The sequence below is a fragment of the Schistocerca gregaria genome, chromosome X, assembly GCF_023897955.1.
Source record: "Schistocerca gregaria isolate iqSchGreg1 chromosome X, iqSchGreg1.2, whole genome shotgun sequence".
Lineage (NCBI taxonomy): Eukaryota > Metazoa > Arthropoda > Insecta > Orthoptera > Acrididae > Schistocerca > Schistocerca gregaria.
The window spans coordinates 763,441,861-763,730,218 of NC_064931.1; the positions used below are offsets into that span (position 1 = coordinate 763,441,861).

Here is a 288,358-nt window from a genome sequence, read left to right on the forward strand (position 1 = left end):
TCCAAATCCCTTTGTTACGCTTTTCTGTCTCCATCAGTTGCTACGAGAGGCGTTCGCTTTTATTACGCCCGCTTGTCACAGCTACGGGGAAAACGCGGAGAAATGTTATGCTACCGCACGTACGTAAATTAGATGTCATCCTTTAACGCTTTGAAAGCTATTGAAAATTACACAGGAACGCTGATTCTAACGATACAAAAACTTTTTTAACGACCATGGACTCACACGGTTTACACATTTTTGAGAAACAGATTAAATGCTGTAACAGCATGTGTTCTCAGAAATGATAAGTTCACAAAGGTACATGTATCACATTGGAACAACCGAAGTAAAATGTTCAAACGTACCTACGTTCTGTATTTTAATTTAAAAAACCTACCTGTTACCAACTGTTGGTCTAAAATTGTGAGACATATGTTTGTGACTATTACAACGCCAACTGCCACAAAGCGAAAAAAGTGGTCCAACTAAAACATTCATATTTCTTTACGTACTACACGAATACATAATACTAATGGGGGTTCCTATTTTTTTTAAAAAAAAGGTACCACGTACTTATACGTTTGTGAAAAAAGTTGTCCAGCTAAAACAGTCATATTTCTTTGCGTACTGCACGAATATGTAATAAAAATTGAGGGTTCCTATTAAAAAAAAACGCAATTGATATCCGTTTGACCTATGGCAGATCCATCTTTCGAGCCAACCATAGCGCCATCTGGTTTCCCCCTTCAAGCTAGACGAATTTCTTTCTTTGTAGTTTTTTCGTTTGATGCTTATTTCGTGAGATATTTGACCCAGTCACGATCAATGGACCACCCTGTATATATGAGGAAGTTCCCCGCAGCCGCGCGGGATTAGCCGAGCGGTCTCAGGCGCTGCAGTCATGGATTGTGCGGCTCGTCCCAGCGGAAGTTAGAGTCCTCCTTCGGGCATGGGTATGTGTGTTTGTCCTTAGGATAATTTAGATTAAGTAGTGTGTAAGCTTAGGGACTGATGACCTTAGCAGTTAAGTCCCATAAGATTTCATACACATTTGAATATTTTTTTGTTCTACGCAGAATCGGCGAGGAAAGGAATATGTGGAAAACACTGACAAGCAGAAGGGCAGGATGGTAGGACATGTGTTAACACATCACGGAATGACTTCTGTGGTGTCACCGCCAGACACCACACTTGCTAGTTGGTAGCCTTTAAATCGGCCGCGGTCCGGTAGTATACGTCGGACCCGCGTGTCGCCACTATCAATGATTGCAGACCGAGCGCCGCTACACGGCAGGTCTAGAGAGACTTCCTAGCACTCGCCCCAGTTGTACAGCCGACTTTTCTAGCGACGGTTCACTGCCTACTTACGTTCTCATTTGCCGAGAAGATAGTTTAGCATAGCCTTCAGCTACGTCATTTGCTACGCCCTAGCAAGGCGCCATTGTCAGTTGCTATTGATATTGTGAACTATGTACCGTCAAGAGCCACGTTCATCATTAATCGATTAAAGTTAAGTATTCCACCAGCTACGTCCGTTGTTTCTAAATTCTAATTTCCTTGTCCTGTTCCAGACCTCACGCCAGCCTGCGTGAGCTAAATCGCGTGCCTTTCGGCCTCCTCTAGTAACACGGTGTTGGCTCTCCTGCCAACCACAAAAACTTCCATGGTACTAAAGGGAGCTGTAGAGGGTAAAAGCTGCAGAGGGAGACAGAAATTGGAATACATCCAACAAATAATAGAGGACACAGGTTGCAAGTGCTACTCTGAGATGAAGAGGTTGGAACAGGAGAGGAATTCGTGGTGGGCTGCGTCAATCGAGTCAGAAGACTGATAAGCTATTTGGAATACACTGTTAATTCTTCAGGTATAGAATTGTATTGTGAGTAAAATGATATATATTTTTAGAATTATTTATATAACGTGTGGACAGTAAAGTCATACTTCGTCGGTGGTGCATCATCTTGTACTTGGAAACAGAAGGAGGTCTTTTACCGTGGAACATCTGATACTTGTAAATGAACAGAGTTTATAATATCTTTACAGTTGCACCTGACTTGAAAATAGAAATTTGCGTTAGCTTCTAATAGTTTGTGTTTTAACTTGTAACTGGTTTTTGGTACTGCTTCTGCTTAATTTGATTTAACTTACTGATTATTGATGTGCAGTAAAGCAATACTGTCACTTGTAGGCTATTAAATACAGGCTATTAAATACAGTACTGACGAGACTCTCTCGTTTGAAATGCTTTTGAACTTCAATCGAATATATGTTCCTACATGCATGAACATGTTGTACCACTGACGATCTTTTCCACTTTCGGAATTACCTTAATGTTCCACGGTAATGTCTGTAATTTCATAAAAAGACTGCAGCACATAAGAAGTGAATGCCATCATTTAAAAACGGAATAAGAAAATATATCAAACTTCTATTACTCGGCTGGCTAGAGACAAAAGTCTGAAAAGTATACCGTGGTACATTATTATGCCATATAATAGTTATTATTATATTGATACTTCCGCCGAGATTAACTCTTAGCCCAATACTTTGTCACCCTATTGTTCTGTTCCTAAGTCCATTTATCTCCAGTTCCCGAACGCACTGTCAGTGCAGTAAGTAACTGAAGAGAATCTAATATTCTAAGTGTTGTGTACTGACTCTGTTGTGAACGTTGTTGTAGTGAATTTTTAGTTTTCGCAACTAGACTCGTCACTTATCGGAAGCGACTTTCCCTCCCAGGCAGCTGAAGGCCGTCCACACTGACTATATGCCTGTGGAAAATTAGCCTCCTCTTTCTCTTTGCTGTTGCAATACATTCTACACGTTGGTAGAGTTCTTTGTTGTTTCTAATGATGTATACACCACTGTGAGAGTGTGGGTGCTATTCTGTCATTCTGCGCAACGGATTAATCTGAGATGTACCCTTTAGCCTGTGGCTCCTGCAAGATGCAATTTCTACCTCCACACTACTACAGAAGTCAGACAGACGCTCCTAACGTTCTAAAGAGAAATGCCTGAAAAACTTTCAGCAATAAATATCTTCTGGAGTCGTCCGCTGTAAGGAAATGACACGAAAATTCACAAAATTTATTTCGTAACTAGTGGGATACTTAGGTACTGGAGTAGTGCTAGTTAGTGTAAGAAAAACAAGAAACTAAGGAAAATTATTATTTATTTTACAAAAATTCTGAGAAATCACAATGGCACTTTTAGTTATGAACTGAACACGTTATTTCCGGGTTCTTTTCAGAATATGAAGCTACCTCTTAAGGATAGGATTCGCTCATGAAATTTCTATGCAAAGTTTAAGATTGTTATTGACTTGGCAGAATGGCTGAGAGCCGCGCCTACTCAACTTGAATAATTATCCGTTAGAATGTTGCTAGGTATGGTCGAGGCTGTCGCGTGTGAAATGCAGTGAAGTGTACTGTTGTGGAGGAAATATGGGGCTCGCAAGAGCTGTAGCACACAATACCGTAAGTTGTGATGACTGCTGTCTGTGCCGCTCGCTGCTGGCAAATAACATAACTCTCGTTCCATCTGGACTGACCTTCGCCAATCAAACTCTCCCTATGCCTTGATGAAGTCAAGGACTCCTATTCGCCCCTAGTCTAACTATTGGCGTGGTGCACCGGTCAGATAACCAGTCCACCGCGATGCCACTCAAAAATTCGCTCGCAGGCGTTTAACTATAACTCTGTCCGTTCACACCGCACAATAAGTGTGGCGGCCTCTCAGCCCCTTCACGGTCCCCAAGGCCTGGTCTACTCGCCTCAGGACAAGGCGGAGGCCCTCGCACACAGTCTTGAGCGGCAATTCCGCCTCAACGACGTCGACGACGACGAGGCTGACGCCCATGAGACCCGGGTCCATCGTCGGGTCCGTCGGCTCCTTCGCCGTCGTACCAACTCCTCCTTTCCACCGGTCACTCCCCCAGTGGTGGCGACTTACATCAGTAACATTCCATCCAGTAAGGCCCCGGGTCCCGACGGCATCCGGCCGGCCCTTCTTCACCACCTCTCTCCTGCTGCACTTACCTACCTGGTTACCCTTTACAACAGCTGCCTCTCCTATAATTACTTCCCCCCGGTTTGGAAGCTGGCCCGTGTCATTGCCCTCCCGAAACCCCGCAAGGATCCCCTCTTCCCACAGAACTACCGCCCCATTTCCCTCCTCAACTTCCTTGGCAAGATCCTAGAACGCATCATCCTCTCCCACCTTCAATCCTTCCTTGATGCTCACTCCATCCTCATCCCCCAACAGTTCGGGTTTCGGGCTGGCCATGGCACGGTCCACCAGCTGATCCGCCTCCACGATACTATCCGCAGGGCGCAGCTTGAGCGTCAAAGTACAGGCATGGTATTATTAGACATTGAGAAGGCCTTTGACCGGGTGTGGCATGAGGGCTTACTCTATAAGCTTGCTGACTATGGTTGCCCTCTCCACATCATCCACATCCTCCGACGCTTTTTAACAGGGCGATCATTTTACGTAATACAGGGCCGAGACCGTAGTTCGATTCGGACCGTGGAAGCAGGAGTGCCCCAAGGGTCTCTCCTCTCCCCGGTACTATACGCAGTATACACCAATGACATCCCATCCCGTGTCTACAACCAACTGGCCCTCTACGCAGATGATACTGTTGTCTTCACCTCCCACTGCAACCTACAATTCATTGCTATGAATCTCACTCGCCACCTCGAACAGATCACCCAGTGGAGCAATAAATGGAAAATAAAAATCAATGCGGATAAGACTCAGGCCATCCTCTTTACAAACAAACGAGCTCCGCCGGCTCGCCTGGTGGAACTTGAAGGTCGTCGCATTGCATGGTCACAAACAGTCACCTATCTCGGCCTCACGTTAGACACCCGCCTCACGTGGAAACCCCACATTGATGGTGTCTGTCAAAAAGCATACGTAATGCTACACAAACTCTACCCCTTGTTGAAGGGCCCAGGCCTATCGATCCACTCCAAGCTGCTCATCTGGACGTCCTGAGTCCTGTCACTCCTGCTATACGGGTGCGAACTGTGGGGCCTAGCAGCTGACACCCATGTTCTCCAGGCCCAGGTGGTACAAAGTAAATCACTCAGGATCATATTAAACGCTCCCCGTTACGTCTCCAACAATGGCATCCGGCGTATTCTCCGTATTCCGCCGCTGGTGCAACAAATCCGACTTCGCGCCTCGAACACCCTTACCTTCCTCCAAAACTCACCTCATGATCACCTTACAGCTCTTTGTCATGCTGTTGGAGACGTACCTTACCCTCATCCAACGCTGATACTTCAGCGCCGGTATCGCCCCAACTGACGGTCTCACCGCAGCTGGGTTTCTGCTAATGTTTTGATCGCTCAACTTTACTATTATACCGTCCTTGTCGCATAAAAACGCCATTTCGAACCAAATATTCACTCTGAAGGCAGGCCCAGAGCGATCCTTCAATAAGTCAGGGGACGTAAGTCCCGTCAAGTTTGCGGTGGTGGTGGTGGTGAACAACGCTTAATCGCAAGGACTCAATATAGAGTCGCACTCCGATTCGCTCTCGACAGAGGTGCTCTCCCAGTGAAGTATTGAGGAGAGACTTGTTCCTCGCTCTTTGAGAACACGTACGAGCGCACACGCTCTCGTTAAGTGCTCTCGCTCAAAGAGCGACAACAGAACGGCCCCTCTCCACGCCAGACGTGAAGGGATATATCTTTCGGTCTCTTCCATTACTCCTTCAGTTCAAGGCGTCAGAAATATTGTCTGATAATCAGCATTGGTCTTCTAAAATGGGAGAATGACGTTTCGTTTAAGGCGACCAATCCGAAAATCTGTAGCATCGGCGTTTGGCGTTTGCTGTCTCGCTGTGAAAACATCTGAAACTGTGTGCTATGTTTGTAAAGAATGCGTAGGCTGGGCTCTCCCACACAATGTAGCGGAATTTGCTTTTAAACCGAACACGGGGTCGTTCTCCCTTTCACTCGGGCAAACACTGTCTGCTCTACGGGCGGGCGCAGGCCGATGTAGATAGGTTGACTCGTCCTCTGAAGGGACCGGCCTCCTGGCGTGCAGTTTGCCTCTCCCAAACTAAAAGCTTTTGTGACCGTCGTGTCTTGAATGTGTATGTGTGCGCTAGCCTCGAGTATTTCAATCTCGATGCGCACTTGCGATTTACTTGTTATTTGCATATCGTTCACAAGAATTCATACAACATTGACTTTATCTTATCGAGTTTGGGCTCGAATGAAGCGTCTTGATGTGCGGAATATGATTTTGACAGCGGAATATGTAATCAATGAAGGTCAGGAGACCACGACGTCTTACACCATATTTTATAAGGGGGCATGATTTTTCCTAGAATCTCTCTACCATTTTGGTCTAATTTCCTTGTAACTGGTTTCTGGTAATACTTCTGCTTAACTTACTGATTATTGATGTGCAGTAAAGCACATGAGTGTAGTTATTCATTTCAAAATTGTAATATTAGTGGATTACTGGGAAAATAACGAGAGGAGGTGTTCGAACAAGGTAAAAATGAAAAGGTAAAGAACTTGCACATCTGTTGTGGCCGAATTCAAAAATAGAATTAAGTCAGTGGTGATGATTGCATCAGTAGGTTACTGAGTATAAAGACTAAGAACACCAAAGAACAAAGCCATGGCTAAGAGAATGATTAATTAAACTGCCAAAACGCGACAATCATCACGTACGAGTCCTGTAGGCAGCACACTGGCAGAGACACTTACACAAGATGTGTGAGATGAGGTGAGCCGCTGTTCCAAACGATGTTGGACTCCGGCATGCTGCGTTTCATCTGTTCTCCTGTGTCAACAGCTCCCGAGGCGTCTCTGCCCAGAATGTAAAAGATCTCAGCATGAAGGAATAAGCCCAAAAGCAAGAAACTGCTTGATCGTAGAACTCAGCTCGAATGCCCCAGAAACTTGTGCTATCTGCTCCCTTGTGCCGTGAGTCCGCCAAAACTGCATTTTAAGGCAATACATGGCTACATCTAGAATTCTCCCAATCGGTACTTCTCTAACAACGTTCCCACGCCCATATTCTATAATGTTTAGCGCATCTTTCTGGAAATTGTGAGTGATGACCTATGGCAAATCGCCATTCCCAAAAGTCACAAGCGCCGACTAATCAAAAGTCGCCTCGCCTAAACTTTCTGTAAATTTTCCGTAAGTAATGTCTACGATTGTGGTGCCGGCGGCCCAACACATGGAGGAGCTCTGAATCTCCCACGCTATGGTGAGATGTTATCTGTTCTAAGCGTTTGGGATGGCACAGGTGGGCAAGGGCCTTTCAGAGAAACTCTGTACTCATATCCGCAATGACAGCGAGACCTAAGGGCACTCACTGAACTCACAGCCCCTCAAGCGTCCACCACCAGCGTTGCTAATCCGTCAACGTGACGGACTCAGTTAATGGGCTGAGGGCGTATTTCGTCACGCCGTAAGGGCTTAGGACGGACCTGTGTTCCCCTGTGTCTACGTGGCGTACTCACCTCGCCCAGTGCTGTTGTTAACAGGAACCTCCGGGGCACAGCATAGGTCTCCCACCTAACTGTTAAAGAAAGGAACTAGCAGTGCATATCACAATAAAAAAGAAAAAAAGGGTAACATCACCAGTCATCACTCACTCCCACTTATAATGTCTATCTCTCTTGGGTATATATTTTATATTATGGAAGAAACTGTCCGGTCATATCAGGAACCAAAAATGTTGGATGAAAAAAAGATTGACACGCAAGGCTCGCTACAGTCTGACGCATTTCAAAACATCCAATTTCAAAAAAATAGCGCCATTAGCAGCTCCGTAGGAGGGTGAGTGCCTAGAGGTTGCCTGCAGGGACATAAAAACTGTCCACGGTCTTTTATCCTAGAGGTTCACTTTCATCATCACTCACTTGAAAAGCAAACATCACCAACACTGCAACTTACGAATCCTCTCAGTTTGTTAACATCTATTTTTTTATTCATTTTATTTGTAGTCCAAGGATGATGATCAGTCACTTGGCTTTTGTCATCCTATCTCCAATACAAGGAAGGTAAATAAGAAAGACGTAAGAACCGTGTGGCATTGGGAGAGTTCCAGTTGTCTGACAAAGAACTACGTGATCATCTGCGCTGCTCTTCGAAACATAAGGATGAGATAGATGAAGTACCGTAGGATCCTATTTACTCGGTGGAAACGAATAAAAGTGCGAGAGGATATTGCCAGAGGTCTCCCAGTCGTGCACAGTATGCTGTAAGTCACATGGAGTGAGGTCAGCGTGGCTGTAATGCCAAATCGGCCGTCCCTACAACACGAGGGAGTTAAAGGAACGGGGAAATGATGATGTTTGGTTTGTGGGGCGCTCAACTACGTGGCCATCGCGCCCTTACAATGTCCCAATTTTTATATAGTCCGATCGAACCATTGTTACGAATGATGAGGATAATGTTGATAATAATGAAATGATGGGGACTACACAAACACCCAGTCCCCAGGCAAAGAAAATCCCCATCTCGGACGAGAATAGAACTCGGGACCCTGTGATCCAGAGTCAGCAATGCTAGCCACTAGACCACGAGCTGTGGATGGAACGGGAAAAGACAATGTTTGTCAATCAGCGAGCAGTTACGGTTCACTGTGATGGTGTTCTTCATTACAAAATGAGCAAGAGACAACATCTGGACAGCTTCACATGCAGAAGACTTACCAGGAAACTGGAAGAAGAACGAACGTCGACGAGAGTTGCCCAAGAGTTGGGTACTGCTCATAGCAATTCTGGACCTGCCCTTACACGGAGAGAGGTGAGAACACGTAATGCACACAGGAACACTGTCGAATATGATAGTTTTGGTGGCCCAGGTGTGTGGGGAGCCATAATGTGGCGTGGGCGTACTGACCTCTCCATCTTCGAACACGGTACACTTACCAGTCAACATAATTGTGGCACTGTACTCCTTCCCCATGTGCGTCTTTCAGAGGTACATTCGGCGCTGATGGATAATAGAGTACGACAGCATCGAACAGCGCAGGCAGAGGAGCTCTCTGAGCGAGAAGATAGTTGGCGATATGACTGGCCTACCCATTTTCCCAATTTAAATCCCATCGAGTACGTGTGGGATGCTTTGGGAAGACGTAATGCATCATCACCACATGCACCACCCAGCAGTTGCCATCCACGCTGGTGGAGGAATGGAACGCCCTACCACAAGAACTCCTTCCCAACCATGTGGCCAGCGTGGAAGCACATTCTAGAGTATGCACTGCTATCTGTGGTGGTCAAACACCCTATTAAGAAGCACCTACCGCCGTTTGTAATGTCCAGGATACCATCACAAATTGGAATAAGTTCAGTGTAATTATCGTCCGTGAATGAAAGATCATCTCATCTCATATTTCTTTCAGTGGCCTTCTGTATTGTACTTTAGAAGTTCTTGCTATGTGTGGTGTCCATTTAATCGAGATATGTTACTTGGCAGCGACATATCATGCCTTAGGTTACTTCCGTCCTTTAGCATTGCACACCAGCGTATGTGCGATATGTCAGACACTGTTCATTAATTACTCAGTACAAGGGCATGCTTTAATATCGTTTTGGCGTACTGCAGCTACTTTCAAATAAAGCATTAAGCATTAATATGCCGGAAAAACTGTACGACACCATGGAGTGTAAACTATTTATCTGTATACTGTGCAATCGCTTTTCTTAGGGTAATCATACGTTAACTCATTTTGTATTGTCTATCTTATGATGAAATAGGTAATCAGCTCAGCATTTGTTGAAACGAATTTGGAACCCGCCATTCTATTTGACACACGAGCGTATGAACGTCAACTAGACGGTTGATTAATAGTATAGCTGAAGTGTGAACTGAACAACACGCATAGACACTCGTAAGACCACGTTACATGGAAAGAAACAAATGAATGTTCGTCTAGATTGTACACACATCAAAAAAATCTTTGCATCACCTCGGTTCCCAGGTCTCCTGAATACAGACGTTGACTGAGGATACTATATCACAGACACAGTCCCTTTGACTATTCAGTGATGTCACTAAACCCGCCCAAAGATGTAAACTACCATTCATGAGCAGCGCCTATTAGACGGAGGGTGTCCGACAGCCGATCAGTTCCAGTCATTCCACCAGGGAGGAGGTACACGGCTCGCGTTGTCTGTAGTTCAGCCATGCCTAGACGGCCTAAATCGCCGATCGATCGCGTCCGCATTGTTACTTTGTGCCAGAAAGAGCTCTCAACAAGGGAAGTGTTCAGGCGTCTCGAAGTGAACCAAAGCGATGTTGTTCGGACGTGGGGGGGATACAGAGAGGCAGGAGCTGTCGGTGAAATTGCCTCGCTCAGGCCGCCCAAGTGCTACTATTCCAGTGGATGACAGCTATCTACGGATTATAGCTTGGAGGAACCCTGACAGCACCGCCGCCATGTTGAATAATGCTTTTCGTGCAGGCAAAGGACGTCGTGTTACGACTTAAACTATGCGCAGTAGGCTGAATGATGCGCAACTTCACTCCCGACGTCACTGGCGAGGTCCATCTTTGCAACCACGACCCCACGCAGCGCGTACTGATGGGCCCAAAAACATGCTGAATGGACCGCTCAGGATTCGCATCTTGTTCTCTTCACCGATGAGTGTCGCATTTGCCTTCAACCCAACAATCGTCGGAAACATGTTTAGAGGTAACGCGGTCAAGCTGCACTGAGGTTCATTGTCGTTTAGGGGTGGCATTATTTGGGATCGACGTACGCCGCTGGTGGTCATGGAATGCCCCGTAACCGCTGTACAATACATGAATGCCGTCCTCCGACCGATAGTGCAACCATATCGGCAGCATATTGGCGAGGCATTTGTCTTCATGGACGACAATTCGCGCCCCAATCGTGTACATCTTGTGAATGACTTCCTTCAGGATAACATCGCTCGACTAGAGCGGCCAACATGTTCTCCAGAGATGAACCCTATCGAACATGCATGGGATGGATTGAAAAGGACTGTTTATGGACGAAGTGACCCACCAACCACTCTGAAGAATCGCCGTTGAGGAGTGCAAGAATCTGGACCAATAGTGCCTTGATGAACTTGTGAATAGTATGTTACGACGAATAAAGGCATGCATCAATGCAAGAGGACGTGCTACTGGGTATTAGAGGTACCGGTGTATACAGCAATCTGGGCCACCATCCTTGAAGGTCTCGCTGTATGCTGGTACTAAATGCATGAGCAATAAAAAGGGCGGAAGTGATGTTTATATTAATCTGTATTTCAATTTTCTCTACAGGTTCCGGAACCGAGGTGACGCAAAACTTTTTTTGATGTGTGTATGAAGTGCGGCCTAGACGCACAGACCCTTCTCAAACCCTGCGCGGAATGGACACTAAACTTTCCAGGTATTCTATCCAAATGCGCTCTAAATGGTCTTTCACTCGTTCACTCACCTTGTTGGTGCTGACTTTGGATATTGCCAGATCACGCAAAAGGCACAGTATCCAGCTGTCGTCAATGTGAACGCTCATTCCTCCAAGAGTCGTGTAAATTGGGTTATAGTTCGATCCACGAACCATGGCGATTCGCCCAGGTCGAGACACGGATGGGGACTGCGTTGTTGTCGGCTCCAAGCGACAGTTGTGTTACGAGCACACCATGCTTCGAGCTTCATGGAAGCGTGTATCCCGCAGATTATATCTCTCGCATGACTGTGTAGCATTTGTCACTTTCCACCAACATCAGCTATGACAACTCACAACAAATGGAATAAAAAGTCACTAAATAAGTCGCAACGCTCAAGTTTAATGCTCGTATTGGCTGTGACATCCACAGCAGGGCGCTCAGAAAACAACTAAACACTCATTGGCTGCCGGAGAATGCTTTACGTAGGTGCGCAGAACAAGTCTCAACTCGATCGCCGTCATTCGTGACTCCAAATATAGATACATCACTTAAGTATCGTTAGGGTCGTTAAATTGAAACAGTAACACGATTTTGCTTCACTAATAGCTCACCTCCACCTCCCGCATGCCATTAATAATCCACTGGTAACACTTCGCCTTCAAATGTTTTACTAATCCGTTCGAAAGGGTATAACGTCAGCATGAGCCTATACCATGGATGAAAATTGGCGCCAGAGTTAATTTTTTTTCTGTCAGTTTTTAAGTAACTACAGAAAACCACAAATAGATTTAGATACTCTATTTCATAAGCTAATGAGAGCAATTTGAAAAAGTGTTGGAACAAAGAAAATTAGAATAATATCTTTGAAAATTAGAACTACTCTGACTCTAGCGCCCGACGATTAAATGTTTCTGTAAGAATAATGATGTTTGTGATCTACATCTACATTCATACTGCGCATGTCACATTAAGATTTGTGGCGCTCATTTGCTCTTAGAATCACAAATGCTGTTCTCCCTAGCAAAGCTATCTCACTGAAACCGGCCTTTGCAAATTGCGGCTATGGCTACTGTTTTTATTTTTATCCCTCCATACCTAGCACAGTGGACTTGCATTTGGGAAGGCGCCGGGACGCCGGTTCAAACCCGCGTCCGGCCAACCTGATTTAGGTTTTCGGTGATTTCCGTAATTAACTACAGGAAAATTCCGAGATGGTTCCTGTGACTTCCTTCCGACTACCTTTCCCATCCTTCCCTAATCCAGTGAGACTGATGACCTCGCTGTTTGGTCCCTTCCTTCAAATCAACTAACCAACCCTCCATAGCAATAAAATGAGTTACTCTTTTCTATTTATTGAGAAATCAAGAAAAAGTAATCTTGTTTTTAAAATGTTACTAGAAAATATGTATGTGTTGGACAGTGTTTGTAGTATGATCCTAGGTAGCATCATGTCGCTCTTTTCATTTCTGAGCTCACAGTGAGCGCGTAAAGATGTCTAGAAAATAGTGTCTGCCACCAAGTACGAGGGCCTGGTGAGAAATTTTCCCTGAAGTTATGCAGCCAGTATTACATAACTATCGTGCGGTTTCTTCTTCAAGACAATTCTCAGCGGCATTCTGCAGGGGCAATGAAGATGCTCCTGCATAGTTTTCAATTGGAAATGTTTGATTGCCCACAATTCAGACCGTAATTGTCTCCCTCTGAGTTTCATCTCTGCTCACATGAACCGCTGCGTATGAAGACAACATTTTGGTACAGACAACGAGCTGTAGGCCAGTGTAGAGAACTGGCGGAAAGCACTGGCGGCTGCTTTCTATGATGAGGGTATTGGAAAGTTGGTACAACGCTACGACAAATGTCTAAGTCAGAACGGGGACTACATAGAGAAGTATCTGGAAGGTGTAGCTAACTGTTATAAATAAAATATTTCTGATTTTAACTATGGGTTTCAATCGAAAGTTACTTTCTGTACAGCTCTCGTATATGCTTTACATCCTCGGCGAAGATCGGATTTTGGAACGTAGTGAGCAGCCCCTTCCGTTTATCGCGACTGAAAGCGTGTCCCACTTCAAACATTCTACGAGATTTGTAACGCTCTTGCTATGGCTAAATGTACCAGTCACGAATCTTGCCGCTCTTCTTTTGACCTTCTCAATCTCTTGAATGAGAGCCAACTGGTAAGGGTCACATACAGACGAACGTTTATACTCCAAGACTGAACGAACTAAAGTATTTTAAGCAATTTGCTTTGTTGAAGGACTGCATCGTTTCAGGATTCTACCAATAAACTGCAGTCTCGAGTTCGTCTTACGCGTTACTTGTGTAATCTGATCGTTCCATTTGTGATCATTTCGAATAGTCACACCCAGATACCTGACGGATGTTACCGCTTCCAAAGACGGGGCATTTATTTTGTACTCGTACATTAGTGTGGATTTTCGCTTTGTTATACGCAGTAGGTTAAGTTTACTAATATTGAAAGATAACTGCCAGTCATTACACCACGCATATATTTTCTGCAATTCCTCAATGATTTGTTCACAACTTTCGTGTGATACTACTTTCCTGTAGACTACAGCATCATCGGCAAACAGTCTAATGCCGCTGTCAATACCATCAACCAGATCGTTTATGTAAATCGTAAAAAGTAGCGGACCTATTACGCTGCCTTGTGGCAGACCTGATGTTACGCTTGTTCCTGTTGAAGTCTCGTCATTCAGGACGACATACTGCTCTCTGTCTGTTAGAAAACTATCTGTCCAACCGCAGATGTCATCGGATAGATAGAAAGGGCTCAGTTTCTGGAGCAAGCGACAGTGTGGAACTGAGTCGAACGCCTTAAAGTCGAGGAATATGGCATCAATCTGGGAGCCGGTATGTAGAGCCTGTTGTATATCATGCAGAAAGAGGGCCAGTTGTGTCTCACGTGACCCCTGTTTCCTAAAACCATGCTGGTTTCTACAGATGAGCTTCTCAGAGTCTAGAAAGGTCATTATGTCTCAACACGAAATATGGTCCATGATTCTACAAGAAGTCGATCTGAGTGAAATTGTCCGGTAATTATGTACATCCGATATTTTACCCTTTTTATAGATTGCTATGACCTGGGCCTTCTTCCAATCCCGTGGAACGTTTTGCTTTTTCAATGATCTCTTATAGATAATGGATAAGAATGGTGGTATGTTTATACCATAGTCAACATAAAATCTTACGGGGACACCGTCTGGGCCAGGTGCCTTTCTGGCATCTAAGAATGTATGTCAGACATCCTTGCGTTTGTTCGATAATTGAAAGGGGAAATGGTGCTGCAGTCGTCTACAGTAAACGAGTTTTTGAAAGTTAGGTTTAGAATTTCGGCCTTCTGTTTATCATCATCCGTTACATTACCCGTACTGTCAGCAAGAGAAGGTATTGAATTATTTGTAGCGTTCATAGATTTCACGTACGACCAAAATTTTTTGGGGTTATTTTTAGAATCTGCAAATAAAATATTGTTTTCAAATTCGTTAAAACAATCTTTCACTGACATTTTTACAGCTGCTTTCATTTCGCATATTTTCTGATTGTCATCGGGAAAACGACTACGTTTAAAACGACTGTGTAAAATTCTCTGCTCTCTCAGCAACTTCCTAATATGTTTGTTGAGGCAAGGTTGATCGTTTCTCTGTCCTATATTTTTGCTAAGCACATATTTCTCTAGCACGTGGTGGACAATACCTTCAGATTCCGACCAAAGATGCTCAATATCTTTGTGTCTCGCGGTTAATGCTTGGAGCGGACTATGAAGATATTCATTAATGACACTTTTATTTGCTTTCCCATACAAGAAAACTCTACGCCGTTCCTTCGGTTGTTTTGCAACTTCCACTGACATAGAAACCACAACGACATTATGGTCACTAATACCTTCTTCTAGATTAACTTCTTCAAAAATATTAGTTCTGTTTGTCGCCAAGATATCTAATATGTTCCCATCTCGAGTTAGTTTTCTTGCCAAGGTTGAATGTTGAGAGCGCTCATAGAATAACTTCATACGAGTCCTTGCTTCTGTCCCCTGTGATAAATGTGTAATTTGCCCAGGCAATGGAAGGCAGATTAAAGACTCCACCTATAACTGATGGATAATTTGGATATTTATTCACTACGTGCTCAAGATTTTCCCTGAAACGTTCTGCGACGTTTGTTGCGGAGGCTGGTGGTCTATAAAAACATCATAATGCAATGGTCACTCCTTGTCTGATGGACAGCTTTATCCAGACTATTTCGCAGTCTGACACAGCATCGATCTCAGCTGCGTTTAAACAGCTTTTAACTGCAATGAACACACCACCTCCCATAGCATCAGTCCTATCCTTCCTAAACAGTGGCCAATCTGAGTTCAAAATTTCAGTGCTATTTATGTCTGATTTCAACCTGCTTTCGGTACCTAATATAATATTGACATTACTACTGTTTATTTCGCAGAGTAACTCGGGGATCATGCTACAGTCACTTCGACAATTTACTAACATGCGATTTAGCGTATTTAAATCTTTTGGAATGACCTGTTTACGCGAACTAACAAATTTTACAGTTGGTACATCCATATAAGTGTCGTGAAATGGTAGTTTTTCAGGCCAACGGTTTGTCTCCCGTGGGAAGGAACCTAATCTACAGAAAAAAACCATATACACGGCACAAGTACAGTGCTGCCCATGTAGCTGCTTCCTGTGTGTAGTGCACCCCTGATATATCAAGGGACGCCCTACAACCTTCCACCCCATAGCGGAATCCACAACCATTTTCGTCACAGAGTCGATGTAGTCTCTGGTTTATATTCTCCACTCGACTCGAAACCAGAAGACCCCAGTCCACCCTGTGTACGATGCTGCAAATCGTCAGCTTGGCTTCCACTCCTCGAGAGATGGCGGCCGCCTTTGCCAGTTTAGCCAGCCTTCGAAAGAACCCAAGGATTTCCTCGGCCCCCGACTACTGGCATCGTTGGTGCCGACATGTGCAACAATCTTTTGCTAGCTGCACCCCGCACTCTCGATAGCCATCGAAAGAGCGTCTTCCACATCCCAGACAAGGCCCTCCGGCAAGGACACCGAGTGAATGTTGGACTTCTTCCCCGCCCTAGCCACTATGTTCCTGAGGGGCTCCATGACCCGCCTAACATTGGAGCTCCCAACAGCCAACAAAACTCTATCCCCACGCGCCTGTCCGGACCTTGCTGAAGGAGTAGCCACTTTGCTGATAGAAGGTGCATTCTGATCCGGGTCAGACTCCCCCCCCCCCCCCTCCGCCCCAAGAATCAGATAGCACACTGAATCTATTAGCAATGTGCATGGGATATGGGATTTGGCAGGAGCCTGCGTCCCCCATATTGCTTTCGCCTAGAGGTTCGAGACCTCGACACAGTCCACCACCCACACCGAGATGAGAGTTTTCTCGTACCTGAGGTCGGCTCAGTGACAGAGAGCTGTGATATTCGCCCCCCTCCCCCCCCCCCCCCCCCTGCACGACAAGTACAGCAGCGGCTGCCCCGGGCACCCCATTCCTAACGCACCTCAAGGTGGCACTCTGGAGCCTATTGACTGTGGCTAGCAAAGCTTCTAGCTGCGCTTGGACTGTGGCCAACTCCCCCTGCATCCGCACACAAAAGACATAGCTTCTATCCATGTGGCTAATATGTGATTTACTATAAGAAACTTAAGAAAATATACTGCTACACAAGGTTAACAGCTACAGTTTGGTTGGCAGAAAGGACACTCAACAGTGAAAAACATGATATAAAGATGTGACGAAGACTTCCAGGGGTTTCAGGTGGTATGAGAGTCGAAACATCGAAGAAGGTCTGGAAGCAACCGGAAATAAGACTTGTGGATACTGGATAAATTAGTCACTAGCTGCCCGGAAACATGTGATGTGTTTCAGAGTGCCATTACACTGATACCATACTCTAACATGCAGAAACAAGTAATTTCATTAATAATTTTTGCTGTGGCCCATGCATCATGTCCTGATACAGGACAGCAATCAAACGACAGGGCAAACGCTAAGGCTCCTGGTGCTCAGAGATGGCGTGGCGCTGCCATGAGATGCGGGACGATCTTAATACAGAATAGTGGCAAGTACACTGGGGTGCAAAAGTCGTGGGATAGCAATATGCACATATACAGATTGTGATAGCATCGCATACACATGGTATAAAAGGGCGGTGCATTGACGGAGCTGTCATTTGTACTCAGGTAATTCACTTGAAGTTTTCCGACGTTGTTATGACCGCAAGACGGGAGTTAACACACTATGAACGCGAAGTGATAGTTGGAGATAGCCACATGAGACCTTTCATTTCTGAAATCGTTAGGGAATTCAATATTCCAAGATCCACAGTGTCAAAGTTATTCCGAAAATGCCAGATTTCCGGCATTACCTCTCACCACGGATAACGCAGTGACCGACGGACTTCACCTAACGACCGAGAGCATCGGCGTTTGAGTAGAGTTGTCAGTGCTGACAGACAAGCAACTCTGCGCCATATAAGCGCTGAAATATATGTGGGACGTACGACGAATGTATCGTTAGGACAGTGCGGCGAAATTTGATTTGAATGGGCTATGCCAGCAACGAACGACATCGCCTGCAGCACCTCTCCCCCAATCTTGACCTTATCGGTTGGACCCTAGGCTACCGGAAAACCGTGGCCTGGTCAGATGAGTTCCGACTGTTGATGGTAGGGTTCGAGTGTGGCGCAGACCCCACGAAGCCCTAGACCCACGTTGTAAACATTGCACTGTGCAAGCTGGTGATGGCTCCAAAGCGGTGGGCTGTGTTTACGTGGAATGAACTGGGTCCTCCTGTCCAATTGAACCGATCATTGACTGGAAATGGTTAGTTCGGCTACCTGGAAACCATTTACTTCATTTTCTGAAACAACGATGGAATTTTTATGGATCGCAATGCGCCATTTCACTAGGCCACAGTTGTTCGTGACTGGCTTGAAGAAATTTCTGGACGATTCGAGTGAATGATTTGGCCACCCGTCGAATGTTTATGAGACATAATTGAGCGTTCGTGCACAAAAGCCTGCACCGGGAACGCTTTCGTAGTTATGGACGACTATAGAGACAGCATGGCTCAGTATTTCTGCAGGGGACTTCCAACGACTTGTTGAGTCCATGCCACGCCGAGTTGCTGCACTACACCGGACAAAATTAAGTCAAATACGATATTAGGAGGTATCCCAAGACTTTTTTCGCCTCATTGTATGCCGTCTTGACCAAATTCAGACAGTAATGCACTTCATATTTCGTACCTTGTGGATATTCAGCCGTGAACAAGATATTTGCTGCTTCCATTATAGTTGAAAAAGAAGAATAAATATAACATTTAAATATGTATTTCGATCATTTCCAGAATATTTATAGGATGTTTGATAAGTGTTTCTATATTGTGTTAGTGAAGGACATCATTCAGAGAATAGTAATGAACTACGACGCAATGAGACAAAATACCTAATCACTGCGACGCTTTGAGGTACCTGTCCAGTTGTGTCAGTGGGTTGGACGACAAACACACAAAAAATAGAGACACCTGTATGCTCGAAATGCTTTAGCGAAATACATATGATTTTGTTTAGATGTGTTGTTAACATTCGCAGATGAAACTCCTTAATTTACCATAATCAGTTCCATTACCAGGTGTAACGCTTGAAGTTCTTTCTGTTCCTTGACAAATGGAGCGGTCTCCCCTTGCACAAATTAATGAAATCTTTTTTATGGGATCCACTAACAGACGAGAGAAGAATATGAAACTTCCTGGCAATATTAACTGTGTGCCAGACTGAGACTCGAACTCGCACTATCAAACCACACTCGACTACAGAGTGAAAAATTCATTCTGGAAAAAGAATACTCGACAACAGGTTTATTAGAGGACGAAAATCAGCCCAATACGCATGAAGTATGTCAATACAAAAAAATTAGGAACTGTTAATATGCAGTTGGGTTGCAAGCATTGGAAAGTTGATGTCATCATTCAAGGTATTTACATGTCACACTACATAACGTCATTCCGTTTTGTGGCAGGACATTCTCAAGACCTCAGTGCGGCAGCACCATAATAGGAAGTCGAACTAACTATTAACAACAACCGCATCTCTCATCTCCAAGGTTAATTACAGAGTATATTTCCACATAATTGCTAAAATGCTCCCTCGTTTCATTTCAGAGTAGCTAATGCATTGACTAAACACTTATATGTATGAAATTTTATTTGCAACTGTTTTCCAGATGAAGGTTTAGGTGTTACACTTACGGCTATCACTGAAGTAAAATGCATCTGCTAAGAATTTGTTTTATCAGATATAAAAGTTTATGCTTTCAGCTAGGCCTTAAACTTACAAACCCTCTCGAGTGGTAGTTCTCATTAAGTTCAGTCTTATTATCCATTAAATTACGTTTGCTCGAGAATGAAAACAGCGGCGCACCACTTGGACGTCTCCACCGTACGTCGTTTTGGTGCGCCACTCGTGGCTGCAGACGGAGGAGTCGCTGCTACGCCACCTCTGTGTGCGATCTTCCACTTCACTGAGGTGGCAAAAGTCATGGGATACCGATACGCACATACACAGATGGCGGTAGTATTGCGCACACAAGGTATAAAAGGCGAGTGCGTTGGCCGAGCCGTCATTTGTACTCAAGCGATTCATGTGAAAAGGTTTCCGACGTGATTATGGCCGCACAATGGGCGTTACCAGACTCTGAACGTGGATTGGTAGTTGAAGCTGGACATGGGATATTCCATTTCGGAAATCGTTAGGGAATTCAATATTCCGAGAACTACGGTGTCAAGAGCGTGACGAGATCACCAAATTTCAGGTATTACCTCTCACCAAGGCAGTGACCGATGGCCTTCTTTTAACTACTCAGAGCAGCGGCGTTTGCGTAGATTTGTCATTGCTAACAGACAAGCAACACTGCGTCAAATAACTTAATAAGCACAGAAATCAATGTGGGACGTACTACGAACGATCCGCTAGGACAGTAATGCGAAATTTGGCGTTAATCGGCTATGCCAGCAGACGACTGACGGAAGTCCCTTTGCTAACAGCACGATATCGCATGCAGCGCCTCTCCTGCTTTCATGACCATACCGATTGGACCCTAGGCTACTGGTCAGTTGAAATCCTTTTTCCGGTCGATAAGAGTTAATGCTAATGTTTGAGTGTGTCGTAGAACTTGCTAAGCCATGGACCCAAGTTGTCAACAAGACACTGTTTAAATTGGTAGTGGTTCCATAATGGTGTAGGCTTGCAGACTGTGTTTACATGGAATGTATTGGCTAGAAATGGTTATGTTAGGCTACCTGGAAACCATTTGCAGTCGTTCATGGGCTTACACTACTTGCCATTAAAATTGCTACACCAAGAATAAATGCACATGATAAACGGGTATTCATTAGACAAATATATTATACTAGAACTGACATTTGATTACATTTTCACGCAATTTGGGTGCACAGAGCCTGAGAACAACCACCTCTGGACGTAATAACGGCCTTGATAGCCTGGGCGTTGAGTCAAACACAGCTTGGATGGCGTGTACAGGTACAGCTGCCCATGCAGCTTCAACACAATACCACAGTTCATCAAGAGTAGTGACTGGCGTATTGTGACGAGCCAGTTGCTCGGCCACCATTGACCAGACGTTTTCAATTGGTGAGTGATCTGGAGAATGTGCTGGCCAGGGCAGCAGTCGAACATTTTCTGTATCCAGAGAGGCCCATACAGGACCTGCAACATGCGGTCGTTTATTATGCTACTGAAATGTAGGGTTTCGCAGCGATCGAATGAAGGATAGAGCCACGGGTCGCAACACATCCGAAATGTAACGTCCACTGTCCAAAGCGCCGTCAGTGCGAACAAGAGGTGATCGAGACGTGTAACTAATCGCACCCCACACCATCACGCCGGGTGATACGCCAGTATGGCGATGACGAATACACGCTTCCAATGTGCGTTCACCGCGATGTCGACAAACACGGATGCGACCATCATGATGCTGTAAACAGAACCTGGATTCATCCGAAAAAATGCCGTTTTCCCATTCGTGCACCCAGGTTCGTCGTTGAGTACACCATCGCAGGCGCTGCTGTCTGTGATGCAGCGTCAAGGGTAACCGTAGACATGGTCTCCGAGCTGATAGTCCGTGCTGCTGCAAACGTCGTCGAACTGTTCGTGCAGATGGTTGTTGTATTGCAAACGTCCCCATATGTTGACTCAGGGATCGAGACGTGGCGGGCATGGGTGTGTGTGTGTTTGTCCTTACGATAATTTAGGTTAAGTAGTGTGTATGCTTAGGGACTGATAACCTTAGCAGTTAAGTCCCATAATATTTCACACACATTTGGACATTTTCGAGACGTGGCTGCATGATCCGTTACAGTCATGCGGATAAAATGCCTGTCATCTCGACTGCTACTGATACGAGGCCGTTGTGTACCAGCGCGACGTTCCGTGTTACCATCCTGAATCCACCGATTCCATATTCTGCTAACAGTCATTGGATCTCAACCAACGCGAGAAGCAATGTCGCGATACGATAAACCGCAATCACGATAGGCTACAATCCGACCTTTATCAATGTCGGAAACGTGATGGTACGCATTTCTCCTCCTTACAAGAGGCATCACAACATCGTTTCACCAGACAACGCAGGTCAACTGCCTTTTGTGTATGAGAAATCAGTTGGAATATGTCCTCATGTCAGCACGTTGTAGCTGTCGCCACCGGCGCCAACCTTGTGTGAATGCTCTGAAAAGCTAATCATTTGAATATCACAGCATCTTCTTCCTGTCGGTTGAATTTCGCAGCTGTAGCACGTCATATTCGTGGTGTAGCAATTTTAATGGCCAGTAGTGTATGTTCTCAGACAATGATGGGGCTTTTATCGATGGCAATGCGACATGTCAGTTGGCCAAAATTGTTCGTGACTGGTTTGAAAAACATTCTGGATAATTCGAACGAATGATTTCACCACCCATCGAACATTTATGATACATAATCGAGAGTTCAACACAAAATCCTGCACCGGCAACACTTTCACAGTTATGGACAACTATATAGGCAGTGTGGTTCACTATTTCTTCAGGAGACTTCCAACGATTTGTTGAATGCATGCCACGTCGAGTTGCTGCACTACACCGGGTAGGTGTGTAGGTCCAACACGATATTAGGAGGTAGCCCAAGACTTTTGTCACCTCAATGTATTATGTTAAAAGCCCCACGTCCCCGCCATTACTCCGCCACATATTCGCGCTATGCCACTTACATTTTCACTCAATCTAAGGCCGATAAAGCTGCTCCACTTTAGTGTCAAAATGATGCAGATGGTAAAGTATTCCAAAGTGAATACTTCGAGGTAAGGCACTAACGCTCCGGAATGAGTATTCAGATTTTTCATTGACATGAACAAGTTGACAATCTTCTTTCCATTTATACAATTTCACGAGATGGAATAGCTTGTAATATTAGCTGTGGGTTTGTACGAGTTTGAAAAGTTAGGATTCCAACGTATCTACAAAAATGGAACTCTCTGCAGATGTGGCTAACACAGATTCATGCGCGCCCATGAACGCTGTGGCTCGCACTTACTGTAGTTGGTGGAGTGGTTCTCTTGTCCGCTATTTGCTGCGTGAGTTCATCCAACACTGCGATGCTTCTGGTGACTCATCTTCCCGTCATTTAAACTGTGTCTTACTTCTCTTTAAATCAGAAGTGTATACCTTCTGAAAGGTTTGAGGAGCTGTCTTAGAAGCTCCAAGTGGAACCTCTTCCCCACACGTCAGAAACCTGTTCAAAATGGCTCTGAGCACTATGGGACTTAACATCTGTGGTCATCAGTCCCCTAGAACTTAGAACTACTTAAACCTAACTAACCTAAGGACATCACACACATCCATGCCCGAGGCAGGATTCGAACCTGTGACCGTAGCAGTCGTGCGGTTCCGGACTGCGCGCCTAGAACCGCTAGACAACCGCGGCCGGCAGAAACCTGTTCGCCATCGCCTTTGCTCGTCAGGTTATTCTTCCCCTCGATCCTTCAGAACAAAAGAAAACATGGCTCCTCCGTTCGTGGCTCTGAGCACTATGGGACCCGACATCTACGGTCATCAGTCTCCTACAGCTTCTTAAGCCTAACTAACCTAAGGACAGCACACAACACCCAGTCATCACGAGGCAGAGAAAATCCCTGACCTCGCCGGGAATCGATCCTCTGTTCGTCTCGGAACATTGTTGCTCCGATACCTACAAAGTTGGTCAGAACCCGTACCATTGGTCTGATTTTGATGTGGACTACAGCAGTAAACTTACAGTTTTTAGTTGCATGTTATCAAATACAAGAAACAATAATACCCTTCTAAGTAATTTTAAGTTATTATGAAGATTTACATGCTGGAATGAGAGTGGGCAGGAAAATAAAATAGCACTGCCACACCTCACTTCGCCACCAGTGGTTTTAAAATGATTTAGTTTCTAGAATCAATATGCCTTAAATATATCTCTCCTCAAACTTAAATTACTCATATAACCACTTTTCCTTCCTTTATTGAAGGAAAAATTCTTTTCTGATGCATTCAGTTATGAAATGTATTTCTGGCTCTGTTAGTGATCTGTTCTAGAAAATTATCAGCCCCAGTGGTTTTAACAATATTAGATACTTTCCTATCAAAGATATTATACGACACCTCTGCAATAAACACAAATTATCCAAAATAGCTCTCTTGCCAATAGAGAAACATAATACACATCATTTCTAAGCACACTCATAATAAAACCTACATAAACATGTAAATCAGAAAAATATAAGGGGTGATCAAAACGTTTGCAAGCACGGATATTTAGGCAAGGGATTAGTGTACCATTCGTGTCTTTCTGCTATTCATGCGGTAAATACAGAAATATGAACTATGGCGACGTTATTACCAAATGCGTCCAAACAGGACCAGCATTCTGTTATTCGTTTCTTGGCCGCCGAAGGACGAACACCGGTAGACGTCCATGGGAGAATGAAGAATGTGTATGGGCAGTATGTCTGACGAAAATCACCGTTGTGACATGGTGCGACAGGTCTCGTGCTGGTCACGATTCGCCACAAGACACCGTTCGATCTGCGAGGCCAGCAGAAGTTACACTAACTCAAGTGGTTGGCACCTGAGCGGTCGCCCTATAGTCCTGTCTCTCTCCAAGTGATTATCGCGCTTTCTGTCGATTCCTGTTGGACGAGGATGTACAGCAGGCAGTTACAGACTCCTTCACACAGCAGGACATTGTGTTTCACCAAATCTGTATCTTCAGCCTGGCGTGTCGGTGGGGTGATTGCCATAGTGCTCACAGTGGTTTTGTCTGATTTGCATACTGATCCGGGACAGTATAGCCTTCGAACGAAAACTTTTTGATCACCCTTTATATAACAACACTACTTCAGTTTTCACCCTTTTGCTAAGTCATATCTCATGCGATTGTACTTTTCACCCTGTAGAACTTGAATCGCATACTAATGATCCTTTTACTCTTGAATTCGGTAGTAGATGAAACAGCGACAGTTGCTAACGGCCGGATGCTCACCAGCTGTTGGTTTTCCTTGAGGTGGGATGTGAGCTGTGGAAGGGGGAGAATATTTCTGCTGATTTCTTCCATCCTCTTCAGTCTTCTACTGCACACACAGCCGTCTAATCCGTAGAATCATTTCCTCTTGTGCAACCACAGACAGGGATGACAAATGGCAGAACTCGCCTAACAACTGTGTCATAACGCCTTCGAAGCACCCTTCTGCCTGTCCACACAACTATATCAACTGCGTTTCTACTAAAAGATTTTAATTACTACAACAGACCTGTTTTACAAATGCACCTAAAAATACATATTTGCAACTATTTACACTATTGACCTTCATCAGCCAGGACTATACTTAAATGTCAGAAGATTCAGTCCAGTTGAGTACTTCGTCAGATGTTTCATGTAGATTCTTGATACCCCCAGGAAAAAGTCTGTTAACGCACTCATTTACAGTGTGGCTCATTTTCTAAATATCATCACAGTCACGTGTAGTGTCAGTGCAAATGCCCCACTTGTGCGTTTTGTATTTGCACATACCTTCTTCAGTCAGGAATCTGTTGAGCTGTACCTCCTTGAGATGATGAAGGCCTGGGACTTTAACAATTGGGTTGTTAATAAGTTCGTGATACCGGATTTTCGTGGCTTGCCACTCGCTTTCCATTCAGAGTCACGGTTGAATCCAGTGAACAGCATTTGAACACCTTCTTTATATACTGGTTTCTGGATTCGAGGCGTTTACAAGTCAGCGGAGAGTAAATCTTCATTTAAAGGAATAGACTCAATTTACAAGCTTACTGACAAAGGTTGTAGACAACCACCTTTCAGCCAAGATGAGCTGGACAGATGCCCAATAGTATTGATGTCAGCATTTAGGTGTACATTTGACAATGCCATTAATGGTTCTCGTAGGTACATTCAAATGGGCGTCAACTTTCTTCATATGAGCTCCGCGGAGCCAAACTGGTGCGCAATATTCTGCTGTAGAGTATACCACTGCAAAAGATATTCATCAGAGAACTGATGTATTTACGCCCCATGTACTACACGCCAATTTCTTCACCAGGTTCACTCGTGTTTATACCTTCTTAACTGTGTTGGGATGGTGTCTGTGGTATGTAAGCATTCTGTCTAATGCCATACCAAGGTATTTTAGTTTCGTTGTATTTGACTATGCCAAGAGGATTGAACCGTGAGCTGATCTTTGCTGGTTCTAGACGATTAGAGAGATGGAAAAACGTACGTCTATTTCAGAAACATTACATCTAGGTTATCACGTCTTAAATAAACATAAAATTTAGAGAGGCGGTTTGTTAGGTGTTCGTAACACCCAGAAAGATCTTCACCCTCGTATGAGATTCTGTGATCATCTACAGTCCTGTCAAAACGTTGCAAGCATCATCGAAATTTTCGCAGCACCTTATGGATCTGTTCACAGGAAAATAATCTTTAGCTATCTCAGCTTTGAAAAATAAATTCCATTTATCTATAAGTATCACATCTTCAGTTTTACATTTTCCAACTTTAAGGTGGCTAACCCTGTTGTACCAACACAACGAAACTGGTAAGATCACATTCAAGGGTCTTACATACACATACGAGCATGAGTCTCAATTATTAGTCAACACATCACCTCAAAGGAGTGCTGCACAACACTATGCTTGCAGAAAAATTGCAACATATATGTGCGGCAAGGCTAGGGAAATGTCGCAATCGTGATACAGTATATATATTCCTTCGCCTCGTCTCGATGTGTTCGCAAAATTGCGCGCCAGAGGAGTGTCAGCGAGACATCTAAGACACTGACGTTGCATGAGTGTGATGCTGGCATCGCGTAATTGCAACAGTTTGTTACAACACTAAACAATTGATCAAAGAGTCTTCTCACTGTAGAGCACAAAACTCGAGTGATTCCTACTGGATGAGATCAAAAAAGGAGTGGGAGAGAGCTCGATTCGACGACCTTCCTCTCTCCTCCCCCTCCCCACTCTTCGTCACCCGTGGGTGACCTCACCATGTGTCGATAGCGACCTTCAATATGCAAAGCTGTAATATGACACAGGCCAAAAAGTGCTGACAGATGATTAGTCAGCGATTTGAGCCAGAAAGAACACTGCCCCTCTACTGAAGTAGCATGGCGTTTTTTATGTTCATTATTTCATTTATTGTAACATAATTGTTGTTGCATTATTACAAGCATGTATGAGCTAGATTTACACGTATTTATGTAAGTTGAATTGCTGACTTCAGGATTATCATATTTAGTATTATTAGAAACATAAGTAAGTAAACTTTGATTTAAAATATATGTCTAGTTTGTGAGGAAACACATGCCTTCGAAGTTGTTAGCTGCTGGATGCAGGGCTGTTGTCACATACGATGGCCAGCTGCGAATTTGCTCAGGCTGTGGCCAGGAAGGCCATGTCCGCTCTGAACGTCTCCAATCTAGACTAGTACAGACGCCGATTAGAGACATCGCTCTCCTTAGGGCGCCCACTGTGTTGCTTCTATCTTATGCACCTGTGTCTTGGCTGCTTGCTGCCCCCCCCCCCCTCCCCGAATCAGCCGGCAATGGGGTCGACTGATGTTTTGCCTGTCTCTCCTACACTGCCACCAGAGGCAGTACCAACAGACGATGACTGTCAGCAGACACAAACCCCCTGTCCAGGTCTGGTTGTTGATCATGGACCCATACCAACTTCCACTTTCCTGCTATCTGGCAGAAGACAGACGCCCGCCATTCGACATGGAACAACATGTTAGGAAGTAATGGTCACCGATGAAACGGAAGAGACAATGTCATACATCTTCTGAGAACTCCTACCGTCAGGCGTGTGCAAAGGATGACGACTGTCCTACTGATGTTGCGTTGTTCTGACACCCTGGTACCTGACGACGCGACGTCTTTCCCGGAATCCATCTCCAGTCACTATCCGCCTGCTGACACCGACCTTCTCCCACCTGTGTCTGATTTTGTTGCCTCTCTTTGCGTGTCTGACGCTACCTGTTCCACTGAACCAGCCTCGTCAGATGTCTGTCTCCTGCGCAGATGACGTTGATGCTGAGGATGGACGTTCTGGAGGTGTATAGAGCGATGGACCCCCCTTGGCGGGCTCAACTCCCTCCTCATCGCAATGATGTGCCCTTCCACAGGGCTTAACAGGGGGGTTCCTGAGCTTCCCCTGTGTTTGAACTGCCTGTCCTCCTGGCTATGGCAGCTTTTCAAACTTACCGCATAGCCATGGCCAATGTCAGTACCATTTGCGTATGCCACAAATTTGCAGTACTCCATGAAATGCTGTGTGCTGCGGATGTTGACGTTGTCCTCCTTCAGGATGTGCATGTTGAAACCTTTTGTACTGCCCATAGTATTATCGCATATGTCTCCCATGCTTCCCCTACTTGTAGTGGGCTGGCGATCCTCTAATGTGATGGAATTCTCTCTGATACAGTTGCCTATCTCCATGATACTAGAGGTATGACTGTCACGTTTTGTGGCATCAGGATCATCAACGTCTTGCGCCATCTGAATCAGGTCGCCACAGTGAACATTCCACTTCCTTCTCCATTTCAGCCAAGCCTGTATGTCTCTTCTTGGGTCGGCAGGATACACTGATCATGGGAGGCAATTTCAGCTCCACCCAGGCGCCCAAATACCAATTGCCACTTCACTCTTATTGCACAGGGCTAGTGGCATTTCTCCAGCACCTCAACCTTATGGATTCTTGGGAGCATGTTCATGAAGATTGTCTGGGGTGTATGTATTTCACTAGCCATTCCTCCAGCTGCCTTGATCGAGTGTAGATCTCCTGCTGCTGAAGTTTGGCCCACTGCATTTTCTGACCATGATGCATATATCTGTGTCTTTAGTCTCTGTCGCCAAAGGGTGTGGCTTATCCAGGGATCATGGAAGCTGAATGTGATCCATCTTACTTCATCCAGCTGCTGGAAGCTCATTGAGACCATGTGGGCAGCATATCGTCGACACTGTGATGTATACCAGTCTGTCCTGTTGTGGTGGGAGCTCTGTGCAAAACCTGCCCTCCGCAAGACCTTGATTGGCTACAGAGGGGAGGTCGCGGAGTGGCAGCAACGAATCCAGGGTTTCTATCCAACATTCTCTGGGAATGTTCAACGAGGTAGTGAATCATGCCAAGGTACAGCTCACGTACCTTTCTCATCATAATCTTGAAGAAGCTACCGTCAGGGGGCACACACGTGACAAGTTCGTGCAGTATCATTCATCTATGTATCATGTGATAACAGAACAGCGCCACCATCAGAGGACTTTGATTAACGCTCTTACTGCTGATGATGGCTGGCGCGTAAATGTCTAGCACGATATATTGTCTGCCTGCATGCACATTATGTTATGGTGTACTCTGCACAACATCACCACCCTGCCAATATTACGGCAGTCTCCTCACTCTCCTTTGGCTTGGTTCCCGGAGGTGCAACGATGGATCTGCTTGCCAACGACATGGAGGTCAAAATTCATGCTGCTATCCAGGTGAGTTCTACGAACAAGTCGCCTAGCCCTGACGCCATCCCACAGGAGTGTTATCGGATATTTTGTCCCCCATTGGAGCCAATGTGTACGAAAATTTGCCGGGACCTTATGTCACCTTGTAACGCCGGAAATGCATATCCTCCTATTTCCATCTATTGTACAATAAATTTTTTTCCTTATTTTGTTACCTGAAGATATGACGTTTCTGTGTCTTTGTATATTGTAATTACTATATATATATATATATATATATATATATATATATATATATATATATATATATATATATACGAGGGTCAGTCAAAAAGTAATGCCTCCTATTTTTTTTTCTATGTTTAATTGTCAGGAAATTTAAATGCAATTACATAGGTTGAAAACCACAACATTGAGGATCATTTTGTCATTTTTCAATGTAATCTCCGCCCATCTCTACAGTTTTGGTCCATCTTTGAACAAGGGCATGTATCCCAGCACGGTAAAAATCACAGCTCTGCTTCCTAAGCCATTAACGCACGGATGTTTTGACGGCCTCCTCATCTTCAAAATGAATCCCACGATGAACTTCTTTTAGTGGCCCGAACAGATGGAAGTCTGATGGTGCCAGGTCAGGGCTGTATGGGGGATGAAGCAAAACTTCCCATCCAATTTTGACAATCTCGTCAGAGGTGTGACGACTGGTGTGTGGTCTTGCATTGTCATGCAAAAGAAGAACATCTGCCATTGATTTTGTTGGGCGAACTCGCTGAAGACGTGCTTTAAGTTTTTTGAGGGTAGTGACGTATTGAACAGAATTTATTGTGCATCCCTGCTCCAAAAAATCAACCAGAATCACACCCTCTGTATCCCAGAAAACTGTTGCCATAACTTTCCCTGCCGATCGCACAGTTTTGAATTTTTTCTTCCTCGGCGAGCTTGTGTGACGCCACTCCATTGACTGCCTCTTTGATTCGGGTTCAAAAAAATGCACCCATGTTTCGTCCCCGGTCACAATTTTTTTCAGAAACTCATCTCCCTCCAAACGGAAGCGCTGCAAGTGTTGGGAGGTTATTGTTTTCCTTGCCTCTTTATTCTGATCGGTTAACATTCTTGGAACCCACCGTGCACAAACTTTTGAGTACCCCAATTGTTTAATAATCGTGATCACACTGCCTTTACTAAGAGAAATAATGCGACACACTTCATCTGCAGTCACCCGACGGTCACCACGAATGATGTCATCAACTTGGTGAATGTTGTGTGGAGTCACTGCACTCACCGGCCTGCCGCTCCGCTTTTCGTCAGTCAACGGTGTTTGCCCTTCAGCTTCCTTACAACGACGAACCCATCGTCTAACAGTGCTGACATCCACTGTCACAACACCATACACCTTCTTCAGTCTTTCATGAATGCATATGGGCGTTTCACCTTCTGCATTCAAGAATTCAATCACACAACGCTGTCTCAAACGAACATCGATGTCGGCCATCTTACAAACTTCTGCTGTGCTGCCACCTGTTGACACAGAAAGTTACTACTGCAGTGGATTGCAGAAGAAGGTTTGAGGAATGGCGCCAAATTCAAATTTTTCACTTAACTTAATTTTTTTAAGTAGAAAAAAAATGGGAGGCATTACTTTTTGTCCGACCCTCGTATATATCAATGTATAATTATTTTGTTTTGTGAATATTATTTGTATTTATACGCTGGGTCTGGCCTAGGGAAAACTATGCTATCGAACGAATACATCAATAGGTCGTGTGGAGAACCAAAGTGTTAGGATCTTTGGTAGTGTTTACTCTGTCGCGTGGAGCGAGAGCAGGGAGAGTCTCGCTGGAGGAGGGCAGTGGAGCAGGTGTGTTGTGTGACGCTCCCACGAGTTGCCGCGCTTTGGGGGTTTGGCAGCATGTAATTGCGCTCGACTTGCTATGTTAGTTTCCGACACGGTGTCGCGGACGGGAAGCATTAGCTGGCGCACAGCAAGAGCCCGTTTCGCCTGGTGACCGTGTCGAGAAGAAGGCGCGCCAACATCCAGCTTCTGCAACAGCGACGGCCGAGAATGAGTGACTGTCGCCACCTCCTCGATCGACGGCTTCAAACCTTCAATCAACCAACAAGGGAAGACTGGAAGCACGTAAAGTTTTAGAACTGTATGGCAGACCTCAGCTTTTCAAACTTTTCAAATCACAAAATTACAGCAACTTAGCATGAACATTTGTTGCTCATTGTCCCAATTGCATTATCAAGCAGGGTCCCTTCCTTTTCCGAAATGAACTCGATTGTCGTTGAAGTTCAAACGCCAGCATTAAAGTAATATCATTCCATTTCACTGCTTTAATTTCAAAGTTCAGTTAAAGTATTCATAGCTGGCTACAATATTTGGATTACACAAGCATAAATTAAGAGTGGGAGTTTCGTTACCATATTTTAGCTTACCTGTGACTGCAGCTCAGCTTGGTACGTACTAAATTTTACTATTGTTAATTGTTCAGAATCATTTAATTCAAGTTCAAAGTTAAATCTCTTATTTCTAAATTGCGTAGATTCAAATAGCTTTTGAAATGATTGTTGAGGTAGCCCGAGGCTAACCTTATTTTATTGAATTTCGTAGTGCTTCAGAAACAAAGTTCACTATTAATTTCAGTCACTAAATTAACTTTTAATTTTCCGGTTTTATTAATTCTTTTGCTAAATTAAGTCAAAGTGTAGCGAAATTTATTACTTCTAACAAACTTTCAGTTTTCACTCTACACGTGTCAACCTTCAGTTGCCACGCTTCTAGTGCTAATTATATGTGTAATAACCTTTCTTTTTCAGTTACTATAGTAATTGTCCATAGGACTGGCGACCGTAATTTCCCCAAATCTCAAATATCTAATTACCGCTAGTTAATTGTTAACGTAACGGCCGCACATTTACTTTCTTTATTAACTTTACCTCTTTTCAAAATTAATTTCCACCAGTTTCATTTGTATTTTACCTTTCATTTAGATGTAACCCTTTCCTCCCTCTTTACCGACAGATAAACTTCGGTGGCGATTGCGTTTCCCAAATTTCCATTAGGTACACGCGGTTTAATTTTTCACTGTCATTAAGGTCGATAAGTGAGGGGGGAGGTTACAACCTCTCCTGCAGATCCCAAATGAGTTCCTCGACAGCCTCCTCATTCCCATCCGCAAGCCTCAGGGTACCTCTCAGATGTGCGATTGACGCCCCTTGACGTTGCTCAACAGCGAGACAAATATCTTTACCCAGTTGTTGGCTACATGGATTAAGCAGATTACCCAGTATGTGGTTTAAGGTGATAAAACTTCTTTCAGAGCTGTCAGTAATTCTGCACTGCTCTCTGTCGTTATGGAGACATAATTGCTCTTGTACACTCTTGTCATGTGCCTAGAATTTTGGCAGCCCGTGACTTCAGCCAGGTGTTCGATCGGGCCGATCCCATATACCTGGAAGGGGTGTTCCACAACATAGGACATTCTGACACTATCACCGACGTTTTAATGCACCTCCTTCGAGGAGCTATGTCCCATGTACTCTACAATGGCCATCTCCCTCCTCCCTTCTTGATACGCCATTCGGAGCATCAAGGCTGCCTGCTTTCTGCATTGTTGTATGCATTTGTGAACGAAACCGTTGCTCTTGAGCCTTAGTCAATGCCTGTCTGGGATGTCTTTCGGTGGCCATGTATTCAGATGCACTGCTTACACGGACGATCTCGTAATCGTTCTTCACAGCGGTGCTGAGATCAAGGAGTCACTGGCATGGGTTACTCCATAGACTGAGCTTCTCGTAGCTGACTTAACATCCGAAAATCGAGCGCCATAGTTTTAGGTATGGGGCTTCCTGAAGACAGCGCTGCTCCATTGCATGTAGCTGCTACTATCTGATGCTTATGACTAGGTTTTGCAAGTGACCGGTGGCACACAATTGTCCCAAGCTGCCAACACCTACTGTCCCAACTAGGATCTGGGCTTTTCTATCATCGCTTACAAGCCCTCGATCTTCTGCAGTGGACACAACATCTAAATGTATATTTGGCATCACTCATATCCCACGTGGCGCAGACACTTCCTACTTCGCCGTCCATGGCCTACCACACACAAGTGGCATTGGGTTCACATGTTTGTCACGGCTTCCAGTTCAAGATAAGGTACAAGACCCTCACCCTCCTGCAGTGCAGGTGCAGTTTAGGTCTGTATCACGTCCCTGATACGGCGATACCCCTTTTCATCACCTCTCAATTGGCGCTGTGGCGCCATTGTCCCACGTGCCGAACAAGCATGTTATTGGAGGCCCTTGCACCACAATCTCTTTCAGGAGCTATACAGCTTTTGGATTTTTTGTTGAACTGAGGTGCTTCCGTGGTGCGATACTGCCAACGCGCTTGACACCCACGAAGGCGATCTAGGGCTTTCTCCAGCAAAACAGAGTCACCGAATGTGATTGAGTGCAAATAACCCACGTAGACTGGTGTGCCATCTGGGGATCTGTGTGCACTCGTTATTTTGATAATGACGTCCAGTCCGCATGGTAGATTACGGTCAATGGGAAGCAAGTATGCTGGTCACACCTTCACCGGATTCACCTTGCAGACAACCTGTTATGTGTCACCTGTGATGTTTTAGACATGGACGAGCACCAATCGGTGAGCGGATTGGTGACAGGGGTCTGGTTCTTGGAGCGACAGATGCTGGCCCTAATTACCCATACGATTCCTCATCAGATACCTCCTCACCTGCTTCTCTTTCTGGACTTGAGATACTTTCCACAAGTGAAGACAAACTCTGTGAAGTGGAATTGTGGACACAGTTCACTACTTGTCTGCTGACAGTGAGTAAAATATCTTTGATTTTTGGCATTTCCTCAATGGACGTCGTTGTGCAGTGGTCGACAATCACAAATTCAATCTTTCTCCAGTTTCCTCCAAAAAACTATGCGTCAGTAGTGTCACTGCGTCTGGCGACTTGCCACTCCCTCCTCCTCACGATGCTGGTTTCCTGGCATTAACAATAATTTAAAAAAAACAATACAGCAAAAAAGGAAATAAATAAATAAGTAATTGATGTTCTTTCTACTTCTACTTCATGTTCCATACATGGGACATGGTGACCAAGCTTCAGGTTACTATCCCTGGCCACTTTTTCCGTACCCCTCCCTTTTAGTGCCAGGAAGGTTTCTTAAGAAGAAAAAAAGGACAGCCATGCGTATTAAAGTGCCGCTTCTGGGACAGAATGTGACAGGGCCCCAGATCGAAAACGCCCAGCAAATTAACGACTAAGATTGGTGTGCTGACCAGCCTGGATGTGGTTTTTAGGTGGTCTGCCACATACCGCTAGGTGAACACTGGACTGGTACTCAAGTCTCGCCTCAGTTACACCATTCAGAAACATTTCTATATTTACATGACTACTCTGCAATTTACACTTAAGAACCCGGCAGAGAGTTCATCAAACCATTTTCACACTATTTCTCTACTGTTTCACATTCTATTAGCGCGTGGGAAAATTGATCACTTAAAATTTTCAGTATGATTTACCTTATTTTATTACAATGATCATTTCGCCCTATGTAAGTGTGTGCCAAAAAAATATTTTCGCATTCTGAGGAAAACGTTGGAGACTGAAATTTAGTGAAAAGGTCTCACCGCAATGAAAAACGCCTTTGTTTTACTGATTGCCATCTCAACTCGTGTATCACATCCGTGAGACTTGCTCCCCTAATTTGCGATAGTACAAAATAAGCTGTCATTTGAACTGTTTCGATGTCCTCCGTCAATACAATCTGGTAAAGGTCCCATACTGCGCAGCAGTACTCTGGCAGAGGTCGGAGAAGCATAGTGTTGACAGTCTCTTTAGTAGGCCTGTTACATCTTTTAAGTGGTCTACCAATAAAATGCAATCTTTGGTTTTTTAATTTCCCCACAACATTATCCATGTGATTGTTCCAGTTTAATTTGTTTGTAATTGTTATTCTTAAAAGCACTCCGTCTTCAGGCCACGAGTGGCCTACCGGGACCATCCGACCGCCGTGTCATCCTCAGAGGAGGATGCGGATAGGAGGGGCGTGGGGTCAGCACACCGCTCTCCCGGTCGTTATGATGGTATTCTTGACCGAAGCCGCTACTATTCGGTCGAGTAGCTCCTCAATTGGCATCACGAGGCTGAGTGGACCCCGAAAAATGGCAACAGCGCATGGCAGCTGGATGGTCGCCCATCCAAGTGCCGGCCACGCCCAACAGCGCTTAACTTCGGTGATCTCACGGGAACAGGTGTATCCACTGCGGCAAGGTCCTTGCCATAATTGTAATTCTAAGGTATTTAGTTAAATTGACAGACTTAAGATTTGCGTAATTTATCATGTTACCGAAACTGAACGGATTTCTTCTATGTTTAGGGCCAATTGTCATTCTTTGCACCAAACTAATATCTTGTCTAAATCATTTTGCAATTAGTTTTGAATCTTCTGATGATTTTACTAGACGGTAAATGAGAGCATCATTTGCAAACAATCTAAGATGACTGCTCGGATTGTCTTCTAAGTCGTTTATATAGATTAGAAACAGCAGAGAGCCTATAACACTTTCCTGAGGAACACCAGATATACCCTCTGTTTTACTCGATGACTTTCCGTCAGTTACTACTAACTGTGATCTTTCCGACAGTAAATCACTAATCCAATCGCAAACCTGAGACGATACTCCATAGGCACACAACTATATTATAAGCCGCTTGAGAGGAGCAGTATAAAAAGCCTTCTGGAAATTTCAGAAATATGGAATCAATTTGAGATCCTCTGTGGATAGTACTCATTACTTCGTGAGAATAAAGAGCTAGCTGGGTTTCACAAGAACAATATTTTCTGAATCAATGCTGACTCTGTCAATTGACAGTTTTCTTCGTTGTAATTCATTATGTTCGAACACATAATGTTCTAAAATCCTGCTACAAATCGACGTTACTTGTATGGGTCTATAATTCATTGGAATACTCCTACTTCCATTTTCAAGTATTGGTGTCCAGTACAACTTATCAGTCTTTAGGTACGGATCTTTTGTCGAGCGAACGTTTGTGCATGATTGTTAAGTGTGGAGCTATTATATCAGCATACTGTGAAACGAATCTAACTGGTATACAGTTTGGACCAGAAGACTTGCCTTTATTAAGTGAGTTAAGCTGCTTTGCTACACCGACGATACAGCATCTACTTCTGAATTACTCATGTAGTCAGCAATTCTTGATTCGAATTCTGGAATATTTCATTCTTCTTCTTTGGTGAATAAATTTTTGAAAACTGTGTTTAGTAACTCTTCTTGAGTGGTACTGTCATTGGTAATATTACCTTCGTTAGCGCGCAGTGAGGGTATTGATTGTGTATTGCCGTTGGTGTACTTTACATACGACCAGCATCTCTTTTAATTTTCTGACTGACTTCGAGATAGAGTTTCGCTGTGGAAACTATTAAAAGAACTCGCGTTGAAGTTCGTGCTAAATTTAGAGCCCCTCTAAAAAATCGCCAATATTGGGTATTATGCGTTCTTTTAAACTTGGCGTCCTTTTTACGTTACTTCCGCAACAGTGTTCTGACCTGTTTTGTTTACCATGGAGGGTCAGTTCAATCTGTTATTACTTTATTTGATATAAATCTGTTCTTCACTGTTGATACTATTTCTCTGAATTTAAGCCAGATCTGGTCTACACTTTCATAATTCATTGCCAGTTCAGAAGGAATGGAGGCTGTTTCGTAGGGAGGCGTCAAGTGAATTTTTATCTGTTATTTTTAAATAGATATATTTTGCGTTTGTTTTTCGATAGGTATGGGTATTATGGTATTCAGTCTCAAAACAACTACCTTGTGGTCACTATTTGCCTGGGGTTATTTGTTGTTAGGAAAACTTTCACTCACTTCCGCTTGAATAACGCTACACGCTGTCAGTTGGGGTACACATACTCTTATTGCGTCCAAGGGGTGGGGGTAATTTGCTGGCGACAGGAAGAACATATGGCCACCCCTTAAACTGATCGTGACAAACACTTTCATAATCGTGCCGGCCCTGGGCTGATGCAGAACAAAGAGGCAAGAAAGATAAGAAGACAGTAAGACTAACTGTGCAGAAGACAAGAGCACGCTAGCACTCGGAAGTTCCTTGCTCAGACATGAGTTGTACACTTATATGATATAGAGATTACTGTCAGTAGCATCGTGCAGCTATGTCCACAGCGTGCTCTTCGTAGCAACCATATAACGTGTGTGCTTTGGTGTGGCATTGTATGCCGCGGGCTGAACTGCAGGGACGCGTGGCTTTATGTCGCCCTGCATTGTCCAGAAATTTAAGTGTATCGGACAGCTACGGGCTCGTGAAAGCCGTCGCTATCGGGCAGTGTGGCAAATGTATTCTTTTTGGACGCATTCCGTGCTCACACACGTAGTTGATGTTCCAGTAGTGACTGCTGTTTTGCGGCAGATACTAGAGCTGACCATTTAGGATGTCGCTGGATAAATCATGCTATTTTGGCTGTACGTCTATATCCATACTTTGTTAACTACTGTTAAGCGCATGACAGAGTGTACTTCTCGCATGACAGAGTGTACTGTGATCGGATCGCTCTTGTTTTCAGTATTCATAAATGATCTGACGGACAGGGTGAGCAGCAGTCGGAAGCATTTTCTGATGACATTGTGGTGTCCGGAAAGGTCTCGTGGTTGAGTGTCTGTAGGAGGATACTAGATGACTTACACAATATTTCTAATTGGTGTGATGAATGGCAGCGTTCTCTACATGTAGAAAAATGTAAGTTGATGCGGTTGAGTAGAATAAACATCCCCGTAATGTTCGAAGACAGCATTAGTACAGAACTGCTTGATACAGTCACATTAGTTAAATATCTAAGCGTAATAAAGTACGAAATTGAACAAGCACGTAAGGACGTTTATAGGGAAGGCGAATGGTGCACTTAGGTTTATTGGGAAAACACTTGCACATGGAGCGCGGGAAGAATGACATTTTATGTGTATCTGTGCGAACTGTCAATAGCCTAATCTTGTCTGTGCGCGTCCTAAGGGAGCAATAGATAGAGGCTGTAGTATATTCCCATATGCCTCTCTTAATAATGGTTTTTGATACTTTGTAAGTAAACTATCTATCTACCTACCTGCACTGCTGGAAAAAAAAAATAGTACACCCTTTTAGAGGTTTCCAGTTCACTAAATATTTATTGCTGCAACAGTGCATATGGAGTACAGATCAACAGCACAAGTAATTCTGAGGTATAAGGTATCGACCCGTTCTGAAACACCTATATTATTACTTGGTGTACCTCCGCGGGCGCCCGTACAGGCGAGGACTGTAAAGCCGTAGCCACACGGACCGTGCTGTCGAACGTTAACGTTGAGCGTGCCAAGTTCAACGTGGAGCTGAACGCTCAGGAACGATGAGACTTGTGCGTACGGTACGTTGGCCACAACGTGGTATACGCGATCGCAACACACTCCAGCGGCAGCTGAGGGATGTTCCTCGTTCGCAAACCACATTGTTTACTCAACGGGTCCGCGTAAAATTCCCCAGTTAGCTCTATTGAAACGCACATTTCCTCCATCGTCCACGAAAAGGAAAGTACCATGTCCACTCAATAAGGACACAGGCTTACCAAAGTTCCATTACAAACAGTGCAGCACAAATTTGGAATACTTCTCCGCATAAGAATAATAAATAATGTTTATTATTTCATCACTCCCACATTTTAGTAAAACCCCAAGGTCAGTCTTACTTGATCACTATTCCTACCCAGCAGCAGAATCTTTGCAACATGTGAATTAGGAAGCGTAAAAGAAAAAGGAGCAAAATATCTTTATACAAGTAGCGCAAGCTATCCAGTAGATTAAGCCAATCGAACAAAGTCACTCCTCAAAAAAAAGGTGAACTTATATTTACATAACATCAAATAGTATAGTATATACTTACCTTAAACTAGTAATAAAGTATGAGTACCTAATAAAAACGCGAAGGTGAGGAAAAAAATTGGGAGTGTCAAGACGCGAAACACCGCTCCGACAAACAACTTTCTAGAAGACGGTGATTGTACTTATTACGCTAGGCCAACAACACCCCTCTTCCATTTAATCATAGTGTGTTACACCTTGCTGGAAACCTTAATCGTACCTATGTTATTAATTGAAATTTAATTATAACAAATTGTACCTAGAACAATGCGTTTTGGGTGGATCTTCAGTGTGTCGCTGCCTTCAAATAGTCTACTCTCATAATACGCAAGTTACAATAATTCTTTTGCCACGAATATGATGTTTCTCATTTTATTGGAACGAATCACACAGTTACCAACGGGTTTCCCAGTGATTCTCAATTTGCTAGTGCTCAGAAACGGCATATATACGTATAGGCTTGAAATGAATGCCAATATGGCGCCTCACAACCCTGTAGTGTAGAAGGACGGAGTGCGTGTGACATAAGTGGCGTTGTGCCATCTCATTGGTCAACGCTCAGACGCACGCTCAGAATATCTGACATGCCAGATACTGCTATGCACATTCGGAAAGACTCCCGAACGTGCTATTCCACGCTATGACGTCAGGAACTCGGCACGCTCATCGCTCAACGTTCGGATGCACAGTCCGTGTGCCGACGGCTTAAAGTTTGGGATGGGGGTCAGCGTGTCTTCGACAACGCTCACCTGGTCTGAGTTGTACGACCAAACAACTGTCACTTGCGTGTGATCAGAATCTGCTTTCATCGCTGAAGACCACAGCGCGCCATTCCATCTTCCAATTGATTCTCTGGTGGCACCAGTCGATGATGCGGCGTGAGTGGAAGACGGGCTAGAGGCGTGCGTGCCCGTAGTCCTACTGCTGATAAGCGGTTCGCAACAGTTCGTGTCGACACGCCTGGGCTCACAAGCCTTCTTAACTGTGCTGTGGTAGCTGTACGATCTGCCGCTGCTACCCTTTCAATACGACGATCCTGGAGGACGTCTGTGCTGCATGGGCGTCCATAACCTCGTCTACAGGGGTGAGAATGTTCACGTGACTACTGGTACCAGCATCGCTGCACAACTGGCGCAGCACGTCCAACTTGCGTAGCAGTTCTATCCTGCCACTCGAAGGCGACAATCTGACCCCTTTCAAAGACGCTCCGTTGGCTGTAGGAAGCACTAGTGTATTCTCCGTGGCGTGGTTGCCTGCTTGTCTCACACGTTTGCGCTACACTGATCCTTCTGGCTGTGAACATTCCAGATTAAAGGGTAGACACAGATGGCTCTTACTGTGGTATCTGTTGGTGAATGACGTTGAAATCACTATCATTACATCGACTATCCCCCAGGTGTCAAATGCTGTCATCGGATCAACATCAACGTCCTCTTTCCAGGTGTACTTATTTTTTCCGGCTGTGTATACATACATGTCTCTCTAGCCACCATACGATGAGTAACGGAATGTACTTTGTATCACTACTAGTCATTTCCTCTCCTGTTCCACTCGCAAATAAAGCGAGGGAAAATGACTATCTATATGCCTTCGTGCGAGCCCTAATTTCTTTTATCTTATCTTCTTGGTCCTGACGGGATATGTACGTTGGCGACAGCAGAAGCATTCTGCATTCACCTTCAGATGCCGGTTCTCTAATTCTTCTCAACACTGTTTCTCGGAAAGAACGTCTGCTTCCCTCCAAGGATTCTCATTTGAGTTCACGAAGCATCTCAGTAAGATTCGCGTGTTGAGCGAACTTACCGGTAACAAATGTGGCACCCTGCCTCTCAAATGCTCAGATGTGTGTGAAACCTTATGGGACTTAATTGTTAAGGTCATCAGTCCCTAAGCTTACACACTGCTTAACCTAAATTATCCTAAGGACAAACACACTCACCCATGCCCGAGGGAGGACTCGAACCTCCGCCGCGACCAGCCGCACAGTCCACGACTGCAGCGCCTTAGACCCCTCGGCTAATCCCGCACGGCGCAGCCTGCCTCTGAATTGCTTCGATGTCTTCCTTTAATCTGACCTGGTGGTGATCTCAAATACTCGAGCAGCAATCAAGAATGGATTGCACTAGCGTTCTACACGCGTTTTCCTTTATAGATGAACCACATATTCCTAAAATTTTCCCAATAAACCTAAGTGCACCATTCGCCTTCCCTATAAACGTCCTTACGTGCGTGTTCAATTTCGTACTTTATTACGCTTAGATATTTAACTGATGTGACTGTATCAAGCAGTTCTGTACTAATGCTGTCTTCGAACATTACGGGGATGTTTATTCTACTCAACCGCATCAACTTACATTTTTCTACATGTAGATAACGCTGCCATTCATCACACCAATTAGAAATATTGTGTAAGTCATCTAGTATCCTCCTACAGACACTCAACCACGAGACCTTCCCGGACACCACAATGTCATCAGAAAATGCTTCCGACTGCTGCTCACCCTGTCCGTCAGATCATTTATGAATACTGAAAACAAGAGCGGTCCGATCATAGTTCCCTGAGGCACTCCTGGTGATACCTTTGTCTCTGATGAAAGCTCGCCATCGAGGACAACGTGCTGGGTTATGTTATTTAAGTCTTGTGACCATTCTTGCTGGTCTTAATAATGAACGCTGAATATGAATATTCCCTGTCAGACCTATTTAGTCTAGGATCTACAGACCTGAGCAGTATTTTAGGATGAGTCGCTCAAGTGTTCTGCAAGCAGTCCCTTTTATAGACTTCCTACATTTTGCCAGTATCCTACAAGCGAACAGTAGTCTTGATCTCCTCGGGAGGTATAAGTAGGGGGAAGCAATATATTCGATACCTCATCCAGAAACGCACCCTCTCGAAACCTGGACAGCAAGCTACACCACGATGCAGAGCGTCTCTCTTGCAGAGTTTGCCAGTTGAGTTTGCTAAACATCTCCGTAACGCTATCACGCTTACTAAATAACCCTGTGACGAAACGCGCCGCTCTCCTTTGGATCTTCTCTGTCTCCTCCGTCATCCCTACCTGGTACGGATCCCACACTGATGAGCAATACTCAAGTATAGGTCGAACGAGTGTTTTGCAAGCCACCTCCTTTGTTGATGGATTACATTTTCTGAGGACTCTCCCAATGAATCTCAACCTGGTACCCGCCTTACCAACAATTAATTTTATATGATCATTCCACTTCAAATCGTTCCGTACGCATACTCCCAGATATTTTACAGAAGTAACTGGTACCAGTGTTTGTTCCGCTATCATATAATCATACAATAAAGGATCTTTCTTGCTATGTATTCGCAATACGTTACATTTGTCTATGTTAAGGGTCAGTTGCCACTCCCTGCACCAAGTGCCTATCCGCTGCAGATCTTCCTGCATTTCGCTGCAATTCGCTGCAATTTTCTAATGCTGAAATTTCTCTGTATACTACAGCATCATCCGCGAAAAGCCGCATGGAACTTGATGTTGATGCATTGTGGACTCCCACACAAACCTCGGAGCCCTCTTTGAGTCTCTGCCATGGCTTTTAGAGACTCTGATTGCAGCATACTGCGTTTTCATCACATACTGCTATTTCAATCGTTTGTGCATATTATGTACTTAACAGTTGTATAAAATGCATTTAGATCATTGATATACTTCATGATGTTGCAATTTTCGTGAACTTAACTTTCTAAATCCTCTCCTGTTACTAAAAAGCTGTTGGTAAGCTGTCAGGTTTTGTCACTAAACTTGTGGGCCTGTGGGCATGTATTACTGTTATCTTTTGAACCTATGACTCGGGCAGATGGGTGAAAAAGGGGGAAAGCTGATGAGCGTCCGTTAATCAGCGGAATGTTGCCATATACACGAATCAAACGGTGGCTCGTTGCTCCATTTACGCCACCAGCTATTAGTTTGTAGACAACTGACTGCGACGGTGTGATGAAGCAACGACTCATATGCATGTTAAAAGCTATAGCCGTTCTTGTGTTTATAGTGCGAATCCAAAGAAAACTAATTTGAAAAGTTTGTATTATGCATTATAATGGATATTTGTTATGGACATTCCAGAGTAGGGATTCTTGTTTATTAGTTTCTTGCAAAAGGAAAGAAGGAAGGTTAGGACTTAACGCCGAGACCGTTAGAGACCATTCAAACGTTTGGACTGGACGAGGACGGGGAAGTAATTCAATCTCTTCGTTTTCTAAAGATCTATCAGGCGTTCAACATAATTTAGGGCAATCTCGGATGACCTAAATCTCGACAGCCTCCGCCAATTGTGAATAAAGTGGCTATGTTGCATTTTATGACCTTCTTTACTGTAAAAATACGAATACATCGACGCCTCCTTCTCTTGACAATGCAAACTTTCTAGATCTGTACTGCTTCACATGATTTCGGTCGCTGCTGGTTCTTCGTGTTGCGCAACTGACGCCAGCATGTATCCAAGGAAATTTCAAATAATCATAGTCGACATTCTTTTAACAACTGAGGTGTTTGGAACATCAGTAATGTTATTTTGCACATGTGTAAGACCAAACAATGTTTATAACTTAGCCATATGAATTACATATTTCAGGACAGCAAGCAGGTTGCATTTAATGTCGTAATTACAAATTTTATTAATGATCTCCATATGTTGGCACATGTTTAGCACAGCGTGTTTCATACAAACAAGCCAACATCGTTGACGATAATAGGCAGCGTATTCTGTTCTATCATAAATATTTGTATTTTCATATCACACAAATAAAGTACATTTAGGTACAATATACTAATATAAATAAATAAATAAATAAATAAGCAGTGATTTGTGAAATACAGATAAGAAGATGACGTCCAAATCAAGAAGGGTTTCAGTCTTTTGAGTGTTTTTCCCTCTACTCTTAAGCCAGGAAATCGCGCCGAGTCTGTCAGGACGAGTTCCAGAGATACTCATGAGGGAAGTCACCACAGCATCATTAGATTTCCTTTAGTCAAAAGCAGTCCAATATGATTGCTACTACTGCTCCTCTTGAATATGACAAGCTGTACGAGACATTACAGGCCTTACCAAAATAAGTAATTGTTTACCATCTCTACAAAACCGGTGTCGTGCCAGTGGAAGAATTGTTAAGAATTAAGTTCAACGAACTTCACGTCGAAACCATGAAAGTGTTTGCTGGGAAACTAGATTCTCAGAAGTCACAAACATGAGTTGCCCAACAGAGATTGTTCCTGGGGGCTACCAGCTGTGGTCGATAATATCTTTAAAGGAACGGAGGGAGCCAGTACTCTAAGCTAGTTTCAGTGCAAGATTCTCATTGCCCCTAGCTGTAGGAACGATGAACCTTAATTTGAAACTGAAAAAAATATTCGTAACTCATATTATCTTCAGATATTTGTGGTACTGATAAGCGAGAGCAGCTCCCAGGAATTAGGCTGTGTGGCAGATGGCCAGGAACTGCCACTGTTGCCGGTTGAGCTTTCTCGAGACATGATTTCATTGTTTGTCATTCAGTTTTGCTGTTACCTTTTGCCTACTTCCTCATATCTCTCCATAAAGCTGGTAAACAGCATTTGTTGTCCTAACAGACTAGGTCGAAGAAACCTAATGCTTAAGATTGGACAGAGCCTTCTTTTTCAACGGGGATGTTTTAATGACTGCCGATGGTAACAAATCCACGATTATGAAATTCGTGTGTAAATTGTCCTTTTTAGGCGAGATCTGGGCACATTGTCATTCGCATTTTTTGTGGAAACACTCGAGGCTGCGCTGGAATATTTTCATATAACAGTCGAGGGTTTCATCGCTGGGCAGTAACGAGCAGGCATCGGCGTCGGGGTAGGATCGACCGAAGCTGCGACGCCGGTTGAGATAGGTGTACATGAAGCCGATCGCAGGAATACTGATGCCTAGCAGCATGAGAGGCACCAGGAGCGCGTACATGGAGCTGCGGTTCTTCTGCGGGAACATCCCGTCCTCCTTATGAAGGGGCTCGACCAGCTCCAGAACCTCCTTTTGCACTTCCAGCATTTCCTGGTCTGGAGCGTAACTGTAGTGCGGCTTCTGGTAGTACTCGCCCGAGGGCGAGAAATGTTGTCTGTAGTAAGGTGTCTTCCTAGCGAAGCTAGGCGCGTAACCCACATCGACGGGCCTCGACGCGTACTGGTACCGCTGGAAGCCTCCGGGGAAATGGTCGTCGGACGCTACTTCGTACTTAGGAGACACGACAGTTTGTTGCAGCAACTGTGTCGGCGCATACTGCGAGTCGTACTTGAGTGGGCCGGGTGGCTGTCGCAGCGACTGGGGGGAGGCTAGCAGAGGGTTGTACTTGGCCGACACGGCGGGCTGACGCAGCAGTTGCCCCGTCGACAGCAATCCGTCGTACTTGGGCGGCAGTGCCACCTGGCGCAGTGGCTGAGAGCCGGCCAACAGTGAATCGTACTTGACCGACCCTGTAGCCTGCCGTACGAGTTGTGGGTGAGACTGCGGCACCCGAGGGTGCTGCGGAAGTTGGGTATGTAGCTGCGCCGGCAGCTGCGCTGGTTCCGTATGTATCTGCGGCGCGGACTGCAGAGACTGGTAGCGCAGCTGTCCAGGCAGGGGATGCAGCTTTGCCTGCTGGCCCTGCTGAGGTGCTGGTCGGTATACGGGCCGCGCCTGTTGCGCGTGCACCGCTAGTCCTAGCGCCAGCCACACGACGACCGTACCTGAAACATAATAGTGTCCCATATCATCGCTGCCACCAGAAATTTGCATCTATATCTACTTAAATGTTATGCAAGCCCCTGTACAGTGCAGGCAGATAATACACCTTTCCAGTATGATCGATTTTCTCTTCTATTCCATTCGCGAAAAGTGCCACGCAAATATGATTATCTACGTGTAGTTATAAGAGTCGAGGGGTATGAAAGGGAAGCAGTGGTTGGGAAGGGAGTGAAACAGGGTTGTAGCCTATCCCCGATGTTATTCAATCTGTATATTGAGCAAGCAATAAAGGAAACAAAAGAAAAGTTCGCCGATGACATTTTAATTCTGTCAGAGACAGCAAAGGACTTGGAAGAGCAGCTGAACGGAACGGACAGTGTCTTGAAAGGTGGGTATAGGACGAACATCAACAAAAACAAAACGAGAATAATGGAATGTAGTCGAATTAAGTCGGGTGATGCTGAGGTAATTAGATTAGGAAATGAGACACTTAAAGTAGTAAAAGAGTTTTGCTATTTTGGGAGCAAAATAACTGATGATGGTCGAAGTAGAGAGGATATAAAATGTAGACTGGCAATGGCAAGGAAAGCCTTTCTGAAGAAGAGAAATTTGTTAACATCGAGTATTGATTTAAGTGTCAGGAAGTCGTTTCTGAAAGTATTTGTATGGAGTGTAGCCATGTATGGAAGTGAAACATGGACGATAAATAGTTTGGACAAGAAGAGAATAGAAGCTTTCGAAATGTGGTGCTGCAGAAGAATGCTGAAGATTAGATGGGTAGATCACATAACTAATGAGGAGGTATTGAATAGAATTGGGGAGAAGAGGAGCTTGTGGCACAACTTGACTAGAAGAAGGGATCGGTTGGTAGGACATGTTCTGAGACATCGAGAGATCACCAATTTAGTATTGGAGGGCAGCATGGAGGGTAAACATGGTAGAGGGAAACCAAGAGATGAATACACTAAGCAGATTCAGAATGATGTAGGCTGCAGTAGGTACTGGGAGATGAAGCATGGAGTAGCATGGAGAGCTGCATCAAACCAGTCTAAGGACTGAAGACCACAACAACAACAACAACGTGCATTTACACGTGCTATAATCTCTCTTGCTTATTCTCATGATCTCTTCGCTCTCTCTCTCTCTTGCTTGTTCTCATGATCTTTTCGTGAGATATACGATGGTAGCAGGATAGTGGTCACACAGGCTTCATCGAATACAGATCATCTAAATTTACTCAAAAGTTTCGTGTGAACTACATCGTCTTTTTTCCAAGGATTCCCAAATATTTGAATCCCCCGAAGATTTCTGTTACTTTCAGACGGGCTGCACACCTCCGTAGCTGAGAGGTGCCGACGCGGTAGCTCAGCGTATTCGGCCAGAGGGTTAGCTGCTCTCTGTAATAATAATAATAATAATAATAAAAAAAACTGAGTGAATGAACCAGCGATGAACTAGAACAGGTGTCATGGGTCGTCCGCCCCGAACAAATGCAACGAACAATGACGAACAAAATGAGATAAACAAAGAAAGAAAAAAAAGTAAAGGAAAGTGGTCAGCGCGGCTGACTACCATGCTGAGGGCCCGTGTTCGATTACCGGCACAGCCACGCAATGGTACGTGCTATACTCATCTTCTTGAGGCCGCCACAGGAGCTAGTCGATTGATTACTACCGCCCGACGATGTGGCCGAGCGGTTCTAGGCGCTTCAGTCCGGAACCACGCGGCTGCTATGGTCGCAGGTTCAAATCCCGCCTCAGGCATGGGCGTGTGTGATGTCCTTAGGTTAGTTAGGTTTAAATAGTTCTCTACGGGACTGATGACCTCAGAAGTCCCATAGTGCTTTGAGCCATTCGAACCATTTTGATTACTACTGGTTCCAAGGCCAAGAAATCCGACAACGGCTGTGTGTTGACCACATGCCCCTCCGTACCGCATTCAGTGGCAGAGGGTGACAAAACGATCGGTCAGAAATTTACCCTTTTCCACATGGGCTGTGCCGACATGCTGAATTCTATCGACTTATGTTTTCGTGCCTACCTGATACAGTGGAACAGCGCTCTAGAATCAGTTGCATTTCCTGTATGCGTTTTCGTTTACTGGTGCTTCCAACAAATTTAAGACTTCCATTCGCCTTCTATGACACTGATTTTACGAGATCGTCTAATCTGGTATTGCTTCTCAGTAGTACCCGTAAATATTTACACGGAGTGAGGAGCTCAAGATTTTCACCTCTGATCTGGTTGCCAAATAATACTGGATTGTTTCTCTCTGTTATGGGCCCTATTATCTTATATTTATTCACGTCTAAAGACAGCTGTCATCTGTTGCACCAACTGTATATGTTGTCCAAGTCTTCCTGCATTTCCTTATGATCGTCCAACGATGATACTTTCCTATATACATCATCATCGTCAGCGAACAATCAAATAGTGCTGCCGATGGTATCTGATAAATCGTTTTGTTACTGAGATCATTAGAGTTCCTATTATATTTGCCTGGGGTAGACTCAATGTTATTTTGGCACCCTTTATTACCGTCGGTCAGAAAAGCCCTGTAACAGCTAAAATGGACTTGGTGAGGCTGCTTCACCACCAGTCACGTAACTTGGTTCTGTTTACGGTTTTATGGCAACGCCTCTGTTCCTGCAATTCCAAGCATAGTCAACAATGGTTTACAGTTGCTGTTTGGTAACCTGTTGCACTTCTCGATTTAAAGCTTCCAATATCACTTCTAACTGTTGGGATCTTCTCTCGCCTATCGGAATGTAGGTGAGTAATGTATTTGGTGCCTACACCCCCCTCCCCTCCCTCCTCCCCTGCTTTCCACAGATCGACGCCTCAACGTCCGTCTACCCAACCATCTACAAAGACAACCTCTAACGTTGCAACAGGTTCTTTATATGAACATTGCAGTTTAATGTGTCAGTATTTTGTTTAGCAATAATTCTGGAGACAGATTACTGCTGTGATAAAATATCCAGCTGGAAAACGTTTTATGAAAGAATTAATCGAAGGATGTCCATAAGGCACTATTTGCTTTCCTGTCTTTTAGAATGTTGTCATTGTCCTTGAGCCGTTGCTGGGGAACTAGAAGCCAAGCGAGAAGCAAGAGGATGCACTGCTTACACAAGCAACCTAATACTGAGTCGTAGGGAGATATTCAAGACGCAAATTAGAAGACAACTGCTAACACATTCTACAAAGGCTGCAAGCATAGCGTGCAGAGAATGAACTGGGGATAACGACATACAAGACAGTTTACTTGGTGCTTAAAAGGATGCTGTCAGTAAGCAGAAATCCTACAATACAACGAAGTTAAGAACAGATAAAAGACAAGAACAACAGGTATCTGGAGTTTTGTTAGACAAGAGATAAAAATTCCCCTCCTACATCAAACATGTCTGCCAAAAAGGACTTTACATAAAGATCAAAGAAGCGAATATGGGGCACAATAGGTTTGGACTCCAATTACAAAGTATCAGAATATACTACGAGGTCATTCTGGTAACTATTACAGGTTACAGAACTATCGTTTGGGTTCATAAACTACAACTGGTGAAAATAGTATAAGCCCTGTAATATTTGCAACAAAACGTGATTATTATTTTGTTTTACGGGAGCGTATAGGACTATACGGGCTAGGATTCTACTGATTATCCTGGGGGTCTGGCTAAGTTCGGAAAAAAGGTGCAGAATACTGGTTCAAGAAGGGAGAAGTCCAAAGTGCGAAGAAAAACCTAGGGCGTCCTGTGACAACTAAACAAGAAACTGAATCACAGCTCCTAAGGAATTGTAGCATTCCCGGGACACAACAACATCAACAACAACATAAGACGTGTTCATAGTTTCTTCCTAGACGTTAACGACTTGCTTGATTTGAGACACATTGAGGACTTGACTGGACACGGACCAAACCTGAAAAAAATAAACCAAAGGCCTTGCAATTCATGGAAGTCATATGAGTGTGACTGTGAAGTCGGACCGGATCATATGGTGCAGGGGTGCAACAGTGGCAGACAACGACAGGAGTTTCTTCTAGTGCACAATTCCCTATGAAATGAGAGAAGAAACGCTGCGAAATAAATTTAACGAAATAACAAATAAAGTTTCGTTGAAGGAGTTAGAAATCCACTAGGAAGAAAGAAGAGTTGGAGCTGCCATAATAGAAACCCGGGCAACAGCCTTGTAAGAACAGGTCACAGCAAGATGAACAAAAGCGTGGGACGACGAAGCAGTGGTGAAACAGCTACGGAGTTGACGTAATAACAAAGGAACACTAACACGAAGAGGTCGTCGCATGAAAAGTTCTGGGAACAAGGTTCTTCTGACCAGCTGCAACGAGGACTTCTCATGGAAAGTCATAGAGCTGCGGTCACAGTGAACCTGAGCTGCCTGTGTAGGTATGATAGGTAAGACGTGTCCTGGAGTGCTATGCACTGAGTAAAAGGGAGCCCACACCAGCCACATCACGATAAGCAAGGACATCAGCCCGTCCGTGCATGACTGTCTGCTGAATTCCACTTTCCAAGTGCAAGTGTGTACAAGATAATGCGTAAAGATCAAAAAATTCTAGAAAAGAGCTTTAGTTTTTCTTGAAATGATGGTAATCCTTTAATAGTGGAAATGTTATTAATTTTATTTTTTTCCATTTGCTTTACTTATTTATATTTTTAATAATATTTTTCTTTGATTTAAAAACTTGCTAGCTGACAAATTTGGCATTGCCTGGGTATTGAAATAATGAACCGTGTTTGTAGCGAAGTATCGAAAAAACATTGAAATTATGGAACAGTAGTACAAAGAAATATGCATAATGTACAAATGTATTGGTACAGTATCAAGACTAAGAAACTTTGGCTTTGCTAAAATATTCATCACATAATGGGTATTAAGTGATTAAACTGTCATTCAATTCGGAACTTATGTCCATCATCAACTCCAGTATATGGCGTGCCCTCAACAGGTTTGAATACGCTCTTGCATTCATTCTGACATGGAAGCGAAAATCCTCCGAAAGTCATTCTGGGGAATTTCTTGCTACGCCTGAAACACGTAGTGTAACAGTTCAAGTAGACTCCTGTCTGCAGACTGGTATGAAACCACATGTCTTCTTATTGCATCTCAGGCTACACTCCACACAACCTTCAGAAAAAGTTTCTAACACTTATATTTATATTAGACGTTAGCAAATTCCTCTTTACCAGATATGCTTCCCTTGCTATTAACAGTCTGCATTTTATATACTCTCTATTTCGGCCATCATCAGTTATTTTACTGTCCAAGCTGCAAAATATAGCTATTCCTTTTACTCTGTCATTTCCTAACCTGATACTCGCAGCACCGACTGATTCGTATAAACTACACTCCAATACCATCGTTTTACTTTCGTTGATGCTCATCTTATAAACTCTTTCCAAGACACTATCCATTCCGTTCAACTGCTGTTCCATGTTCTTTACCCTCTTTGATAGAATTACAATGTCATCGCAAACGTCAGAGATTTTATTGCTTCTACCTGAATTTTTATTCACTTTCCAATTTCCTCCTTGGTTCCCTTACTGTTTGCTCTATGCACACATTAAATAACATTGAGGATAGGGTACAAATCTCTCACTCCTTTCGCCACTCTGGCTTCCCTTTCGTGTCCTTTCTCAAAGACGCTCTCTGTATTTTGTCCCTACTATTTTCGACATTTTAAAGAGTGCAGTCCTGTCAACACTGTCAAAAGTTTTCTCTAAACCTATAAAGCTTACGAACGTAGTTTGCCTTTACATTTCTCGGAAACCCAAACATACCTTCCCTGAGGTGGACCCCTACCAGTTTTTTCCATTCTTTTGTAAATAATTCATGTCAATATTTTGAAACTATGGCTTATTAAATTAACAGTTCGTTAGTATTTACACCTGTCAGCAATTGGCATCTTTGGAATTGGGATTATTGGATTCTTCCTGAATTCTGTTGGGGTTTCACCTGGTTAATATACACTCCTGGAAATTGAAATAAGAACACCGTGAATTCATTGTCCCAGGAAGGGGAAACTTTACTGACACATTCCTGGGGTCAGATACATCACATGATCACACTGACAGAACCACAGGCACATAGACACAGGCAACAGAGCATGCACAATGTCGGCACTAGTACAGTGTACATCCACCTTTCGCAGCAATGCAGGCTGCTATTCTCCCATGGAGACGATCGTAGAGATGCTGGATGTAGTCCTGTGGAACGGCTTGCCATGCCATTTCCACCTGGCGCCTCAGTTGGACTAGCGTTCGTGCTGGACGTGCAGACCGCGTGAGACGACGCTTCATCCAGTCCCAAACATGCTCAATGGGGGACAGATCCGGAGATCTTGCTGGCCAGGGTAGTTGACTTACACCTTGTAGAGCACGTTGGGTGGCACGGGATACATGCGGACGTGCATTGTCCTGTTGGAACAGCAAGTTCCCTTGCCGGTCTAGGAATGGTAGAACGATGGGTTCGATGACGGTTTGGATGTACCGTGCACTATTCAGTGTCCCCTCGACGATCACCAGAGGTGTACGGCCAGTGTAGGAGATCGCACCCCACACCATGATGCCGGGTGTTAGCCCTGTGTGCCTCGGTCGTATGCAGTCCTGATAGTGGCGCTCACCTGCACGGCGCCAAAAACGCATACGACCATCATTGGCACCAAGGCAGAATCGACTCTCATCGCTGAAGACGACACGTCTCCATTCGTCCCTCCATTCACGCCTGTCGCGACACCACTGGAGGCGGGCTGCGCGATGTTGGGGCGTGAGCGGAAGACGGCCTAACGGTGTGCGGGACCGTAGCCCAGCTTCATGGAGACGGTTGCGAATGGTCCTCGCCGATACCCCAGGAGCAACAGTGTGCCTAATTTGCTGGGAAGTGGCGGTGCGGTCCCCTACGGCACTGCGTAGGATCCTACGATCTTGGCGTGCATCCGTGCGTCGCTGCGGTCCGGTCCCAGGTCGACGGGCACGTGTACCTTCCGCCGCCGACCACTGGCGACAACATCGATGTACTGTGGAGACCTCACGCCCCACGTGCTGAGCAATTCGGCGGTACGTCCACCCGGCCTCCCGCATGCCCACTATACGCCCTCGCTCAAAGTCCGTCAACTGCACATACGGTTCACGTCCATGCTGTCGCGGCATGCTACCAGTGTTAAAGACTCCGATGGAGCTCCGTATGCTTCGGCAAACTGGCTGACACTGACGGCGGCGGTGCACAAATGCTGCGCAGCTAGCGCCATTCGACGGCCAACACCACGGTTCCTGGTGTGTCCGCTGTTCCGTGCGTGTGATCATTGCTTGTACAGCCCTCTAGCAGTGTCCGGAGCAAGTATGGTGGGTCTGACACACCGGTGTCAATGTGTTCTTTTTTCCATTTCCAGGAGTGTATTTATCATGCGTGACTCTCCCAAACATCTCACTTATTCTGAGGGAATATCGTCTACTTCTGGGTCCTGATTTTTATGAGATTTGTCAAATTATTCTCGCAGTATTATGGCTCTCCTTTCTCCACAGGTGTCATTAATTTTCAAATAGGTGGGCTCTACCTTTCCCCTACTTTTGCATGCTCCTACAGTCTTGCATTTGTCCTCCAGTCATTCCTAGTTAGCCATTTTGTACTTTCTGTCAGTCTCAGATTTTTGGCGTCTGTTTTTTCTTCCGCCAGCTTCATTAGTTGCAGTGTTATATTATTTCTATTCGTCATTAAATTCAGTATCACGTGTGCTCTCCAGGGATTTTTTCTAGGCCATGTCCTTTTACGTATGTGATCTTCTGCGTCCTTCCCAGTTTCATCTCTGAGAGCTATCCATTCGTCCTCTATTCTATTCCTTCCTCCTGTTTCGGCCCACCGTTGCCTCATGCTCCCCTGAAACTCGCAACAAACTCTGGGTCCTGCAACATATCCACGTTTCATTTCCTTAATATCCTACCTTTTTGCAATATCTTCAGTTTTAATCTGCAGCTTACAACCAATAAATTATGGTAAGAATTCACACTGGCCTCTGGAAATGTCTTACAGTTTAAAACCTGATTTCGAAATCTCTGTCTTACCATACTATAATTAGTCTGACACCTTTCAGTATCTCCAGGTCTCTTCCACATGTACAACCTTCTTTTATGATTGTTAAACCAAGTGTTTCGTGCACAATTCGTCTAGCCGGCTTCGTCTTGCATTCCTTTCCCCCAGTCCACATTCTCTTAAAACTTTTCCTTCTCTCTTTTCTCCTGCTATCGAATTATGGCCACCCATCACAATTAAAATTTCAGCTTCATAAATAATTTCCTTCGTCTCACTGTATAATCTTTCAATCTCATCATCTGCGGAGCTAGATGGCATGTAAACTTGTACTGTTGTGGTGAATGTTAGCATCGTGTCTATCTCGTCTACGTTAATGGGTTCACTAACCTGCTCTTAGTAGCGCAGCTGCAGTCCTACTTCCTAATCAACATGAAGCTATTCCTGAGTCACCCCTATTTGATTTTGTGTTGATAACACTGTGCTGACCTTACTAGAAGTTCTACTTTTCACGAACTGCAGCCTACCCATTTCCCTTTCTAAATTCTCTAACCTCTCTAACCGATTAAGGGAACTGTGTTTCAACGTTCCGACCCGCAGAATGTCAGTTTTGTGTTTCTTGATGGCGGCTGCAGTTTCCCCTTGCTTCCAGCCGTTCGCAGCATAAGAAGGCCATGGTGGCTAATGTCAATTGCCCCTGCAACTACAGAGAAGGCTGCTGCCCCTCTTCAGGAGTCACGGGTTAGTCTGGCCTGTCCACATATAACCCTCCGTTCTGGGAGTGCCTACGGTACGGCTATATCGTTGAGGCTTGCAAGTCACCCAACTTCGGCAAAGGTCCTTGGTTCATGGGGCCTGTTGGAGAGGTATGGATCTCGAAAAGCACTGCTTCCTGCGATTTTTCACCAGGTCGTCTACCGGCATGTTGCGTCGATCTGGCCACCACAAACAGAAGCGGGCTCACCGATAAATAACACAGATGTCACTCAGTGTCCTAGTTGAGCCTGGCCCACCACTGTGGAAGTCTCTCTTGTCTGAGTTGTCGTGTCGGCGGTAGACGAAGCATGGCAGCTTTGTGTCCGCGAATCAGCGTGGTTTTAGCAAGCATCGGTCGTGCGAAAATCAGCTTGCCCTTTTCTGACATGACCTTGTGGATAACATCAGAAGTTCACTGAGGCTTTTTGCGGATGATGCTGTAGTATATCGAGCGGTTGTAACAATGGAAAATTTTACTGAAATGCAGGAGGATCTGCAACGAATTGACGCATGGTGCAGGGAATGGCAATTGAATCTCAATGTAGACAAGTGTAATTTGCTGCTAACACATAGAAAGAAAGATCCTTTATCATTTAGCATCAATATAGAAGGTCAGCAACTGGAAGCAGTTAATTCCATAAATCATCTGGGAGTAGGCATTAGGAGTGATCTAAAATGGAATGAGCATATAAAATTAATAGTCGGTAAAGCAGATGCCAGACTGAGATTCATTGGAAGACTCCTAAGGAAATGCAGTCCGAAAACAAAGGAAGTAGGTTACAGTACACTTGTTCGCCCACTGCTTGAATACTGCCCACCATTGTGGGATCCGTACCAGATAGGGTTGATACAAGAGATAGAGAAGATCCAACGGAGAGCAGCGCGCTTCGTTACAGGATCATTTAGTAATTCCGAAAGTGTTACGGAGATGACAGATAGACACCAGTGGAAGACTCTGCAAGAGAGACACTCAGTAGCTCGGCACGGGATTTTGTTGAAATTTCGATAACATATCTTCACCGAGGAGTCAAGCAGTATATTGCTCCCTCCTACGTATATCTCGTGAAGAGACCATGGGGATAAAATCAGAGAGATTAGTGCCCACACAGAGGCATACCGACAATCTTTCTTTCCACGAACTATACGAGACTGGAATAGAAGGGAGAACCGATAGAGGTACTCAGGGTACCCTCCGCCACACACCGTGAGGTGGCTTGCGGAGTATAGATGTAGATGTAGATATACTGAGAACCATGGATGAAGGGCAACAGGCAGACTTCATACTTCCAGATTTCCAGAAAGCATTGAACACGGTGCCCAGGTACGAGTATATGGAGTAAGTTCACAGATATGTCAGTGGGCGAAGACTTTTTAAGTAATAGAACACAGTATGTTGTCCTCGACGGCGTGGATCCAAGACAAAGGTATCGTAGGGAGTGCCCCAGTTAAGTGTGATAGGACCGCTGTTGTTCTCTGTATACATAAATGATTTGGCGGACAGGGTGGGCAGCAATCTGCAGTTGTTTGTTGATGAGGCTGTGGTGTACGGTAAGGTGTCGAAGTTGAGTGACTGTAGGAAGATACAAGATTACTTAGACCAAATTTCCAGTTGGTGTGATGAATGTCAGCTAGCCCTAAATGTTGAAAAATGAAAGCTAATGCGGATGAGTAGGAGGAACAAACCTGTAATGTTGCTTAAATAATTAGGCGTAACATTGCAAAGCGATATGAGGTGGAAAACTGATAGTTCGGTAATTTTCACACCCGTCAACACCTGCTTTCTTTGGGATTGGAATAATTACGTTCTTCTTGAAGGCTGAGGGTATTCGCTTGTCTCATACATCTTGCTTACCAGATGGTAGAGTTTTATCAGGGCGTTCTCTCCCAAAGTTATCAGTAGTTCTAGTGGAATGTTGTCTACTTCCTGGGCCTTCTTTCGACTTAGGTGTTTCAGTGCTCTGTAAAATTCTTCACTCAGTATCATACCTCCCATTTCACTTTATCTACGTCCTGTTCCATGTCCATAATATTGCCCTCAAGTACATCACCCTTGTATAAACCTTCTATATACTCCTTCCACCTTTCTTCTTTCCCCTCTTTGCTTGGAACTAGGGTTCCATCAGAGCTCTTGGTATTCATACAAGTGGTTCTCTTTTCTCCAAAGGTCTCTCTAATTTTCCTGCAGGCAGTATGTACTTTAGCCGTAGTAATATATGCCTCTACATCCTTACATATGTCCTCTAGCCATCCCTGCTTAGTCATTTTGCACTTCCTGTCGATCTCTTTTTTTAGACGTTTGTATTTCTTTTTGCCTTCTTCATTTGCTGCATTTTGATACTTTTTTCTTTCATCAGTTAAATTCAATATATCTTCTGTCACCCAATAATTTCTACTATCCCTCGTCCTTTTACCTACTTGATACTCTGCTGCCTACACTGTCTCATCTCTCAAAGCTACCCATTCTTCTGGAACTGTATTTCTTTCCCCCGTTCTTGTCAATCGTTCCCTAATGCTCTCTCTGAAACTCTCTACAACCTCTGGTTCTTTCAGTTTATCCAAGTCCTATTTCCTTAAATTACCACCATTTTTCAGTTTTTTAAGTTTGAATCTACAGTTCATAGCCAATAGATTGTGGTTAGAGTCCACGTCTGTCCCTGGAAATATCTTTCAACTTAAAACCTGGTTCCTAAATCTCTGTCTTACCATTCTACACTCCTGGAAATGGAAAAAAGAACACATTGACACCGGTGTGTCAGACCCACCATACTTGCTCCGGACACTGCGAGAGGGCTGTACAAGCAATGATCACACGCACGGCACAGCGGACACACCAGGAACCGCGGTGTTGGCCGTCGAATGGCGCTAGCTGCGCAGCATTTGTGCATCGCCGCCGTCAGTGTCAGCCAGTTTGCCGTGGAATACGGAGCTCCATCGCAGTCTTTAACACTGGTAGCATGCCGCGACAGCGTGGACGTGAACCGTATGTGCAGTTGACGGACTTTGAGCGAGGGCGTATGGTGGGCATGTGGGAGGCCGGGTGGACGTACCGCCGAATTGCTCAACACGTGGGGCGTGAGGTCTCCACAGTACATCGAAGTTGTCGCCAGTGGTCGGCGGAAGGTACACGTGCCCGTCGACCTGGGACCGGATCGCAGCGACGCACGGATGCACGCCAAGACCGTAGGATCCTACGCAGTGCCTTAGGGGACCGCACCGCCACTTCCCAGCAAATTAGGCACACTGTTGCTCCTGGGGTATCGGCGAGGACCATTCGCAACCGTCTCCATGAAGCTGGGCTACGGTCCCGTACACCGTTAGGCCGTCTTCCGCTCACGCCCCAACATCGTGCAGCCCGCCTCCAGTGGTGTCGCGACAGGTGTGAATGGAGGGACGAATGGAGACGTGTCGTTTTCAGCGATGAGAGTCGCTTCTGCCTTGGTGCCAATGATGGTCGTATGCGTGTTTGGCGCCGTGCAGGTGAGTGCCACAATCAGGACTGCATACGACCGAGGCACACAGGGCCAACACCCGGCATCATGGTGTGGGGAGCGATCTCCTACACTGGCCGTACACCTCTGGTGATCGTCGAGGGGACACTGAATAGTGCACGGTACATCCAAACCGTCATCGAACCCATCGTTCTACCATTCCTAGACCGGCAAGGGAACTTGCTGTTCCAACAGGACAATGCACGTCCGCATGTATCCCGTGCCACCCAACGTGCTCTAGAAGGTGTAAGTCAACTACCCTGGCCAGCAAGATCTCCGGATCTGTCCCCCATTGAGCATGTTTGGGACTGGATGAAGCGTCGTCTCACGCGGTCTGCACGTCCAGCACGAACGCTGGTCCAACTGAGGCGCCAGGTGGAAATGGCATGGCAAGCCGTTCCACAGGACTACATCCAGCATCTCTACGATCGTCTCCATGGGAGAATAGCAGCCTGCATTGCTGCGAAAGGTGGATATACACTGTACTAGTGCCAATATTGTGCATGCTCTGTTGCCTGTGTCTATGTGCCTGTGGTTCTGTCAGTGTGATCATGTGATGTATCTGACCCCAGGAATGTGTCAGTAAAGTTTCCCCTTCCTGGGACAATGACTCACGATGTTCTTATTTCAATTTCCAGGAGTGTATAATCTATCTGAAACCTTCCACGATCTCCAGGTCTCTTAAACGCATGCAGCCTTCTTTCATGATTCGTAAAGCAAGTCTTTGCTATGATTAAGTTATGCTCTGTACAAAATTCTACCAGGCGACTTCCTCTTTCATTCTTTACCACGACTCCATATTCACCTACTTCACTAATTCCCCCTATATCTAACTGTAACCTATCCATTTCCCTTTTTAAATTTTCTAACCTTCCTGTCCGATGAAGGGATCTGACATTCCACGCCCCGATACGAAGAACGCCAGTTTTCTTTCTCCTGATAACAACGTCCTCCTGAGTAATCCCCACCCGGAGACACGAATGGGGGACTATTTTACCTCCGGAGTAATTTCCCCAGGAGGACGCCATCATCATTTAACCATAGAGGAAAGCCGCATGCTCTCGGGAAAATTTACGGCGGCAGTTTCGCCTTGCTTTCAGCCGTTCGCTGTACTGGCACAGCATGACCGTTTTTGTTCATGTTACAAGGCCGGATTAGTCAATCATCCAGATTGTTGCCCCTGCAACTATTGAAAAGGCTGCTGCCCACGGTTCGGCTATCTGTATCGCTGAGGCACGCAAGCCTCCCCATCAACGGCAAGGTCCATGGTTCATGGGGAGAAGGAAAATATCATATGATTCCTAAATATTGAAGCAGAATATACTGGTATGTATTTTTCTGCAGTTATCTCCTGCGTTATCAGCTGAAATACTATCGACGTTCAGACCAGTCGTATGGAAGAACTCTGTAATCAAACACGATAAGAAAATACCGGTTTTGTAATCTTATCGAGTGAAATATAGCAGCGACTTTGGATATGGACGCAAAGGTTCACGGTGGTGAAATGTTTGCCCGTAAGGCACGATTTTCTATATGCTGCTATCCACTTACAATGGCCATCCGTATTACAGAACAATATATAGAAAGAGATCGCTTTTTGGAATTATTCCTGCAATATTTCGTCAACATCGGACAATACTGGAGCATTCTTTGCCAGATCGAGCTCCTTGTCTGCAAAAGCCATTTTCATTAATTCTCAGTAACCTATAACTGCGTACTGAAATGGTCGCTACCTGTCTATAAGACTTGGTCTAGACGAGCTATTGCATTACTAAGTGAATAATAATGATTAAGGAAGATGAAAACGATGATAGTCATTGTTGTGTTGTGTTTTTGTTGTAGTGGTCTTCAATCCAAAGGCTGCTTTGCTTTGTTACTCTACCCTGTGCAAGCATCTTCATCTCCGAGTAACTACTGCAACCTACATCCTTCTAAATCTGCTTACTGTATTCATACCTTGGTCTACGATTTTATGTCCCCCCCCCCCCCCTCCCCTCCACGCTTTCCTACAGTACTCTATTGGTGATCCCTTGATGCCTCGGATTTGTTCTACCAACCGTTCCATTCTTCTACTCAGGCTGTACCACAAATTTCCCCTTTCCTCAGTTCTACTCAGTACCTCCTAAATAGTTACGTGACTACCCATGTAATCTTCAGTAGTATTCTGTAGCACGACATATCAAAAGCGTCTATTCTCTAGTTGTCTAAACTGTTTATCGTCCATGTTTCACTTCCATACATGGCTACAATCCATACAAATACTGTCAGAAAGGACTTCATGACATTTAAATCTAGGCGCTACAGTCTGGAACCGCGCGACCGTTACGGTCGCAGGTTCGACTCCTGCATCGGGCATGGATGTGTGTATTGTCCTTAGGTTAGTTAGGTTTAAGTAGTTCTAAGTTCTAGGGGACTAATGACCTCAGAAGTTAAGTCCCATAGTGCTCAGAGGCATTTGAACCATTTTTGAACTTAAATCTATACTCGATGTTAACAAATTTATCTTCTTCAGAAACGCTTTTCTTGCCATGGCTAATCTACATTTTATATTCTCTCTACTTCACCCATCATCAGTTATTTTGATTCCCAAATAGCAAAACTCATCTACTACTTTAAGGTTCTCATTTCTTATCTAATTCCCTCAACATCCGAAAACAATTTGAAAAACCACTGAAAGACCTAAGTCGAAACAAGGCGCCTGTAGTAGACGACATTAAATCAGTACTAACAATAGACTTGGAAGGACCAGTCATGACAAAACTATTCCGTCAGGTGTGAAAGTTATGTGAGACGGGCGAAATACCCTCAGACTTCAAGAAGAGTATAATAGAGCCAGTTCCAAAGAAAGAAGATGCTGATAGGTGTGAATATTACCGAACTATCAGTTTGATATGTTGTGGTTGCAAAAAACTGACACAAATTATGGAAAACTGGTAGAAGTCAAGGTCGGGGAGGACCAGGTTGGATTGCGGAGAAATGTTGGAACACGTGAGGTAATACTGATCCTACGACTTCCTTTAGAAGGTAGTTTAAGGAAATGCAAAACTTCTTTTATAGCAATTGTATCTTTTGACAAAGTTGACTCGAATACTCTCTTTGAACTTCTGAAGGTAGCAGGTGTAAAATAAAGGGTAAGGTTATTTACAACTTCAACGGAACCGAGACGTCAGTTATAAGAGTCGAGGACACGAAACGGAAGTAGTGGTTGAAAAGTGAGTGAGACAGGGTTGTAGCCTATCTCCGATGTTATTCAATTTGGACACTGAGAAAGCAGTAAAGGAAACCAGACAAAAATGTGTACGAATTAAAGTTTGTGGAGAAGAACACTTTTGAGGTTTGCCGATGACATTGTAGTTCTGTCAGAGACTGCAAATTAGTTGGAAGAACCACAATGGGCAGCATCTTGAAAAGAGGGTATAAGATGAACATCAACGAAAGCAAAACAAGAATAATGAAATGTAGTCGAATTAAATCAAGTGATCCTGAGGGAATTAGGTTAGAAACGAGACACTAAAAGTAGTAGATGAGTTTTGCTATTTGGGCAGAAAGATAACTGACGATGGCCGAAGTAGAGAGGATACAAAATGGAGACTGACAGTGACAAGGAGAGCGTTTCTGAAGAAGAGAAAATTGTTAACGTCGAATATGGATGTAAATGATAGGGAGTCTTTTCTGAAGGTATTTGTCTGGAATGTAACTATGTATGGAAGTGAGACATGGACGATAAACAGTTTAGCATCTACGAGTATCTTTACCCTAGTGAAATGTGCTTCTAAATGCTTACATTTGTCCTCTAGCCACTTATGCTTGGCAATTTTGCACTTACTGTCGACCGATTTTTTAGAAGTTTGTATTTTCTTTCGCCTTGTTCATTTTTTGCAGTTTTATACTTTCTCCTTCCTTCAGTTAAATTCAATATCTCCTGCGATATCCATGGATATCTATTAGGCCTTGTCTTTTTACCTATTTGATCCCCTGCTGCCTCCACTACTTCATCTCTCCAACCAACTCGTTCGACATCTACTGCATTACTTCCCCCTGTTCTAGTCAATCACTGCTTAATGCTCCTTCTGAAACTCTCAAAAACCTCTCGTTCAGTTAACTTATCCAAGTGCCATCTTCTTAATTTCTACTACTTTGCAATTTATTCAGTTTTAATTTACATTTCATATCCAATAAATGGTGTTTTGAAGAGATAATCGGTCTTGGCTGCAAAACAGGCTTTATTATTTTATATTATGCTAGTAACACTTTTCGCCTCATGTAAGGCATCTTCAGATTGGCTGGCACAACGGGTGTTAAACTCGTAGGCTTCGATCCATGCAAGTGTCTTAGCAGGCAAACACCGTTGTCAGCATTTTGAGAAAATTACGTGTGCCCCGATATAGGGTTGAGTACACGGAATAAAACATGTAAGAAATGCCATTGTACAAGTTTACATTTTGTGATGCATTTCTGTAGGCCTGATTCTGTTTTTGGTGTCCTCTGGATTGCGCTATATACTCTACAAGAGCACTGCGCGAAGTCTCTTAAAACTCGACGGCAACTACCTATTGAGGTCTTATATATATTTTAAACGTGACTTCTCGTGTACTCAACACTATTCTATATCAGCGTAACAAGCAATGTTCTTAAAATGTTGATAACGGTGTTTGACTTCTAAGAGATTTGGATGGACGGCATCCTATGTGTTTAATACCTGTTGTGCGAGCCATTCTGAAGATGACTTAAACAAGGCGAAAAGCGTTATTGGCAAAATACAAAATAATAAAGCTTGTTTTACAGCCAGGACTATATATCATTTCAAAACATTTAGTACTGGTATCATACCACCATGAATTGGAGAAAGCTCAATAAATTGTCATAAGAGTTCAAATTTTCCTCTCAAAATTTGATTCCGAAAACCCTGCCGCACTATGAAGCTAAATTTAAGTAACGTGTAATTGTATCCCAATACACGAAGTTTAAATATGTCTGGTTGTAGATATGGCATCCAAGTGTTCACCTACGTCATACAGGTGATTGTGTCACAGTTCTGAATAATATAACTCCTGTGGGGAGCATGGAGTATCCGGTTACCGCTGAGGCACAGAGAGGTACTGGTTTTGCCTTTCCTCTACCGTTCTCGAGTTGGATACGTTACTGAAGTGAATCAGGCTTAAGTACAGTATTAAATGAGGCATACGGTAATAATAACAGAAAACGCAACAATCGGGCAACAAAATAACAATGCTGAAAAAGTTAACAAGACTTCACAAGTATTGTAGCATGATTTCGGTGACTGTGTATAAACCGTGAGCAGTACTGCAGGTAACCCACTACGCTGTCAATGGGCACACACGGAAAATTAACCAGTTAGTTCTGCCTGCAAAAGTACAGGGTGTTTCAAAAATGACCGGTATATTTGAAACGGCAATACAAACTAAACGAGCAGCGATAGAAATACACCGTTTGTTGCAATATGCTTGGGACAACAGTACATTTTCAGGCAGACAAACTTTCGAAATTACAGTAGTTACAATTGTCAACAACAGATGGCGCTGCGGTCTGGGAAACTCTATAGTACGATATTTTCCACATATCCACCATGTGTAGCAATAATATGGCGTAGTCTCTGAATGAAATTACGCGAAACCTTTGACAACGTGTCTGGCGGAATGGCTTCACATGCAGATAAGATGTACTGCTTCAACTGTTCAATTGTTTCTTGATTCTGGCGGTACATCTGGCCTTTCAAGTGTCCCCACAGAAAGAAGTCACAGGGGTTCATGTCTGGCAAATAGGGCGGCCAATCCACGCCGCCTCCTGTATGTTTCGGATAGCCCAAAGCAATCACACGATCATCGAAATATTCATTCAGGAAATTAAAGACGTCTGCCGTGCGATGTGGCCGGGCACCATCTTGCATAAACGACGAGGTGTTCGCAGTGTCGTCTAAGGCAGTTTGTACCGCCACAAATTCACGAAGAATGTCCAGATAGCGTGATGCAGTAATCGTTTCGGATGTGAAAGATGGGCCAATGATTCCTTTGGAAGAAATGGCGGCCCAGACCAGTACTTTTTGAGGATGCAGGGACGATGGGACTGCAACATGGGGCTTTTCGGTTCCCCATATGCGCCAGTTCTGTTTATTGACGAAGCCGTCCAGGTAAAAATAAGCTTCGTCAGTAAACCAAATGCTGCCCACATGAATATCGCCGACATCAATCCTGTGCACTATATCGTTAGCGAATGTCTCTCGTGCGGCAATGGTAGTGGAGCTGAGGGGTTGCCGCGTTTTAATTTTGTACGGATAGAGGTGTAAACTCTGGCGCATGAGACGATACGTGGACGTTGGCGTCATTTGGACCGCAGCTGCAACACGACGAACGGAAACCCGAGGCCGCTGTTGGATCACCTGCTGCACTAGCTGCGCGTTGCCCTCTGTGGTTGCCGTACGCTGTCGCCTTACGTTTCCAGCACATTCATCCGTCACGTTCCCAGTACGTTGAAATTTTTCAAACAGATCCTTTACTGTATCGCTTTTCGGTCCTTTGGTTACATTAAACCTCCGTTGAAAACTTTGTCTTGTTGCAACAACACTGTGTTCTAGGCGGTGGAATTCCAACACCAGAAAAATCCTCTGTTCTAAGGAATAAACCATGTTGTCCACAGCACACTTGCACGTTGTGAACAGCACACGCTTACAGCAGAAAGACGACGTACAGAATGGCGCACCCACAGACTGCGTTGTCTTCTATATCTTTCACATCACTTGCAGCGCCATCTGTGGTTGAAAATTGTAACTACTGTAATTTCGAAAGTTTGTCCGCCTGGAAATGTACTGTTGTCCCAAGCATATTGCAAGAAACGGTGTATTTCTATTGCTGCTCGTTTAGTTTTTATTGCCGTTTCAAATATACCGGTCATTTTTGAAACACCCTGTACCTAGATACAGGGACAGAAGACAGAGGAAAGCTTGCTGCTCACAAGCACAGGGAGGCTAGGGACCCTTACGTCGTCCTAAATGAATGTCAGTCCGACCAAGATGTTTATAAATAGCCAGGAACCTAATCCGGCCACAGAAATGCGGCCAGCGCACGAGGAAAGTCGGTGTCACGACCGGTCGGGTTTCCCACCCGGAAGAAACCGTAGTCGGGATTCGGAACCAACAAGCGCGATGTCGTAATGCTAGCGTTACAAGGTCGTCCACTCGCAACTACAACCCAAGCTTATCACCTGACACCGCTCAAGGAGACATTTCTAGATAGCATTTAAGTATCTGAGAACTGTTCAAAAAGTTCGAGCATACCTTCAGCAAAGAACGCTTCCGTAGATAAGATGCTCTATCGAATTATACCGTGTACCTTCCTTATCAGAGTTACTTGCTTTTATATTAGTGTGGCATTTGTCAATTCCTACAGGATAACTAATAGTTCTTGTTGTTAGACGTTAAAGCTTCTCGTCTTGCATCGACGATGTTTTTTAAAGATCAGACCATTAAAAAGTATAAATCAAAAAGTCTGCGGGACGCGCCAAATACATTTTTTTACTTCAGACTTCGTGAACAATAAACTTGCGCACTGTGTTTGTATAAAAACATGCCACCGAACTGAAAGTAAAATTACATGTTGCGTTTCTAATCAGGTAGAATGTCTGGGCCAGGAACAGAAAACCACTTACTCCAACTGGCAATCGATGTCGAGTGCTCCGTGCAAGTGTCCAATCACTTAAGGACGCGGACGTTTGCTTGGAAGTGCTTTCTGAAGCTACAATAATTCGTTTTATCGAATCTGTATACAGCCCATAATACAGTACTAAAGCATAGGGAAGATTCAGTTTTCCTAGTTATTAGGTAAACAAAGCCAAGAAAATCAAATAACTCTCCTTCATTAAGTGCAATCTTATAGAAGCTACAGTTCTCTGCACGGGCGTATCGATCGCAATACAAGTATGTGTCCAGACCGTACACAAGACTAAAGGCTAAAACTTTGTTCAATTCGTGAGGAGGCGCACATTTAGTTGCGTACTACGAAAAAATCTAGGGTTTAAAGATTTAAATAGAACACTGACTGACCGTAAAATCGTTATTTTCTGTTTAACGTCTCCATTGGGAGGTTGTTAGCGACACATTATCTCAATTTTAGTGCGGCAGCTGCATGCTAAGTCCGGGCGTCGATTCCGTTACAAAGAGGGAGGAAGGAGGGTTAGGTTAGAGATCCATCAAAGGTGAATCACTCGCTGTGATTCGATAATAGAGAACTTAGGTGTGGGTTTCTTCATTGACCCATCCGAGCATATGCCTGAAGTGAGCTATGGAAACTTTCATGATCGAATGGTTATTTGAAATCGGCTCCTCTACAAATTGAGTCGACTGTATTAAGCATAGAGACATTTCGTTCCGTTATATCCTATAATTCTAGCACTTAACAGAACTTTTACGTGTGACAGTATTCTAGGCATCTTCACTGAAGAGCCAAAGAAACGTACACCTACATAATATCGTGTGAGGCTCCTGCGAGCACGCAGAAGTGCCGCAACTCGACGTGTCATGGGCCCCACTAACGTCTGAAGTAGTGCTGGAGGGAACAGACGCCATGAATCCTGCAGGGCTATCCATAAATCCGTAAGAGTACGAGGGGGTGGAGATCGCTTCTGAACAGCACGTTGCAAGACATACCAGACATGCTGAATAATGCTCATGTCTGGGGAGCTTGGTGGCCAGCGGAAGTGTTTAAACTCAGAAGAGTGTTCTGGAACAGCTCTAGCGATTCTGGACGTGTGGGGTATCGCATTGTCTTGCTGGAATTGCCGATATCCGTCGTAATGCACAGTGGACATGACTGGATGCAGGTGATGAGACAAGATGCGTACGTACGTGTCACTTGTAAGAGTCGTATTTAGACGTATCAGGGCTCCCATATCACTCCAACAGCACAGGCCCCACACCATTACAGAGCCTCCGCCAGCTTGAACACTTCCCTGCTGACATGCAGAGTCCATGGATTCATGAGGTTGTTTCCACACTCGTACACGTCCATCCGCTCGATACAATTTGAAACGAGACTTGTCCGGCCAGGCAACATGTTTCCAGTCATGAACAGTCCAATGTCGGTCCCAGGCGAGGCGCAAAGCTTTGTGCTGTGCAGCCTTCGGCTCCGAAAGCCCACATCGATAATGTTTCGTTGAATGGTTCGCATGGTTGTTGATGACCAAGCATTGAAATCTGTAGCAGTTTGTGGAAGGGTTACACCTCTGTCACGTTGAACGATTCTCTACAGTCGTCGTTGGTGCCATTATTGGAGGATCTTTTTCCGGCCCCAGCGATGTCGGAGATTTGATGTTTTACCGTATTCCTGATATTAACGGTACACTCGTCAAGTGGTCGTACGGGAAAATCCCCACTTCATCGCTACCTCGGGTGTGCTGTGTCCCATCGCTCGTTGCTCCGGCTATAACACCCCGTTCAAACTCACTTAAATCTTGATAACCTGCCATTGTAGCAGCAGTAGCCGATATAACAACTGCGCCTGACACTTGTTGTCTTATACAGGGTGTTACAAAAAGGTACGGCCAAACTTTCAGGAAACATTCCTCACACATAAAGAAAGAAAATATGTAATGTGGACATGTGTCCGGAAACGTTTACTTTCCATGTTAGAGCTCATTTTATTACTTCTCTTCAAATCACATTAATCATGGAATGGAAACACACAGCAACAGAACGTACCAGCGTGACTTCAAAGACTTCGTCACGGGAAATGTTCAAAATGTCCTCCGTTAGCGAGGATACATTCATCCACCCTCCGTCGCATGGAATCTCTGATGCGCTGATGCAGCCCTGGAGAATGGCGTATTGTATCATAGCCGTCCACAATACGAGCACGAAGAGTCTCTACATTTGGTACCGGGGTTGCGTAGACAACAGCTTTCAAATGCCTCCAAAAATGAAAGTCAAGAGAGTTGAGGTCAGGAGAGCGTGGAGGCCATGGAATTGGACCGCCTCTACCAATCCATCGGTCACCGAATCTGTTGTTCAGAAGCGTACGAACACTTCGACTGAAATGTGCAGGAACTCCATCGTGCATGAACTACATGTTGTGTCGTACTTGTAAAGGCACATGTTCCAGCAGCACAGGTGAATCGAGGAAGTGCAGTACATACTGACGAAACTAAAATGAACTCTAACATGGAAATTAAGCGTTTCCGGACACATGTCCACATAACATCTTTTCTTTATTTGTGTGTGAGGAATGTTTCCTGAAATTTGGCCGTACCTTTTTGTAACACCCTGTATAGGCGTTGCCGACCGCAGCGCCGTATTCTTCCTGTTTACATATCTCTGTATTTCGGTGCGCATGCCTATACCAGTTTCATTGTCGCTTCAGTGTATATACCTTACGTGCTTTCCTTTTCAGTATTTTTGCCTTTGGTTGCTGTTTGCGAGTGTCTGCTTCACTTGTTTGCTCTGATCGGCGTTGATTCAGCATTACAAATTTTGGAAGGGTTTTCGGATGTGAGATCTGCTTGGGAGATAGTGTCGATAGCATGTATCAAGTGAAACAACGGGGTGCCCATCAGTCGCATTCATTGTAAACTAGTGAATCCTGCTGCAAAACTGAAGTAACGAAATAATGTATATGTCTCAGCATTGGTAATTGAAGAGCAGACATGTAGACGAAGATCTAGCAAAAATCTATAAGAAGTTTACAGGTAATACAAGGGAAATGAATGGAGGCCTGTACAACATTAGGAGTGCGCTGTGCAATCTGATAGGGCATCATGCGCTATGCACTCAGTCTACACCCAGTTTTTGTTCGATATGTAGAAGATACGTGGACATTCATGAGGACTTGTAAGTAGGCTGTTTAGGTTTTTGTGTTGGTAACGCCATGTAGCGCTCTATATGAAAATCACTATGTAAGTAGGCTGTTTAGGTTTTTATGTTGGTAACGCCACGTAGCGCTCTATTTGAAAATCACTGACTGTGCTGTGTGAAGTCTGTGGCTTGTTTGCATTGTTGGATTATTTGCTATTGTAGTGTTGGGCAGTTGGATGTGAACAGCGCGTAGCGTTGCGCAGTTGGAGGTGAGCCGCCAGCAGTGGTGGATGTGGGGAGAGAGGTGGCAGAATTTTAAGAGCGGACGATCTGGACGTCTGGTCGCCAGAAAGAGTAAATTTGTAATACTGGATATCATGAACTGATATATATGTTATGACTTTTGAACATTATTAAGGTATATACATTGTTTGTTCTCTATCAATATCTTTCATTTGCTGACTATGCCTATCAGTAGTTAGTGCCTTCAGTAGTTAGAATCTTTTATTTAGCTGGCAGTAGTGGCGCTCGCTGCATTGCAGTAGTTCGAGTAACGAAGATTTTTGTGAGGTAAGTGATTCATGAAAGGTATAGGTTACTGTTAGTCAGGGCCATTCTTTTGTAGGGATTTTTGAAAGTCAGATTGCGTTGCGCTAAAAATATTGTGTGTCGGTTTAGTACTGATCAGAATAAGTAAAGAGAGTAATGTCTGAGTACGTTCAGTTTTGCTCAGCTGTTTGAAAATCAAATAACGTAGAGGTTTATCAGCACAGTAATTTCTTAATTTTTCAAAGGGGATATTTCAGACTGTAGGGAATACCCTTGATTGAATTGGTGACGGAGCGGTTGAATATATCATAAGTAAAACGTAGTAAGTATAGGTAGAAAATTTCCATTAGGATGATGTAAGCGTCGCATGTAGCTTGAAACCCGCAGTGCCTTGCTGATTATCGCCAGTGCAAGGTGTCAAGGCCTCCAATAACTCTGGAGGAAGATTGGGATCCATAACTCGCTGGTTCCTTACTTGACTTATTTCGTGGTACTGAACAAAGGTTTCAGTGCCCCAATACAAGGATACATCCTACTGATCGTTAGTTACTGAATTTGCGAGTATTTTATCTTTAAAACTCAATGCCGTATCCAGTGGGATGTTCACAAACGCTTTGATCCTACCATTTATTATGTTAGAGTGCGGGCCACTAAGAATCAGATAGGAAGATGGTAAAATGAATGGTGACTGTGACAAGGGACATTGTATAGGAAATTTCAGGATGGTCAGCAAGTGCACCCCTATTAGTCAGATAACGTAGACGAAATTGAAGAGAACAGGACATGTGGAAGTGTGGGCGCGGACATGTCCTCCACAATTACTGACGCAGGAGTCAGTGTTAGGTGCGATTTGGTCACACTTCCATATGCTCAACCGAGCGAATCCGGCACGTCTCCCGACAAATCCGACAGAGGAAAAGACAAGTATGGCATACTAAAAAAATGATACAGGACATAAGACAGGAGATTCAAAATAAAGAGCCAAGAGAGAGGAAGGCGTCGGAGGAAGAACTGTTAGTAAAGGTAGAATTTCAATTCACCTACCGAGTATAGACTGGGACGACTGTGGACCCACTGCAAGAGGGTTCGGACAGACAGTCTTGTGAAGTACTTTTCAACACGCTTTCCGAAAACTGTCTTGAGCACCTAGCTCGACAGCCCACACGCAATGGAAATATTTTAGATCTTTTAGCTATAAAGTGGTCTGACCTTATCGACGGTGTTAGTATAGAGATAGGCATTCATGATCGTGATGTCATCATACAGACGATAGTTACCAAAGTTAATTAATCAACCAAGAAGGCTAGGCGAGTATTTTCGCTGGAAAGAGCGGACAGGCAGTTGTTAGCACCCCACTTCGATAATGAAATGTCATCATTAAGTTCCAGTATGACTGACGTAGAAGAATTATGGGTAAAGTCTAAACGGACTGTAAATAGTGTTCAGGAGAGGTATGTGCCTAGCAAGTGGATTAAGGATGGAAAACACCTACTGTGGTTTAACAAAAAAAAATGGAAAATGCTCAGGAAGAAAAAACTGTCGCACTCTCGATTCAAAACGAACCGCGCAAATGACGACACGCAAAAGTTAATAGTGATTTGTGCGTCAATAAAAAGATCGATGCGTGAAACATGCAGCAAATTCCATGGTCAGACATACCTTAGCAAAAGATATTGCCGAGAACCTGAGAAAATTCTAGTCCTACGTGAAATCGCTAGGCAGATCGAAGGCTTCTGTCCACTCACGCGTCGACCAGTCTGGGGTGGCGGCAGATGATACTAAAAAGAAATCCGAAGTTTCAAATTTCGTATTCAAGAAATCGTTCACGTAGAAGAATCGTACAGACATAATGTCGTTTGACCATCCGACAGACTACCATACGGAGGACATAGTAATCGGCATCCAAGGCGTAGAGAAACAACTGAAAAAGTCGAAAACAAGTAAGTCGTCTGGTCCGGATGGTGTCTCATTTCGGTTTGATAAAGAGTTATCATGATATCCTGCGAACTATGGATGAAGGGCAACAGGCAGATTCCATATTCCTAGATTTCCGAAAAGCTTTTGATGTGGTGCCCCACTGCAGACTTAACGAAGTTACAAGCATACGCAGTAGGTTCCCAGATATGTGAGTGTCTCGGAGACTTCTTAAGTAATAGAAACTAGTACGTTGTCCTCGATCGCGAGTGTTCATCAGAGACAAGGGTACTGTCAGGAGTACCTCCGGGGAAGTGTTATGGGAACACTAATATTCTCTATAGACATAAATGATCTGACAGACAAGGTGTGCAGCTATCTGCGGTTGTTAGCTGATATTGTTGTGATGTACGGGAAGGAGTCGTAATTGAGTGACTGTAGGAAGATACAAGATGACTTAGACAACATTTGTAGTCGGTGTGATGAATGGCAGCTGGCACTAAATGTATAAATATGTAAGTTAATGCAGATGAATAGGAAAAATAATCCTGTAATGTTCGAATACAGCCTTAGTAGTGTGCAGCTTGACACAGTCATGTCGGTTAAATACACTACTGGCCATTAAAATTGCTACACCAAGAAGAAATGCAGATGATAAACGGGTATTCATTCGACAAATATATTATACTAGAACTGACATGTGATTATATTTTTACGCAATTTGGGTGCATAGATCCTGAGAAATCAGTACCCAGAACAACCACCTCTGGCCGTAATAACGGCCTTGATGCGCCTGGGCATTGAGTCAAACAGAGCTTCGAGGGCGTGTAAAGGTACAGCCACCATTGAACAGACGTTTTCAATTGGTCAGAGATGTGGAGAATGTGCTGGTCAGGGCAGCAGTCGAACATTTTCTGTATCCAGAAAGGCCAGTACAGGATCTGCAACATGCGGTCGTGCATTTTCCTGCTGAAATGTAGGGTTTCGCAGGGATCGAATGAAGGGTAGATTGGTTCAAATGGCTCTGAGCACTATGGGACTCAACTGCTGTGGTCATTAGTCCCCTAGAACTTAGAACTACTTAAACCTAACTAACCTAAGGACATCACACACATCCATGCCCGAAGCAGAATTCGAACCTGCGACCGTAGCAGTCGCACGGTTCCGGACTGCGCGCCTGGAACCGCGAGACTACTGAAGGGTAGAGCCACGGGTCGTAACACATCTGAAATGTAACGTTCACTGATCAAAGTGCCGTCAATGCGAACAAGACGTGACCGAGACGTGTAACCAATGGCACCCCATACCATCACGCCGGGTGATACGCCAGTATGACGATGACGAATACACGCTTCCGATGTGCGTTCACCGCGATGTCGCCAGACACGGATGCGACCATCATGATGCTGTAAACAGAACCTGGATTCTAATGGCCAGTAGTGTATCTAGCCATATCGGTGCCAAGCCACATGAAATGAAACGAGTGTGAAACGATTGTAGTATGAAAGGAAGTGATCGTATGGCATTACTGGCCAGGATGTCCCATTCGGGTTCTGCCGCCAAGATCAAGTCTTATTTTAGTAGGCGCCGCATTGGGCGACTTTCCGTCGATGATGAGGGTAATACAACACCCAGGCCATGAGCGGAGAAAATCTCCAACCCGGCCGGGAATCGAACCCGGGTCCAGTGCATGGGAAGCAAGCACGCTACCATCCAGCTAAGCAGGTGGACACGATTCTAGTGAAGAAGGCGAAAGATCGATTTCGATTTATTGCGAAAATTTTAGACTAGTGTAATTCATCTGTATAGGGGACTGCATATGCAACACCAGTGCGACCCAGTCTTGAGTACCACTCGAGTGTTTGGGATCCGTAACAGGCCGGATTAAAGGAAGACACCGAAGCAACTCAGAGGCAGAGTGCTACAATTTTTACCGGTGGGTACTAACAACACGCAAGTATTAGAGAGATGCTTCGTGAACTCAGATTGGAATCCTTGGAGGGAAGGCAACATTCTTTTCGAGGAACACTAGCGAGAAAACCTAGAGACCCAGCATTTGTAGCTAACTGCAGAACGAGTCTTCTGCCACCAACGTACATTTCGCATAAGCACTATGAAGATAATACACTCCTGGAAATGGAAAAAAAGAACACATTGACACCGGTGTGTCAGACCCACCATACTTGCTCCGGACACTGCGAGAGGGCTGTACAAGCAATGATCACACGCACGGCACAGCGGACACACCAGGAACCGCGGTGTTGGCCGTCGAATGGCGCTAGCTGCGCAGCATTTGTGCACCGCCGCCGTCAGTGTCAGTCAGTTTGCCGTGGCATACGAATCTCCATCGCAGTCTTTAACACTGGTAGCATGCCGCGACAGCGTGGACGTGAACCGTATGTGCAGTTGACGTATTTTGAGCGAGGGCGTATAGTGGGCATGCGGGAGGCCGGTGGACGTACCGCCGAATTGCTCAACATGTGGGGCGTGAGGTCTCCACAGTACATCGATGTTGTCGCCAGTGGTCGGCGGAAGGTGCACGTGCCCGTCGACCTGGGATCGGAGAGCAGCGACGCACGGATGCACGCCAAGACCGTAGGATCCTACGCAGTGCCGTAGGGGACCGCACCGCCACTTCCCAGCAAATTAGGGACACTGTTGCTCCTGGGGTATCGGCGAGGACCATTCGCAACCGTCTCCATGAAGCTGGGCTACGGTCCCGCACACCGTTAGGCCGTCTTCCGCTCACGCCCCAACATCGTGCAGCCCGCCTCCAGTGGTGTCGCGACAGGCGTGAATGGAGGGACGAATGGAGACGTGTCGTCTTCAGCGATGAGAGTCGCTTCTGCCTTGGTGCCAATGATGGTCATATGCGTGTTTGGCGCCGTGCAGGTGAGCGCCACAATCAGGAATGCATATGACCAAGGCACACAGGGCCAACACCCGGCATCATGGAGTGGGGAGCGATCTCCTACACTGGCCGTACACCTCTGGTGATCGTCGAGGGGACACTGAATAGTGCACGGTACATCCAAACCGTCATCGAACCCATCGTTCTACCATTCCTAGACCGGCAAGGGAACTTGCTGTTCCAACAGGACAATGCACGTCCGCATGTATCCCGTGCCACCCAACGTGCTCTAGAAGGTGTAAGTCAACTACCCTGGCCAGCAAGATCTCCGGAACTGTCCCCCATTGGGACTGGATGAAGCGTCGTCTCACGCGGTCTGCACGTCCAGCACGAACGCTGGTCCAACTGAGGCGCCAGGTGGAAATGGCATGGCAAGCCGTTCCACAGGACTACATCCATCATCTCTACGATCGTCTCCATGGGAGAATAGCAGCCTGCATTGCCGCGAAAGGTGGATATACACTGTACTAGTGCCGACATTGTGCATGCTCTGTTGCCTGTGTCTATGTGCCTGTGGTTCTGTCAGTGTGATCATGTGATGTATCTGACTCCAGGAATGTGTCAATAAAGTTTCCCCTTCCTGGGACAATGAATTCACGGTGTTCTTATTTCAATTTCCAGGAGTGTATAAGGAAAATTAGGGGTAATACGGAGGCATGTAGACAGTCGTTTCTCCCTCGCTCTACTTGCGAGTGTAACTGAAAAGGAAATGACTAGTAGTGGTACAAGGTACACTCTGCCACGCACCATACAGTGGCTTGCGGATTATGTATGTAGATGTAGATGAATGAATTCCACAGATTCAGTAACAAATTGATGTGGCAGGGCTTGTAGAAGTTGCACGAGAAAGCTGCATAGAGAAAATAGGGAAGTGGATACCGGAGGTTTGGAAAGTCCAGTGAAATTGAATGGCGCTTTATAAATGATGGAGTGCAGCAATCAGTTGTCCTTTTTTTATGCAGGTTTTATTACGCAAATCCAGATTTCGGCTAGTGCCTACCCATTATCAATGCATTATTTTTCAGTCTCGGCGCATGCTAGTTTCCTGTTGTTCGGGCGTCAGTACTACTGTTCAGTAGTATTCAAAGAACTGTGACTGACGCCCGAAAACAGGGAACTAACATGCGTTGAGACTAAAAAATAGTTCATTGATAATGGCTGGGCACTAGCCGAAATCTGGATTTTCGTAATAACACCTGCAAAAAAAAAAAAAAGACTACTGATTACTGCGCTGTATCATTCATAAATTACATAACAGTCGCTGAGTGCACCTGATGAATGGCGTTTGTGTAAAGTCATAGGACAGTTGTAGATCAGCAGTCAAGAAATGGTTCAATGAGAAGTCAGGAAGATGGGGTGGACTGATATGGGGTGGACTGACATGGGTTTATGCAGGGAACAAAAGGTTCCGCTCTTGTTACTGACAGATGAGACTTTCGATTATGAGCATTTGGGTTTATGCAGGGAACAAAAGGTTCCGCTCTTGTTACTGACAGATGAGACTTTCGATTATGAGCATTACATATCCGTGTTACATGATCATTAGATATAACGGTAGAAAATGACATCCCAAGACCTAGATTGGGAAGTTTGATCAATCCTTCGCTCCTACATGGCCAGTTAGGCCAAGTTTGGATTTTATGAATGACTATCTCAATCTCGATGCTGTAACAAAATGCGATTGACGAGATTATCCTGTGCGTCATACGAGAGGTTTTAGGAGTGCGGTTTTGACCTGTTATTGGCCCAAAGAAAAGCAGGGAAGGACAAAATAGAAATACTTGCCATACGCAACATAGGAGAATCTGGATTCTGTAGTCCAGTAAGGTTTTTGGAAGAAATAGTACATGAAAATCAGTTCCTCGATGCCTCCTTTTGTCTCTTTGGTATCATAAGTATATGCTATTAGAAACTATCCATAAATTAGAAGCGAGATGTTGTGGGTCACTGCAAGGATAGCCTCAAGGAATTTAGGAAAATAGAGCAATAATTATGATGTACAAAGTGCATGGAAGAAAATAGGAGTGGTATGAGCAGTAATCATCCTCACTATTTAGGATGAAGGCAACAAGGGGAAAGAAAGCACAATTTCGAGAGAACCACGGCGTGCATGGGACGATATGGTAATAACGGATGAGGACATCAGGGGAAAGGTAAGCCTTAAGCCCTGTTGCTACGTAAGTTGATATACTGGTGTTGGAAGTAGTGGGTGTAAATGTCTGGTGATCTATGTACATATAAGTGCGCTTGAGGTTTTCGTAATCTGTAGAGAAGTTTAGTAAATACGATGAAATGTTTGGTTATTGTCATAACTTTGTGCATTTCCTTTATTTCTCTTCTTCAGTTCCTCGGAATAAATTTTTCTTCCGTCTCCTTAGCTGTAAGGTGCATTTGCTTGATTGGAAGGCTGTGCTTGGAACGAGTAGTCTGTATCGGAGATAAGTGTTCATTGGGTTATTGGATGCTTTTGTTTTCCTCTGTAGAAAAAGGGAGTTGTGAGGTATTTAATGTCCATGCCAAATGAGAGATAGGGCCTTTTTATAATGAGTGGGACGTCGAACGTCGATAGTAGTGTGGATCATGTTTTGAGAATGGCAAAGTAAGGATAGTAATGTTTTGTCGAGGAATTCCGTTCTCCTTTTTATTGTTTTGAAAGTATATGTAGTGGAGTAGGTGTCGCAAGGAAGTAAACGTATGGGTGAAGTTGTGGTTATGACACATTCGTGACGGATGAGGAATTATTAAATAGAGAATCTCACGAAATATGCGAAGATTCATTGTAGTGTGTGACAGAAACTTGTGATGAAAAGATGAGAAGGAAGATAGAGCACTAGACAGATAGTTATGGGTAAGGGACAAATTTTCGTTTGCACGAAGGAGTTTTGGTTCTAGGACCTTATTCTGTGGGCCCGAAGGAGCACGAAGAGATATAATCAGCAAACAAGTTCCTTGCCTTGAAAATTAGTAGATGGGGATCGCGTACAGGAGAGAAGCGCACTGGAACGAAAGAGTGAAGTGACCAGCAACCGGAAACGGAACACATTAAGATAACATGACGTCTATACGAGCTTAATACAGATGTTCGATGTTTCTTCTTGTTGAGTAGATCATGGAGAGTGCCACCATACTAAGGAGAACGAGACTAGATACGAAATAAATTATAAAGTTTGGGTGAAAGTGTTGTACTAAAAGAGGGAGAGAGATAGAGAAAGAGAGAATGAGAGAGAGAGAGAGAGAGAGAGAGAGAGAGAGAGAGAGAGAGAGAGAAAGGGGGGGGGCAATCCTACGATGTTCAGAAACTGACAAACACAAGCATTTTGCAGGTTAAAAATAACATGTAAATGAAGGAAAAGACGATTGTACCAAGGAAAATCTATAAGAATAAAGGAGAAACTCAGTATGATATAAAGTAAAAATTGGAGCACGATTGGGATACAGATTAATGGAAGCATGAGGAAAGCGATTTTATGGGTATCCGTAGCTCTTAGGAGCTTGTAATTAGTTGTAATTACGCATGTAGCATATTAGACTGTACGAGATCGTTAAGGAAATAATACAAACAAAGAGTGAGGATCTAACACATTTTATAACCACTAATGACAATAATCAAATAATTTTAAACTTGGGAATAAAAAAAGAGCCTTTTTTGGAGTGAGCTTGATGCTAATAGAGCATGAGCATGCTAATAGAGCATGAGGGAACATGTATAAAATAATTTGAATACTCATTTTACAAAATGTAAATATGGAAAATAAATGAGAATGTTATGGTTAGATTAAGAAATTGTTAGTTTTCATGTTTTTCGTTATGAGTATTGAATTAATTAATTGACTAGTTAGAGGGTACTACTCTTGTACATAAACAAATAGGGCAAAGAAGAATGTAACCATCGTTGTTAAAATTAAAGAGGTGGGTAATTTTCTCTTAAGTTTCAAGTATGTTTTTATTTAGATGTATCCAATTTTTACTTTCGATAATCTAGAGATGTGATAGGAAGTGTTACGATAAGACCCGTGCAGGCAAGACACTCGTGTGTAGCAGCCACTAGAGCAGCAGACAACCAGATGACAGAGGGAGCTAAAAGGGCCAGCCTCGCCACGGTGAGCGTCCCGAGGGGGCCAGAGAGGTGCTTTGGGTGGAGGCGATAGTGTCCGAGCAGGGAGCAGAAGGTCACTGAATGGACTACGACCCCACCCTTGTGCCTTCTAGGAAAGGGCTACACATGCAGACGTCATGCGATCTGCGGTGGCTGACCTCGAGACTTGAGTGGGCCAGAGGCGCTCTCCCGAGCGTTGTCACAGCAAACCTCAGCAATGGCAGATATAGCGGAGAGCGCAGGAAGGCCACCGCCGTACTGAGCACCAACACAAAGGGCGGCTGTTTGTAACCACACGTGAGCACAAAATATGAACTGAGGCTATCTCTGCATGGTACCTCTATGACATCTGTGAGGTGTCAGCCATCACTACAACGTACCATTTTTTCTGACAAGGACGCTTTGGCCGTCTACCGCACTTGGTAGGACTGTGCCGGAGACAGTAACAAAAAAATGGCTCTGAGCACCATGCGACTTAACTTCTAAGGTCATCAGTCCCCTAGAACATAGAACTACTTAAACCTAACTAACCTAAGGATATCACACACGTCCATACCCGAGGTAGGATTCAAACCCGCGACCGTAGCGATCGCGCGGTTCCAGACTGTAGCGCCTAAAGCCGCTCGGCCACTCCGGCCAGTGGAGACAGTAACATTTCTTTTCTTCTCTATATGAAAAGCACCTAGGCAACTATATTCTCAGCCGTAACTAAAGGGTCAGAGACACCCTGACTTTTGCCATAACGTATTGACAGAATACCACACTTAGTAATCCTGTTAATTGCTTACTATGCTTCATGTGAGTAAAACTAGCATATCATTGTTGACAATGCGACAATGCAGTTTGAGAAGTAGCTCCATACCAATTGATGTAAGCACCGGGCCTATCACTAAAGTAGGATCGTGAAGCGTAAAATTTCTTTCTGTGGAGAGACATCTACCTTCACAAAAAAATAAAAATAAAGAGAGAGAGAGAGAGAGAGAGAGAGAGAGAGAGAGAGAGAGAGAGAGAGAATTGTGCAAAATGGAGACTTATGTCCCGCGTGAATCACGATGTCCATGTGACCCTGCTACAAACATGAAAGGGAATAACGAGTTATCAGATTCCACAACCTTACGAGAGAGAGAGGACTGTGCAAGAGAAACTGAACTTTTTGACGGAGACCTCCCGAGGTAAGGGAAGAGGCCATTAGCGACGAACGACGACTGTTAATTCCACCGTATGAATTGATCTACTTCACTTACGTACCCGGTGGGTTTGTGTCTGTAAGCGTCATGCGTGCGTCAGACTAAGGCATGTAATAATGCAATGTAAATAGGTCTAAAACAAAATTGGTCAAAGTGTAACACAATGTTTATTTTGCTGTGGTATATCTATTATTATATTTTTCAGCAAACATTCAATAACAAAGGCAATGGATCGACTGATTTTGTCATTTTCCAATAAAACGTATTTTACTGATTCTGTGTTTTCATTAGTGTCATTAAATTTCGTGCTATTTTTATATGTACGGTTAGATTGTCAGTCAGGTGGGCATTGAACAATACATTGAAGTATTTGGTGTGGGGAGATGTTTAGAATTAGGTGGGACTGAAGTGATGTCATTAAATACAAACAATCACAAAAAAATTGACTATTTTTGGGTTATTCCACATTTCCCATTTTTACACTCAAGGCCAAAATTCTTCTTTGTGTAAACAATTGTGTTTTCTCAAAGATTATGATTATTTTTCCTATATTCTAAAATATCGAAAATATAAATATTTATTATGTGTCATGCCATATGTGTTGTTGCATTGTGTAACCTAGATGTCAAGCGATGTTTCTAACTGTACATAATATTTTGTGATGTGACTTTGGATGAATGTGTGAAGGAATGAATGTCAAATATTGTAAAGGTCAAGAAATAAGTGTAATTGGATTACAGGTGACCCAACAGTAGATTCAGTAGATGAGTGTTTTTGACATGTAAGGGTGAGCATTTGTTGCTTCCCCAGAGTGAGAGAGATTTAAGATAGGGATCATTGTGACAGAATTTTGGCTGTATAAGTGAATGAAATAGCAGTTGGTTTTGCATTTTGAAATTTTTATATAAAAATGTTATTTAGTTACGCAAGCATGCAGAATGAATAAGCATAATGGTTCCATATTAGTGTGGATGCTTTTTGCTAAAATACAAATCAAGAAATAAGCCAATCGGCAAATAACGACTTCCCCTACTTGCCTCCCCCCCTTTCTAATTAAGGGTACAGGAATTAAATTATAAAACTCGTTTGATGAGTGCCACACTATGATCTACCTAAACTGATGAAACAAAACATTGTGACCATCTGCTTAATACCTTATGTGACTGTCTTTGGAACAAAATAGTCACTGATTCTGCGTATCAGGGATCCGACAGTTTGTTCGTAGGTCTGTGGAGGTATGCGGCATTAGAGGTCATGCAATTCGCGAAAATAAAGGGGCGCTGATTTGCGTACGCGGTGATGGTGCCACATAGAGACCCAGATGGGTTCAATAGGACGTGAGATCAACGTGAGTTCACTATAATGCTCCTCAAACCACTGCAGCACGGTTCTGGCTCCGAGACACAGACAATTGTACTGCCACAAGATGACATCGCCGTCGTGGAAGACATAAAGCTGGTTCGCAGCTGTCAGCGTGTCTTCGATTACTACCACAGGTCCCATGCAGTCGCAGGGGAATATACCCCAAAGCATAGTACTGCTTCCACCAGCCCGCGTGCGTTGTGCACTGCATTTATCGAGCTGCCGTTCACCTAGATGACGACGTTTATGGAGACGACCATTGACCTACTTAAACCTAACTAACCTAAGGACATCACACACATCCATATTTTACGTTTTAATTGCCTTTTATTTCCGATCACCCGGAATTAATGTTATGATATTGTCAGACGATGTGTTTGTCCTTCTTTGAGTTTATGACTCTAATAAATTTGGATTACTCTGGACCACTCTTTAATTTCAGTAGCTAGATGAACCCCACTATACCCCCTTATTACTACTGACTGTTGTAAGGGCTATTAACTATCCAACGTTGCCGTTGCGTGCAACCTTTCACTTCACATTTGAGTCTTTGGGGAGCTTCTGCACCTCGGTAGAGTTCTGCCGATACAAATCAGAGTGGCACCTACTAACAGGCCACGAGATCAATGGGACCTTACAAGATCTGCCGTACTTTGACTGAGAGTATCTCATAGGTCTTCAGTTGGATTCAGTTCAGGATGCAAACTGGCAATTCTACAGGGGTGATGCCCTAGTTTTGTTGGTATTCATTCACCAAAACTGTATGGTCGGATGTTAGTATACATCAAGAGGAACTCAGGTTCATACACACCACGAAAAAGGTGCAGACACCTTTGCAGTCTGTCACCTGCTAGAGGTCAAATCCATCACAGGATTCCTAGGAAATACATGCAGTTTTATATGTTCTTAGAAAACGATGCCGCCCCAGACAGAAACACTGATACCACCTTACTGGTCTCTTTCCAAAATAATGGCAAGGATGTAAAGTGTTTTAAAGGCATACTAGATGAACAGACGGAAAGAACAGTCTGCAAACTAAACAGCCGCTCATCTGTGAACAGGATACTATCCCACTATTCCTGAATCCATTCACTGTGCGCCGGTCACCATATCCGTGTGGTAAAAATGCGTCTGGCAGGCCAATGATTCTGCAGAGGTAGATAATACACAATCTGATTGGTAGCGTGTGACATGCTGGTTGGTGAAAAGTCTCTAGGTAGGTCAGGTGCATTGTTGGTTTGACGTATTTGGGTTGTAATGTAAGATAACGACCCTAGCACTGGATTATAGTACGTGACTGATCTTATCGTTGGTGCCGTTGTATGTTTTCTCCCTTCTAAAATTTTATTCACAGATTGGAAATGATGCTATGAGCACATATCTCGCTGACTGTGGGCAACCTGCAAATGCCAGCGATCCGGCGAGGTGTAGTGTCATTTTTGCGTATTCGCTGTGCCATCCTGCTTCCACACGACTCGAATGCTGTGTGCCACTTGCCACAACACACACGCAGAATCACCATATCCCAGGTTTTAAGCACACGGACAATTGTAGGCACAGTAATAGTTCTCGTCTTGGAATGATACGTATGTCGTGTGTTTCCATGTTGTTCAGTGTAATCTACATGATGCAATATTTTTTCGTGGCTCTCCAAGATAACTTAACTATCGAACATGACTGTAAATGTATATCTGGGCTTACCTGTCATCATTATTTATCATGAAACTCAAGGACCCCTCTCTAGAAACTTGCCTTCCCATCTTCAGGACATTCAAACAGTCTCTTGAGTACTGGGCTACGCTACAGGAACCCTCATCAGTGTATGCAATGCGGACAACACATCTTCCTCAAATCCTATTGTGGACATCTGCCCAATAGGATCTACAAAGTTCAGGCAAAGACACGGCACCACAGTGCTATGTCCCACAGCCTCCTTCCTGCAGTCAGTGTTTTATCAGTCATCAGCGATCCCAGTGCCCTTACAGGCGAGCAAAGTGCACCTCTTATGGGAAACATAGACACAGGGCCGAAGTGTCTCACTCAATTTTGAAAATGTCAGTGGACTGCACCCATCTGGATCCCTCAGACATGGGGGCGGACAACCTGGATGAACTGTGCCCATACATAGAATTTATTCAAACGGTGTTACTACACTCTGCAGAAAGCCTCTCTTTAAGTTTGAAAATGAATAATGCGCCCATATTCGTGCACATCAATACGAGGAGTACGCCACAATCATTATTGATTGGGAATCATATTATAGTGTCGGATCCCCTTCCCTCCATCCCTTTGATACCCCAATGCAAAGTTGGGGCAATAACCTTCTAAAAAATAATGGACAATTCACGGTCAAGTACACCATCAGTCACATACCATCACAACCAGGGGGTTGGTGGTGGATACCCCGAGAGCTGTCGGCCTCTTAGGCATGGACCTTTTCAATGCAGAGAGGTCAGAAATTCATGTCTCTGTTCCCCAACGTAGACCCTCTGGGTACAAACCTGTACCTCAAAGTCTTTTTCTTTCTTTTTTTTTTAAAAAAAATTCAGCTCTGTATTTTCACAACCCTCTTTGGGTGTTAGAGACTTAAAAATCCACCTGGCCCTCCTTGCATCGGCAACGCCGCAGTTTTTCAAGGCTATAAATGTTCCTTTTGTGCTCAGGGATAAGCTTCGGGCGAATAACGGCGCCTAAAAGATAAGAGCATCCTCACTTCATCTCAAACAGCTAATGGTCTACGTCCATTGACATTGTTGTAAAACCAAATAGTGCCTTACACGCTTCTGGAGACTTCAAGACGACCATCAACGCCGAATCAGTCATACGTACCCAATACCTAAAGTGGAGGACATCATGACCCATTTAGCAGGCACCAACGTTTTCACAAAAACTGACCAGAGGGAATCATATCTTGACTTCTACTGGACGAAGAATTCCAATCCAGCCTAGATCCACACTAGTCATCAATACTCTTCCAGTTGTTATAGTACAACAGATTTCCTTTGGTATAGCCTGTGTACCATCGATATTTCAAAATTAGCTCGAGTATCTTGCTCGTGGTGTACTGGGGACAGCAAATTACTTAGACAACATTCTCATCATTGCAAAGATGCCAAGGACGTGGCCAACAACTTGGACGCTCTATTCACGGTCATCCAGCTAGCCAATCTAAAATAAAAGAAGGGCAAGTGTTATTTTTTATTCTTATGTTGAATATCTGGGACACATTTTCAGTGCTTTTCACATCCACTCAGTGCCTCAGTACTTTGGGGCTCCTATCAATACCAACCAGTTGAAATCAGCATTGGGACAATTGAATTACTACCGACAGTTTATTCCACGTGCAATCGCCATTGCCAAAACAGTATTGGCAATGGACCTCAGTGTGTGATAAAGCTTTCAGAGATTGTAGCAGGCTCTTCTCCATTCCTTGTGCCGCACAGCATACGACACTGCCAAACCTATTATCCTGGTAGCATATGCATCAGACTATGGGTTGGGGGAAGTCCTGTCCCACTGACAGAGGGATGGAAAGCGAAATCGCTATTATGTCCATCACCACTGCTTAGTGAACTTATAGCCAGATAGAGAAAGACGCATTAGCCATCATTTTTGACCTTCAAAAGTTCCATGATTATGTGTATGGTAAGCATTTCACATTATTCACTGACCATAAACTTTTGGTTCCTCTTTTAAGGCTACATCCAGGATTTCCACCAAAACAGCACGCCGCCTTCAGTGGTGGGCCCCATTCCTGACAAGTTATAAATATGACATTCAGCATTGCTCTGCCATACAACATGTAAATGCTGATCTCCTTTCCTGCCCACCCCTGGGTCATGAACGTTAGTTCACAGGGATCCCCCACTGAACACATGCCACACCACGGAGGACCCAACCATCAGTGAGATCCTCTGCCTACTATGCCATGGTTCGCTGGTAGATCGCAAACACATTCGGCAGCCAGATATCCAGGCCTACTGGCACCGCCAGAACAAGCTCTCAACACTATGTGATGTGCTGCTGCTCCAAGGAGAAAATGGCTGCGTCCAGGTGGCCATCCCTGCATCTCTCCAGCAGCGCATTTTGTCACTTCTCCATGTCAGGCACTGGAACATGGTGTCCACTAAACGTCTGGCCCACCACAATATCTATTGGAATGGAATGGTCACTGTTGTTACTGAAATGGTATAATCTTGCATCACCTGCTAGAGCAAACACGCCACCCCTCCACACTGTTTTTCCTTTGGCCAGACCCTTCCAGTTCTTGGCCCAGGTTGCATTTGGATTTTATGGGATCTTTCTTAAGCCATAGTTGACTCATTGCAACAGACGCAAGAGCAGGTTCTTATGTGTTTCAACATACCTGCCACATCAACTGGTCAAACTATTTAAACCTTATCTCACATGTTTTCCATCGAAGAGCTTCCTGACGCCATTGTCACAGACAATGTTCCCCAATCTGCATATGCAGAATTTTCTACTTTCTGTGACAGAAATGGCGTCGCGTTAGTTCACATAGCTTCCTTCCACCCTGCCTCAAATGCTCTAGTGGAATATTTCCTCTGCACTTTTAAAAGCCAAATGTCTGAACTTCACTGTCATCATCCTCTGGACGACGCTCTCACTTTTTTTCTGGCATCTTTCAGGTCACCCTAACAGGACGGATCGCCTCCTCCCGAGAAACTTCGTGGCGAGTCTCATCGATCCCGGGTTTCTATCCTTCACCCCATACCTACTGGGTGATCTAGCTGCCACCCATTTTAATTTAGAGATCCAGTGTGAGCCCACGCTCATCATTGGAAAATCTCTTTCCCCCAGATGTTCTTTTGGCTTGCCGATAGCCTGGACTTCCTCGTTTGTGGACGATGTTTATGGCCATCCTTCCAGATCAGCATCATCCACGTATGAGTGGCCTTGGTCACTTTGTAGGCATCATTTCACCACGGCTGTCTGCGATGTTACGTTTAGTCGAGATACCGCCAGAATTTCAAGGTGAATCTGTAAACAATTTGGACGTTTTTACTACAAGAAACGTACTGTCCCGATTATCTTTCCAAGTACGTTTCCAATTGCCGTGCCATTTCTCTCCTACACTGTGATGCACATGTTATCCATACCCTAGCAATAGTGTGTTTCCAGGAATCCTGGAACAAGTAGTCTCTTTTGACAATGCGCCACTCCTGTTGCGCAGTGATTTTATCTTGGGACGACATGTGGAACTTACTTTCTGTAATACACTCCTGGAAATTGAAATATGAACACCGTAAATTCATTGTCCCAGGAAGGGGAAACTTTATTGACACATTCCTGGGGTCAGATACATCACACGATCACACTGACAGAACCACAGGCACATAGACACAGGCAACAGAGCATGCACAATGTCGGCACTAGTGCAGTGTATATCCACCTTTCGCAGCAATGCAGGCTGCTATTCTCCCATGGAGACGATCGTAGAGATGCTGGATGTAGTCCTGTGGAACGGCCTGCAATGCCATTTCCACCTGGCGCCTCAGTTGGACCAGCGTTCGTGCTGGACGTGCAGACCGCGTGAGACGACGCTTCTTCCAGTCCCAAACATGCTCAATGGGGGACAGATCCGGAGATCTTGCTGGCCAGGGTAGTTGACTTACACCTTGTAGAGCACGTTGGGTGGCACGGGATACATGCGGACGTGCATTGTCCTGTTGGAACAGCAAGTTCCCTTGCCGGTCTAGGAATGATAGAACGATGGGTTCGATGACGGTTTGGATGTACCGTGCACTATTCAATGTCCCCTCGACGATCACCAGAGGTGTACGGCCAGTGTAGGAGATCGCTCCCCACACCATGATGCCGGGTGTTGGCCCTGTGTGCCTCGGTCGTATGCAGTCCTGATTGTGGCGCTCACCTGCACGGCACCAAACACGCATACGACCATCATTGGCACCAAGGCAGAATCGACTCTCATCGCTGAAGACAACACGTCTCCATTCGTCCCTCCATTCACGCCTGTCGCGACACCACTGGAGGCGGGCTGCACGATGTTGGGGCGTGAGCGGAAGACGGCAAAACGGTGTGCGGGACCGTAGCCCAGCTTCATGGAGACGGTTGCGAATGGTCCTCTCCGATACCCCAGAAGCAACAGTGTCCCTAATTTGCTGGGAAGTGGCGGTGCAGTCCCCTACGGCACTGCGTAGGATCCTACGGTCTTGGCGTGCGTCCGTGCGTCGCTGCAGTCCGGTCCCAGGTCGACGGGCACGTGCACCTTCCGCCGACCACTGGCGACAACATCGATGTACTGTGGAGACCTCACGCCCCACGTGTTGAGCAATTCGGCGGTACGTCCACCCGGCTTCCCACATGCCCACTATACGTCCTCGCTCAAAGTCCGTCAACTGCACATACGGTTCACGTCCACGCTGTCGCGGCATGCTACCAGTGTTAAAGACTGCGATGGAGCTCCGTATGCCACGGCAAACTGGCTGACACTGACGGCGGCGATGCACAAATGCTGCGCAGCTAGCGCCATTCGACGGCCAACACCGCGGTTCCTGGTGTGTCCGCTGTGCCGTGCGTGTGATCATTGCTTGTACAGCCCTCTCGCAGTGTCCGAAGCAAGTATGGTGGGTCTGACACACCGGTGTCAATGTGTTCTTTGTTCCATTTCCAGGAGTGTACTTACGTGAAAAAGACTGAATATCACATGTCGGAAAGCTTTTCATCTCTAAGCAACCTTACATAATGGTATCTTCAAGGTAGAGTAATGTCAGTTAATTAATCGGTTAGGAATGGTGTCGTTAATTTTCACTGTATTCTGAAAAACTCTGGCATTGTTTCGGACGTTCTCGTAATTTTGTGACGCCTGTATCAAAAGCTAAGCTATCTTTTTTTTAACATGGACGAACGTCTTCCAAGTCAGTATTCTGTGATTCTAAAGCATAGTCTTGTAGTTTAGAAGCAAGCAAAGGAGATTAGGGTTTAACATCCCGTCAGCGACTGAATCATTACAGAAGAACCACAATCTTATATTCGGGAGGATGGGGAAACAAATCGGCTGTGTCCAAGGCAGTTTAGGAAAACCACGGAAAACCAAAATCTGGATGGCTGGAAGGAGATTTTAATCACCGTACTTCCGAATGTGATCCGATGTCTCCTGAGTATATGTGAAGTACAACATTATGAAATAACGTGTGTAGTGTGTGCAGCGACTTAGAGTGAGAAATGAATGAAGAGAGTGTAGCATTAGCCTTTTACGCTATTGAATAATTTCTTTGCAAAAGACGATTGCACTATATGGATAAAAGAATGAGATAGCACAGTTTTTAACAGGCTGGCCTTCTTTTCGAGAGGGTGGAGGTTCATTCTTTATCCGACCATCCTGTTTTAGTTTTTCCGTGGCTCCCCTAAATTCCTTCAAGCAAATGCCAGGATAGTTTCCACTTTAAGGCCACGGCCCTGTCATCGGTATGTGCAAACGTATACCGCTACTTATCAGTACATGTGACATTTTACCATGTTTCGAGCGATCAGTGACAGTATCCCCTCATGATACTCTTCCTTCCCCCTTGACATGTATCTAGAGATTTAAGTCTGTTTTGGCAACTTCTGATTTCCAGAGGCAGGTGATTCTACGTGATGTGACTTTTCATAGATTCTACCTGTTCCATATTGTTCTGCACTGTGGTCCGCCAACAGGCCAGTTAAAATTTTCAGTATCTACGACTATCTCTGACATCAATATGTTGTTGCTCACGGCGCTTCATTCTTGTGGAGTAAGTTTCGCTAGTATCGAGACACTCATGGTACTCTCTTATTTGTCGGGATGTGAAAACCCTAGTGCCTGCAAGACATTGGTGACAGAGTGCTCCATGAGCCGGTTATCCACGGCCTGGATGCGACCAAATATGTTGCTATTGCGTGTCTTGGCCATCTTGTAGATGAATGTCAAGACGATGGTTAATATAATGTTTGATTACATTCCAGTTACGCGACACACCAAATTTCGCCATTTCAATTCCAACAAAGTAGGTGTGTACAATTCACTTGTTCACGAGTGGATGAAATGTAAATCTCGTTTTGCTAGGGCTCCCCGTCGGGTAGACCGTTCGCCTGGTGCAAGTCTTTCGATTTGCCGCCACTTCGGCGACTTGCGCGTTGGTGGGAATGAAATGATGATGATTAGGACAACACAACACCCAGTCTCTGAGCGGAGAAAATCTCCGACCCAGCCGGGAATCGAACACAGGCCCTTGGCGTTGACATGCTATCGCGCTGGCCATTTAGCTACCGGAGGCGGAGCATGAGTGGATTATTTTCATTCACATATTGTGATGATCACTATTCACCGCGGGACAGTACGCCTCCTGGTGATGTTGAGGGTGCCTGATGCAGTAAAGAATGTGTATAAGAGGGGAAGGAAAGAAGGGCAGGTTTTTAAAGCATGTATAAAATGGGAAACTGGTCAGCTGTTTGTGTGCTACTGTCGTCAGCATCATTGGTTAGTGGTTGAGGGATAGTGCAACTGCGAGTAGGTGTTTCACATACACATCTCATCATAGAACGTGGAGGTCAGAGCTTGCTCTGTCTATAAAACAAGATAGGCGGTGATCAGTGGCAGATCTGACAACAGTGTGAAATGCTGATCGGGGCACAAGTGTTTTGGAGGACACTGTTCAGAACTAATTTTGAAAACGTATTTGTAATTGCGAATATGGACAACTATCAGCTCTAGAATGGAATGATGGCTATGAAAATTGGTGCCAGATCGGGACTCGAACCCGGATTTCCAGCTTATCGCCAGCGGTCGCCTTACCATCTGGGTATCCATGCACGACTCACAGCCAAACCCAAACTTCCATGCGTCGTCAAACATGAGTCTACAACCTGTAATCGTACACTCAATACGTGTGTTCATGCACGTATGCATGTCCAAATGGACTTTTCATTGTAATTCAGAATAATACAGGCACTGTAATATCGAATTTTGAAAATGGTGCTCCGCTGCAGACAACCCTTACATACAAGGTGCGACAATAAAGTAATGAGACTGATTTTCTTTGCAAGATGTGGCAACCCTGCAGGCTTGCGTAGGCACAATATCTTTGACTTTGGTCTATAAGCTGTTCTAGTCCAAGCGGCACATCGATGCAACTGCTCAGTCGTGAGTTGTGCTGTAGTAAGTTAACACGTGTTTGTGTCTCTCGTCACGGATATGGAACCGCATAATATTGCGCAAGGGTATGTCATTTTCGTTTTGCGTGAAATTGGGTGAAAACACGACGACAACTTACGGTAAGCTTCAGACGGCTTTTGGAGAGGAGGTTATGTTAAGAACTCAAGTTTTTCATTGGCATAAAATGTTTAGTGAAGGCAGAACAAATGTTGAAGATGAAGACCGCAGTGGACGACCATCAACCTCACGGACGGATGTCAACTTGGCCAGGGTGCGTGAACTCGTACGATCTGATCGAAGATTATCCGTGAAAATGATTGCAGAAGAACTGAACATCAATCGAGAAACGGTTCGTCTAATAATAACTGAAGGTTCTGCATCACGATAATGCGCCATCTCAACTGCTCTGTCAGTACAGCAATTGTTAACCCCAAAACAAATTTCAGTACTATCACAGCCACCTTATTCACCAGATATCGCTCCACGCGAGTTTTTTCTATTTCCAAGAGTCAAAACGGCGGTCAAGGGACACCATTTTCAAACAACACATGATGTCCAAAAAGCTGTGACGACGGTCTTGGAGGATATTACACAAGATGAGTTCCAGAAATGTTACCATCAATGGCAGAAGCGCTGGAAAAAGTGTGTGCAACCAGAAGGGAACTACTTTGAAGGAGACAACGCTAAACTTGACTAAAACGGTAAGCAACATTTTTTTTTCACATCAGTCTCATTACTTTATTGTCACATCACGTATTGCCATGTTGACCCAGTGACATCATCAGTTACGGTTGCAGTGGCCACAGTATCATAGAGATTCGACTGTGGGTCAGTGGAAGCGTGCCGCCTGTTTGGGTGAAACACCTTTCTTATTACACCAAGTCGATGGTAACTTCTGAATAAGCCGTCATCCAGGCGAACGGCTTCCAGACATACACCGCCCCACGGACACAAGTAAATGGGGGTACTTTTATGCTATGGAGAATATTCATCTGGGCTCCCATGTGAGCTGTTGCACTAACCAAAGACACAATGACGTCTGTGGACTGCGTAAGCATTTTTTGCGGATCACCTGCAATCCTTCACACTTGGCGTCTTCCGGTAGGACACCTATCCCGGTCATAGTGGTATGTGGGACATGATAGTGAACTTACCGCTGGTGTCTTCGCCTGACCTGAACACGATGCAACACATCTGGGACGCTATCGGGCGCCAGTTTCACGCACACGAGCCAGCAGCCGATACTTTACACGAATTCCGTGACATGTGTGCGGACATGTGGTGTCACATACCTACGGAAAAACGAAGAACTTGGCCGGCCGCGGTGGCCGAGCGGTTCTGGGCGCTTCAGTCCGGAACCGCGCGACTGCTACGGTCGCAGGTTAGAATACTGCCTCGGACATGGATATGTGTTAGTTAGGTTTAAGTAGTTCTAAGTTATAGGGGACTGATGACCTCAGTCCCGTAGTGCTCAGAGCCATTTGAACCATTTGAACGAAGAACTTGTCAAATACAAGCAACTCAGAAGGGCTGCTGTAGTGCGGTCAAAAGTGAACCATTAAGAAGGTGTCAATGTTTTGGCTTATCGGTGTACCTCTCGCTTAATGACGATAAGAGAATGAAGACGCGTTGACAGTTGTTGTTCTCTCATATCAGCCATTAGTTGATTACTCAGATGAAGAGGGCGTGGTTATATTAACATACTATGTATTATCTACTACACACGGTGCGGTGGCTTGTCTAATACTTATGTAAATGGGAATCTGTAAAAGTGTTTGGCCTTTGTTAGAAATTTTTATAAAAAAGGGCTGCGCGGAGTTGTCGCGAGGTTTGAGGCGCCATGTCATGGACTGCTCTGGCCCTCCCGCCGGAGGTTCGAGTCCTCCCTGGGGCATGGGTGTGTGTGTTGTTCTTAGTATAACTTAAGTTTAAGTTAGTTTAAGTAGTGTGTAAGTCTAGGGACCGATGACCTCAGCAGTTTGGTCGCTTAGGAATTCACATACATTTGAGCATTTTATAAACAAGGAAGGAGGAATTAGGGTAGCTATAAATTACACCGTAAGACAAAAGACAACGCACCAAGAAGGAATTATGTCAATTGGACGGAAATCTGTAGATGTGATGTACATGTACAGATAAACAAATGATTACAATTTCAGAAAAATTGGGTGATTTAATCAGTAGAAAGAGTTTCATAAATTGAGCAAGTCAATAACGTGTTGGTCCACCTCTGGTCCTTAATGCAAGCAATTATTCGGCTTGGCATTAAATGACAGAGGATGTTGGATGTTCTCCTGATAAATAACGTGCCAAATTCTGTCCAGTTGATGCATTAGATCGTCAAAGTCCCGAGCTGGTTGGAGGGCCATACCTACAATGCTCCAAATGTAGTCAACTGGGCAGAGATCCGGCAACCTTGCTGACCAGAGTAGAATTGGGCAAGCACAGACACGAGCAGTAGAAACACTCGTAGTGTGCGGGCGGGCATTATCTTGCTGAAATGTAGGCCGAGGATGGCATGCCAAGAATGGCAACAAAATGGAGCATAGAATATCGTCAACGTATCGTTGTGCCGTAAGGCTGCGGCCGATGACAGCCAAAGGGGTCCTGATAAGAAAAGGAATGGCACCCCAGACCATCACTCCTGGTTGCGAGGCCATATAGAGAGCGATAGTCAGGTTGGCATCCCATTGCTATCCGGGCCATCTCCAGACACGTCTTCGCTGGTCATTTGGGACTCAATTCGAAGCGGGACTCATCACTGAAGACAATTATACCGTAGTCAATGATTCCAGGCCGAAGACGCTTCTCTATATACATCACATCTACCGATTTCCGTCCCATTCGGATAATTTCTTCATGGTGGGTCTTTTTTTTGGGGGAGGGGGGGGGGGGTAGCTCACAGTCAAGTGGAACTGCTTCGCTTTGAGCTACTGAGCTACTGCGGCGGGTTGCACGTCAGTGTCGCCTCTTGTTAACCCAAGCAGTATCTCCTGTTGCTCCAACAGGTTTGGTCATTCCGGTGGCTGACCTCTTTATCCCAGGAAAATCTGGAATGTCATTGGGTTCCGAGCACGAGACCCTCTCTTCATAAGCAAGAAACAGTAGCCACTAGCTGGCGGAAGCGATTATTGATCCTGGCACTAAAAAATACCAAAGAAATTACAGAATGAATTTTCACTCTGAAGCGACGTTTGTGCTAATTTGAAACTATCTGATTGGTTAAAACTGTGTGTCAGACGAGACTCGAATTCGAGACGTTTGCCTTTCCCAGGCAAATGCAATATCGACTTTTTTAAATTCTAATTTTATTTTTTAATTTAATCTAACTTTTTAATTTTTTGGTCATTTGCATATCGAATAAAGAAAATAAAAAAAGGGAATAAGCAGCCAGCGCATTACTAAGTGAGTGCTTTACCGCTACGCCACCTTCCTTTTTTTAAAGATTTTCTTTTACAGGTTTGCAGCTGTATAAAATAAGGCCCTAGAATGCAGTTTTCCACAGTGCGACTAGAAGTGACAACTCACACTACGCTTGAATCACAAGACATGTGCCGATGAGCTTTTCGTCGGCGCTGGCATATAGACCATAATTTCCCGAATTATCACTCCAAGAGAAAGAAAATTCGACGCGAAGCAATGTCACATTTTTTTCCATGTATGTATCAAAATGTGTAACCAAACTGAAGTAATAAACTGAGGTGAAATAAATAGCAGACTCCCACTTCCAAAAATGTTCAAATGTGTGTCAAATCTAATGGGACTTAACTGTTGTCATCAGTCCGTAAGCTTACACACTACTTAACCTAAATTATCCTAAGGACAAACACACACACACACACACACCCATGCCCGAGGGAGGACTCGAACCTCCGCTGGGTCCAGCCGCACAGTCCATGACTGCAGCGTCTGAGACCGCTCGGCTAATCCCGCGCGGTTAATCCCACTCGACTCCCACTTCCAACGGTGAAAGCTCTTCCTATTGATATAACTCAAAACAGTCAAAATACTGGGCATAATTTCTCGAACTATTACTCGTACGGCAAATAAAATTCAACGCTAGGCACTGCACATGTTTGTTACGATATATGCCTTAAGGTGTAAAACCAAAGTGAATCAGTAAATTGAGGTGAACTAAATAACAGATTGTAACTTCCAACGGCGAAAGTTCTTCCTATTGACATAACTCAGGACAGTCACAATAGTTAGGAATAAAATTATTAAACAAGTATTCATTCGAAAACATTTTCACAACTTAAGGTATTATACATTGGATGAAATGTGACGCCTGTAAAGTAGCTATAAGCTATATTTCTTTCGTCAAATAAAACAAAATTCGTCACCGAAGGAGTTTACCATAGTAGAGCAGATTTCGTTTTCGTACCAACACAACAGGGTTTCTTGAGCAATAACGGAAGAGAAAAGAACAGGAATTGTGGTTACTGCTTATGGTAGCCGACACAAGGCAACACACAAAAATTTTGAAACCAACCCTTATCTTTGTAATTTTTCTGCAACTTACAATGCTCGTCTGCAATATAAAACATGTACTCTGCTAAGTTCGACGTTTTGTTTGTTAGCACGTAAAACACAAACTGTGCCACGAATAACTGTTATTCTTTGTGGACTGGTCATACTTCATGTCGGGTTGTAAAACTTCAGTTATTGGTGTATGACTTTCTGTGGTTCTATTTGTTAGCGATAATTTCTTCCTAGTCCAATCCCAAATTCTGATTTTATTTTCGCATAGGATCATATGCGCTACTGTTTCTACAAGCTGGTATTTTTCGCATTATGATGATGGTCTCAACTTGATTTTATATAAGCGTTCCACTTTTGGTATGGTTTTGTTTACGACATCATACCATGCAGCGCTGACTCTAGTTGGTAGAATTTTATTATTCATATTTTTCCAAATATTCATCCAGTTCCTCGTAGGATATTGTATCTCTGTTGGGTTGGGAGTATGATTGCTCGTAACAAAATCATAGACGGTTCTCGTGGTGGTTTGTGCCGGAGGAAGTTCTGCATAGTAACTTCAACGTAATCTAGGCCGGCATCTATATATGATACATTAATGGGAGCTGTCCTCAGGATCTAAGGAGACGCACAGAAGTTTCCTAATGCCCACTTTGTGGGCATGTGTTAGTTTGGTAGCACGAGTTAAAAACCGTGTGTCACGTTTTGATGTAGCATCTTTAATTCAAAGCCCCCCATTTATGTCTCAGCAAAGTCACCGTATGGGAGGATACTTTGAAGATATTTTGTTTCCACGCATACCAATACGCTTCAGCTAGTATTTTTCGCGGGATGATATGAGGTAACGGTAAGACTGCTGCCACATGATATTTTGTTAAGTGTATACGTATTTATATACTGGGCTTTCTGTAAACGCCGGCCGGAGTGGCCGTGCATTTCTAGACGCTACAGTCTGGAGTCGAGCGACCGCTACTGGCGCAGGTTCGGATCCTGCCTCGGGCATGGATGTGTGTGATGTCTTCAGGTTAGTTAGGTTTAATTAGTTCTAAGTTCTAGGCGAATGATGACCTCAGACGTTAAGTCGCATAGTGCTCAGAGCCATTTGAACCATTTTTTTCTGTAAACGGACTAAGCATCGCAAATCATGTTCCTTCAGCAAGGCTCTGATGACATTAAGTTTCCGCTCCCACGTGTTCCTGGCCATCAGCCTGGGACTCGCCCTTAAAAACAATCCTGGCTGGATTTGCTCTCCAGTCACATCTAATCAATGAGCACCTATCGTGTTATTGTAAGGACAGAGAGACATTATTTTGGCTAACTAAAGATTTAGTATTGTACCACAGGATCGCGGATACCTGTGTACCAATACGTAGCACTTCATCAACCTCACTATTCCAATTTACAATGACGCTTAAGTCGTCAGCATTACAGCGACAGACTGTCTTAATTCTGACAATCTGTAGCCCTCTCAGTTTTCGATGCAGTGTCGAAAGCAAGTGTTTCCCCAAGGACGCATATAATGTCGTAGACGGAGGGCATCCTAGGCGTACCGATTTTTGAACTGAAAATATTTAAGTCTATTGTCCATTGACTTTAACCATTGGGCCGGCCGCGGTGGTCTCGCGGTTCTAGGCGCGCACTCCGGAACCGTACGACTGCTACGGTCGCAGGTTCGAATCCTGCCTCGGGCATGGATGTGTGTGATGTCCTTAGGTTAGTTAGGTTTAAGTAGTTCTAAGTTCTAGGGGACTAATGACCACAGCAGTTGAGTCCCATAGTGCTCAGAGCCATTTGAACCATTTTTTTAACCATTGAAAAAACACCACTTATGCATTTACGTATGGCGTTTATGAAGCGGTTGAAACACGTTTTCTGCATGGTGCTGAGTAAGAATCCGTGATTGATCGTATCGAACGCCTTATCAGAGTCTAAAAACACTAATGAAAAACTGCTGTCACTTATCGAGGTAATATGTATGATGTCCCTCTAATCGCATAAGGTATCAAACATTGACCTCCTTTTTCTTGCACTCATTTGGTAAAGGCCTATTACATTATTCAGGAATCCGCCTGCTTAGCTGAGTGGTATCGTGTTTGCCTACTGTGCAGGGGGCCCAGCTTCGATTCCCGGCCGGGTTGGAGATTTTCTCCGCTATGGACTGAGTGTTGTGTCGATCTCATCATCACCGACACGCCAGCCCCCCAATGTGACGTCGCCTGAAATAAGAAACTTTCCAGGATGGGGCCTCCCAGCCGACAATGCCACACGATCATTTTTAATTTATCAGGAATCGCTTCATTGTACTATTCAGCCTACGGGTGAGAATTTTAATGTCAGCGTTGAGTAGAGTGAATGGTCTTAAAACATCAATCCTCTTGCTGCTCGGTTTTTTGATCCTCTTGCTACTCGGTTTTTTAGGAATGCGTAAAACCATTCCTTCTGTGAATTTGGAGGGGGCGATAACGCCTGATTGGTTAAATATCATTATATTTCTCGATGAGTTAATTCCCTATATGTCCCACATACAGACATGAAATTCCACCGCGTGCCCGTCAGGACAAGCTGACTTTTCCTCGGAGCGTCTTTAGTTATGGTTTTTATTTCGTCATGAGCAACGTTTTCGATTAGATTGACATTGTTCTTCTGACGTATTCCCTTTGTAACATGTGCTAAAAGTTATTCACCGTCCCCCAGCCCGTTTATTAGTCTCTGTTTCACTTTGCGTGTCTCCCTTAACGACGTATGTTCCTGCGTAAGATCGTCCTTGCCTCGGACTCGCGTACGCACCCCGTCCGGACGCTGTCGAACTAGAGCGGTTATTTTCCACTTAAAGCGTTTTAGCTTGATTGTGTTAGCCGACAGGTCATCTGCTTGTTTATAAAGGTCTCGCAAGCAGGGGAGTAATATTCCGCTGTTTGTTTGCGCCAGCCTGCCTGGGCCTCTGCATACTGTATAACGCATTTACGAATTAAAGGTTCGGTTCTGCGTGTTCGGTCCACCAAATCATTCGCTCCCGCTACTTGGTTTGTGAGCGTAGGCATTTGAGCCAAGTTTGCCTCATCTGATGCTTGAGTTCAGCTTCCTGCAATAACGAGTCGTTAAGTTTCCACACCCAATGCCCGAGAAAAGCTTTTTGTTGGATGTGTGTGAATGAGATTATGCAAAATGATCGGAGAAGTTTACAGGCCATATCTCACAATCATCGACATTGCGAATTAATTCTTCAGTAACATAGATTCTAACACGCTTGCTGACGTGCTGCTAAAGTAAGTATAGCCGCTAAGGTCCAGGTGTCTTGCAGTTCTAATCCATTCACCAATGTTGTAGCTCTTGACAATAATTAAAATTAGGTGTCTGACCTTCATAGCGTAACATAGTTAAAATCTCCGGCAAGTATGACGGCCCTAACGTTCGTTATCAATTCAACTATCCCTTTCCGATAAAAGTTACTTCTATGTCATCTTTGAGGAAAAGAAGGAAGATTTGGTTTAACTTCCCGTCGACATCGAGGTCATTAGAGACGGGGCACAAGCTCGGATTGTGACAAGGATGGGGAAGGAAGTCGGCCGTGCCCTTTGAAAGGAACCATCCCTTGGAGTGATTAAGGGAAATCATGGGAAACCTAAATGTGGATGGTCGGAGACGGGTTTGAACCGTCGTCTGTATCTACATCGATACTCTGCAAATCACATGTACGTGCCTGGTAGAGGGTTCATCGAACCACCTTCACAATTCTCTATTCCAATCTCGTATAGCGAGTGGAAAGAACGAACACCTATATCTTTCCGTACTGGAATTTTCTGAGAAGATTCCGTCGCAACTAAAAACGCCTTTCTTTTAATGATGTCCAGCTGAAACCCTGTATCATTTCAGTGAACTCTCTCCCATATTTCGCGATAATACAAAACGTGCTGCCCTTTTTTGAACTTTTTCGATGTACTGCGTCAGTCCTGTCTGTTAAGGATCCCTCACTGCGCAGTAGTATTCTAAAAGAGGACCAACAGGCGTAGTGTAGGCAGTCTCCTTAGTAGATCTGTTACATTTTCTAAGTGTCCTGCCAATAAAACACAGTCTTTGGTTAGCCTTCCCCACAACATTTTCTGTGTGTTCTTTCCAATTTAAGTTGTTCGTAATTGTAATTCCTAGGTATTTAGTTAAATGTACGGCCTTTACATTTCACTGATTTATCGCGTAACCGACTTTTAACGGATTCCTTTTAGCACTCATGAGGATGACCTCACACTTTTCGTTATTTAGGGTCAACTACCAATTTTAGCACCATTCAGATATCTTTTCTAAATCGTTTTGCAGTTTATTTTGACTTTATTAGTCGTTAAACGACAGCGTCATCTGCGAACAACCTAAGACGGCTGCTCAGATTGTCTCCCAAATCGTTTATATACATAAGGAACAGCAAAGGCCTATAACACTACCTTCCCAAACGCCAGAAATCACTTCTGTTTACCTCGATGAATCTCCGTCAATTACTACGAACTGTGATCTCTCTGACAGGAAGTCACAAATTCAGTCACATAACTGAGACGATATTCCATAAGCACGCAATTTCACTACGAGCCGCTTGTGTGATACAGTGTCAAAAGCCTTCTGGTAATCCAGAAATACAGAATAGATCTGAAATCCCTTGTCAATAGCACTCAACACTTCATGCGAATAAAGAGTTAGTTGTGTTTCACAAGAACGACGTTTTCTAAACCCATGTTAACTGTGTGTCAACAGACCATTTTCATCGAGGTAATTCATAATGTTCGAACACAATATATGTTACAGAATCCTGATGCATATCGACGATAATGATATGAGCCTGTAATTACGTGGATTACTCCTACTACCTTTCTTGAATATTGGTGTGACCTGTGCAACTTTTAAGTCTTTGAGTACGGATCTCTCGTCTAGCGAATGGTTGTATACGATTGTCAAGTATGGAGCTAATGCATCAGCGTACTCTGAAAGGAATCTAACTGGTATACAGTCTGGACCAGAAGACTTACTTTTATTAAGTGATTTAAGTTGTTCACTACTCCGAGGATATTTACTTCTACGTTACTCATGTTGGCAGCTTTTCTTGGTTCGAATTATGGACTATTTACGTCGTCTTCCTTTGTAAAGGCGTTTAGGAAGGCTGTGTTTAGTAACTCTGCTTTGGCAGCACTGTCTTCGATAATATCTCCATTGCTATCACGCAGAGAAGGCATTGATTTTTTCTTGCAGCTAACATACTTCACTTACGACCAGAATCTCTTTGAATTTTCTGCCAGGTTTCGAGACAAAGTTTCGTTGTGGAAACTGTTATACGCATTTTGCATTGAAGACCGCGCTAAATTTCGAGCGTCTATAAAAGATCTCCAATCTTGGGGATTTTGCGTCTGTTTAAATTTGGCATGTTTGATTCGTTGTTTCTGCAACGTATTCAATCTCGCTACGACAACCCTGTGTTCACTAATGCCTGTATCCGTTTTGATGCTCGTTATTAACTCAGGATTATCTGTTTCTAAGAGGTCAAGTGTGTTTTCATAACCGTTTGCTATTCGAGTGGGCTCATGAACTAACTGGTCGAAATACTTTTCAGAGAATGCGTTTAGCACAATTTCGGATGATGTTTTATGAGTAACTCCGGAATTAAACGTGTATTTTCGCCAACATATAGAGGGTAAATTAAAGTCACCACCAACTATAATCGAATGAGTCGGGTAAGTGTTTGAAATCAAACTCAAGTTTTCTTTGAACCTTTCAGCAACTGTATCATTCGAATTGGAAGGTCGGTAAAAGGATCCAATTATTTATTCCGGTTGCCAACAATGACCTTTACCCATACTAACTCACAGGAACTATCTACTTCAATTTCGCAACAAGATAAAATACTTTAACAGCAACAAACACGCCACCGCCAACCGTGTTTAGCCTATCCTTTCGGAACACCTTAGGTTCTTCCCAGAAATTTCGGCTGAGCTTATCTCCGGCTTTAGTCAGCTTTCAGTGTCTATAACGATTTGAGGATCAGCGCTTTCTGTTAGCGCTTGGAGCTCTGGTACTTTCCCAACACAGCTACGACAATTTACAACTGTTATACCGATGGATCCTGTATCTACGTTCTCCCTATGTTCGGCCTGCACCTTTTGTGGCTGAAGCCCTTACTGCGTTTTCCCGAGACCCTCTATCCTAAAAAATCACCAAGCCAACGCCACACAGCCCCTGCTACACGTGTAGCCGCCTCCTGCGTATAGTGCACACCTGATCTGTTCAGCGGAACCCGAAACCCAACCACCCTTTGGCGCAAGTCGAGGAATCTGCAGCCTACACGGTCTCAGAACGGTCTGAGCCTCTGATTAAGACCCTCCACCCGGCTCTGTACCAGAGGTCCGCAATCGTTCCTGTCGATTATGCTGCAAATGGTCAGCTCTGCTTTCATCTTGCAAGCAAGGCCGGCGGCCTTTACCATTTCTGTTAGCCTTTCGAAACCAGAGAGAATCTTTTCTGATCCAAATTGACACATATCATTGGTACCGACGTGAGCAACCACCTGCAGTTGGCTGCACCCTATGCTCTCCATGGCATCTGCAAGGACCCGTTCCACATCTGGAATGACTCGGCCCGGTATGCACACGGAGTACACATTGGATTTCTTTCCTTTCTTGGCAGCCATGTCCCAAAGGGGCCCCATAACAAGCCTAACGTTGGAGCTCCCAACTACCAATAGTCCCACCCTCTTCGATTGCCTGGACGTTGCAGGGTGAGTGGTTTCCTCTGAAACAGGACAGGCTCAGCGACAGCGTCAGCCACAGACAGCACCTGGAACCTGTTTGTCAGACAAACCGGGGAGGCCTTACGTGCGGTCGCCTGGGAAGTCTTTCGCCGCCTGCTTCGCCCCGGGGCGACCTCCCACTCGCCCACAGGTGAGGTCAACCTCAGCGCGAGCAGTAACTTGGCTGTCCAATGGTGAGGACCTATCGGAGGACTCGGGCGTGCTGGACGTCCGTTGGATCCCACGGCCGGTCCACAACAGTGGCGCCCATCCACTGCAGCCTCGCCGGTCGCGGTGGTCTCGCGGTTCTAGGCGCTCAGTCCGGAACCGAGCGACTGCTACGGTCGCAGGTTCGAATCCTGCCTCGGGCATGGATGTGTGTGATGTCTTTAGGTTAGTTAGGTTTAAGTAGTTCTAAGTTCTAGGGGACTGATGACCTAAGATGTTAAGTCCCATAGTGCTCAGAACCATTTGAACCACTGCAGCCTCAAGTTGTTTAACCGAAGCCATCACAGCCTGAAGCTGAGAGCGAAGTGTCACCAACTCGGCTCGCATGCGCACACAACAATTGCAGTCCCAGTCCATACCAAAGACCGTGGAAAACTAAACTATGCAGATACGCGGACTATCGGAACTTGTTGCGCAACTCTAATGTAGACCTTGACGAAAACGCACGAACTGTGTCTTAGTAGTACGCAGATATTCAAGAACCTAACTGCTGAAGCACCCAGGTGTAACTAAATAATTTGCCCCTGATAAGGAACTTGCAATATGTCACAAAATCGATTTACTTTCCGACGCAAACGGAAACGCGAGAACTGTGGCTACTCGTTTTTAAATAAACACGCAGAAACACAATAAACTGAACTATTAAAGCACACAATGATATTATAAAACTCGCTCCTAGTTAGGAACTCGTAAAAGTCACAAAATCGGTTACTTCCCTGTTGCTGCTTGTGTCGCGGACGGCTACTGCTGCATTCGGAAGGAATGCGAGTCCAGTGTGCTAACCACTGCGCCACTTCGCTCGGTTCATGACGTCTTTAGTTAGTCCCTGACGGCGCATATACGTTATCAAAATGAGGTCATGCAGTTCGACAGTTGTACCTCTACCCGTATCTAGAATAGCTTGAGCTCGACATGGGGTAACCTCTTTCAATAAAACTGCTGTTCCTTCTTCGTTTGCGATGTTGACTAAGGCATCATAACCTGTTATGTCCGCTGCTTTAGTTGTTACAACCTCTTGTAACATAGCGACATCTATATCAGCAGCATAAAGATAGTCTTTCAAACATTGTAACTTTACCGCCGAACTTATCCAAGGGAAGTTTACCGCAGCCAGCTTGTAAGTCTGCATATAAATGTTTACTTTTGCTCAGTATCTTCCGACCAAAGCATGTTCGTATCCGGAGTAGACGAGGAAGATGTTACCATGTTTGCGTTTGTCTGATTGTCTAGGTCCATACGGACATCCTCATTCTGAATGCGAGCCATTACCCGATTTACATCATCTACTGCCTTTTCACCAGTCTGAGAGTTCTTACAGATTTCTTTCAAAATGGTTCAAATGGCTCTTAGCACTATGGAACTTAACATCTAAGGTCATCAGTCCCCTATAACTTAGAACTACTTAAACCTAACTAACCTAAGCACATCACACACATCCATGCCCGAGGCAGGATTCGCACCTGCGACCGTAGCGGTCGCGCGGTTCTAGAACCGCTCGGCCACACCGGCCGGAAAAGATTTCTTTGGTGCGTGTTCTTTCTCTTTCTTATTCCTGTCTCTTCCTAACTTTTTATGCTAATGAGTTGTTTCGTTTGTTTATATGACTTTTTTAAAAATGTCTCTACTTGATACTGAATGTTCGACCCTGTCGTTTAATGTTTTTTTTTTTTTTGTCCTCGTCAATTAGCAAGTCGCTGCCTACTGGTAACTTTGGAACATAATCTAGATTGCAGGCTTGTGGTAACTCGGGACGTTTAACAAACATATTAGTTTCAAAATATCCACGGGTGTACTGCCGGTCTATAGTGTCCAACGGGCACAATATTTCGGCGATCAAACATGTAGCCATCATCAGGTGAACTGACGGACTTAGCTCCTGTGAACGCGCCGGCACGGAGATCCGTACGCTATGGCTGCTCAGGGGGAACTGGGTTCGGTCTGCTGTCACTCTAGTTTCTTCCTTTGTCCTCAGAGGTTGTTGTTGCGAAGGTTATTGTCCTATTCGGACATTTCTTTCAATTATTGTTTTTTGGTTTTTTTTTGGATGTGCTTGTCTTTTGTATGTTCTTTTCTTTAGAGTGTTGCGGTTTCTTTTCTGTCACTTTAGTAGTAACGGTTTCTTGTTTTTATTTTATTTATATATATTTTTTATTTTTTATTTCTTTTTTTAAATTTTTAATCGAAGAGTAGTGCCTTTGGTCTTTTGTACCGGTCCGGCACGTTGTTGTACCGACCCAGTGAGTTTATGAGATCGTTTTGCGATCTATCCGCGTTGGCGTAAAACTGCTCCGCCAGGGTACGGAATCGCGTGTTTAATGTATCGATGTCAGCCGCTATGTGGAGGTCTTCCGTCGGGTACCGCGGCGGTGTGTGTAGAGCTCTTCTGAGCGCTCTGTTCTGAATCTTTTGTAGCCGTTCTACCGTCGATCTAGCTGCGTAACCCCATACGGGGCACGCATACTCTAGTATCGGTCTAATTAGACGTCGATAGACGGCTACTCCTGTGGTCGGGTCAAGGGAACTCGTACTGTTCAGTATTGGGTATAGGATCTGCATCCTGCCTAGGGCCTTTTTGCGAACCTCCACGATGTGGCACTTCCAAGTCAGGCGCTTGTCTAGTGTCACACCGAGGTACCTCACAGTGTTTCTCCAGGGGAGGTTTTGGCCCTGCAGGTGCAGCATTTGGTAGGGTCTTCTGGGGGGGGGGGGGGGGCGGCGTTTACCGAGACGTCTAGTCATCAGCATGGCTTGGGTCTTCTCAGAGTTTAGTGAGATTCGCCATTGTTTGGCCCATTCGTCTGTCTTGTTTAGGGCGGTTTGAAGACGTCTCGTGACCAGGTTCCTGTTTGTTGAGCAGGAGAAGAATGCCGTGTCGTCAGCATACTGTGCTGTTTGTAAGTATTGAGTGGTTGGTATGTCTGCGGTGTAGAGACTGTACAGGGTTGGTCCAAGAACCGAACCCTGTGGTACCCCTGCGTGTATTCTTCTCCTGCTTGACAGTGATGTTTCTACTTTCACGGAGAATGTCCTACCGGAGAGATAGCTTTTCATAAGTTTCACAATCTTTCCGGGGAAGCCCTGGGTGTACATTTTGTGGAGTAGCCCGGTGTGCCAAACCGAATCAAAGGCTTTTGCCACGTCTAGTAGGACGATTCCGCAGTAGCCCTTGCGGTTGAAGCTTTCAGTGGTTGCTTCAACCACCCTCATTATTTGTTGGGGGGCCGAATGTTGTGGGCGAAACCCAAACTGGAAATTGGGCAGGATTTGCTCTCTTCTGATGTGATCCTGTATCGGTACTAAGAGGAGGCGCTCGTATAGTTTACTGAGGGTAGGCTGTAGACTAATTGGTCTGTAGTGTTGCGGGAACACCGGGTCTTTTCCAGGTTTTGCGATCGAGACTACTTCAGCGTGTTTCCACTGTGTCGGGAATTTTAGCGATCGTGTAATTTCGTTTAAGATATCTGCTAAGTGTGTTTTTGCCATGGGCGGGATATGTTTTAATTGTTCGTTGGTGAGCTGGTCGTGGCCTGGTGCCTTTTTTGTTGGCAGCGATTTGATGACACTCGCCACGTCTTCGGAACTGAAGAGCGGCGTGTATTCATCGTCGTCGTCTGCCTCTAAAAAGGTGGCCAGTTGTCTGCGAACTGTTGCGACGTGTTCTCTGTCCTGTACCTCCGCTGGCGTAAATTGTTTTTCGAACACGTCTGCTAGCGCATTTGCTTTAGCTTCAGTGCTGAATTGCAGTCCACGTTCGCCATGCAGAGGGGGCATTTTTGAGCGTCTTCTCGTGAACTGCTTTGTGGCTTGCCACAAGCTGTGGTCATCTAGTTTAAGAGTTGATAGTCGTTCTGACCATTGCTGGTTGCGATACTCAGTGAGTGCAACTTTCAACTCTCCTTGTAGTCTGTTGAGCAGCCTCCTTGTGTTTTTGTTCCAAGTAAGTTTCCATTCTTTGGCGATCCTGTTTTTGTGTCTGATTTGGGCAAGCAAGTGCAGGGGGAGCTGCATGGAGCGGGGGGGGGGGGGGGGGGGGGGGTCCCGCTGCGGCGCAGGTGTTGCTTCCTCAGCTGCTTGCAGGATCGCTTTGGTGAAGTCTTCCAGCGCTTGTTCAGCAGTCTCTGCTGTTGGAGGCGGGGCTTGGGCTAGTTCAGCAGCTATTCCGTTGCTGAACTGTTCCCAGTTTGTTCTTTTGTATGTTGTGGTGCGCTGTGGGAGCGAGAGCCATTCTCCCATGTCGACCTCTAGGATAGCTGGATTGTGGTCCGACGACAACCTGTTAATCGAACTGGCAGACACGAAACCCGTAACGTGCTTCGAGAGTGCGATGTCGAGGACGTCCGCCCTGTTCCCGTTGTTTGGGAAGTGGGTGGGCTCGTCAGGGCCCCATATCTGAAACTGGTGGATACGCGCGAGTCGTCGCGGCGGCGGCCGATTTAAATACCCTCCGCCCGCGGCGCGCTCCCTCCGCCGTCCGCGCCCCGGTAGCGCGGTGGAACAGATTGCGACGGCGTCTGAGATGACGTCGGTGTGATGGCTCTGTCCGCCGTGGTCGTCACAACTATGCGTTTGCTCGATTTACTCTCGATATCAAGAAGTCGACTGTGCTCGCAGATCGCAACCCTAAACCGGCGTTGTTGATCACAATTGAACTAGATTCATCACTGGAATGAAGTAAGTTCGCGGAACCGCCTGTTTGTGTGTCATTATCCGGGTACATGTGTCAACGTCTCGCACTTGAAACATACACTGCATTACCAAGAAAATCACACTGATACTAAAAGAAACTTCGTGGAAGATTGAAATTCTATGCCGGACTGCGACTCGAACTCGGGATCATTCGCCTTTCGCTGGCAAGTGCTCTACCGACTGGGCTACCCAAGGACGACTCACGACCGCTCCTCAAAGCTATATTTCCAGGAGTACCCTATCTCCCACCCTCCAGACTTCACAGAAGGTGTCTTGCGTACCTTACGGGACTAGCACTCCTGGAAGAAAGGATATTGCAGAGCCATGTCTTAGCCACGACCTAAGGGATGTTCCCAGAGTGAAATGAAGTTTCCAAGGCAGGAGATGAGGCACTGGTGGAAGTAAAACTCTGAGGAGAAATCGTAAGTCGTGCTTGGATAGCTCAGACGGTAGAGTACTTGCTCGCGAAAATCAAAGGTGTGAGTTTCGAGTCGCGGTTTGGCCCACAGTTTTAATCTGAGAGGAAGTTACTAAACCGACGGTTGAAAATTTGATAGATGGTCTTTACATTTGCCTCGGAAGGAACATGTGCACAAAAGACAAGGTTAAGGGTCTTTATTTTTGCTCCCTTTCTATGTATTAAAGAAGTGACACACACAGAAAAATCAACTGTTATATTTGTAGTCGTGTTTCAAATTACCAGAAGTACACAAATAATCTTTCCATCAATTGTATGCTAAATTTAGGCTGCAACGACCGTACTGAGAATGTCCATTAGGATGGTTTAGAAGGGCTGAGCATTTGGTGAGGCTCCCACAATATGATCTCACTCACTTGCGCTTCGCGGGTTTTTAGTGGATTACACGTGGCTATCGTTAACATGTGAAAACCGTTGAGCTCTAAAGCGTAATTCATCATTAGCTTTACACTTATTTTCACTGTTTTAGGCAAGCTTCTTTCTAATCGAGGAATCTCAAGGATGGTCCTGAAATACTGCTTTTTGTGTTACTTCTCTAAAAAGTATTCTGTTATGTGTTACATACATTCTAATTCCTGTGTTTTTCATTCCGGTGAGCTATATGGGCTTATATTTGTAGCTGTTTAGTAAATTGAAGACCTGCTTGAGAAGTCTGTTACTATCCATTCGGTATTCAAGATCTAGAGAATCTTGGTGCTCGCAGATCAGAGATAGAAAAGATTAATATGATTTTAGTAAATTGCAGGATCATTCAAGGGAATGTCACAGAATTAGTATCGTTTATTGAAGGTTATAATGCACAGATAGTATTGGGAACAGAAAGACGGTTGAAACCAAACGTCAATGACAACGAAATCCTCAGTTCAGATTGGAATGTTTATTGTAAGGATAAGTTAGTCGCCAATGGTGGCGGCGTATTCGTTGCAGTGAAAAATTCGATAAAATCTAGCGAGGTTATCAAGGATTCCGAATGTGAATTAATCTGGGTGAAACCGAGTATGAAAGAACGGTCAAAAATGGTGATCGGATGCTTTTATAGGCCACCTGGGTCAGGATCTGTAGTTGCAGAGTGCTTCAGACAGAACTTGCAGAATATCATTAGTAATTTTCCTGATCATGCCGTTGAAATAGTGGGTGACTTCAACTTTCCATGTATAGATTGGGAGTGTCATGCCATCAAAACTGGTGCCTGAGACAGGGATTCTATGGAATTGTTCTGGATGTCTTGTCCGAAAATAACCGTGGGCAGATAGTTAGAGAACCAACTCGTGAATCGAACCTTGTGGCCGAGAGGTTCTAGGCGCTTCAGTGTGGAACCGTGCGACCGCTACGATCGCAGGGTCGAATCCTGCCTCGGGCATGGATGTATGTGACGTCCTTAGGTTAGTTAGGTTTAAGCAGTTCTAAGTTTTAGGGGACTGATGACATCAGCAGTTAAGTCCCATAGTGCTCAGAGCCATTTGAACCATTTTTTAAGGAATGGGGAAGTCCACTGTGGTTTAATAGCCGTTTTAAAAAAAGCGCTACGTAAACAAAGAGCACTTCATCTCAGATTCAACAGAAGTGAAACCTAGCTGACAAAAAAAAGTGAAGTATGGCATTGTCGGCCGGGAGTCCCTACTCGGGGAAGTTCGGGCGCCATATTGCAAGTCCTTTTTAGGTGACGCCACATTGGCGACTTGCGAGTCAATGATGACGTAAGACACCCAACACCTAGTCCCCTCCCGGGAAACGAACCCGGCCCCCCTGCGTGGTAGGTGGTAACGCTACCGCTACGCTATTTTTTTTTTTTGCTCAACCAACCTTTTTTTTTGTATTATGTTCGTTGTCGATCGTTGTGTTTGGTCGTTGTGGACGTCACGTGACATCCGTTCAAGTTCGTTTGTTGATCCTTCCACTCAGTTTTTTTTAATTATAGAGGCCAACGTCGTACTGCGGTGGTGTAATGGTTAGCATTTCTGCCTAGCAAGCTAGGATACGGAGGCGGACAGCTGACAAACAAAAGCTGAACGAAGTGAAAATGAGCGCAAGGAGAGCAATGAGAAAAGCGTTCAATGATTTTGACAGTAACACGTTGTCAACCGACCTGTGTAGAGCCCCTAAAAGATTCTCGTCGTATGTAAAATCAGTAAGTGGGTCAAAACCATCTGTTTATTCTCTCAGCGACCACACCAAAACCGAAACGGAAGGTAACAGAGAGAAGGCCGAAATATTGAATTCGGTCTTCCGAAGTTCTTTTTAAGCTGAAGATCGTAACACTGTCCCTCCTTTCAATCGTCGTACGAACATCGAAATGGCAGATATTGAGATAATCGATCGCGGAAGTGAAAAGCAGGTACAATCGCTTTGTAGGGGAAAGTCGTCAGGACCGAATGACATACCTATTAGATTCTATAAAGATTATGCGAAATAGCTTGCTACCTATCTAGCAGTAATTTATCGTAGATCGCTTGAGCAACGAAAGGTACCTAACGATTGGAAATAATCGCAGCTCATTTCCCTTTTTAAGAAAGACCTTACGACAGATCCACACACGTATAGACCTATATCGTTGACGGCAATCTGTTGTAGAATTATGGAACATGTTTTATGCTCAGGAATTACGACGTTTTTGGAAAATGAACATCTCCTCTTCATCAAAATGGATTCCGCAAATAGAGATCCTGCGAAACTCAGCTAGCTCTGTTCTCCTCTGTTCCTCCATAAGATCGTCAGCGCAGTGAACAACGGCGTTCAGGTTGATGCCGTGTTCCTTAATTTCAGTAAGGCGTTTGACACCGTCCCGCACTGCCGTTTAATGAAAAAAATACGAGCTTACGGAGTGTCAGAGCAGACTTGCGATTGGATTCAAGACTTTCTTGCAGATAGAACTCAACAGTCGGTCTTAACGGAACAAAATCGATCGTGTGATGCAGTTGTCTGTACCAATGTAGCAACACCAGAAGATAGTAAGGATTTGCAGAACGACCTGCAGAGAATTATGAATGGCGCAGGCTCTGGCAGTTGACCCTGAACGTAAATAAATGTAACATATTGCGCATACATAGGAAAAGAAATCTACTACTGTACAGGTACACTTTTTATGCAGCTCGAGACAGCGTCTACTGTAAAATATTTAGGCGTAACTATCCAGAGCGACCTTAAGTGGAATGACCACATAAAACATAGGGAAAAGCAGACACCAGACTCAGATTCATGGGAAGAATCTTAAGGAAATGTAACTGTTCCACGAAAAAAGTGACTTGTTCGCCCGATTCTTGAGTATTGTTCATCTATCAGGTAGATTGACAGAGGGGAGAGAGAAGATCCAACGAAGAGCACCGAGCGAGGTGGCGCAGTGCTTAGCACACTGGACTCGCATTCGGGAGGACGACGGTTCAATCCCGTCTCCAGCCATCCTGATTTGTTTTCCGTGATTTCCCTTAATCGTTTCAGGGGAATGCCGGGATGGTTCCTTTGAAAGGGCGCGGCCGATTTCCTTCCCAATCATTCCCTGACCCGAGATTGCACTCGGTCTCTAATGACCTCGCTGTCAACGGGGCGTTAAACACTAACCACCACCACCAACAACAACAACGAAGAGCGGCGCGTTTCGTCACGGGATCGTTTAGCTGGCGAGAGAGCGTTACAGAGACGCTAAACGAACTCCACTGGCAGACGTTACAACAGAGGCGTTGTGTATCACGAAGAGATTTACTATTGAAATTTCGGGACAGCGCTTTCAGGAGGAAACGGACAACGTATTACTCTACCCCCCCCCCCCCCCCCCCCCCCCCCAAACACACAAATACGTCTCTCGTAGTGACCATGAGAAGAAAATTCGAGAAATTAGAGCCAATACAGAGGCTTACCGACACTCATTCTTCCCACCCTCTATTCGCGAGTGGAACGGGGTTGGAGGGATCAGATAGTGGTAGCAAAAGTACCCTCCGCCACACACCAGGAGGTGGCTTACGGAGTGTGATGTAGATGTGTGTCCATGAAACAGTAGTCTTCTTGTCCTCGTTGTATCAGTTAGCTTTTCCAGTTTCAAACAGAGTTCTTTGTTTGATCTTAATTTGTATTTAACATTATTATTACCTGTAGGTCCCAGTATATTCCTTAGAATTCTTCTTTCAACTTTTTCCAGTGTTTCAAGACCTCCAAATCTTGTTAGTTTAAGCGTTTCTGCTGCTTGCAGTGTTTCAGGCCTTATCACTGTATGATGGTGTCTTAGTTTTGTGTTCTAGGACAAAGTTTTTCTATTATACTTAGTTTGTCATTTGGAAAGGCCTTTCCATTTTATGTACTCTATTTTCTGTGGCTATCTTTTGTTTTGTGTTGCTTGTTATTCATTATCCTAGGTATTTAGATAGCATTTTCATTTGAATTTTACGGTTTGGAAGTGCATCAACACGTGTGTCATGAAATATGTTTTTTCAAATGATATTCTTAGCCCTATTTTATCTACTTCATTTGGTAGTTCTGTGATTTGTTCTTTGGCACTATGAAAGCTAGACGATCTATGACGATTTTATTTCGTTTTCTTTATAGTTCAACATCCTTAGTGTCGACGGATTTTCTCCATTTTCTCACTACCTTCTCTAAAGCGCAGTTAAAAAGTAGGGGGTGATAAACCATCTCCGTGTCTTATTCCTGATTTTGCATCCCGAGGTTTTGACAGTTCCTCACAAATTTTATTTTTGATGTTGTGTCTGGTAAAGTTCCTTTAATTATTTCTGTTGATTTCTTGTCGAGTCCGAATTATTTTAAAATGTTGATCAATGCATTTCTAGTAGTTGAGTCAAATGCTTTTTTCAAAATCTACAAAAGTTGACACATTTTTCAGGTTTCTGATTTTCCTCATTTCTGTTATGTTCTTTAGATTTAGTATTTGCTCTGGACAAAACCTGCCCTTCTTAAATCCTGGTTGATACTCTCCTAATTGTGGGTCGAGTATTCCTTCAGATCTCTTTAAAAGTGCCATGGACAAGATCTTACGTGTCACTGGTAAGAGGGAGATCCCTCTATATTTGTTAGAATCCGTTTTATTTCCTTTTTTTATGTAGTGAATGTATTAATGCCGATGTCCATTCTGATGGTAAGATTTCATTAACGATTTCTTTTAGACGTAGAATAATGTTGTCACTAGAGTGTTCCCATAATTCAGCAACTATGTTGTCTTCCCTTCATGCTTTGTTATTTCTAAATTGTTTTATGATTTCTTTGATTTCCTCAGTTGTTAGTGGCTTTGAGTCTGGGTGTATTTGGAATACATTATCAAAATAATATTCTTCTTTTCGTGGATCGCAGTAGTGTAATTCTTTGAAGTAGTCTGCAGTTATTCTGCAATTCTCTGTGTTATTATGTACACTTTTGTATTTTTGGATCTATAAACTGTAAAACTACTGGTGTATACTTCTTTAAACTATTTTCGAATGTTTTACAAAAGTTCCTTGTGCTGTACTGCTGAAAGAGTGTCTCGATTGACTTTAATTGACCTTTTATATGTTGTACTCTGATCTTTTTGTGACCGTTTGATGCATGTTTCCTTGCTTCTATGAAATTTTTCCTGTTCTTATCATTTTAATTTGCGTTCAAAATGGTCGAAGCTCGTTGTTTCTTTATAATTAACTCATCACAATCATCATTCCACCAGGCACGTTTCCATTTCTTTTTAAGAGGGACAGTTTCTTCTGCAGTCTTAATAATATCTTTTTGAAGTTGTTTCCAGCATTTAGGTATTCTTTTGTCCAGCTGCTTTTTGTAATCATTTTCTCTAGGTAACTTCCGTTTGTCAAACTTTTTGGGTTGGTTTTGGTTCTTTTCTCCAAATATTAGCCTAACCTTGAATTTAATGACAGATAGGTAATGATCTGAATGTAAACCGGCGCTCTTGGTAGCTGTTAGATTGAGTACCTCCGTTGCAGTGTGTCTGCTTACAGCAACGTGATCGAGTTGTTTTTCACCACAAATCAGGTTTCGTGATACCCATGTATTTGTTTCCTAGGAAGTTTTTTTAAGAACTTAAATTTCAGTACTATGTCATGCTGCCTGCATAGGTTTAAGAGTCTTTCTCCGTTTGCGTTGGAATTTTCCTAGCTGTTGATCCGTACTGATGCTCTTTGCCAATTTGTACATTAAAGCTTCCAAGTAGAACACTGTGTTTTTTGATGGAATGTGATCTAGGGTGTCTGACACAGTGTGCTAAAAAATTTCCGTTTGCTCTTTCTGTGTTCTGTTTTTCTCATTTGATGCTGCATGTGAATTTAAAATAATGTAAACTTTGTTTGATCATTTAAATGTTAGCGTGGAAAGTCTTTCAGTAATTGATTTAAATTCTGTTATTGAGTTTAATATGTTTTCGTTTACAATGAAATCTGTTCCAATTTGCGGTACGTTTTTGATAACTCTTTTTACAGGTTTTCCCTTAAATATCCTGGAGCCTTCTGAATCTAAAGGTTGTTCATCAGTAAATCTTGTTTCTTGCAGTGCTGTTATCATTATAACTTTTTCATTTGGAAAGATTATTAAAGTTTTAAGTTTTCCTGTTTTTAAGAGAGAATTTACATTAGAGTGGTGAGCTAATTTATGTTTTTTTGTTTGATTTTATGTGTTTGTTGTTTAAAGCAGTTTTCAGAATGCTCCGACTCATCCTTTGTACAATGTTATAGGCCCCAGAATCCGAATGCCTACTTTTCATTTCCTTGGAAATGGGAGATTGGGTGCTCCCTGGAGTAAAGTCGCTTACAAAATGCATCTTCATTGTTAGCTGCTTGTTGAGTTAGGGGAACAAGCCCCCTAAAGCTACTACTCAGGGTTGGTAGCTCTGAGGAACTTCTTTCAAATATATTTTGAATAAATTGCAGCATCCGTCGTTAATACTGAAACCCTTTATTTCCCAGACCGATTTCGATCACTGTGTGACGATCTTTGGTGCTAAAAATACATTGCCATTGTAGCAGCAGGAACCGATCTAACAACTGCGCCAGACATTTATTGTCTTCTATAGACGTTGCCGACCGTAGCGCCACATTCTGCCTGTTTACATATCTCTGTATTTGAATACGCGAGCCTACACCAGTTCCCCTGGCGCTTCAGTGTATATGTGGTGTCTGTTCTTTCGGACGTGTGAAGTGGTTTTAGGTGGCTTAATCGTGTAGGTATGTTAAAAAATTTGAAGAGGGAAATGGGGAGGATGAAGTTGAATATAATGGGGCTAGTGAGAATGGTGGTAGGAACAACAAGCCTTCTGGTAAGGCCAGTACAGGGTTATCACACAAAGTCAAGTAGGGGTAACACATTAGTTCGTCTAACAATGAATAAGAAAACACGAGTACGGATAACTTCCCACCACAGTAGTATGAGTTTATATGCCAGTTAGCTGCGCAGATGATAAGGAGAATGAAAGGACCTATGAGAAGGTAAAGGAAATTATTCAGGTAGTTAAGATATATGAAAATTTAATTGTTATGTTTGGCTGGAATTCAGTAGTAGAAAAGGGACGAGAAAGAAAAATCGTACGAGAACATGGACTAGGGAAAAAGAATGATGGCGAAAGTCGACTGGCAGAATTTTGCCTAGAACAAAATTTAATCATCGCTGTTAAGGCTCATGAAAGAATTATGTATACATGGAAGAGGCCTGGAGACACTGGAAGCTTTCAGATTCACTATTTAATGTTAAGACAGACGTGGATTCTGTCCAAAATTTATTGGCTATGAACTGTAGATTAAAACTGAAGAAATTGTAAAAAGTTAGGAAATTAAGGAGATGGGACCTGGATAAATTGAAGGAATCAGAGGTTTTTGAGAGTGTCAGAGGGACTATGAGGCAATCTTAGATTGAATCAGGGGGAAGAAATACAACAGAAGAAGAACGCGTAGCTTTGAGAGATGAAATAGTGAAGGCAGCAGATGACCACATAGGTTAAAAGGACAAGGCCCAATAGAAACCCCTGGATAATACAGAAGATACTGAATTTAATGACGAAAGGAGAAAATATAAAAATGCCGTAAATGAAGTTGGGTAAAAGGAAAACAGACACATAAAAGATGAAATTGACGGAAAGTGCAAATCGGTTACGCAGGAATGACTGGAGGACAACTGCAAGGCTGTACAAACATACATAATCAGGAGGAAGATATATAGCGCCTATAGCAAAACTAAGGTGACCTAAGGAGAAGAGAGAAGCTCTTGCATAAATATCAAGAGCTCAGATGACAAGCCAGTACTAACAGAAGGATAAGCTGAAATTAGGAAGGAATATATAGAGAATCTATATAAAGGCAATACATTTGAGGACAATAGTATGGAAGGAGAAGTAGATGAAGAGGAGGTGGGAGATATGACACCGCGAGAGGAATTCGACAGAACTCAAAGAGATCCCGGCTAAATGAAGGCCCCTGGAGTAGCGATATTCCCTCAGAATTACCGAGTTCCTTGGGAGAGTCAGCCATGACAAAGTTATTCCACCTCGTGTGCAGGACGTATGAGACATGTGAAATATCCTTAGGATAAGAAAGAATGTAGTATGATTCCAAAGGGGGCATGTGCTGACACATGAGAATACTACCAGATCTTCAATTTAATTAGTCATGGTTGGAAAATATTGACACGAATTGCCTTCAGAAGAATTGGAAAAAAACTGGTAGAAGCCGACCTGCATAAAGATAAGTTTGGGTTTCGGAGAAACATGGCCTCTACTGACGCTACGACTTATCCTAGAAGATGGTTGAAGAAAGATAGACTACTTTGTAGCATTTGTAGACTGAGAGAAAGGTTTTGACAATGTTGACTCGACTACACACTTTGAAACTTTGAAGGTATCAGAGATAAAATACAACGAGCGAAGCTTATTTACAACTTGTACAGAAACCAGACATCAACTGTAAGTGTCAAAGGACATTGAGATAAGCCATGGTGGACAAGGGAATGAGGCAGACTGTAGCTTATCTCCATTGTTATTCAATCCAAGCAAGCGATAAAGGAAACCAAGGAGGAAATTTGTAGAGGCAATTAAAATTCAGGAGGAAGAAAGAAAAACTTTGAGATTTGACAATGATACTGTAATTCAGTCGGATGCGACAAAGAGCTTAGAAAAGCAGTTGTATGGAATGGATAGTGCCTTGAAAAGAAATTATATGATGAACATCAACAAAAGTAAAACAAGGGTAACGGAACGTAGTCAAGATGAATCAGAGGATGCTGAGGGTATTAGATTACGAAATAACACAGTAACAGTTGTAGATGATTTTTGCTGTTCGGACAGTAGTGTAACCGATGATGGCCGAAGTCTAAAGGATATTAAATGCAGACTGGAAAGAGCAAGAAAAGCATTTCTGAAAAAGAAATCTAATACAAATTCCAGTGTTAGGAATGCTTTTTTGAACATATGTATTTGGAAAGTACCACTATATGGAACTGGCAAGAGCAAAAAAATGGTTCAAATGGCTCTGAGCACTATGAGACTTAACTTCTGAGGTCATCAGTCCTCTAGAACTTAGAACTACTTAAACCTAACTAACCTAAGGACAACACACACATCCATGCCCGAGGCAGGATTCGAACCTGCGACCGTAGCGTTTGCGCGGTTCCAGACTGTAGCGCCTAGAACCGCTCTGCCACCTCGGCCGGCGGCAAGAGCAAGAAAAGCATTTTTGAAAGAGAAGAATTTGCTGATATCTCATATAAATTCAAGTGTTAGGAGTGCTTTTTTGAGCAGATGTATCTGGAATGTACCAATATATGGAACTGGTAAGAGCAAGAAAAGCATTTCTGAAAAAAAAAATTTGTTAACGTCTCACATAAATTCAAGTGCTAGGAACGTAGTTTTGAATATATGGGTCTGGAATGTACCACTGTATTGAACTAAAACACGGAGAAGAATTACTTCAGGTCAGGAGAGAAAAAAAGCTTTTGAAATGTGGTGCTACATTGTGACTAATATGGAGATACTGAATCAAACTGGAGAAAAATGGAATTTGTTGCCCAACCATCGGTTGATAGGACACATCATAATGCATGAAGAAACTGCTAGTGTGATAAGGAAGAGTAGTAGGAGGTGGAGGTAAACTGTAAAAGGAACTGTAAGAAACTGTAAAGGGAAAACAATTATTCGATGATGAAGAAGCTTGCACAGGCAACATGTAGAGCTGCACCAGACCAGTCTTCGAACTGAGGTCCGCAACAACAACGTGGTAATATAGGTAAATCCTAATGTTTAAGGAGAGTTGTACTGAAATAAAATGATAATTTGCCAGGTACAGTAATTCAAAAATTTTGCAGGATCAACTTCTGATTATGTTAATAATAATTATTGTGCAATAAATTATTACGAAATTAATAAGCTGATATGTAAATGTACATCCAGACTTTTTTGTCATTAGGAAAGAGGTATACGTCCCATGTAGGATATTAAAGAAATATTACGACAAAAATACAAATTACAGTTTTTTTAAGCATTGCAGAAGCTAATTTCCTCAACGATAGTGAAGGCGGAAAGAATGGACCTTGCTGAAACGACGGAACTAACAGAAGAAGCAACACAAGAGAAAAATCCACAATGCGTCTGACTTGCAACAAGCGGCAAAGTGGTCAGCGTCTGTTCGCCAGAGGTGCGGCTGGAAACATGTTCTTGATGTCTAATTCCACTGGGAGCCGTATGCCCCACGACCGTATTATTGTCAATATATTTTTGATAAATGGCAGCATCGGTCGTTAACATTGAAAACCTTTATTTTACAGATCGATTTGAGTCACTGTGTGACGATATTCAGTGCTGAAAATACACAAGAACCAACAGATATGAGGATATTAACACAAATGTGGCCCTGTTTATAGGCACCATAAAAAAATACAGAAATAGAAAAATATATACAAACACACAGATTCTCGTACATACCAAATTATTAAAACCTTGTAGGCCCATATCATGATATCTCAACAGTTTCTATGAGGTACTGTGATGATTACTTCCAACAGATATCTTCACTATTACTGCATACAATAATTTTTAAATTTACAGGAGGGCTTATCTTATAAACTTAGCAGTTAACCTTAGCATTTGTTGATCCAATGTATAGTGAGCTTGTAGCTTACGCAGCCAACCAGATAAACTCAGTATTGCAAAAATAACCATCATAGTGCCCTGTACATTCCAAATCATACAGCGCGCAGCTATCAAACTCTACAAATACCTTTAATATAAAAACAAAAGCTTGCATAAAAATAACGTTTAAAGTAACATGTCGACTTTTTCCCGTCAGACGTCATAGCAAAACTTTGAAAAACGTAGTACAGGTATAATAAAAAAGTAAAAGTAAAGTACAAGATAAAATTTTGTAGGAATATAACTATCGTTAACCCACACACTTCTGAAATAGTGCTCATTTCCATTATCCTCATTATTCACTGCACTCCGGCAATTCCCGTAAGAGTTCAAGTGTGGTGTGCATTGGCGCTGAAGTGATCACTCACCGTCACTGTCCACTGAAGAGCCAAAGAAACTGGCACACCTGCCTAATATCGCGTAGAACCCCCACGAACACGCAGAAGTGCCGCAACACGACGTGACATGGACTCGACTAATGTCTGAAGTAGTGCTAGAGGGAACTGACACCATGAATCCCGCAGGGCTGTCTATAAATGCGGAAGAGTACGAGGGGGTGGAGATCTCTTCTGAATAGGATGTTGAAAGGCATTCCAGATATGCTCAATAGTGTTCATGTCTGGGGAATTTGGTGGCCAGCGGAAGTGTTTAAACTCAGAAGATTGTTCCTGGAGCCACTCTGTATCAATTATGGACGTGTGGGGTGTCGCATTGTCTTTCTGCAATTGCCCAAGTCCGTCGGAATGCACAATGGACACGAATGGATGCAGGTGATCAGACAGGATGCTTACGTATGTGTCACCTGTCAGAGTCGTATCTGGATGTATCAGGAGTTCCACATCACTCCAAATGCACACTCGCCACACCATTACACAGCCTCCATCAGATTGAACATTCCCATGCTGACATGCAGAGGCCATGGATTCATGACGTTGTCTCTATACCGGTACGCGTCCATTCGCTCGATACAATTTGAAACGAGATTCGTCCTCAGGGCAACATGTTTCCGTCCATCAACCGTCCAATGTCGGTGTTGACGGTCCCAGGCGAGGCGTAAGGCTTCGTGTCGTGCAGTCATCAAGAGTACGTGAGTGGGCCTTCGGCTATGAAGGCCCATATCGATGATGTTTCGTTGAATGGTTCGCACGCTGACACTTGTTGATGGTCCAGCATTAAAATCTGCATCAATTTCCGGAAGGGTTGCACTTCTGTCACGATGAATAATTTTCTTCAATCGTCGTTGGTCCGGTTCTAGCAGGATCTTTTTCCGGCGGCAGCGATGTCGGAGATTTGATGTTTTACGGATTCCTGATGTTCACGGTAACTCGTGAAATGGTCGTACGGGAAAATCTCCACTTCATCTCTAACTAGGAGATGCTGGGTCCCATCGCTTGTGCGCCGACTATAACATCACGTTCAAACTCACCTAAATCTTGCTAACCTGCCGTTGTAGCAGCAGTAAACGATCTAACAGCTGCGCCACAGACGTGTTACGTGTTGTCTTATATAGGCGTTGTCGACCGCAGCGCGTATTCTGGCTGTTTACATATCGCTGTATTTGAATCCGCAGTTCCTTTGGCGCTTCAGTGTATAAATGAATGTACAAGAGAGAAATTGGGAGCCGACGACATCTTTTTGACATTTGCTTGTTTTGCACATATTCAGAAACGCACATCGTTCAGTGTTGGTCCATTGTGTATTCTACATTCATAATAAATATGACCTCCCCCCATGAACCATGGACCTTGCCGTTGGTGGGGGGGGGGGGGGGTGCTTGCGTGCCTAAGCGATACTGATAGCCGTACCGTAGGTGCAACCACAACGGAGGGGTATCTGTTGAGAGGCCAGACAAACGTGTGGTTCCTGAAGAGGGGCAGCAGCCTTTTCAGTAGTTGCAGGGGCAACAGTCTGTATGATTGACTGATCTGGCCTTGTAACAATAACCAAAACGGCCTTGCTGTGCTGGTACAGCGAACGGCTGAAAGCAAGGGGAATCTACGGCCGTAATTTTTCCCGAGGGCATGCAGCTTACCTGTATGATTAAATGATGATGGCGTCCTCTTGGGTAAAATATTCCGGAGGTAAAATAGTCCCCCATTCGGATCTCCGGGCGGGGACTACTCAAGAGGACGTCGTTATCAGGAGAAAGGAAACTGGCATTCTACGGATCGGGGCGTCGAATGTCAGATCCTTTAATTGAGCAGGTAGGCTAGAAAATTTAAAATGGGAAATGGATAGGTTAAAGTTAGATATAGTGGGAATTAGTGAAGTTCGGTGGCAGGAGGAAGAAGACTTCTGGTCAGGTGAATATAGGGTTATAAACACAAAATCAAATAGGGGTAATGCAGGAGTAGGTTTAATAATGAATAGGAAAATAGGAATACGGGTAAGCTACTACAAACAGCATAGTGAACGCATTATTGTGGCCAAGATAGATACGAAGCCCACACCTACTACAGTAGTACAAGTTTATATGCCAACTAGCTCTGCAGATGACGAAGAAATTGAAGAAATGTATGATCAAATAAAAGAAATTATTCAGATAGTGAAAGGAGATGAAAATTTAATAGTCATGGGTGACTGGAATTCGGTAGTAGGAAAAGGGAGAGAAGGAAACATAGTAGGTGAATATGGATTGGGGCAAAGAAATGAAAGAGGAAGCCGCCTGGTAGAATTTTGCACAGAGCACAACTTAATCATAGGTAACACTTGGTTCAAGAATCATAAAAGAAGGTTGCATACATGGAAGAAGCCTGGAGATACTAAAAGGTATCAGATAGATTATATAATGGTAAGACAGAGATTTAGGAATCAGGTTTTAAATTGTTAGACATTTCCAGGGGCAGATGTGGACTCTGACCACAATCTATTGGTTATGACCTGTAGATTAAAACTGAAGAAACTGCAAAAAGGTGGAAATTTAAGGAGATGGGACATGGATAAACTAAAAGAACCAGACGTTGTACAGAGTTTCAGGGAGAACATAAAGGAGCAATTGACAGGAATGGGGGAAAGAAATACAGTAGAAGAAGAACGGGTAGCTTTGACGGATGAAGTATCGAAGGCAGCAGAAGATCAAGTAGGTAAAACGACAAGGGCTAGTAGAAATCCTTGGGTAACAGAAGAAATATTGAATTTAACTGATGAAAGGAGAAAATATAAAAATGCAGTAAATGAAGCAAGCAAAAAGGAATACAGACGTCTCAAAAATGAGATCGACAGGAAGTGCAAAATGGCCAAGCAGGGATGGCTAGAGGACAAATGTAAGGATGTAGAGGCTTATCTCACTAGGGGTAAGATAGAGACTGCCTACAGGAAAATTAAAGAGACCTTTGGAGATAAGAGAACCACTTGTATGAATATCAAGAGCTCAGATGGAAACCCAGTTCTAAGCAAAGAAGAAAAAGCAGAAAGGTGGAAGGAGTATATTGAGGGTCTATACAAGGGCGATGTACTTGAGGACAATATTATGGAAATGGAAGAGGATGTAGATGAAGATGAAATGGGAAATACGATACTGCGTGTAGAGTTTGACGGAGCACTGAAAGACCTAAGTCGAAACAAGGCCCCCGGAGTAGACAACATTCCATTGGAACTACTGACGGCCTTGGGAGAGCCAACCCAGGCAAAACTCTACCATCTTGTGAGCAAGATGTATGAGACAGGCGAAATTCCCTCAGACTTCAAGAAGAATATAATAATTCCAATCCCAAAGAAAGCAGGTGTTGACAGATGTGAAAATTACCGAACTATCAGTTTAATAAGTCACAGCTGCAAAATACTAACACGAATTCTTTACAGACGAATGGAATAACTAGTAGAAGCCAACCTCGGGGAAGATCAGTTTGGATTCCGTAGAAACACTGGAACACGTGAGGCAATACTGACCCTACGACTTATCTTAGAAGCTAGATTAAGGAAAGGCAAACCTCCGTTTCTAGCATTTGTAGACTTAGAGAAAGCTTTTGACAATGTTGACTGGAATACTCTCTTTCAAATTCTGAAGGTGGCAGGGGTAAAATACAGGGAGCGAAAGGCTATTTACAATTTGTACAGAAACCAGATGGCAGTTATAAGAGTCGAGGGACATGAAAGGGAAGCAGTGGTTGGGAAGGGAGTAAGACAGGGTTGTAGTCTCTCCCCGATGTTATTCAATCTGTATATTGAGCAAGCAGTAAAGGAAACAAAAGAAAAAATTGGAGTAGGTATTAAAATCCATGGAGAAGAAATAAAAACTTTGAGGTTCGCCGATGACATTGTAATTCTGTCAGAGACAGCAAAGGACTTGGAAGAGCAGTTGAACGGAATGGAAAGTGTCTTGAAAGGAGGATATAAGATGAACATCAACAAAAGCAAAATGAGGATAATGGAATGTAGTCGAATGAAGTCGGGTGATGCTGAAGGAATTAGGTTAGGAAATGAGACAATTAAAGTAGTAAAGGAGTTTTGCTATTTGGGGAGCAAAATAACTAATGATGGTCAAAGTAGAGAGGATATAAAATGTAGACTGGCAATGGCAAGGAAAGCGTTTCTGAAGAAGAGTAATTTGTTAACATCGAGTATAGATTTAAGTGTCAGGAAGTCATTACTGAAAGTATTTGTATGGAGTGGAGCCATGTATGGAAGTGAATCATGGACGATAAATAGTTTGGACAAGAAGAGCATAGAAGTTTTCGAAATGTGGTGCTACAGAAGAATGCCGAATATTAGATGGGTAGATCACATAACTAATGAGGAAGTATTGAATAGGATTGGGAGGAAGAGAAGTTTGTGGCACAACTTGACCAGAAGAAGGGATCGGTTGGTAGGACATGTTCTGAGGCATCAAGGGATCACCAATTTAGTATTGGAGGGCAGCGTAGAGGGTAAAAATCGTAGAGGGAGACCAAGAGATGACTACACTAAGCAGATTCAGAAGAATGTGGGTTGCAGTGGGTACTGGGAGATGAAGAAGCTTGCACAGGATAGAGTAGCATGGAGAGCTGCATCAAACCAGTCTTAGGACTGAAGACCACAACAACGACACATAATATGATTTGGGTTTTATAGGTAATAAAAATTAATCGATCTCTTATCTTCTGCTCTTTTATGTAACTTAAATAGTTACTTTTGATGCAAATACAATTTACATGCACAAACGTAGATAGCTATACAATTATGGTTGTTATTTTGTACTCAGTAGAACGTTCTTTAACACGATCTAAGGCAAGAGTTTCCTTTTATTATCGAGAAGTGCGATGCCTGATACGTTTTTGGCTTGTGTTATCTTTAATTTTACCTTTTTTTTTCTTTTTTAGCAAACTGCGTTTTCTAGCGCTGTATGATAAATCTATATTGTTTTACTACAACATATGTCTGTTTCACGTTACAAATCACAAGTTTAGAACAAAAGATGAATTAAACATTGACAATTTCAATTTTGCTATAAATACTGTTTATTTTTAAGTAACAGACAGGAGGCCAACATTGTAGAACAAATATTTTCTGTAGGTTACATTGCCCTTTATATGTCCTCATTCAGTTTGTAAATGGTTCACCGCTTCCAGTTTCTGGGGGTATCTAGTAAGACATTGATCGCAAACGCAAACAGACCGATCGAATTAAGGTAACGCCCGATATGTATGCAACACACCTAACGTACAGGTAAGACGTTTACGATATTAACTGGCCAAGGAAAGTAGCAAAACAACCGTATGTTGTCAAGAGTAGCCTACGGCAGTTTTACAACTCGGTTAAACCCTACAGCTCCCTTCCTTCCGCAGAAGCGCGTTATCGGATGCACGAAGAATGAATGCCAAGGGTCTCTGCGCCAGCTGTCGTACCGGCGCGCGCCACACACGCGGAGCTTACGTGCTGTGAGTACTGTCATGGCGGGCAACTGCGCAGCCGTTGGGCCAGGTGGCAGACGCCACACCCGCGGCTGCGCCACGCGATGGAACGCGTGCCCCGTTACCCAAACAGCGTCCTCTGCCAACGCAGCGAACCTCGCTGCCTCGGCTTGCTAATGACGGGGCCGACTAAGCCGGATTTGAAACTGTGCCGACCGTACCTCAACCCCCCAGGTCGGCAAATGGTCACATTAAAGACATGAGTGGTGTCTGTTTTGCCCGACATGTCCTTACAGGTGCGTCCTTGTAGACATGTCCGACAGAACGGAAACCATCAATATCTATAATTCTAAGGGCGCGACGCCTGTTTGATGAAAGTTTTAGAGAGAATGTACAGCCAACGTCCGAACTCCAACTGAAATGAGAAATCTCCGAGTAGAGCGATAATGGGTGGGGTTGTTGCGGTGCGACGAGCTGAAGTTGGGAATTTGGGTGTGAGGGGTAGCGTGCACGGTTGGCTGAGGCGTGTTGCCGGCGCGGTGGCTCAGTGTGTTCTACAAATAAAAAAAGTGAATGAAGTTCAAACATGGTTCAAATGGCTCTGAGCACTATGGAACTCAACTGCTGTGGTCATCAGCCCCCTAGAACTTAGAACTACTTAAACCTAACTAACCTAAGAACATCACACACATCCATGCCCGAGGCAGGATTCGAACCTACGACCGTAACAGTGTGAATGAAGTATTCAACCGTGAACTCGAAGAGGTGTCATGTGATTTCCGCCCAGACCAAAACTCAGAGAAAGGAGGCGGTTAAGGCAACCGTTCAAGAGAAGTATCCGACCTGGAGTCCGGCACCAATTTTAGAACTCTCGCCTTTGCATTGCCGCAATTTTTTCCTTCCTATCTCTTTCCCATCCCGTTTTCTTTCCATTACTTTCATCCCAATTATTCACATAAATGGTCACATGCCATAGTACCATACACCAGCAACAAGATTATTTTTCTTCTGTCGCTTATAGGCATGTAGCAACGGCCTTGCCGCAGTGGATACACCGGTTCCCGTGAGATCATCGAAGTTAAGCGCTGTCGGGCGTGGCCGGCACTTGTATGGGTGACCATCCAGCTGCCATGCGCTGTTGCCATTTTTCTGGTTGCACTCAGCCACGTGATGCCAAATGAGGAGCTACTTGACCGAATAGTAGCGGCTTCGGTCAAAGAAAACGATCATAACGACCTGGAGAGCAGTGAGCTGGCCACATGCCCCTCCTATCTGCATCCTCAACTGAGAATGACACGGCGGTCGGATGGGCCACTTGTGGCCTGAAGATGGAGGGCTTTTATAGGCATGTCATTGCAATTCCGTTACCAATGTGAGACGTGCCCCTGCTTTTGGCACCACTAGTTATACCGGGTGTATCATAATCAACAGTGAGGAGCTACTTGACCGATATTACGATATTAAAAGCAAAAATAACAAGTCTCTTGTGGTAGCCATTTTCGTAGCGGTTGTATATAAGTTTCATTAGTTTAAAGAAAACGCTTTTGCATACGGCACATTAAGTTTTTTTTTATTTAACTTGCGCACACAGACACGTTTCACCTTTTTTACAAGCCATCTTCAGTGTGCCTCCTGCAGTATTACACTATTTTTTCGTTTGCACGCATAGGTTATGGTTTGCACATACATGTTATAGATTTAAAGCAGTTGATTGAAGTTTTTATAATAAAATGGGAAGTTACTTACAGATCAGCATCTAATTCATTATATGTAAGCCAAACGGCTTTCTCTCGCGTAACAAACAGGTTGAAAGCTTCCAATTTTTATTGTGGTCACTGTTTTCGAAACATAGCATTGTAACTGCTATTTTCTGTGCAGTGTGTCATTCGTTTCTCTAACTGTTGCAACTCTCTCAGGTTTAGCTGTTTACACTGACTGTTCATATAACAGACAGAAATTTCAAATAGATGATCACAAATCCTATTTCTCTCCTAAGTGAATAAATGAAAAATAAAATAATAATAATAATAATAATAATAATAGAAAAATGAATAAATAACTAAAATAATAACAAATAAAGTGAGTACATACTCACACATATAGTCAAATAAAAAAACAACTGAAAGGGAGACCTGAGGAGGTTGACAACACTAAAAGAAACGAATGACACTCTAGACAGAAAGTGGCAGTTTCAGTGCAATGGCTGACAATATTTGAATCGTGTAAGGCTCACCCCCGGGTACGTAGTAAGTGGGTCTCTGTATCCAACAGTGGTTGTCAACTCATTTTTTTGCACGTAACACGAAGAAAATCTCTATGACGTTTAGAAATAACTGTGAACGTAAGCTTCTGCAACAAAAATGGACTGTAGATGTCTTCAGTTTTACCATCGCGGTCACTACGGCAGTTATGCGCATATCTTTCGAATTGGTACACGGGCTCTCGGAGTTTGGAGAATCAGATTCTGTATGCTGTGAAACGCCTTTCTCGTATAACCGAGCCAGGTGGCATAGTGGAAAGGCACTGCGCTCGTTTTCTGGAGGACGGTGGTTCCAAGCACCGTCCGTCCATGCAGATTTAGGTTTTCCACGATCTCCCTAAATAACGTAAGGCAAATGCCTTGATGGTTCCTTGGAAAGGGTATGGCCGATTTCCTTCTCTGTCATTCTCCAGTCCGAGTTTGCGGTCCGTCTCTAATGATCTCATCGTCGACGGACGTTAAACCTAATCTTCCCATCCTCCATCTGTCTCCCATTCTGATACTTTTTGACCACATGTGTCACAAAACTTACTGTGTAAAGATTTTAGAAGCTATCTCTTTTGCCTGTGTGTGTCACTATGTAAGGTTTATTCCGCTAAATTTTTCTGACATCCTCCTTTATGGCTTGATTTATTTGTTTACTTAGATATTTATTCATCGTGGCAAAATTTGGGCGATATGTCTTACACGTATCCAAGCATGCATCAGTCTAGAGTTTTCTGAAAAGTAGTGCTGCCAATGTTTTATGTGAAAACTCTTCGATTTTTAAATTAAAACAAATGTTATTAACGTTTTCCATCTTCATTCTTCATGTCTTCATGTCTTCATATATGCCGCTGGAGGGCTCCGAATTGTAATGCGTAATGAAGTAGCGTAACGTAACTGTGTCGCTGAATGGGGAACAGCGTTCTGTAATTGAGTTTCGAATTCGAAGAGTTCTTCCACACATGGGGCATCCTCTCCTTCAACATGACAATGACAGACCACACATGAGCGCTGCGACGTCTGTAACAATCCGATGTCTTGGGTTCACTCTCATCAATCATCCTCCATACAGTCCCGACTTGGTCCCATCCGATTTTCATCTGTTTCCGAACTTAAAGAACAACTTTTAGGACTTCACCTTCATAGTGATGAAGTGATGCAAGCAGAGGTGCGGTTGTGGTTCTGTCACCAACGTCAAAAATTTTACTGTGAAGGTATCATCAAATTGGTCTCATGTTGGGAGCAACGTTTTCGTCGCCAGGGTGACTATTTTGAGAAATAAACATATAGGGATGAAGAATAAAGATATAGAATGGTAATAACGTTTTTTATTTGAAAATCTTTAAGAGTTTTCACATAAAAAATTCGGGGGCTTACCTTTCAGCACACCCCCGGAATTTGACTTTATGTACATTATGATATCTACTTTAAAATTGGTTTGTAGCATCTAGAAATAGTACTGTCAGAAATAGGAAACAATAATAACAGCTATGACAGAAGAAAATCAAAGTTTATATTTGCTTGTCAAGCATACAATCATATACTCGTAGAAAATTTGCAGATATAAGGGCACTCAGTAAGTAATGCAGCACATTTTTTTCTGAAGACAGGTTGGTTACTCCCCATTCGTTTTGCTACAAAACCCTATTTTTCAACATTCATTGGGTCAAATAGATGGAAGTGTGAATGTGCGTACCCGGGGTGAAGGGTGGATGAGAAAGAGAAGTCCAATGCAGTTTTGTGGGCTCCTCTCGGGTGCGCAGACTTGTGTGAGGTCTTGCGTTGTCATGGATAAGGAGACGTACGTTTGCATTTGTGTGGCGCCGAACACGCTGTAATCGTTTCTTCAATATCTTGAGGGTAGCACAATATACTTAAGAGTCGATCGTTGCTCTATGAGGACAGACATCAGGCAGAATAAACCCCTTCAGAATTCCAGAAGGTCGTCACCGTGACTGTACCTACTGAGGGTGCGGGTTTGGACAATTTCTTCGTAGGAAAGGTGGTGTGGCGCCACTCCATGCATTGTCATTTCGTTTCCGGTTCGACGTGAAGAACCCATGTTTCATCACCTGTAACTAGGTTCGGCAAACATTTTTCTTGAGCAGCCTCGACGTTCAAACAACTGTGCACAAATGGGCCTTCGTTGTTCTTCTGTTAGGCGAGGAGGAACCCGGCGGGAACACATCTTTGAATACCCCAACTGGTGGACGAGTGTGTCAGCACTACCAACAGAGACGTCCAGTTGTGCATTGCAAGAGTCACAGCTGTGTGCGGCCAGCCGGCACGTCGAAGATCGGGCAGGTTTGTGCGACTTGTTTCGATGATGACAAACGTCTCGACCAACGACTCACCGTTCTTTTTTTCACTGCCAGGTCTCCGTAGACCATGTGAAAGTGCCCATGAATATCTGCGATACTCTGGTTTTCCGCCAAATCAAATTCAATGACAGCTCTCTGCCTGGAACACAAGTCAGTTACAGACGCATTTTGAAGGCTACGCATAGGGCCGCCACGGGAATGAAGCGGGAATATTGCACGATATCCCACAACAAATTCTGCATTTTTCAACCGAAACTGGCCGAGAAATAAAGTGTTGCACCACTTACTGAACGCCCCTCGTAGATTTATACAGATTGTTGAGTGTCGCAGAAATAAACCCGAGGAAAGCATGGGACACGGGGATATAGACGAACGTGAGGAGGTGGTGGAATACTGGCTATGAAGAGAGTTTATTGAAGCAAGGTGATGTAAGTGACTGAAAAATCGTATTGCAAGAAAAAATGAGAGTTTGCTTCCATCTCATAACAGAAAATTTCTTGGGATAGGATTTGCCACAGGAAGTCTTTCAACTTTTTCTGGAATGCAACAGGGTAACAAATATTATGTAGAGTTTCGTGTAGCGTATTCCGGAACCGGACAACAACAATGGAAGGGAAGTGTGAGAACATTTTCATTTTTAGATGAGTGCAGTCAGGATACTATTGATGTCTGAGACGAAGTACTGAGGGACGTGCAAAATGAGACACCGGATAAATAGATACAAAGTGTGGATGTCACATAACTATCCTACCCTATGTGTGCTTCAAGGCCACTGACATGATAAACCAAGATATTTCAGACCTAACGCACATAGGACTTTACAGTTATATCCACCACGTAGAGTTTTTTTCTAATCGTCTTCTGTTGGATTTACGTTGACGTTCTCAAAAAATCGCTCCGTATAGATACGTGTAGATATTTGCCGGTTGTAACTTTCTTCTGTGACAGATCAGCGATCGTCTTCTACTACATTTATGTTGATTCGTCAGATGGGATGGCTAAAAATGCATCATATCTTAGTGTTTTTCGAGAGAATTAAGCCATGTACAGCCCCGAGATATCACTCTTTCTTTCCTGAGTGTACTTCCACAACTGAGACAGCATACAAACGCCAAAGGAAGACAACGGAAAACCAAGTAAACGAAGATCTTGTTCAGGGTGACTGTGCAGGTTTCTCCCTTTGTCGTCACCTCGTTTTGGTTATGAAAGGATTCCACTTATATCTTTTTAAAAATACACTGTCTGACCAAGTGAAGCACCGAGAAGACACGGTCGGATGTCGGTGTAACTTACTATACGTACACACCATTGACGCATACGTGAATAATTAGAACTGCAGTTCTCTACTGAGGGTAGACGCCTACCAGAGTGCATTAGTGTAGTGCCTGTTCATTGTTGTTACCAAGACTGATAGGCTATATAATAGGTGTGAACAGCATCAGACGTTGAGTGATAGGACACCGAGAAACCTCGTAGTCTTATGAGACAGCGTTATCAATACCTGGCAGAGATTGAAAAAGGGCCTCATTGTGGCTCTCCATTTGGCCAGTTGGTCGAATCGTGCAATATCCAGATTTGTGAGGCATTCGGATGTGACAGTGGCAAGCTGTTGGACTGTATGGGAACATGAGGGCTGACATACTCATCGTAAAGGTTCCGCTCCAACACGTTTGACCACCACAAGGGTGCATCAAGACCTGCGTCTGCTGTCCGTGATGAAGTCCCTGTAACATTCTGCCTCATCCCACATCATATAGATTAGTGTATAACCGTTCAATGTATAGGCTGCTTTTAACACCACAACACAAACAGCTTCGTTTGAAGTAGTGTCGTGACATAGAAGCACGACTGCTGACGAATGCGTTGCATTGTGTTCCGCGATGAATCACGGTGCTGTCCTATACCGGACGACCATCTTCGGAGAGTATGGAGGCGACGTGGGGAGAGGTCTTGGTCTTCGATGCTTTGGAGAAGCGCAGCGGAAGTACTCCTGGTAACATGATGTAGGAAGCCATTAGGTATGATTTCAGTTCACGCCTGGCAGTGACTGAGGGAACTTTGACGGCGCGACGGTATATCACGGACATTTTGCTTCCTCATGTGTTCTCTCTCATGAGACAGTATCGTGGTGTCATTTTCCAACAGGATAGTGCTAGTCCACACATGGCATGTGTGTCTATGAATAGCCTGTATGACGTTGAGGCTCTCCCATGGCCAGCAGGACGGTCATATCTGTACCCGACAGAGCATATGTGGGGCGATCTCAGACTTCAACTCCCTTCAATGTAAAAAAAAAAAAATGGTTAAAATGGCTCTGAGCACTATGGGACTTAACATCTTTGGTCATTAGTCCCCTAGAACTTAGAACTACGTAAACCTAACTAACGTAAGGACATCACACAACACCCAGCCATCACGAGGCAGAGAAAATCCCTGACCCCGCCGGGAATCGAACCCGGGAACCCGGGCGTGGGAAGCGAGAACGCTACCGCACGACCACGAGCTGCGGGCTTCAATGTCAGTTCCCAGGATATCAAGGACCAGTTGTGGATCGAGCTGGCTCAGGAGAGGATAGAACGGCTTTAGGGCACCCTTCAAAACGGAATCATTGTATGCATCCTGTCCAGAGGAGATTCAACACCATACTGATAAATAGACTCGTAATGCCAAGTTCTCTGTAAATTTGACTCGATTTTGTATTCACTGGAATAATGTCATATAGTCATATACTCTCTCAACTCAGCTCACATCTTCTGCATGCCTCATTTTTTTGTCGCGCAGTGTATCTACACTCCTGGAAATGGAAAAAAGAACACATTGACACCGGTGTGTCAGACCCACCATACTTGCTCCGGACACTGCGAGAGGGCTGTACAAGCAATGATCACACGCACGGCACAGCGGACACACCAGGAACCGCGGTGTTGGCCGTCGAATGGCGCTAGCTGCGCAGCATTTGTGCACCGCCGCCGTCAGTGTCAGCCAGTTTGCCGTGGCATACGGAGCTCCATCGCAGTCTTTAACACTGGTAGCATGCCGCAACAGCGTGGACGTGAACCGTATGTGCAGTTGACGGACTTTGAGCGAGGGCGTATAGTGGGCATGCGGGAGGCCGGGTGGACGTACCGTCGAATTGCTCAACACGTGGGGCGTGAGGTCTCCACAGTACATCGATGTTGTCGCCAGTGGTCGGCGGAAGGTGCACGTGCCCGTCGACCTGGGACCGGACCGCAGCGACGCACGGATGCACGCCAAGACCGTAGGGTCCTACGCAGTGCCGTAGGGGACCGCACCGCCACTTCCCAGCAAATTAGGGACACTTTTGCTCCTGGGGTATCGGCGAGGATCATTCGCAACCGTCTCCATGAAGCTGGGCTACGGTCCCGCACACCGTTAGGCCGTCTTCCGCTCACGCCCCAACATCGTGCAGCCCGCCTCCAGTGGTGTCGCAACAGGCGTGAATGGAGGGACGAATGGAGACGTGTCGTCTTCAGCGATGAGAGTCGCTTCTGCCTTGGTGCCAATGATGGTCGTATGCGTGTTTGGCGCCGTGCAGGTGAGCGCCACAATCAGGACTGCACACGACCGAGGCACACAGGGCCAACACCCGGCATCATGGTGTGGGGAGCGATCTCCTACACTGGCCGTACACCTCTGGTGATCATCGAGGGGACAGTGAATAGTGCACGGTACATCCAAACCGTCATCGAACCCATCGTTCTACCATTCCTAGACCGGCAAGGGAACTTGCTGTTCCAACAGGACAATGCACGTTCGCATGTATCCCGTGCCACCCAACGTGCTCTAGAAGATGTAAGTCAACTACCCTGGCCAGCAAGATCTCCGGATCTGTCCCCCATTGAGCATGTTTGGGACTGGATGAAGCGTCGTCTCACGCGGTCTGCACGTCCAGCACGAACGCTGGTCCAACTGAGGCGCCAGGTGGAAATGGCATGGCAAGCCGTTCCACAGGACTACATCCAGCATCTCTACGATCGTCTCCATGGGAGAATAGCAGCCTGCATTGCTGCGAAAGGTGGATATACACTGTACTAGTGCCGACATTGTGCATGCTCTGTTGCCTGTGTCTATGTGCCTGTGGTTCTGTCAGTGTGATCATGTGATGTATCTGACCTCAGGAATGTGTCAGTAAAGTTTCCCCTTCCTGGGACAAAGAATTCACGGTGTTCTTATTTCAATTTCCAGGAGTGTACTTCGTTATTCACATAACTCACGTAACGTTCCAGCGTTACGTTGGTTACTTACATAGCACTATAATTTGAGTGTTGCATCTTAACTACTAGAGCTTTCGATGTCCGTACAGGAAAGTCGAAACACTTTCAGGCATTTGGGCGTGGTTGTCGTACACGCGAGAGCAGGCGAGCGCCTAAGGCTGCACGCGAGGACTTGCATTTCCGTGACGACCACTGGGCGGCCACCAAGGAAGTTTGTTTACCTCAGGCGATACGCCGCCTGTCACGCCCTTCTGGGCCTCCGTGAGCATATATACGAGAGTGCACACGTGCAGCGGATATACGAGTCTCCGTTTATAGTCTGACCTCTCGTCGACTCTGGCGAGCTACTCGGTTGACCGCGTGCGTTGGGTACTCCATTTCCGGAGCGGGAAAATGTATCTCGGCTCCACTGTTGCATCTAACGTAAATGTTCAGAGGCGATCCATTAGTGTCACCAATAGATACCTCGTCTTTTCTTCTCGGCCCGTCTCACGTCCTCTCTTCATATACATAATATACACTAATACAGACTTGACGGCAACTATAATTACAACAAGATTTCGCTGATACCTTTCACATTTTCTCCAATGCCATATTAAACAAAAGCGAATCCCAAGTAGACACACAGCTAGGACAATACCAGGAAGGATTTAGTAAAGGACACTCCTACACCGAAGAAATACTCAACTTGAAGTCAGCGCTACAACAAGAGAAAATGGCTGGTAAGAAGTATGTCGTCGTCGCTGTTGATTTTGAGAAAGCGTATGTATCGATTTACGAAACTACTCATATGAAGATGCTGTACTAGACAGTAGTGGACCAGAAGACCCATAATATTATACAGCCGACATTAAACACCGCAAGATCACGAGTAAAGTTCAGAGGAACACATACAAGAAGTTTAGAAATGAAGGCAGGAGTAAAGTTGAGAGTGGTCTCTTCCCTCTCGTTTTTAACTGTGCGTTGGAAAAGGTAGTAAGAGAGTGACTAAATGAGTTAGCTAGACAGGAACATCGAAATGGTAGCTTTCTGGAGAATAAGTGCAGTGGGCCGAATGTTGATTGTGTGGCATTTGTCGACGACCTGGCATTTCCATCTAATTCAACTTAAAACTGACAACAAGCAGCAAAGGTGGAGGTAAATCTGTCGCTTGAAACAACGCAATACATCATGAACATGAGAGCACTTTGCACTTGTAGCAGTGAGAAATTAAGAAAACCAACAAAATGGCTGGAACCCAATCTTTTCGAAAGGGCAACATTATAAACTCTAGTAATCAAGCTGAAAGTGGCATAGCAACCGACCAAAAGCACCTTTAACATAAAGGGCCTCCCCCGTAACACAAAAATGAAGCAGTGTCAGACATCAATCCGGTATGAACCCTATATGCTTCAGAGGGTCTAGTACTCAACAAGAAGCGTCTCACAGACAAATTTGGAATCCCGGAGAGAAAGATAATGAGGAACATACTGCGACCAGTCAAGGAAGGTAATGAATATTAAAGACGAGAAAACCAGTAGCTCTACAAATAATGTGAAAAATCCCGGTCGTGGCTAGGAAGGGACGTCAAGCCTTGTGTGGACATGTCTACAGGATCCAATCTAGCTGGCTGACCACTCAGGTTCTCGCATACTGACAAAAGAGGATGGCCGAATCAGCATGGTTTATGGAAGTTAAGAAAGATCAGTGGGAAGTGCGAGGTATAGAAGGAGGGGAACAAAGATTGTACCTTGAGATGGACGTGTTCAGCCAAAATGATCACATAATCCTTGGAAACAACACGATCTTGCAGAGTAACCATAGGGCCCATGGAATACTACGATATGACTGCCCAAATCGTCGCCGAACCTACGTCATGTTTCATTCTTTGGACGTCGACCAGAAGTTGGAAACGGTGTGAATCAAGACTCATCCGACCAACCGATTTTCTTCCACAACGCTATAGTTCAAGTTTCATATCTTCGGCAGCACGTTTTCTTGTTACGTGCATTTGCAGCACTGATGAGTAGCTTTTGGAGTTTCAGCTCGTCCTGCAATTCCCTGACTGTGGAGCTCTCATTGTGTTATTTCGGTGCTGACAAGGATCGGAGTGGGAAATTGCGTTCCACAGTGACTTTTGCAAATGTCGTCTTCTTATTTTTCGTCCTAAGCCTCTTCAATGATCATCTGTCAAGATTACTCAACCCACTCTTTCATCCGCGTTGTGACTTAATGAATGATGTCATTCCCCTTCCCTCTATACGGTATCAAACCTTCGATACGGCGCCTCTTGAACAATCAAACACTTCGGCTGCCTTGGTTACGGAAGTACGCACCAGGCGAACACCAACAGTTTGTCCACGTTCGAATTCATTTAACACCGATATAATTAACTCCCTGTTCTGACCAAGACTGACACTTGCAACGTACAGAGGACGCTGCACAGGTGTCGTTCGTGGTCAAATATAAAAGTGCAACCTCCAGGCCTGGCTAGCAGCTGCATTTTACACTACAGGCCATTAAAATTGCTACACCACGAAAATGACGTGCTACAGGGGCGAAATTTAACCCACAGGAAGAAGATGCTGTGATTTGCAAATGATTAGCTTTTCAGAGCATTCATACAAGGTTGGCACCGGTGGCGACACCTACAACGTGCTGACGAGAGGAAAGTTTCCAACCGATTTCTCATACACAAACAGCAGTTGACCGGCGTTGCCTGGTGAAACGTTGTTGTGATACCTCGTGCAAGGAGGAGAAATTCGTACCATCACGTTTCCGACTTTGATAAAGGTCGGATTGTAGACTATCGCGATTGCAATTTACCGTATCGCGACATTGCTGATCGCGTTGGTCGAGATCCAATGACTGTTAGCAGAATATGGAATCGGTGGGTTCAGGAGGGTGATACGGAACGCCGTTCTGGATCCCAATGGCCTTGTATCACTAGCAGTCTAGAAGACAGGCATCTTATCCGCATGGCTGTAACGGATCGCCGGCCGATGTAGCCTAGCGGTTCTAGTAGCTTCCGTCCGGAACCGCGCGACAGATACGGTCGCAGGTTCGAATCCTGCCTCGGGCATGAATGTGTGTGATGTCCTTAGGCTAGTTAGGTTTAAGTAGTTCTAAGTTATCAGTGCCATTTGAACCATTTTTTGTAACTGGTCGTGCATCCACGTCTCGATCCCTGAGTCAACAGGTGGGGACGTTTGCAAGACAACAACCATATGCACGAACAGTTCGACGACTTTTGCAGCAGCATGGACTATCAGCTTGGAGACCATGGGTGCGGTTACCCCTGACGCTGCATCACAGACAGGAGCGCCTGCGATGGTGTACTCAACGACGAACCTGGGTGCACGAATAGCAAAACGTCATTTTTTCGGATGAATCCAGGTTCTGTTTACAGCATCAAGATGGTCGCATCTGTGTTTGGCCACATCGCGGTGAACGCACATTGGAAGCGTGTATTCGTTATCGCCATACTAGCGTATCATCCGGCGTGATGGTATGAGGTGCCATTGGTTACACCTCTTGTTCGCGTTGACGGCACTTTGAACAGTGGACAGTACATTTCAGATGTGTTACGACCCGTGTCTCTACCCTTCATTCGATCCCTGCAAAACCATACATTTCAGCAGGATAATGGACGACCGCGTGTTGCAGGTCCTGTACGGGCCTTTCTGGATACAGAAAATATTCGACTGCTGCTCTGGCCAGCACATTCTCCAGATCTCTCACCAATTGAAAACGTCTGGTCAATGGTGGTCTAGCAACTGGCTCGCCACAATACGCCAGTCACTACCATTGATGAATTGTGGTATCGTCTGCTGTACCTGTACACGCCATCCAAGATCTGTTGACTCAATGCCCAGGCGTATCTAGGCCGTTATTACGGCCAAAGGTGGTTGTTCTGGGTACTGATTTCTCAGGATCTATGCACCCAAATTGCGTGAAAATGTAATCACATGTCAGCTCTAGTATAATATATTTGTCCAATGAATACCCGTTAATCATTTGCATTTCTTCTTGGTGTAGCACTTTTAATGGCCAGTAGTGTATTTTCAAGCGTAAATTTCTCGTGGCATTTCCAACACCTGTATAAGTAACTGAGAGAACCACAATTTTGATTCCACCAATTCAATTGGCCTCATTATTTCTCCTTCGAATGATGTCCTGTTAGTCATTAACCTCCTGTTTTCCTTTGCACTAGGTCATCGGAATGCGCAAAATACCTGATATGTGAGTGAGTCATCGCGGTGTGTGGGTCGTGAAGCGACAGAGACTTAAGTGGCGTCGCATGCTCGAACGCCCAGCTCTTTGTGATATTCACAATAGCATCATATGACAGACATATTTTAAGAAACAACGTATGTACTTAAAAGGTGATCCTATGGACATTTCTCAACAGTTTTCTAGGTAAAGCTGTTTGAAACCATCAGGAATGGGAACGATAAATTGACAGTAAATTAGCATTTAGATCATTATTTTGGTTTACTGTCAGTGTCCATTAGTAATTCATATCAAAAATGCCACCACCAATTTCAATACATTTTGCGGACCGCTAAGTCAAATTCTGTATTGCTAATCGGTACTAGCGTTTTTATTCACATTTAACGTGTACCAAACGTTAAGAAAGAGAGCAAGGAAGTCCTATTTCACGTTTTTCAATCCTTAACCAACTTTACTAACAATAATCCAGTGAAGAAAACCAGTATGATATGGGAGGCCATGTATCAACACTATCGCGATAAGCACGTTTAAGCACGAGGGCAAGGTAAAAAGTTTTCGGTCTGGCACGGAGATTGAACTGTTATCGATAAATCTATCGAATTAGATAAGATGAAATGAAAGACTTAAAGTATATTCACTATGCTATCTTTAAAGGTTTGTTTATGATATAATAGAAAGTCTTGTACAATAAAGCATATCACTGTTCGTTTGCTCTGTGGAATGGCTATTTTCTATATTGATTTTTAAAGTTGTATTGTGTATACCTCATTAGATAAACTGGAATGATTTGCCGTCGTAAAATACTATATCTCGGACGGTTTATCGTCAACAGGATTACAGAAACAATTTCTGACGTTTATAAGGAGTCTTGTCCTTCATTGCCAACAACCAAGAAATAGGCAGCTGATCTGAAATGTAGCGGCACCTCTCATGAAGGACGTCTCAAAACTGATGACGTTAAGTAAGTGTAAACTGCGGTTTAGAACAATTTTGGGTCTACATCTACATTGATATTCTGCAAGCAACTGTGAAAGGTGTCGTAGAGGGTACTTCCTATTGTTCCAAATATTAATGTTTCTTTCTGTTCAGCGCACGTACAGAGGCCGGGAAGAAACAGTGTATAAGTGCCTCCGTGCCTGCTGCAATTAATCTCGTATTGTCCTCACGATCCTTACGGGAGCGATACTTAGTGTGTCGCAGTATATTCCTAGAATCATCACTTAAAGCCGGGTCTTGAAACTTTGTACGTAGGCTTCCTCGGCGTAGTTTGCGTCTATCTTCAAGAGTTTGCCACTTCAGTTTCTTTAGGATTTCCGTAACGCTCTCCTTGGGTCAAACTAACCAGTGAAGTTCCGTGATGGCCTTCTTTGTATAGTTAAATATCCCTTGTTGGTACTATTTGGTATGGATCCCATACACTTGTTCTATGGCTCGCACTAGTGTTTCCTGCTGATGCTGAGAGTTTAAGAGTTTAAGGAGACCAAACAGATGAGGCCACCAGTCTCCTATTCGACTCAGGACAGAAGCAATGTGCCCAATTTGTTCGCGTATACAAGGTGTTTCCGTAAGAGCGTGAAAAATGTAAGACTGAACAATCTGAGGTAGGAAACCTGGGGTCGGAGAAGCCAGCTTAAGTAGGTATGGAAGTAGTCTTATCTACTGCTTTGTCCAGCATTACTGCTTTCCAGCTTATTTACAACTAACATGCCTACAAGTTTACAGGTTCTGTGCTGTTTACGTATACATTCCCTGTCTCCTGCAAGGTGACTATTGTATCGTATTCACATTGTACCATGACAGAACATGCTATGAATCAACGACAGACCCATACATTACTGAGTGCTGTTCAGAGACGTACAGAGTAATACAGAGCGGTACCGGTACAGTTTTGTAGAAGAACGTTCGTTGCAATTCTCTCCCTGCTGAAAGGCTGTACAGGGAATGATTTTCTAACAGGCATCATCCGTCACGACGAGTTTTTATTTCTCTCGATCGACGAATGCGGGAGACTGGTTCATTGGAAAGAAGAAACGAGAGACATGACAACATGAGGACCACTCGCACGCCAGATTTTGAAGAGGAGGTGCTGAAACGTGTTGCAGCGGACCCCACAACAAGTACGCCGTATTGCACGCGAAATGGGTGCTGCACATACTAGCGTGTGGTGGGTACTCCACGAACAATAACACTGATATCACTCACAACGAGTCCATGCAATGCTTGTGACTGAGTTTGCACCAAGGGTTGCATTGTGTCAGTGTCTAACAACCCTACCACAGCAAAGGTCAAAATTTAATAATGATTGTGGTGTTGCTCACGCTGTTAAATAATGCATTTTCGGGCAACAAGAAAGTTATTATGTGGCAGGTGTCATTAGAGCACAGTTATTAAAGTCATTTCATGTAATAATGAATAAAATAGGCACTCATATTTTCGTGTTTCCCACGCTGGTCTCGTTGTAAAATCATGGCTCAATCGTCGAAAATCTAGGTGGTGATGATTACAAGCTCGGATGCAAAGAGGCCTAGGATTTATTCTGCTATATTCAAAAGTTTTCTAGATGCGCTTCACAAACCATTCTTGAAGATTAAACCTTTCAAAGTTAGTACAATGGTAATGTAAAAAAATAATCAGCACTCCGAATTTAAGTTACACTTCCTTTTTATTGCTTTTGTTGCAATATCCCGTAACACACAAAACATCACTTCACAATACAAAACATACTTGAAACATCTTCCTCACTGTTAAAGTTCATATTTTATAAGCTGACTGCAATATGCGTCTTTCCAACATGACGTCCAAGGCTTGACTTTCAAGGTCCGACTCTCTAACTACTAACTAATAATCGCTTACGCGTCCAAAAATCAGAGTTACAAGTACGTCAAAGACCATAGTGACAAAAGAAATAACACGCATAAGAAAAATACCATTGCAATATAAACATATCGATGTATCGAAGTACTTCTACATTAATGAAATAAAATCTGAATGTTGTCTCAGAAATATGTCAACTACTTTACAGAAACACAGTAGAGTATTGCTGATATCGAGAGGTTCAGGTGAGCTGCCATAATGGTTACGTAATTCAAGTACCATTACATGTGGTTGCTCCAACAATGGACTGATCGACCACATTTCCTCCAAATCGTGCTGCTTACTGACGAGGCCTCACTTGATTGCGATGGTATTTCGAAAAGCAGGAACAGACATGTGTGGAATGAGGAAAACCCTCACGCTGTAGTTGAGTCACACAATCAAGTAGGTTTTTTCTGTGAATATCTGGGCCAGCATTATAAGCGACAATCTAATTGGGTCATATCTTCTACCAGGCCGTCTGAATGGCTACCTATTCTTGAGCTTCGTGCAAAGAGTTCTACCTGAGTTGTTGGAGAACGTATCCTGTTCGTGAGAGGATGTGGATACAACATATTGGTGCACCGCCTCACTTCAGTGTGGATATCCACAACCATCTCAATGGTGTATTTCCTAGTTACTGGTTTGGAAGGGAAGGTCCTATTCAATGGCCTGCGAGGTCACCTGACCTGAATCCCCTTGATTATTTCCCATGGCAATATCTAAAGTCACTTGTGTATCAAACCCCAGTGGATACGGAAATGGAATTAGTTACCAGAAATGTAGCTGCCTGTGATATGATTCGAAACACACCGGCTGGTCCCGGCGGGGGTTCGAGTTCTCCCTCGGGCATGGGTGTGTGTGTTTGTCCTTAGGATAATTTAGGATAAGTGGTGTGTAAGCTTAGGGACTGATGACCTTAGCAGTTAAGTCCCATAAGATTTCACACACATTTGAACATTTTTTTGAAACACACCAGTGATATTTGTTAGGGTGCGTCAGAATCTTGTTTGCCGATGTCATGCTTACACTGAGGTTCATGGCCGTCAGTTACAGCACATTTTGTAAGATACAGTACAAATGGTACGTTCATTGTGTCAGTGATGGTATTTTTACTTAACTGCAACTAATGTAAATACGAAACTACACAGTAATGTGGTATTATTCCTGTTATCTCCTTAAGCTGGCTTCTCCGACCCCAGGCTCCCTATCTCAAATTGTTCAATGGAGCGTCCTCTATGTCTTGTTAAATTTTTGCACGCTCTTACAGAAACACCCTGTAGATCAAATTCTTTGTGCAAATGTGAGAAAGTGTTTTAAATGTTTGCTGGTTGGTTGTTTGGGGAAGGAGACCAGACAGCCAGGTCATCGGTCTCATCGGGTTAGAGAAGGACGGGGAAGGAAGTCGGCCGTGCCCTTTGAAAGGAACCATCCCGGCATTTGCCTGGAGCGATTTAGGGAAATCACGGAAAACCTAAATCAGGATGGCCGGACGCGGGGATGAACCGTCGTCCTCCCGAATGCGAGTCCAGTGTCTAACCACTGCGCCACCTCGCTCGGTTTTAAATGTTTGCGTAGCCTCAGAAGGCGGAATACGGGAACGAGCCCGGTATTCACCTAGTGGAATGTGGGAAACTGCCTAAAAACCACACTCAGGCTTGCCAGTTCACCGACCCATCGTCGTTAATCTGCCGGGTGGGATTCGATCCGGGGGCAGTATACCTCTTCATCCCAACCGTGGCAGCGTTAAAGGTTACACGGGCGGGAATAGTATTTTGTAACCAATCTCGTTTGTAGACTCATTGCATTATCTCAGTATCCCACAATGACCCGAAGTCCACCACCTGTTTTAGCTACGATGAGGTCTATGTGCTCGTTACAGTCTATGTTCCCAGCACTTGTTATATTCAGTTATTTGTATAAGTTAAATGATCCTATTGTGACAAGCTGACACTGTAGCCATAGGACACGATACTTTTACGTTTTACGAAGAGTAAAAACTTACATTTCTGAATATTTAAAGCAAGCTGGCAATCTTTGCACCACTCTGAAATCTTATCAAGCTTTGACTGAATATTGACGCAAGTATTAAAGGCGTATTAATGGTTCAAATGGCTTTGAGCACTATGGGACTTCACATCTGAGCTCATCAGTCCCCTAGAACTTAGAACTACTTAAACCTAACTAACCTAAGGACATCACACACATCCATGCCCGAGGCAGGATTCGAACCTGCGACCGTAGCAGTCGTGCGGTAAAGGCGTATTCAATAGCTGGTACCGCATACGCATCACAAGAAGGCGTACGATACTTTTTGCACGAAGAATTAACAATAATAAAGCTTTACAATGAGGCGACGAAAGTCGTGGATAGCGATATGCACATATATAGATGGCGGTAGTATCACGTACAGTTAGTGTAAAAGGCAAGTGCGTTGATGGAACTGTTACTTTTACTCAGGTGGTTCATTTGAAAAGGTTTCTGAAGTGATTATGGCCGCACGACGGAAATTAATAGACTTTGAATGGGGAATGGTAGTTGGAGCTGGATTTCGGCAATCGTTAGGAAATTCAATACTCCGAGATCCACAGGGTCAAGAGTGTGCCGAGAATACCAGATTTCGGGCATTAACTCTCACCACAGACAACGCAGTGGTGATGGCCTTCACTTAACGACCGAGAGCAGCGGCGTTAGAACAGAGTTGTCACTGCTAACAGACAAACAAAACTGCGCCAAATAACCGCAGAAATCAATGTGGGACGTACGGTGAAAGTATCCGGTAGGACAGTGCGGCGAAATTTGGCGTTAATGGGCTACGGCAGCAGACCACCGACGCGAGTGCCTATTCTAACAACACAACAACGCCTTCAGCACCCCTCCTAAGCTTGTGACCATATCGATTGGACCCTAGATGATTGGAAAACAGCGATCTGCTCAGATGACACACAATTTCAGTTGATAAGAACTGATGGTAGTGTTCGAGTGTGGAATAGAACGCCAAGAGTCCATTTATCTAGGTTGTCAAGCTGACACTGTGCAAACTTGTGGTAGCTATATAATGGTGTGGGCTCTGCTTACATCGAATGTTCTGGGCCCTGTGGTTCATCTGAACCGATCTTCGATTGGAAATGATTGCGTTCGGTTACTTGTTGAGCATTTGTTCCCAAGTGATGATGAAATTTGTATGAATGACAATGCGCCATGTCAACGGGCCACAGTTATTCGCGATTGGTTTGAAGAACATTGTGGAAAATTCGAGCGGATGATTTGACCACCCAGGTCGCCTGACATGAATCCCATCGAACAATTATGGGACATAACCGAGAGTTCATCCATGCACAAAATCCTGCACCGGCAGTTATGTACAGCTAAAGAGGCAGCTTGGCTCAATATTTCTGCAGGGGACTTCCATCGACTTGTTGAGTCCGTGTCACGTTGAATTGTTGGACTACGCTGGGCAAAAGGAGGTCTGACACGAAATTATTCCTCGACTTTTGTCGCCTCAATATATGCTAAATGGGTACAACTTCGGTTTAAGACTAATCAATATGACATGTAAAAACGAATTTATCTGTACATTGTAAAGCATTTAAAAAATAATCTGCCTGATTTTGAGCGCCAATTAGCTACTGTAAACAGTATTTAGGTAAACCATTACGTATCAGAACGAAACAGTAATCAAACCACACAGTGAATCCCGACAGTGCTGTATAAAAGCGAGGAAGTGACTTGTGTACCGGAAAGATTATGGCCAGTTTTCATACGATACAAAAGAACCCCTATTTTTTTACCTTAACAAGATGAAAACCAGAAGTGGTAAACATTAAATCCCGAAAAAGCTGGATGGAAAATAAAAGTTAAAATGTGTGTGAGCTCCTAAGGGACCAAACTGCTGAGGTCATCGGCCCCTAGACTTACACACTACTTAAACTAACTTATGCTAAGAACGACACACACACACACACACACACACACACACACACACACACACACACACACACACACACACACATGCTCGGGGGAGGACTCGAATCTCCGGCGGGAGGGGCCGCGCAATCAGTGACACGGCGCCTCTAACTGCGCAGCCACTCTGAGAGGCCAGTTCGTTTATATGAGAGTTACTGAGCGTAGCAAGTAGACATACGACGATCCTCATCATTTTCGGAAACTCATTCCCAACCGGTGGGTAACCATAACGCATAAGTGATTAGGCTCTTGAATCAGTAATTTCCCTTGTTCTTTATATCATTTCTAGAGGACCAGTGGATTTACACTAAGGTGACAGAAGTCAAGGAATAGCTCCAAATATCGTGTTGGATCTATTTTTGCCAAGTGTAGTGCAACAACTCGACAGGGCACGGACTCAACAGCTCATTGGAAGTTTGCCAAAACAGACATAATGTCTTATGGGATAACAGCAATCAGTGATTTTATAATGTTACTTAAAATCCGTCTTGATTGCAAATTTTTATTCATATGACCGGTTTCGGTTCAGTCAGAACCATCTTCAGATCTGATATTTCAGTTACAGGAGTAACTCGTCCAAATCCAGCAACTTTCACATGCTAAGTCACATGTGACGGGTCACTCCTGTAACTGAAATATCAGATCTGAAAATGGTTCTGAATGAACCGAAACCTGTATGAATAAAAAATTTGCAATCAAGGCGAATTTTAAGTATCATTGGAAGTCCCCTGCAAAAATATTGAGCCATGTTGCCTCTGTAAACTAAAACTAAACTAAACTCTGTCCGAAAAGGCCCGGAAATGCTCAACAGTACCGACCGGCCGCCGTGTCATCCTCTCAGCCGAGGGGCGTCACTGGATGAGGATGAGGAGGGGCACGTGGTCAGCACACCGCTCTCCCGGCCATCGTCAGTTTTCGTGACCGCAGCCGCTACTTCTCAGCCAAGTAGCTCCTCAGTTTGCCTCACAAGGGCTGAGTGCACCCCGCTTGCCAACTGCGCTCGGCAGACCGGACGGTCACCCATCCAAGTGCTGCCCAGCCCGACAGCGCTTAGCTTTGTAACTTCGGTGATCTGACGGGAGCCGGTGTTACCACTGCGGCAAGGCAGGTGCCCATGTTGCCTCTACATCTGTCCACAATTGCGAAAGTGTTGCTGGTACAAGGTTTTGTGCACTAATGACCTCTAGATTATGTCTCATAAGTGTTCATGGGATTCATGTCGGGCGTTCTGGGTGGCCAAATCATTCGCTCGAATTGTCCAGAATGTTCTTCAAACCAATGGCGAACAAGTGTGGCCCGGTGACATGGCACACTGTCATGGGAACGTGAAGTCCATGAATCACTGCAAATGGTCTCCTAGTAACCAAACATAACCATTTCCAGTCAATGATTGGTTCATTTGGACCTGAGGACCCAGTCCATCCCATGTAAACACAGCCCACACCATTATGGAGCCACCACCAGCTTGCACGGATCCTTTTTGACTACTTGGACTCATCACTCCATACTCTAACCCTGCCATCAGCTCTTAGCAGCTAAATCAGGACTCATCTTACGCTGCCATCGTCTATTCACTAGATCAGGAGAGGCGCTGCAGGCGGTGTCATGCTGTTAGCAAAGTTACACTCTCGTCGGTCGTCTGCTGCCATAGCCCATTAACGCCAAATTTCGCCGCACTGTCCTAACGTATACTTTCGTCGTACGTCCCACATTGATTCCTGCGGTTATTTCACTCAGTGTTGCTTGTCTGTTAACAATGACAACTCTACGCAAACGCCGATGCTATCTGTCGTTAAGTGAAGGCCGTCACCACTGCGTTCAAATGGCTCTGAGCACTATGGGACTCAACTGCTGAGTTCATCATTCCCCTAGAACTTAGAAGTACTTAAACCTAACTCACCTAAGGACATCACACACATCCATGCCCGAGGCAGGATTCGAACCTGCGACCGTAGCGGTCTACATCTACATTTATACTCCGCAAGCCACCCAACGGTGTGTAGCGCGGTTCCAGACTGTAGCGTCTAGAACCGCTCGACCACCTCGGCCGGCCACCACTGCGTTGTCCGTGGCGAGAGTTAATGGTCGAAATCTGGTGTTCTCTGCATCTTCTCTACTCTCTGTGGATCTCGGAATATTTAATTTCCTAACTATTACCGAAATCTAGCTCCAACTACCATTGCCCCCTTCAAAGTCTGTTTGTTACTTTCCATCGTGCGGACATAACCACTTCGGAAACGGCTTCAACGAATCATCTGAGTACAAAAAACGGCTCCACCAACGCACTGCGCTTTGATACCTTGTGTGCGCCATACTACCGCCATGTGTATATGTGCATTTTGCTATTCGTTGACTTTGTTACTTTAGTGAACAGTAGTTAAGACTGAGGTTTAGATCACCATCTGGCCATCAAGATTTATACTTAGCTTAAAGCAAATCTGGGGGTTTGGATAGGACACTGCCGGAGTTCTTCCGTGTATTTATCCTATTTTAGCTTATGGTTCGCGTTTAATGATCTCGTCATCGAGGAGACGCTAAATCCTAGTGGCCAACCCTTTTCCCTAAACAGAGTATGTTCCTAAATTTCCCTTATAAACTCTTAAGACGTGGAGAGGGTGTGGATAATATTATATTTTGAAGAGAAACACATCGGAAACAGACCATTTCTACCTTACAGAAACAAACCAAAGAGAAATACTAATTTATTGTGATACCCGCGATTACTATATTTGTAACCAAGTAACAAGTATTGTAGTAATGCTTCTAGTAACAAAGTAACTGATATCGTAATAATCCTTCTAAGAGCTACTCTGACAGTGGAACGGTATGCTGAACATCAGCGGCGTAAGAGCACCGAGTGTGCAATTTGACACGCGAATACTCTGTTTCGTGTATACCTTAGAATCGGATATTGATGCAGGGTTAATTAGCTTGTTACCCTTTAATAATTATCAGAGTTACGCCAGCTTACTATTAGTCATTCAGTTAGCAATCACTAAAGAGCAGAACACATTGTTTTACGTGACTGTTCCCGTAACACCGAAACCGTTTATCTCACGACATGGCTTCCTTGCAGATAATTATGTACATGCACGCTCATGATCCATGCGTTCTCATGCCGATAGTAATAAGTGATCATAAACTTCAATCTGATCAAAATACTGTAGGACTCAGTCACTTGAGGCAGCTCAGTAACATGCAATTTCATCTAGCTTTTTTAAAAACAGTTAACGAGTATGATAATTCATTGGTCAAATTGGAAGTGGAGAAGAGAGTTTTCAAGTTACATGCAAATTTAAACTTATAATACTGATTACTTGCTTTACGAGCGCATACCTTAGCTGTGTTTCCCTTTGTAAGTATATGTACAGAGCCCTACGAAAATATTGCGTGTAATACAATATTTGCATAGAATATTTTTTGCAGTTAAGGCCAGTTCCCTTGTGGAGCACTCTGCACTAAAATGCCTTCTTTAACTCCAACTAACTGGTATCATACTTCCAAAATGAGTGCACTTGCCCACGAAAGATAAAGGTCCCGAGTTTGAATTTCAGTCTGGCACACAGTTTTGCTCTGGCAATAAATTCAACTGGCAACATGGTTCAGCATTTTCAGTCTTAATCTAGACTGGTAAGCATTTGGAAGGACGGCAGTTCATAATCCCGTCCAGCCTTCCAGATGTAGGTCTTTCGTTGTTACCCCTTAGTCGCTTAAAGCAAATTGCCAGATGGCTAATTTGAAAAGGGCTTCTTCGTCGTTCCCCTATCGGGGGCGGAAAAGGAAATGCCTCCATGTGCGTAGAATATTTTACATTTTCCTTGCGATGGTAGATACTGTCAGGGCGTATGAAGAAGTAAATACAGGACCGGTTTAAGAACAGCAACCACAGTCTGGAAGACACAGATTTAAACATCGTAAAGGTTTTTATTATCTCTATGAAGCCAGTATAGGACCTTTGTTTGCACATTTAACAATTTCATTACATTCATTAAAAAAATTACACTTACGTTCATTGTTGATAATTGCATTGCCCTGCCTGAACGAAGAGACTTAGCGAGGAGCAGTTGTTAGCGCGCTCTACTCGCACTCTGGAGGACGACGGTTCAAACCTGCGTCCGACCATCCAGATTTAGGTTTTCCGAGGTTTCTCTAAATCACTCCAGGCAAATGCCGGGATGGTTCCTTTGAAAGGGCACGGCCGATTACCTTCCCCATCCTTGACACAATCCGAGCTTGTGCTCCGTCTCTAATGACCTCGATGTCGACGGGACGTTAAACCCAATCTTCCTTCCTTCCTTGCTGAACGACATGTTAGAGGCAACTCTGTCAAAAACAGCCGAACATTTTCCTAGTCATTTTAAAGACGTCATGGACAAATAGGATGCTTGTTGTTCATTTTGGCGGTTCTAGGCGCTTCAGTCTGGAACCGCGCGACCGCTACGGTCACAAGTTCGAATCCTGCCTCGGGCATGGACGTGTGTGATGTCCTTAGGTTAGTTAGGTTTAAGTAGTTCTAAGTTATAGGGGACTCATGACCTCAGATGTTAAGTATCATAGTACTCAGAGCCAATTTTTTGTTCATTTTTTGCAGGAACTCAAACCATTTAACGTAAGCCTTATAAGCTGCTCCTTCCTTTTTAATTAAAAATTCTTGCAGTGATTTAGCCTTCTCAAATTCGTAAGCAATGGACTTGTCGGTTCTGACAGCATATGAGAGCGAACTTACACCCAAGGTAACATGCAGGATCATGAGAATTCCTGACCGTGAGCCTACTGACACGTGTCCTATCTATCTCTCCCTTAGAACTGTTCATTATTCCCCACCCCAATATTAGCATTAAATGTTTTTTGGAACATTACGCTTATAAAAACAGCGATTGGTAAAATTATATTAAAATTATTTCAATAAAACAGTCCTGTTCATATGTACGTTGTATATATCTCGTTTGGTGACCGGTTTCGGTCTTTTATAAGACGATAATCATACCATATTTTTACTCCTTGATGACAGTAAAAGCCGGCGGGGTGGTCGCTCTCAAGGCGTGCTGAGAACTGCGGAAATTATTTCCTTCTAGCGTAAATCGGTTCCGCATTAACACATTAGAATATCTACCAAGTTTCGCTGTCATACGGCAATTACAACCCATACTGGACCTCTATAAGTAGTTGCACTTTAATTATAACGACCCGGTGTGTGTTATTCGTATGCCAACTTTTATCTTACATGTGTCAATATTTTTACACATATGTTGTCGCTCTTCGAACTTTAATATTTGGACTCGGGCTAATAATTCGAGGGTGTTATATATGAAAAGAGATATACCGTGACAGACAGAGACCGTTATTTAATACGAATTTAAAACTATGAGGTTGGCAAAATATTTACTTTCAATTGCAGTTACCTACACATCTGCCTGGAGCCTCCTGTGAGTATACAGAGTCGCACAATGTTTTTATAGCGTTTTTGTCTTTTTTTTTAATGCTTGTGTCGTCCACCTGGAAAACATCCATTTCACGTGGAAAGTGGAATACTTCTTTCCTTTTGCTCATTGTTGTTTTCACCAACGTGCCCATTGTTTCGTTTCATACGGGAAGCGAATTAAAAGACACGAAAATTCTAGCATATGTGAGTTGGGGTATACGTATCTTGTCTTACGTTCAGTTCCTAAATTTTACAAAACGTACGCTGCAGTTGAATCAGCTTCCTTTCAGAATTTTCAGGAAGGCTTAAGAAATTCAAAACTTCGGTGATCTTGATAACAAAGTCTTCGTTTCCTTTTGTTTTGAGAATAGAAATTGGTCCAATATCTCGTTGCCTAAAATGAACGATTATTAAGGAAGAGAAGTAGCAACTTGTGTTCCAAATTACAATTAGAAGTCGTTTACACCATATAGTAATCCATCAAAATACAACTCATGCATGTGGCACGGCAGTCCTAATTGGATATGGAAAGTGTTAATTAAGTCTAAGATTACACCTCTCTTTTACAAGGCTATTGAACACGCTATTGTAATTTAAGAGAAACAAAAAGAAAGTAATTCATACATGCAGACATTTACAGACTAAAAGGTATCTTATGACAAGAATGGGACAGGTAGTCGATTATGGCCTTATAGTAGGAACCATCCCGGTATTTGCCCGTAATAAGTTATGGAAAACACGGGGAACCAAAATCAGGATGGCTGGATGAAGATTGGAGACTGTACCCTCCAGAATACAAGGCCACTCTGTTAAAACAGTGGGGTGGCCGAGCGGTTCTAGGCGCTACAGTCTGGAACCGCGCGACCGCTACGCTCGCAGGTTCGAATCTTGCTTCGAGCATGGATGTGTGTGATGTCCTTAGGTTAGTTAGGTTTAAGTAGTTCTAAGTTATAGGGGACTGATGACCTCAGAAGTTAAGTCCCATAGTGCTCTGAGCCATTTGAAGCATTTTTTTGTTAAAACAGTGATACCTCATCCGGTTTGGCCCTAGTGTACAATAATGTTTTAAAAATAAGTTATATAATAATAAAAAAGGTTAATACTATACAGTTCATTCATTTCTCACTCCCAGTCACTACCAACACTACATGTGCTATGCACTCATTGTTTCATAACGCTACACACCTAAAAATTAACAACAATAATAATTTACTTACAGAAACAGGAATTAATTTCTACACAGACACACAGTGTAGAGAATAAAGGGAGAGAAGTAGCGTATGAAGTAATAGTTCATAAATAAGGAATTTGCAGTCTGTGTAGCTAGCCAGTGTGCAAGACATAAGGACGAAAGGAACTTTCGCGTGATGTGTCACTACCAAGAAGCAAAGGTCAATGAAGATTGGACCATACAGAGAAAGAACTGCTACAATATAGTACAGAAGGAACCGAAAGAAATACACAATTAGACGATCAGAAATGGTATTCTTATTCACAGACAGTTATTACACCGAAGCCACCACGAATCGTGGTGGTCACCAGAACATTACAAAAGGCGGGACATGGTTCGTAATAGTGTATGTGATCCCCACAGACGACAGTACATGCTTTGCAACGTGCTCCCATGATGGCCCCCGAGGTTACTAAGGAATTCTTGTGGCAGGGCGTTCCATTCCTCCATCAGCGCAGTTGAGAACTGCTGGTGCATGTGGAAGCGCTGAAATTCGTCTCCAACGCTTTCCACACGTGCTCAATCAGATTTAAGTCGGGGAAAGGGCAGGACAGTCCATTCGCCGAATTTCTTCTCGTTCCCGAAGCTCCTCCACCTGAACTGTTCGATGCGGTCACGCATCATAAAAAAATGAAATCAGGGCCGAATTCACCCCTCAAAAGACGCATATGGGGAAGAAGGGCAGTGTCAGTATAGCGTCCACCGGTGACTGTACCGTGTTAGAAGATTTAGAGTTGAGAACGCCCATGCAACATTATGCCTCCCAGCAGCGTAACACCTGGACCATCAAAAGGATCATATTCGACAGCGGTGGACGTACCCCCATATGGAAAGAGTTGGGAGCACGTAATTCAAACAGGAATATTGTCGAACACGATCGTCCTGAAGTTTTGCACACCAGTGTGATTAGGTTCATGAATGGGTGTCGCTTATGGAATAGCGAGGCTCTTTCTTGTGAGTTACAAAGTGCATCCTTTACCTGAGTCCGTGTATACAGAAAGTCCTTGTGCCATTCTAGCTACAGTAATGAAAAGTAATCAGTATCAGGACGAACTCAATTCTGAATTGCCCTTTCCTCCAAGGAAACGAAATGACAAAGTCTGGCGACCTTTAATGGGTGACGTGGAAAAGAACAGCTGACAGAGGAAGCCTAAGGTTTTTTCAAAGCATTCCAAAAACTGCAATGAAGCAAGGTGCTTCACCAACTCGGCATGAGGTGCGAAACCGTCGTGGATGAAATGAAAGTTTAATTGGTTCTCAGACTCGATTCAAGTAATTCTCTACATTTGTAGATGCCTTGTGTCTTCATGTCGATTATGTCGAACATACTGGATAAGAAAAATCGAGGTATGTTTATTAGATGCAATTTCACTTGTACTTCCTCTGTTTATTCTCGATGAAAATGTGAGGTAAACTAAAATATAGTATCAGAAGCACAGCTTTGGAGGCAAAATGCGTAGCCAGCGCTCGGCGAAGTTCCACACGCGTCCTCCGAGTACGAAAGTGACGCGAGATTGGCGTGGGCGCCAGAACGTTCACTTTCTGTTATTGGCTGGAAAGGCACTTTTATCCTGACTATATTTACCTTAACGTATCACTTCGTGACGTCTTTTTGCACGCACGCGCGCAAGCGCAAGCGCAAGCGCGCCCACACACTCACTCACACACACAGCCGGCCGCAGTGGTCTCGCGGTTCTAGGCGCGCAGTCCGGAACCGTGCGACTGCTACGGTCGCAGGTTCGAATCCTGCCTCGGGCATGGATGTGTGTAATGTCCTTAGGTTAGTTAGGTTTAAGTAGTTCTAAGTTCTAGGGGACTGATGACCACAGCTGTTAAGTCCTATAGTGCTCAGAGCCATTTGAACCACTCACACTCACACACACACATGTAGAAGTAGACAATATTATTAACGATAACGTAATAGTATACGAGTGTCATCTTGAAAGTCATGAACAATCCGTTGTCACGTATGTTAATTTTTATTCTTTAGACAGCCCATGTGTAAAATGTTAATGTACATACTTTTAGGTCACTTTTAAGTAAATGCCTCATTTTTCACAGATTTTCCCACCTTTCTGTAAAACTGGAAATTTTCTTGCGTTAGAAGTCCATTTCGGCATCCCAAATACGCTAACAGATGTCCTGCAAGGTGTCGTAGCGTTTACATCGCAACTGATCGTTTACAGAACAAAAAAGATGGTAGAAGCAGAGTTCCAATTCGGAAGGATGTGGAAGTCTTTCTCACACAGATGTTCTAATTTTCTCTACAATGACAAGAGCAGTGTGAGGTACGCGTTATCCTGCTGTAGGATGAGCTTCTTCCTAGGACGTCTGTCGCAAAATGTACGACGGAGCTTCGAAAGTGTCGAGATGTAGCGGACATTATTTATGATATGTCCATGTTCAAGAAAAGCGTAGCAGTCGCGCGGTTCCGGACTGAACGCCTAGAACCGCTAGACCACCGCGGCCGGCAATCTCATACGAGTCACGCATCAAAATGAAGGATACTCTAGTACTTGGTGCCGAGATTCTTAGCGTAATAATGAGGGCCATACTGTACAGCACATAGTGTTACTAAACCTGGAGCTATGGTGTGGGCAGCAGTTAATTATGACTTCAGTAACTGTTGACTGTTGGATCCCAACTGGTACGTACACGAAATGCTATCAGTTCATATTTGTTATTTCTTGTACACTTCTTTTTGAATTCTCCTGCAAAATAACTTTAAAGCCGACAATTCAACCGTGGCACAACATGTTTTGTAGGTCAGTAACATATTCCACTGACCTACACATCTGCTGAGAGAAATTGGGACAACGTGTACTTCACTGGCCATGTCTAGCAATCAGGTATTGCCGTCATTTGTAGAAAAACATTCGGGAAGAATGGAGAAATGAGTTTAGGATGACTGTGGCTTCATGACGGTACAACGCATAACAAACTCCTTGCACGTATGTATACTTGTGACAGCCCACACCAAGCGCTAGAGGTTGTATTTGGGACTATTACTGTCTAGAGTTCCTTCATATCATTTACCCTTAGCGTTGCGTAGATTGTGTAATCATAGTTAACAAGGAATAAATTACTTCTGAAAAAATATTTAACTTCTTTTGTTTCATAGTATACCTGAGTCTTCGAGAAGCGAGCGAAGCATGACATACTTATTTTGGCTCAGCGGGTATTTTTCTTATTACACAGAAAAGTGACAGTTTGATCCTCTATTGTTTTTATTGGTGTTCTTCTATGTAATGGTGTTAGCAATGATGTACGAGAAGTCCAAGTGCCAGTATTTCGTTTTCAACTACAGAGGATCGCTCTGTCTGCTACATGGATTCAGACTGATACGTGATCACTCGAATAGTGATCGTCATCATCTAAATCTAAGCAGCGTCTCGTCAGATGGGTAGTTTAAACCCATTTTAAGCGTCCATTATTGAGGAAATTTAAAGCTTCATACTGAATGAGATTCTCAACAACTATACCCTTTGGGATAGCAAAAGAGACGCCCCACAGTATATTATATGTACTTAACATTCCACTGACGCAGAAAAGGTCTGCGAGATTTCACTGATGAGGCTATTGAAAGTTTAAGTGTGAAACCGAATTTCTGGCGTAAAGAAGATAGAAAACATCTTTGTCCTGCACTAGAGAAATGCTACCACTGGTACTGTAGTTAACTGGTGGCGAGGGAGGTAAAGGCGGTACGACATTCATCAACGGGGAAAACAACTTTACCCAGCTTTACATACACTCCTGGAAATGGAAAAAAGAACACATTGACACCGGTGTGTCAGGCCCACCATACTTGCTCCGGACACTGCGAGAGGGCTGTACAAGCAATGATCACACGCACGGCACAGCGGACACACCAGGAACCGCGGTGTTGGCCATCGAATGGCGCTAGCTGCACAGCATTTGTGCACCGCCGCCGTCAGTGTCAGCCAGTTTGCCGTGGCATACGGAGCTCCATCGCAGTCTTTAAAACTGGTAGCATGCCGCGACAGCGTGGACGTGAACCGTATGTGCAGTTGACGGACTTTGAGCGAGGGCGTATAGTGGGCATGCGGGAGGCCGGGTGGACGTACCGCCGAATTGCTCAACACGTGGGGCGTGAGGTCTCCACAGTACATCGATGTTGTCGCCAGTGGTCGGCGGAAGGTGCACGTGCCCGTCGACCTGGGACCGGACCGCAGCGACGCACGGATGCACGCCAAGACCGTAGGATCCTACGCAGTGCCGTAGGGGACCGCACCGCCACTTCCCAGCAAATTAGGGACACTGTTGCTCCTGGGGTATCGGCGAGGACCATTCGCAACCGTCTCCATGAAGCTGGGCTACGGTCCCGCACATCGTTAGGCCGTCTTCCACTCACGCCCCAACATCGTGCAGCCCGCCTCCAGTGGTGTCGCGACAGGCGTGAATGGAGGGACGAATGGAGACGTGTCGTCTTCAGCGATGAGAGTCGCTTCTGCCTTGGTGACAATGATGGTCTTATGCGTGTTTGGCGCCGTGCAGGTGAGCGCCACAATCAGGACTGCATACGACCGAGGCACACAGGGCCAACACCCGGCATCATGGTGTGGGGAGCGATCTCCTACACTGGCCGTACACCTCTGGTGATCGTCGAGGGGACACTGAATAGTGCACGGTACATCCAAACCGTCATCGAACCCATCGTTCTACCATTCCTAGACCGGCAAGGGAACTTGGTGTTCCAACAGGACAATGCACGTCCGCATGTATCCCGTGCCACCCAACGTGCTCTACAAGGTGTAAGTCAACTACCCTGGCCAGCAAGATCTCTGGATCTGTCCCCCATTGAGCATGTTTGGGACTGGATGAAGCGTCGTCTCACGCGGTCTGCACGTCCAGCACGAACGCTGGTCCAACTGAGGCGCCAGGTGGAAATGGAATGGCAAGCCGTTCCACAGGACTCCATCCAGCATCTCTACGATCGTCTCCATGGGAGAATAGCAGCCTGCATTGCTGCGAAAGGTGGATATACACTGTACTAGTGCCGACATTGTGCATGCTCTGTTGCCTGTGTCTATGTGCCTGTGGTTCTGTCAGTGTGATCATGTGATGTATCTGACCCCAGGAATGTGTCAATAAAGTTTCCCCTTCCTGGGACAATGAATTCACGGTGTTCTTATTTCAGTTTCCAGGAGTGTATTTACTAAGATGTCGATTAACTGCAGTGAGGCACCCTAGTTTTGTGATTTGCACTGGATTCGAAAAAAATGTATTGAATTATGTGGAGTAGCCTGATTTCACGAATTTTGTCACTGTCATACAACAATGACCAGCGAAGCATCTATCGTATCCATTCCAGTGCTAAGCAAACGAAACGTAATGGTGGTAACTGTTGTAGTCGCTCCTGGAAGTGGGTTGTGAGTACTAAAACATGGGAAAATTCCTTCAGTAAGCGACAAAAATATCAGGTTTTGAACAAGGTTTTGTGTAAACTACAGTACATTATTTTAAGTGAGCACTCTCCTGCGGCTCTATATGTTTGCGGTCCACATAAAATCCCTTGGAGAGTATTAGGGACGATCAAAAAGCTTCCATTCGAAGGCTGTGCAGTCCACAATCGCTATGCCAACTTGACAAAATCGCCGTGAGCATTGAGGGAATCATTCCGCGGACGCACTTGGTTGAAGATGCCCGTTTGGTGAAACACAGTGTCGTTCTGAGGGAGGAAGTCTGTAACTGCCCGCTGCACACCCTCGTCCGACAGGAATCGTCGGTTCTCCAAGGGCTTTTTTAAGGGACCGAAGGCGTGATAATTGCACTGGGAGAGACGAGGAATATAGGGCGACTTTTCAAGTGTCCCCCACTTGAGTTGTCATAATTTCTGTGTTGCGCCATTTACGATATGCGACGTGCATTCTCGGGAAACAGGACCCTTTTTCGCACTATTCTACAACGGTGCTTTTCCACAAACGTGCTGCCCCAAACAAATTCTTCAATCTCTGATGGATGTCTGCCAGTGTTTGTCTTTCGGCAGACACGTTGGTTGTGTTTGGTCGCAGTTGGTAACAATTTCGCCACAATTCACGTTGCCGCATTTACCGCACGCATGTCAAAAAGACACGAATGCCACACTGTTCCCTTATCTTCATGTCGGTGCTTATATACCAGCATCGGAGGAGCGCTACGTTACAAATACGCTGCCGCAACGCCCTCACACGGATACTTTTTGATCTTCACTTATAAATAGTGATGCGGAATTGGGGACTATCAAAAAAAATGGTTCAAATGGCTCTGAGCACTATGGGACTTGACATCTGAGGTCATCAGTCCCCTAGAACTTAGAACTACTTAAACCTAACTAACCTAAGGACATCACACACATCAATGCCCGAGGCAGGATTCGAACCAGACTGAAGCCCCTAGAACCGCTCGGCCACACCGGCCGGCTTGGGGACTATTCCTTGAACATTTAAGCCAATAGCGGAAACTGGCCAGAAATCACAAGCGTCGAGATCAACACTTCAACAGCTTATGAGTACAAACGGATTAACGCTGCAATTCTCCTATGTGGACTGACGCCCGTAACCGAAGTTATAAACTCACGGTAGTGCAAATAGTGCGAATCATGTTGGCGGAAGAACTTGTATCTGTCTGCATCTACACTCCTGGAAATGGAAAAAAAGAACACATTGACACCGGTGTGTCAGACCCACCATACTTGCTCCGGACACTGCGAGAGGGCTGTACAAGCAATGATCACACGCACGGCACAGTGGACACACCAGGAACCGCGGTGTTGGCCGTCGAATGGCGCTAGCTGCGCAGCATTTGTGCACCGCCGCCGTCAGTGTCAGCCAGTTTGCCGTGGCATACGGAGCTCCATCGCAGTCTTTAACACTGGTAGCATGCCGCGACAGCGTGGACGTGAACCGTATGTGCAGTTGACAGACTTTGAGCGAGGGCGTATAGTGGGCATGCGGGAGGCTAGGTGGACGTACTGCCGAAATGCTCAACACGTGGGGCGTGAGGTCTCCACAGTACATCGATGTTGTCGCCAGTGGTCGGCGGAAGGTGCACGTGCCCGTCGACCTGGGACCGGACCGCAGCGACGCACGGATGCACGCCAAGACCGTAGGATCCTACGCAGTGCCGTAGGGGACCGCACCGCCACTTCCCAGCAAATTAGGGACACTGTTGCTCCTGGGTTATTGGCGAGAACCATTCGCAACCGTCTCCATGAAGCTGGTGTAGGGTCCCGCACACCGTTAGGCCGTCTTCCGCTCACGCCCCAACATCGTGCAGCCCGCTTCCAGTGGTGTCGCGACAGGCGTGAATGGAGGGACGAATGGAGACGTGTCGTCTTCAGCGATGAGAGTCGCTTCTGCCTTGGTGCCAATCATGGTCATATGCGTGTTTGGTGCCGTGCAGGTGAGCGCCACAATCAGGACTGCATACGACCGAGGCACACAGGGCCAACACCCGGCATCATGGTGTGGGGAGCGATCTCCTACACTGGCCGTACACCTCTGGTGATCGTCGAGGGGACACTGAATAGTGCACGGTACATCCAAACCGTCATCGAATCCATCGTTCTACCATCCCTAGACCGGCAAGGGAACTTGGTGTTCCAACAGGACAATGCACGTCCGCATGTATACCGTGACACCCAACGTGCTCTGGAAGGTGTAAGTCAACTACCCTGGCCAGCAAGATCTCCGGATCTATCCCCCATTGAGCATGTTTGGGACTGGATGAAGCGTCGTCTCACGCGGTCTGCACGTCCAGCACGAACGCTGGTCCAACTGAGGCGCCAGGTGGAAATGGCATGGCAAGCCGTACCACAGGACTACATCCAGCATCTCTACGATCGTCTCCATGGGAGATTAGCAGCCTGCATTGCTGCGAAAGGTTGATATACACTGTACTAGTGCCGACATTGTGCATGCTCTGTTGCCTGTGTCTATGTGCCTGTGGTTCTGTCACTGTGATCATGTGATGTATCTGACCCCAGGAATGTGTCAATAAAGTTTCCCCTTCCTGGGACAATGAATTCACGGTTTTCTTATTTCAATTTCCAGGAGTGTATATCTACATGATTTCTTCTCAACTCACACTTAAGTGTTTTGGAGAAAGTTCGTAGAGTTTGGGCAAATGTGGGAAACAGGTGTTATTGTATAGCGCTTGATGACCAACTGTGTACCAGTGCCTCTGTTAACAATAAATTGTGTCGACATTCAGCAGCGGAGAAATGCTTGTGACACTCAGAGCTCCACTTGTCAGATGGTGACGGTAAGTTCGATGGCTCTATTGGTGTAATTGCGAACGAGTGTGCTGCATGACGGCACCAGGTTTCATCCCTCTATGAGTCAACAAAAGCTCTACACTCTACATGCCTTCACCACATTTACCAACAATAAACGTACAAAAGTGGCTGGTTGGCTAAGTCGGTGAGTGTCAGACTATAAATCCAAAGACCACGAGCGCAGTCGGGTCCAGAAAATTTTCCGTTATTTATCGCATTTTGCACTTGTGGCAATGATTTGCGTAAATGATAAATTATAAACTACACTGTGGTTCGGAGTTCATGTTTAACTCCCTTTCACAGGCAAGTCAGATCGAAATGCCAGAGAAAGAAAAGGCCATGCTCACTAAAGCACCACATTGTGTAAACTAACCAAACTAACATTTGGGTCTGACAGATCTACTTTTAAACACATTAACGTAATCCACAGCTCTCTCTATCTCTATCTCTATCACACACACACACACACACACACCAAGAAGTGAAGGTATCAGGTAAAAATTATGTTCAACTAGGCGGCAGAACGAGCTGACAAGCTTCCTCTTTCAGCTGTATAAATCAAATGCAACACTTAGGATGTGAAGCCCACCTAGTGTGACTCAGAGCACCAAAACCTCCGGATCTCCCCATCGAGCGGAGTGGTGGTGTTATTCATGATAAGCAAATACTTGTATGCTATGCGTGTGATGATAAATAACGCGTTACGGGCTCAAGGCAGTTGTGGACACTGCAGTATCTGACTGGATATGGTCCAAACGTGGATAAATAAACGAAGTGTTACAGAGGTTAAGAAAATGGAGTCACTCTCAACACAGGAGAGTTCAAATTGCCTTATGGCCTTTCTGATTTAGTTTTTCCGTTATTTCTATAAATCACTTAAGTATGGTTGCTTCAAAAAGACGACACTCGATTCCTTCTCCTGCTCTCATCCGATCGGAGTTACCAGTCCATTTTTAATAAACTCAATATTAATATAGACTCTATCTTTTCTTAACTTTAATGATACTTGTGCCAATTTGACGTTGAAATTCGTCAAGGGAAATGGAATGTGTTGAGTTAATTTTCTAAGAGACTTTAGTCTTTTGTTTAAGAACAACAGAGACACTTCGATGTAACTTGCTCAACTTGTTGTAGCGGCATTTAATATCTAGAGGGTTGAAGGAACATTAAGATTAAAGGAAGAGCAGCGCCCAGAGTCTTGCCTAGGCTTACACTGTCGTTGGCTTAGGCTTAGTTGAGAACTTAGGTGTGTTTTGTGTCACAAAACAGTTATCCCATCAACGGTATTCCCAAAGAGGTAAGAGCTAGGGCAGTGAACTCATGTGTACCTGAAACTTACTGCCACGAGAGTCATCTCTGGAGTTGCGTTTGGAGCCGTCGTGTCTTTACATGTGCTATACGTTTATAACATGCTACAGTCACGTCAGACATGCATCAAGGAAATGCAGACAGCTGGCGTAACTAATTTCCGTGTCCATGGCGCACAACTAACGAGGACGCGCAAGCTCCTCACCTTTCTATAACTCATTATTCTTCCGTTTCCAAGTTTCTGCTCCTCGTCGTATTCTTTTGAGTCATGTAAGTGATTCTTCGTACGGTTGGAAGTAAGAAGGAAGTCTAAATGCAATGTCCTGGTGACATTGTGGTCATTAGGGTCCGTGCAGCACGTCACATTGGTTAAGCATGCGGGGAGCAATCGGTCGCGACTTTATCATAGATACCATTGCACTGTTCACCACAAGTAATTTAAATTCTAGACAAATGATTCGTATTCGTAAAGAGTGTTGGCTAAAATCTTCGACACACGTCCTGATTTAGCCGTCCTGTGGTTTTCCTAAGCACTTCAGGAGAACTGGGATGATTTCTGAAAGTTCATAATCAATTCTTTCTCTGCCCTTATCCGGCTGAGTTCCTCAGACTTGACTAGAGTTTAAACTCTAGTCTTCCTTCTAAGATTCCTTGCAATGACTTAGGCAAACTACGGAAAATCTACATCAGGAAGAGCGGATGACGATTTGAACCCATCTCCTTATTCAAGCGAGTGTTATGTCTAAACCCACTGCACCACTGTGCTCCTAGATGTGTTTGTATTAAGTCCTCACTTATATGCCGTTCTTAGTTGTGTTGTTCTCATTACATTACTTATATTGTCCAACCACTGTTCCAGAATCAGAATGTACGTGGTCAGGTTTTTCAGGTATTTAACCAATCTATGGTAGCCAAATAAAAAATAGGAAACACACAATGATAGCTACTCATTAAGTTCATTATTGTCATGCTACTTCATAAAGAAAACTATTTGTGTATTGTTTCATGTGTACAAGATGTCACCTTTTTCTACATTTTTTACGTCAACGAATTTATACAATTTTTTCAGTATTGTTATTTTAAATGAGTTACTAAGCCCAAGCGAATCCACTTCGGGAACATGTAAGGTTTGAGGAAGATCTTACTTTGGTAAACATCGTTCGATTGAATCATTGATTTTTATATATTTCCCATTACCTCACTGAACACATACGAGTAAACTAAGCTCGTCATGAACGATATTTGCAACAATGATATCAATCATTAATCGACTGCCCTCTATAAAACAACTAGACCTGTGATTGCTGGACAAAGACAGCATCGAATCTATCTCAAATACTTAGTGGTTTAGACAGTAGACTAGCCTGTGGGAGGACATCGGGTCAAGTCTCTTCCGTCCATTCAGATTTAGGTTTTCCGTGGTTGCTCCAACATCCCCTGACGTAAATGCTGGATGGTTTCTTTCAATATGACACGGTCAATTTCATTTGGGACTCTGAGCGTGTTACGTCAGTAACGACCACGCCGTCGACGGGGCGTTATATACTGATCTTCCATCGTTCCTTTCGCATTTGCGTGTTTAGCAGCTATCGGAATCACATTTTTCACCGTGATAACGGTGGTTTCACGGCAATGATTGGCGAATTTTCTTCTCGGGTCATGTCACCCGTTCAAGGAGGCACGGTACTGTAAGTATATAAATACAATTTAAACATAATTCGGAATGTTACATGGGCATGTGATTACTTACAGATATTTTATAAAGTTATTGAATTCTCTTTGTTAGGAAATCATCAACACATTGCATAGAATGGAAAAATCACAATTGGAAACAAAAAGATGATGAGATAATTTATCTATGTAAAAGTTTAATGATTGTTGTTGCGACAGAATATCACACGCGATTTTGTGATGCAGAGCAGGCGACTTTTGATATACGTTTGGTATGGCACATCTTAGATGTACTGACTTTTTAAGTCACACAGCGTTAATTAGCAGTGATTTTTCTGTTCGGTTTTGTAATTTATCACTACGTGTTTCGGTCGAACGGATACGTGCATCTGATTCCGTTGTCCACAATTTACGTCACTCATTAACCTACCATGTGGTTGGTTGAGAGCAACGATTTCATAAGTGCCTACAGATATCAGCCCATTGAGATCGTCGCATTCATCACGAAAATTCTGCAAAGCGACTTCGAACAGCTTGTTTAAGGGATACAACTTGTTTAAGGGATTATTTTAGAAGAGATATAGAGTAGAAATTCCACACACGAACAAGCGGTAGCTCAGAGGAGAATGCTAGTGGTATAGCGTTAACCGCTTCGCGTTTCTATGAGTATGGTCTTTATACCACCGGAAATGCGGGAATACAAGCGAGAAATGCGAAGACTATTTAGTATTAAACCGAGTCAATGCGATTAAATTAAACACAAGACGTATTTAAAATGAACGTCTGACGTGGCTGTATTTATTGTGGTAAGTTACTATGAGACCAAACTGCTGAGTTCATCGGTCCCCAGGCTTACACACTACTTAATATAACGTAAACTAACTTACGGAAAGAACAACACACACACACCCATGCCAGGGGGAGGACTCGAACCTCCGACGGGGGGAGCAGCGCGAACCGTGGCAAGGGGCCCCAGACCGCGTGACTATCCCGCGCGGCGACGTGGTTGTTGGAAGCCTATTATTCATTTATTTTCTTGCATCAGTTTACGTCTTCAAGGGTCCATGGAATTCATTCGTTCCAAGATTTTAGATTATTCCAGCATAGTGCTAGACAATTAAAGGCACACTTCTACGATATCCAGTGTTAATCTGAAGTTGTTACGTAGCTAGTTCTCCATCGTGAGACACAGAAGAAGTCACGGTCACTGCTGCTGCTAAGTAGTTTACGATTTTACGTCCCGTCGGCTACGAGGCCGTTAGAGAAGGAACATGAGCTCTAAATGGCCGAGAATGTGTAAACAAAACGGTCGTGTCTATTAAAAGAATAATTCCGCGATTTGTTTTGGGTGATTTAAGGAAATCACATGAATCTTAAAAGTGGATGGCCGAACGATGATGCCTCGATCCTGCTTATCCCGAACGTGAGTCTAGTGATACAAGGCGACGCTACGTCGCTCGCCGATTGATACTTTGGGTATAATGAATATGTTGGAACGTCATAAGGATTTCATAGAGCACTAATGCAGTGAATAGAGATAGTGTAATATATTCATTGACAAAAGAGTCAATACATTCCTTCCCCCTCCCCCCGTCTCCCCTGCCCCGAGCCAAAAAACTACATTACTCTGAAAGGCAGTATGACAAGAAAAATGTCACAGTAGTGTAACGAGAATTAGCAACAGAAAGTCTGGCACGATGCTGATCTTAGCATGAATCAGATACGATAAAGGTGTAGTCCTTTTTTGCCTAGCTCGACGAGAAAAATAAAAAAGTGGAAGGCTTGCAACGGCGAGCTCACTGCGATGTCTCTCGGGACATGAGCTGCGGGTGGAGCAGCTGCCAGAGGAAAGTGGTGCCACTGACACACATACTCCTCGTTTATTTGTGTAAACAAGTTTTTGCTGCCCACGCCGCGCCTACTTTCAACGGAAGTAATATGCTACGATACTAAACGTGCCGAGATTTGTCTGTTATCTGCACATAACAGACATTGCGTTTTTTTTTTTGTTGCTTATTTGACTTACAATTCTTCCTGACAGCGACGTAACTACATGAAGATTAATTTAAAATTAATTTATGGATAGAAATTACACCTCGAAATACTCGTGATACTTACTAAAGATAAATTGTTTTATGTACGGGTTTCAAGGTATCTGAGTTAAGATTAGAGATTCTAGATCGAAATAAAATTAAAGCTTTATAAAGGCAGTGCTGCAGGGAAACAAGAAAGAAAGAGGAGCTAGATGTCTGCGATCCGTTGATATCAAGGTCATTACACACAAGAACACGGATGGAAATTGGCTATGACTTTGTTTGAGGATTCATACTGGTATTCGCTTCAAGTCATTTATGACAACTAGGATAACCTGTATCCGACAGTCAGGCACAATACAGAATACGACACCTTCAATATCGCAACCTATGCGCCGACTCACAAGGCTTATGACGAAAGGAATACGATTAGATTGGATCCTACGATAAAGAACGATAAAGTCACAAACACGAATTGTTATTCTTCGCAACCAATGATTGCAGATTAAGTGTCTGACCACATCCACACGAACACTAAACAAGATTATTAACCTATTTCAGTCGAATGGGTTCAAATGATGGCTCTGAGCACTATGGGACTTAACTTATGAGGTCATCAGTCCCCTAGAACTTAGAACTACTTAAATCTAACTAACCTTAGGACATCACACACATCCATGCCCAAGGCAGGATTCGAACCTGCGACCGTAGCGGTCGCGCGGTTTCAGACTGTAGCTCCTAGAACCGCTCGGCCACTCCGGCCGGCTTAATGGGTAACAGGTTCGAGTATATCTTCACGGATCTACTTATCAGTTGTTAACGGTGGCATCTGATGACTTCTTTCTAAATCTACATCCATATATATATATACTCAACAAGTAGCATTAAGGTGTGTGGCGGAGGGTACTTCGTGTACCACTGTCACTTCCCTTCATTTCCTCTTCCATTGGCGAGTAGTTAGCTGCAAGAACGATTGTTGGTAAGCATACGTACGTGCACCGGGCGCGAATCTGTCAAAATGTACCTTCATGATCTTTTCACATACTTAAGAGGAAGCATTATATTGGTTGATTCTTCTAGGAACGTACGCTCTAGGAACATTAACAGTAAATCACGCCATGATGCAGAACGCCCCTCTTGCAGCGCCTGCCACCGGAGTTTGCTCAGCAACTGCCTGACGCTTTCGTGCTTACTAAATGAAGGTGGAATATTGAAAACAGTTTTCCCTCAGAGCTGCGCCGATAGCTGATTAAACACTTATTCGTGGCAACATATGTGAACCAGAATTGAGTCTGCTCTCATTATTTTCCCTAGGCACATCGCGAGCTACAACACACTGCTTGTCTAATTCACTCGCAGAGTACACTTTCCTTCTTTGCATTTCGAATGCATCAACGCCACTTCTCATAAGATAAATTAAGGAGGAGTTTGGAGAAAACAAATACCACATCTACGATGTTACGAAAGGTAGAAGCCGATACAGCGCGGTGTTTTACGTTTTAAATTTGTTACCTGTGGTGCAACCACTTTCTACAGTTACCATTCTTTTACTTAACCGACAGGATCACTGCTGTTCTCTTCGTCCTCATCGTTCCTCATATTATGGAACTGTTCAAATCTGGTGAAGCAGTAATAAGGGCCTGTACTCATAACCAGAAGCTCAATGATTATAAACGCTCCTAAAATTACTTCAGACAAATATTATGTGGTTTTATATGCAAGCACACTGTCAGTTTCTTCACTGTTGCCCTCTGTCCCACCTGGTAATACGTTTTCACCGGCTGCATCATGCCCTAAAGACCCAAGTACATATAGGCAATGATTGTCTGAAAGTAATTTTGGTTCACATTTGACATCGTCATTACACCCTAGTTACCTTGCGAAACAACGTATTGCCTTAGACAGCTATCCTACTTGCGCGAAAAATCCAGGAAGTCTCAAACTCGCACTGCTTTCAGTTTCTTTAGTGAGGAACTGCGTGCGATCCAAGTAACAAAATCCGATTGGGTAGAGAGGAAGGAATGTCATGAGCTCAGATCAAGTGAGAAATGGAATGTAAAACGACAGATATAACCACTTTGGACAGAATTTTGTTAACAGTGAATCTAGTGTGATACAAAAGGTTGTCTGCGGTGTCAGTATTGCATAGTTGCAGAAAATCTGCTTTCGCAGTGAGACAGTGACATCTGATAAGAAACCTATTTTCTGTAACCCTTTCCTGAGTTCCTACAACGCCACAACACGCGCCAGTTCAGGGTGACACTCAAACGGAGGCTGACTGCTTAGATTTTTGGTGGTCGTAAGGATTTGTTCGTCGACATAGTGCAGACGGCTTAGGAAATATTACGGCACGCTGATTTCAGTAAGTAAACTAGGTCTCCGGGTTGCATATAGTATGTTAAAACCATTCGCAGTGTCTTATTGAGTGGCAGCCATGTTTAGTACACAAAATGCTGAGATACATATTCTGAATTCACCACTGCTATTCGACCGGGCCAAGCTACGTTTGTCTGCCACATCCTTCATGAGTGTTATTATCATCATCATACCACACGCACAACGGACAAAATGTAGTCAGTTACATACTGAATGGCTCTGAGCACTATGGGACTTAACTGCTGAGGTCATCAGTTAGTTACATACTGAAGTTGGATAAAGTTTCAAATGAATCTAAGCACTATGGGACTTAGCGTCTGAGGTCATCAGTCCCCTCGACTTAGAACTACTTAAACCTAACTAACCTAAGGACATCACACACATCCATGCCCGAAGCATGATTCGAACCTGCGACAGTAGCAGCAGCGCGGTTCCGGACAGAGGCGCCTAGAACCGCTCGGCCACAACGGCCGGCTTGGATAAAGATTCACAGATTAAATCATAAGTTAAAGCAGCACATCTTTGAACGAACAATCAAAACAATCTACTAGTCAAGAGACGCCATATCTCCGGATTACGCTTGTTCCTGTGTTCCTCTGAAGCCTCACGTGGGTGTGATTCAGTTCTGCTTATTTTAGTGACTATTAAATAACGATTATGGCCAGACATTCCGAAACAAAAGATCATATTTTGTCCGTCATGTTCCGAAGGTGGATGTGGCATCACCAATCTTATATTCCACAGCTCACACAGCTGAACGCGAACGAAGACTCTGGGGCTGAAAAGAATACTGGTTTCCAGGTTATTAGTCGTCCATCTCTTTCCTTTGGAGAGCAGACACCTGCCGTCGAACGTCTCGCGCACGAGCTACTGGGAGAAGAGCCGTGTTTTGTGGGAGCCAGAGATAAACACACACGCGGCAAGCCCACGGTGCCTACCTGCTCGCTTGTGCCGGCTGCGGACTCACCTGGCGCGAAAGGCATGTTGCGGCGGCTCGGCGGCGACTGGCGTCTGGCGCAGGCGACCATCACCTTCTCCCGGCTGACCCACTGGCCGCCACAGCGAGGCGCGCATTCCCGGAACAAGGCCGGCCCGCAGGTTCAGTGCCCGCCCTCCCTCTCTTTCTCCTACCGCTCTTGGGCCGTTGTCGATTTCCATCGGGCGCCATCGAAACCCGCTACGTGCGTCTGGGAGGGACCCACGAAAACAATCTAAGGAGATACCATTCACTAGTCTTATGGAGGAATGGGGTTCAAATCGCCGTCTGAATACACTATTTTTCGCTTCAGTTCACACTCGAAGTTACACTACTGCCCATTAAACTTGCTACCCCACGAAGGCGACAGGAAGAGTATGCTGTGATATGCAAATGATTAGCTTTTCAGAGCATTCAAACAAGGTTGGCGCCGGTGGCGATGTCTACAACGTGCTGACATGAGGAAAGTTTTCAACCGATTTCTCATACACAAACAGCAGTTGATCGGCGTTGCCTGGTGAAACGTTGTGATGCCTCGTGTAAGGAGGAGAAATGCGTACCATCACGTTTCCGACTTAGATAAAGGACGGATTGTAGCCTGTCGCGATTGCGGTTTATCGTATCGCGACATTGCTGCCGCGTTGGTCGAGATCCAATGACTGTTAGCAGAATATGGAATCGGTGGGTTCAGGAGGGTAATACGGAACGCCGTGCTGGATCCCAACCGCCTCGTATCACTAGCAGTCGAGATGACAGGCATCTTATTCGCAGGGCTGTAACGGATCGTGCAGCCACGTCTCGATCCCTGAGTCAACAGATGGGGACGTTTGCAAGACGACAACCATCTGCACGAATAGTTCGACGACGTTTGCAGCAGCATGGACTATCAGCTCGGAGACCGTGGCTGCGGTTACCCTTGACGCTGCATCACAGACAGGAGCGCCGGCGATGGTGTACTCAACGACGAACCTGGGTGCGCGAATGGCGAAACGTCATTTTTTCGGATGAACCTAGGTTATGTTTACAGCATCATGATGGTCGCATACGTGTTTGGCGACATCGCGGTGAACGCACATTGGAAGCGTGTATTCGTCATCGCCATACTGGCGTATCACCCAGCGTAATGGTATTTGGTGCCATTGGTTACACGTCTCGGTCACCTATTGTTCGCATTGACGGAGCTTTGAACAGTGGATGTTACATTTCAGATGTGTTACGACCCGTGGCTCTGCCCTTCATTCGATTCCTGCGAAGTCCTACATTTTAGCAGGATAACGCACGACCGCATGTTGCAGGTCCTGTACAGGCCTTTCTGGAAACAGAAAATGTTCGACTGTTGCCACGGCCAGCACATTCTCCAGATCTCTCACCAACTGAAAACGTCTGGTCAATGGTGGCCGAGCGACTGGCTCGTCACAATACGCCAGTCACTACTCTTGATGAACTGTGGTATTGTATTGAAGTTGCATGGGCAGCTGTACCTGTACGTGCAATCCAAGCTCTGTTTGACTCAATGCCCAGGCGTATAAAGGCCGTTATTACGACCAGAGGTGGTTGTTCTGGGTACTGATTTCTCAGGATCTATGCACCCTAATTCCGTGAAAGTGTAATCACATGTTAGTTCTAGTATAATACTTTTGTCCAATGAATATCCGTTTATTATCTGCATTCCTTCTTGGTGTCGCAATTTTAATGACCAGTAGTGTATGGAGGTAGCAGGAAAAAAATACTGGGGTAAAAGGTTGTCTACAACTTGTACAGAAACCAAACTACAGTTATAGCAGTCGAAGCACATGGAACGGAAAGCGTTGAGAAGAAGTAAAAAAACCTGAACTGGCAGACACTCGAAGATAGACGCAGACTGCGCGGCCGAGTCATATTAAAGTGATCACCGCTTATGTTCGACGTCAGCTTGCGATAATCACTCAAAGACGGCATGTGGAAGCACTACCAGAAGAGGGTGTATAAAACATGTCAGGGGGAATTGAGAAACAGTGAAGTTGTTGTAATGCGGAAACGGAGCGATTTACGCTATGTGATCGAAAGTATTCGCACACCTGGCTGAAAATGACTTACAAGTTCGTGGCGCCCTCCATCGGTAATGCTGGAATTCAATATGGTGTTGGTCCACCCTTAGACTTGATGACAGCTTCCATTCCCGCAGGCATACGTTCAATCAGGCGCTTGGAGGTTTCTTGGGGAATGGCAGCCCATTCTTCACGGAGTGCTGCACTGAGGAGAGGTGTCGATGTCCGTCAGTGAGGCCTGCACGAAGTCGACGTTCCAAAACATCCCAAAGGTCAGGACTCTGTGCAGGCAAGTCCATTACAGGAATGTTATTGTCATGTAACCACTCCTCCATAGGCCGTGCATTATGAACAGGTGCTCGATCATGTTGAAAGATGCAACTGCCATCCCCGAATTGCTCTTCAACAGTGGAAAGCAACAAGGTGCTTAAAACATCACTGTAGACCTGCGCTGTGATACTGCCACACAGAACAACAAGGTCTGCAGGCGCCCCTCCATGAAAAACACGACTACACCATAACACCACCGCCTCCGAATTTTACTGTTGGCACTGCACACGCTGGCAGATAACGTTCTTCGGGCATTCGCCATATCCACACCCTGCCATCGGATGCCACATTGTGTACGGTGATTCGTCACTCCACACAACGTTTTTCCACTGATCAACCGTCCAATGTTTACGCTCCTTAGACCAAGAGAGGCGCCGTTTGGCATTTACCGGCGTGATGTGTGGATTATGAGCAGCCGTTCACCCATGAAATACAAGTTTTCTCACCCCCCGCCTAACTGTCATAGTACTTGCAGTGGATCCAAATGCAGTTTGGGAATCCTGTGTGATGGTCTGCGTAAATGTCTGCCTATTACATGTTACGACCCTCTTCAACTGTCGGCGGTCTAATTCAGTCAACAGACGAGGTCGGCCTGCACGATATTGTGCTGTACATGTCCCTTCACCTTTCCATTTCACTATCACTTGGAAACAGTGGACCTAAGGATGTTTAGGAGCGTGAAAATCTCGCATACAGACTTATGACACAAGTGACACCCAATCAGCTGCCACGTTCGAAGTCCGTGAGTTTCGCGGTGCGCACCATTCTGCTCTCTCACTATGTCTAATGACTACTGATGTCCCTGATATTGAGTACCTGGCAGTAGGTGGCAGCACAATGCACCGAATATGAAAAACGTATGTTTTTGGGGTGTCTGGATACTTTTTATCACATAATGTATCTGACGTTAAAAGGGAATGATCATTGCCTTCACACAGGAAGGTGGAGACATTTTCGAAACGCCTAAGTTTGTAAATTGCTCGTGTGAGACCCTGGTTATAGTATACCGTGCTACCGTGCATGACAAAATGGCGCTATCCAAAATCGATGCCGGTGCAACTGTGGTGCGCCATAGGCCACCTAGATAACAGACGTAGACGACGACTGAGGAGATACGTACAGGCGAACAGACATGCAACCGTTTATCAGCTTACTGCCAAGTTGATCCAAGGAGCTACCAATAGTGTCTCCTCGATCACAGTTTGGTGAACGTGGCTGTGGGGGCCTCCGCAGCAGGACCCTGGTTCATGCACCCATGATGACTGCTGTTCATAGGTGACGAAGGCTGGAATATACAAGCAAATACCGCATCTGGTCGTCCACTGAGTGCTAGCATGTGTAGGTGTCCTTTTCAGATGAATCACGTTTATGCTCCATCAGGCTTGAAACGTCTCGAAGTAAACGCTCTGCAACAATCTTCGGAAGGATCCAGACAAGACAAGGGAGCATTATGGTCTAGGGAATGTTTTAGGGGCATTCCCTGAGTGATCTCATGATTCCGGAAGGCACAATGGATCGACACAAGTACACTACTGGCCATTAAAATCGCTACACCAAGAAGGAATGCAGATAATAAACAGGTATTCATTGGACAAATACATTATACTAGAACTGACATGTGATTACATATTCAAGCAAGTTGGGTGCATAGATCCTGAGAAATCAGTACCCAGAACAACCACCTCTGGCCGTAATAACGGCCTTCATACGCCTGGGAATTTAGTCAAACACAGCTTGGATGGCGTGTACAGGTACAGCTGCCCATGCAGCTTCAACAAGATACCACAGCTCATCAAGAGTAGTGACTGGCGTATTGTGACGAGCCAGTTGCTCGTCCACCTTTGACCAGACGTATTCAATTGGTGAGAGATCTGGAGAATGTGCTGGCCAAGGCAGCAGTCGAACATTTTCTATATCCAGAAACGCCCGTACAGGAGCTGCAACATGCGGTCGTGCATTATCCTGCTGAAATGTAGGGTTTCGCAGGGATCGAATGAAGGGTAGAGCCACGGGTCGTAACACATCTGAAATGTAACGTCAATGCGAACAAGAGGTGACCGAAACGTGTAACCAATGGCAACCTATACTATCACGCCGGGTGATACGCCAGTATGGCGATGACGAATACACGCTTCCAATGTGCGTTCACCGCGATGTCGCCAAACACGACGGATGCGACCATTATGATGCTGTAAACAGAACCTAGATTTTCCATTCGTGCACCGAGGATCGTCGTTGTGTAGACCGTCGCAGGCGCTCCTGTATGTGATGCAGCGTGAAGGGTAACCGCAGCCATGGTCTTTGAGCTGATAGTCCATGCTGCTGCAAACGTCGTCGAACAGATGGTTGTTGTCTTGCAAACGTCCCCATCTGTTGACTCAGGGATTGAGACGTGGCTGCACGATCCGTTACAGCCATGCGGATAGGATGCCTGTCATCTCGACTGCTAGTGATACGAGGCGGTTGGGATCCAGCACGGCGTTCCGTATTACCCTCCTGAACCCACCGATTCCATATTCTGCTAACAGTCATTGGATCTCGACCAACTCGAGCAGCAATTTCGCGATACGATAAACCTCAATGGCGATAGTCCACAATCCGACCTATATCAAAGTCGGAAACGTGATGGTACGCATTTCTCCTCCCTACACGAGGCATCACAACAACGTTTCACCAGGCAACGCCGGTCAACTGCTGTTTGTGTATGAGAAATCGGTTGAAAACTTTCCTCATGTCAGCACGTTGTAGGTATCGCCACCGGCGCCAACTTTGTGTGAATGCTCTGAAAAGCTAATCATTTGCATATCACAGCATCTTCTTCCTGTCGGTTAAATTTCGCGTCTGTATCACGTCATCTTCGTGGTGTAGCAATTTTAATGGCCAGTAGTGTACCTGCAGTAAAATGCAAAGTGTTCAAAAATGGTTCAAATGGCTCTGAGCATTATGGGACTTCACATCTCAAGTCATCAGAACTACTTAAACCTATCTAACCCAGGACATCACACACATCCATGCCCGAGGCTGGATTCGAACCTGCGAGCGTAGTGGTCGCGCGGTTCCAGACTGAAGCGCCTAGAACCGCTCGGCCACAGCGGACGGCAATGCAAAGTGTCACACAGCTCACAGAGTACGTGCGTGATTTGAGGAGCACCTCAATGTGTTTACTGTAGTCCTGTGGCTACGAAACGTCCTGTAGTTAAACCCAATGGAGAATCTGTGTGACCACCTAGTTCAGACTGTTCGCGCCATGGTTCCTTGACAGAGAAATATAGTGCAGCTGGCCGCGGTTCTGGAGTCGGAGTCGTTGTACTTCCCTGTCGGTACCTTCCAGAAAATCACTGCTTGCTTTCCTGTACGTCTCACACCAATTCGCAATGCAAAAAGTGGTTATCCAGGCTTTTCTTATGTGCTCACATTAACGTGATTGGCCGTATATCTTGTGATAGCCTACTTACAAAGTTTCAATTACCGCCTTTAAGTTGCGAATATAAAAATGTACTACAACCCACTGTAGCTACCACTCCCATAGGGATCACGAAGACAAAGTTAGACTAATTACTGCGCGCACAGAAGCAATTATGCAATCTTCCGGGAGGTAACCTCTGCCATGCTCGTCACAGTGGTTTCCAATATATATAGGGTGGTCCATTGATAGTGACCGGGCCAAATATATCACGAAATAGGCATCAAACGAAAAAACTACAGAGAAGGAAAATCGTCTAGCTTGGAGCGGGAAACCAGATGGCGCTGTGGTTGGCCCGCTAGATGGGGCTGCCATAGGTCAAACGGATATCAGCTGCTTTTTTTAAAAAAAAGTAGGAACCCCAATTTTTTGTTACATATTCGTGTAGGACCTAAAGAAATATGAATGTTTTCGTTAGACCACTTTTTTCGCTTTGTGATAGTTGGCGCTGTAATAGTCACAAACATATAAGTACGTGGTATCACGTATCATTCCGCCAGTGCCGACAGTATATGCTTCGTAATACGTTACCCGTGTTAAAATGGACCGTTTACCAATTGCGGAAAGGGTCGATATCGTGTTGATGTATGGATATTGTGATCAAAATGCCCAACGGGCGTGTGCTATGTATGCTGCTCGGTATCTTGGACGACATCATCCAAGTGTCCGGACCATTCGCCGGATAGTTACATTATTTAAGGAAACAGGAAGTGTTCAGCCACATTTGAAACGTCAACCACGACCTGCATCAAATGATGATGCCCGAGTAGGTGTTTGAACTGCTGTCGCTGCTAATCCGCATGTCAGTAGCAGACAAATTGAGCGAGGATCGGGAATCTCAAAAACGACGCTGTTGAGAATGCTATATCAACATCGATTGCACCCGTACCATATTTCTATGCACCAGGAATTCCGTGGCGACGACTTTGAATGTCGAGTACAGTTCTGGCACTAGGCACAAGAGAAATTACGGGACGAAGACAGATTTTTTGCACGCGTTCTATTAAGCGACGAAGCGTCATTCACCAACAGCGGTAACGTAAACCGGCATAATATGCGCTTTTGGGCAACAGAAAATCCACGATGGCTGCGACAAGTGGAATATCAGCGACCTTGCCTGGTTAATGTAAGGTACGGTATTATGGAAGGAAGGATAATTGGCTCCCATTTTATCGATGGCAATCTAAATGGTGGAATGTATGCTGATTTCCTACGTAATGTTCTACCGATGTTACTACAAGATGTTTCACTGCATGACAGAATGGCGATGTACTTCCAACATGATGGATGTCCGGAACATAGCTCGCGTGCGGTTGAAGCGGTATTGATTAGCGTATTTCATGACAGGTGGACTGGTCGTCGAAGCATCATACCATGGCCCGCACGTTCACCGGTTCTGACGTCCCTGGGTTTCTTTCTGTGGTCAAGTTGAAGGATATTTGCTATAGTGATCCACCGACAACGTCTGACAACATGCGTCAGCGCATTGTCAATGCATGTGCGAACATTACGGAAGGCGAAATACTCGTTGTTGAGAGGAATGTCGTTACACGTATTTCCAAATGCATTGAGGTTGACGGACATCATTTTGAGCATTTATTGCATTAATGTGGTATTTACAGGTAATCACACTGTAACAGCATGCGTTCTCAGAAATGATAAGTTCACAAAGGTACATGTATCACATTGGAACAACCGGAATAAAATGTTCAAACGTACCTACGTTCTATATTTTACTTTAAAAAACCTACCTGTTACCAGCTGTTCGCCTAAAATTGTGAGCAATATGTTTGTGACTATTACAGTGCCATCTATCACAAAGTGAAGAAAGTGGTCCAACTAAAACATTCATATTTCTTTACGTACTACACGAATATGTAATAAAAATGGGGGTTCCTATTTTTTTTAAAAAATCGCAGTTGACGTCCGTTTGACCTATGGCAGCGCCATCTAGCGGGCCAACCATAGCGCCATCTGGTTTCCCCCTTCAAGCTAGACAAGTTTCGTTCTTTCTAGTTTTTTAGTTTGACGCTTATTTCGTGAGATATTTGGCCCGGTCACTATCAATGGACCATGCTGTAGAAATAGATGTACAGGGGGTGGAAGAAAGCCGGCCGCGGTTCTAGGCGCTCAGTCCGGAACCGCGCGACTGCTACGGTCGCAGGTTCGAATCCTGCCTCGGGCATGGACGTGTGTGATGTCCTTAGGTTAGTTAGGTTTAAGTAGTTCTAAGTTCTAGGGGACTGATGACCACAGATGGTAAGTCTCATAGTGCTCAGAGCCATTTTTGGTGGACGAAAATATGGAAACACCAAAAACACAACACATTTCTATGAGTAATACGGCGTAGGAAAGCAGTTGGCATTGAAAAGGGCTTCTAGTTGCCTCGGAGTGGATAAATACCGGTCTTGTGTGGTTTTTATGTAAATCTTATCTACTATTCTTCCTACAAAACGTGGCAAGTTTACATAACGATGATGGAGGTGGATAGCAATCACACACCCTTCTCTCCAGACTAGAACACAAAGGCTCAGTCACTCTGAGGTCTGGTGACTGTGGTGAGCAGCGGCGATGCGACAGTTCATTCTCGTGCCCACAAAATTGGTCCTACGCCATGGGAGTTGTGTGAAAAGAGCCCCTGTTCTCTTGGAAGACAACATCACCATTGTACTACGGCATGTGCCTGATCAGCCAAAATAATCCTTGGTGGTAATGCAGCCTTGCATAGTAACAAAGGAGACCAAATCCTCACCAAATCCATGCCATGTTTCACTTTCGGGACCTAAACTTGGCCAAAGGTTGGAAACACTGTGAAACAAGACTAAACCGACCAAATGACATACTTCCATTGCTCCACAGCCCAGATTTTATTGTTCCGCCACCACGTTTTGCAGTTGCGGGCATTTGCGTCACTGATTCCAGCTCGCTCTGCAGTTCCTTGCTTATGGAGCTTTTTTTGAGTTGTTCTGATGCTGACAGGGTTCGCGAGTGTGCCATTCAATTCTGCAGTAGGTTTGCAACTGCCGCCCGCTTAGTTTTCGTCACAGTCCTCTGCAATGACCGTCCGTCTTCAGTTCACACGTTTGTCTACGTTGTAACTTAGCGGATGACGTTCTTCCGACTTCCCTATGTTCTGGGATCGGGCAGGGATACTGGTTGGTTGATTCAGCTGGAGGAAGGGACCAAACAGCGAGGTCATCGGTCCCATCGGATTAGGAAAGGATGGCGAAGGAAATCAGCCTTGCCCTTTCGAAGGAACCATCCCGGCATTTGCCTGAAACGATTTAAGGAAATCACGGAAAACGTAAATCAGGATAGCCGGACGCGGGTTTGTCCTCCCGAATGCGAGTCCAGTGTACTAACCACTGCGCCACCTCGCTCGGTCCGGTTTCCCTGTATGCGTGATGAATCTTCGATACGTTGCCTCTTGAAAACACCGAACACTTCGGCCGTCTTCGTTACGGAAGCACTCACCATTCGAACACCAATTTGTCCATATTCGAATTCACGTAGCTCCGACGTGATTCACACGTAACTACACAGAACATTATTCTGAGCACGACTAACACGTAGAACATATTGAGGACACTGCTCAGGTGCCGTCCGTGGTCAAATACAGAAGCGCAACATGCTGGCTGGGCCTGCCGCGGTGGTCTCGCGGTTCTAGGCGCGCAGTCCGGAACCGTGCGACTGCTACGGTCGCAGGTTCGAATCCAGCCTCGGGCGTGGATGTGTGTGATGTCCTTAGGTTAGTTAGGTTTAAGTAGTTCTAAGTTCTAGGGGACTAATGACCACAGCAGTTGAGTCCCATAGAGCTCAGAGCCATTTGAACCATGCTGGCTGGGCTAGCATCTGCGTTAATGTTCACGCATGGATTTCATGCGGTTTTTCCACATTTTTGACCAACCCACTTAGATGTTACAAAACACAGTCTTCCGGAATGCCTTCACAAAAAAAACGAAGTAAATATTCCAGAATTCGAATCGAGAACAGCTGCCAACATGAGTAACGTAGAAGTAAATATCCTCGGAGTAGTGAAGCAACTTAAATCACTTAATAAAAGCAAATCTTCTAGTCCAGACTGTATACCAATTAGGTTCCTTTCGGAGTATGCTGATGCATTAGCTCCTTACTTAACAATCATATACAACCGTTCTCCCGACGATATATCTTTACCCAAAGACTGGAAAGTTGCACAGGTCACACCAATATCCAAGAAAGGTAGTAGGAGTAATCCACTAAATTACAGGCACACATCGTTAACGTCGATACGCAGCAGGATTTTAGAACATATACTGTGTTCGAACATTATGAATTACCTCGAAGAAAACGGTCTATTGACACACAGTCAACATGGGTTTAGAAAACATTGTTCCTGTGAAACACAACTAGCTCTTTATTCACATGAAGTGTTAAGTGCTATTGACAAGGGAATTCAGATCGATTCCGTATTTCTGGATTTCCGGAAGGCTTTTGACACTGTAACACACAAGCGGCTCGTGAAATTGCGTGCTTATGGAATATCGTAACAGTTGTAAGTAGGCTGTTGTAGGTTTCTATCTTGATACCGCCACGTAGAACGCTGTATGAAAATCACTGACTGTGCTGTGTGCAGTCCGTGGCTGATTTGCGTTGTTGGAATATTGGCTATTGTAGTGTTGGGCAGTTGGATGTGAGCAGCATGTCGCGTTGTGCAGTTGGAGGTGAGCCGCCAGCAGTGGTCGATGAGGGAAGAGAGATGGCAGAGTTTTGAGAGCGGAAGATCTGGACGTGTGTCCGTCACAAAAACAAAATCTGTAAGACTGGATGTCATACTTTTGAACACTATTAAGGCAAATACATTGTTTGTTACCTATCAAAGTCTTTCATTTGTTAACTATGCCTATCAGTAGTTAGTGCCTTCAGTAGTTAGAATCTCTTATTTAGCTGGCAGTATTGGCGCTCGCTGTATTGCAGTAGTTCGAGCAATGGAGATTTTTGTGAGGTAAGTGATTCATGAAAGGTATAGGTTATTGTTAGTCAGAGCCATTCTTTTGTAGGGATTATTGAAAGTCAGATTGCCTTGCACTAAAGTTACTGTGTGACAGTTTAATGATGATCAGAATAAGTAAAGAGAGAAATGTCTGAGTACGTTCAGTTTTGCTCAGCTGTTTGAAAATCAAATAACGTAAGAGGTTTACCAGCAATGTCATTCTTAATTTTTCTAAGGGGATGTTTCACAGTTCGTGGATTTGTGATTTCCTGTCAGAGAGGTCATAGTTCGTAGTAATTGACGGAAAGTCATCGAGTAAAACAGAAGTGATTTCTGGCGTTCCCCAAGGGAGTGTTAAAGGCCCTTTGCTGTTCCTATATAAACGATTTGGGAGACAATCTGAGCAGCCGTCTTCGGTTGTCTGCAGATGACGCTGTCGTTTATCGACTAATAAAGTCGTCAGAAAATTAAAAAAAAACTGCAAAACGATTTAGAAGAAATATCGGAATGGTGCGAAAAGTGGCAGTTGACCCCTAAATAACGAAAAGTGTGAGGTCATCCACATGAGTGCTAAAAGGAACTAATTAAACTTCGGTTACACGATAAATCAGTCTAATTTAAAAGCCGTAAATTCAACTAAACACCTAGTTATCACAATTACGAACTACTTAATTTGGAAGGAACACACTGAAAATGTTGTGGGGTAGGCTAACCAAAGACTGCGTTTTATTGGCAGGACACTTACAAAGAAAATGTAACAGACCTACTACACTTGTTCGTCCTCTTTTAGAATACTGCTGCGCGGTGTGGGATCATTACCAGTTAGGACTGACGGAGTACATCGAAAAAGTTCAAGGAAAGGCAGTAAGTTTTGTATTATCGTGAAATATGGGAGAGAGTGTCACAGAAATGATACGGGATTTGGGCTGGAAATCATTAAAAGAAACGCGTTTTTCGTTGCGACGGAATCTTCTCACGAAATTCGAATCACCAACATTCTCCTCCGAATGCGAAAACATTTTTTGACACCGACCTACATAGGGAGGAACGATAACCACGATAAAATAAGGGAAATCAGAGCTCGCACGGAAAGATATAGGTGTTCATTCTTCCCGCGCGCTGTACGAGATAGGAATAACAGAGAATTGTGAAGGTGGTTCGATGGACCCTCTTCTGGGACCTTAAATGTGATTTGCAGGGTATCCATGTAGATGTAGATGTAGATGTTGAGAATGAAGTGAGACGGGATCGAAACCTATGCTTGATATTAATCAATTTGTAAATTGAGCAAGCAGCAGGATAGAACAATGACAAATTTGGGGAGTGTTCAGAGAGTTTGGCATTTGTAGACGAAAATTTAATTATGTCAGAGATAGCAAAGCGCTTGGAAGATCTGCTGAATGTAACAGACAGTGTCTTGAAAAGAGGTTGTAAGATGCACACTAACAAAAATAAAGCAAAGGAATGCAGTGTTGTCGAACTGAATCACATAATGGTGAAGAAATGAGATTAGGGAATGAGACATTAAAACTACCTAATCGGGCAGCTAAATAACTGAAGATGTCTCAAGCAGAGAGATTATAAAGGCATTTGTCTGAAGTGTAGCCTTGTACGGAAGTAAAACGTGGACGACAAACTGTTCAGACTAGAAGATAATAGAAGCTTTAAAATATGGCGCTAGAGAAGCATGACGGAGATTTGATGGGTTTATCGTACAACCAATGAAGAGCTGCTGAACCCAACTGGAAAGGAAAGAAACTTGTGGCACAGCTTCGCTAAGAGAAGGGATTGGTTTATAGGACACAGCCTGAGGCATCAAGGAATCGTCAGTTCGGTAATAGAGGGGAGCGTGCGTGTGTGTGTAAGGGAAGGGGATAAAAATTGAATAGGGAGACCAAAGCTTTATTACAGTTAACAGATTAAGGTCGGTGTAGGTTGCAAACGTTATACAAGGATAAAGAGTTTTTCACATGATGGATTAGTGTGGAAAGTTACCAGTATAGCGACGGAGGACTATTACACAACTTGGTTTTCCTACATCACTCCGGCCAGTTTCCTCCCTCGTCTATACAGTATATACATCTACCTCAATATTACTACTCTGCAGTTTACACTTAAGTGCTTACAGTACGTTCATACAACCATTTTCTGGTTATTTCTCTAGCGTTCCACTCTCGAATAGCACGTGGGAAAAGCGAACACTTAAATATTTCAGTGCGAGCTTTCATTCCTTTTATTTTATTGCCATAGTACTTTCTCCATACATAGGTGGAAGTCAACAAAATATTTCCGCATGAGGAGGAGAAAGTTAGAAAAAATCGCGCCCTAACGAGAAACGCCTTTGGTTAAATTATTGCCACCCCAGCTCGCGTATAATATCCGCGACACGATCTTCACTTTTTACAGCTGTCTTATTTGAACTTTTTCGTTGTCCTCTGTCAATCCTATTTGACATGGATCGCATGCCACTTAACAATACTCCAGAAGAGAACGGACATAAGTAATGCAGGCAGTCTCTTTAGTAGATGTGTATTGCATCTTTCAAGTGTTCTGCCAGTAAAATGCAGTCTTCGGTTCACCTTTCTCACAACAGTTTCTGCGTGATTCTTGCAATTTAAGCTATTTTTCATTGTAATCCCTAGGTATTTAGTTAAACTGACAGCGTTTAAATTTTGGTGATTTATAGTATAACCAAAATTTAAAGGATTTCTTTTGGTACTCATGTGGCTAACCACATAATTCTTATAGTTTAGAGTCGATTGGCCTTTTTTCTCCATACAGATAACTTGTAAAAACATTTTGTAAATTATTTGGTCTTCTGTTGTTTATACTAGACGGTAAATGATAGCATCATCTGCAAAAAACCTAAGATGGCTGCTCAGATTGTCTCCTAAATCGTTTATATAGATTAGGAACAGCAGAGGCCCTAAAGCATTCGTTGGGGAATGTTTCTGTTTTACTTGATGACCTTTGGTCAGTTACTACGAACTGTGACCTTTCTGATAGGAAAGCGCGAATCCAGTCGCACAACTGCAACGATACTCCATATGCACGCAGTTTGATTAGAAGCCGCTTTTGAGGAACGGTGTAAAAAGCCTCCTATAAATCTAGAAATATGGAATCAATTTGAGACCCCTTGTTGATAGCACTGATTATTTCAAGCGAATAAAGAGTCAGTTGTGTTTTCCAAGACGGTGATGATTATGTGTCGGTAGATAGTTTTCTTCGAGGTAATCAACAGTGTTTTAATATAGTACACGTTCAAAAATGCTACTGCGAATCGGTGTCACATTCGGCCTGCTCGGCAACGCTTCAAACAACATGGTATAGACACATACGAAAAACAGGCCACAGCTCAGATGTTCACGTGAGGTGTAAGCTGGTTTAATGATATCACATTGACACCAAATTTCACCACAATTATGCCCAACCTCATCGTGGATGTGTTTCCACGATAGAAAAGTCGTCATACCCACTCTTAACCATAATTAATCCCCTCTTTTGTTGCCTCTTGATGGATGTCAGAACCGTGACGCCTAGCGTTGAAATCACGTATTTTTCTTATGGGTAGCCGAGGAAAAGTTTCAAACAATTCGCCTGTCAGAATCGACAAGAAAAGCCCTCAGGGCGTCGGTCAGAAATGGCTCTAAGCACTATGGGACTTAACATCTGAGGTCATCAGTCCCCTAGACTTAGAACTACTTAAACCTAACTAACGTAATGATATCACACACCTCCATGCCCGAGGCAGGATTCGAACCTGCGACCGTAGCAGCAGCGCGGTACCGGACTTTAGTGCCTAGAACCGCTCGGCCACAGCGGCCGGTCCAGGAGAAGGCATATAAAATGTTCAAATGTGTGTGAAATCTTATGGAACTTAACTGTTAAGGTCATCAGTCCCTAAGCTTACACAGTATTTAACCTAAATTATCCTAAGGAGAAAATCACACACCCCTGCCCGAGGGAGGACTCGAACCTCCGCCGGGACCAGCCGCACAGTCCAGGAGGCATATAGGGCGTGAATGAAATCACTTCTCCCCTGTGTGTGTGTGTGTGTGTGTGTGTGTGTGTGTGTGTGTGTGTGTGTGTGTGTGTGTGTGTGTATAGGAATCAGCATGGGTTTCGGGAAAGACGATCGTGTGAAACCCAGTTCCCAGAGATGCTGTGCTTCTTGACTTCCGCAAAGCGTTCGATGCAGTTCCCCACAGTCATTTAATGAACAAAGTAAGAGCATATGGACTATCAGACCAATTGTGTGACTGGAGTGAAGAGCTTCTATATAACAGAACGCAGCATGTCATTCTCAATGGAGAGAAGTCTTCTGAAGAACGAGTGATTTCAGGTGTGCCGCAGGAGAGCGTCGTAGGACCGTTGCTATTCAGAATATACATAAATGACCTTGTGGATAACATCGGAAGTTCACTGAGCCTTTTTGCGGATTATGCTGTGGAATATCGAGAGTTTGTAACAATGGAAAATTGTACTGAAATGCAGGAGGATGTGCAGCGAATTGACGCATGGTACAGGGAATGGCAATTGAATCTCAATGTATACAAGTGTAATGTCCTGCGAATATATAGAAACAAATATCCATTATCATTTATCTACAATATAGCAGGTCAGCAACTGGAAGCAGTTAATTCCATAAATTATCTGGGAGTAGGCATTAGGAGTGATTTAAAATGGAATGATCATATAAAGTTTATCGTCGGTGAAGCAGATGCCAGACAGAGATTCATTGGAAGAATCCTAAGGAAATGAAATCCGAAAACAAAGGAAGTAGGTTACAGCACGATGTTCGCCCACTGCTGGAATACTGCTCAGCAGTGTGGGATCCGTACCAGATAGGGTTGATAGAAGAGACAGAGAAGATCCAACGGAGAGCAGCGCGCTTCGTTACAGGATCATTTAGTAATCGCGAAAGCGTTATGGAGATGATAGATAAGCTCCAGTGGAAGACTCTACAGGAGAGACGCTCAGTAGCTCGGTACGGGCTTGCGTTGAAGTTTCGAGAACATACCTTCACTGAGGAGTCAAGCAGTATGTTGCTCCCTCCTACGTATATCTCGCGGAGAGACCATGAGAATAAAATCAGAGAGATTAAAGCCCACACAGAGGCATACCGACAATCTTTCTTTCTACGAAAAATACGAGACTGGTGTAGAAGGGAGAATCTAACGAGGTACTCAAAGTACCCTCCGCCACACACCGTCAGGTGGCTTGCGGAGTTGGATGTAGATGTAGATGTAGATGGAGATTCCATGCGCGCCATAGTTACTCTGCAAGGTCGCATTGCTGCCCAGGATTATTTGATCGTTTTGGCTGGTCAGGTTAGTCATATGGTACAGCGTTTGCTCTCCAAATGTGATGCTGAGTTCCAAGACGACACGTCCCCTGTTCACACAGGTCGCATCCCCCAGAACTGGTTTTGTAGGGACGAGGATGAACTGCCACATCTCCCCTGGCCACCATAGTCACCAGATCTCAATATTTTGAGCCTTTGTGGTCTAATTTGGAGGGAAAGGTGAGTGATAACTATCCACCTCCATCATTGTTATCTGAACGAGTTTCTGTTTTGCAAGAAAAAGTTACAAAATTCAGTTCAAAACCACACTTGAACTGTATTTATGCATTTATCCATTCCGCTACGACTGGATGCTGTCTTGTATGCCAACGGTTTTCTTGTGCCGTATTAAGGTAGTTTGTTGTGTTTTTGGTGTTTCTCTTTTTTTGCCCACCACTGTTCCTCGATACAGAGGGTGTTCGACTGTTATCTTACCAAGCACTTTCTCCATATCTCTCACCCTCTGAAAACATCTACATCATGCTCTGCAAGCCACCTAATGACGTGTGGCAGAGTGTACGTCTGGTTCCACTAACTGATCCCCTACCCTTTTCCACTCGCGAATGACGCGTGGTAAGGATAATTGTCGGTGAGCCTCTGTATTGGCTCTAATTCCTGGAATTTTCTCGTCGCGGCCGTGGGTTATCTAGAGGTTGGCACGACACTACTCGCCAGCTACCACGATCGGTGCGAAAAGTAGCAATTGGCACTAAACAAAGAAAAGTGCGAGGTCATCCACGTGGGTACTACAAGAAATTCGATAAATTTTGGGTATACGATAAATCGCACGAATGTAAGGGCTGTCAATTCGACTAAATACCCAGGGATTACAATTACGAGCAACTTAAATTGGAAAGACCACATAGATAATATTGTGGGCAAGGCGAAACAAAAGTTGCGCTTTGTTGGCAGAACACTTTGAAGATGCGACAAACCCACCAAAGGGACAGCCTACATTACACTTGTCCGTCCTCTGCTGGAATATTGCTGCGCGGCGTGGGATCCTTACCAGGTAGGATTGACGGAGGACATCGTAAAAGTACAAAGAAGGGCAGCTCGTTTCGTGTTATCGCGTAATAGGGATGAGAGTGTCGCTGATATGATACGCGAGTTGGGGTGGCAGTCACTGAAACAAAGGTGGTTTTCTTCGCGGCAAGATCTATTTACGAAATTTCAATCACCAAATTTCTCGTCCGACTGCAAAAATATTTAGTTGACACCTACTTACGTAGGAAGAAATGATCATCGTAATAAAATAAGAGAAATCAGAGCTCGAACGGAAATATTTAGGTGTTCCTTTTTCCCACGTGCCATTCGAGTGTGGAATGGTAGAGAAGTAGTATGAAAATGGTTCGATGAACCCTCTGTCAGGCACCTAAGTGTGAATTGCATAGTAATCATGTAGATGTAGATGTATATAGCATAGAGTTTAATCGGCATGGAATGATGTACCCCTGGACATCCGTGTTACAGCCGTTGTTTCTGCTAGAGGTAGCAGTTCTGTGTAGTAAATTTCGCTCTCTGCCCACCCCCAAATCATGTAACAATAGAATCATGTATTTTTTACTATGTTGCGTAGGCGCAATAAGTAAAACTTCATTATTCGCCATTTCAATGGCGAACAGTACAAATAAACAGCGTAACGCCGGCGCCCTTGAAGGAGTTCAGCCTGCTTGCCGACCGCAGCTACATCCTCTCTCTATCTCGTCATTCGGCGGCAGTACTGGAGGGGCATGAGGTCAGTATCCCGCTTTCCCGGCTGGTAATCACGCCTTTCGAAACCAGAGCCGCTACTTGTTCCTCACGAAGCTGGGTAGTTCCAGTCCCAGCCCTCACACTAGGGAACAGTCGCCTGTGGTAGCTGGCATGTTCTCCGTGTGGTAGCCAGACACACTGGCCCCACACCCAGGAAGCCAAATAGCGTAAAAGAAGTTAAATTTGTAATCGAGGTACTGTAACATCCCTAGTCGTCGCTGTGTACCGTTCACGAAAATTCCGTAGGAAATAACGCTGCATGTTAAACGCATGACTGGTATGGCAGGAACGGGTTTCAAATTCTGGTCTTGCCACCTCACTATAGGTTGTGCGAGGATACCCTAAACCACTTGAGTCGAATGCCGGGACGGTTTTTTTTTTCTCCAAAGCCGTGGCTGGTTTTTGTGTTTCATCTCTGGTCGACTCAGCTAGTGCTTCATCTCTCACGAACATTATGTCGGGAAGACATTAATCATTCCGTCTGACTCTGCCCATAAGATTTATGAATTAGTTAGCTGTGTCCGATATGGCCACAAATCTTGGAAGTGGGGAAATTTAAGATATTTATTTACGATACTACTTAGTTTTTCTATGTGAAAAATATGTACGCTTGCTTTTAAGCAGTAGCCTAAGTTAATGTTGGCGAATGCTAAGCCACTTCATCACTGTGGGCGAAATATAAACGCGATTTCACTTTGATGTGATTGAAAGAAGAATGGTTATACTCTTTCTTTTCCGTTAAAGACAAGATAATAGTAGAATGTTTGCCTATGTAACTAGCTACCCAGTGAGGTGGCGCAGTGGTTAAAGCACTGGACTCGCATTCGGGAGTAACCGAGTTAAAATTCACAGCCGGCTATAGGGATTTAGGTTTTTCGTGGTTTCCACAAATCAGTTAAGGAGCATGGTTCCTTTGAAAAGGACACGCCCGATTCTTTCCTCCTGCAATGCTGCTCCCCATCTCTAATATGACCTCGCAGTCGACGGGAGGTTAGAGGTTCATCTTCTTTCCTTCATTAAATTTGTACTCCGTGGGCACAATCATCATCCATGTACCAAGACGAAAATGTAGCGAGTGAACGTGGTAAGGTAGTTTATATAACGCGCAACTGTGCCTGAAAGTTCCCTACGATTGAAGAAGCATTATTATTCATCGACTCTAACGGCTTCCTAATGACTACGGCCGAGATCGTTTAATCACATATATAAATGTTTGCTATTTACTGTTAAGAGATTTGAATCTCGTAACATTAAGGCGTCTTATATAGATCCTGCTATAGACCGTTGGAATGTTTTACTTGCTGTGTACTTTGTAATCTAAGTAGTGTAGACAGACCTCATATATAGTGAAAAATATCGAACCAAGTTTTCAGCAAGATATTGTTTACCGGGAGAATTATTTTGTTGTTAGCTTACCACTCGTAACTTAATTATCTTTCAAGTTTGAAGCAACGTCTCATTCTTTTTGATGGAACGATTTAATTTTTCTCAGCATTTGATTGCTCGTGCAGAAAGGAGTTCAGTGATTAATAAATTACCTAAGTTTCGGCCTTGTTATCTATTGTTTTCATTGTGGTGGACGTGTAACTACACGGATACAATTCACTTAACTGTCAAATTTAGCTCATTAAATTAACTAACTATCGAGAAGAGCACTGTTTCCAATGACGCTACAATAATCTCCATCCCCCCCCCCCCCCTTCCCCCCACCAAACACACACACACACACATAGCACAGAAACAGGACTCGGACCGCTTCATATGAGCTGCACAGCGATCAATAACGCGGAAAGTACTGATTTCAATAGGTGATTATTGCTTATTCTGCGGAACAAATACAGGAAATTACTGCGTTGCAACTGTAACCTAAATTTTGTCTCCAATTCGCACAATTACGTGTCGTTCATATTTTCCGTTAGCAGCCCGTCAAATTCAATCTTTATAGTAGAATTCTCATCTGGTTGTTCACTTTAGAGAAATATGTAGTTACTCCATCATGTTCTTCTCGAAGTACATAAAACCAGTATTTTAGTACAACTTTCCATGATAAATTCGCGTCTTTGTGAGTGTTCATTTATGACCGTCCCTACACTTTAGACATAAAGGAACTGACAACTGAACACACGAAGCACCCAAACCTCAAGCAGAAATTTTTTTTCTTGAATTTACCACGAATGTTACAAGTAATGGATAATGAAGATGGAGTGAGTGTTACGAGTACAGCTTTATCCCAGATCACTGATGACTCTGTTGTAAATAAAACGCGATGCATGTCTTTCTTAAATATTCATTGCGAGTTTCAGCTTCTTGGCAGACAATAATATCAGCACAGCGAAATATTATATGCTTAAACGAGAGCCAAAATATTCAGACATACGTAACTATTTTAAATAAATTAATTTACTTGGATAGCAGTTCCGCATTGCAGTAGAGCCATAGGAATGCCCTGTTCTCCAAAAGCGTAGACTGATTTCAAAATGACTTCACTCAGCGACTTTCTACTACCGATGCCTCAGTATGTATTCTGGGTGCTGGAAACAATCAAAGTAATTTTAATGATTTCGATACCTGTCGCATGTGGCGTACTACAGTTTTGCAGTATCGCGTACTAAATAACTACAAAATTACTAACAGACGTTCTGATGCCTCGTTTATGAACCTTCTGGAGGTGTACGAATTCAGTTAGCATTGAAATTTATTGGGTTTATATGTATTAATAAACAGTTTTGTGTGCGGCATATAGCGTTCATTACACTGTAGCGTATATCACTGCTCACATGGTGGTTTAGAAAGAAAGATTAGAGTTAAAAGTATCGTCTAGATCGAGATGAGTAGAAATGAAACAGTTTAGAGTATATACACTGTTGTTCTGACTGTTTCCCTTTTATGTTTAGAGTTAGGATGAAGCTCTCGCCAGTTAACGAAAAATTTACACTGAGCAGGTACTAGGGTACAAACACCTAAGATGCGATTATAAGTTCGGGCTGAAGGCGAAATCTGTAAGTGGGATTCGTTTAACTAGATACTTGTTCTCTCTATTGAGAAGACTTGTACAATGGGCTCGGAAGAGCCAGTGTGGGTGAAATGGACCTAACCAAAGTGAAGATCAGCAGTAGCGATTGTTAAGGGCAGATTCGATTTGCGGTTTGCTATCACAACATTCAGTAAGAGAAACACATGAAAAACTTAAATCGAAACGTCTTGTGAACCACTTGTTGTAGGGACGTAGAAAGATACAGGGTTTACAAAGTGAAACTGGCACGGAAAGTATTAAGACAGGCAAAACAATTCACATTCTCTGCACCTGAGGCATATGATGTAAGTTGTGCTGCCTACTTTAAGGTGCTTGAAATATTTTCCGGGCCAGTTTTGGTTTATACAGCCTGCATTTTACTAGTGGAGCCGGCAAGTGTTAATTAAATGAGCGCAAGTAATTACTTTATTACCTCTAGAGCACTTTGCCAAATAAAATATTAGTAAAGCTGTTAGTTTTAGATGAATGGATTCTTAAATTTCCTTTCTACCGAATTTTTGGTGATGACAGACGGGTATGCTATTACCAGAACCGGAAAGCTGTTCCTAATTGAATAAGTAAAATCTGATCCGGCGTACGGATCTGGGATTTTATGATACCATCGAACAGCTATCACTATTGTGAGAGCGATAGCTGCGAAAAAATAACGTCTCTAGATTAATAACGAGCGAAGTGGCTCAGTGGTTAGCTCACTAGCGTCGTTTTCCGGAGGACGACGATCCACATCCAGATGTAGTTCTTCTGTGATTCCCTAAGTCGTTTCAGGCAAATTCCGGTATGGTTCCTTTCGAACGGCACAGTCAATTTCCTTCCCCACCTCTGAAACGTTCTGCGCTTGTGCTCCAGCTTAGGTTAGTTAAGTTTAAGTAGTTCTACGTTCTAGGGGACTGATGACCTCAGATGTTAAGTCCCATAGTGCTCAGAGCCATTTTTCTAATGATGTCAGTGACGATGGGACGTTCAATCCTAGTCTTCCTTCTTTATTTCCTCTCCTAGATACTTAGTTGTGAATTGCAGAGTAGTCATGTAGGTGTAGATGTAGATTAATTGCGAGGCTGATGAGGTTAAGCGAGGCTGGTAACGGCGGATTCAGTGTAGAAAGTGATGCCGGATTCGAAGCATCCGCCTATCAAGTGTACGTCTCTCCATAGTTCTGTCATTTTTATCAGTGCAAATGCAGCATCTGGAAACAGGAGATATGTTGAAATGTTGAAAGAAAACGTTAGTGAGTAAAATAATATGGCCCTGGAAATGACATAAATTTCCAAAAACTATTTGCAACCTATATTCCTGTAGAGTTCTCTACGAAGCAAAGCAATTAATTCTATGTTCCAGGATTTAACAGACTTAAAATTTACGTCTGAAGCAAAAGGAAGGAAAGTCAGTCTTTAGCGTCACTACCAGCAGTAGTAATTAAGGATGGGAAACAAAAGCTGGAATAATACACCGGGTGATCAAAAAGTCAGTATAAATTTGAAAACTGAATAAATCATGGAATAATGTAGACAGAGATGTACAAATTGACACACACATGATTGGAATGACATGGGCTTTATGCAGGATGGCGCTCCACCCCATATTGCTAGACGCGTGAAAGATCCCTTGCCCTCGTCGTTTGGTGATGATCGTGTGCTCAGCCGCCACTTTCGTCATGCTTGGCCTCCCAGGTCCCCAGGCCGCAGTCCGTGCGATTATTGGCTTCGGAGGTACCTTAAGTAGCAAGTTTATCGTGATCGACCGACACCTTTAGGGATGCTGAAAGACAACATCCGACGCCAATGCCTCGCCATAACTCCGGACATGCTATACAGTGCTGTTCACAACATTATTCCTCGACTACAGCTATTGTTGAGGAATGATGGTGCACATATTGAGCATTTCCTGTAAAGAACATCGTCTTTGCTTTGTCTTACTTTGTTATGCTAATTATTCCTATTCTGATCAGATGAAGCTCCATCTGTCGCACATTTTTTGAACTTTTTTATTTTTATTGGTTTTCCAAATTTATACTGACTTTTTGATCACCCGGTACATAAGGGCATATGATGCAGTGGATTTGTTGAACGAACCACGTAGCTATGTGTCTAAAGTGTTTTAGTTGATCCGCATAAATCCTAAATTAGGATGGCTAGACGGGGATCAGGGCCCTACTCCTAAAAAATACGATTTCAACTACTCAGTCATTGCGCTGCCTTCCTCACTTCATTTCATGTGCAGCATAGAATATGGAATCCACTAAGTGATATTCACCTATCATAAATTGGGGCGTGACACGAAGAAGAAAAGCAATCAATACATGGATAGAAATTTTCCATGATTCCGTTCGCTATCGTTTTGTATAAAGTACTGCCGGCAATATTCAGTCATTACTGGAATAAGACCGTTACGTCTGCAGAAACAGTCAGAAAAAAATGGCTGGACTTTTTTATTTGTATTGACGGCGTGAAGATGCTGATTCACGGATGAACGTAAGTTAGCGGACCGCTGGCACGGCTCGTTGCCCCCGGGGCAGTGGCTGTAGCGGTACCTATGCGGGACCTCAATGTGGACAGACAGTTTTATGTTGCGGCACCTAAATTCCAGTCATCGTGCTGTTTGTCTAAGGTGATCTCCTATGTCTGTTTCTGACTGTACACCAGGTATTATCGCAGGAATTACGTGGGGAAGATTACGTAGAGTAGTGCAGCTTAATGTCTTCGTAACTGACTTCCCTCGTTAAATTCAAGACGATCTTCCAGAGTCTCCGCTGCTGGCCTTCCGAGCCACTTTAGATGATGCATAAAATATTATGATGAGATCGAGCCGCAACCTCTACACAATGTGTGGGCCATTAAAATCAGTTTTAAGTAATCCAATTACTTCAAGCTACACTCTGAAGACTTGCATTTTAACGCCGTGGACAGTTGCTTTCACCTCTCACCGCAGGTTTGACATATTTCCTTCTGTAGTACTATCTATTTTCAATCGACTGGACGGCAATTACTAGTCAGTTCGCGATCGTAATTAACTGACTTGTGCGATTATTAGCATCTTTCCTCCCAACCCACCATATCAGATATCCCAAGCTTCTTGTTAGATTAATAATGTCACAGGTTGCATTTGTTTATCCGCAGTTTTGTTGTGAGAAGATTAATGTTGCCACAGCTTGCCATTTGTTTGACGATAATTTTATTGGAATAAATCAACTGGTACAAATGGCTCTGAGCACTATGGGATTTAACATCGGAGGTCATCAGTCCCCTAGAACTTAGAACTACTTACATCTAACACCTAAGGACATCACACACATCCATGCCCGAGGCAGCATTCGAACCTGCGACCGTAGCGGTCGCGCGGTTCCAGACTGAAGCACCTAGAACCGCTCGTCCACATCGGCCGGCAATAAAGCAAAGTCATTGTTAAGTGTGTCTCATTTAAGAGTCATAAGTTTCCCCGTTCATTAATTTGGATGGTATTCTTGTATATTTTATTTACGCAAGCCAGAGTTAAATTCACTAACCTGGAGCGTAAACCCACGATATATATAAAACAAAAACCATCCCCAGAACTGTTATTACTGAATTCACGCATCGCATGGCGACTGAGGTTCTACTTTCAATTGTACGCAACGCTAGCCCAGAGTCCTGCTACAGTGGCTTCATAACAGTGATTTACATATAAATCTACATATCTGTGCTGCAAACAGAGCGTATTTTTTGTACTACTGCCTTACCCTTGATTCACGGGGAGAACAATTATTGTTAAGTCACCATGACAGCTCGATTTTCTCTAGTATTACCTTCATGAACTTTTTCGCGAGATATGCGTAGGAGCAAGTAAACTGTTGTTTGACTACAAGGGAAGTACGCTCTAGGAGCTTTAAAAGTAATCCTAAGTAGTTCAAATGGTTCAAATGACTCTGAGCACTATGGGACTTAACTTCTGAGGTCAGCAGTCGCCTAGAACTTATAACTACTTAAACCTAACTAACGTAAGGACAACACACACATCCATGCCCGAGGCAGGATTCTAACCTGCGACCGTAGCGGTCGCGCGGTTCCAGAACCGCTCGGGCACCCCGGCCGGCCCTCAGTAGTCTCCCAATGACTTCCAGTCTGGCAGCTGCCTTACCTGCAATTAATTTTGTGTCATCGTTCTACTTTAGGACCATCCGTATCCATATTCCTATATATTTAATGGAGATGACTGCTTCCAGTTTTTGTTCTACACTCCTGGAAATTGAAATAAGAACACCGTGAATTCATTGTCCCAGGAAGGGGAAACTTTATTGACACATTCCTGGGGTCAGATACATCACATGATCACACTGACAGAACCACAGGCACATAGACACAGGCAACAGAGCATGCACAATGTCGGCACTAGTACAGTGTATATCCACCTTTCGCAGCAATGCAGGCTGCTATTCTCCCATGGAGACGATCGTAGAGATGCTGGATGTAGTCCTGTGGTACGGCTTGCCATGCCATTTCCACCTGGCGCCTCAGTTGGACCAGCGTTCGTGCTGGACGTGCAGACCGCGTGAGACGACGCTTCATCCAGTCCCAAACATGCTCAATGGGGGACAGATCCGGAGATCTTGCTGGCCAGGGTAGTTGACTTACACCTTCCAGAGCACGTTGGGTGTCACGGGATACATGCGGACGTGCATTGTCCTGTTGGAACAGCAAGTTCCCTTGCCGGTCTAGGAATGGTAGAACGATGGATTCGATGACGGTTTGGATGTACCGTGCACTATTCAGTGTCACCTCGACGATCACCAGAAGTGTACGGCCAGTGTAGGAGATCGCTCCCCACACCATGATGCCGGGTGTTGGCCCTGTGTGCCTCGGTCGTATGCAGTCCTGATTGTGGCGCTCACCTGCACGGCGCCAAACACCCATACGACCATCATTGGCACCAAGGCAGAAGCGACTCTCATCGCTGAAGACGACACGTCTCCATTCGTCCCTCCATTCACGCCTGTCGCGACTTCACTGGAGGCGGGCTGCACGATGTTGGGGCGTGAGCGGAAGACGGCCTAACGGTGTGCGGGACCGTAGCCCAGCTTCATGGAGACGGTTGCGAATGGTCCTCGCCGATACCACAGGAGCAACAGTGTCCCTAATTTGCTGGGAAGTGGCGGTGCGGTCCCCTACGGCACTGCGTAGGATCCTACGGTCTTGGCGTGCATCCGTGCGTCGCTGCGGTCCGGTCCCAGGTTGACGGGCACGTGCACCTTCCGCCGACCACTGGCGACAACATCGATGTACTGTGGAGACCTCACGCCCCACGTGTTGAGCAATTCGGCGGTATGTCTACCCGGCCTCCCACATGCCCACTATACGCCCTCGCTCAAAGTCCGTCAACTGCACATACGGTTCACGTCCACGCTGTCGCGGCATGCTACCAGTGTTAAAGACTGCGATGGAGCTCCGTATGCCACGGCAAACTGGCTGACACTGACGGCGGCGGTGCACAAATGCTGCGCCACTAGCCCCATTCGACGGCCAACACCGCGGTTCCTGGTGTGTCCGCTGTGCCGTGCGTGTGATCATTGCTTGTACAGCCCTCTCGCAGTGTCCGGAGCAAGTATGGTGGGTCTGACACACCGGTGTCAATGTGTTCTTTTTTCCATTTCCAGGAGTGTATAATAGTGTAATCTTACAATAATGGGTCTTTATGCCTAGTCATCCACATTTGTTTATGATGAGGGTCAATTGCCAATCCCTGGACCAAGCGTCGATCCTCAGCAGGTCTTCTACATCTACATCCGCACAGATGGTCCCCAACCCACCATAAGGTGCGTGGCAGAGGGTTCTTTGCACCACTACTTGTCGTTTCCACTCCTGTTTCACTCGCAAATAGAGCGACGGAGAAACGACTGTCTGTATGCTTCCGTATGAGCCTTAATTTCTCGTATCTTATCTTCATGGTCATTAAGAACGATGTACGTTGGCCAGAACAGAATCGTTCGGCAGTCAGTTTCAAATAATGGTTCTCTAAATTTTCTTAATAGTGTGCCCCTCCAGGTATTCCCATTTGATTTCCCGAAGCATCTCCGTGACACTTAACGTTTCGTTCGAACCTATCGGTAACAAATTGCTGAATTGCTTCGATCTTTTCCTTCAATCCGATCTGGTACGGATCCCAAACACTCGAGATGTACTCAAGAGCAGGTCGCGCTAGCGTTCTGTATGCGTTCTCCTTTACAGGTGAACTAATCTTTCCTAACATTCTCCCAATAAACCTAAGTCGACCATTTGCCTTCCCTACCATAGTTTTTACATGCTCGTTCCACGTCATATCGCTTTCCAACTTTATGTCCAGATATTTAAACGACTTGACTGTGTCAAGCTGGACACTAGTAATACTGTATCCGAACATTATAGGTTCGTTTTTCCTACTCACTCGCATTAACTTACATTTTTCCACATTTAAGGCTTCCTGCCATACATCATGCCAACTGGAAATTCTGTTAAAGTCACCCACCTTCGACACCTTACCACGGCATCATCAGCAAACAACCGTAGACTGCTGCCCACCCTGTCTGCCAAATCATTTATGTATATAGAGAACAACAGCGGTCCTATCACACTTCCCTAGGGCACTCCAGACGATGTCATTGTCTCTGTGATGAACACTCACCGCCGAGGATAACATTTTGGGTTATATTATTTAAGAAGTCTCCGAGCCACTCATATTTCTGTCAACTTGTTCCATGTGCTCGTACCTTCGTTAACAGCCTGCAATAGGTTCAAAAAGTGGCTCTGAGCACTATGCGACTTAACTTCTGAGATCATCAGTCGCCTAGAACTTAGAACTAATTAAACCTAACTAACCTAACGACATCACACACATCCATGCCCGAGGCAGGCTTCGAACCTGCGACCGTAGCGGAGCCTGCAATAGGGCATAGTGCCAAATGCTTTCCCGAAATCTAGAAGTATGGATTCTGCCTGTTGCCCTTCATGCATAGTTTTCAGTATATCATGTGAGCAAAGGGCACGCTGAGTTTCGCAACGAACGATGCTTTCTTAAACCATGCTGATTCGTGGACATAAGCTGCTTAGCCTCAAGGAAGTTTTTTATATTCGAATTGAGAATGTGTTCAAGGATTCTACAGGAAACAGAAGTTAGGAATTTTGATCTGTAATTTTGCGGGTGGGTTCTTTTACCTTTCTTATGTACTGGAGTCACCTGCACTTTTTCCAGTTGCTTAGGACTTTGTGCTGGGCGAGAGATTCACGATAAATGCAAGGTAGGTAAGGGGCCAATGCCGTACAGTACTCTTTGTAAAATCGAACTGGGATTCCATCCAGACCTGGTGATTTATTTGTTTTTTAATTCATTAAGTTGCTTCTCTACGCCAGGTATGCTTATTTCTATGTCATCCGTAACGGAGTCTGTCCGATGGTCAAATGACGGTATATTTGTACGGTTCTCCCTGTAAACGATTTCTTTAACATGAAATTTAAAATTTCGGTTTTCGGTTTGCTATCTTCAACTGCCACACCAGACTGGTCAACAAGAGACTGAATGGAAGCCTTAGACTCACTTAGTGATTTTACACAGGACCAGAATTTTCTCGGGTTGTCTGCCAGATCTTTTTGTGACGGTGGTAGTTGTATGCTTCGCGCATAAGTATTTTCATAGACGCACGAATCTCTACTAACCTTAGTTTGTCGTCGTTTGTGCGTCACCTTTTGAACCTAGAGTGCAACAGCCTCTGCTTCCTCATCATCGTACGAATTTCGTTAGTAAACCGTGGTGGGTCTTTGCCATCCTTTATCCCCTTCCTAGGCAGACCACAATTTACAATCTGCTTAAACTTTGCCCATAATTCCTCTACATCCATCTTACTGGTACTAAGAGATGAGAATTCACTGTCTAAGTAAGATATTAATAAATGCTTATCTGCTCTGTCTAGAAAAAACACTCTCTACCATTCTTGACTGATCTATTAACTTTCGTAATCATAGTTGCCATAATGACATTGTGATCGTTAATCCCTGTTTCTACACTGACATTGTCGGTAAGTTCCGGCCTACTTGTAGCTACAAGGTCTAAGATATTTCCATTCCGTGTGGGCTGCCGAGCTGGCTGCCCAGAGAATTTTCAGAGAACGTGTTCAAAAGTATTTCTTCCTATGTTTCGTTACAATTTTCTACCGTAGCGACTTCTACAAAAATGGTTCAAGTGGCTCTGAGCACTATGGGACTTAACTTCGGAGGGCATCAGTCCCCTAGAACGTAGAACGACTTAAACCTAACTAACCTAAGGACATCACACACATCCATGCCCGATGCAGGATTCGAACCTGCCACCGTAGCGGTCACGCGGTTCCAGACTGTAGCGCCTAGAACCGCTCGGCCACACTGGCCGGCAGCGACTTCTATGTATACAACAGCATCATCCGCGAAAAGCTTCATGGAACTCCCGTCGTTATCACTAGGGCATTTATGTATAATATGAAAAGCTATGGTCCTATAGCACTCCATTTAGGTACGCCTGAATATAATTTTACGTGTAAAGATTTTTCGGGGTTGAGGTAGACATGATGCGTCCTTCTTGCTAGAAAATCATCATTTTAGTCACACAGCTGGTCTTATGTTACGTACGCTCATATTTTATTCATTAGGCGGCAGGGTGGAATTGTAGCGAACGCCTCTCGGAGCCAAGGAACTTTGCATCCACGTGGGCACCGGTATCTATTGCTTCTTGGGCCTCGTGAAATAACAGATGAGACTGTGTTTCACACAATCGTTGTTTCAGGAATTCATGTTGATTCCTACGGAGATTTTCAGTTTCGAAATATATCGTAAGACGCCAACATAAAACATTTTACTAAATTTTAAAACAGAACGACTAGCTATGTGTCCATAGTTTTGTGCGTCTGTTAGACAACCCTTCTTGCAAACGGGAATGAGTTGCACTTCTTTCCAATTATCAGGAACGCTTCGCTACTCCAGCGACCTACGTTAGAAGAGGAGCAAGTTCTTTCACATACTCTACGTACAATCATTTTGTTATCCCATCACGTCCAGTGGTCTTTTCCCTGGTGGGCGATATCAGTTCCTTTTCTTCCCCATGGTCACTCACTTGGATATCTGCAATTCTGACGTTCGTACAACGATTTGAAGATTGAGCTACAGTGCGATCTTCCTCAGTGAAACAGTTTGGGAAAAAAGATGTTTAGTATTTCGACCGTTTCTATGTCATCCTCTGTTTCTATGCCATTATGGTCACAGAGTGCCTGGACGGATGGCTTCGACCAGTTTACTGATTTAACATAAGACTAAAACTTATTAGGGTTTTCTGTCAAGTCGCTATATAGAATTTTATTTTCTAATTTGCTGAACGCCTGGCACATGGCTCAATTTGGTTTCGTTCAGTATTTGTTTGTCTGTGAGGCTATGGATACGTTCAAATTTGAAGTGAAGCTGTCTTTGCTTTCATAGCAGCTTTCTAACACTAATGTCGAACCACGGCGGGTCTGCCCTATCACTCACAATTTTTTCTCGGCATATGCCTGTCTAATGGGCATTGTATAATACTCTTGAACATCGTCCATTGATGTTCAACATTTTCGATCCTAGATATGAATTTTTCAAAAATGGTTCAAATGGCTCTGTGCACTATGGGACTTAACTTCTGAGGTCATCAGTCCCCTAGAACATAGAACTACTTAAACCTAACTGACCTAAGGACAACACACACATCCATGCCCGAGGCGGGATTCGAACCTGCGACCGTAGCGGTCACGCGGTTCCAGACTGTAGTGCCTAGAACCGCTCGGCCAACCCCGGCCGGCGATTTTTTCATGTTGTCCGCTCAGCTAATATGAAAATTGTTTTTGTCGCCCTTGATGAGTGGAAGTTTTAACATTCTTATTTTCAGCTGTAGTAAGTGATGCTGTAACTGCCTTAAGACCTGTATTCCCTGTTCTACGCTAACTGAGTCGATAAGTTAGCGGCTGTCGATGATCATAAGCTATAATATTTTATTTTCACCATTAGATTCTCTGTTTTCCGGCTGTATATAATTTTCGGAATAGGTATTTAGAACAATTTCACATGGTTCCTTGCCACTGTCACTGCTTCTCAGGCGTGGGTTTTATAAAAGTATCCGAGAACCATGTTTAATCCACCTTTAACACTTAATTTCCCCAAATGATATCGCATGTGGAATCTGTGTTAACCTCACTGAATATTATCTTGTTTTTACGGCTATAAACACGCTCCCACCACCGGCGTTCAATATATCTTTGCGATATACGTTGCGCTCGGAATTTAGAATTAGATTACTTTTCACATCTGCTTTCAGCCACTCGTCTGTCCCTAGCACTACATGAGCATGGTGGACGAATTCATATAGGGCACATTTGCAATGTTGCTGCTAGAAGGCAAGTCATAAATCGTAATGAAAATACGTGACTCATCCGTGGATATCATGTTCCATCTACCTCCGCCTGGGTACCAAGAATTTGTGATCTTCTTCCCTGTGAGTTTACGTTCGTTTGATTAGCCAGATCCATTAACAGCGAGAGCAGGGAAATAAAATGCTATTGTCGGGCAGTCTTTTTTCTTTAGACATGCCTAAAGCTTGAATTTCGAGATGAAAAATGGGCGAACCAGCGAACAGACTTCATAAAACCGTGTATGCTGTAAGCAGGTCAACAAGCATACAGATTATTCTAAACCTACGTGCACATTGACCAGTTTCTACGGCATCATATTACACAGTAATGAGAACCAAGCAATCGATTATTCGCTCGTACATTGTGTGGTTCGCTGTAGACGATAGGGTGTACATATGAAAATAGGGAAGCCCTAAAGGGTGGGTGGGGGGGGGGGAGATCAATGTATAGCTGCAACAGCAATGCGCCAAGCGCAAAACATGCCTAATAACGGTACCAGCATTCTTTTACGACACGGCGTGGCGGCACGGTTTCGAAACTTGCCTAGCTCTGCTGCCTCGAGCACAACTCGGCGCTTGGCGAAGCGGAGCTGTTGGACAGGACTAATCCGTTAATGCGAGGGTAATGCCATGTTCTCTAGTACTACACAGCTAAAGATCTTTCTGCAAGCTGTAAGCTATCGCAGCGACAGATGACGCTCGAAGGAGAACTTATTTACGTGTCACACCAACAGCAACTTCTTCGGAAAAAAAGTAATAACAGTGGAGTCAGTAAGAACGATTTGCAAAGAACAAAAGTGGGTGTTGTAACGAAATCATAGTACTTGTCGGAGATCCGACAGGAACTATAGGACTCCACTGTGTATCAAAAAAACAAAGACAGGGCCCGATCTAAGCAAAACAGTTTATGTCAATGTTCGAGAAACAGGGATAACAAATACTCGGGAACGTAATAAGACGAATGTAACAGCTAATATCTCGGTAGATGACCAAACCTAGGAAGGAAAAAATAAAAATTCCTTGACTGAGTGGCGAGATAATAAAGGACTCCATAGGCGCTTACATCTTCTAACAGGGCCGCATGCTTTGCTCAGATAGGTCACGTGTAAAACATTGCTCATACAAGATAAGGGTCTGAGATGGAGTCTCGATCTGGCTAACAATTTAATATTTTGAAAGTTTCATTAAAGGACTCGTGAGTCGATGAATATCAGTATCACGACGTGAAAAGACAAGGGGAAATTTGACTGGAATATGCTTGTTTACAAAAGAATTGAATTAAGAGATAAACCATCTGAAAATATTAAGTAATATGTGAAATTATTATTGAAAATATAATGAGAGAATGAAATCCGTATGCACAACGAGGTGGGATCAAATTACAGTCTCATCAAGAGAATAACATTTTTTGTGGTTATTCCACCTCACGCAGGCAAGTACTTCGATGGTTTCCCCAAGGCCACCAAGCACCTGTTTTCCTTCCTAACTCACTCCAACGGCGATAGTGCAAGTACTCTAAAATATCTATGGTGATAAGAACCTGAAGTAAAATTAAATATACAGAACATAGTACAACAAGTCAGTAAAGCAAAGGCTCACATCATTGGGAGACAGCTACGTAACGATAAGAAAAAAGTGCTCATGCTTTCTTTTAGTCCTGCTCTGTTCTGTCTCGCGTTTGCTTTTCCGGCAAAGTTAGTTGCACGTTAACAGCGATACATAGTAGTTAGGATAGATTTACCGTTGAGAAGTTGGCAGAAATGCACCTCGTGTGTAGATTCAGCGAATGCAATAGAAACGCAGTACGACCACGCTATGATGACAAGGGGACCGTTGGAAGTTCCCTACGCCAATTTGATTCATATTTACAGAGTGTGTGGAGGAGGACTCGGACTTCAACATACGTAAACAGGAAGACGCGAAACTGAACCATTTTCGAGAAAATTGGGTAACCACATTTTGCGCGAGCTTACATACTTCGTATGGTCGCTGGTATTGAAGGATGCCCCAGACGAGCGAGTAACAACTTAGTTTTGTATGCTGTAGATCGAATATCTCTGCTGGTTTTTTTACCATTCATTCCAATGTGATTATAACAACAGTTATGCATGGTACGCCATGAAACTGTGTGGTAACCGAGAGTCGTTTATGAATCTAAGCCAAGTTTGTTTTGCAATAGTCACAAAGAAAAAACAATGCACACACAAGACTTCGGCGTTAATTACAAGTGCTGTATGGTCCAGTCATTATTGTTTACCATGTTTCTGCGATCAGTAGCATTATGATTCGTTCAGTGCTCCATAGGTTACCCATTATACTTGTCTCAAATGGTGATACAATAATGTAAATAAAATGACTGTAGTGATTTGATTGAAACTTGAAGTGTATCCTTTTTTATTTCTAGTCTCCTTACGAAAATTCTATTTTCTTTACGATAAAGATTATGAAAATAATAAATGGATCATTAAATATTGACAATCAGCACAGTCATAATAAGTTTGTTGTTAGAATTACGCGGGAACAGGAAACAGAAGGGCCGCACGAAATTTCGATCCAAAGACCCTGCGCTTTTGAGACTAAGCGCTCACTCGCTCTGCTGCGGACTGTTTGAATAGGTCGACCATACAAAGTATATAAGCATGCATAAAATTTTCGAACTTCATTTTTTCTAAAACCATTGAGAGTTGCGTCTTCCCGTTTACATTATGTTGAAGTCCTAGTCGTGCCTTAGACATGCTATCAGTATGAATCAGGTTGGTGAGGGGAGGTTCGTGGGCTGTTCAATGTTGGCAGCTCCCCTCGCCGATTTGATGTATATTGACAGTGTGTGTAGAACAGGACTGGAACTTCAATATACGTAAACAGAAGGTCGCAACTCTCAACCGTTTTCGAGAAAATCGAGTATCAAAATTTGACGCGAGCTTACATACTTCGTATGATCGCTAGTATTCAAGGATGCCCCAGAAGAGCTAGTAACCGCCAAGTTTTGTAAGCTGTTGATCGAATCTCATTGCTGTTTCTCTTTTTCTTTTTATTTCCCATATGATTCTAACAAGAGATATGCAGGGTTCACCATGAAATTGTGTGATGACCGAGAGTTTTTGTGACCTGCGAGCAATTTCCGCAGCGAGGGTAACCACATCTCAGTACCTTTACATCTGAGAATCGTTGCATTACTCTGTGTTTTGTGTTGTAATTTTCGCCGACTGCCTGTTAGAGGCTTGTTCACTGCTAGGAAGATATTTACACAGAAAAACAGGTAGTAAGTGAATAGACTGAATTAATTATAATTCCATTATTACTCTGTAACGAGCCACCGAAGGCCACGGATTCCTTGTACAAAAATACTCAGAAAATACCCCTGTTGCTTGAGCTTCAGGTTCGCCCTGTGAGAACGCCAGCAGCGTCGACAAACTACCGGCAGGAAATTTACGGGTATTGCGTGAGCTGTCCGTAGACATCTGGTGCCACATTACTCCGGAAATCTACCATCACTTGTCGAATCCACGACACCAAAATCGCTGCTGTAGTGCTTTCCAAAGGTGGAATAATACGCTATAATGCTAGTGCTAGTAACGTTATACAGGGAGATCAGAAACAGTTTGTAAAGCTTGTAAGGGTATTGAAGGGTAGGTTGTGCTGTGAAGTAATGTTAAAAAAATATTCCATGCATTGCACCGTTTCCGAATTAATTAGCATTGAAGTTAGCCGATAAAGCCGCTGCGCGCGCAAATTCAAGCGTCCCGGCAAATACAATTGGTAAAGGTTTCTTAAAGTTACAGATAACAGTCACAGACTTCGTCAACTATTGTATTACTTATTTATTTAGCGACACGTTTCGAGCGTTAAACCTCATCTTCAGGCTAAATGGCATTACAAAAACAACTTTACAATAAGGTCATACTGATGTTACATAGTCTTTTCGTAAATGTTGTGGTCATCCTGTGGAAGAAGACAAAACTTAGTAAGAGGCGATGTCACTCTGTAAGCTGAACTGATGTTTGCACGAAAATGTATTGTAATGGTCATTCACTTTGTTCTTCTGGCGTGGCAGTTTTGTTGTGACCTATTGCGATGTTTCCATATCTGTGGCTCTCTTGGCCACTGTTCATAAATTGTCACTAACATAGTGATAGTGTTTCCTCCAAGTTACTATTATGTTAGTGACAATTTATGAACAGTGACCAAGAGAGCCACGGAAATGGAAACACCGCAACCGGTCACAACAAGACTGCCACGCCAGAAGAACAAAGTGAGTGACCATTACAAAACATTTTCGAGCAAACATCAATACAGCTTCCAAAGTGACATCGCCTCTTACTAAGCCGTGTCTTCTTCCACAGGATGACCACAACATTTACGAAAAGACTATGTAACATCAGTATGACCTTATTATAAAGTTGTTTTTGTAATGCCGTTTAGCCTGAAGATGAGGTTTAACACTCGAAACGTGTCGCTAAATAAATAAGTAATACAATAGTTGACAAGGTTTGTGACTGTTAGCGGTAATTTAAAAAAACCTTGACATATTTCCTGAGACAGTCACGGTCGAAAAATAGTCAAAATGACTTCAAATAGTCAAAAAGATACAATTAGTGTGAGCTGTTTTCATAGCGCAGATGATAGTGCACGGGATTACACAGCCTTTGGCTCGGTTTCAGTCCTCACTACCGTCCGATGTCTAATATATCGCTCTCTTGTTTAAGGAACTAAATGAAGAACACGTTTGGCGACACACTCTGGAGCGCCGCTTGATGTGGCGAGCGCAGTGGCCTGACTGACTAGCTTCAAAGCTGATTAACTCGGAAACGGCGCAACGTATCGAATTTTTCCTTAACGATACTTTTTCAGCAAAACCTACCTTGCAACACCCTTATAAGCATAAATGTTTATCTAACATTACAACATTGAAGCCATAGTCTCATTACATAATTTTTTTCTTTAAAAAAGGGGTTCCATTACCGGTTTCAACGAACTACGTTCGTCATTTTCAAATGTAAAACATCAGTTGGAGAACATAGAGTGGGAATTATGATCATAAATCTTACAAAAATTGTGAGAAGTAATGGGACCAGGCAACCGTGGCAATGGTAGCACAACCAAGTCACTACAAATTATACTCATGCTTGCCCAAACGTTCATTCCATGTTCTAATGTAGAATAGATAAAAACTACAGCAGGGCAAAAATAGCCTAGAATTCTTGCAAAGTGTCGTGCTGTGACACAACGATCGTATGGCTCATATAACTTCACAAGTCGTAAGTGCATCAAGCACAGCACGCTTCCATATGGAACACAGTACGTAATTTTACTATGTTCCAGAAATAGAATCTCAAAACACACCGTACTTTCATGTATGACTGACATACACTAAATGAAAGAACAGTGCGTTTTGAGATTCTTTTTTCGAAACATAGAAAAATTATGCGCTGCATTCCATATGGAAGCTTGCTGTGCGTGATACACTTCCGACTTGTCTTCACAAGTAGGACACATTTCAAGAATTCTGGGACATTTTTACCCTGCTGTAGTTTTTGTCTATTCTACATTAGGACATGGAATGAACGTTTGGGCAAGCATGGGCATAACTAGTAGTGACTTGGTTGTGCCACCATTGCCTCGGTTGCCTGGTCCCATTATTTCTCGCTACAATCTGTGATACCTGACTTCAGTACTCATACACATTGTTTCAAAATTTTCAGAAAAACAACAACTACAGACACAGTAATACCTTCTTGCTCACAACACTCCATAGCTCACAAACATGCAGGTTTCCACTCAATGGTAGTCCAGAGATGATTTTAAACTAGAGTTAGATACAATAAAATTTATTGACACAGCCAAAGGCTACAATCCAGTTCTTATTGACCACATCTTGCACAGGAAACAAAAACGGAAAATTATACCCCTCCACTATGCCCCATCTGCTTCCCCATCCTCTGTCTGCAAGAAATGGTGTACACTACCATTTTTAGGTCAGGTATCACAGATTGTAGCCAAAGCACTGAAAGCCTACAGGTAAAGGCTTTCCTACTATGTCAGGAATACGACAGCCGAGTGTGTTTTTAATAGCAAAGACAAGATCCAGTTATTAGCCAAAAGTGGGGTATACAAAATCATCTGTTCTGATTGTGACAAATTTTACATTGGTCAGTCAGGCAGAGACATCTCAACTACGCTGGCTAAACATGAACGCAGCTGGAGGTTGCAGAATTCAGACTCTGCATTTGCTGAGCATGTACTGAATGTGGGTCACAGCTACCAGCCAGTGTCCCATGTACTTCACTTAGCAAACAAAGGCCATAAACTCAACCTGCTGGAAGCTCTGGAAATTAACAAACATCTTGCTCACAGTCCAGATCTCATCCTAAATGACCAGACACAGCTCAACACTTCCCGTCTCCTAAACTTCATACAATCATCTTTGTTGTTCATTACTTCCCACACTCTCTCTTCCAACATATTCCCATTTTCCTGTATTCATCAAGTTGTTTTGTTTTGTTGAAGTTGTCTTTGTATTCCACGTAGACTGTAGTTTCAATAGTTAAGGCTTTCTTTTAACTGGTACTTGTATTACTGTCCATGTTGAACGCCCCTTGTAGTTGTCTCATCAAATACTGTTCGTATTTTACTTTGTTCATTTATTTAATGAAAACTGTGATACAACCACTGCTTTGTTTGTAATGGTAATGTTAAAATGCAGTACCACCACATTATCAAACTGTAGGTTTCCTCAAACACCTCCATTTTCCTACATTTATTTATTTCTGTTTATCTTATTGATATTGCTTAAGTTCCTTATATATTATGTAGTTACATGGATAACTGTCTCTTTAATTGGTTGTGTATCACTCTCCATGTTTCATACCTCTTGATGCAGCCTTGTTTAGTACTAATTTCATTTTATTTTATTAGTTTTATTTATTAAAAGAAACTGTTATGTAGGCATGCTACTCCTATTTTGTGCTAAAGGTTTTCATGCCTACTCCATTGCTATTTATGTACTGTTCAATTTTTACTTTTTCATTGCAAAGATGTTACTTACTGTATGTTTCTACTTCAGTCCAGGTGTGTCACTTCTCTTCCAGTGTTGTTTGCTAACATATAACTTCTTTGGTGATAATACTCAGTAAATGTCTGAAGATGGCCTAGTAAGCCGAAAACCGATTAACAATAAAAGTAATATTGTAGAACAAAAGCAAACTGGTACCTTTCATTTATTATAATGTTGTTCTACCAAGAACCGACGGAAGATTCTGTTAATTTGAGTATATAGATGTAGCAAGATGAAGGTATATAGTTCTCGGACCTGTTAGTCCAGCTGAAACCTAGCAGCTCCATACGACGTGACCTCTATTATTTTCAGAAACCAATTCAAATAAACATTTACATATAAAATGTATTTTCAGTTGTCATCATTTGTCATAGAGAAGCAGCGTTTGAAAACCACCCTGGTCCATAAAGTACTCGCCTCTCGGCCCAAGGGGGCGATCCAGTGAGAGTCCATCGGCACCAACAGTTTTCGTGAATAATGGATTATGAGCCACCACTGCGAACGTGTGAACGTGTTATCCAACCGGTTACAGCATAGCAAGGAAGGCAGCCAGAGCCAAGGAAACAGTCGGTGAATGCCAACTTACTTCACGGTGCGCAGCCTCAGTGAAACTCAAGGTTGTCAGATGGGTGTGATATGTATTTGTCCATTTGAAAAAAAAATCACTAGCCATTTCATAATGCAAAGGGGAACGTCGCGCAGTGAAAATCAAAGATTGCTGTATTTAATATCGTTATAAAATTTAAAACACGCCACTGGAACAGGTGAAGCTGGGCTAAGAGAATTTACATTTTACTCGTCCAAGATAAAGTTCATTTTGCAATATTGTTACGGATGCTGTCAGATTGTGCAACCTACACCTACATGTTTATGCTGTCAGTCAGAGTTAAGTGTTTACCACATGATTCATTGAACTACTTTCAGACCTTCTTACAGCCAGACCAATATACTTAACATGGCTTTGTTGCAGGATTCTTGAACATATTCTGATTTAGAATATAATAAATTTCTCGGAGATGAGAAAGCTTTTGTCCACACGCCAGTATGGATTTAGAAAGCATCGCTCGTGTGAACGTCAGCTTGTCCTTCCATCGCACGATCTCCTGGAACCATGGATGAAGAGTAACAGACAGATTCCATATTCCTAGATTTCCGGAAAGCATTTGAAACGGTGCCCCACTGCAGATTGTTAACAATGGTACGAGCATACGGAGTAGGCTCCCAGATATGTGAGTGGCTCGAAGAGTTCTTAAGTACCAGAACACAGTACCTTGTTTTCGACGGCGAGTGTTTATCAGAGACAGGGGTGGTGTCAGGAGTGCCCCAGAGAAATGTGATAGGACCACTATTATTCTCTACCTACATAAATCATCTGACGGACGGGGTAATCAGCAATCTGCGACTGTTTTCTGATGACACTGTGGTGTACAGGAATATTTCGTCTTTGAGTGGAAATAGAAGTGTACAGAATAACGTTGACGAAATTTTTAGTTGGTGTGATGAATGGCAGCTTGCTATAAGTGTAGAAAAAAGTAAGTTAATACAGATAAGTAGGAAAAACAATACTGTAGTGTTCTAATAAAGCATTAATAGTGTGCTGTGTGACACATTCGCGTCGATTAAATATCTATGCGTAATGTTTCAAAGTGATATGAAATGGAGCGAGCACCCAACGACGATTGTAGGGAATGCGAGTGCTTGAGTTCGGTTTATTGGGAGAATTTGAGTACGGTGTGGTTCGTCTGTAAACGAGACCACGTATAGAACACTAGTACGACCCATTCTTGGGCACTGCTCGCATGATTGGAGTTCCCACTAGGTCGCATTACAGAAAGACATCGAAGCAATTCAGACGCAGGTTGCTAGATTTGTTATCGGTAGATTTGATTAACACGCGAGTATCACAGAGATGCTTCGTGTACTGAAATTGGAATGTTTGGAGAGAAGACGTTCTTTTCGAGTCACTATTGAGAAAATGTAGAGACCGGCATTTGAAGGTGGCTGCATAACGATTCTGTTGCCACTTACGTAAATTTCGCGTAAGGACTACGAATCATACGGCGGATTGCAGAATATATATCTGTATACAGATGTAGATTTTTCAACCTTTAGGATTTGAAAGAAATCAACCCCAAATCTTTCCATGCAACCTTGATTTCTCCTATTTAATCACGATGGTGGTTATTCCCAAAGTATGCGGGAGTCAACATAATGTTTCATAATTCGGAGAAGATAGTTCACATATTGTTTGTGATAGTACAAAATGAGCTGACCTTTTCTACAGGAAAAAATTATATATGTGTTAGAAGTCGAGAAAATACCGTCTTCGTATTCGTCGAAAAACTGACTGAAAAATAGGTTATTTGAATTAAATTTTTAAGTTAAAAAATTAGATTAAATACTGTGAGAACTATACCAAACGAATACTAAGAAATATCTGCGTGTAAGTGCATAAATTTAAGCTTGTTTTCTTATTCGCTCCCCCCCCCCCCCCCAAAAAAATCAGAAGTATTAAAGTATCTTATTTTTGTGTATCTGTGGGATAGTGAAGTTTAAAAACTAGGCGAAGCTTGGTAGTTGAAAGTACAACAACCCTCGTTTCTAAGAAGCAGTCGACAGGGGGTAGAAGAAAGCATTATGTTCCCTGATTGTTAGCTATACGAAAGGCAATTATGCTGGAGATACAGAAAAGATTTAATGGTAACAATGACTGACATTTGAATCTAGATGTTATAGACATATTATAACAATAAAAATGTAATTATAACATGGCGGTTATAGATGTAAAAGTGTTGCAACCGATGTCTAAAGAAAATGTACTGAACAACTTTCATAATATATTATGAACTACAAATCTCAGTGTTTTTCTTGTGATCTATATTTGGCATGCCCTTTTCAACCTTCATGGCAGACAGAATATTTCAGCTCCTTCATGCATGTATAAAATTACCCTGATTATGTCACATATAGCTTTCAGAGAGTGCTTGCACAAAGACTTGTCTGCATACTGACAAGCGAAGTGTATTCCTGTTCCAACCTGCAAGGCAGATAATTGGGCAATTGACATCACCACTGGAAGAGAATGAATTCATGCCCTGATCAGCCTTATCATAGCAAGCTCTCTGATGGTTGTTTTAATTTTATGGCAGTAAAATACTGAGCTGTGATTACTAGTGTAGCACAATTGACTCAGAAGTTCTCTGATTAACTTGTTCCCAAGAAAAGGGTGTGAGTTAAGAAGAAGTTGAAGAGTATGATTGCAAAGTAAAATACTGAGCTCTGATTGGGAGTGCTTAGTATGTATGTGTTGGTTTAGAAGCTGTCTGATTGGCCTATTTTCAAGAAAGGGTTACAGTTTAGGACAAGGGAAAGGGATGGCTTGGGAGTGGGGAGGGCAGGGGGCAAGGAGAGGAAGAGGGACGAGTAGGGGTATTGGTGGGGAAAAGGAGGGGCAGGGGATGGAGAGGGGAGGGAGAGGGATGGGGTTATGGCTACTGGAGGGGTGAGGGTACAGAGGATGGAAGGCCTTCATAAAAGGTCATAGGTCAAGTATCAGATATGATCTGGATGTGGCATTGTATTCCTGATGAGCACTACTCTAAGCAGTCTTTCTACATCTACATCTATACAACGCAAGCCAACTTGCAGTGTGTGGCAGAGAGTACTTTGTGTAATGTAGGTCAAGGAGAGTTCGGTCACTTACTTCTTCAGCAGAAAATTTGTGTGCTTTCTAATTTTTTTTTACTTCTAGCAGCATGTTTCTTATATAGTGTCATATAAACTTAGGTACAATATATTATTACGGCACTGCCAGTTAAAACACAAGAGATATGATACAACGAAAATATACATGAGTGGTCCATCTCATCCACAGGTGAATGGGTGAGCTGGAATAGTGTACTGGGAGAGATGGACAATATAAGGATGGCTATACATGGAGAGAAGAGCCAATCAAAATTTCATATTTTTGCAATGAATTATACTATTAAGTGTTTATACTGTTAAGTATTTTATCCCAAAACAATTTTATAAGTATATCATTGATCTTGAGTGAACATTGACTTTTATAATGAGTTGCTGGGTTTGTTCAAGCATTATTCTGCGGAAGTAACCACAGAAGTTACGTTTATTACCAAATGTTGACCATCGTGCATAGAAAAAACACTGAATCCAATCCTAATTTTTGTTAGTTTTGTAATAGATTTCATCTCAGCCAACACATTCATCTGTATCTCATTCATCAAAGTTATTTCCGTACTCTTCTACAACGTCTGCGCCTGATGAACACTGTGAGCTATTTGTAGTATTTTTCTCATTGAGATTCTTCAGTCTGTTATTCTCTTCACTGTTATTTCTCTTTGGTGATCTTTAAATGTTTTTTCTGTTTCCTTTCTTTTCTTATACGTCTTGTTCTTTACAGTTTCAATATTTACGGCAGAGTTTAGCCCTTTGGATACATCTACTACCTTCATCTTAAAATCCACGGCTTTATCAATTGTAGAAAGAGGTGATATTTCTTCCAAACGTTTTGTCTGTTCTGGCTTAGGAGTAGTCAGTTTTGAGGTGGTAATCTTGAAAGTTTCAGGTTTAGTAGTCCTAAGTTGTATCAGTGAAGAAATTGGACTTGTTCAGATAGCTCTGCTTTTTACTGTTCTTGTGATCAGTAGGTCTTTTGATGAGCTTTAAAGTGGTTGGTTGGTCTGTATAGATGATTCTGATTTGTTGATCGTTGCACATGCTTTGAAGGCAAATTTAATTCTACTCCATCTCTCTCACATGAAAAAAAGTAGTCTGTCTCTCACGATTGTCTGGGAGGGACGGATCAACCTGGCTTCTGTCTCTGGGCGGCGAACACGGTGGGTATTTTAGGTTACTTTCATGCCTACATATTCGTCAAGCTTGAGTAAAAAAAACTGCATCAATTTTGTGCAAACTAAGCCATAACACTAAAATTATGCAAGTGGACGATAAAACGTCTCGGCTTATTAGAACAGAGGATGTGATTTTTCTCCAGGACTAACATGAAAATGACAGCAACGCTTCTGCGCCACGTTTGTTCACATTATACCTTTCTTGCAGCTAGCAGGAAGCTGCTCTCCAGAGTCGCATTTGTGATATATGCCACTAGTCTCGCTCACCTGGTGCTTCAACTCTCACAGACTTACCCCGTCATTGTCACTTCCCCCCATTCCTGTTCCTGTTGCCCATTGGTTCGCGGGAAGAACGATTGCCGGTAAGCCCCCATGTGGGCTAGAATCTCTCTATTTGTATAGTATTCATTACTTGTGAAAAATGTTTTGGTGCCTTTTGAAGCAAATATATTTTTAGTAACCTTCTTCATCTTCTTGGGCTACACTGAAGAGCCAAATGAACTGGTACACCTGCCTAATATAGCGTAGGGCCCCACGAACACGCAGAAGTGCCACAACACGACGTGTCATGGACTCGACTAATGTCTGAAGTAGTGCTAGAGGGAACTGACACCATGAATCCCGCAGGGCTGTCCATAAATGCGGAAGAGTACGAGGAGCTGCAGATCTCTTCTGAATAGGATGTTGAAAGGCATCCCAGATATGCTCAATAGTGTTCATGTCTGGAGAATTTGGTGGCCAGCGGAAGTGTTAAAACTCAGAAGAGTGTTCCTGGAGCCACTCTGTAGCTATTCTGGACGTGTGGGGTTTCACATTGTTTTGCTGGAATTGCCCAAGTCCGTCGGAATGCACAATCGGCATGAATGGATGCAGGTGATCAGACAGGATGCTTACATATGTGTCGTCTCAGAGTCGTATCTAGACGTATCAAGGGTCCAATATCACTTCAACTGCCCTGATGATATGCAGGGTGCATGGATTTATGATATTGTCTCCATACCCGCACACGTCCAACCGCTCGATAAAATTTGAAACGAGGCTCGTCCGACCAGGCAACATGTTTCCAGCCATCAGAAGTCCAATGTCGTTTTTGACCGGTCTAGGTAGGGTTTTGTGTCACGCAGTCGTGAAGGGTACACAAGTGGGCCTTCGGCTCCCAAAGCCCATATCGATGATGTTTCGTTGAATAGTTCGCACACTTACACTAGTTGATGGCCCTGCATTGAAATCTGCAGCAAAATTGCGGAAGGGTTGCACTTCTGACACTTTGAACGATTCTCTTCAGCTGTAGCTGGTCTCGTAAGAACGGGATTCCTGCCGCACCGATGTCAGAGATTTGATCTTTTACTGGATTCCTGATATTCACGGTACTCGTGAGATCGTCGTACGGGAAAATCAGAACTTCATCGCTACCTCTGAGGTGCTTTGTCCTATCGCTCGTGCTCCGACAATAACACCACATTAAAACTCATTTCAATCTTGACAACCTATCATTGTAGCAGCACTAACTGATCTAACAACGGTGTCAGACACTTGTTGTCTTACATAGGTGTTGCCGACCTGAGCACCGTATTCTGTCTGTTTACATATCTCTGAATGAGACTACACATGCCTATAACAGTTTCTTTGGCGCTTCTGCGTATAATTTCATTATCTGATACCAGCGAGGTGGCCACAGTGTTTCCCACACTGGTGTCGCATTCGGGAGGACGACGGTTCAAATCCGCGTCCGGCCTGATTTATGTTTTCCGTGTTTATCCTAAACCGTTTCAGGCAAATGTCAGGATGGTTCTTTTTAATGGGCACGGTCGACTTCCTTCCCCATCCTAATGGAACCGATGACCTCGCTGTTTGGTCCCGTCCCCCGAATTCACCAACCAAGCAACCAACCAATCAACCAACCAACCATTGTCTGGTAGAAAATTCTGCTTCCAGTTTTTAGTTTGTTTTTCCTCGCTAACTGAAAGTCCGAAGTATCTCTGGTTCCATGTTTATATGAGGAGCTGATGTTGGAATAGCATTTTTCCCTGATTTGCGCAACAGATTGGTAGATGCACTTACTTTGTCCAGTAAGTATACCCAGTTTTTAAAATAGTTCTTGACAATGAGCCCGACTACTGCTTCTTATTATTATTCTTACGGCTCTTTTCTGCAGTTTAAAAACTGTGTCAACCTTTTGTGCCCTCGAACACCAGAACCGAATCCCATGCTAAGAATTGAGTGCATGTAGGTACAGCGCTTCACCACAAAACATTGACTGTTACAAACTGATGCTAAAACCCTAAGAACATAACATACTGAGTTCTTCCTTTTTGCCATTATCCTTGTGTGCTAATTCCGAATAGTAAACATTCTTGAGGGTTTATTTTGCTTTATCTGATAGGAGTTCTGATTTTTAATCAGTGACTATGTTGTGCAGTCATCAGCAAATAGAAATTTGCTCCGCGTCTTATAGTGTCTGGGAAGACACTGATATATATTAAGTACAGGATTGGAGCCAATACATTACCGTGAGGGATTTATATGTTTATAAGCTTCTTGTCTGACAACTGTTTTACTAAAAATTCATCTTTAGCAGGTATGTTAACTATCTCCATCTTTTGTACCCTGTTTTTCAGGTAAGACCGGAAACACTCTTTTGCTGTTCCTCTTACACATAATGCTTCTAGCTTGTTTAGTAATATTTTAAGATAAGCTGCATCAAAAGCTTGGACCAGTGTAAGAATTTTTCTGTAACACAGCCATCCTTGGCAAGAGCTTCACTTACCATATTTGTGAACACTGTAAGGACTGATTACGTACTTCTCCCACTTCGGATATCAAACCGTTGTTCATTAAAAAAGTTGTTTCGTTGCACGCCTTCGATCAAATCTTTGTCCTCAATAGCCTATTCAAGTTGCCCTCCCGTTCATAGCGAACAGAAAGTATATTAGATGAAACTGAAATTCAAGTGAGTCACAATGCGTTCTCCTCTTACCTATTAATGGCAGTGTGTTCTTCCTGGCGACTCTTTCGTTTATAAATAACTTAATCATACCATTATCCAAATAGGAAAACGCGTTCTCTGATGAAATCTTTCTATCCCATTACGCAAGATTTTTCGCTAAAGCATGCGCATTTTCACGCATTTCACAAAGTAAGTGTCCAAAGCATTTATATGTCCCGTAATATCCAGTAAAAGTGCAAGGTCGGCAGCTCACTCTGGATCTTCTAATTTAGGGTCATGCCTTCTTTTGTTATTTAAAAAGTCGTTTATTAGCATTCTCAGCTCAAAAAAATCTGTTCACTGCTTTGCCGCGGCTAAGTCACCGGACTTCGGTGTGGCATGGAAAGACACCGCACTCGGCCCCAAATCCAACTAAAAATACGAGGAACTGTCAATGTGTTAACCAATGTAAAATCAGATAATTGACTTCCTGAATACCCACTTGCATGCAGTCCTCTAATTTTGCCGCTTTTGCACAGAGCACCTCTTGGTGCAAAAAGCAGTGAATGCTGTACTACGATTCTTCTGTGCACCACAGCTTCTTTCCAAGCAATCCAGCAAATATCATTTGCTCCCCTTTCATTACATGTGCTCCGTCTGTTGCCACTGTCACCAAATGTTCCCAGTGTAAAGAAGATAGCTTCTTTCATGGCCTTAACACTGAAGCGCCAAAGAAACTGATATAGGCATGCGTATTCAAATACACAGATACGCAAACAGGCAGAATATGGTGCTGCTGTCAGCAACTGCTATATAAGACAAGTGTCCGGCGCAGTTGTTAGATCGGTTACTGCTGCTGCAATGAGAGGTTATCAAGATTTTAGTGACTTCGAACTTGTTTTTATAGTCGGCGCACAAGCGATGGGACACAGCATCTCCGAGGTAGCGATGAAGTGGGGATTTTCCCGTACGACAATTTCACTTGTGTACCGTGAATATCAGGAATCCTGTAACATATCAAATCTCCGACATCGCTGCGGCCGAAAAAAGAGCCTGTAAGAACGGGACCAAAGACGACTGAAGAGAATCATTCAACATGACTAAAGTACAACCTTTCCACAAACTGCTGCAGATTTCAACGCTGAGCCAACAACAAGTGTCAGTGTGCGAACCATTCAAGAAATCATCATTGATATGGGCTTTCGGAGCCGAAGGTCCACTCGTGTACCCTTGATAACTGCACGACACAAAGCCTTACGTCTCACCTGACTTTGGATTGTTGATGACTGGAAACATGTTGCCTGGTCGGGCTAGTCTCGTTTAAAATTGTATCAAGCTGATGGACGTGTACGGGTATACAGAAAACCTCATGAACATGGATCCTGCATGTCAGCAGGGGACTGTTCAAGCAGGTGGAGGGTCTGTAATGGTGTGGGGTGTGTGCAGTTGAAGTGATATAGGACCTCTGACACATCTAGATACGACTCTGACGTGGCAGGTACGTAAGCATCCTGTCTGATCACCTGCATCCATTCATGTCCACTGTGTATTACGACAGACTTGGGCAATTCCAGCAGGACAATGCGACACGCTACACGTCCAGAATTGCTACAGAGTGGCTCCAGGAACACTCTTTTGAGTTTAAACGCTTCTGCTGACCATCAGACTCCCCAGACATGAACATTAGTGGGCATATCTGGGATTCCTTGCAACGTGCTGTTCAGAAGAGATCTCCACCCCCTCGTAATCTTCCGGATTTATGGACAGCCCTGCAGGATTCATGGTGTCATCTCCTTCCAGCACTGCGTCAGACATTAGTCGAGTCCATGCCACGTCGTGTTGTGGCACTTTTGCGTGCTCGCGGGGGCCCTACACGATATTAGGGAAGTGTACCAGTTTCTTTGGCTCTTCAATGTAGTATGTACGCGCCTGTGGTAGTATCCTTTAAATCTATCATGACCAAAAAAGTCCTCAGTTATATGCAGATCAGCGTCCATGCCTCAAACAAAATCGCTTAGTGTCTGACACGTGTGTGGAATGTTTGTTCCTGCTGAATTTTTTGTGGCTGCCGAATTTCTTACTGTCGGTCGTTGAAGTGTCTTAGGCGCTACGTCTGTTGGTGTGCATCAGTTACCGAAAGGCTATCCCAATACCAACCACCACACACACCATTGCCCGTCCCTGTCACGTTGAGGCGACGTTTTATAATTTTTTGTTTTTCTCTTTTCTTGTTATTGCTTACGTGATGCAACTTTGCGATGATACTCTTTGAGCAAAAAATGTACACAAACGTGAAAGAGGAAATCATAATACTTGAATTTAAGAATAAAATTAGAAGATGGCATGGTAGGGTAAAGAGGTAAGGTTTGTCCCACCAGTGTAGGCGTCCGGGCGTGAAAGTCTACATCTACATCTACATCCATACTCCGCAACCCACCTGACGGTGTGTGGCGGAGGGTACCTTGAGTACTTCTATCGGTTCTCCCCTCTATTCCAGTCTCGTATTGTTCATGGAAAGAATGATTGTCGGTATGCTTCTGTGTGGGCTCTAATCTCTCTGATTTTATCCTCATAGTCTCTTCGCGAGGTATACGTAGGAGGGAGCAATACACTGCTTGACTCTTCGGTGAAGGTATGTTCTCGAAACTTTAACAAAAGCCCGTACCGAGCTACTGAGCCTCTCTCTTGCAGAGTCTTCCACTGGAGTTAACTATCATCTCCGTAACGCTTTCGCGATTACTAAATGAGCCTGTAACGAAGCGAGCTGCTCTCCGTTGGATCTTCTCTATCTCTTCTATAAAGCCTATCTGGTACTGCTGCGCAGTATTCAAGCAGTGGGGAAATAAACGTACTGTAACCTAGTTCCTTTGTTTTCGGATTGCATTTCCTTATGATTCTTCCAATGAATCTCAGTCTGGCATCTGCTTTACCAACGATCAACTTCATATGATCATTCCATTTTAAATCACTCCTAATGCCTACTCCCAGATAATTTATGGAATTAACTGCTTCCAGCTGCTGACTTGCTATATTGTAGCTAAATGATAAGGGGTCTATCTTTCTATGTATTCGCAGCACATTACACTTGTCTACATTGAGATTCAGTTGCCATTTCCGGCACGATGCGTCAATTCGCTGCAGATCCTCCTCCATTTCAGTCCAATTTTCCAATGCTACAACCTCGCGATATACCACAGCATCATCCGCAAAAAGCCTCAGTGAACTTCCGATGTCGTCCACAAGATCATTTATGTATATTGTGAATAGCAACGGTCTAACAACACTCCCCTACGGCACACTTGAAATCACTCTTACTTTGGAAGACTTTTCTCCATTGAGAATGACATGCTGCGTTCTGTTATCTAGGAACTCTTCAATGCAATCACACAATTGGTGTGATAGTCCATATGCTCTTACTTTGTTCATTAAACGACTGTGGGGAACTATATGCAAGGATTCCTTTTCGGTGATACTTCATTAGAATATATGTACCTCTATTGTTTGCGACTGTTAGCTAGTTCGTGTTGCACCACTGTGAAACTGTCTGAAGCTTTCCCCTTGCTTTATCTTCTAGCCGGTCTCTGTTGTCACCTGATACGACTACTCCATCCGCTCTCGTGTCTCTTTGCAGAACAGGAAGGAAGGGTTCAGTGGAGATATTCCAGAAATTGGGCTCACAGATCGATCCTTGTGGACAGCTCTTGGTTATTTTCTTAATAACTCTGCGACTGCCAGAGCGCCATTCTACGACCCTGTCCGACAGTAGTCTAGGAAACTGTGTATAGGGTCTCAAATACCTCCAGTTCTTTAAGTCTCATGAACATTGCGGGCCATCGGAGAATCAACAGCACCGATGGCAACTTTAGTTAAATAGTTACCTGTGGTGTCTGAGACTACCGTGAGTGCTCTATTTATAGCATCATCGAATGGTTCGCCTTCCTCGAATCCTATTTGCTCGGAGCTAAGGCCGCAGTGGGCCCTGTGTGCTTGGAGGCGGTCACACAGGAGTCTCTCTTGAACCTTATCTAATGTGTTTATTAGACATATGTCTGTCGACTCATGAAATGCGACAGAAAATGCAATGAGGTCCTGGACTTTACTTATTAATTGTCGGTAAACGTCACCAGACGTAACAGTTAGGCGGTGACGTATAGCCCCCCTTCGGCATCATCCATCTCGGATAAGCGCGGCGCATTGCTAACCGACGGACCCAGGTTCGAGTCCCAGCCGAGTCAGAGATTTTCGCCGCTCGGGGACTAGTGTTGTGTTGTCCTCACGTTCGTGTCGTCAATACTGACATTCTACTATTGAGATGGCTGCATGGACACGTCCCGGAAGTCAATAATTTTTTTTTTTTAAAAAAGTCTTCGGCATTTAAGAAAAGTATTACATTGCCGTTACCTGAGAGCTGTCTACATCTACATCTACATTTATACTCCGCAAGCCACCCAACGGTGTGTGGCGGAGGGCACTTTACGTGCCACTGTCATTACCTCCCTTTCCTGTTCCAGTCGCGTATGGTTCGCGGGAAGAACGACTGTCTGAAAGCCTCCGTGCGCGCTCTAATCTCTATAATTTTACATTCGTGATCTCCTCGGGAGGTATAAGTAGGGGGAAGCAATATATTCGATACCTCATCCAGAAACGCACCCTCTCGAAACCTGGACAGCAAGCTACACCGCGATGCAGAGCGCCTCTCTTGCAGAGTCTGCCACTTGAGTTTGTTAAACATCTCCGTAACGCAATCACGGTTACCAAATAACCCTGTGACGAAACGCGCCGCTCTTCTTTGGATCTTCTCTATCTCCTCGTCAACCCTATCTGGTACGGATCCCATACTGATGAGCAATACTCAAGTATAGGTCGAACGAGTGATTTGTAAGCCACCTCCTTTGTTGATGGACTACATTTTCTAAGGACTCTCCCAATGAATCTCAACCTGGTACCCGCCTTACCAACAATTAATGTTATATGATCATTCCACTTCAAATCGTTCCGCACGCATACTCCCAGATATTTTACAGAAGTAACTGCTACCAGTGTTTGTTCCGCTACCACATAATCATACAATAAAGGATCCTTTTTTTTATGTATTCGCAATACATTACATTTGTCTATGTTAAGGGTCAGTTGCCACTCCCTGCATCAAGTGCCTACCCCCTGTAGATCTTCCTGCATTTCGCTACAATTTTCTAATGCTGCAACTTCTCTGTACACTACAGCATCATCCGCAAAAAGCCGCATGGAGATTCCGACACTATCTACTAGGTCATTTATATATATTGTGAAAAGCAATGGTCCCATAACACTCCCCTGTGGCACGCCAGAGGATACTTTAACGTCTGTAGACGTCTCTCCATTGATAACAACATGCTGTGTTCTGTTTGCTAAAAACTCTTCAATCCAGCCACACAGCTGGTCTGATATTCCGTAGGCTCGTACTTTTTTTAACAGACGACAGTGCGGAACTGTATCGAACGCCTTCCGGAGGTCAAGAAAAATAGCATCTACCTGGGAGCCTGTATCTAATATTTTGTGCGTCTCATGAACAAATAAAGAGAGTTGGGTCTCACACGATCGCTGTTTCCGGAATCCAGGTTGATTCCTACAGAGTAGATCTGGGTTTCCAAAAACGACATGATACTCGAGCAAAAAACATGTTCTAAAATTCTACAACAGATCGACGTCAAAGATATAGGTTTATAGTTTTGTGCATCTGCTCGACGACCCTTCTTGCAGACTGGGACTACCTGTGCTCTTTTCCAATCATTTGGAACCTTCCATTCGTCTAGAGACTTGCGGTCCACGGCTGTTAGAAGGGGGCAAGTTCTTTCGCGTACTCTGTGTAGAATCGAATTGGTATCCCGTCAGGTCCAGTGGACTTTCCTCTCTTGAGTGATTCCAGTTGCTTTTCTATTCATTGGACACTTATTTCGATGTCAGGCATTTTTTCGTTTGGGCGAAGATTTAGAGAAGGAACTGCAGTGCAGTCTTCCTCTGTGAAACAGCTTTGGAAAAAGGTGTTTAGTATTTCAGCTTTACGCGTGTCATCCTCTGTTTCAATGCCATCATCCCGGAGTGTCTGGATATGCTGTTTCGAGCCACTTACTGATTTAACGTAAGACCAGAACTTCCTAGGATTTTCTGTCAAGTCGGTAGATAGAATTTTACTTTCGAATTCACTGAACGCTTCACGCAAAGCCCTCCTTACGCTAACTTTGACACCGTTTAGCTTCTGTTTGTCTGAGAGGTTTTGGCTGCGTTTAAACTTGGAGTGAAGCTCTCTTTGCTTCGCAGTAGTTTCCTAACTTTGTAGTTGTACCACGGTGGGTTTTTCCCGTCCCTCACAGTTTTACTCGGCACGTACCTGTCTAAAACGCATTTTACGATTGTCTTGAACTTTTTCCGTAAACACTCAACATTGTCAGTGTCGGAACAGAAATTTTCGTTTTGATCTATTAGGTAGCCTGAAATTTGCCTTCTATTACTCTTGCTAAACAGATAAACCTTCCTCCCTTTTTTTATATTCCTATTAATTTCCATATTCAGGGATGCTGCAACGGCCTTATGATCACTGATTCCCTGTTCTGCACATACAGATTCGAAAAGTTCGGGTCTGTTTGTTATCAGTAGGTCCAAGATGTTATCTCCACGAGTCGGTTCTCTGTTTAATTGCTCGAGGTAATTTTCGGATAGTGCACTCAGTATAATGTCACTCGATGCTCTGTCCCTACCACCCGTCCTAAACATCTGAGTGTCCCAGTCTATATCTGGTAAATTGAAATCTCCACCTAAGACTATAACATGCTGAGAAAATTTATGTGAAATGTATTCCAAATTTTATCTCAGTTGTTCTGCCACTAATGCTGCTGAGTCGGGAGGTCGGTAAAAGGAGCCAATTACTAACCTAGCTCGGTTGTAGAGTGTAACCTCCACCCATAATAATTTACAAGAACTATCCACTTCTATTTCACTACAGGATAAACTACTACTAACAGCGACGAACACTCCACCACCGGTTGCATTCAATCTATCCTTTCTAAACACCGTCTGTCCCTTTGTAAAAATTTCGGCAGAATTTATCTCTGGCTTCAGCCAGCTTTCTGTACCTATAACGATTTCAGCTTCGGTACTTTCTATCAGCGCTTGAAGTTCCGGTACTTTACGAACGCAGCTATGACAGTTTACAATTACAATACCGATTGCTGCTTGGTCCCCGCATGTCCTGACTTTGCCCCACACCCGTTGAGGCTGTTGCCCTTTCTGTATTGCCCACGGCCATCTAACCTAAAAATCCGCCCAGCCCACGCCACACAACCCCTGCTACCCGTGTAGCCGCTTGTTGCGTGTAGTGGACTCCTGACCTATCCAGCGGAACCCGAAACCCCACCACCCTATGGCGCAAGACGAGGAATCTGCAGCCTACACGGTCGTAGAACCGTCTCAGCCTCTGATTCAGACCCTCCACTCGGCTCTGTACCAAAGGTCCGCAGTCATTCCTGTCGATGATGCTGCAGATGGTGAGCTCTGCTTTCATCCCGCTAGCGAGACTGGCAGTCTTCACCAAATCAGATAGCCGCCGGAAGCCAGAGAGCATTTCCTCCGATCCATAGCGGCGCACATCATTGGTGCCGACATGAGTGACCACCTGCAGATGAGTGCAACCTGTACCCTTCATGGCATCCGGAAGGATACTTTCCACATCTGGAATGACTCCCCCCGGTATGCACAGGGAGTGCACATTGGTTTTCTTCCCCTCTCTTGCTGCCATATCCCTAAGGGGCCCCATTACGCGCCTGACGTTGGAGCTCCCAACTACCAGTAAGCCCACCCGGATCTTGCAGACTGAGGGGCAACCTCTGGAACAGGACAAGCAGCCATGTCAGGCCGAAGATCAGTATCAGCCTGAGACAGAGCCTGAAACCGGTTCGTCAGACAAACTGGAGAGGCCTTCCGTTCAGCCCTCCGGAATGTCTTTCGCCCCCTGCCACACCTTGAGACGACCTCCCACTCTACCACAGGTGAGCGATCAGCCTCAATGCGGGCAGTATCCCGGGCAACCACAGTCGTAGTCGGATCGGGGGATGCGTGGGACGAGCTGGCCGTCCCCGACAACCCCCATCCGGACCCCCACAGTGATGCCCATTGGCAACAGCCTCAAGCTGTGTGACCGAAGCCAACACAGCCTGAAGCTGGGAGCGAAGGGATGCCAACTCAGCTTCTACATCTACATCTATATCCATACTCCTCAAGCCACCTGACGGTGTGTGGCGGAGGGTCCGAACACAGCAGTTGCAGTCTCTATCCATGCTAAAAACTGTTGTGCAAAGAACGTCTGAACTAATCTAAAGAGAGCACAAACAAATCGACACAAAGTTTAAACGGTTATTAAAATAAAAGGCTGCCTAGTAAATGCAGTATTGCTGCTACTTGCGCACTGCTGACACACTGCTCGGCGGCGGAAGGAGACTATGCGATTTTACACTATTCAGGTACTAAAACGCGATGCTACAACTCTCAAATACTATAATACGCCCGAAATTTATGAATTAAACAATGCAAGTACCAAAAACACGCAAAGAAATTAAGAATGAAACTATGTAACAAATGAGTGAGCTAGGAGTATACGACTTGGTGCTGCAGCTGCTTATCCAACGGCGGCAGGGAGCACACTGTCCCGTACCTCGGGGCCTGCCGTAGTCTACGCGAACGACGCGCACGTACATCCTTGTGTATTCACGAACCCACGTGATCCCAACTGCGCGCAGACCCGAAATTTTACATAGTGCTAAGGTGATCAAATGTGCGAGCGGTAACTTTTCGAAATAGGTCAAATGCGCGTAGTGATCACTTTTAATCAACTGCACGCGGAGGGAAACACATGTTGGCATTACAGCATTTTCCTCCCCATTTCAAGAGGTTTAGGACTCTACCATTTTACACTAGTGTAAGTTATTTGTCTATTTAAGTAGCAATGGTTTCATTGTTATGACTGACTACATTAGTGTACAGAACGTGGGTTGAAGAACCGTTTAAGTAAATACGTGACTTACATGTTTCTACTGTGCACCTGCACGCTACTACGCGTTGTTTCTCCATCTTTCCGAAATTTGTTGCTTCCAACAACGATCAACTAATGGCCTCTTTCACTTGTCATATGTTTCAAAGGAATGTTGCAATCCGTTTCTAACCTGCTAGTTACATACGAGGAGTAGGAACTGGCACACACCTCTCGCCATTTTACTCACTCGGAGAAAGTGACTAACGATAACAGAGTTACCAACAGTTCAATGCAGACATTACAAAGAGGCAAATAAAACAAGGGCGCGCAGTCGACCTGTTTGCTGAGGTAATGCTGAATCTGCTCGTTCACAGTTGGGCAAAAAGTAAAGCTTTTCGCGTGCAATCGGTACCCACCCCACGAGCCACGTGTAACGTCTGCCCGCCCTTGCCTTAGAGGAAGCGCCACACTCCGTCATATGCGACATCAGCTCACTGTTTAAACGGCCTGAGTCCCTTTCCTTTTGTGAAAGAAATCACCACTCCTTTCCACCTTGAGTCTTCCCCGGTAGCTAAGTGGTCAGCGCGGCGGTCCGTCAAGCCAAGGAGGGCGGGTTCGATTCCCGGCAGGGTCGGAGATTTTCTCCGCTCTTTCCTAGACGCTCATGTGCTGGACCTCTCTGACAAGGCTTCCCCCATGACAAGACCTGCCATAAGGCAGAACACAAAGTTAAAGCTTCCACCTTTAGTTAAATCTAGAAGCTGAATGGTTGGTAAGAACATTTAAGTCTCAAATGGACAAATGGACTCGCACCTACTACCATACACCGGGATGGATTCGACGTGTAGTGTATCGTCACTAATCACAGGGATGTCAAAGATATCAAATTTTTTTTAAGTGAACATTCTAGGCTCAAACGAACAAATGGACTCGCACCTACTACCATACACCGGGACGGATTCGACATGTCGTGTATCGTCACTGGTCACAGAGATGTCAAAGATAGCAATTGTTTTGAAGTAAGCGCGGGACAAGGGCACCTTGTGTATAATCGTAAGCAACTGTGGCAGCCACAGTTAAGTAAAATAAAGTCGTGTGGCGTAAATGTCTGGGAGACATCGAAGGGCAGGTGCAGCCACCTAATTGGAAAGGTTTAACGTATCCTTCGCCCCCGCAGGTACCTTTCCTTCGCAAAGTACACTCCTGGAAATGGAAAAAAAAACACATTGACACCGGTGTGTCAGACCCACCATACTTGCTCCGGACACTGCGAGAGGGCTGTACAAGCAATGATCACACGCACGGCACAGCGGACACGCCAGGAACCGCGGTGTTGGCCGTCGAATGGCGCTAGCTGCGCAGCATTTGTGCACCGCCGCCAACAGTGTCAGCCAGTTTGCCGTGGCATACGGAGCTCCATCGCAGTCTTTAACACTGGTAGCATGCCGCGACAGCGTGGACGTGAACCGTATGTGCAGTTGACGGACTTTGAGCGAGGGCGTATAGTGGGCATGCGGGAGGCCGGGTGGACGTACCGCCGAATTGCTCAACACGTGGGACGTGAGGTCTCCACAGTACATCGATGTTGTCGCCAGTGGTCGGCGGAAGGTGCACGTGCCCGTCGACCTGGGACCGGACCGCAGCGACGCACGGATGCACGCCAAGACCGTAGGATCCTACGCAGTGCCGTAGGGGACCGCACCACCACTTCCCAGCAAATTAGGGACACAGTTGCTCCTGGGGTATCGGCGAGGACTATTCGCAACCGTCTCCATGAAGCTGGGCTACGGTCCCGCACACCGTTAGGCCGTCTTCCGCTCACGCCCCAACATCGTGCAGCCCGCCTCCAGTGGTGTCGCGATAGGCGTGAATGGAGGGACGAATGGAGACGTGTCGTCTTCAGCGATGAGAGTCGCTTCTGCCTTGGTGCCAATGATGTTCGTATGCGTGTTTGGCGCCGTGCAGGTGAGCGCCACAATCAGGACTGCATACGACCAAGGCACACAGGGCCAACACCCGGCATCATGGTGTGGGGAGCGATCTCCTACACTGGCCGTACACCTCTGGTGATCGTCTAGGGGACACTGATTAGTGCACGGTACATCCAAACCGTCATCGAACCCATCGTTCTACCATTCCTAGACCGGCAAGGGAACTTGCTGTTCCAACAGGACAATGCACGTCCGCATGTATCCCGTGCCACCCAACGTGCTCTAGAAGGTGTAAGTCAACTACCCTGGCCAGCAAGATCTCCGGATCTGTCCCCCATTGAGCATGTTTGGGACTGGATGAAGCGTCGTCTCACGCGGTCTGCACGTCCAGCACGAACGCTGGTCCAACTGAGGCGCCAGGTGGAAATGTCACGGCAAGCCGTTCCACAGGACTACATCCAGCATCTCTACGATCGTCTCGATGGGAGGATAGCAGCCTGCATTGCTGCGAAAGGTGAATATACACTGTACTAGTGCCGACATTGTGCATGCTCTGTTGCCTGTGTCTATGTGCCTGTGGTTCTGTCAGTGTGATCATGTGATGTATCTGACCCCAGGAATGTGTCAATAAAGTTTCCCCTGCCTGGGACAATGAATTCACGGTGTTCTTATTTCAATTTCCAGGAGTGTATAAGAGCTGTGTATTTAAGTGTATCTGTTGGGTGTATGTGACTGTAATGGGTGTGTGTGTGCGCGTGTATGTTGTGTAGCGTAGCGTTCGTGTTGGAGATGATGAGAGAGGGGAGAGTTTGAAACTCGGTGTCGGCACGTAACCTACTCTCGAAGAGCACCAAGTGGGTGGGCAAGCTTAACGTCCGCAGCCGATGGACGAATCATCATCAACAGAATGAGATTTTCACTTCGCATCGGAGTGTGCGCTGATATGAAACTTCCTGACAGATTAAAGCTGTGTGCCGGATTGAGACTCGAAGAGCTTCTGTGAAGTGTGGAAGGTAAGAGACGAGGTACTGGCAGAATTGAAGCTGTGAGGACGGGGCGTGAGTCGTGCTTGGGTAGCTCAGATGGTAGAGCTCTTGCCCGCAAAAGGTAAATGTCCCGAGTTCGAGTCTCGGCCCAGCACACAGTTTTAATCTGCCAGGAAGTTTACCACAAACAGAATAGCATGACTTCGCTTCATGGGACACTGCATAAAGGTTTGGAGTTGAAACCAGGACATTTAGCGCAAAGACTGGTGATCACGGTCTCCACACCGCTGTACCTCTTGGCACATCCACCGCAGAGACAAAGGGGAAAGTGTCAACAGTGCGGTGCACGTGGACGGTCATCCATCCAAGTACTTGCCAGGTCATCTGACGGGATCCGGTGTACCCACCTCGGCACGGCCGCTGACGCGCTGAGTGATGTTACGTCCCTGATTTGACCTTGTCAGGACTCAAATAATCACCTGAGACTGCCATCAGTGCCGGCTATACCTCCCATCCGACCCAGGTCCCGACTGCCGCCTTCCACACGTCTATACTCCTTGTCTCCACCCTCGGAGAGGTATTGGTACAACCTCCGCACTCACTTTATGCCCACTATGCCAAAATCACGACGAGCAATCGGCTATCGCAGATTATGGAAAATCGAAATATGCCTGGCCGGATACGATTTGAAGCTTGATCTTTCAGAATGGAAGTTCAGTCTATTAGAACTCTACACCATCCTTTACGGCAACTATTTATCATGGTAAGAACGAGCATGTGACTCTTTCATTACAAGATCGTAGCTGCTCCGCACGAGCTTATTCCTAGATTGCTGGCTGAAGGCTGCAAAAATTTATACGTAAGAGTGGTTACTGCTGGACTGAATAGCTGCATGTCCGGATCGTATCGTTTTCGAGGTCAAAATTCGAAATTAGTCGCAGTCGTTTCACCAAACCGAAGAAAATCTGCAGAATAACCGTGGAGAAACGAAGCATTCGAGGAAGTGGTGATTATCTCAGCTTTCTTACAGGGCTGAAATGTACTGCCGAAGACAAAAAGGGTTCGGAACCATGCTCAACTAGTGTTGCAACGCTGTTTTATCCGTTACTCGGAGCTTCCGTAACACCATACCTAGTTCAACTTGCAGCCTTGACCAAAAGTCCCGCAAGACAAATTACGCGACGAATTTATCCGCAGACTCATTTGGAAACGTTTATTGGCTGGCTCTGGTTAATTTTCTACTCTGCTACGATGACAAATATACTAAGGAAGGGTCGCCAGCCTCACTTTGACCCTCGAGATATGGTTAAACTTCTCAGAGCTCCAAAGTCAATCTGTAGCAATTCAACTAATGTCAGAAATATCCCGAAATCCGACCACTGCCAACCGGCAACGCTCCGCTAAAATCAAAACAACAACAAAATATGAATACATTTCACAGTCAGTAGGGAACGAGTCATACAAAACCATCACTCTCCAATTTGTATGGAAACAAATGAAATTTATTTGCTTCGAGGAAAACCACGCCTACAGCAGCTATTGGCTCCACGCTGTCTTGAGTCTTCTTGCTACCGAACACTTCCACACTCACTAATACGCAATACCTACCGAGAGCAGGGAAGTGCTTAATTCGAAACCCGCGAACGGGAATGTACTTTAGAATATTTTGTAGGCGGTCCGTATCGAAAAAGTAGACTCATTGATCAAGAAAGATCACTAACTCCATATTTTGGAAATGAAAGCCCCTTTAAAACTCCAATTGCGTCAGACAGTCTTACTGCTCCAATGCGTCTGCGCCGTCTGCAGGTCATACAGAACATGGTACTACGAATAATAAGCAATGATCTAAGATAAGCACGTATCGCGGTCTTATATAATGAGTTCCGTCCCATACCCTTGTGGAGGAATTCAAAAAACTCGCCACACGACTGCACAAGAACTCGTGACACACTAACTGTTCATTCATACTGAATCTGGTGAACTACTATCACAATCATAGGTGGAAGCACAACTTCCCAAAAAGCTTTTTCTTGGGGTTAAGCACACAAAGAATGCAATATCGTTGAACCTCTGTATTAAAGCAAACCTGACTGGCACAGCCAGCTGTACCCATACAGCCAAGTAGCAGGTACGAACAGGTAAGCCCTCACGACCCTACACAAACTAGCACTTTTTTCCCCTCTACCCTTAAAATCGCTACCCTTCAATCGATTCTAGCACTTTTTTCCCCTCTACCCTTAAAATCGCTACCCTTCAATCGATTCTGTCTACTATCTCGTCCATGGGACATTACTAGTGAGAGATCGCACCCAGACGTTTGGACAATATCACAAACCCACATACTGTAGCTCCTTGACTCGAGTACTAACCTTTTCGTCGAGATGACAGTAGAACTTTCTGTATTGGTCACCATGCTAGTGTGGGTATGGAGGGGATCCATATCTCTACCCCATGAGAGTATTGGGGCTAGGCTATTTCTACCCCAGAGTACCGTTATCCAAGATGGCGGCGATGACGTCATCAAGATGGCGGCGATCACGTCATCCAAGATGGCGGATTTTCGTGGGAAGTTTGAATTTTGGCAGGAAAGTTCTAAGCCCCCCTCCCCCAGAAAAGTGGCGGGAAGTTCAAATTCCAACACGATAATACGTCACACCAAGAAAAATGGCGGTAAAAAGGGACATGCCTTTATTATTTAACCAGCTTCAAGCATGAGAGTTTGCCACGATCTCTAGAGCCCAACTGGCTTAGTTGATATCATCGCTACCAGAGAGCGCCACTGTGACATCATCCAAGATGGCGGATTTGGTGATAACTTTGAATTTTGGCGGGAAGAAGGTCAATTGGGCTACCTCCACTAACCTGCGCCCCCGCCCCCCAAGGAAATGGCGCGAAGTTCAAATTCCAACATGATAATGCGTTAGACGTAGGAAAATGGCGGTAAAAATGGACTTGTCTTTATTATTTAACCAAGATCAAGGAGATGTGTTCGCCACTGAGTCTGGACTGCAATTGGCTTACTTCATATCGTCGCCACCAGAGAGCGCCACCGTGACGTCATATCATGACGCAAGTACCGTTATTCAAGATGGCTGCACCCAGTGTATCCACCACGTGGTGTAAGATTGTACACTTAGTCTACCTCCACTAATCTAAGCCCCTCCCCAATAAAAATCACGCGAAGTTCAAATTCCCACATGATAATGCGGTACACCTACGATCATGGCGGGAAAAACGGACTTGCCTTTATTATTTAACCGATTTCAAGCAGTTGTGTTCGCCACTGAGTCTGGACTGCAACTGGCTTAGTTCATATCGGTGCCACCAGAGGGCGCTCTCCTGGTGTCAGATCATGACCCAAGTACCGGTATTCAAGATGACGGCACCCACTGTGTTCATCACGAGCTCCATAGCCCAAATGACTTAGTTCATATCGTGCCCACCAGAGGGCGCTACCGTGAAGTCACGTGATGGCACAAGATCATCTGCTCTCTCAATCGCGCACGCATTATAACCGGACACGCGCTGCACCACCGGCCCGCAGACGTCTGACCGCTTACGTCACACACCCTCGACCGCCACCTCCATACACCCCCCCGGACATAGTGCTCTCTAAATATGCTTGCTAAACTGACACTCACATCGCGCATCTAACCTATTAATTTCCGACTACTTAACTGCATTTCAATTTTAATCATATTCAATCATTGAATTTACAATTTCAATATTCAATGATCAAGTGAGAAGTTCCACATTTTCCCTTTGTCTGCACGGTGTTAATTCACGACCTAGCACCCCCACCCCTAGAATGCTGCACTCCTATTGGCCACGGGATTCGACTTCGTATATGTATGAAAAGGTGTTCACTCTATTTCCAACTATCTAGTTTCAAGTACTTTTCAAGGTCCAGACCGCCATCCCCTCTTAGGAACCAGCTCCAAGTTTGAATTCTGGCAGTAAAGAAAGGTCACTTGCACTTTCGCTTCCAACCTAATAAAATTGGGGGAAAGAGAGGACACTTGTACGAACCTCAGCCACCCGACCTCCACTTCTTCCTGGGAACTGGCGCCAAGTTTGAATTCTGCCAGTAAACAAAGCTCTCTTGCGTTTTCGCTACCAAATTTGCTGCAAATGAAGCTCACCACCATCACTAACCTAAGTCGTCAGACTGCCACCTCTTCCTAGGGGAGGGTGTTAAAAGGACTCAGCCCACACTAGGCTGTTGGAGAGAGGAATGAGTGTACTTTATTTATTTGGGAGCAGTTTATTTAGGTATGGAGTGTATGTATCACAGAACACACGCTCTGACATGCACTACAGCATACAGACCTGCAAACTACTCCTACATAACTCATCTATAAGGCTCTACACACTCTCTTGCTAATTGTAAACCATCAAAAATAACACATTCCACAACTTACAGACATGCAAACCAGTCATAAACATCGCAAAACATTTACATCCAGATAGCCAAACAACTCCTAATTTGTCAAAATAATATTCCATCTAAAACTGTGCTTGGTAATCGTCAACTGTCGAAATCATACACCAGCCTTTATTTAAACAATTAGAGGCAGCACCACCACCAAATGTATTCGTCACTGAGTCCATAGCCCAACTGACTTAGTTCATATCCGTGCCACTAGAGGACACTGTAGTGACGCCATGTAATGACGCAAGTACTGTAATCTAAGATGGCGCCACCTTGTGGATTCACCATGAGCTCCACACTCCAACTGTCTTAGTACATTTCGTCGCCACCCGAGGACACCTCTGTGACACAACCTGATGACGCAAGTACAGTTATCACTGATGGCGGTAAACAGTGTGTTCTCCACGAGGTCTAGTACCCAGTGCCACCAGCAGAGAACGCTGTCGTCCTTTTCGTGATGTAAACCAAGATGGTGGGAAAACGACTCAGCCTGCTCTGGCCTTCTGGGGAGAGTAAGGATGGAGTGCACTTTATTTATTTTCAAACAACTTATTTAATGACACAGTAGATCTATCACACTGATACAAAATATCCACCCAGATGTGTCTGGGGCCATGTTTCACAGCCCACAGACACGCAACCAACTCGTAATTTCAGTACACAATAGCAAACTGCTCCTAAATAATTCTTCACACTGATGTGTAGACACACTCAGTACTCATAAACTGTCCAAATAGCGCATAGCACAGACTACAGGGTCGCTCGCAAAATAACGCAACAGACATGCTCAAGCACGCTCCTCCACACCCTATCCCCCATGAAGTCACACACCTGTTAGATGTCAAATCGCACACAGCCCCTGCTCGGTCATGAACGAACACCGCACTGATAGTGGGAAAATGTGGAACTTCTCATATGATCATTGAATATTGAAACTGTAAATTCAGTTATTGAATATGATTAAACTTGAAATGCAATTAAGAAGTTAGATAATTAATTGGTTAGATAAGTGATGTGGGTGTCACTTTTATTAGCATATTTACAGAAGACTAAGTCCGGGGCGTGTATGGAGGTGGCAGTTGAGCGTATGTGATGTTAGCGGTCAAACGTCCGCGGGCAGGTGGTGCGGCGAGTGTCTGGTTATAAGAGAGAGAGAGCAGACAATTTTGTATCATCACGTGACTTCACGGTAGCACCCTCTGGTGGGCACGATATGAACTAAGTCATTTGGGCTACGGAGCTCGCTGTGAACACACTGGGTGCCGTCATCTTGAATACCGGTACTTGCGTCATGATATGACGCCAGGAGAGCGCCCTCTGGTCGCACCGATATGAGCTAAGCCAGTTGCAGTCCAGACCCAGTGGCGAACACAACTGCTTGAAATTGGTTAAATAATAAAGCAAGTCCATTTTTCGCGCCATTTTCCTAGGTGTGACGCATTGTCCTGTTGGAATTTGAGCTTTGCGTCATTTCCTAGGGGTTGGGGGTGGGCTAGGTTAGTGGAGGTAGCCCAACTGACCTTCCCGCCAAAATTCAAACTTCCCGCCAAAATCCGCCATCTTGGATTATGTCACGGTGGTGCTCTCTGGTGGTGATGATATCAACTAAGCCAGTTGGGCTCTAGAGCTCAAGGCGATCACACGTCCTTGAAACTGGTTAAATAATAAAGACATGTACCTTTTTCCCACCATTTTTCTTGGTGTGACATATTATCATGTTGGAATTTGAACTTCCCGCCATCTTTCTGGGGGAGGGGGGCGTGACACTTTCCTGCCAAAATTCAAACTTCCTGCAAAAATCCGCCATCTTGTATGACACCACCGCCGCCATCATGGATGACGTCATTGCCGCCATCTTGGATAACGGTACTTTGGGTTAGAATTAGCCTAGCCCCAATCCTCATGAGGGCAGCCGAAACGCTATGAGAAATTATTAAATCTATAGGCATTCCAGCTAATCGAAATCATGAACAGAACTTAGGGATTTTAAATACCATTTTCTGTACTTCTGGAAGGTACTATTTCCTAGCATAATCTTCAAAATTCACTCTATGATGAGTTTTGGAAAATACTGGCTGTCACGAGGAAGCAGCTCGCCTTGAAATCAGCCTATCTAGTTCCAACCACCGTCCATTTAGGAGGATTAGGGAGAGACTGGTTTTCCATACTGAGGGCAAACAAAACCACTTCCTCTTGCAGCAGGAAACTGGCCGAGGCAACTGCAACTACAATAGCAGCCAGAGCCAGCACACAGGGGCGGCAAGGAAATGATATGTTACAGTGCTTTTCTTGCATATAAAGAGACATTCTCTGAATTTAATTACAGAGAAGTGAAAACCTAAACGAATTTCCGTGAAACATGCAATTATTAAATAATGAACTGGGAGAACTTACGTGTTACCATAGTTTGCGGGACTGAAATAGTTTGATGATTAAAATTGTGTGGCAGATGATGACCTGTAAACATACATTTCGTGTGATACAACTTTTCCAAATATGTTATTCGTTCACGACCGACCTTCTGCGATCCTCTCAGTGCCCTTTCCTGCAGGAAACGCTATTTCTCACCTTACAGTCTTCCAGGTTCATACTAACACCTCGCTGAAATGAACTTTAAAAAATATACGTCTATCTACATACGAAGGCTATTGTAGTAAAACCAAATGATATGGTTTATATTTTCGCAGTATCTAATAGACAAAACACAAGCACTTACGTAGTCACTTCGCGAAATACAAATTATGATATCAGATACTTGCTAATACAGTGAGTGTGGCAAAAACGGGTCTCGGGTCTCGATGAATAAGATGTATTGAACGAGACTACAATCATATGATTTTACTCAAGACACACAACTGTTCGAATAACGAACGTGATAGAGATGCGCGTCACACTGCTGCTGCTTGAAACACCTTTGTACTGTCGCCCTGTAGGACACTGATCTAGTGACCAACCGCTGCCTTGTACTCTGCTTAACCCTTTGAGTCCTACCAACTTGAAAAAAATAAAATTTAAAATTTTTTCACTTAATTAACCTTTGTTATCGTAGTAAACAACGAATACGAGAAGAAATTGGTAAAAAGCAAACAATCAATTGTTTTAACGAGGTGTTTTCAATTTGGAACCGCTAGTATATAGAGTTTTCAACCACCCATCATTTCATGTGATATATTTGAAGGTAAATTCGCATTTTCCTTGACACAATCCCACATCTCGAAACTTTCATGAGCTCATAATGCCTAAATCAAATTATAGTCCTAAATAAGAATTAAAAATGGACCTAAAATTAATAAATTTTGTATAAGAACTATATACTTTCCCATTGGTTTCATTTCGAAACCGCTTATTAAAAGCAATAGTACAGACTCATCCACTGTCAGTGATCTCAATATGAGCACTTAAAAAAAAAAACAAAAAAAAAAAAAAAAAACGCATGTCACAATCTATTACATTCACGTAGCACAATCTCCGCGCCGACTGTTGCTTTGAACGCAGTAAGTAACTGATGCAATGCACTGCATTCGTACAAGTACCTCAGTGTACCAGTGTACGTCTCCATCTAGCAGCAGCATCGGTGGTTTCATGCTAAAGCAATGGTACATAGTAGAGGCATGTAATCTCGCGGCCGTTAATATGGATTTAGATATGGCGACCGCTGTTTAACGGCTAAATCCTTAGTCATCCTCTCGTAGCAGAACGGGAGCCGCTAGTTAACTAGCAGGTGGGTCCATAGTCGTCCTCACGTAGGAAATGTAGTCCATACCACTCATATTACTGAGGAAATTCGTTTGCGGTATTGGGGATAAAATGAGGGTTGTCAGACGTTGTGTTCCTTCAGTCTCCAAGACACCTAATGTTGCGAATCAGACATGGTTTCCGCTTATATGTTACGAACAACTCAATTTTCCAGATGTATGGCGAAATTATTAGTCCAGCGTGTGTACTGTAATTTGGTACTCCTCGTTTCCTCATTGTTAAGTACTTCGACGAGTCGTTAAATTCCAATACTCGTTCCAGCCTTTCACATAAAATTAGTCTGCAGTAAGGCCAAACATCTACTTTTCCTTTGGGAATTCCGGGACTCTTAAAAGAGAAAAAAAGCAGTTCTTATGGTCAAAGTTCACCACTAAATTCATCTGCCAGACGTCCGCAAGACAACCAGGATATCTTTGCGTTATTGATCGTACGAAGCGTGGCAGGGTTACGCCAGCCGGAGCCATAAATAGCCGTTATTGCGGCTTGGGCTACAAAATGGAAATGATTTCGTCACGATATGCCTCTCAGCTCTAAGGAAAGCAAGGCACGGTAACCCACACGTGCGACGTCGTTTATCGCGTTCAAGTTCCTGCACTGGTGTGCAAAACGTAAGGACGAAAGTGACTTTCGCATGATTTGTCACTGCCAAGTAACATAGCTCGATGAAATTCGGGCCATGCTTAGAAAAAACTACTACAGTATAGTACAATAGGTAACTGAAAGAATACGCAATGTGACGAACAGAAATGACACTTTCATTTAAAAATAATAATTACACTGGTTGAAATACTCACTTTCAAATTCTGAAGGTGGCAGGGATAAAATACAGGGAGCGAAAGGCTATTTACAATTTGTGCAGAAACCAGATGGCAGTATTAAGAGTCGAGGGACATGAAAGGGAAGCGTGGTTGGGAAGGGAGTGAGACAGGGTTGTAGAGTCTCCCCAATGTTATTCAATCTGTATATTGAGCAAGCAGTAAAGGAAACAAAAGAGAAATTCGGAGTAGGAATTAAAATCCATGGAGAAGAAATAAAAACCTTGAGGTTCTCCGATGACATTGTAATTCTGTCAGAGACAGCAAAGGACCTGGAAGAGCAGCTGACCGGAATGGACAGTGTCTTGAAAGGAGGATATAAGATGAACATCAATAAAAGCAAAACGAGGATAACGGAATGTAGTCGAATTAAATCGGGTGGTGCTGCGGGAATTAGATTAGGAAATGAGACGCTTAAAGTAGTAAAGGAATTTTGCTATTTGGGGAGCAAAATAACCCATGATGGTCAAAGTAAAGAGGATATAAAATGTAGACTGGAAATGGCAAGGAAAGTGTTTCTGAAGAAGAGAAATTTGTTAACATCGAGTATAGATTCAAGTGGCAGGAAGTCGTTTCTGAAAGTATTTGTATGGAGTATAGCCGTGTATGGAAGTGAAACATGGACGATAAATAGTTTAGACAAGAAGAGAATAGAAGTTTTCGAAATGTGGTACTACAGAAGAATGCTGAAGATAAGATGGGTAGATCACATAACTAATGAGGAAGTATTCAATAGAATTGGAGAGAAGAGAAATTTTGTGTCAAAACTTGACTAGAAGAAGGGATCGGTTGGTAGGACATATTCTGAGGCGTCAAGGGATCACCAATTTAATATTGGAGGGCAGCCTGGAGGGTAAAAATCGTAGAGGGAGACCAAGAGATGAATACACTAAACAGATTCAGAAGGATGTAGGTTGCAGTAGGTACTGGGAGATGAAGAAGCTTGCACAGGATAGAGCAGCATGGAGAGTTGCATCAAACCAGTCTCAGGACTGAAGACCACAACAACAACAAATTACACTGATATCACCATGATCTATGATGATTCCTTGGACTTGTGTTTTTAATTGGGTGTTGGATTACCATGGACGGTAATGCATTCTCTGCAATGTGATCCCATGCTGGCGACAAGTTTGGAAAGGACGTTCCTCTCCTACACCATCGTTGCTGAGAACTGCTGGCTTGTCTTTGGTGCATGTGAATATGCTGTACTACATCTCCCCAACTTAAACTAGGGAAACGAGCAGGCCAGTCAATTCGTGGAATATCCTCTCGTTCGAGTCACTTCTCCACCTACGCTGTTCGATGCGGTCGCATATTATCATCCACAGAAATGAAGTCAATGTTCAATGCACACATGAAAAGACGCACATGATGAAGGAGTAAAGTGTCACAGTAACGTTGATAGGTGAGTGTACCATGTTCAAAGATCCGGAGGTCAGTACACCCATGCAACATTATGCCTCCCCACACCATAACACATGGACCACTAAAGCGATCATGTTCGACAATGCTGCATTACGCGTTCCCACCTCTCGCCATATGAGGGAACGTCCTCAAACATGTGAAACGTGATCGCTTTGGTGGTCCAGGTGCTACAGATTGGAGATACATAATGTTGAATGGGCATACTGACCTCCAAATCTTTGAACACTGGACACTCATCGGTCAACGTCTTTATGACACTGTACTCCTTTCCATGCGCGTCTTTTCAGGGGTGCATACGGCCATGACCTCATTTTTATGGATGACAATGTCCGACAGCGTCGAATGCGGGGACGGAGAAGCTCTTGGAATGACAGAATATTCTGGAAATGGACTGTCTGTTCCAGAATCTTACATTCCATCGAGTACGCATGGGGTGGCTGAGGAGAGCATTGCAGCACGTCCGCCTGCACCAACCACCATCCATCAACAGCGCTGGTGGACTTCTTACCAACCTTGTGGCCAACATGAGAGTGCGTTACAGAGCACGCATTCCCCCCCCCCCCCCCCCCCCGCCCCGTAGTGATCTTGACCTTAACAACCATGTCCCGCCTTTTGTAATGTCCAGGGGACCATCATAAACGAGGCCACTTCAGTGTAACTGCTGTCTTTGAATGAAAGTAGTTTCTGTTCGTCTCATTAACTACACTACTGGCCATTAAAATTGCTACTCCAAGAAGAAATGCAGATGATAAACGGGTATTCATTGGACAAATATATTATACTAGAACTGAAATGTGATTACATTTTCACGCAATTTGGGTGCATAGATCCTGAGGTATCAGTACCCAGAACAACCACCTCTGGCCGTAATAACGGCCTTGATACGCCTGGCCATTGAGTCAAACAGAGCTGGCATGGCGTGTACAGGTACAGCTGCCCATGCAGCTTCAACACGATACCACAGTTCATCAAGAGTAGTGACTGGCGTATTGTGACGAGCCAGTTGCTCGGCCACCATTGACCAGACGTTTTAAATTGGTGAGAGATTTGGAAAATGTGCTGGCCAGGGCAGCAGTCGATCATTTTCTGTATCCAGAAAGGCCCGTACAAGACCTGCAACGTGCGGTCGTGCATTATCCTGCTGAAATGTAGGGTTTCGCAGGGATCGAATGAAGGGTAGAGCCAAGGGTCGAAACACGTCTCATATGTAGCGTCCTCTGTTCAAAGGGCCGTCAATGCGAACAATAGGTGACCGAGACGTGTAACCAATGGCAACCCATACCATCACTCCGGGTGATACGCCAGTATGGCGATGACGATTACACGCTTCCAATGTGCGTTCACCGCGATGTCGCCTAACACGGATGCGACCATTATGATGCTGTAAACATAACCTGGATTCATCCGAAAAAATGACGTTTTGCCATTCGTGCACCCGTATTAGTCGTTGAGTACACCATCGCAAGCGCTCCTGTCTGTGATGCAGCGTCAAGGGTAACCACAGCCATGGTCTCCGAGCTGATAGTCATGCTGCTGCAAACATCGTCGAACTCTTCGTGCAGATGGTTGTTGTCTTGCAAACGTCCCCATCTGTTAACTCAGGGATCGAGCCGTGGCGGCACGATCCTTTACAGCCATCGGGATAAGATGCCTGTCATCTCGACTGCTAGTGATACGAGGCCGTTGGGATCCAGCACGGCGTTACGTATTACCCTCCTGAACCCACCGATTCCATGTTCTGCTAACAGTCATTGAATCTCGACCAACGCGAGCAGCAATGTCGCGATACGATAAACCGCAATCGCGATAGGCTAGAATCCGACCTTTATCAAAGTCGGAAACGTGATGGTACGCATTTCTCCTCCTTACACGAGGCATCACAACAACGTTTCACGAGGCAACGCCGGTCAACTGCTGTTTGTGTATGAGAAATCGGTTGGAAACTTTCCTCATGTCAGCATGTTGTAGGTGTCGCCACCGGCGCCAACCTTGTGTGACTGCTCTGAAAAGCTAATCATTTGCATATCACAGCATCTTCTTCCTGTCGGTTAAATTTCGCGTCTGTAGCACGTCATCTTCGTGGTGTAGAAATTTAATGGCCAGTAGTATATGTCTTTCAATTTCCTTCTATACTATCCTGTAGCAGTTGCACCGTGTTCTGTTACTTCGCAGTGACAAATCACGCGAAAATTGTTTTCGCCCTTACGTTTTACACACCAGTGTAGTATGCGATCACAGAAACACTAGTTGTGTTGTCAACATGTCTTGTTGTCCACACAGTTGGTAGTATTTCCGATAAATTTTTGAATACATAACAAGTGACAAACGTTATCATTAAATAACAAGATATTCTATTTTATCTAAATTCCTATTATCTCAATTTTTTCTTTCTGTTGTGATCTTGCCCCTCGTCGCAAGAATTCGACCTGTTGTACATATGACACACACACACACACACACACACACACACAGACAGACAGAGAGAGAGAGAGAGAGAGAGAGAGAGAGAGAGAGAGAGAGCACGCCAAGTAAGCTGTTAGTGTGTTACAAAACACATAATACTTGATCTTTGTGGTTCTTATGTCGGTTCTGCACCATGGCAAAGACATTTATGAACTGAAGCGACGGGAGTTTAATGCGACGTATGAGAGAAATGCTAGAGGTATAAGTTTTTGTGCCTGACTCACTGCCTAGTTTTTGCAGAATCTAATGTCGACGTTTTCATGATATTAGAAGGTATCACTTTATTTTTGTATGAGTTTGTCTCGTTTGAGTGTCAGTACTTTAAGTACTACCTACAGGTGGCTTTTAATTTGTATTTCTGCCCGATAAACTTTCTTCTAAAAAAATTATAACTGAAGTTCATATAGAACGATATTTTAAGTTATTTTTGCACGTCTGCTGAAAGTACAGCGCGAAAACATATCATTTATTGGTTTTCGTAACATGCCCATACACCCATCTGAGCACTAGAAATGGTAAGCGACAGTTTGTTTTGACAGTTCAGAGTGTACATTGGCTTAAGTTGAAACCTCCCCTTAGAAAAATTTATGAATTACTGTGCTGATAGACCTCTACGTTATTTGATTTTTAAACAGCTGGGGAAAACTGAACGTACTCAGACATTCACTAAACTGTATGAAACAGTCCCTTAGAAAAACTGTATGAATGACAGTGCTGGGAAACCACTACGTTATTTGATTTTCAAACAGCTAAGCAAAACTGAACGTACTCAGACATTCACTAAACCGACACACAATATTTTTAGCGCAACGCAATCTGCCTTTCAATAATCCCTGCAAAAGAATGGCCCTGACTAACAATAACTTATACCTTTCATGAATCACTTACCTCACAAAAATCTTCGTTACTCAAACTGCTACAATACAGCGAGCGGCTATACTACCAGCTAAATGGTTCAAATGGCTCTGAGCACTATGTGACTCAACTTCTGAGGTCATCAGTTGCCTAGAACTTAGAACTAATGAAACCTAACTAACCTAAGGACATCACACACATCCATGCCCGAGGCAGGATTCGAACCTGCGACCGTAGCGGTGGCTCGGCTCCAGACTGCAGCAGCTAGAACCGCACGGCCACTTCGGCCGGCGCCAGCTAAATAAAAGATTCTAACTACTGAAGGCTCTAACTACTGATCGGCATAGTTAGCAAATGAAAGATTTTGGTAGAGAACAAACAATGTATTTATCTTAATAATATTCAAAAGTCATCATATATATATATATATATATATATATATATATATATATATATATATATATATCAGTTCATGATATCCAGTATTACAAATTTACTCTTTTTGATGGACACACGTCCAGATCGTCCGCTCTCAAAATTCTGCCACCTCTCTCCCCACATCCAACACTGCTGAAGGCTCACCTCCAACTGCGCAACGCTACGCGTTGTTCACATCCAGCCGCCCAACACTACAATAGCGAATATTCCAACAATGCAAATCAGCCACAGACTGCACGGAGCACAGTGAGTGATTTTCATACAGAGCGCTACGTGGCGTTACCAACATAAAAACCTAAACAGCCTACTTACAAAGTCATACCTTGGTACTAAGCTACATAGGCTTAACAAAGAACGAATTTCGGTAGAAACCAAGTTTTACGTCCACAACATACTGAAACGAGTAAAATATTAACATTATTTGTTTAGTGGAAAGCAATGTTTTCTATCCAGAGTGAGAAAGACAAACGTTGTGTTTTTGTCGGATAGTAGTTATTTTTATACAACGTAACTTCAAATGTTTTGTTCTCTTGTTAAAAAAAAGGGGAGGGTTTCCTTGAGGTATAGTTCGCCACAAACTTCAGAAACAGACAAACAATAGTGCGCAGGGAAGTTTCCTAATGTATGTCACAGCCTTTATTTACACGTTCAAGCATGAACTGTGGTTTTCATTCCTATTCGCAGTGTAAATCTAATATGTGGGAGGTATTTTTAGAAGTTGTTATCGTTTGACAAAATTTTCGGGCAGAAATGTGAGTAATAAATACAATGTGATTAGTTAGTTAAAAGTTTAACTCGTCATCGAAATGAGTTATTTGAAGTTGAGTCAGCATTTATATTTTCAATAGTGACTAAAGGTAAGAAAAATTTACTGACGAAACAGTAAAGATAAGATAAATAATGCGTATAGTTTGATCTCCAAACGAACAAGTTGAACTCGTACTGTCCTGTGCCAATAAAGATGCAGCTCCAAACGAGTGGGAAGAACGCGCTAGGGAGCTCTGACGGCAAGTGACGTTCACCATGTCTATTATCTCCGGCGCGATAATCTCGTATTGTGAGCCCAGAGTTGACAGAGATTCAATGGTGACGGAAGAAGCTGGTCTGACGGTACACAGATATTCTGGGACTGCTCTAGCGGACCCGGGCTGGGTGCTAGACTGTACTGGATCAATGTTCACAGATAAGGAGCTTAACTTAGGACTCGCCGTACCGCCAAGTGCTGCGAGAAAATATTGCGTAACACTTTGGCCGCTGTCATTTCTCCTCCGTCAGCCACACCCGTGTTGGTAAAGCGCAAGGGTATCTCAATCATAACATAAGAGATGCTTTACGAGGATCATCCGTTATCATCGATTTAGCGTTGCAAGTGATAAGCAAAGTGGCGCAGCCACATCAGGAAGCTGCAGAACTCTCCGGTTTTGCTTGAGACTTCACATGCTGTGACCTGGTGACTCATCTCAGACGACTTTCCTGAATGTTGTACTCGGGGGAAATATTGAGAGCGAAATAAAGTATGAATAAAACTTGTATGTGTGAATGATGTTAGGCATGTGATTCTAAGGCGTTACTGATACTACTGAAGGAACATATACGCTGCCTGATCAAAAGTATCTGGACCATTATTACTGTAGGGAGTGTCCACTCTTCGTCTTTATGACGGATTCAAATCTGCTGGGGACACTTTCATTGAGGTGCCCGAATGTCTGTGAAGGAATGGTAGCCCATGCTTCTTCAAAATCAGAAACCAGAGAAGTCGACAGTTGAATTCATCCTAGAGTTGTTCCATTGGGTTCAGGTCGGGACTCTTGTCAGGTCAGTCCATTTCAGGAATGTTATTGTCCAGGAGTAGGTTTAATTATGAACAAAAAACAGGAGCGCGGGTAAGCTACTGCGAACAGCATCGTGAACGCATTACTGCAGCCGAGACAGTCCCCAAGCCCACGCCCACTACAGCAGTAGAAGTTTATAGGCCAACCAGCTCCGCAGATGATCAAGAGATTGAAGAAATGTATGATGCGATAAAAGAAATTATTCACATAGTGAAGAGAAACGAAAATTTAGTAGTCATGGGACACTCGAATTCGATGTAGGAAAAGGAAGAGAAGGAAAAGTAGTAGGTGAATATGGAATCGAGGTAAGGAATGAAAGAGGAAGCCGCCTGGTAAAATTATGCACAGAACATAACTTAATCATAGCTAACACTTGGTTTAAGAATCATGAAAGAAGTTTGTATACGTGGAAGAGGCCTGGAGACACTGAAAGATTTAAGATAGATTATATAACGGTAAGACAGAGATTTAGGAACCAGGTTTTAAACTGTAAGTCATTTCCAGGGGCAGACATGGACTCTGACCACAATTTATTGGTTATGAACTTTAAACTAAAACTGAAGAAACTGAAAAAAGATGGGAATTTAAGGAGATGTGACCTGGATAAAATGAAAACACCAGAGGTTGTAGAGAGAGAGCATTAGGGAACGATTGACAAGAACGAGGGAAAGAAATATAGTAGAAGAAGAATGGGTAGCTTTGTGAGATGAAATAGTAAAGGCAGCAGAGAATCAAGTACGTAAAAAGACGAGAGCTAGTAGAAATCCTTAGGTAACGAAGAGATACTGAATTTAATTGATGAAAGGAGAAAATATAAAAATACAGAAAAGGAATACAAACGTCTCTACAATGCGATGGACAGCGAGTGCAAAATGGTGAAGCAGGGATGGCTAGAGGACAAATGTAAGGATCCAGAGGCGTGTATCACTAGGGGTAAGATAGATACTGCCTTCAGGAAAGTTAAAGAGATCTTTGGAGGGAAGAGAACCACCTCTATGAATGTCAAGAGTTCAGATGGAATGCCAGTCCTAAGCAAAGAAGGGAAAGCAGATAGGTGGAAGGAGTATATAGAGGGTATACACAAGGGCGATGTACTTGAGGGCAATATTATGGAAATGGAAGAGGACGTAGATGATGATGAGATGGGAGATATGATACTACGTGAAAAATTTGACAGAGCACTGAAAGATCTAAGTCGAAACAAGGCCCCGGGAGTAGACAACATTCCATTAGAACTACTGATACCCTTGGGAGAGCCAGCTGTGACAAAACTCTACCATCTCGTGAGCAAGATGTATGAGACAAGCGAAATACCCTCAGGCTTCAAGAAGAATATAATAATTCCAATCCCAAAGAAAGCAAATATTGAAAGGTGTGAAAATTGCCGAACTATCAGTTTAATAAGTCACGGCTGCAAAATAATAACACGAATTATTTACAGACGAATGAAAAAACTGGCAGAAGCCGACCTCGGGGAATATCAGTTGGGATTCCTTAAGAATGCTGGAACATGTGAGGCAATACTGAACCTATGAGTTATTTTAGAAGATAGATTAAGGAAATGCAAACCTAAGTTTCTAGCATTTGTATACTTCCAGAAAGCTTTTGACAATGTTGACTGGAATACTCGCTTTCAAATTCTGAAGGTGGGAGCGATAAAATACAGGGAGCGAAAGGCTATTTACAATTTGTACAGAAACCAGATAACAGCTGTAAGAGTCAAGGGGTATGAAAGGTTGAAATGGCTCTGAGCACTATGGGACTTAACATCTGTGGTCATCAGTCCCCTAGAACTTAGAACTACTTAAACCTAACTAACCTAAGGACATCACACACAACCATGCCCGAGGCAGGATTCGAACCTGCGACCGTAGCAGGGTATGAAAGGGAAGCAGTGGTTGAGAAGGGAGTGAGACAGGGTTGTAGCCTACCCCAGATGTTATTCAATCTGTACACTGAGCAAGCAGTAAAGGAAACAAAAGAAAAATTTGGAGTAGGAATTAAAATCCATGGAGAAGAAATAAAAACCTTGAGGTTTGCCGATGACATTGTAATTTTGTCAGAGACGGCAAATGACTTGAAAGAGTAGTTAAACGGGATAGGCAGTGTCTTGAAATGAGTATATAAGATGAACACCAACAAAAGCAAGACGAGGATAATGGAATGCAATCGAATTAAATCAGATGATGCTGAGGGAATTAGATTAGGAAATGAGACACTTAAAGTAGTAGATGAGTCTTGCTATTTGGGGCGCAAAATAACTAATCATGGTTGAAGTAAGGAGGGTATAAAATGTAGACTGGCAATGGCAAGGAAAGCGTTTCTGAAGACGAGAAATTTGTTAACATCGAGTATAGATTTTAGTGTCAGGAAATCCTCTCTGAAAGTATTTGTATGGAGTGTAGCCATGTATGGAAGTGAAAAATTGGCGATAAATAGCTAAGAAGAGAATGGAAGCTGTCAAAAGGTGGTGCTGCAAAAGAATGCTAAAGATTAGATGGGTAGACCACGTAAGTAATGAGGGAGTATTGAATTGGGGAGAAGAGGAATTTGTGGTACAACTTGACTAGAAGGGATCAGTTTGTAAGACACGTTCTGAGTCATCAAGGGATAACCAGTTTAGTATTGGTGGGAAGCATGGAGGGTAAAAATCGTAGAGGGAGACGAAGAGATGAATACGCTAAGCAGATTCAGAAGGATATAGGTTGCAGTAGCTACTCGGAGATGAAGAAGCTTGCACAGGATAGAGTAGCATGGAGAACTGCATCAAACCACTCTCTGGACTGAAGACCACAACTACAACATTGTCCAAGAATCATTGCCTCAAAGATGTTGTATTATGACAGGGTGCATTGTCATGCTGATACAATCACCGTTTCCGAACTGTTCCTCTATCGTACGCAGTACATACGGCTGTAAAATGCGTTCATATGCTTCTGCATGTTGTATTTTCTTAAGCGCTACAAGGGCTAACCACGAAAAGCACCCTCCATACCGTAACGCTACATCCTCCGTATTTCGCTGTCGGCACTACACGCCGTGGAAGGTAATGCTCTGCACACATTCCCCCAACACAGCCCTTCCATCGGACTGCCACATAGTACAGCGCGATTCATCACTCCAAATCATTCGCTTCCAGTCATCCACCGTGTAGTGAGGTCGTTTTTTACATTGTCTGAGGTGACGCTTAGCATAGACTACAGAAATATGTGGCTTACGAGAAGCTATGCGACCATGGTACCTCATTCCTCTTACCTTCGTATGCACATTCTTTGTTCTAGCTGGACTGCTAGTAGCGTTTTGGAAATCAACAGTGATTGCTTCCATCGATTTCACACGAATTTTACTGCCACCTCCGCAATGCTTGACGGTTCCTGCCCATCAGTAACTGAAGTCTACCTGGCCTTGGTTGAGATGTAATTACAATTATATATTAATACCTTCAACTGCCGGAACTGCGCTACTGCTACGGTCGCGGGTTCGAATCCTGCCTCGGGGATGGATGTGTGTCTAGGGGACTGATGACCTCGGATGTTAAGTCCCATAGTGCTCAGAGCCATTTGAACCATTTTGAACCTTCAACTGCTGATGGGCGATGATATATACCAACGGGGACAGGTGAAAATGTGTACCCCAAACCGGGACTCGAACGCGGGATTTCCTGCTTACATGGCAGACACTTTTTCCATCTCAGCCACCGAGGGCACAGAGGATAGTGCGACTGCAGAGACTATCTCGCGCACGCCTCCCGGGAGACCCACATTCTCGCCTTATATGTCCACACACTACATTCGTAGTGTCACTACCCAACACAATCATAACTCGTGGAAGACATTCTTACCAAGTCCCGTGAGAGTTCGGGTAATATGTGTGCATCCGCACAGAAGAGGGTCATGGCCGGTATTGCCAGAACTATATACTTATAACAGACACCATATCCATATAAGTATTTGGTTTAGATGTGGTTGTTCTTTGCGTTTCCACTTTACAATTACATTACCAACAGCCGACTTGAAGAAGTTTAGAAGGTTTGAAATGTCCCCGATGGATGTGCTGCTTGGGTGACATCTAATGACTAGTCCACGTTCGAAGTCACTGAGCTCTCCTACCGACCCGTTTCAATGTTACTGTATCTCTACTGACAACACAATACTCCCCGTCTCCTTTTATAACGGCAGCTGCGGCTCTCGTGACATCTAACAGTTAAGTCCGCGTTACGTAGCGATGTCCGGATACTTTTGACCAATAGTGTCTTTCCAAGTGTCCATCCTGATTTGCAACTCCTCCTTGTCTTCTTCAGATGCTGGAAGCAATGTTACTAGACGTGTGTGCCGTCTCGTCGAGATTTCTTATTTTATTTGCTCCCGTTTAAAGTTGATCTGCCACCTAGTGACTAAGGCGAGTCGTGTTTTCACAATATTAAATTGTACATGTACTTAAAATCAATCTTACTTGGTGTCTCAGTGTTTTAACAAACTTGCAGCTGCATATACTTGCAAACTTAAAAGTAATTAGGATAATGAAATGTTTAAAATTAACAAGTTATGTGTTAAGAAGATAGGAAGATAGGAAAGTCTTTAGATTTGTAGAATGCCGCCACCGGTACTGTCCAGGAGATAGTATTACAAAGAGAGAATGAGCATGCAGTTCCTGGATAGCGAAGCACTGTTTTCATCTGGAGTTCCAAGTGCTATGTGTCAAAATCTTTGTTCCGCAAGACTTACACATGATTGTAATTTCACTCCACACAACCGACTTATTTGATTTTACAGGCGTTTAAAACCTCCAAATACAGCATGATCGAAGTGTCTCGTACTAATCCATCTCAAATAGCTACTAAAAATTCCTAATCTGAAACAGAATAAAGGAAAAAATATCTTAATGTATACAAAAGGTGTGTCATGCTGCACTTCATACGAAAGATCGGCCACGTTTATCAGTTGCAAAACAGAAACACCTGTTGAAGCTGTTGGTATTTATTCCTTACATGATAGGGAGTTCTACAATAAACTTGGCAACATCTGATCGCAAGAATGGAGTTGTGTTAGAAACAGTAGTTAATACTGCGCGATTTTTTCTTTAATTTAATGTTGTTATTCTCTTGTAAAAAAAGTAAAATGTATTAGACATGGTTTTTCATGTATACAATTTTGCTAGTTAAAATTTAACTTCAATAGTTCCGTACTTGTATCAACAACAAAAAACGTATTGCCTCAGGATTAATGGCAATAGAAAGAGAAAACATTCTTATTGGCACTTAGAACCATTCAGTTGCTTGGAACGTCAGCCAGTACATTCTTAGCACATTACTTACATTATAAGGTGTCTCGTTATTTTTTACAGTTACGAGGTGAGGAGCATGATTCTGTGCTATTAGAACAACTTCTCAATTGTTTGGATACAAGTAAGTACAAAGAGATATACATTGCTTTTTTATTCTCGTTACAAAAGTCAGATTTGGCGAATGAAACGTTTGATGTTTCCACTCTTCGTTAATAAATTATGCACAAAAACCATCGTCTTGTATCAGTCTTTGTATTGGTGAAAACCAAATCAAATCCGCTGCAGTAGCTCCTCGTTTAGTCTTCACACACAGAAAGAAAAATGCAACAGGGACTAATTTCTTAAAAGCATCTCAATAAATCACGGTATTTATTTATTTTTCATGCATCATGTTTTGTTTACCCTAATGATAATTCGGTGTGTAAGTAGCCTGTTTATATGTTTGTATGTTGACAGCGCTATAGACTGTATTAATATCGTCGACAGCGCTCTGCGTCCTCGGCAAGAGACTCTGTGGCTGGACGGGCTAGCAGTTACCTGTTAGTGAACGGGCGGCTTGGGCGTGTGTTCTTCGTGGAGACTCTGTGTTGGTATGACATGCATAGTAAAATGAGGATGGATGTAGTTGGTAATGTTTGGGTAGTGAAATTATTGACAGCTATATAATTTTTGGAACTGGATATCACATTAATAAGACATTGTTTGCTCTTCAACAAAATCTTTCTTTTGCTAACCATATACCTCCTAGTAATTAAACCCTTTAGTAGCTAGAATCCTTTTATTTAGCTGGCTGTAGTTGCTGCTTACTGTAATTGCTGTAGTTCGTGTTATAAATAATTTGTGTGAAGTAAGTGACTTATGAAAAGTATGGGTTTTTCCAATTCAGGGCCCTTCTTTTGTGTTAATTATTTGTAGCCATGTTGTCATTGTATAGCAGTCAGATTGCATTAGGCTTGTATATTATGGGTAATAAATGGTTATGTTCGAGTTGTCATTGTCAGGGAAAATTCCGTAGGTTAGTGTTGAAATGATAAAAATAAGTAAACACTATAAAGATTCACGTACTCACTTATTTCAGTGGACACACACAAAGAAGTTTCAGTTATCCTTATGTCTTACAGAGCTAAGGTCTTGCTGGTAGCGGTGAATTAAACACATAAAGAACCGATGTATGTCTTACGTTCTTTCGTAGAGACGTCGAAGTGGTATTGTTGTCTGCTCATAGTTCGGAGAAAAAGGTACAAACCTAGGTATCGCTTCCGCCGTTTAGGTTTTGAGGAGACGTCTTGAATTATTTCACGCAAACCCTACGACTGTTCCTTCAAAGATTCTATGGTCGATACTTCCGGCTGTGCCTGTCAGAGCTGGCAGTGATTGCTATTTAGTGACCCTGCTGTCGGTATAACTTCATCTACATCTGTGGTTCCCAACCTTTCTGAGACTATTACCTCTGATTGCAATCAGATATTGTATGGTACTCACCCCCTAACCATCAACAACATTAACGCCTAATCGAACTTAAGAATGAAACTAACTTTATTTGAAAGCTTTTATTTTTTAAATGATCTATAGTTTACGTAGGTATCTTATTAAATCCCGAAATAATGAATCGATGAGATAATTGGTACCGCTTAATTCTAACAACATTTTATTTATATTTGTAGAAAGATGAAGTAATTCTCAGTGCATCGCGAGTGTTACCTACAACTCTTCTGCAGAAAAGAAAGCTAATTATCTACATTGATGGTAAATACTTATTACAAAAGTGCTTCTTCTGCATCACTGCTGTCCCTAGCGACACTTGCTTCACTCACACCCTGCAACCTCATTTAATTTTAAAACCAATCAACTATACCTACTGCTTGTGTACCACTAAATTCCTGGGCTCCTTACCCCCGGAATGATAGAAATTGGAAGACTTTAGGCTGTCAATGCAAAGTAGTAGCCATTAAATAATTACTGCTGTACCGAGCGAGGTGGCGCGGTGGTTAGCATACTGGACTCGCATTCAGGAGAACCACGGTTGAAACCCGCGTCGGGCCATCCTCATTTAGGTTTCCCGTGCTTTTCCCAAATCGCCTCAGGCAAATGCCGGGATAGTTCCTTTGAAAGGGCATGCCCGACTTTCTTCTCCATCCTTCCCTAATCCGATGAGGCCGAAGACCTCGCTGTTTGGTCCCCTCCCCCAAATCAGCCAACCAATTACTGCTATGTTGAGATTTCAGTTAGCTCGTTTATTGTAGCGAAGTGAATAATGAAGCAGTTTCTGGACCATTGTGGGAATTACATACAATTCAGAGAAGGTATTTTCATGAGACATTTAAGCATTTGTGTATCAATTTTTCTGCCACAGATCGATGATTCGCCGCTCGGGATTAGCCGAGTGGTCTTGGGCGTTGCAGTCATGGACTGTTCGGCTGATCCCGGCGGAGGTTCGAGTCCTCCCTGGGGCATGGGTGTGTGTGTTTGTCCTTAGGATAATTTAGGTTAAGTAGTGTGTAAGCTTAAGGACTGATGACCTTAGCAGTTAAGTCCCATAAGATTTCAACCACATTTGAACATTTTGAACATGGATGATTCAAAGTATACGTGACGCAGATGGACTATGTGAGGAACAAAGAAGTTGATGTTCATACATTCGTTTCAAAAGCTGTAACCTCAACCACATTGCCTCACCCATTAATGCTAGCAGTATTGGAGTATTACGAAATTGTGATGATAATAATAATGACTTTTGAAAATAATTAAGTTTCGAAACCCAAACATTACTGAACGTTTTTTTTTTACCTCTTAGAAAATTTAATTTCACCCCTCATGGGGTAACTTCCCACAGGTTGGGAACCACTGCCGTAAGTTGTTTGACTGTAACGTAATTCAGATTTAATCTCTTAACTTAGCTAAATGCAAATAAAATTATTGCTTTCTTCTTGTGTTATTTAATTGGATGACAGTCTCTGGTTTTACGTTTACAGTTAACGGTTTCACACATGATCTTTAGCCATCTTCAGACCACTGTTACAACGTATGTAGCCTCGTAACCCAGATCTGGAGATGGCTGTAGATCATAGCTGAAACTGATAACTGTAAAAGTAGAACCAGTGACTGTCATCCGGTTAAATATTAGAAGGAAAATAGTTATTTTATCATTAGAAGCGTTCTGCAACATGACAATTATGTCGTATTTCGCAAAATAAAGAAAACTGATTTGTATCATGTATGTAACTTCTTTCAACAGCTCTATATTACGGTTTTCTTCATTATGCACTAAATTTGAAAGAACTGAAACGTTTGTAGGGAACTGAATGACTTCTATCTGAGAGTGAAGTGAAATACATAACAACGACATCTTATAATCTAGTTGAAAACAAATGCTTTAAATTCTGGTGGGTAGGCCCTCGTTCTACAAAGTAATTACCGCTTGGCAGAAACGTGTGAATGTTTTTGTTTGAAGAAGAGTGAACTAAAAAAGGACGTTGCAAAAATGTTTCCGAACACTATGTACATTTACAAAACTATAGTTTTTCACTACAGGGTGCGGCAAAAATTCCAATAAATAAGTGACGGAAGGCTGAAATTTCGTCGAGAGAGGATTAGATGAATAAGATCCCGGCTACGAACTTGTTTTTAAGTCTTATCGTTTGTTGGTCAGATAATTAATCCCACGCCGATAACGATGCTGTGATGGAGTTTTCAAAACGTTGTCTAACTCCAGGTGAAATGAGCAGTTGTCTTAAAATTTTATGCTTGATGAAAGTAGTACGAAAGTAAAAAAAAAACAGGAAGTAAGATCAGAGTTGATCATCCCGAAGATACCGAATTAATTAGGCATGGAGTACAAGCTCGGATTTGGGGAGGCAGGGAAAGAAATATACGATGTCATTTTCAAGGGAACCATTCCAAGAGATTTAGGGAAACTACGAGAAACCTAAATCTGATTGGCCAGGTGCAGAACTGAACCGCATTTCTCCCGGATGCGAGTTAAGTGTTTTAGCGATTACGCCATCTCGATCGCTAAAGTAGCCAGAGATATGTAATTATCGCTATTGTGACAGTCATGCTGGCCACCACCTGCACCCTTAGTACACTGATGCGCATTAAAACTGCAACACCATAAAAGCGGCATGCAACATGCGCCAGATTATCACAAAGTGTGCAGTATGCTTGGATATAGAAATCATCAGTATTTCAGAGCAACCACAGACAGTAAATAAGAGTAAACTCATCTACATTTTGTACATAAAGAATCATTATGCACCAAGTTTCTCATTCAGAAACGGCGTTTGACAGCCGAGTGCACCAACCTCGATTAAAAGTTAATCGCGGTTAAATCGGACTATTTTCTGCGTCAACACAAAATTCTGGTGCACCGACCTTAGTTAAACGAGGGAGTTGACTGCCGTCAAATTTGACCGTGGCCTACTCCCGGTTTCAGCGAAACGACCAGGATTTTATAAGTGTACGGTATTGAGATGGCGGTGCTTTTCAGTGTACTGAGACAGACTCAAGGCATCACATACTGTATCATATACGTAAGATGAACTAGAAAGCTTATTACTTCATGAATGAAATTTACCAGGAGTAGCATTAAATCGTCCCTTCATATGTGACAACACTGCCCATTTTTCTGTGACAAGGGGACCACACGACAATCGGATTTTTGTACTTTTTTATATTTATGGTACACGAAGTTCAAAACTCAAATATCCATCTTCCGAAGTAGTCCGATTTAACTCTCAAAAATTTTGAATAAGATCGACTCCTAAGTTTTTCATCTAAAATAAAGTAGATTCATTCCGACAAGCAATGTGGCTCTGCGGTAGCGAAAAGATAGATCATGTGAACTTACACTTTTCTCACATTACACACGGAAAGCTTTAGATCAGGGCAATCAGGTAGATGCAGTATTTATTGGTTACCGAAAAGCATTTGACTCAGTACCATATCTACACTTATTGTCAAAAGTTGAATCATACGGGATATGAAGTGCATTTTATGACAGGATTGAGGACTTTTTGGTACGGAGGACACAGCATTTTATCTTGGATGGAGAGTTGTCGTCAGATGTAGGAATAACTTCGGGTGTACCCTAGGGAACTGTGTTGGAATCCCTGCTGTTCGTGCTGTATACTGATGACCTTGCAGACAATGTTAATAGTAAGATCTGGCTTTTTGCAGATAATTCATTTATTTGTAATGAAGTACTATATGAAAGAGGTTGCATGAATATTCAGCCAGATCTTGATAAGATTTCAATGTGGTGCAGGGATTGCAACTTGCTTTAAATGTTCAGAAATGTAAAATTGTGCACTTCACAAAACGGAAAAGCCTAGTATCCTATGACTATAATATCAATGAGTCAGTGTTGGAGGGATCACATAGGCTCTGCCGTGGGTAATGCAGGTTGTAGACTTCGGTTTATTGCTGGAACACCGGGGAAGTGCAATCAGTTTACCAAGGAGATTGCTTAAAAAATCACTAGTGTGACCCAGCCTAGAATATTGCTCAAGTGTGTGGGACCCGTATCGTATAGGACAAACAGGAGATACTGAAAATTCACTGAGAAGGGCAGCACGAATGGTCACAGATCTGTTTAATCCGTGGGAGAGTGTTACAGAGATACTGAAGGAACTGAACTGGAAGACTCTTGAAGACGGCCGTAAAGTATCCCGAGAAAGTCTATTAACAAAGTATCAAGAACCGGCTTTAAATGGTGAATCTAATATACGGGAGACCCTACGAATCGCTCACGTAGTGATCGTGAGAATAAGATTAGAATAATTGCTGGACGCACAGAGACATTCAAACAATCATTCTTCCCACGCTCTATACTTGAACGGAACAGGAAGAGACGCTAATAACTGGAACAATGGGATGTACCCTCTACCACGAAACTCAAGGTGGTTTTTAGAGTATGGATGCTGATGTAGATGTTAGTCTCCTGTCGTGACCTAACTCGACACATAGTGTGTTTGACTGTCGCCTGGGCCTACGCATTCTTCAGATCTCCCACCAGTTGAAAACATCTGGTCATGAGTTGCTGACAGACTGGTACGCCATCTGTTGCCCGCCACTAAGACTGACGAATTCTGGCATAGGGATGAAGAAGCTTGGTATGACGTAACCATATGTATCATCCGAGCTCAGTTCGCCTTTATGCCCAGCCGGATTACAGGCACTTTTACTACCAGAGGTGGCAGCTTGCCATCATCGTCAGGTGATACCTGTAGAAATAGCGTCTTTTCTACATCCCGCCTCCTTTATGTGATCGGTCCCCACCCCTTCCTCCGCCACTGAGTCACATACCACCTCGGATGGAGTGGTGGGGGTACGGGATCGCCAAAAGCTGTGCGCGAACTTCGGTCCGTCCGTGCTTTACTAGCCCCCTCGGGCACGGAAGTGACTCTAGGTCGACGCTGTGAGTTTAATGGGCTGAGCGCTGAGCTTTGATAAGGGTGTAGCCACTGTCACTGTTGATCAGCACGTCGGCCACTCGAATCTCAAAGGCCTCCTTCAAAATATAGCCCAAAACGACGAAGTCTGTCTCCACACTTCCGTTTCTTCATACTTGATTGAGTCCCCTTTAGCCATGCAATATTCTACAACCGCACAGTTTGCTGATTGCTTAAGTTCTGTGAGTGAACTGTGTTCCATGCATCTTTCTTTGATTGTCCATAGTCTACCCGATGTATGCCATCCGTGTAAGTGCGGACGGCATACATCGAGGATACTGTGCAGACAATCAAAGAAATATGCAAGGAACAAACAAAACTCAAAACGTGGTTACAAGGGATTCAATTCCATTCATGTAAATGCGGCAAGGCTTGTGTGTAGTGCGGTAAATCTCTATAACAAGCATTTTGTATCTGTTACGAATGATGTGGGTTTGTCAGTTCATTAAATATAAGGCTCTGTAACATCCAAGTCCAACCTTTATAAATAACTTTCACAGCACTGATAGGACATTCACTTTACCAGCAGGAAATAATCCATTATAAAATATCTACAATAAATAATATTTAATAGTTAAGATAAGATATCAACAAAAATAATGAAATAATGATTAGTAATATATTGTAAGATATTTGTATTGGATAACTGAAGGTAATAACGCCATGCATTCAGTTAATTTTCTCTAATGTTGTATAGAAATATGCAAACTGTCCAATTTTTAATGAGTTATGCCCTGATACCTCCCTTTAAAAATTCCTTTAAAAATAATTGGCCTATGTTTAGTATTTTTTAGACATAATTTTTTATGTATGGAAGGAAAAACTAGTGTTTGTAAGGATTAGTGATGGTAATAACGCTACCCTGAAATTCGCTCACATTTATGACATCAATTGTACCACACATTAGTCAGAAATGAAACAATACATAATTTTAACCAATAATGGAAGTGATACATTCAACAATTATGGAAACTACGCAAAAATTAAACATACAATGAACTTCTAATTCAGCCACTTCCAGGTTCAGCACAACCACCTTAGCACAATGTACATAGCCTTGAATTTTTTTTACAGATCCATTATCACACGTTTAATGATACCATGCTTTGCATTGTATGCACTGAATCGAATCCATCTTTTTCCTTTTGTCATAGAAGTAAAGCAGGTGGTAGAATTCGGTTTATTGGTAGAATACTGAGGAAATCCAATCAGTCTGCAAAGGAGATTGCTTACAAATCACTCGTGCTACCCATCCTAGAGTATTGCTGAAGTGTGTGGGACCCATACCAAACAGGACTAACAGGAGATATTAAACATATACTGAGAAGGGCAGCACGAACGGTTTGTATGCTATAACACACGAAAGAATGTGTTTTAATCACATAGTAGTTGAAACATCAAAAGATAATGACGTTTGAATTTTACGAGTATATGTACCTCCTTTAATTCACAGAAAAATTCAGAATCAATAGAAAACAAACTTTTAGCACACGATCTCACTCTGATGGCCGTACAAATCACAATGAGGCTGCTGTCGCTGCAAGGGCTCTACAAACATGCAGTGGAAGCTGTCCCTTTGTTATTCGCTACCTACTCAATACTTCTAAAATTAGAATATTTCCAAACTAGCCATTAAATATGCTGACATTAAATACCTGTACGAGATAGAGGGTAAGGAATCACCACAAACCTTCCACCCAGTACCACATTTACTAACATCCTCCATAATTTTGATACACTGTAACTATGTAATGCTTCTGATAGATATGTGTAGGGGAGAGTGTTTGTCGTACGTAGAGGATAGTGTACTTTAGTCTAATGATTGACTTTAGGTTTCAAATCAAATCAAGACCTACGCACTAGAGACTTCCACAAGCAGTTTCTACCATTATCTACGGTTTGCATAGTTAAACATGAGCAGCATTAGTAAATATTTTGCGTTCTACACATTTAAGTGCTGTGTAATATATTGACGCTATTTGGAATATATTGTTAATTCTTCACGTACAGAATTCTATGGTGAGTAATATGTTATATATTTTTAGAACTATTTATACAACGTGTGGACAGTTGAGCCATAATTCATCGGCCATGCACCATCTGGCACCTTGGAACAGAAGAAAGTCTTTTTCCGTGGAACGTGAGACCCTTGCAAATGAACTGAGTTCCTTTAATGTCTTAAGAATTTTACCTACCTTGAAAATGGAAACTGTATTTTATTTCCAATAACTCCTATTTCACGATTTGTTTAACTTGTAACAGTCTTTTGATAACACTTCTGTTTAATCTGGTCTCACTTAGTGATTATTTGTGCGTAGTGGAGTAGTAATGTAACAGACAGACGATTAAGAACAATACTAACAAGATTTTCTCGATTGCAATGCTTTCAAATTTTGATAGAATATTTGTACCTATATACATACAGGGTGTTTCAAAAATGACCGGTATATTTGGAACGGCAATACAAACTAAACGAGCAGCGATAGAAATACACCGTTTGTTGCAATATGCTTGGGACAACAGTACATTTTCAGGCGGACAAACTTTAGAAATTACAGTAGTTACAATTTTCAACAACACATGGCGCTGCAAGTGATGTGAAAGACATAGAAGAAAACGCAGTCTGTGGGTGCGCCATTCTGTACGTCGTCTTTCTGCTGTAAGCGTGTGCTGTTCACAACGTGCAAGTGTGCTGTGGACAACATGGTTTATTCCTTAGAACAGAGGATTTTTCTGGTGTTGGAATTCCACCGCGAGAACACAGTGTTGTTGCAACAAGACGAAGTTTTCAACGAAGGTTTAATGTAACCAAAGGACCGAAAAGCGATACAATAAAGGATCTGTTTGAAAAATTTCAACGGACTGGGAACGTGATGGATGAACGTGCTGGAAAGGTAGGGCGACCGCATACGGCAACCACAGAGGGCAACGCGCAGCTAGTGCAGCAGATGATCCAACAGCGGCTTCGGGTTTCCGTTCACCGTGTTGCAGCTGCGGTCCAAATGACGCCAACGTCCACGTATCGTCTCATGCGCCAGAGTTTACACCTCTATCCATACAAAATTCAAACGCGGCAACCCCTCAGCGCCGCTACCATTGCTGCAAGAGAGACATTCGCTAACGATATAGTGCACAGGATTGATGACGGCGATATGCATGTGGGCAGCATTTTGTTTACTGACGAAGCTTATTTTTACCTGGATGGCATCGTCAATAAATAGAACTGGGGCATATGGGGAACCGAAAAGCTCCATGTTGCAGGCCCATCGTCCCTGCATCCTCAAAAAGTACTGGTCTGGGCCGCCATTTCTTCCAAAGGAATCATTGGCCCATTTTTCAGATCCGAAACGATTACTGCATCACGCTATCTGGACATTCTTCGTGAATTTGTGGCGGTACAAACTGCCTTAGACGACACTGCGAACACCTCGTGGTTTATGCAAGATGGTGCCCGGCCACATCGCACGACCGGCGTCTTTAATTTCCTGAATGAATATTTCGATGATCGTGTGATTGCTTTGGGCTATCCGAAACATACAGGAGGCGGCGTGGATTGGCCTCCCTATTCGCCAGACATGAACCCCTGTGACTTCTTTCTGTGGGGACACTTGAAAGACCAGGTGTACCGCCAGAATCCAGAAACAATTGAACAGCTGAAGCAGTACATCTCATCTGCATGTGAAGCCATTCCGCCAGACACGTTGTCAAAGGTTTCGGGTAATTTCATTCAGAGACTACGCCATAGTATTGCTACGCATGGTGGATATGTGGAAAATATCGTACTATAGAGTTTCCCAGACCGCGGCGACATCTGTTATTGACAATTGTAACTACTGTAATTTCGAAAGTTTGTCTGCTTGAAAATGTACTGTTGTCCCAAGCATATTGCAACAAACGGTGTATTTCTATCGCTGCTCGTTTAGTTTGTATTGCCGTTTCAAATATACCGGTCATTTTTGAAACACCCTGTAACTACGTTGTACCTTGAACATGGTTTCACAGTTGGAAACTGGCCGAGCGGTTCTAGGCGCTTCAGTTTGGGAACCGCGCGACCGCTACGGTTCCAGGTTCGAATGCTGCCTCAGGCATGGTTGTGTGTGACGTCCCTAGGTTAGTTAGGTTTAAGTAGTTCTAAGTTCTAGGGGACTGATGACCTCAGATGTTAAGTCCCATAGTGCTCAGGGCCCACAGTTGGAAACAATTTTACTATCTAGAGTAATTTTTGTTAGTTGACAAAAATTCCGGAGCACATAAAAAAGTGGAGGCCATAATTTAAAAATGGAGTAAGAAAATCTGTTAAACATCTATCACAGGGCTGGCTAGTGGCGAAAGTCTGAAAAGTATATCGTGGTACAACACTCTCCCCTACTGAATTGAGTCGGGCTGCTGCTCTAATTTCCATGTAATTAATATATTGTCATTAAGTTTTGCAGATCAACAACTGTAACAGATTTTTCCTGGGCGTGTGTACAGAAACAGAAGAGGGTTATATTGTTATATTCCTTGGATGACAAAATAAATCCAGTTGTGTACGAGACGGGGAGTGGACGTGGCGAAATGTAGGGCAGCGCCACCACGATTTACAGTTTCTTCGACCCAGCGTCATGCTGGAGGCGTGTTCACCAGGCGCCACCTGTCAGCAACGAAGGCTACAACTCACCATATCCGCTTGTCTGTCAATACAAGGATAGTTATGAAGTTCTGATTATAAAAAAAACGCAGACTGTGGCCATGAAACTTGGTGCTGGTGCTAATCCTTCTCTACATATTCACCATTCAATGCGACAAATTTTACTCAGCGATGATTGATTAGGTGCGAACTTTGGTTGCAGAGAGGAGTAGTGCTAACCGCGTCGGTGATACTTTCGATAAATGACAAGCACTCCAGGAAGCTGAGCCTTCGTTGGCTGGGTACGGATTTGGCGAGTCTGAGTTTCTTAAGCTGGGAACTGATGCGCAACACCAGTCCTAGAAGCTGTCCGCACTCCCCAGGCTTCAGCTACGACCGTGCTACACGTTGGCGGAACGTTGTGTGTTACAAGGAGTGGGAATGTCGGCTTAACCGTCCGGATCACGGGGATAGTACAGACTTCTATAAAAGAAAGCCTCAGTCTCAGCGTGTACTGGGAGTCGCTTAGATGTATGACTCTTGAGGTGGAACGGTCGTCGGTGGGCAACCTCTGGGGAATCTGGTGCACCTCAGATGTATAAGGCTTATTCAGGAAGCTGTGTCTGGGTGGAGTCTTGTTTCCATAGCTCCTCGTGGGATTGTCACGAATTGACGCTCTCCCAGTGGTTCAGGTGGTACGTTAGTCAGTATTAACACTCAAAACTCAGAAGAGGCCTCACGCGGCAAGGCCTCCTACGCAAGCCATCTTTCGATGTGTGTCGGAGGGTACTTCATGTACCGGTCTCACTTCCCTCATTTCCTCTACCAGTCGTATACGGTTCACGGGAAGAACGATTTCTGGTAAGCCTCCGTGTGGACTCGAAGCTCTCTGATTTTATGTTCATGGTCTTTTCACGAGGTATACGTAGGAGGAAGCAATATGGTGGCTGACTTTTCTAGCAACGCACGCTCTCGGAACTTTTAACAGCAGGAAACACCGCGATGTAGAACACCTGTCTTGTAGTGTCTGCCACTGCAATTGGGTGTGCATGTCCGTGGCGCTTTTGCGCTTACTAAATGAAATGTGCTGCTCTTCTTTGGATCTTCTCTACTTTTTCTATCGATCCTGTCCGATACGGATCCAAGACTGGCGAGTATCACTGAAGTACTGGTCTTACGACTGTTTTATAAGATATTTCCTTTGTGAGTAACTACATTTCCTGAGGATTCTTCCAATGAATCTCAGTCTGGCATCTGCCTTACCTGCGTCAAATTTTACGTGGGCGTTCCAATTCAGATCGCTCCTTACGCATACTCTTAGATGTTTTATAGAAGTAACTGCTTCCAGTGATTGTTCTGCAATTGTGTAATCATCAGTAATTTCCAGCGTTGCGACTTCTCTGTATACAACAGTGTCATCCTCGCAAAGCCTCATGGAACTTCTGACGTTACCGACTACGTCATTTATATACAGGGTGTCCCATTTATCTTGACCACCCTAAATAACTGTTTGTCCAAATGCAAATTACAACATGTTTCAAGCAAATGTTCTTTAGCCGTCAGAGGGAAATCAATCAGCATGACTGCCTCCGTTGTAGCTTCGTTTTTTTACAAAGATATGAACAGCGGTATGACTTTTTTAAATGTCACCCTGTATTTTTTATTCGGTACTTCATTTCCTCTCCGAAAGACCTATTCAAAAATGTATCACAGTGCACCATTGACTGAAACACAACGTTATTGATTACATAACACAACATTGACGTTGACGCTTCCAGAGCTTAATGCAGGTACTCGGGGTAATGGAAAACATCCACGTGGTGACGTTGATAGAGGACAAATGTAAACATAAGTAGCATGCACACACGTCATTACGTCAACCATCGTCAGTTGAAGAGTTGTGTGAGTAGAATGTACACCAACGAAGAGAAGGTAGAAATGCTACTTATCTATGGGGAATGTAAGTTAGCAGAACAGTAATTGCTCAAATGGCTCTGAGCACTATGGGACTTAACATCTGAGGTCATCAGTCCCCTAGAACTTAGAACTAATTAAACCTAACTAACCTAAGGACATCACACACATCGATGCCCGAGGCAGGATTCGAACCTGCGACCGTAGCGGTCGCGTGGTTCCAGACTGCAGCGCCTAGAAGCGCTCGGCCACAGCGCCCGGCACAGTAATTGCAATAATGTTTTCTTATGTACGGGTACATTTAGTGCAGTAGTTTAGTCCTTTTGAATACTGTTGTGTAGAGTAGGCATACAGTAAAGGCTGTCCTTCCTACAAACTGAATCGACATAACGTTTCTTTTATTGTTGTTGTTGTTATTTTTGTTGTTCAAGGTAGGTGAATTGCTACGCAGGCAGCGGAACTGTACAGAGAGCGATATCCTGACAAGAACCCACCTTCCCGACGGATGTTTTCTCATCTTGTTGCGACACTTCAGGAAACGGGAAGTTTCAACCCATGACAACGCAATCGTCGTAGCACTGGCACAGACGAAGCTGCCGAAGTTACTGTTCTCGCTTCCGTTGCTATGAATCCACATGTGAGCGCACAATAGCTTGAACACGTGATTGGCATTCCTAATACCAGTGTACATCATATTCTTACACTTCATCGGTTCCATCCTTAGCATGTACACCTAAATCAAAAATTGCATGGGAATGATTTCCAATATCGTGTACAGTTCTGTCAGTGGGCACAGAAGCAAATCCTCGCCAACCCGAATTTCTTCTCCAATGTTCTATTTACCGATGAATGTTTCTTCTCAAACAAAGGACAGGTAAATACAAGGAACATGCATTATTGTTCCTGCGACAGCCTATGATGTCTTAAAAAGGTGGAACATCAGGGTCAATGGAGAGTTAACGTCTGGTGTGGGATGCTTGTTACTACAATTATTGGCCCTTATTTCATCAATGGTAGTCTAAACGGCACAGCATATGCCAACTTGCTCCGACGAATTCTTTCTCCTCTTCTGGATGAAGTGCTGCTAAGAACCAGAATGCTTATGTGGTATCAACACGATGGATGTCCAGCACATAATGCCTTGCGTGCACGTCGTGTTCTGAACCGAAGGTATCCTGCCAGATGGATTGGTCGAGGAGGAACAGTTACTTGGCCTCCTAGGTCTCCTGATTTAAATCTTATGGACTTTTTTCTTTGGGGATGCATCAAAGACGTTGTTTATCGCGATATTCCAACAGCTCCAGAAGATATGCAGGAACATATCGTTCCGGCTTGTAATTCTCTTCAGCAGGCAACACTGGAACTAGTAAATAATTCTTTCATTGAGCGAGTGCAACAGTATATCGGTGTCCAGGGTCACCACTTTGAGCACCTTTGAATTTTCTGCTCCTGGGCAATGCTACAGGAGAGTGAAAGTGAATTTTGTGTTATGTTTTTACTTGGTTTTCATTTGTTTCCTGACAACTCCAACAAGTGGACGAGTTTGTGATGCAGGGCTCAAAGACAGTGTTGTGTTACGTAATTAATAACGTTGTGTTTCAGTGAATCGTACACTGTGATACATTTTTGAATAGGTCTTTAGGAGAGGAAATGAATTACCGAATAAAAAATACAGGGTGCCATTTAAAAAAGTCATACCGCTGTTCATATTTTTGTAAAAAACAAAGCTACATCCAAGGCGTGCTGATTGATGTCCCCCTGACGGCTGAAGAACATTTGCTTGAAACATGTTGTAATTTGCATCTGGACAAACAGTTATTTAGGGTGGTCAAGATAAACTGGACACCCAGTATATCGTGAAAAGTAACGGTCCTATAACACTCGCCTGGGGCACGTCGAAGTTACTTTTACTTCTGAAGACTTATCTCTGTTGAGGATGACAAACTGTGTTGTGTTTGCTAGAAACTCCTCGATGCAGTAACACAGTGGGCCTGTTATTCACTACACTCGTATTTTTTTCATTGGGCGGCAATGTGGAACTCTATCGAACCCCATCCGGAAGTCAAGGAACACGGCATCTACTTGTGTGCTGCTGTCTACCGCTTTCTTAGTCTCGTGGAAATGGTACGACCGTCGTTTTGTGAATCCATGTTGATTCGTACAGAGGAGACTTTCAGAAATGTCATAGCACTCGAACTTAAGATGTGTTCCAAAATTCTACATCAGACCGACGTCAGGGATACGGTCTTATAGTTCCGTGCGTCTGTTCGACGACCCTTCTTCAAAACAGCAGTGACCTATGATTTTTTCCACTCACTAGCAACGCTTCGCTCCTCAAGAGACCTACAGTACACTGCTACTAGAAGAGGGGCGAGTTCTTTCGCATACTCTGTCTAGAATCGAATTGGTATCCCAGTAGGTGCAATAGTCTTTCCTCTGTTGAGTTCTTTCAGAGGAAGCACTACTACGACATCCTGTAGTACTATTTTAGTGTATAAGTTCATAGAGTTTTTGTTTTGAATGTTAGTCTTCCGTTTGCTATGGGTTTATTTATCTAATGGTTCTAATGGCTCTAAGCACTATGAGACTTAACATCTGAGGTCATCAGTCACCTAGACTTAGAACTACTTAAACCTAAATATCCTAAGGACATCACACACATCCATGCCCGAGGCAGGATTCGAACCTGTGACTGTAGCAGCCACGTGGTTCCTGACTGAAGCGCCTAGAACCGCTCAGTCACAAGGTCGGCGTTTATTTATCGATTGTCATTTTCTATTGGTAGTTTACTGTTGCTATATGAGTTGAAGGGGGGTCATTTTGTCATTTGGAGATAGTAAGTGGAGCTATGAACGCCAGAAAATGGAGCGCCAAATGGAGAAATCGGAACGTTTCCAGCATATCCTTCCGTTTGAGTTCAATAGGGGTTTGACAGCAGCGGAGGCAGCCAGAAACATTTGCGCCATATATAGAGATAATGTCATTGGACGGAGTACAGCAAGAAAATTGTTTTCTAGTTTTAAGGAGGATAATTTTGACGTAAATTAGTCTCCAATTTCAGTAAGATCTTCTGGGTTTGATGAAGATCGTTTATACGCATTAATCCACAATGATCCACATGATTGTGCTCGAGACTTGGCAAATGCGATGAACTGTAATCATTCCACCATCGCGCGACATTTGCTTGCAATGGAGAAGGTTCAAAAATTGCGTGTCTGGGTACCGCATGCTCTAAGCCAAAATCACAAAAATCAACAGGGTGCGACTTGTACATCTCCGCCTGCTCGCCATCAATTGGCTCGTGAACAACAACGACCGTTCCTATCCTCTATAGTTACTAGAGACGAGAAATGGTGTCATTATGCTGACAAAGGAGCACCTTCCTGTAGAAAGACCTGTGTGCATCCACAGAAGATAATGTGAAACACCGACGGGTGGTGTACCAAAACCGGTTTCTGAAGGCGTAACCATCATTGCTGATATTTATTGACAACAACTGAGACGTCTTGCATACATAAGCCAGAACAACGACCAGGAAGACTGCGTGAAGTGATGCTAATCCACGTTAACGTTTGCCTGCATTCTGCTAGACTAACAAAAAACACTATACAGGAGTTGGATCGGGAAGTTATTCCGTACCCACTTCATTCACCTGATCTTGCGCCCTCAGATTTTCAGCTTTTCCGCTCTCTTTCGAATACCCTTCAAGGAATTTTCTTTCCGGATGAAAATTCTCTCCGAACACGGCTCGACGCGTTCTGCGCCTCAAAACAACGTGATTTCTCCAGTCACGGAATCAAAAAGTTACCTCAGCGTTGAAAACTGTTGTAAATAATGGAGGTCAATATATTATTGATGACTAAAGACTCTGTTATGTATATGAGTTGTGTTTGTTAAACTCATTAGAAAACTCTGCGAACTTATGCAGCAAACCAATGTATAATGTTTTCATTGTAATTTAACGAGTGGAATGTTCATTTGAAAAATTTTCACCTTTATGTATAAATAAAGCTCTATAGGGACATGCAGGGCAACTTCAATCTATTAAGAGGCTACGAAGCGGTACACTCCTGGTCGAGACGATAAAGCTTACCTGAGCTGCACGCTACGTTTACACTGCTGCAAGGAAGCTGTAATCTTCGTGATAGCACGGATATTGATCCCAAAGAACTGTAGCGGTATTGGGAAGGCGAAGTTGTCGCTCTCGTCAGGAACTTTTCGAATGATTTAGTGACGCCTTCATCATCTTTTATTGTCACTTACCACAGCCTAAGTTGCTCGACCACATGGCAACATGCTTATTCGCCTTAAAGTTAGACGCTATATACCAAATATAGTACACTGATTTAAGTGTCAACGTTTCGGTAACGGCATCACGTTTTGCAAAGGTATGGCTACGTGTGGGAGACGCGGTTCAGATGCTCATGAACCAAGTACTCAATGCACTGCCGCACTCATGTGTGTTAACTGCTCGCAAAGTCATCCAGTTTGGAGTAAACAATGTCGTATTTTCAGAAGAGAAGAAAATGCAGGAGATGAAACTTACACAATATATCTACTACTCTGAGGCGAAGAAGGTATTTAAAGCGACAAAGCCAAGTACGTCTGTGAGGACATCATCCTCAAAATTAACACAGCCTGTGCCTAAGACTAATGTTGGCACTGTGGTGTCACCACCAGACACCACACTTGCTAGGTGGTAGCCTTTAAATCGGCCGCGGTCCGGTAGTATACGTCGGACCCGCGTGTCGCCACTATCAGTGATTGCAGACCGAGCGCCGCCACACGGCAAGTCTAGAGAGACTTCCTAGCACTCGCCCCAGTTGTACAGCCGACTTTGTTAGCGATGGTTCACTGACAAAATACGCTCTCATTTGCCGAGACGATACTTAGCATAGCCTTCAACTACGTCATTTGCTACGACCTAGCAAGGCGCCATTATCAGTACTATTGAGATTGTAAACAATGTATCGTCAAGAGCGACGTTCGTCATTAATGGATTAAAGTTAAGTATTCCACCAGCTACGTCCATTTTTCTCAATTCTAATTCCCTTGCCATGTTCCAAACCTCACGCCAGCCTGCGTGAGCTGAAACGCGTGCATTTCGGCCTCCTTTAGTTATACAGGTTGGCTCTCCGGCCAACCACAACATTGGCGGCGAGAGTAAAAGTGTTCTTATCTAAATTGCCCTGATTTACTTGTGTAATGGTTTCGCCACAATCTCCAGATGTACTGTCCGAATTTTATCGCTTAGAGAATCACTAGACGCAGGCCTTCCTGGATGCCCTTGGACAGCTCGTCCAGGGTCAACGTGCGATGCAACATGATGCGGCATCAGCCGGTTCACCGCTAACGCAGCCACAACACGCTGTTGCACCAACTTTTCGACCTTTTGATGCTGCACTGGAAAGCTGGACGGAGTGGTCACGCCAATTTGGATTCCATCTCGCCGCCTACAGAATTCAAGGTAACGAGCGGCAGCCTTTCTTGGTATCGTCTGTAGGGGTGACCACGTACCGTGTGATGGTCAAATTATTTCCCCGACGCGACGTCGCAACTCTGCCCTACGAAGAAATTTTGTCTGCCTTAGATGCATATTTCAAAGAATCAGTCAATGTAGTTGCGAAACTGTATACCTTCTTTCGTACAAAACGTACGGCAGGTCAGACTAATCGGGAGTGGGTTGCAACCTTGCAATGCCTTACTAGGGATTGTGCTTTTGAGTGTCAATGTGGACTCCCTTATTCCGATACTATGGTACGTGATGCAATTGCACAGAACGTTTCTGATGCTCGTATAAGGGAACAGATTTTGAAACTAGTCAATCCCTCCCTTCAACAAGTGATGGACATATTGGATCGGCAGGACACGCTTGACTTTGCTCAGGAATCATCTGAAACTTCGCCAGCGGTGTGTCAGGTTAACCGGCCCGCCGGGCGAGCTGCACGGAGCAGTAAACAGCCCTCGCGCCCGGCAGCGCCGCTGCCGCCAGGCTTTCAGCCACGTGTGCCGCGCAGGCAAACAAATGCAATGATCAAATAATGCCCGCGGTGTGCTACTAAACATTCGCGTGAGAATTGCCCGTCACGCCAAGCTATTTGCTTTTATTGTAATAAAAAAGGACATGTTCAGAGTGTTTGCCAGACAAAGCTCAGATCGGAAGCTCAAAACCGTTCCAGGCCCTTTGCTTCGCGCCGGAATCGGAATTGAACCAAGGATACTCCGGCTCGCGAAACTTCGCCCATTGAAATTTATGTAGTTCATTCCACTGCGCCCAGTGCCACTCTCTCTAACAGTGACTGTGTTCGTCCCAAAAATAGTGTGTGTCGACATCGCCAGAACTCCCGTCAAGTCGCAAGTGATTATGTACCAGTGTCAGTTCACGTTGCACGAGACAGTCGCTCTTGTCGTCAGCAGGACAATAACCGTTTTGTGGACTTGGACATTAACGGCAAAGTGATCCTATTCCAGCTCTATACCGGAGCTGCAGTTTCAATGATCAATCAAGACACTTACAAACTGCTGGGAACACCTCCATTGCGTGCCGCAAATGTTCAATTAACTAGCTATTCAGGACAAAAGATCCCTGTGTTAGGACAGTGCAGCCTTCTTGCAACATACAAAGGACAAACAAAACTTGTGTCATTTTACGTCCTTCGTTCTTCTTCTGCAGTGAACTTGTTTGGTTTCGATTTATTTCAGTTGTTTAACTTGTCTATAGTAAATAACGTCCTACAGTGAACCAGACTGTGCCTTCAGACAGTGTTTCTCGTCTATGTGAGGAATTTGCAGACATTTTTGCACCGGGCCTCGGTTGCGCTAAGAACTATAAAGCACATTTGGAACTGAACGTAAACGCGCAACCGAAATTTTTCAGAGCGCGTAGTGTTCCCCACGCATTGCGTGATGAGGTCGCAAAAACATTACACGATTTGGAATCACAAGGTGCGATTGAACGTGTGCAGGCTTCTCTCTGGGCATCACCCTTAGTAATTTTGCCAAAACCTTCCGGAAAGTTGAGACTTTGTGTGGACTTTAAGGCAACAGTGAATCCACAACTAGTGATTGCAACTTTTTCTTTACCCCGCCCAGAAGATCTTTTTGACAAACTGTGCCCGGGTAAATATTTTTCAAATTTGGACCTCGCAGATGCGTACTTGCAAATACCGGTGGACAAAGAATCCCAGGGCGTTTTGGTGGTTAACACGCATCTTGGCTTGTATCGATTCAAACGACTGCCATTCGGGTGTGCATCCGCCCCTGCATTGTTTCAGCAATATCTACAAACTGTTTGTGCGTCGGTCCCTACTGCAGCAAATTATCTGGACGATATTGTGATCTCCGGAAAGACGGAAGAAGAACATTTGTCCAATCTCGGAATATTATTTCAGGTCTTGCGACAAAATGGTCTTCGCTTGCGGAAGGACAAATGTGTGTTTTTTGCTCGGGACTTGCCATGCTTGCGCCATGTACTCAATGCCCAAGGCATACATCCCAGTCCCACGCACCTTCGTGCCATACAAGACTTGCCGTCGCCTCAGAATTTGAAGCAGCTACAGAGTGTGATGGGAAAAATCAACTATTATAATAAATACATTCCGCATGCCTCTTCCATTTCAGTTCCGCTTCATCGCTTACGCCGTAAAGGTGTTCCGTTCATCTGGACGACGGAATGCGAACGCGGCTTTCGCAAGTTGAAATCGGCGATGCTTTACAATACTTGCCTTACGCCATTCGATCCCCAGAAGCCCCTCTTGTTGATGGTGGATGCATCGGATTTCGGGATCGGTGCTGTACTTGCGCACGAAGATGGATCGCACGATCGCCCTATTGCCTTTGCGTCCAAATTGCTCTCGTCTGTGCAAAGAAATTATTCACATATCGAGAAAGAAGCATTGGCTGTCGTATTTGGTGTTACAAAGTTTCATGATTTCTTGTATGGTCGTCACTCTACCATAATCGCAGACCACAAACCTTTGACATCGCTTTTTCATCCGACAAAGCCTGTAGCTCCACGTAAAGCGCAGAAATTCATTCTCTGGTCTATTTTCATCTCGCAGTACCGCTACGATATCTTGTATCGGTCCACTGCTAAGCACGGAAACGCCGATGCGTTGTCCCGTTTGCCTGTTGCTGAGGATAGGGTATTCGATTCCTCCGAACTTGCTTGCATGTTCATAGATGCGGAAACCGATGACGTGGTCGAATCGTTTCCGATTGATTTTCGTCGTGTAGCTACAGCCACAGCTGCCGACCCTGTCCTTGCTCCCGTTCTGCGTTTTGTTGCTACGCAATGGCCCTCGTCAAAGTCACGGATCGGGGACCCGTTGGTTCGCCGATTTTTTGCTGACAAGGAGAGACTTTTTGTACGACGTGGTGTTTTGCTGTTGCGTTCTGATAATGATCAGTCCAGGGTCGTGGTACCACGTTCGTTACAGTCCTCTGTCTTACAGCTTCTCCACCAAAGACATTGGGGTACAGTGAGAACGACACAACTTGCTCGTCAGCACTGTACTTGGTTCGGAATCGATGCCGCGATTACGAATATGTGCTCTTCTTGCTTGGTGTGTGCCGAGCAACAATCAGTGACACCGCGGAAATTCTTTGCGTGGGCAAAAGCCACTTCCCTTGGCAACGCTTAGACATCGATTTTGCTGGTCCATTCTGGAATGCTCGATGGTTGGTTGTGGTAGATTCATTCAGTAGTTTTCCTTTTGTTGTCCGGATGTCTTCCACGACGTCATCTGCCACCATCCAAGCGTTATCCGCTATCTTTTGCATTGAAGGTCTTCCACAGACAATTGTTTCCGACAATGGCCCACAATTCATGTCCGCAGAATTTCAGTCATTCTGTAAGGCAAATGGTATTCAACATCTGACGTCTGCGCCGTTTTCGCCACAGTCAAACGGTGCCGCTGAACGATTGATCAGGACTTTCAAGTCACAGATGTTGAAATTGAAAGAGTCGCATCCTCGGGAGGACGCGTTATTGCTCTTTTTGTCCTCGTATCGCTCTCAGCCCCGAGATGGTCGCTCGCCGGCTGAGTTGCTCCACGGTCGCCCTCATCGAACCTTGATGTCTTTGCTAAATCCGCCGCATCAGGTTCCTGTGCAGCGGCAGACACCTGCTTTTGCTTCAGGGGACGTTGTCTACTACCGCCACTATCGAGGTTCACGGCGTTGGCTCGAAGGGCGCATTCTTCGCTGCCTCGGCCGCGCTATGTATCTGGTTTTGGGGGCCTCTGGTGAGGTGCGCCGGCATCTCAACCAGCTGCGCCTCTGTCGTCGCACGGGCTCTGCCGCTCGCCGTCTGCTCTCAGCGACGGTGCCGTCCGGTCAGCTCCCCGGGGACCCATCTACTGGCTCGCCTCAGCCCCAGGTGTTACCGACGCTGCCTTCCATTTTGCCCCATGGCGACGCGCCGCCGCCGCCGCCGCCGCCGCCGCCGCCGCCGCCGCCGCCGCCGCCGCCGCCTGTTCTCCCGCCGGCGACGTCCGCATTGGACGCGTCGCTGCAACCGCCAGGCGCCTCCCTGGGTCACGCGCCGCCGATCGCTTCCCGTGCCCAGTTGTTCTCCGACATGGACCTTTTGCCCGCTCCGGACCATATGCCGTCTTCGCCCGTCGGGTGCCCCGGCCCGATGGAGACCGACCCTTCGGCCCCTCCTGTCTCTCTACGGGCACATACACCGCATGTTGGCCTGCACCCTGGAGCAGGTTTTAGGGCGTTTCCTAGCTCCCCGCGGTCCGAATGGCAGGGTTCGGGTGGCACAGCCTCGCCTGTTGTTAGGCTCCCCACCTCGTCGCATACGTCAACATGCGGTCCTCCCCACGGCGGGCGGAAGCCTTTTTCCACAACCGTACGCCGATTTTCGGGGGAGGAATGTGGTGTCACCGCCAGACACCACACTTGCTAGGTGGTAGCCTTTAAATCGGCCGCGGTCCGTTAGTAAAAGTCGGACCCGCGTGTCGCCACTATCAGTGATTGCAGACCGAGCGCCACCACACGGCAAGTCTAGAGAGACTTCCTAGCACTCGCCCCAGTTGTGCAGCCGCCTTTGCTAGCGATGGTTCACTGACAAAATACGCTCTCATTTGCCGAGACGATAGTTAGCATAGCCTTCAGCTACGTCATTTGCTACGACCTAGCAAGGCGCCATTATCAGTACTATTGAGATTGTAAACAATGTATCGTCAAGAGCGACGTTCGTCATTAATGGATTAAAGTTAAGTATTCCACCAGCTACGTCCATTTTTCTCAATTCTAATTCCCTTGCCATGTTCCAGACCTCACGCCAGCCTGCGTGAGCTGAAACGCGTGCATTTCGGCCTCCTTTAGTTATACGGGTTGGCTCTCGTGCCAACCACAACAGGCACAAAGACATTAACAGAGCACAACAACGAGCATGAAATGTAACTTCAAATCTATGCCATTGATCCCACAAAAATGTTTGTCCACAACCAAAACATTAGTGGCAGGGGACTATAGTGTCGGAAAGCAACACAGACCTTCACAGCAGACAGAAAAAGAGAATAAGAAATTTTTTTCTGTTAAAACAGGCTTATCACTGTTCCTTGAATTCAAGCTGGGGCGGAAAACCAACAGGGAAAATGATCAGGTCGAAAACCATCAGACCATGTGACCTTGGTCCGGTCTGATGACTATGTACATCTACATTAGTACTCCACAAGTCACCTGACGGTATGTGGCGGAGGGTATCTCTTGTATCACTAACTTATCCCCCCTTCCGCGTTCCACTCGCGAATAGCGCCTGGGAAGAATAATTGTCGGTAAGCTTCTGTATTAAGTCTACTTTCTCGAATTTTCTCATTGTGTTCATTTCGTGAGATATATATGAAAGTAACATGTTGTCCGACTCTTTCCGGAAAGTACTTCTTCAAAATTTCTCCGTGTTACACAACACCTCTCTTGTAGTGTCTACCAGTGGTCTTTGTTGAGCATCTTTTTAACGCTTTTGCGCCTACCGAACTATTCCATGACGAAACATGCCGCTCGTCGTTGGATCTTCTCTATCTCCTCTATCAGTCCTACCTTTTAACGGCCCCAGATTGATGAACAATACTCAAGAATCAGTCGAACAATCGTCTTGTAAGCCACTTCTTTCGTGGATGAGCTTCATTTCCTCAAGGTTGACAGTGTCTACGGAATATCGCCACAGTTGTGCGACTGGATTGATGATTTCCTGACGAAAGGACACAGTTCGTAGTAATAGACGGAAAGTCACCGAGTAAAACATAAATAATATCCGGTGGTCCCCAAGGAAGTGATATAGGCTCTCTGTTGTTCCTGATCTATATTAACGACATAGGCGACAATCTCAGTAGCACTCTTAGATTGCTTCCAGATGATGCTGTCATTTACCGTCTTGTAGAGTCACCAGATGAGCAAAATGAATTTAAAATGATTTAGATAAGATATCTGTATGATGTGAAAAGTGGCAATTGACCCTGAATAAAGAAAAGTGTGAAGTTATTCACATGAGCACTAAAGGAAATCCGATAAATTTCGATTACACAAATCTGAAGGCTGTAAATTCAACTAAATACCTGGGGATTACAATTACAAATACCCTAAATTGGAACGATCACATAGATAATGCTGTGTGTAGAGCCAACCAAAGGTTGCGATTCATTGGCAGAACACTTAGAAGGTGCAACAGGTCTACTAAAGACACTGCTTACACCACGCATGTCCGCCCTATTCTGGAACATTGCTGTGGGGTGTGGGATTCGCATCAGATCGGACTGACGGAGGACATCGAAAAAGTACAAATAAGGGCAGCTCGTTTTGTATTATCGCGAAGTAAGGGAGATATTGCCACAGAGATGATACGTGAATTGGAGTGACAATCATTAAAACAAAGGCGTGTTTCGTTGCGACGGGATGTTACCATGAAATTTCAATCACCAGTTTTCTGTTGCCACCCACCTGCATAGGTAGAAGTGATCATCATGATAAAATTTAAGTGCTGGTTTTTTCCGCGCGCCATTCGAGAGTGGAACGGTAGAGAGACAGCATGAAGGTGGTTCATTGAACCCTCTGCCAGGCACTTTATTGTGAATAGCAGAGGAGTCACGTAGACGTAGATGTACACGTAGGTTCTTCCTCAATCTGGAATCTCCTATTACTATTGTTTGTTTTGCGTGGTCCTTCCATTTAATGTCGCTTTTTAATAGTTACTCATAGGTATTTCACGACAAATACTGTTTCTAGCAACTTGCCATCATAAGTGTAATTGTACGGTAGTGGATTTCTTTTCCCACGTATGCGCAATATTTTACATTTATTTACGTTCAAGGTCAATTGCCAGAGCCTGCACCATTAACCAATCGTCAGTAGATCATTTTGCAAACCGATACTGTCTTCTGTGGTTGCCCCTTTCTTATAGACAATCACATCATCTTCGAACAGAATTAAAGAGCTTCTGACGCTTGCTACTCTATTATATATCAATAGATTGTAAATAGTAACGATTATCATACTTCCTTGGGGTACTCCGGAAATTGTCTTTACGTGTGTCAGTTTTATTCCGTCAAGAGCTACACGTTGAGTTCTGCCTGAAATGATGTCTTGAATCAAGCTGCAAACAGATTCTCCGTGAGTTCGTATTTTTTTACTAAACAGCAGTGTGGGACGGTGTCGAATACCTTCCTGAAGTCAAGGAGACGGCGTCAGCCTGAGTGCCATTGTCTACAGCGCTATAGATCTCATGGAGGAACAAAGTAAGCTGAGTTTCGTAAGATCTCTGTTTGCAGAATACATATTGATCTTTATAGAGGAGATTTCGTTCTCCAAAAAGTCATAATTTTGATAATGAAACATGTTCCATAATTCTAAAACAGATTGATGTCAACGATATAGGATTATAATTTGTGTGCATGTGTCCTATAACCCTTCTTAAAAACGAGAATGACCTGTACTTTTTTCCAGTCGCTAGGTACCCTTCGTTGCTCCAGCGACCTATGATAAACTGTTGCTATAAGGGGAGAAGTTCTTCCGCATAATCTTTGAAGAATCTTACACGTACCTCATCTGGTCCTGATGCCTTTCCACTAGTAAGCGATTGTAGCTACATTTCTATTCCACTCGGTTATCTCAATATCTGCCGTTCATACGTTCGTAAGATGATTGAATGGAAGTACCGTGTTACGATCTTCCGCGGTGAAACATGTTCGGAAGACCAATTTAGTATTTCGGCCTTCTCTCTGTTCCCTACCGTCTCGATGCCTTTATAGTCATTGAATGACTGAGTAAATGATATCGAACCACTTACTAATTTTGCGTAGGACCAAAACCTCTTAGGATTTTTACTCAGATCGGTTGATAAAATTTTATTTTCAGTGTCACTGAACGCTTCTCTCATTGCTCTCCTCATTCTCACTTTCTCTTCGTTCAGCTTTTGTTTGTCTGCTAGCTTTTGACTTCTCTTGAATCTGTCATAAAGCTCTCTGTGTTTTCTTAGCAGTTTTCTAACACGGCCATTAAGCCACGGTAGGTCTTTTGAATCTCTTGAGACCTAGCTCGGAACGTACTTGTCTAAGGCAAACTCAACGACGCTTTTGAATTTATTTCATGTTTTTGTACTCCGCATCTTCGTTCTCAGCACTGTATATCTTATGTGAATTACTCAGATACTCTTCAATTTTTATCCTGTCATTTTTTCTAAACCAAAAAATATTTGGCGTTCCAAGCTTTCTTAAAATTCATTGTAATACCCGTGGAGCTGCTATCGCAGCCTCATGGTCACGGATAACTTGCTCTACGTTAATTGATACAAGTTCAGATCTGTTCGTTGCTAAGAAATCTAAGAAGTCACTTTTCGAAATGGTTCTCTGAGTAATTTTCATACAATACTTTCAGAATAATGTCACACGAATCTGTCTCTGGAACCAGAAAAAAATGCTAATATGACTCTCCCAATCTAAGCCTGACAAGTCGAAGTCATCCCGTATTACAGTAATGATCAGGAAGGCTATTAACGGTATTCTGCAAGATCTCTCTGAAGCGCTCTACCGCTATAGCTCCTCACCCAAGCAATATATAAAAACATCCGATTACTATCTTTGACTGACCTTTGATGCTTAACGTCTCCCAGATTAATTCACACTCGGAATGCGTGGTAACCTCGCTAGATACTATCGTATTCTTTACTGCAATAAATACAATCCCACCATTGGCGATTAACCTATCTTTACGACAAATATTCCAGTCTGAACTTAATATTTCGTTATTATTCCCTTCAGGTTTGAATCAGCTTTATGTTCCTAATACTATCTTGGCATTATAATGGTCAATATTAGATACTAATTCTTGGATGTTCCTGCGGTTTTTAATATCATATTAACCTTTTCTATATCTGACCTGTGGGGACGAGCGTTCTCTCATAACGTTATGGCTGATGTGTCTTCGATTTTGACAGGCAACTCATGTCTGATCCAAAGCAAGGGTTCCTCTGACTTAAGAAACCGTTTGTGCACGCCACACATACTACACTGCTCTAGTAGCCGCTGTCTGTGTTTACTGCACTTCTGATCTATTAAGAGGAAGCGTACAATTCTCCACCAAATGGCGGAGGTCGAGAGATTCGCACCCGATAGCATCGCAAAGTCTTCTGAGCCTCTGGTTTATGCCTTCCACTGTGTTCCAAGCCAGTGGACCACAATCTACCCGGGTTGCGATTCTAAAAATGGTGAGCTCACCCTGCAACCAGATCCGCCATCCCCCGAAAGGAACTGAGGATGCCCTCAGAACCCAAGCGTCAGACGTAATTCATGTTGACACGTGCCACTATTTGCAGCCTATTGAACCCAGTGCTCTTGATAGCCGTCTGCAAGGCCTCCTCCACGTCTTGGACGAGACCCCTGGCAACCAGTATCATAGTCTAAAATTTTATGTGGGTGCGGGTAGAAAAATGGTTCAAATGGCTCTGAGCACTATGGGACTCAACTGCTGTGGTAATCAGTCCCCTAGAACTTAGAACTACTTAAACCTAACTAACCTAAGGACATCACACACATCCATGCCCGAGGCAGGATTCGAACCTGCGACCGTAGCAGTCGCACGGTTCCGGACAGCGCGCCTGGAACCGCGAGACCACCGCGGCCGGCGGTGCGGGTAGAAGGAACATATTGTCCACCAATGACGCACTTCCACTGATACAGCGACTGCTTGTCGATTGCTAGTGACAGGTAGGTGTTGTTTACGAAAATACCCAATTGCTCCTTTAGATCTCTCTCTATTAACGTCACATTTTGTAGAGGACGTAGCCTCATCTGATCGCTTAAAATACGGCTCTTGGATGACGATGTTGGTTTGTGGTGCGCTCAACACCGTGGCCATCAGCGCCCACCGATTTTCGTCCCCTTCGGATAATTGCTTCGTGGTGCGGGATTTTTTCTTAGAGTGTATTTATTCCTCGATAAAATTTATTGTAAATACTATAGTGTATTTTTTCAGGCAACTGCTCATTTAAAATATTCAGTAATAGTAATAAGAACACTCTCCATGAATATTTAAAGTCACTTATTTTAGTCCAGTATGGTATCCATTTTTGACGAACATACATTTTCAGTAACTTGTGACCAACCTTAAATTGATTAGCTACTAATGAAATACAGTTCCAGAACAGCCTTTACGACTTATTGGGACTAACTGCTGAGTTCTTTATAAGGTGATCCAATTGATTATTATTTACCATATCACATAATGAGAAGAAAATGCAATAACTGACTTCTTCTCATCTAAAGTGCATTAATATGACTGGATTAGTAAATATTTTTTATTGTTGTCATTCAAAACTTCTTGTTTAATATCCTAGAAATTGTACTGTGTACTTCAATATACACACTACTGGAAATTGAAATAAGAACACCGTGAATTCATTGTCCCAGGAAGGGCAAACTTTATTGACACATTCCTGGGGTCAGATACATCACATGATCACACTGACAGAACCACAGGCACATAGACACAGGCAACAGAGCATGCACAATGTCGGCACTAGTACAGTGTATATCCACCATTCGCAGCAATGCAGGCTGCTATTCTCCCATGGAGACGATCGTAGAAATGCTGGATGTAGTCCTGTGGAACGGCTTGCCATGCCATTTCCACCTGGCGCCTCAGTTGGACCAGCGTTCCCGCTGGACGTGCAGACCGCGTGAGACTACGCTTCATCCAGTCCCAAACATGCTCAATGGGGGACAGATCTGGAGATCTTGCTGGCCAGGGTAGTTGACTTACACCTACTAGAGCACGTTGGGTGGCACAGGATACATGCGGACGTGCATTGTCCTGTTGGAACAGCAAGTTCCCTTGCCGGTCTAGGAATGGCAGAACGATGGGTTCGATGACGGTTTGGATGTACCGTGCACTATTCAGTGTCCCCTCGACGATCACCAGAGGTGTACGGCCAGTGTAGGAGATCGCTCCCCACACCATGATGCCGGGTGTTGGCCCTGTGTGCCTCGGTCGTATGCAGTCTTGATTGTGGCGCTCACCTGCACGGCGCCAAACACGCATACGACCATCATTGGCACCAAGGCAGAAGCGACTCTCATCGCTGAAGACGACTCGTCTCCATTCGTCCCTCCATTCACGCCTGTCGCGACACCACTGGAGGCGGGTTGCACGATGTTGGGGCGTGAGCGGAAGACGGCCTAACGGTGTGCGGGACCGTAGCCCAGCTTCATGGAGACGGTTGCGAATGGTCCTCGCCGATACCCCAGGAGCAACAGTGTCCCTAATTTGCTGGGAAGTGGCGGTGCGGTCCCCTACGGCACTGCGTAGGATCCTATGGTCTTGGCGTGCATCCGTGCGTCGCTGCGGTCCGGTCCCAGGTCGACGGGCACGTGCACCTTCCGCCGACCACTGGCGACAACATCGATGTACTGTGGAGACCTCACGCCCCACGTGTTGAGCAATTCGGCGGTACGTCCACCCGGCCTCCCGCATGCCCACTATACGCCCTCGCTCAAAGTCCGTCAACTGCACATACGGTTCACGTCCACGCTGTCGCGGCATGCTACCAGTGTTAAAGACTGTGATGGAGCTCCGTATGCCACGGCAAACTGGCTGACACTGACGGCGGCGGTGCACAAATGCTGCGCAGCTAGCGCCATTCGGCGGCCAACACCGCGGTTCCTGGTGTGTCCGCTGTGCCGTGCGTGTGATCATTGCTTGTACAGCCCTCTCGCAGTGTCCGGAGCAAGTATGGTGGGTCTGACACACCGGTGTCAATGTGTTCTTTTTTCCATTTCCAGGAGTGTATATGACAGCTATTCTATGACTTTGTAAATAGAAAACAATTTGAATTTTTTTGGCTTATTTCGTAGTCACGAGGATGTCCTCACTGTACGCCTATGGAACGAACAACATATCTCATCTAAGGCGAACAGAATGGCTCTCCAGAACTCAGAAATCACTGCAGCGAGAAAACACATAAAATGGTCACACGTTCATATCTTCATGCAACACTGTAAGTAATACATGTTACAGTGACAGGGAGTATTAAGAGACCGGTTTAACCAACCACAGAGATGCGAAGCGACAGGGTGTTATGGACAAATCAGAAGGTTTATCACTCCTGATTAGAGGAACTCGGGTTTATATTTTTTCTGATGGAAAATATGTTTCAGAAAAGATTATGTAACGAACAACATTGCTTTCAACTATTTGTTGGTTTGTGCAGTATATCCAGTGTGTTTTCATCTGCGTTATGGAAGGACGTCTGAGTGTCACCGCTTTCTTCAGTAATTATACAGCGTGTCTGAAGAAGAAGGGTCAGTATTCATTGAGGTGACAGGAACGATATTTTGAAGCAAACATGGGCTCTAAAATACATACCTTAAGAGGTATGAGTACTTCATCATCTTAGATACTGTGAAACAATTCTCTTCCACTATACTCCCTTTGCTTTCCATATTTTGAGATGTCATAGTTTGGGCACACACATGAAAAAATGTCCAGTAAACATGGGGTCTAAAGGAAAGTACCTTAAAAGATATGAGTACTTGTTCAGCAGAAGAGATGTGTTTCACAGTAGTGAAGAGGAACAAGTGAGGTATGCATTTCAGAGCCCATGTCTACTAGACTTTTTTGCGTCGAATGGTCGTTGGCTGAATATTGACCATTCCTCCTGGAACAATCTGTATACAGTACGGCCACAGTCTCCAGAAACTGCTATTATACGTTCAAAAGATGCTACTCATGTAACCAATAATATGTAGAGCTTCTTCTTGCCACCACTAGACCGTTTAATATCCCCGCAAGTCATTATACTAAGTTCTGAAACAATGAAGGCGTAATTTCTTTCTGTGTAACTGCTGCTTTGGGAACTGAAGCATTGCTTTTCGGATACTTCGAATATGTTAGCTTATAGCGGGAAGGATGCGTCTGTAGTACTTATATTCTCTTTAGAATACGAGATATCGACCACCTTACGCGCTCTGTTCTACTGTCGATACATTTCTGTCTGAATACGGGGAACAATAGTTCCGAGGGAAGTAAACTGTGTTAAAAAGGGAATTGATGTAAATAATTTTCAATTTCTTACTGATCCTAGGGAGTATACTATAAGCTCTTTCTGCCGAGTGTGTACTATTCTAGTAGCGCGCTGTCCATTTGCAAGCTCAAAATTTTAACTGTGACTTACAGGGTGTTTCAAAAATGACCGGTATATTTGAAACGGCAATAAAAACTTAACGAGCAGCGATAGAAATACACCGTTTGTTGCAATATACATTTTCAGGCGGACAAACTTTCGAAATTACAGTAGTTACAATTTTCAACAACAGATGGCGCTGCAAGTGATGTGAAAGATATAGAAGAAAACGCAGTCTGTGGGTGCGCCATTCTGTACGTCGTCTTTCTGCTGTAAGCGTGTGCTGTTCACAACGTGCAAGTGTGCTGTGGACAACATGGTTTATTCCTTAGAACAGAGGATTTTTCTGGTGTTGGAATTCCACCGCCTAGAACACAGTGTTGCTGCAACAAGACGAAGTTTTCAACGGAGGTTTAATGTAACCAAAGGACCGAAAAGCGATACAACAAAGGATCTGTTTGAAAAATTTCAACAGAATAGGAAAGTGGCGGATGAACGTGCTGGAAAGGTAGGGTGACCGCGTACGGTAACCACAGACGGCAACGCGCAGCTAGTGCAGCAGGTGATCCAACAGCGGCCTCGGGTTTCCGTTCGCCGTGTTGCACCTGCGGTCCAAATGACGCCAACGTCCACGTATCGTCTCATGCGCCAGAGTTTACACCTCTATCCATACAAAATTCAAACGCGGCAACCCCTCAGCGCCGCTACCATTGCTGCACGAGAGACATTCGCTAACGATATAGTGCACAGGATTGATGACTGCGATATGCATGTGGGCAGCATTTGGTTTACTGACGAAGCTTATTTTTACCTGGATGGCATCGTCAATAAACAGAACTGGGGCATATGGGGAACCGAAAAGCCCCATGTTACAGTCCCATCGTCCATGCATCCTCAAAAAGTACTGGTCTGGGTCGCCATTTCTTCCAAAGGAATCATTGGCCCATTTTTCAGATCGGAAACGATTACTGCATCACGCTAGCTGAACATTCTTCGTGAATTTGTGGCGGTACAAACTGCCTTAGACGACACTGCGAACACCTCGTGGTTTATGCAAGATGGTGCCCGGCCACATCGCACGGCCGACGTCTTTAATTTCCTGAATGAATATTTCGATGATCGTGTGATTGCTTTGGGCTATCCGAAACATACAGGAGGCGGCGTGGATTGGCCTCCCTATTCGCCAGACATGAACCCCTGTGACTTCTTTCTGTGGGGACACTTGAAAGACCAGCTGTACCGCCAGAATCCAGAAACAATTGAACAGCTGAAGCAGTACATCTCATCTGCATGTGAAGCCATTCCGCCAGACACGTTGTCAAAGGTTTCGGGTCATTTCATTCAGAGACTACGCCGTATTATTGCTACGCATGGTGGATATGTGGAAAATATCGTACTATAGAGTTTCCCAGACCGCAGCGCCATCTGTTGTTGACAATTGTAACTACTGTATTTCGAAAGTTTGTCTGCCTGAAAATGTACTGTTGTCCCAAGCATATTGCAACAAACGATGTATTTCTATCGATGCTCGTTTAGTTTGTATTGCCGTTTCAAATATATCGCTCATTTTTGAAACACCCTGTATCTGTTATATCCTAATTCAGATAACATGAGGATTTTCTGTCCATCCTGTTTCTGATCAGTAAATGAATATTATATCAAGTACAGGACTCACAAGCAAAGCACACACGGGAGTGGCTAAAATCACTCTCAGATTTGTCGTGAGGCACACAATTTTGCAGTGGTCCTTTTTGTGATGTGACTGCTTGCCGCGTGAAAAACCAATAGTAGCCACAGAGAAGGTAATGTGAGTGAGCAGATTAATTTCATACAGGGCAACCGAAATGTAAACTCACTCATTGATTGTCTATAGTTCACTGAAAATGTTCTACGTTTACTCGTATTAGGAACTCGTAGTATGAGTAAAGGTCATTGTGCGACGAAGCTATAAAGTAAGTTAATATGTGCTAAAGTGTCACTGAAAATAAGAGAACTCAACTCAAGTGCGTTTTGGACAGCAGTTTTAAAAAGATGCATCAAAATTTTTATCGGCAATAACTTAAAAGTATGTAGAGATTCTTACTGTCTCCAGAAACAGTGATGTGGAAAACAACTGTCATCTAAAAGTGCCGCAAGGGTACATCTGCTGATCAGCCTCTTTCAGTTGCCAAGGGAATCTTTATCGTAAGCGGCTAATCAAAAGGGGATTCAGCTGTACGCTAAATTTTGTCGGTCATACTTTGTCAAATATTTTAAAAGACAACATATACAAAAAAGAAAGAAATAAAAATTAAATCGCGAGGCACATTATCAGTTAAATCTCACAATAAAGTGACACTGCTACAGCTACTGCGCTCCTCAGAATTGTTCCGTTGTTACTGTGAGAACTAATATGCGACGCAGTGTGGTTTAGCAGAAAACTATGTGGCCGTTTTGGTAAATGCAGATGAGCGTATGGCACCTGGCCGGGAGGCCCCATGCGGGGAAGTTCGCCCCCCAAGTGCCATGGGCGACTTGCGCGCCGGTGATGAGGATGAAATGGTGATGAGGATAACACAATACCCAGTCCAAGAGCGGAGAAAATCTCCAACCCGGCCAGGAATCGAACCCGGGCTCGCTTTCGTGGGAGGGAAGTGCGTTACCATCCAGCTAAGCAGGCGGACTGGCCTTTTGGTGTTTCATCATGACAGCGTCACAGGGGTGATAAACCTGACTGTGCCTCAGAAACTCATTAAGTAGTGGGTTCACGAATGTACCTTAAGAGATATGAGTACTTGTTCAGTAGAAGAGATGTGTTTCACAGTAGTGAAGAGGAACAAGTGAGGTATGCATTTCAGAGCCCATGTCTACTAGACTTTTTTGCTTCGAATGGTCGTTGGCTGAATATTGACCATTCCCCCTGGAACATCCTGTATACAGTACGGCCAACAGTCTCCAGAAACTGATATTATACGTTCAAAAGATGCTACTCATGTAACCAATAATATGTAGAGCTTCTTGACTGTATTTACTTACATCAAAACTGAACCTCATCTACCTATCTTCACAGCCAAAGTCGCTAACACACACGTGTGTAGTGGTGCCCGAATCGGGGGAATCCGGGTTGGGGATGAAATTTTTTATCATCAGTATTTGTCACTGAAGGGGAGGAAAGGTAATGGTGTAAAGTTCCTGATCACCAGCCTTGCATTCAATGCCCTGGGTTAAATTCCAAATATCTGCGCCGTGTCTCAAGAAGTGAATTCATTTGACATAGTTGATGATGATCCGTCCGTCGGATGGGGACATTATTTGCTGAAATACGTAAGCTGAACCCAGTAGAGCATCTCTGGAATGGGCTAGAACGTTAAAAACATGTCTGATCAATGCACCCAAATATATGGCTACGGATTTTCGCCGTGCTTCGTAAGAATGAGATCAAATTCCATCTTGGCCGTTACAGAACTTAGTGAAAGGCTTCTTTCGGAGTCCAGAAGCTGCTGTTAATACTTACTTGACTGGCGTCCTTAGAACGAAAAGCAACAAGTGTTCAAAGGATTACGAACCCATGGTGTGTTGTACATAAGCATTCGTGTGGTTTCATTCAAAGTGCTGGAACATTTTTTTTTGCGAATCCTGTACATTCCTTTTTCCAATGGTGAAACTCCGTGAGTAGATTCAGAATAACGGCCACTTGAAATTATGTATGATTTTATTCGCTGTAACATTACCGATTCCGTCTGGCTCTAGCTCATTTTTGATTGGAAAAATCGAATTTATTTAAATGAAGTCACTTCCCTGTGTGATTTGAAATAAGAATCAGCATACACAGGAAAATGACTCTTTTAAAGAAATTTTTAACGTTTGTGCATCAATAGATATAAGCGCTAAATAAAAGATATTATTTTATTTAGTTGTTTGTTGTTACATAGATGCTCACAGTCCGAAGAATGGTTTCATGCAGCTCTTCACGCTGGTCTATCTTGAGCAACTCTCTTCATCTTGGCAGAACTTTTGCAACCTGCATACACTTTTACTCGCTTACGGTATTCAAGCCTTAGTCTTCTTCTCCAACTTTTATTGCCCACACTTCCCTCAGTTTCCAACTTGACAATTTTTTGATACCTCAAAATACGTCCTACAAACCGATCCCTTCTTTCAGTTACGTTGTGCCATTTACTTCCTGAGGAAGGGATCGATTCTTAGAATTGATGAAGAGGCAGTATTTATTGAATTTTTAACACATAATACGTACCATTCGGTTCTGAAACTTCTATTCTTGGTTACTATGAAATAATGTGATGACGTTAGTAGTCTTTTGATACAATGAAATATTTTGGTGAAACGCAATTTGAGTATTATAGAAGTGACAAGGCTTTACATGGGAAGCGCTCTACAATGAGGTTACTAGTCATGAGATAGCGATATGCACATATACAGATGTGTATCGCGTACACAAGGTACAAACGGACAAGGCATTATTGGAGCCGGGCGGCGCAGTGATTACCACACTGGAGTCGCACCCGGGAGGACGACAGTTCAATCCCGCGTTCGGCCATCCTTATTAAGGTTTTCCGTGATTTCCTTAAATCGCATCAGGCAAATGCCGGGATGGTTCCTTTGAAACGGAACGGCCGATTTGCTTTCCCATCCTACCTCAATTCGATGGGACTGATGATCTCGCTGTTTGGTCTGATTAAGGTTTTCCGTGATTTCCTTAAATCGCATCAGGCAAATGCCGGGATGGTTCCTTTGAAAGGGAACGGCCGATTTGCTTTCCCATCCTACCCCAATCCGATGGGACTGATGATCTCGCTGTTTGGTAAAATTAAATACATAGGCATTAAAAATACGAACAACCTAAAATGGAACGATAATATAGAGTAAAATGTTGTAACGAAGGTGAACCAAAATTGCCTTTTATTGGCAAAACACGTAGATGATGCAACAGATCTGCTAAAGAGATTTTGCCGTCTTCTTCTGGAGTATTGCTGCGCGGTTTGGGTTCCTTACCAAATAGTGCTGGCGGAGGACATTGAAAAATTTCAAAGACGGACAGATCATTTTGTACTATCGCGAAATGGAGGAGAGAGTCTCACGGATATGATACTCGAGTTGGGGTGTCAAGCATTAAAGCAATGGCGTTTTTCGTAGTGACGAGATGTTTCAATTACCAACTCCGTCCAACGAATGCGAAATTATTTTGTTGGCGCCTGCCTACTTAAGAGCTCGCACGAAAAGATTTAAGTGTTAATTTTACCGTGCGCTGTTCAGTAGTGGAAGGGTAGATAAGTACATCAGTGCAATATCTGTATTTGACAGTGTCTGTAAAGATCGATGCATTCATGTCCGAAGGAACATTGCATCGATCTTTACAGATACTATCAAATACAAACACTGTAATAATATATTTCATGCCAAATCCAAGACAATCTGACGAGGAAATTACACTGATGAGCCAAAGAAACTGGTACACCTCCCTAATATCGTGTAAGGCCCCCGCAGAAGTACCGCAACATGACGTGGCATGGACTCCATTAATGTCTGAAGTAGTTCTGGAGGGAATTGACAGCATGAACCCCGCAGAGCTGTCCATAAATCCGTAAGAGTACGAGGGGGTGGCGATCTCTTCTGAACAGCACTTTGCAAGGCTCAATAATGTTCGTGTCTGGGGAGTTTAGTGGCAAGAGGAATTGTTTAAAATCACAAGAGTGTTCCTGAAACCACACCGTAGCAATTCTGGACGTGTGGGTTCTCGAATTGTCTTGCTGGAATTGTCAAAGACAATTGGAATGCGCAATGGACATGAATGGATGCAGGTGATCAAACAGGGTGCTTACGTACGTGTCGTGTGTCAGAGACGTATCTAGACGTATCAGGGTCCCATATGACTCCAACTGCACACGCCTTACACCATTACACAGCCTCCACCAGCTTGAACAGTCCCGTGCTGACATACAGGGGCCATGGATTCAAGAGGTTATCTCCATATTCGTACACGTCCAGCCGCTCGATACAATTTGAAACGAGACCAGGCAACATGTTACCAGTCATCAACAATCCAATGTCGGTGTTGACGTGCCAAGGTGAAGCGTAAAGTTTTGTGTCATGCAGTCATCAAGGGTACACGAGTGGGCTTTCGTCTCCGAAAGCCTATATCAATGATATTTCGTTGAATGGTTCGCACGCAGACACTTCTTGATGGCCCAGCATTTTTTTCTGTCGTCGTTGGTCCCGTTCTTACAGGATCTTTTTCCGGCCGCAGCGATGTCGGTGATTTGATGTTTTACGGGATTCCTGATATTCACGGTACATTCGTGAAATGATCGTACCGGAAAATCCCCACTTCATTACTGCCACGAAGATGCTGTGTCTCATCACTCGTGCGCGGACCATAACACCACATTCAAACTCACTTAAATCTTGATAACCTGTCATTGTAGCAGCAGTAGCCGATCTAACAACTGCGCCAGACACTTGTCTTATACAGGCGTTGCTGACCGCGGCGCCGTATTCTGTCTGTTTACATTTCTCTGTCTTTTGCCGCTTCAGTGTATGTCAGTCTCTCCCTGTGCGGGAATCACATACAGGGTGTTTCAAAAATCACCAGTATATTTGAAACGGCAATAAAAACTTAACGAGCAGCGATAGAAATACACCGTTTGTTGCAATATGCTTGGGACAACAGTACATTTTCAGGCGGACAAACTTTCGAAATTACAGTAGTTACAATTTTCAACAACAGATGGCGCTGCAAGTGATGTGAAAGATATAGAAGAAAACGCAGTCTGTGGGTGCGCCATTCTGTACGTCGTCTTTCTGCTGTAAGCGTGTGCTGTTCACAACGTGCAAGTGTGCTGTGGACAACATGGTTTATTCCTTAGAACAGAGGATTTTTCTGGTGTTGGAATTCCACCGCCTAGAACACAGTGTTGTTGCAACAAGACGAAGTTTTCAACGGAGGTTTAATGTAACCAGAGGACCGAAAAGCGATACAATAAAGGATCTGTTTGAAAAATTTCAACGGACTGGGAAAGTGATGGATGAACGTGCTGGAAAGGTAGGGCGACCGCGTACGGCAACCACAGAGGGCAACGCGCAGCTAGTGCAGCAGGTGATCCAACAGCGGCCTCGGGTTTCCGTTCGCCGTGTTGCACCTGCGGGCCAAATGACGCCAACGTCCACGTATCGTCTCATGCGCCAGAGTTTACACCTCTATCCATACAAAATTCAAACGCGGCAACCCCTCAGCGCCGTTACCATTGCTGCACGAGAGACATTCGCTAACGATATAGTGCACAGGATTGATGACGGCGATATGCATGTGGGGAGCATTTGGTTTACTGACGAAGCTTATTTTTACCTGGACAGCTTCGTCAATAAACAGAACTGGCGCATATGGGGAACCGAAAAGCCCCATGTTGCAGTCACATCCTCCCTGCATCCTCAAAAAGTACTGGTCTGGGCCGCCATTTCTTCCAAAGGAATCATTGGCGCATTTTTCAGATCCGAAACGATTACTGCATCACGCTATCTGGACATTCTTCGTGTATTTGTGGTGGTACAAACTGCCTTAGACGACACTGCGAACACCTCGTGGTTTATGCAAGATGGTGCAATCGTGTGATTGCTTTGGGCTATCCGAAACATACAGGAGGCGGCGTGGATTGGCCTCCCTATTCGCCAGACATGAACCCCTGTGACTTCTTTCTGTGGGGACACTTGAAAAACCAGCTGTACCGCCAGAATCCAGAAACAATTGAACAGCTGAAGCAGTATATCTCATCTGCATGTGAAGCCATTCCGCCAGACACGTTGTCAAAGGTTTCGGGTCATTTCATTCAGAGACTACGCCATATTATTGCTACGCATGGTGGATATGTGGAAAATATCGTACTATAGAGTTTCCCAGACCGCAGCGCCATCTGTTGTTGACAATTGTAACTACTGTAATTTCGAAAGTTTGTCCGCCTGAAACGTACTGTTGTCCCAAGCATATTGCAACAAACGATGTATTTCTATCGCTGCTCGTTTAGTTTGTGTTGCCGTTTCAAATATACCGGTCATTTTTGAAACACCCTGTAAATGTGCGAGCACTATGGGTAACAGCAGACACTGGGACATACGGATGTTTGGGTCTGTCCGTGAAGCGTGCTCAGATTGCCGGTTCGATTAAGCGACACTCGCGTAGACTGGGAAACCCTGGTCCGAGTCCTAGTCCGACACAACTTTTCATTTTTTTCCACTAAATTGTATAGCCGTGGAGGTGCCGCATTTGCAATCTGTGAATACATTTAATGGTAGAGAAATAGTGTTAAGCTGGTTCGATGAAACCTCTGCCAGGCACTTCAGTGTGAACTGAAGAATAGGTACATAGATGTACATGTAGAAACGTGTAGGTTCGGATGTATTATTGTGACTTGTGACTGAGGCATGACATGGAAACAAGCATAGTACTCACGTAGTTGAGGATGAAAACCACCTGCTGCAGTGGATTCTACGCTTTCTGAGAGATCTTTCTCGACTTAATCGGCTGCGGGCCCAACACGTATTTCCAGAATCAGTGGAGTTAGATCTGCAAAGAAATGATCTGTTCGTCGGTATCGACATTGGTAATCAATGGATTTCGCAAAATAGCGCCCCTGAGTTCTACTACATACTCTTTTCTAGGAATGTAACCACGATTTTGTAGTCATCTCATGTCAAAAATATGATTTCTTTGTTCATTTTCGTGATATCCTTAGGATCATAGAACTGAGTGAGCCAAACAATGACCTAAGGTGTCCTGACAAATGAAAATTTCTTCCAAATAGAGATGTGAAATGATATCTTCTGGTTATCTTGAGGAGTCTCTTCAAACATTAAAGGAATTCGAGTAGTCCTTCAGCACTTCAATTTTCCTCATATTTACTAGAACAAACACCCAGGGAAAATTAGTCGGAAATTCAAGCAGTGTACCGTAATGACATCAAAATGCTTGCCATTTGTAGTCAATTGTCATACGGAGTGAGGTACCCGGGAATGATCCAGAAGTCCCCGTCGCAGTTGCAGTTATGTCAGTTAACGACTTCCTTCTTAAGGAGAAGCTCTTCTGCTTATCTTGATGGACTAGCACTTCTGGACGATACGTATCGCGAAAAACAGGCCTCACTTCAGCTTGGGGTTTGTTTTCGGAATGAATCATTCACTTTGCAGCTGAGTGTGTGCTCTTCTGAAACTTCCTCACAGAGTAAGTGTGAGCCGACTCAGGGCTAGAACTCGCTAATGCCGCAAGCTATTCGAGAAACCTTTTGTGGAGGTTCAAGAAAAATGGAAAGAACGAAAATTAGTGTTTAAAGTGCTACTGATGTCGAGGTCATTAGAGACGGAGCACAAGTCGGGTTAAGCAAGGATGGGGAAGGAAAACGGCCGTATCTTGTCAAAGGAACCATTCCGGTATTTACCTTGAGCGATTTGGGAAATCACTGAAAACGTACGCGCGCACACGTTTCCTGTTTCCATTGTAACAAAGAACGATATTTTGACAAATTTAACAAATTGGAATATGATGGTTTTTTGAGGATTGCTTGCTTATAAACCAAACCCCGAAACGTAAATTGACATTTATGATAAGAAGATAATGGTACTATAACGTATAACGTGGAGTTTCATTTTCGCTGGTGACCTCTGGGGATGCGTCCCCTAGTATGTTAAGTTGGCAAGAAGAGCGCGCAGGTCCGCATTGCACCTTATCGATCCGTGGTGGCAGTCTTAGGGAACGAGGTTATTTACGGAAATTATGTAAAATTTAAGTAGCGTTCATCGTCTCCTGCATCGATCGCGCAGGGGTGGGAACAGATTTGCGGCAGATGGGAGCTCTGGCGCCCGCGCCCGGGAGAAGCACGAACCCTTTTTCTAGCCTACTTCCGTCGAGTCAACTCCAGTCATTTCATTTCAAGTAACTGTTCTACACATTACATGATTCTCCACGAGAGGAGTGCATCTTCCACCTTTTGACAAGGACCGGAGTAAATATCGCCTGTGATCGTTTTGTCGCAATGGTGGAGGCAGTGCAGTGAGTGAGTCTGCCAAAGCACCAGTCTAGATGTCTGAGTACAAGCCCAGCGCAGCCTCTCTCTGTTCGTCACTGTTAATAAGAGCACAGGTGTTTTAACCTCGTTGTTTTTTACTGTCGTTCAGTATGTGTAACCTGATTGTATTGACTAAAGATTGTATTTCTCCTGAGAAAAAATCGGTTGTTGCTTTTAACAATACTGTAATATTCAGACACAGTAGAAGCCATTCGATTGTTAAGAAACATAACTGTTTGTGCTGGCAGGTCAGCGTGACAGTCAAAATACATTAAACTAATG

The 288,358-nt window shown here is 44.1% G+C and overlaps 1 protein-coding gene across 1 annotated transcript; it reads right to left on the bottom strand.

Annotated features, from left to right (window-relative positions):
* Positions 1-44,127: 44,127 nt before the first annotated feature.
* LOC126298348 (uncharacterized) lies at positions 44,128-167,125 on the bottom strand. Its single transcript, XM_049989642.1, has 2 exons — positions 167,031-167,125; positions 44,128-46,112 (listed from the first exon to the last, which is right to left on the bottom strand). The coding sequence occupies exons 1-2, from the start codon at positions 167,089-167,091 to the stop codon at positions 45,139-45,141; spliced, it is 1,035 nt and encodes a 344-aa protein (XP_049845599.1). The 5' UTR covers positions 167,092-167,125; the 3' UTR covers positions 44,128-45,138.
* Between the last annotated feature and the right edge of the window lie 121,233 nt (positions 167,126-288,358).

What these genes read in the sequence shown, in the direction of transcription:
- LOC126298348 (XM_049989642.1), bottom strand. Translation starts at nt 167,091, where the DNA reads ATGGTCGCCTGCGCCAGACGCCAGTCGCCGCCGAGCCGCCGCAACATG. An exon ending in CAACATGCCTTTCGCGCCAG is followed by an intron (nt 46,113 to 167,030) that starts GTGAGTCCGCAG and finishes ATTATGTTTCAG; the next exon opens with GTACGGTCGTCGTGTGGCTG.